Here is a 253,732-nt window from a genome sequence, read left to right on the forward strand (position 1 = left end):
CTCTCAGCTCACAAAACTACTAGGTGTTCTTCTTCTTCTTAACTGCATCGACTGCAGCCTGTAATTTTCCTTTTAAGGAGGTATCTTTGAGCCGAGTAAATGACTTAGTGCTTCTGCAATCTCCTAGGGGTTTCAGCATGGGCGAGAGCAGAGAGTGCAGCTATGGCCATCGTTGGGAGTGCATGCTGCATCGATTCCTAATGGCAGAACACGAACCTGTGGTCGGCTCCATTACTCTGTACCAATTAAAACATCGAGCAAGATTAAAAGCATTGAGGGCAAGAGCAGAAAACAGACAGGTGTTCAGTATGGTCTGCCCACGTTTGACTGGTCTCTTCTCACTGCTGCCAGCAGGCAGAAGTGCAGGAGTCTTGGGACCCATGCTGCCGAATTTGGCAGCAGCCGTTGCCCTGAAGTGATCGGACTCTGGACAGGCCTCACTCACCTCTGCACTGAACTCGCCCCGCAGCTGTGGAATCACTTTCGGGAACTCTGTTGCTTATGTTCCTCGTGTTTCTGTTTTCCTCTTTTTTTTACTATTTGTATGACTTGATCAAAGCGCCTCAACACTGAACTGACTCTGCAGCCATCAGAACAGTGTTGAACTGATTCTGTGGCTGTGGCTGTGGCCTGAAGCCATCGGTCCAGCTTCACTCGACTCAGAGGTTCTGTGGCTGAGGACTCACTTTTGGAGATTCCGCAGTTAATGTTATTTTTTTACTTTTGGTTGTTTGCGTGATTTGTTCTTTTTTTCACACATTAGGTGTTTGATGGCCTTGTGTGGGGTTTTTCTTTAAATGGGTTCTATCTGGCTTTTTGTTTTGTGGCTGCCTGCAAGAAGATGAATCTCAGCCTGTCTACATACTTTGATAATAAATGCATTTCAAACTTTGAATTTTGAATATACTTTCATCAGTCTCAGTTACATTTCCAACTGTTTCATCGCCCTAACAGTATTTGTACTGTTGCCATTGGATCATATGGTTGCTGTAGAGTTATAAAATTTAAGAGTTAAACATCTTCGTAGCAATAGGCATAGGTAAGAAAGGACCTTATGGAAATATCAATTTGACTTAACATGAGTTTATGTTTTACAGTCATTTAAAACACCAGTGTGTGTGTTGCCCTAATTACTGGAATTCTCTAAACAACACATGACAAAATCCAGCAGGAAAAGAGCAATGGGATTTCAGTCTTCAGAATCACTTTATTGCCAGTATGTGAAACATACCAGAATTGATAGTGGTTCGGTGGCGAGCATAAAGCACAGGACAATACCACAACAGACAACACAATAGCAAGCAATAATTTACAAGAAAACACATGGATGTTTGCTCATGCAAACGGCGTTGAGCACTGAACAATTAGCAGTACGGTCACATGAGCAAACATCAATTATCAAACCTAAATACATGTGAACATACAGTATGAACAGGCTCAATCATTATCAACAGAACAAGGAGAGCAGGAAAAGCCATTTAATGGATATTGTGCAGGGACAGTTAGAGTATTACATCTGAGTGAGTTTCTGGTAAGTTGTAGAGAAGCTGGACAGCTACAATAAAGAAGATTTGCAGATGATGTTTTGTCACTGTAGTGATGGAATGTAACAGCTCCCTGATCGAAATTTGGTGAATAGGTGACTGCCAGGGTCAGTGGAGTCGGCAGTAATTTTTTTCAGCTCTTTTCTTCACTCTGGCGATGAACGGGTCTTTTAATGTCGGTAGCTGACAGCCAACGACCTTCTCCGCTGAATGGAGCACTTGCTGCAACCTGGACTTGGAGAGGAAGGAGCCGGCGGGAAACCAAATGGTGATAGAGGTGGTCACAACACTCTCAATGATGGCTGAGTAAAGACTCATCAGGATATGCCATGAGACGTTAAGGTTCCAAAGCTGGTGTAGGAAGAACAATCTCTGCTGGGCTTTCCTGGTGATGAGCGAGAAGTGCTTGTCCCACTTCTATGTATTGGTAATGGTAGTCCACAGGAATGTGAATGACTCAACCACAGTCACAGCCTGACCATTAATTTCCAAAGTGGGGGAGGCAGGTAAGGGGTTGTCGATAGGTCAACCCTCAATTCCACTGGTTTGATAGCATTAAGCTCCAAGCTGCTGCAAGCACACCGTGCTGCAAGACTGGTCTACCTCTCTTTGACAGCAGGACACATCATTATTAGAGATAACACCAAGTACAATCATTTCATCCATGAACTTGAGGACTTTAATGGATTTGATGTGAAAGTACACTCATTTGAATAAAGTGAGAACAGGAGAGGTGAAATAACATAGGTCTGGGGAGAGCCTATGCTTATAGACATTGGATCAGAAAAGTAAGAGGACAGCCTTACATACTGTTTCCTTCCTGTCAGGAAGTCTGTAATCCACTGACAGATACTGTAGCATAGGTTAGCTTTCTGTGCAGCAGCTCAGAACAATAGTGTTGAAGATGGAAGTAAAATCCAGAACAAGATCTTCACATAGGTGTTGAAGGAGTCCAAATGTTGAAGAATAGAATGAACACACAAATTACTTGCATCCTCAACTAAGCAATTTGCTCTTCAGCAATTTGTAGTGGGTAAAGAAGAAAATCAATAATGGACTTAAGGTATACCAACATCAGATATTTTCATGCTACTGAAGTCAGAGCAACTAACCTATAAACATTAAGTCCAGTAATCTTGGGAAGTAGAAAGATCGTAGCAACTTTAAAGCAGTCCAGAACCCTGTATAATTGCAGGGATCTGTTAAATATCTCAGTGAAGACAGGTGCTAGCTGATTCACACAGTGCCTTAGAGTACCATCAGGGCCTGCAGATTTCCAACCGTCCCATTTTCCAAATAGTTTGCGAACGACTTCTTACTTCACAAAAAGTGTAGGGTGGGATGGGAGGAGGTGAATAAGTCTGAGGTGAAGGGGGGATGGTGACATTACAGTAGTTGTGAAAGGGAGAAGGTAGGGGTTTATCATATCATGATCAGAAGAAGTGAAAAGGGTTAGACCTTAATTGTCCTCACCAAACTGGCAATTGTTTGGCCCAGGTAGGGAAAAGGGAGACTTAGGAACACTTCTGCTTGAAGTTGGTAAGACTTTGCAGGGAACTCCAGATTGCCTGGCTATTGTTGTGGAAGTCACTCTCTAGTCAATCCATGTAATTTCCTTTTGCCACTTTCAGAGCATTAACAAACTGCATACACACACTTAGTTACCACTTCCAAGAAGAAAAAACCGGGAGTTTAGGGTAGAGAGAGGTGGGCCGAGTGCAGAGAGAGTAGGTAGGCTCGGGGAACACGTGTGCTTGATATAAATAAAATGACGTTAACTGCTTCTGTACAATCACAACTCTTTGGCTATGAACAAAAGGAAATGATCCAAGGAGCCCGAGCATTAGATAAACATGCATAGATTCAATCACAAACAAGAGAAAATCTGCAGATGCTGGAAATATACCGATTTAATATTATTTCAGTTTGTTCAGTTTATATCTAAAATTGAAAAGAAACCAGTTAAACCCATTGTGACTCAAAGCATAAATTTACACTTTCTCAGATCAAAGATAGATACTTTGAAGCAAAAAGAGCCCAAGGCATGTTAAATGATCCTGAGCATCTGTTTCCCATTGAGACAAGCAAGGGGTTTAATAATTTTGCAGCAACAAATATACTTCTCAGGAATTTACTGGCTAGAAATTGTTTTCAAACTTTCAAAGTGGTCCAAGCAGAGAACTGGTGGAGGGGGAAAGGGGATTTTGATGAAAATAATCTCATGGAGCTACAAACAACAATAATTTGTCCTCTCCTTAGAAAGTCCTTTCTTCCAGAGGTGACTAATCCAAATTCATAGTCCTAAAACTGTCATTTAAAAACTCATTCACTTTGTGGTGTATTTATTACCCCAAAACAAAAATCCTATCGTGGATCACAGCCACTGAAATACTTTTAAAATATGGCTGCAGTTGTGAATGAGAAACCAAGTAGACTGTGCAAATTTCAATTGCCGCACACTTGATCATTAGGTATCCTTAGGTGTCTGACTAACATGTCCATTTTAGACATGTTAGTCAGGCACCTAAAGATAACTCCCTCTCTTTCTTCAAACCAGTGTCATGAAATCTTTTTTATTCACCTGGGACAGGACACTGCACCTTGGTTAAAATTGTCATTCATCAGTTGTGCACCCTTTTCAGTAATTTATTGGCATGTCAGCCTAGATATTATGTTCCAGTTTGAATTCCACCTGAACTTCTTGATTCAGAGCCAAAATGGTCTTCTGGACAAGATGGTGCCTACATCCTTTGGTCTACATCTTCTGGATAGATCGTGAAACAATCATTTCCACTTCTTTTATGTCTCTTACATTTGTTTCTCATCTTGAATGTGATTCTGGAACATTTGGAGCCTATGTCTTGCTGTTTGGAGATTGCTTGGGTGCTTCAGAGCTCTGCAGTCTCCGAGAGGATTCCAGGAGGCAGAGGCAGTGTGAGCAAACCTCGTGGCGAGAAGGCTGCAGGATGGCACGCAAGCCGACGTTTGACCACATTTCACCAAATAAGGCTTCCATTGTTCGCCAATTAAAGCAACGAGGGTGATTGAAACATCAAGGTAAGTGCGGAAGTTTGGAGATCATTTGGGTGTTCCAGCACTCTGCAGCCTCTGAGAACATTCTGAGAGGCAGAGGGAGCATGCACAAACCTTGTAGTGGGTAGGCTGCAGGACGGGATGCAAGCCAAAGTTTGGCTCCTTTTCGGCGATTAAAGCTCCCATTATTTGTCAGTTAAAGAGACAAGGGAGAATGAAGTATCGAAGCTTGCTATTTTGATAAGTTACTCTGTACTGGAGAGGGGAGAGCCTGTTGCTGCAGAGAATGTTGTCCAGCAGTTTCGATGTGGACTTTGGACTATAGACTCTTCTTTTTCTGTCTTATAGCTTTTATACTCTGTATTTTTTGTGTGGGGAGGGGGTTTGGGGGTCGATGTGTCTGATCAGTTTTGCTCGTTATTTTGTTCAGAAGGAGGGATTTGGGGGGGGGGGTGTTGATGTCCCTGATCCGTTTTGTTCATTTTTTGTGCGGGAGGAGGGATTTGAGGGTTGACCTGCCTGCTTCAGTTTTGTTCTTTTTTTTGCTGGGAGGTGGGATTTGGGAGTTGATGATCTTTTGCTACTCCTTTCTTTCTTGGTTTCATGCCTAGCAGGAGAATTGAAGAATTTCAGCGTTGTATACTTTGATAATAAATGAACCTTTGATCCTTTGAAACTTTGAAATATGGGAGGCATATGGAGACACATAGAGACACAAAAACTGTTGTAAAAGCACAGTAAAACATTATCTCCTGAAATTCTCAAATGCAAAATCATATTTTTCCCTTCAAACTAGGGAGAGAATCACTAGTAAACAGCAGCTATAAACTCATCTCATCTGATCTGGTCAGAAATTGGTCACAAATAGTATTAGGGTTAACAATTAAGGTTTTTTTTCCATTTGGAAACAATAGCCATCCCAAACTAAATCCTTATCTCAACTCCTTTTCCCAGGCCTACAAAGAAGTGTCAATTAAAGTTCAAAGTTCAAATTAAATGTAGTATCAAAGTACATATCAGTCACCATTTATAAACCTGAGATTCATTTTCTTGCAAGCATTTACTGTAAATACAAAGAAACACAATGGAATCAATGAAAGACTACATCCAACAAGATGAACAAACACCAGTGTGCAAAAGACAATCATCTGTGCAAATACAAAAAGAGAAAAGAATAATAATAGTAAATAAATAAGCAATAAGTATTGAAAACACGAGATGAAGAGTCCTTGAAATTGAGTTGATAGGTTGTGGGAACAGTTCAGCATTGGGGTGAATAAAGTTGAGTGAAGTTATCCCCTTTGGTGCAAGAACCTGCTGTTTGAGGAGTAATAACAGCTTCTGAACCTGGTGATCTTGGGGGTCTTGAGGGCCCTAAATCTCATTCCTGATGGCTGCAATGATAAGAGAGCATGGCCTGGATGATGGGGTGTTCTTAATAATGGATGCTGCTGTTTTGCAACAGCCCTCCTTATAGATGAGCTCAGTGCTGGGGAGGCCTTTACCCATGATGGAATGGGCTGTATTCACTACTTTTTTGAGGCTCTTCTATTTAATAACATTGGTGTTTCCATACCAACAATGATGTAACTAGTCTTTTCAGCCATTCTGTTATGGTTGATTTATTTTACTTCTCAACCCCTTTTACTGCCTTCTCTGTGTAACCTCTGATGCTCTTATCAATCAATAACCTACCAATCTGTCAACCTCTGCTTTTAATACACCCAATTACTTGGACTTTGCTGCTATCTATGTCAATGAATTCCACAGATCCACTACCCTCTAGCTAACAAGTTCCTCCTCATCTGTATTCTAAAGGCCTTCTGAAAATCCAAGTAAACAACATACACTGGTTTTCCTTCGTCTATTCCATCCATTACTTCCTCAAAGAATTCCAACAGATCCTTCAGGAAACTATGCTGACTTTGGCCTATTTTATTATATGCCTCCAAGTACCTCAGAACCTTATCTTTAATAAAGAATTCTAACCTCTTATCAACCATAGAAGTTAGGCCAACCAGCCTATAATTTCCTGTCATTTGCCTCACTGAAAGAGTGCAGTGACGTATGTAATGTTCCAGACTTCCAGGACATTTCCATAATCTGGTGATTATTGAAAGATCATTGCAAGTGCTTCCACAATCTCTTCAGCTACCTTTTTCAGAACTCTAGGGTGTAGTCCATCTGGTCCAGATGACTTATCTACCTTCACCTTCTCCTTAGTTATAGCAACTGCACTCACTTCTGCTCCGTGATATTCACAAATTCCTAGCATACTGCTGGTGTTTTATATGGTCAAGAATAACACAAAATACTATTCAGTTCATCCTCCATTTCTTTCTTCACCATTACTACCTCTCTAGCATCAGTTTCCCCCAATCAGATTTCAAATTTTGTCTCTCTTATATCTAAAATAATCTTTTGGTATGCTCATTTGTATTATTGGCTAACTTATCTTCATATTTCATGACATATGCCATGATATTAAACCTGATTCTGATTCTGATTCATCTTTCTTCTCCTTACTGCTTTTAGTTAACTTAGTTGGATTTTAAAAACTTCCCAATCCTCAAGCTTCCCACTAATTTTTGCAATATTATATGCACACACCATTTTGCTTTTCTTCTGTCTTTGACTTCCCTTGTCATCCATGGTTGACTCATCACCCTTTTAGAAAGCTTCTTCCCTTTGGGATGAACTGATCCTGCATCTTATGAGTTACTCCCAGAAATTCCAGCCATTGCTGCTCTACTGTCATCCCTGCCAGTGTCTCCATTAAATCAAAGTTGGCCAGCTACTCTCTCATACCTCTCTCAAGAGAGGAACAGACAAAAACAGAAACTGATGAAGGGTCTTGGTCCGAAACATTGACAGTTTATTCCCATCTATTGAAGCTGCCTGACCTGCTGCGCTCCTCCAGCACTTTAGGTGTATCACTCTAGGTTTCCAACGTCTGTAGTACCTCTTGTGTCTAAAATAGAAATTGAGTTGCTCAGGACAAAGGTCTCTGAAGCTTCTGAAAGGAAGTGAGATACTGCCCATTTCAGAATGGTAGGGAAGACACATTCATCCAGGAATGAGTGATGTTTTTAAATAAATCAGATACACAAGCATACATTCAGAAAATGTTATGTAGATTTGATTTTTGCAATGTAGAGCAGTGGACATTGTAAGCAATAAAAAACGTGCAAGGAATTGAAGGAGCTCTTAATTTTCTTCTTCATGCAACATTTCAAACATTGGAGTGGGAAGAAGTGGATTGAATGAAATTCTGTGCACTTTCTCCAACACCATAGAATAAAATATCTTGAAAACAGTGATCAATACTGAATATCAAACTTAGAACATAAAGCCTAGAGCAGGACAATACATTACAGACCCTTTGACCCATGATTTTGTGCCAGCACATTAACCTACTCTAAAATCAATATAACCCTACATTTCCACATAGCCCTCCATTTTTTATCATCTATGTGCCTATCGAAAAGTCTCTAAGATGTTCTTAATATATATACCTCTACCACCACTCCTACCAATGCGTTCCATGTACAAATCACATTCTGTGTAAAAAAAAATGTACTTCTGATATCCTGTTATACTTTGCTCAAACAACTTAAATTCATGCCATTTCTGCACCGAGATAAAAGTCTCTGACTGTCCACTCTATCTATGCCTTTTATCATCTTGTCCAACTCTATCAAGTCACCTCTCATCCTCCTTCTGTCCATGAGAAAAGCCCTAGCTAATTCAAACTATTCTCATAAGACATGCTCTCTAATCCAGGCAGCATCCTGGTAAATCTCCTCTGCACCCTCTCTAAAGCTTCCACATCCATCCTCTAATAAGGCAACCAGAACTGACACAATATTCTAAGTCTGGTGTAACAAGTTTTATTAAGCTGCAGCATTACCTCATTGCTCTTAAACTCAGTCTCCTGACTAATGAAGGCCAACATACAATATACCTTCTTAACCACCTTATCAACTTGCACTGCAAATTTGTGGGATCTATAGACATGGACCTCAAGATCCCCCTGTTCCTCCACACTTAGGAATCTTGCCATTAACCCGGTATTCTGCCTTTGTTCGACCTTCCAAAGTGAATCACTTCACACCTTTCCAGATTGAACTCCATTTGCCACTTCCCAGTCTAGCTCTGCATCATATCAATGTCCCATTGTAACATATGACAACCTTCTACACCATTCACAATAACAACAACTTTCATGTCATCTGCCAACTTACTAACCCACCCTTCCACTTCCTCATCCAAATCATTTATAAAACTCACAAAGAACAGGGGTCCCAGAACAAAGATTTCAGGACACCATGAGTTATGGACCTCCAGGCAGAATACACTCCATTCATTACCACCCACCACTTTTTGTTTCTCTGGGTAAAATGGAAGAATGAAAAATCATGAAAAAACGGTCCTTCTGAAAGTCAATGATATTTCTTTATCAAATACTGCATTACAGTAAAACTAAAGCTTTGAGAGATGAAGATTTAGGAGAGTTGAAAAAGGTAAAATGAAAAATAGGATTCATTTGGTGTGAAAAGTAGAGGAACAACTGAGATTGCAAGAATTAGTTTTATCACAAGCATATGGGAAAGAGGCAGTTGAGAAATTTGGTGCAGAAAGTTGAGTGAATAGAGAATGTGGCTGGATTTTTCACTTTGCAAAATTATGTGGCATAGGGCAAGCAAGCATTACCTAAATTAAAGTGTCCTTTTATGAAACTTCGAGTCTACTGTTTAGTAGTCTTACCTGAAATGGTCCTCCATGACCTGGATCAACACATTAATGTTGTATGGAGGCTTGCATGCTTCAAGGACTCCATTAGGCAGAGCCAAGTCAGGACCAATCAAGTTGGAACAGCTGTGGACAAGATGCCAGATGAAGATAGATCCCACCCCAGCTCCCAAATGGGCAGGCTCTCATTTGCCCCTCCCAGGCCACACTTCAATGAGAAGTATGAATGCTATACGAAACAACAACAACAATCTGAAGTGGTGGAAGTTCCTGTGTAATACACTAAAACACAGAAAGTAAGACCATAAGATATAGGAGCAGAATTAGACCATTTGGCCCATCATTTCTGCTGAGCCATTTTATCATGGCTCAACCAACTTTCCTCTCAGTCCCAATCTCCTACCTCCTCCCTCCCATATCCCTTCATGATCTGACCAATCAAGAATCTATCAACTTTGCCTTAATTATACAAAAAGACTTGGCCTCTACAGCTGCCTGTGGAAAAGTATTACACAGATTCACCACTCTCTGACTAAAGAAATTCCTACTTATCTCCATTCTAAAAGGACACTCCTCTATTCTGAGGCTGTGTCTTCTGGTCTCAGACTCTCCCACCATAGGAAATGTCCTCTAAGACCTTTCACCATTCGATAGGTTTCAAAGAGGTCACCCTTCAATCTTCTGAATTCTAGTGAATACAGACCCAGAGCCATCAAAAGCTCTTCATATGACAAGCCTTTCAAATCTAAATCATTTTTATGAACCTCCTTTGAACCCTCTCCAGTTTCAGCACATCCTTTCTAAGATAACGGGCCCAAACCTGCTCACAATACTTCAAGTGAGGCCTCAACAGTGCTTTATAAAGTTTCAACATTACATCCTTGCTTTTATATTCCAGTCCTCTAGAAAAGAATGCTAACAATGCATTTGCCTTCTTCACCACAGACTCAACCTAGAAATTAATCTTTAGGGATTCCTGCACAAGGACTCCCAAGTCCATCTGCACCTCATTTTTTTGTATTTTCTCTCCATTTAGAAAATAGTCAACCCTTTCATTTCTTCTACCAAAGTGCATGACCATACACTTCCATCTGTTATTCCTTTGCCCATTCTCCCAATCTCTCTGTCCTTCTGTAGCCTTTCTGTTTCCTCAAAGCTACCTGCCCCTCCACTTATCTTCATATCATCTGCAAACTTAGTACGAAGCCATCAATTCCATCATCCAAATCATTGACATATAACGTAAAAATAATCAGTCCCAACACAGACCCCTGTGGAACACCATGAGTCACTAGCAGCCAACCAGAAAGACTCCCTTTATTCCCAGTCTTTGCCTCCTGCAAATCAACCACTGCTTTATCCATGCTAGAATCTTTCCTGTCGTACCATGGGCTCAGAGCTTGCTAAGCAGCCTCATGTGTGGCATCTTGTCAAAGACCTTCTGAAAATTCAAGTACACAACATCAACCAATTCTCCTTTGTCTATCCTGCTTGTTATTTCTTCAAATAATTCCAACATTTTTGTCAAGCAAGTTTTTCCCCTAGGGAAACCATGTTGACTACGACCTATTTTTTCATGTGCCTCCAAGTACCCTGAGACCTCATCCTTAGTAATCGACGCCAACATCTTCGCAGCCACTGAGGTCAGACTAATTGGCCTATAGTTTCCTGCCTCTCTCCCTTATTGAATTGTGGAGAGACATTTGCAATTTTCAATTTTTCTGGAACCATTCCAGAACCTAGTGACTCTTGAAAGATCATTATTAATACCTCCACAATCTCTTGAGCCACCTCTTTCAAAACTCTGGGGTGTACACCATCTGCTTCAGAGGGTGTATCTACCTTTAGACCTTTCAGTTTTCCAAGAACTTACTGTCTAGTTACGATAACTTCCCACTTCATGCCCCCTGGTAAGTGGAACTTTCACCATACCGCTAGTGCCTTTCACAATGAAGACTGCTGCAAAGTACTTATTCGATTCGTCCACTATTACTACCTCTCAGCATTGTTTTCCTACAGTCTGATATCCACTCTCGCCTCTATTCAAAATTTATGTATCTGAAGAAACTTTTGGTATCCTCTTTAGTATTATTGGCTAGCTTACTTTCATGTTCCATCTTAACCTTCTTAGTGACTTTTTAATTTGCCTTGTTTGTTTTTAACAGCTTCCAAATCCTCTTACTTTCCAATAACCTTTGCTCTATTATATGCCCTCCCTTTAACTTTTAAGTTGGCTTTGACTTCTCATTAGCCGCAGTATGTCATCTTCTCTTTGGGATGTATATATCTTGTGGCTTTCAAATTTCTTCCAGAAATTCCAGCTGTTGCTGTCCTGCTGTCATCCCTGCCAGCGTTCTTTTCCAATCAATTATGGCCAACTCCTCTCTCATGCCTCTGTAATTCCCTTTACTCCACTGTAATACTGATACATCTGACTTTAGTTTCTTCTTTTCAAATTTCAGGGTGAATCCAATCATATTATGATCACTTCTTCCAAAGGGTTCTTTTATCTTCAGCTCTCTAATCAATTCTGGCTCACTGCACAACACCCAAGCCAGAATAGCTGAACTTCTCGTGAGCTCACCCACAGTCTGCTCTAAAAAGCCATCTTGTAGGCACTCTAGAACTTTCCCCTCCAGTAACCTAGCATCAGAACGATTTTCTCAATCTACCTGCATATTGAAGTCCCCCATGACTATTGTAACATTGTCCATTTGGCATGAATTTTCTATCTCCTGTTATAATTTGCAGGCCACATCTCTACTAGTGTTTGGGGGACTATATACAATTCCCATAGGGTCTTTTTACTCTTGCAGTTCCTAAGTATCCACAATGATTCAATATCTTTAGACCCTGTGTCACTTCTTTCTAATTATTTGATTTCATTCTTTTACCAACAGAGCAATGCCACCCCTTCTGCATTCCTGCCTATCCTTTCGATGCATTGTGTATCCTTGAACATTAAGCTCCCCACTATAGTCTTTCAGCCATGATTCAGTGATGCCTACATCATGCCTGTCAAACTGCAACTGTGCTGCAATACCATCCACCTTGTTCCATATACTCTGTGCATTCAGATATAACACCTTCAGTCCTGTATTCACCCTTTTCAACTTTGTCAAATTTGACCATGGTCAACCTTCTGATTCCTAGCTTTGTCTGAAGACTTACCAACATCTGCCTCTACAATCTCTCCACTGACTGTTCTGGCATTCCGATTCCCATCCCCCTGTAATTCTAGTTTAAACCCTACCGTGCAGCATTTGCAAACATTCCTGCTAGGATATTAGTCCCCCTCCAGTTCAGGTGCAAACCATCTCTTCTGTAAAGGTCCCACGTTCCCTGGAAGAGAGACCAATGATCCAAAGATCTTATGATCTCCCTCCTACACCAACTGTTAAGCCACATATTAAACTGTATAATCTTTCCAGTTCAAGCATCACTAGCACATGGCACAGGTAGTAATCCTGCCCTTTAACTTAGCACCTAACTCCCAGAACTCCCCATACAGAACCTCGTCACTCATCCTACCCATGTCATAGGTAGCCATAGTCATACTTTATTGATCCCGAGGGAAATTGATTTTCATTACAGTTGCCCTAACCAAGAATAGAGTATAAATATATCAATATAAAACCATAAATAATTAAATAGTAATATGTAAATTATGCCAGGAAATAAGTCCAGGGCCAGCCTATTGGCTCAGGGTGTCTGACCCTCCAAGGGAGGAGTTGTAAAGTTTGATGGCCACAGGCAGGAATGACTTTCTATGACGCTCAGTGTTGCATCTCGGTGGAATGAGTCTGGCTGACCGTACTCCTGTGCCCACCCATTACATTACGTAGTGGATGAGAGACATTGTCCAAGATGGCATGCAACTTGGACAGCATCCTCTTTTCAGACACCACCGTGTCTGACATGGATCATAACTTCTGGCTGTTCACCCTCTCACTTAAGAATGTTGAGGACTCGATCCACAATATCCCGGACCCTGGCATCTGGAAAGCAACTTACCATCCGGAAATCTCATTCTCTCCCACAGAACCTCCTGTTCATTCCCCTAGCTAATGAATCCACTATCACTGCAGAATACCTCTTCTTCCCCATTCCCTTTTGTGTCACTGAGGAAGACTCACTGCCAGAGATCCAACCACTGTGACTTTCCTCTGTTATGGCAACCCCCCTCCCCCAACACTATCTAAATTGATATACCTGTTATTGAGAGGGTTGGCCACAGGGGTATTCTGCACTTTCTCTTTAACCACTTTTCTCTTCTTGACTGTCGCCCAGTTTCCTGTGTCCTACACCTTGGGTGTAAATCCCTCTCTGTATATCTTATCTATGACCTCTTCAGCCTCCCAAATGATCCAGAGTTCATCCAGTTCCAGCTCCAAGTCCTTAACACAGTCTGTTAGAAGCTGCAGCTGGATGCACATCTCGTAGTTGATACAGGAGGTCTCCCTGCCTTCCCGCATCCTGCAAGAGTAGCACTGCACTATCCTGCTTGACATCTCTACTGTCCTAGCTGAGCAGATGTAAAGCAGAGAAGGAAACAAACTTGAGCTTTTCTATTCTTTGCTTTCTCTGAGTGAGGCCTCTGCCTATGTCCATTCAGACAATGGCCACTGCGCTTGCCACCCTTCCTTTAACTTGCTCCTACTAATCAATCCCAAATGCCGCTTGGCTGCTGACCAGCGCTCTATTACACTGCTGTCAACTGCTCCTGCATTTTATTCTTGGACAATGGACTGGTTTGAACTCCCCTCCTCTCCAAACTTCTGATGTCTGATTGGCCACTGGTCAATGCTCTGTCCTAAAGTCTAACTTAATTTTGGCAGTATGACATCCTTGGATCAGGAAATATGTGATATAAAATAAACGTGAACCATTTCATCTTTTTTAAAGCAACATTGTTTAATTTTGGCCATCTTTTGAATTTTTCAAATTTAGTTTTTGGAATTATAATGACTCACTCAATTAAAATGTTTTAACATATTATTTAGTCTTGAAGTCTTTCCCCTTGGTCTTTTTTTCAGCAAGCTGCTACATGAATTTGGTAGTCATCTATTTAGGGTGAGGGGAAAGAGATTTAGAGGGGACACGAGAGGAGGTCTTCATTATGCAGAGGGTGTATAAAGAAGGCACCCCCTCATGCCTTCAATGCATTGCCTGAGGAAATGATTAAAGCTGGATTACTGAGAGCATTTAAGAAATGTCAAAATGAGTGCTTGAATCACAGGCACAGAACAACGTGCGCTGGGAGAAAAAAATAATATGGAAGGGTGCCATATACGGCTGGGTTAGGCTGTGACTTGATTCCATGGTGTACAATTCTATGACGCTTCAACTATGAATTTCTGAATTTTGGAATTATATGTACAGTTTATCTGTATATTTGAAGGAGAGAGCAGAAGATTAGAGAAGGCATTCCAGGCAAGTTCAATTGCACCAGAAGGTGACTTCTAAAAACCCAGTAATAAACCAAACATATTCTCTTAGTTTCTCAAGTGAAAGAAGGGACATTATTGACTGTATTTTCTTCATATTTTTATATTATGTAATGTTAGTTGGCATGTTACTGTATTCTGATTTGTGAAATATGATTGAACAGAGTCACACATTTTGGCTTATTAAATACAATAAGGCATATTGAGGGGAAGTCCAAAATAACCTTCAGAGAATGAGCAGCCCATTTTATCTTTGGCCTTTTGGGGAGTGTAGGTATCTCTCATCTCAACAAAGAAGATTAAGGGATGATCTAGTAGAAGTCTTCGAAATAATGGAGGGTTTTGATAGAACGGATACAAGGATACTATTTCCACGAGTGGGGAAGAGTACAGTTAGAGGTTGTCAATGTAAGATAGTCATCAAGAAATCCTGAAGAAATTGCTTTAACCAAAGATGGTGGAAATGTGGAACACTCTACAATATAAAGTGGTTCAAACAGACAGGGGAGACACACTTAGAGAGAGACTGGGCAAGAATACAAGGGGATAGAGCACTTCTTGTCTGTCCATCCTGAAAATACATGTGAACAACACTCAATTCAAAAAAGTTCAATAGTTCCATTTAATACCAGAGAAATGCATACAATATACAACCTGAAGTTCTTGTTCGTCGTGGACATCCACAAAAACAGAAGAGTGCCCCAGAGAATGAGTGGCAGTAAAAAGTTAGAACCCCAAAGCCCCCCCTATACCCTGCTCCACCCCCTACTATGTAGAAGCAGCAGCAAAACAATGATCCTTCCCCCTCCCAACTTACCTCAGCAAAAAAAAACATCAGCACCCTCCACCCTCCAAGCAAGCAATGGCAAAGACCCCAAGAAAGACCATGATCTGCAGTACACCAAAAACTAGTTTGTCACCCAACAACTCAACATACCATAGCCTCTCTCTGTCCCCAATAAAGGAACAGAGAGATGTCAATCTTTCACAGCAAGTTGGGAGCCATTAACAAAACAATTCACTGATTTGCCATGGTAAAATCTGTCACGTCACTTTTTTCTCCCGCGTTCTCCAACTTGAAAATTGGCACCAAGCTCCCCCCCACCAATGAGAGAAAGAGTATGCAATTAATTGAATACAAAGCCCCTGAAAGCCGATCCATCGCTTCTGATGTTCCATTTTCTTCTGCAATGCTTCATTTGGCAGCACTGGCTTAGAAGTGGCTCATCCCCAGGGTCACGAAGCTTCAAAACCCCGAAAGTGCACTTGTTTTCTAGGCCACGTCCTTTGGATATCGAAAAGTAGCCGGTTGTGAGCCCCTAGGAGCAGGTCCCACTACCGCAAAGAGCCAAAGTCCGAGTGTAACTCTAGGTCAGAGTCTCAAACAGAACCCCATCCACCTTGAAACGGAAAAAGAGAGGTATTAAAGGTAAAAATTAAGCTGTTTCCGCAGATGAGCTCGAAGGAGTCGCTGTCAAGCGCCATTGTAGCTCCGCCATAAAACTTTTGCCATTTCACAGAAACCTTTTCTTGAAGCATCCTATAAAGTTTCTTACCAGATTGCCAAATGGAAAAAGCCCCCACACTATTTAGTAAAGACAAGTGCACTGGAAATGGTCGAGCTGGTTTGTGGACTGAACAGAGGAAAAAACTGGAAGCGGTTCCCTTATCAAATAATGTTATACGTTCTGGAATAGTTGACATTTCCTTTGACATTTTGAAGCAGGTCATTGGGAAATTGGCAGCCATGCAATTCCTATTCAGTATGCTACTGGATAAAAGTACAGACATCTCTCAATGTAGTCAGCTCCTTGTTTTTGTTCAGTACGCGCATGCTGACGCCATTAGAGAAGAACTTTTATTTTGTGGGTCCCTTTTAGAAACTACAAAGGTCATCAACATTTTTGAAATGGTGAAAAGTTTTTTTGCCAAACAAAACTTTGACTGTAGATAAAAATTTCATACTCTTTGGACAGATGGAGCTCCTGCGATGCTTGGTAATACATCTGGTTTTGCTACCTTAATGAAGAAAGAAGTTTCTTATGTCGTTGTCACTCATTGTTTTTCCACACAGACATGCATTGGCAACAAAGACTCTTCCAACAACCCTGAAAGAAGTTTTGTCAACAGCCATAAAAGTCATCAATTGTATTAGAAGCAAGTCTCTGAATAATCACATTTTTAAAAGACTTTGTCGAGAAATGGGTGCAGAATATCAAATGCTTCTCTTCCACACAGAAATCTGCTGGCTTTCAAGAGGACAACTCTTGAAGTATTTGTCAAAATAAGGACAGAATTTTCACTTATTCTGAAAGAAAAAGAAAACCCAGTCTTGGAACCGTTTGGAAAAGAAAGATTGTATCCATGGGTTGGCTTACCTGGCAGATATTTTTAACCATATGAATGAAATAGTTCTTTCAATTCAAGGTACTGAAGTCATCATTATGAATGCTACTGATAAATTACAAGCTTTCTTGTCTAAGCTGCCAATATGGAAGAAGAGAATAGAGGCTGACATCTTAGCAAACTTTCAAATGCTGAGGAAGTGCTTTACCCAGATAAAGTTGAGATACAAAATTCTCTGTCAATTTGTTTGAAGAGAGACATGTGCGATCGCCTGGAAACACTTCAGATCTCTTTCAAAGTTATTTCCATTTTGATGCCATTAAAGTTAAACCAGGGATCTGCAAACCTTTACTTTCTGATAACTAAACTGCTTTGAAGATGTTGATCTAGCCAAAGATTAACTCATTGATCTTAGGACAAAAAAACTAACTCAATCTTCCAGTTTAAGATGGCACTGGTGAAGCCCAGTGACTACTTACTGGCGGCAAACAAAACGAATACAACTAAATACTTTATTGATAACCCTCTTCTTGTAAAATTTATGGTAAATGATCACCACAAACAATGGAGAGGCAAGCAAAGGCGAGGCTGAGTTGAGTGTCTAGGCATGCGGGAGCAAGGTGAAGTTGAAGCAAGGTCGAGACATGTTCAAGGCAAAATCAGGGCAAGGTTGAGGCATAATTGAGGCAAGGTCGAGGCAAGCAGAGTAGAGCAAAGTCAGAACAGAGGAGAGGCAGATTCAAGGCCCATCCACCTAAACCAAGGGTGGGGCTTGTAACGAATCCGTAATGTACCAGCAGCAAGAGATGACAAATTGGAGTCGGGCTTTAATATTAAAATCACTATATTTATTTATATTTACTCAAAAATATAGAAAATTAAATAAACTACTTTCTTAAACAGAAGTTAACAGTGTTATGTGTCTATAGTACCATTACAGTCAAACTTAGAACCCGTTCTTAACAAATCTTACTCAAGTACAGTCGTAAAGTGGGAGTTCAGAGTCCCATTAATTCACGGAATAGGTGCGAGGAGAGACTTGTGGATTCACAATGCAGCGACGAGGCGATCACGACGAATTCCAAAGATTCCACGGCTAGTGAACGAAGAAACAGTTAAAGAAGATCCCAGCCGAGGGATACTGTTCCGAAGTCCACGAAGAGTGATTTCACAAAGGGACTGTCATAAAATCCACATCCATGGATCATACGAAGGTCAGACACATCTCCACAATGCACAGTGTGCCGCTGATTAAGCCAGTTCTTTGGGTTTGGGTAAGCATTAGACTTTACCCTTCTCGATTGTGAGCTGTTCCCGGATAGCTCGAAGCCTGCGATCTTCACTCTCTCTCTCTTTCCTTTGACTCCTTCTCAGCACTTATGACCATATTTCTTTTATACCATCGGCATACGTCACAGAACGCTCACAGAAACATCACAGAAACGTTCACAGAAACGAAACTGTGGACTCCCAGGAAAACAAAACTATGGTCATGTAACAGGCTTGATTGATCGAAACACCAGGCCAATTTGGAAAGGTCAGGTATGGGCTGAAACGTGGCAGGAGTTTCAGGCCCAAAGCATATCAATGTGACCAGGAACAAACCGATGTTTGGATGATTTAAATGCCGGGCCAGATGGATTGAAAGGGCAGCCCATCGGGGCAAGAAGTAAGGGTCAAGCCGGTTCTGCTCTCTGCTCCACGATGTTTACTCGTTCCTGTGCTGAACTGAGCCTGAGGCTGCGGCCTGCTCCGGGCTTCGTGTCTGTGGACTCACTTTAGTTCTGAATGCTATTTGCTTACTTTTATTGTTTGTACAATTAGTTTTTTTTCTTTCTGCACATTGGGTGTTTGACAGTCTTCTTTTTTTATGGGCTCTTTGGGTTTTTTTTTTGCTTTGTGGCTGCCTGTAAAGAGACACATCCTTTGATAATAAAAGTACTTCGATCTTTGAGCTTAACTCAAAAAGCCTTGGATAATTCTGGTGTTCCTTGAGAAAAGCCTATCCTCACCTTGTAAAGTGAACTATGGCAGCTTCAATTCCATTTGCAACTACGTACCTTTGAGAATCAGGATTTTCAACACTTGTAATCATTAAAACAAAAAATCAAAATAGATTGGATGTCCAACATGACATGTGTGTTTTTTGTCAAAGACCACTCCACAGTTTAATGTTCTTATTCAAGCTAAGCACCAACAGCTTTCACACTGATATGTCTTTAAAAAATAATACCTAATTTTAACTTGCCTGTATTTTAAATGTATCGTCTTGTTATTTAATGTGTTAATAAAGAAGCACATTATTAAATCACAAATTAGTTTTTTTAATATTTTGGTAACAGTATTTCAATAGAATTGATTTCTTTTGTTATCCTATGTTTTTTTAATTTTATATATTTGAGTACATTATTCTGAGAAGGAGTCCAAAGGCTTGACCAGACTGGCAAAGGGGTCCATGGCATAAAAAGGGTTAAGATGCCCTGCTGTAGAGACTGTTGTGCATGAAAATCCCAAGAGATCAGCAGTTTCTGAGATATTCAAACCACCCCTTCTGGCACCATTAATCATTCCACAGTCTAAGTTACTTAGAGCAATTTTTCCCCAGGCTGGATATTTACTCTGAACAACAACTGAACCTCTTGACAATGTCTGCATGCTTTTCTGCATTGAGTTACTGCCCCACGATTGGCTGATTAGATATTCACATTAATGAGCAGGTGTACAGGTGTGCCTAATAAAGCAGTATGTTTATATCTTAAAGTCCCTTTTCTTATTAATTAGTGAAACTTATGACACAATCACTGTAAGAAAAGGATAAAATGCTTATGTTTTAGAATGTGACTATTAAAGTTTAACATATACAAATGTACTATTCATGTGCATTTTCCATGGGTACATTACTCATTTCATTTCTAGAAACATTATACTGAAGTACGTCTGTGCAAATCCTATCTGATTAAGATTCTATCAAATGTTGAGAGCCTAAGCCTATACAGTAATTACAATAATAATTGCAATAGTAATTACAGTATTAGTAATTTACGACAAGTTGAACCAAATACATAAGCAATTGTCTAACTAACCATAAGACATAGAGGCAAAGTAAAGCCATTCAGCCCATCAAGTCTGCTCTGCCATTCCATCATGGCTGATTTATTATCCCTCTCAACTGACTCTCCTGCCCTCTCCCAATAACTTTTGACACCCTTACTAAATAAGAACACAACAACCTCATTTTATATGTACCTAATAACTCGGCTCCTACAGCCGTCTGTGGCAATAAATTCCAAAAATTTTCCACCCTCAGGTTAAAGAAATTACTCATTTTATCTGTTCTAAAAGGACATCCTTATTTTCTGAGGCTCTGCCCTCGGGTTCTAGACTCCCCAATTACAGGAAACATCATCTCTACATCCACTCTAATTAGGCCTTTCCATATTCGATAGATTTCGATGAGATTGCCCCCTCGTCCTTCTAAACTCCAGCAAGTACAATGCCAGAGCCATTACACCCTATTCATACATTAACCCTTTCATTCCCAGGATCATTCTTGTGAATGTCCTCAGGATCCTCTACAATGCCAGCACACTTTTTCTTAGATAAGAGGCCCAAAGTTGCTCACAACACTCCATGTGTGGTCTGACCAATGCATTATTAAGCCAGCCTTGCTTTTATATTCTATAATAATAGAACTTTTTCTTAATCTCCCATGAATTTGCTTTACATTCAGCATTTTGATTTCAGTTTTGTAACTTTTTCCATTAGAACCATCACAACAATGCAGTTTTCCATGAGGCAAAATATAATAATTATATGAATCATGACATTCTGCATTCCGATAGAGCCTGGAATTTGATCAGAAGCCACTAATGCTAGTAATGATAAAATTATTCACAGCAGTTGTCCTCTTTAGAATTGTGGAAAGAGCAGACAGTTTATATTATTCCCAAGCCTAGCACAACTTTTGTAAATGCTTATGCTCCTAAATTGTCTGTTATCTATGGTAAAGTTTTCAAATTCGATGCACCGGTCATCCACTCATGTCGATAGAGCAATTTAGATTAATAGTTAGATTAGTAAAAGCAAGAGGTGTCATTTAAAAAAAAAACACACATTTGACTGATCAATAGACACTGGGTTACACATATATCTGGGCGCTAGATATCTCAGAATCAGGTTTAGTATCACCAGCATGTGATGTGAAATTTGTTAATAAATAATAATAATAAAATAAAAATAATATTTATAAATAAACAAGTAAATTAATTATGTATAATGAATAGATTTTTAAAATGTGCAAAGACAGAAATACTGTATATTATTTAAAAAAGTGAGGTAGTGTCCAAAGATTCAAAGTCCATTTAGGAATCGGATGGTAGAGGGGAAGAAGCTGTTCCTGAATCGCTGAGTGTGTGCCTTCAGGCTTCTGTTCACAGTTGTTTCATAAATGAGCACTTGAGGAAGCACTAGAACTGCTTATTGTATCCATTCTTTCCACAGATTAAGAACAATTCACCATGCCACACTTGTCTGTGTCCACTTTCTGTGGGTAAGTTTGGGAACAATGTCGACAGCCTTTAATAGGATAAAGCCTTCAACTGAACACCCTCATCATTATCTGAGTTGCACAGGCTTATTAGAGTTGGACTTCTAAGAAAGTGACCTATTGCAATAGTTCTGCACTGTTATTGATATCTGACTTTCATCAGATTCCTTTCCCAGAACTTGATAACCCTTAAATGCCTGTGCCATATCAAATCTCTATTATTAAAGTTAACTATTCCCTACATGATGGAAGTCTATCTGGGCTTACATTAATTGTTTAAATTTTTTATGTTACTTTTTATATTAGGCTGAGGTTTTCTGAGACAAAAAGCCTTATTTTCAAAAGTTAAAACATCTCCTCCCTTGAATTGCAGCCAATTTTTAAATGTAAATGCATTCTGATTTTCCCATGGACTCATGTTTAGATTCTGAAAAATTGGTGTACATGTTAAAATGTTTCAAGTGCTCCAATGCATGATGTGCATGCGTGATCTGCTTACTTCCTTACTGATGTTTTCACTTGTCTGATTCAACTTATTTTATTCTGAACTGGCTTAAATTCTTTAAGACTATGTTGAAGCAAAATTGTTATGTTATCCTTACAGAAGATTAAAGTATAAAGTATGCTAAATCTTAAGGCTAGCAAAGTTTAACACAACAAATTGTTCCTCTTTTCCAATTATAAGCAGCCTCTGATGAAAAGTCTACAAATTGCTTTTATCACACCTGTTCACAATTTTCCTCGTCCTTTTCATCCCCTGTGGCAGTGAGATAAAGTTAGGTATTTATGCTGAACTAATTTTTCACAATTAACAGGCAATGCCTTGTGTGCTTCATCCAGGGGTTTCCATTCACCTTTCCACTTCCTTTATGTACAGTGGCATGCAAATGTTTAGGCACCCCAGTCAAAAGTTCTGTTACTGTGAATAGTTAAGTGAGTAGAAAATGAACTGATCTCCAAAAGTCATAAGGTTAAAGATAAAACATTTTTTTCAACATTTTAAGCAAGATTAGTGTATTATTTTTGGAAACCATAGAAACTACAGCACAGAAACAGGCCTTTTGGTCCTTCTTGGCTGTGCCGAACCATTTTCTGCCTAGTCTGTTTTGTACAATTTTAGAATGAAAAAAAGGAAAGGAGCACCATGCAAATGTTTGGGTACCCTAAGAGATTTGAGCTCTCAGATAACTTTTTACCAAGGTCTCAGACCTTAATTGGCTTGTTCACAATCGTCATTAGGAAAGGCCAGGTAATGCAAATTTCAAAGCTTTATAAATACCCTGACTCCTCAAAGCTTGTCCCAACAATCAGCAGCCATAGACTCCTCTAAGCAGCTGCCTAGCACTCTGAAAATTAAAATAAGTGATGCTCACAATGCAGGAGAAGGCTATAAGAAGATAGCAAAGTGTTTTCAGGTAGCCATTTCCTCAGTTCTTAATGTAATTAAGAAATGGCAGTTAACAGAAATGTTGGAGGTCAAGTTGAGGTCTGTAAGACCAAGAAAACTTTCCAAGAGAACTGCTCATAGGATTGCTAGAAAGACTAATCAAAACCCCCGTTTGACTGCAAAAGACCTTCAGGAAGATTTAGCAGACTCTGGAGAGGTGGTGCACTGTTCTACTGTGCAGCGACACCTGCACAAATATGACCTTCATGGGAGAGTCATCAGAAGAAAACCTTTCCTGCGTCCTCACCACAAAATTCAGTGTCAGAAGTTTGCAAAGGAACATCTAAAAAAGCCTGATGCATTTTGGAAACCAGTCCTGTGGACTGATGAAGTTAAAATAGAACTTTTTGGTGTCATAGGGCGGTGGCTAGGAACAGAACCAAGTGCAAGACACAGACACTGAAGTACTAGGGACAGGACTAGGATACAGGGTGAGGGCAAGGACATGGACATGAAAACCAGGAACCCGGAACAGCACTGGACAAGAGAGCTAGGAGCCCGTGCTTGGACTCCGAGCCAGAGACTGGACAAGGATCCAGTACCTGGGTCTTGCCTCTGGCTCGGACCCCAGAACTAGGCAAGGACAAGGCTTGGCTGGCAGGCAGGACGAGACTGGAGTCTTCAGGCTTAAAGCTAGAGACTAGAGGCGAGGCTTGGCAGGAGGCTGGAGTCTTCAGGCTTGAGGCTAGACGCTAGAGACTTGAGGTGAGGCTTGGCAGGAGGCTGGAGGATAGACACGAGGTGAGGCTTGGCAGGAGACTGGAGGCTAGAGACTTGAAGTGAGGCTTGGCAGGAGGCTGGAGGATAGACACTTGAGGTGAGGCTTGGCAGGAGGCTGGAGGATAGACACTTGAGGTGAGGCTTGGCAGGAGGCTGGAGGATAGACACTTGAGGTGAGGCTTGGCAGGAGGCTGGAGGATAGACACTTGAGGTGAGGCTTGGCAGGAGGCTGGAGGATAGACACTTGAGGTGAGGCTTGGCAGGAGGCTGGAGGATAGACACTTGAGGTGAGGCTTGGCAGGAGGCTGGAGGATAGACACTTGAGGTGAGGCTTGGCAGGAGGCTGGAGGATAGACACTTGAGGTGAGGCTTGGCAGGAGGCTAGAGGCTAGAGACTTGAGGTGAGGCTTGGCAGGAGGCTGGAGGCTAGAGACTTGAGGTGAGGCTTGGCAGGAGGCAGGAGGCTAGAGACTTGAAGCTCCTCCTGGGCAGGGCCCGGTTCTCCACCCGACGGAGGCAAGGGACGGGAAGGGACAGAACCAACCGCAGGTAATGGCAAGACGGCCTGGCTTACCCAACAGAGGCAAGGGACAGGAAGGGAGCTAGGTACAGGGTGGCTCCAGGACAAGACTGCAGGCGAGACGAGGTGAGAGTTACCAGCAAGACAAGGCAAGGCTTCAGGCAATGCAAGGCAAGACGAGAACTTCAGGTGAGGCAAGAGTTACTGGCAAGACAAGGCAAGGCTTCTGGCAAAGCAAGGCGAGACGAGAACTTCAAGCAAGGCGAGAGTTACCGGCAAGACAAGGCAGGGCTTCAGGTAAGGAAACAGAAGGCAGAGGAAGGGATACAAGGATTAAGGACAAGAACAATCCAGTGGCCACGCCCTGGTCTCTGAAACTATTTATGCAGCCAGCCCCAATGAGAATCAGCTGCTTCAATTAGAGCTCAACAAGAACAGAAACAGGATAGATGGGAAAACCTGAAGCAAGGGTTGATGGACTGGACCGTGAACCGGAATACGAACTTCACGGACCGGACCATGACATTTGGCTGCAATGAGCAAAGGTATGTTTGGAGAAAAAAGGGTGCAGAATTTCATGAAAAGAACACCTCTCCAACTGTTAAGCATGGGGGTGGATCGATCGTGCTTTGGGCTTGTGTTGCAGCCAGTGGCACGGGGAACATTTCACTGGTAGAGGGAAAAATGAATTCAATTAAATACCAGCAAATTCTGGAAGCAAACATCACACTGTCTGTAAAAAAGCTGAAGATGAAAAGAGGATGCCTTCTACAATACGATGATGATCTTGAACACACCTCAAAATCCACAATGGACTACCTCAAGAGGTGCAAGCTGAAGGTTTTGCCATGGCCCTCACAGTCCCCCAAAAATCTGTGGATTTACCTCAAAAGAGCAGTGCACGCAAGACGGCCCAAGAATCTCACAGAACTAGAAGCCTTTTGCAAGGAACAATGGGCAAAAATCCCCCAAACAAGAATTGAAAGACTCTTAGCTGGCTACAGATAGCGTTTACAAGCTGTGAGACTTGCCAAAGGGGGTGTTACTAAGTACTGACCATGCAGGGTGCCCAAACTTTTGCTTCGGGCCTTTTTCTTTTTTTGTTATTTTAAAACTGTAAAAGATGGAAATAAAAAAGTAATCTTGCTTAAGATATTAAAGAGATGTGTCATCTTTAACATTATGCCTTTTGGAAATCAGGTCGTCTTTTGCTCGCTTAGCTATTCACAGTAACAGAAATTTTGACCGGGGTGCCCGAACTTTTGCATGCCACTGCAAAAAGAAAACCTGTTAGGTTTCAAGTATCAAATGTTGTATGTGATGAAACTCAAAAAGCAAATTAGGGAGGCTGTAGTTTTTCGATTGGCTCTAGTAACTCAAGTGAGACTGAATCACATGTCCTCACACACATGCCAAAGAAACCAACATAGCATGGGACTCACTGGAGGGAATGACTTCCCAACTCCACCAGCATTTTGACACGGTTACTAAAATGTTGACAAGTGATGCACTTTGCAGCCATTAACTTCAGGTGAAAAACAAAGCACCTCACCAAAGTTCGATGCAAGACTCCCTTACTTATGTATTTAAAAAATCTATCATTTTCCATTCTATTTGCTTGTTATAACTGCTCAAAAACCTTCATTTTTATGTATCAACACACCAGACCCCACCAGTTTCAAAATATAGTAACGTTTAGAAGTTACTTGCATTTGAATAACATATTCTTCTTAAGTGAATACCTCACGTGAAGTAAATATCTCACATTTTACAATGCAATACTTAGTGTTCATTCACTTAATATCCATATAAATTTGCAGACATTATTTCAAAGTTGCTTGATTTTGCAGATTTTGCATCATCGAGCAAGTTGAAAAGCAAAGTGATTGTCTTTGTCATTAAATGATTTCTTTCCTGAAATCTTCTGATTGACTGCCAGTGACTAGTGGTGTTCCACAAGGGTTGATGTAGGGACCACTTCTTTTTATGCTGTATATCTATGATTTAGATGGTAGAATAGATGGTTTTGTTACCAAGTTTGCAGATGATATGAGGAGTGATGGAGTGGCAGGTACGGTGGTTGAAACGGGTAGGCTGTAGGACTTAGACAGATTAGGGAAGTGGCAAATGAAATACAATGTTGGAAAATGCATGGCCATGCACTTTGTAGTAGAAATAAATGTGCAGACTTTTTTTTCTAAACAGAGAGAAAATCCAAATATCTGAGATGCATCGTGTCTTGGGAGTCCTTGTACAGACCATCTTAAAGGTTAACTTCCAGGTTGAGTTTGTGATGAGGAAGGCAGATGTAATGTTAACGTCCCTAATAAAAGCAGGGATGTGATGCTGAGGCTTTATAAGAAACTGGCAAGGCCTCACCATGAGTATTGTGAACAGTTTTGGGCTCCTCATCTAAGCAAACATGTGCTGGCATTGGAGAGGGTTCAGAGGAGGTTCACAAGGATGATCCCAGGAATGAAAGGGAATGAGAGCAACGTTTGATGGCTCTGGGTCTGCACCTGCTCGAATTTAGAAGGATGAGTTGGGATCTCATTGAAATCTTTTGAATGTTGAAAGGCCTAGACAGAGTAGATGTAGAAAGGATATTTCCCATGGTGGGTGAGTCTAGGACAAGAGGGCATAGCCTCAGAATAGAGGGCCATTCATTTAAAACAGAGTTATGGAGAAATTTCTTTCAGCCATGATTGAATGGTTGGAGCAGACTTGATTTTATAAACCAAATGGTCTTATGGTTTTATGCGGCTTTCAATTTGAATAGTGGATCAGTTTCTTGTCAGAATGGAAATACTTTTATCCAAGGACACCGCAGATTCAATATTTGTTCTTCATTTACATTAGGTTTCTACGTTTTTTGTAGTATGCTGCTGTAAAAATATTATTAATTGCAGGTCCGGAATTAACTCTTGGAGTTATTTTCCCCTCCCTCCCTGTCATAAAATGCTACCACTTTGCTTAACATTTCCCCAAACTGACCTTTCCTCTTGATAATAAAAACCACAAGACACATTCAACAACTCAGCCATGTGCTAAATTATTGGAATAATTTAGATATTGTTGCACTTCTGCCACAGTCAAATGGAAAAAAAATATTTCTGATAATTAGAAATATCACAAGGTAATGCCTTAGAAAAATATAATTGCTATGGAATTTGAGGTTATGACCAACCTCAAAATAGCTGGCTGTGTGATGTGTCAGTGACCTCAGCATCAGCTCCATTGGATCCTAGAACACACAGCAATGGTAATGTAAAGCAGTTCATCAACCAGAGTGAATAATCCTTACTGAGAGCGAACCTGGAAATTCAGAGAAAAATGTTACATTGATACTTGAAACACTTTATTGAATGCAAAGTAAAGGTGCAGTCAACATAGGCATGTAATAAAAGAGCTCTCTAAGAAAAAAACATAACAATATAAAATATTTATCTATGGAAATTGAATTTCATATAAATAAATTTAATTTTTAAGGAAAGCAAAATTGAAATGTACCAACTATATCTTGCTTGGTAAATTACAATAAAACTTGTGTCTCGAGCAACAAAGCATAGAATTTCATGGTATTTTTTTCAGTCATACTAGTTTACAAGTATCTGCATTTGTTAACAAAAACAAGAGAAAATCCGCAAATGCTGGAAATCTGAGCATCGCACACAAAATGCTGGAGGAACCCTACGGGAAAAAGTACAGTCGACATTTTGGGCTGAAACCCTTCAGCAGGACTGGAGAAAAAAAAGCTGATGTGTAGATTTGAAAGGTGCGGGGGAGGGGAGAGAGAAATGCCAGTCAATAGGTGAAACTTGCAGTGGGAGAGATGAAGCAAAGAGCTAGCAAGCTGATTGGTGAAAGAGACAGAAGGCCATGGAAGAAAGAAAGAAGTTGGGGGGGGAGCACTAGAAGGAGGTGATCGGCGGGCTAGGAGATAACATGAGAGAGGGAGAAGGGGGTGGGAAATTGTGAAAGAGGGGAGGCATTACTGGAAGTTTGAGAAATCAACTGTTCATGCCATCAGGTTGGAGGCTACCCAAATGGAATATAAGATGTTGTTCCTCCAACCTAATTGTGGCCTCATCACAACAGCGGAGGAGGCCATAGATAGGCATATCAGAATGGGAAATGGAAGTGGAATTAAAATGGGCGGCCATTGGAAGATCCCACTTGTTCTGGCGGACAGAGCTTAGATGCTCAACCTGTTGAAGTTGCCCTGAATCATTGGGAGAAAAATGTATGACAAACTTCAGAACTTTGTTTTACATTTAGCCAGTGTGAAGTTTTAAAATTGTGGTTATTTCCGCAGTGCCTGAAAGCACATACCACCAGGCTCAAGGATATCTTCTATCCTATTGTTATCAGACTCTTGAATGGTCCTTTGTATGATGAGATAGATTCTTGGCCTCATAATCTACTTCGTTCTGATCTTGCACCTTACTGTTTACTTGCCATGTGATTTCTCTGTAGCTGTTACACTTTATCCTGCATTGTTTTTCTTTTACCTTGTTCCACTTACCTCAATGACGTAATGACTTGATCTGCATGAAGAGTATGCAAGCTTTTCACAATTTCTTGATACATGTGACAATAATAAAATAATCCCAATTCCAATTGATCCAAATATTTTTACAATCTCTTAGATTTTAGGTAATTATTTTTATATTTCATAATAGATACTTTTCAGATAATTTTCACCTTTTGGTGTTCTTCGAAAGGATTTAGATTTGGACAATTTTTTCTCCAAATTCCAAACGGATGAATGCACCCATTATTTCTTATTGCATAATTTCTGACATAAAGTTAATTGCTAGCTGTTGTATAATACACAATACCTTTTTGTCTTTAATTAAGACATACAACTTCCAACATTTTTGTTATTAACAAACTGGCTACAAAACCTTATACTAGGCGCAGTGAACAACTTTCCTCTTTCAGTTTTCTAATAAGACCTCATACTTCACATGGAAAATAGCACAAAAATTGATTTTCAATGTTTATTACTTAATTAATCTGGCAAACATGTTCTAAATTGTAACCCCTTCTCCGTCATGGGTGTGGGTTGGGCCTTTCAGAAGCAACAAGCTTCCCTCAGACTCCTTGTTAATATGCTTAACTTCCTTTTCTCTTCATTTCTATTTACTCACATACAGTATATAGTTGCACAAGCTGCATATACTTATGAGGTAAACTGTGATTGAAGGTGTGTTTGAAAGTAAATGTCGGATTTCTGGGTTTACATCCCAATTTAGGGATTTTTTTCTGACTGCCACCCTATGAATTCTCCCACGTTCCTGTCGTTGACCAATAATTATAAAATCTGAATTATATTTGCTCTCATTTTACAATTTCACTCCACTTTAAATGTACCTCTTCTCTCTAAGGCCATACATCTCTTAATTCATAAACACTGGGCTTGGAGCCTGCTTTACTAGTAAACAAGATCTAAATATTTCCTTTATCCACTCAACAGAATTTATAGGCAGTTATATGGGTAGGTATATCCTAACTCTAAAGAACTTGAACAAAAAGCCTTACGCCACCCACAGATGGGCAGCATGATGGTTCTGCACAAAATATGCACCTCTGTCACAGCTCCATGATTCAGGTTCGATCTTGACGTTTGGTGCCTTTGTGTGGAGCTTGCACACTCTTCCTGTGACCACATGGATTTCTTCAGGTGTCTTGTACCCTCCTACACCCCAAAGAAATGTGGATTAGTAAGCTTACAGCTTCTGTAAATTATCCCTTGTGAAGGTTACTAGTGGGAGCCTCAATGGGGAATTGACGAGCATGAGGGAAAGAGAATAGATTGCAGAGAAATAAATGCTATAATGGGGTTGAGGGAATTGCCCTGAGTGCTGGACAACACGCTGGGCTGTGTGGCTTCTTTCTATGTCACGGGGGAAGATAACAATAAAGAACTGCATGTCAATCTGAATATTTGTTCTATTTAATAATAGAGCAATTCCTGGGGACTATATTTTTCCCTCTGTAAAATCTTATGTGCATCACATTAAATTGAAAACACGGCTACAGGTTGGTTGCCTAATTTTTGAATCTAATTTGAACACAAGTCAGTCCAAGTTAAAAATCTACCCTCCTCACTTTGTACTTTTGTTTTAATAAATTTGCCACAAAATTGTGGCATTTGCAATAAATTATGTTTAAACTGAGAGAAAATAAAAGGTCAGCTTTTGGTTTAACGGTGCCAGCATGTAAGTCCTGATGTTTTATAATTCCTGTATCAAAGGAATTTTACTTTAGAAATTTCAGTATGGAATCAGTGACTGCTCCTATGGCTTAATAAAGTTACTATCATCTCTTTGTTGATATATTGCATCAATGATGATTGGCTGTTATTTGTGCAATCAGATTGGTGATCATTTCCAATTTGTCCTTGCATTCACTTTAGGATGTTTTAGCTGTAGCTTAGTTATTCAGAAAGTCGTGAGTTCAAGTCTCACTGTAGAAGCCTGAATATAAAATCTAGTCTGAAACTCCCTCAATGCAGCACAAGAGTTTCAGCTCTATCAGGGGGCTGTCTTGGTTAAAGTATGAGATTTATTTTCCCCTTTAGAAAGATGTAAAATGTCCAACATCAACCATTTAATGAATTACAGGGTGCTCTCCCCAGTGTCTTAGAAAGCACTTAAATTGCGTGTAATATCACAAAACAAAGTACTTGTGTTTATTTCACGGCTGTATTTTTCTGCAACAAAAGGCAATACGTTGAAAGTTTTCCGTTAGTTACAAAACAAGTTTAGAAATTCTAAGCTAATGAATAGCATTACTGAATGATTTTTTTATTTTTCCTTTTCATTCTATGAATTGACTTTCATAATATTGTCATAAGTATGTGTGACCTTGTTGTACTAACTGAAAACAGAGATCAATAGGGATGAGGGATATAGGTGCTAAATGTAGTGAATCAGCTGGAGGTCAGAGGCACTGGCATCTGATTTTCAGTTAATCTCTGATTCTATGCTACAGTGCATGGTCATTGAAGTCATAGATAAACCAGTCCTTGAAGACCCCCCAAGCAAAGCTTCACCATGGAACCACTGCAAATATTTTGAACCAAAATATCATTGTGGAGCGTTAACTAATTGAAAGTGCACACTACTTCTGAGCTGCCTTAAAGAAAGCTTAAAATCCTATACTGTATTGTGAAGAACATTTGAAATTTCCATGGGCATGTCATATTAACTCCTTATTTTCATGGGATTTACAGACCAGGGTTAATTGCACGTTCTAATTCAAAAATATTCTTCATTGACATTGTTCCAATTTTACATTACAAACCCTTTTATTACAATATCCAGGTATCATTGAAATATTCAGTTAAATGTTATTAACTTGTCAAAAACATTGCATTTACTCCCTATGTTGGTCAACATACTGTGCTGTGCACAATTTGCGTACTTTAAATTATGAAATAATAGCTGAAAGAACATGTGCAAATTTGCACCTCTTCTGCAAAAAAATCCAAGTTTCATCCTCTCAGAAGTTTTAGTTTCATATAACCTATTAATCTGATATAGCAGACTTTTTAGAACATCTCAAAGGATATTTGCAAAATTCACCAAATACCCAGATATAACCAAGATCTTTTATTTGATATTTAGATTTAGTTAACATTGCTCTATTTAGGTTTCTTTCTGATTTTATAACCCTTCTTCTTTTGTGTGTATCCACCAAGCACAAACTTCTTTTTCAGGATAAGTACGTTTTAATGTGTACATATCTGGCTAGGCAAAATATTATATTATGCCGAGAGCAATATATTTAATCATATTCCATTTTTGTATCAAATGAGCATAAAATGTTGCTAAATCTTCAGATTAGTTCCTTTAGAAAATTTCAGATGTAAAATCAAACGTCAAGTATTTTCTTCACTCGATGGTTTAACGGTTCCATTTAATATCAGAGAATGTACATAGTATACAACCTGAAATTTTTACTCTTCACAGACATCATGAAACAAAAAAACCTCAAAGAATAAGTGACAGAAACATCAGAACCCCAAACCTCCACATGCACAAGCAGCAGCAAGGGCATCATCCATCCCGCTCTCCTCCTCGCACTTGCACCGGCAAAAGCACCAACTCCCCTTCACCCATAAAGCAAGGATTAGCAAAGATCCCCAAGAGACCATAACCTGGAGTCCATCAAAAATGACATTCCAGCCCAAAACTTCAGTATCTCAGACAAGCTCTCTCTCACCAGCAGGGGTGAGAGAGGTTTCTCCTGCAAAGAACAAGAGAGGGAGGCATGCAGCTTACTTTTTCAAGGTTACAATCTGCTGTGTGGCTCCTCCGAGTACCCTGACTTGAGGACCGACAGGCTCTCACTCACCATCAAAAGAGGCACACAGAGAGAAGGAGAGAGAGAGGGATCACTTGAGTGTAGGGGCCTTCTTCTGACAGCTGCGCACACTGTCCTGCTGTCTTTGTGTTTCAGTCTCCTGTGACGCTTCCGTCCACGACACCGGTGAGGAACGAGGTCAGTCACAGGGTCACACCCTGAAGGTGTATGTCTTCCAGGCTGCAGTTGGAGATATCGGAACACTAGGCTGCATGGCGAGTCTGAGAACACATCCGCAGAGAACCGTAGTTTGAGCTGCAGCTGTAGATCACAAACTCTGACATGACCCCAACCACCTTGAAAAGAAAAGAGAGACATTAGATAAGAAGAATAAATTGTTTTGCGAACGAACTGGAAGAAGTTGCCTTTGGCTGCTAAAACCTCTGGCGACATCTTTTCTAGCTCCTCTCCAATTGACTGCTCTAATTGACCAGTTTTTTTTCAGATTTTGTTTCAAAGTTACACTATGCTTCTTCACTCTCAGTAAACTGGATCACAGGTAGTATGAGACAGGAAAATAATGACTTTACTCCGGCCTGATATGTATGATGTAAATGTTTAGTTTAGAGTGATCTAGATCAAGAATGCTGAGGACATTCTACGAGTCTGTGGTGGCCAGTGCTATCCTGTTTGCTGTTGTGTGCTGGGACAGCAGCCTGAGGGTAGCAGACACCAACGGAATCAACAAACTCATTCGTAAGGCCAGTGATGTTGTGGGGATGGAACTGGACTCTCTCACGGTGGTGTCTGAAAAGAGGATGCTGTCCAAGCTGCATGCCATCTTGGACAATGTCTCCCATCCACTACATAATGCACTAGTTAGGCACAGGAGTACATTCAGCCAGAGACTCATTCCACCGAGATACAACACTGAGCATCATAGGAAGTCGTTCCTGCCTGTGGCCATCAAACTTTACAACTCCTCCCTTGGAGGGTCAGACACCCTGAGCCAATAGGCTGATCCTGGACTTATTTTCTGGCATAATTTACATATTACTATTTAATTATTTATGGTTTTATATTGCTATATTTATACTCTATTCTTGGTTGCGGCAACTGTAATGAAAATCAATTTCCCTTGGGATCAATAAAGTATGACTATGACTATGACCATGACTAGAAAACAATTTCCAAAGTATAGCTTAATCAAGATACAGAAAACAATTGTCAACAACATTTAATAGCAATGGTGATTTAAATATTTGAAAATGTCTTAACTTACATTTTGAAATGATAGGATTGCTTATATTTTCTTTCATTTTGATAGTGCTACACATTATAATCAGATAACTACTTTCTAATAAAGGCCTAAACTAAACGGTGTGCCACAATACACGGCATAAATAAGATGAAATAATTATTGAGCACTTCCAAATTACCACCAAAGATAGTGTCCATTTAATCAGGAAATAATCTTTAAAAATGACAAAGTATATTAATAGTAATGTTCTTTTTTTTCCAACTTATTTATATTTTTAATAAATGATGGCATTTTATGAGATTGTAAGCAGAAATAACCTAAAAATTTTATCCACCTGCATTGTTTTTACATGAAGGGTGTACATAAAAGACATTATATTAAAGGGAAATCATTGGCAATCACTTCCGGGTAAAACTATACCCAGCAAGAAATTGTAATTTGATCATTTCCTCAGTGCGGCTGACGTACTCTCTCCATTAGTTGCAGATTTTAAAATGTCACCTGTATTTTCCCCCACTACCAGTAAAGCTTCAAACCTTTGGGGCATACTATTGACCTTTACTGATTACTCACATCCAAGTTAGGAGTGTATCATAAAGAGCTTGACAATGAGACAGCAAGTGAAATATGAGTACTGAAGGGACTGCAGGTGCTAGAATATGGAGCAACAAGCAATTGACTGGTGGACCAGCATCTGTGGGGAGAAAGGAATTACAAACATTTCAGGATGCTGCATCAGGACTCAGTCTTGCAAGTAAAAGGTCTTAACTACAACATCAATACCTTGCACACAGTCTCTGCCAGCCTCAGTCTGCAGTGATTATCACTATGGGAAATAATAATTTTACTGCCGACATCCTTTATGGCATTTGCATTGTATTATATGTCCTGATCACTACCTCCCAATCACTCTGTACTTTGGTCCACTTGGAGCACTGTAGTCAATATGACCAAACCATTGCATGGGAGGTGCCCAGAAACACATGGGACCACTGTGTCCCCTTTCACCCATATTTTTCTTTGATTCCATGACAGCATTTGCCATTTTATCAGACTTTTAAGCTCGGACCTGCTTTCCAAAGGGCAGTGAAGCACTGACAAAGTAACAGAAAGTTTCTCATGCAGTTCTGACCAGGCACTGTATTCGGTTCATTTTACCAGTGACACCATGTGCAAAAGCCGTACAGGAGTTTTGAATAACACACACAAAATGCTAGAGGAACTAAGCCAGTCTAGCAACATCTGTGGAGGGGACTAAACAGTCAACATTTCAGCCTGAGACTCTTCATCAGCATTGGAAAGGAAGGAGGGGGGGCAAAGCCAAAAAATGACGAGGGTGAGGGGAAGGAGCACAAGCTGGCAGGTGATAGGTGAGTCAGAAACAAAAGAAAATCAGCAGATACTGGAAATCCGAGCAACACACACAAATGCTGGAGGAACTCAGCAGGCCAGGCAGTATCAATGGAAAAAAGTACAGTCAATGTTTCTGCCCAAGGATTTCAGCCGGAAACGTGGACTGTACTTTTTTTCCATAGATGCTGCCTGGCCTGCTGAGTTGCTCCAGCATTTTGTGTGTGTTGAGGTGATAGGTGAGACCAAGTGAGGGGGAAGGTAGGTGGGTGGGTGAGGGAGGGAAGAAGTATGAAGCTGAAAGGGGATTGGTGGAAGTGATAAAAGGATAAGAAGGAATCTGATTAGAGAGGGCAGTAGACCATGGAACAAGGAGAAAAAGATGGGACTCAAAGGGAGGTGATGGGCAAGTGAGAAGAAGGGAAATGGCAAAAGGCTAACCAGAAAAGGCAATGGAAAAAGAGGCCAGGAGGGAGGGGTGAGAGAACCAAAATTTGGAGATATTTATATTCATACAATCAGGTTGCAGGCTACCCAAACAATATGAGGTGCTGCTCCTCCAGCCTGAATTTGCCTTCGCGCTCCTTCTTTACTCCTCACCTGCCCATCATCTTCCTCTGATTCCCCTCCTCCTTTCCTCTCTTTCACGGTTCACTGCCCTCTCTTATCAGATTCCTTATTCTTCAGCCCTTTATCTCTTCTATCTATCCCCTTACTTCAACTTACTATTTGAATTGGCATTAGCATTAAATTTCAATTTCTAACCATTTCATGCAACATCCACCCTACCCTCTAGATCAATTAAGAATAAACTAGAACACTCAACATATTAAAAAAAAACACCAAGCTGGCAAGGAATTGGACCAATGGCTAAAAAAACCTTATTCTAGTGTATTTATATTTCATCCCAACTGTTTCCAACAAATCAAACAAAGAGTTCATCAAAGCAATCTCAGATTTAATAGATTTTCCTTCCAAAAATCCATTGGAATTTATCAGTACGTTAATTTTATAAATGTGCAAATTACTTTCTGCACATCAGAGCCCTTGCCCGAATATCTGATTCCATCCAATGAAAGCTGGCTTTGGATAATATTATCAGTGAGTCTAGCAAACATGTCAGCAGTGCTTTACCTTTTAATCCTTACTAGCTTCCTCCATTTCTGCTTTAACTCTCATCTTCTCCACTTCTCCAGTATTTCTCCATGGTTATAGAGCCCACAACCACACCCCCCAAAAAAATAAAACCTTACATTATTAGAAATAAGAAGTTAACTAAACATTCTTTGTAGCTGATGCCGATAAGAGAAATGAGCAGATGGCCTAAAGGAGGCCCGAGGGAAACATTTTCTACGCTAACAGCAAAGTTATCTAAGCATAGTTAATTAAAACAGAACTAAAACAACAAGATAAAGTTCTTTACTCGTGTAATCGCAACACAAAATCATATAATCACAGCATAAAATCTGTGCCCACTGGTTGGTGGGGGTAAGTTGAGCCAAATGGTCTGTTTCAAAGCTGTACAATTCTATAATTCAATGGATTTCTGACCCCCATTAGTGCCATCTATGGGCATAATAGATACTACTACTGTTATAGATTTTAATAACTGCAAGCCTCACATACTTTTAGTCTATGAAACATACAGTATATATAGAAACTTCCATTTGTTAAAAATGGTCTAAATTCTCAATCATTGGACGATAGTATGAATGTTGTTCACTGATGGTGATGGTTTGTGAAATGAACCATCCTGTAGCATGCCTTGAATTTCCACACGTACACGGTGGATTCAGATATCCAAAATTATCAGAATTCTGATACTTGTACATCAGACTGTCTGCGCCTCAACTGCATTGAGCAATGCAGAGAGGGTCTAGATGCATTTGCCATCTAGCCTTCATTTGTATGCCAAGAATAACTGTCATACGGAGATATTGGAAAGCATTGAAGAGGACGTGACATAAAGAGAGAATTCATCTACATTATGAGTTTACCTGACGGCATCAAGAAGGGAGATTATGAAGTCAACAATTTGATAGCAAGGGACTGGAAGGTAATCCACAGCTCAAGAGCCCAACAATCCACCCTGTTGAAAGCCAAGAATGAGAAGTGCTTTTCAAGGACAAAGTCAGTCAATGTTTATGGAAGGAATGCTTTAAAGAAATGCATAACTAAGAGTTTGTCTTTCTCATAACCAAACATTATTCCATGCTGAAGCACACAAGCCACCAGAATCTTGATGTTACAGCATCCCAGTAAAAGACTGAAATGGCAACCCAACAAAAAGATTTATAAGTATTTTCAGGAAAGAAAATATTAATTGTGGTAATTACAAATGACCGCACCCCGCTCTCTGGCACAGAAAAAGTCACTGCATGGATTCTCTTCAACTGTCCCCTCCCTGGAATCACAATGCAGATTCCCTCCATTGAAAGACACAGCGTTCTTTGCTACGTGATTAATCCAACAAAAATCATTAATTGTTGTACATGGTCAAATTGAAGCTGATAAGATTTTTTAATTCAGTCAATTGTTAAGGAGTTTGGAGAAGCCTTCTCAAATTTAGCTGACCTTAGAAACTTATTGCTATGTCTGCGTTTGCTTCATGATGAAATGCAAGTCATAATCATAACTAATCAATTCGCCACAGACCCAACCCCATGCAGATGAGAGTTAGAAACAATATCATTGCATCAATTCTAGTCTGTCTTCACTGCCTTGATACTTCATTCTCATTGTGTTTCAAGTGGAGAACTGTTCAAACTTTATCATCTCTACTCCGAGTCAGACAAATACTAATATCTTTTTTTTAATTTACAATATACAGATGATGTTTATGTATGTGTGCATTTGGACTTCAAGTTCCCAGTCATTGTAGACTCCTGTGATGAGTATAAGAGATAATAATCCCTATACTAAATTATTGGATGAAGTCCTCAGCCAATGTGCCCTCATTACCCCCTCACAATCAAGATCCAAGCTAAAGTCCTAGAAAATGTGAAACAACTTCCAGATATGAGGAGCTGCTTCTTAATGAAGGAAAGTAGTCAAAACAAAAATCACCATCATCTTGAGGCATCTGTGTGACCATCAGACAACAGAAGAAGATACTTTTAACTCAAAAAGCCTCAATCTCAGTAGACGACATAAGATTTACCAGTAAGATGTGATACACATTCTTCAGTATGCTCTAAGGACATGGTAATCAGGCTTGTTTGAATAACTATCTGTCCAATTATCATTAGTAGGTAACCTGAGGCACCAGGGTCCCAACAAAACAGACTACTGGTATACCAAGATAAGGAATGCCTACTGTTCTATGCCTAGACTGCTTTTCAGGAAATCTGATCACTTGGTTGTCCTTCTCCTACCTGCATACAGTCAGAGGCTAAAGTATAAGGCTCCAGGGATAAGAACAACAAAGGGGCAGTTGCGAAAGGTAGAGGAGTGGCTATGGGATTGCTTTGAGTTGGTGGACTGGGCCATGCTCAAGGACTCACAAGAGGATCTGAATGAATACACCATCGTTGTCATGGACTTTTTAAAAACAGTTGTAGATGAGTGTGTCCCCACAAAATCAATCAGAGTCTTCCCCAACAAGAAGCCCTGGACAAACCATGAGATCCTCAATCTGCTGAGGGTCAGATCAGTGGCATTCAGGTCTGATGACCAAGTAAGATACAAGAGGTCCAGGTACAATCTCCAGAAGACCATTTTATGGGTGAAGTAGCAATTCCAAACCAAGCCTGAATCACTAAAGGTTGCTCAACAGCCATGGCAGGGTTTGAATGCTATTATCTCTTACACAGTGAAACAAAGTGACATGAATGACAACAAGGCTTTGTTCCCAGGTGAGCTCAATGCCTTCTTTGCTTGTTTTGACTGCCAAAACATAGAAAAACCTTCACAAACTCCCAACAGTTCCCAAAGACCCTGTGATTTCAGTCTCTCAGGTTGATTTCAGAACATCCTTCAGGAGGGTGGGCCCATGGAAAACATCTGGCCCACATGGGGTAATGGGCCGAGTACTAAAGACCTGTGCTGATCAACTGGCTAGGGCATTCACTAAGATCTTTAACCTCTCATGTTAAAAGCCTGAGGTACCCAACTGCTTCAAGCAGGCTCCAATGATACCAGTCGACATTACAGGCCGAGACCCTTCCTCAGGACAGTATACCCACAGCAGGCACCTCAAAGGGCTGGAGAATTACCACCAGCACTGACTTCATAAAATTCTGCAAACCCATTAGCAGCATAGAAGGCCCAATGGCATCGCCCTCTCCAAAACCATATCCTTGCATTTGTTATTGGAATTGTGGGTGGGAAAGGCAGCACAAAAGGGATTAGCAAGACTGTTTGAAATGGAAACAACCTGGTCAAGATTAACCTCGTGCTTTTGTGCTGACTGTAGAGAAGGAAGTAAGCAGTTTTGACAGGAGTCAGGAGCCAATAGTACATTATATGATCATATTTACTCTAAGTCAGTTTTTCATCTGAAATATTAAAATGATATAAAATACTATATTTTATTTTCATCAGTATGGACAGGCGGAGCCTTAGTTTAATGTCTCATCTGAAAAAAATGGCACATCTGACAGTGTAGCAGTCATTCAGTAAGGGAATGGAATGTCACCTTGGATATAGTTCTCCAGTTTCTGAAGTAGGATCTAATCCTACTATTTTTGACTCGTGCTACACCAGATCATAGCTAATTTCAAGTTCAGATATAAGATAGAAATCCGTCAAACTTCCTTATTTTAAAGTCAACATCAGAAAAATACTGTATGCTCTATCACTAGGATGATTTCATTCTCATGTGACCTGCATCCATTACTTCTCTTGGTAAGATTGACAATTTAATGTCAGGTTATGAATTGTGGGCTCATGCTTTCAGGGAACTGGGTTACACTTATTTCATTTAGGAACTTTATAGCCAACAGCAAGACGAGTATTGCATTATACATCCTTCTGGACTGCATTTGAACTTGGGTCCAGCAAGCTTGACCCACCATTCCATTTAGTTCCCTGCAGTTAATTTAAAAAGTAAGGCAGCCAAGGGTAAAGTGAAATTCTGGGCATATGAATCAAATCTCACAAAATGAACAGAATTAATGTTGTCTTTTTAAAAAATGTTTTCATTATATGAAAGCATTTCTAGGTTTTGTCTAATGATAATGGTTCGACTGTTTAATAGTATTACAACATTAAGGAAGAAATCATATAACCTGCTACATGAGGAATCAGTGTAAGCAATGCAAGTTATAATTCTATAATGCAATATACCTGCAGTCCAGTTGTGCTGTGAGACTGGGGATGACTTATAAAACAGTCTGCAAAATTATAATACTTTAAAATTATTCATAAATAAGTAATAAAAATGATAATGCTCTCAAGAATTGCTGTTTGAGTGAAGGTATAAAGCAAGAGCAATAATCGTGCAGTTTAGTTTATCCCAAACATCCTTTGCGATCATTTGAAACCATTTATAACAGGATATGAAAAAGAATTTTTTCAGCTTCCACCTATCATCATTATTTGATATGAACTGTCATTGGACTAAGATTCAGTACCTCTGTGCAGTGTTCATTTGAGGAATAGCACAGCTAAGTATGTTATCTGAGACCTAGCCTTTAAAGCGTACATACAAACAATTTATAAGAAGTAACTGTGTTAATTGATAGCCAACATACATGTGTACCTTAAAATTCTGACAGTATTCTAACACTGCCATTATACAATTATACACACCATGACAACATCAAACCATTTCTTACTTCTGCTGGTTTAAGGCTAGTTATAGTATAAGCAGATTCTTGCATTCAATTCTAAAATAACTATGTTGAAAAATCATAATGCACATTTAAAACTAATATTTAGGTTTGCTGCATTCTGCATCTGACGGCACTTTTTCAGTGAAAATATGAGTTACAACTTATTTGATTTTAGCATGTGAAATGGCCGGAATTTTAGTACTTTTTAGGTTCACTGTTAGTACCAATGTGAGGAATACTAAGATACAGTTCTATGCTTGTAGGTGAAGATTTACTAAGTATACCATAAAAAAAAGCATAGCAAATGAGTCTGACAAAACAAATGGAAGAAATAATGTACTTCCATTCTTTTTGTAATATTGGAAATGTGACAGCTAATTTCTGCATGGCAACATTCAACAAATGCCAATGGCATATTGCCAGTTTGAGGTTGATTATGTTTGAGGGCTAGCTATAGGTGTCCTCATCAGTAATCTACATCTGTGGGAACCGCAAGATCAAGAGACTTAGCATGACTCTGCTTAATTTCACAAATTAAATATAGGTAATCACAAAATTTTTGATACCTGTATAAACTCTAGAAATCGGGGATTGAATCTTGGATAATTTGCAAAATATGAACAGTGAGTTATAAGGAAAATTAACTATTTAGATCCTATGTTTAACCTCTTTTATGGTAGCAATACACATAACTATTAAATTCACTTTTATTCAAATGAGGAGGATATTTCAGATACCTGTTTCTGGAATTGCAACCATTTAGTGGTAGGTAGACTAGGGAAGAAACTAAGGAGGGAAGAAATTGAACTTGCTGTGTCTGCTTATCAATGCAAACAAAACGACATTTTCACTGTTCTTTTGACTGCAACAAAGGGCACCGGAAAGATATGTAGTTATGTATTCACTAACAGGCAAATTAAATAACTGCTAGGCCTTTCTGATATGTTAGTTCTGATAAGCAGATCTTAGCACACATTCTAAAAAAAGAATTTTTGAACGGAGAAGGGCCCACTCAGGCCTTCGGATCTTGGTATCTTTAGGAGTGCTTCTTTTAACTCTAAAGCAATGTACTTGTCAATAGCAATATGGACTAAACTCCACTCATATTCCTCTTCATTCCCAGTAATTAACCAAGGCTATTCCTAGCCAAAATTAGGAAAGGTGCTTTAGGCAAAATTAGAGGAAAAACACCAAAATGTGGATTGCCGAAGGTGGGCCTCAAATCCTGGAATTCTGACAAATATGTGGAGTCCAACCATTCCAACTACAAAATTGGGTCAAAATCAACTTTCAACCACTTTCAATCTGTCTGAAACTTTATATGTTCAACAGTTAAATTCATCTGAACTTTGTTGTACATGAAAGCATTTAACGGTCTTACTTTTCTCAATCAAAGAGTTTATCTGGAAACTTTGAAAATAGATTTTAAAGCTAGTTAACTTTGATCAATAGTGCAGCATAACAGGAAGCATTACATAGGAAGATCATTTATAGTTGGTTTCTACTGCAATCTTTAAACTCTTATAAGATGGTGTGCCTAGATGAAGAAAATAATTCGAAGTAAATAATGTTTTTTTCACTGATTTTACTTACTTACTTTATTGATGACTACTTACTTATTTTTCTTTGGCAGTCACAATCTATTGTGGCCTGTTCTCCAATCTCCCATAACTAGTGTGTTTGTAAATGGTTGGAAGGATCTATAAATGTTGAATTTCTTTCTGTGGTTCCCTTGGCTAGCTATCTGAACAAATGCAAAGATCGTGTGCGGTTAAGAGGGTTAGAGCTTAGCTCTTACCCACAAAAACACTGGTCCAGAGTATAAAATAGGTAAAATATACAAAAAAAAAGTGGGTTTCTACTCTCATTCCCATTTCACCAGTTTAATTCTTGCATTTCCTGTGAATTGGCCCAAGGTATTATGATATGACTTGTCAAGATGCATGGAAATAAACTGGAGATTGAAAGCAAAATGTATTGGTTTGTGGCACAGTTGGTGGTTTAGTTATAAACGTTGCTCAAATTCATGGTCACTTTTTTCATCTTAAATTTTCTCTTACTTGGAAATCACTAAATGGAAAATTTGCCATGTGAGAATATAAGCAGGAAATAATTTAGATTAAAACTTTAAAAATGCATCAAAGGTATTCCTTGATAGAGGGGGCAGCGGAATGTGTTTTTATTAATATAGCTTAAAGATTTTGGTTCACAAAAAGCATCTACGGCTTTTGATTAATTTTATGCAAAAAAAAAGTCTTAAATAACTTCTTAAGAAACTATACTGGATCATTCACAAGTTAAATCAGTGTATCTTTTTAAACTTAATATTTAAAAGCTTCACAAAGTTGTCATTGCATGTAAATGAAAAGTTAAATAGTGAGCACCTCCTTAACAATCCACAAGTGCATGCCATTGATGAAAAATTACATTGCTATTTCTTTTGATTTTGAATATGAGCTGTTACACAGACAAGGCAAAATTAGAATAGAATGGATTTTTAAATTCCATGCAAAAGCTCACAAAAACTCAATTTTTCACATTTGTAAGTCATGCTTAAATTATTGCGAACTCTAATAAATAAATGGAATTTTTTGTACTTGCAATAAATATGTCATTGCAAATTAAAGGAATTGTACAGATATTTTAAAGGTTTTATTCTTTAATGACCTCCCTCCAGCAACCAGTTAAGATATTTGAACAATGCAAACCATGTTTTGAATTTGATTCATATTAGGGGTAAAACATTTTATCTCACTTCCAAAATCCCTATCCTATGGACTAAGAAAAATAAAACAAAAATGTGTATTCTTTTAAAACTTTTAGATACTGCATATGGATGAATCTCAATGACACAATCATTTATTTCTTTACATTCTACTTTCGTGGAATCTAAAATAAGTATTCATATTTATTTTCAATGTAACACAGGTTGATTTTATTGTAAGTTGCACTATGTGTAAAATAACATTAAAATTCTGATATAACTCAATGAAATGTTGAAACAAATCTCTGCCTTATTATCAGCTGGACATAAAAGATGGCATTGCTCCATTTTGAAGGTAACATTTGCAAATATATTCTTAATCAATATCCTTTAAGTAATATGGTCATTATCGCTTTGCAGTTTGTGAGAGCTTGTATGCAGATAGTTTGCTGTATCTCACATTACAGCAGTAACTGTAAAACTGCTTCATTAACTTCAAACTAATTTCTGATGCTCTAAGGTTATAAGTTATACATAAGTCCAAGTTCTGTTTCAGTTTGAACGGTTCTCCAATGTGCCAGCTAAATGATTTCTTTGTACTGTAGATGTTAAAGTTGGGGATATAACCTTACATTTAATATATTCAAATTAGAGAATTCATGTTTTACCTGTGAAAATATATACTTATTTTATAATAAAGGGAACTTATCAATACAGTTCAATAATTTCTAACAACAATGGTTTGTAGAATAGCTCAATTTTCACATGGCAATTTTCATGACCTGGTTAGATTGCCGTATCTGAATTTATACAAACTTGGAGCCATGCCTGTCTTCAAAGTCCATTATCTGCTCATAAGTTATTTCCGATTTTTAAAACAAAATATTTCCTAGCCTTCCGTGTGTTTAATATTCTATATAGTTTCTCTCTCTGAACAATAAGTGTAATTTCTAATGTTTGTTTTCATATTTTCGTGCATTTCTTACATTATCATGTTGCATCATCACGCAGGTGCATCAAAACACCTGGCATTCCAACTATTCAATTCAAGTCCACAGACTGCTTCACTCCTCGCGCCAAGAACCGTGCAGCCGTGAAATTATTTTCCTGCCTGACAAAGTGATATGTAAAGTAAACTTATAATTTGAAAGGACGCGACATTTCCTGGACTCGCGGAGCCTCAGTTGGAGGTACTTGATCATTTACTTTGAAAATCTGGTAAAAGGTCTGAGAACTGTCTTTACCAACTATAATAATGGGGCTTAAAATCTATGTGTGTGCATGTGTCTGTGTAAAATAAATAAGACAATTAGAATGCATTTAATATAAGGGTGATCATGATCAATCGATATTTTACTATTGTGAGGACCAGTCTGGTAAAATATTTCTCTTCGAAGTGAGGGTTATTTTACATTTTGTGTTATTTATTTACTGTATTTTCCCTTGACAATGATTGGTCGCTGTTGGTCAGTGGGAGGAGCTGGAAGAGACAGAATAATCTTGCTGCTATAAGAAGCTCCCCCACTCTCTCCCGGTGAAATTCACATACGGATGAACGGTGTAGATGTCATGTGAAAGGCCACAAGCTCCATTCAGATTCGGAGCGCTAACGAACAGTAATAACAGACCGAGGGGGGAGAATGAGCAATGGTGGGAGAACAAGCTACTGACAGTCTTTCTATCGCCTTCTAGCCGCCGCTTCTCTTCTCGCGGAGCGTTTGGTTTTGATATAAATTCATGATCGTTTTGCATTTGAAGTCGCCACCATGCGAGGTAAGAGATCGTCTGGGAGCAGCTGGACAAATTCTGTGAGAGCTGAGAGGTGGAGCGACCACGCGTACAATGTAACCTGAGTGTAAACCCGCGTGAATCTAGATTTAAAGGGTGTCTGCATGGATGGTGTCATCAAACTTTTTTTTATTTCCCGGTTTCTGTGTGCAGCGCTCAGCGCTCTAAATAATGCTGTGCGTTTTATGTAACATCAAACTTTGATGATCGCTGATAATATGCTCCATTGCATCTGAGATGTGACGAGTCCAGGAGGCGGGAGTTGGGCAAGCTGTCACATCAGTTTTGTTTACTACAGTAGGCTACTTTTGAACGTATCTGTGGCTGGGCTTCCAGAGATGGTTGCAGTGCTTGGCATTCTTCTCCCATTACAGTGCAGATCTGCCTGTATTCCCTTTCACTCCGAGCAGATAACTTCTAATTTCAGCGTAGAAAATTGTTCTAAATAATTGCGAAATGATGAAGGAAAATACTTTTTAAAGTGAAGTTGCCTTATGCCAGCAAAAATCGGCGCTTTGGGACCAAATGCGAATAATATACGATCAGAATTGTGTAAAATTAAAGTGGGAAGTGAACAGATAGAGGAATCGCTTGGTTGGTATATGTCGGCGTGGCTTGTTCTATGTTGACAGGACAGTTGTTGAACTTTTCCTTTATAAATATATCCGATGTTCTCGCCGTTTCCCCGCTGGATTGTGTCACCGCCGCGTGTTTCGACATGCGGTCAGTGTGGAGGATGGTCTCGGGGCCTGTGTTAGTACTGGGACTGAGGACGGAGTCGTTCAGTCGGTGTCATGTGTTCCACTGACCTGCTTCTATCTGTCAAGATGTTGTTATGTTCCCCCACCATCACCACCCCGCCAATGAACCCAAAAAAAACAACCCGATCTTTTCACACATCACACACGCACATATACTCTCTCTCTCTCTCTCTCTCTCACACACACACACACTCTCACACACACATACACATACACTCTCTCTCTCTCTCACACACACACACACACACACTCTCATACACACATATATACTCTCTCTCTCACACACACACACACACAAACTCTCATACACACATATATACTATCTCTCTCTCACACACACACACACACAAACTCTCATACACACATATATACTATCTCTCTCTCACACACACACACATACACACACGCAAACTCTCATACATACATATACACACACAAACTCACACATACACACAAACTCTCATACACACATATATACTATCTCGCTCTCTCACACACACACACATACACATATACACACGCAAACTCATACACACATATATATACTATCTCTCTCTCTCACACACACACACACACACACACATACACATATACACACGCAAACTCTCATACATATACACACATATATATACTATCTCACACACACACACACTCTTACACACACATATACACACATACACACAGAGTACTCGAGTTTGCTCCCGGCAGTCTTGTGTGTAACATCATGTGGATCGGATCAGAGGCTTTTTCGTCTCAGTGTATTAGCAAAGTCTAAACTAACAAGGGCGTCTCGTGTTTACGAGAGTTTATAATAAACAGCACAAGAGCATTTTACCATGCTGGTCCTGTGGTCTTACCCGGTGTGAGAGATACAAGTATCTCTAGTGCTCGTTGTTAAAATAAAGTGCATCGGGGTACAGTATGCTTGTCAAAGTACGAGGTTTGTAAAGAAGGGGAATAGTTAGCCACCATATCTCAAGAGCTTGTGGTCAACTGTTTCAGATGAGAACCCAAAGTACGAATCTCCATCTATTTGTAATCTATAGTTTTTATTCAATAAAGTAAAAATAACAACTTCTAGTCTCTTTGGCAAGATATATCCGTTCGCCACTCACCATAGTTTGCCGCCCTTTCACTCTTTGTAAAGTTTATTATTTTGCAGTATTCTTATGTACCGTTTTATTAATTTGTTAAATCTTACATATCACAATAGATGACTCACTTCTGTTCTAAATCGTGTAAGGTTGTGCTCATCATTTGATTTTCTGAAGTTCGTACGCTGCGCATCGTCCAGGTCATTATCGCGGGGCGCGCTGGAGCGGTCACGACCAATCAATCGATCTTTGCATCAATTTATATTAGAATACAAATCAAAATAGTTTGCTTTGTGATCATCAACTACAGATTTTGCGTAGGGGAAATGCATATGATTCCTGCTTAGTAAAATTTGTTTTCAATAACTGGGACCAAATAGATTGCTCCGACAATAACTTTGTAGCAAATTCGGCAAACCAAGAGAAGTTGATATGTGTGTCTTTTGCCTTTAGTTATTTAGGTTTATTTGATAAAAAGAATCCAAAGAGAAAGTCATTGTTTGGAAATTTGCTTACCTGTGTGACTCTAAAACGGCAACAGACGGAACTTCGCAATGATGTTTTTATAAATGAATTGAATCCACAGTTATGTGAAGCGCTTTTACAATCATTATTCCGTTCCCAATGTCGATGGTCATGAGTGAATGGGGAGGGTGGTACGTGGGGGGGCGGGGGGAGGAAGAATGGAAGAATTGAACAAAACAGATTATATCCATGCTTAACCAAAAGAGCAAGCAACAATAGAATTTGATCCCATTTGACAGTATTATTCACTTTTCTTAAACTGTTCCAATAATTAGCTGGGAATGTGGAGTAGAAGCCAAGCGTGCTTTAGTAAAGAAATGAAAATAATCTGAAACAATTGAATGGCAGTGAGGGCATTGAGGGTATTGCTGTAGGAAGAGATGGGATGCTTGTTGGGATATGACCAGTAAAATCAACTTGCCAGAATGTGAGTTAATAGTTTGATTACATCCAATTCTCTCTACCTGAGTCTTGGCTCTTGTTAGTAACACTAATAGTTGAATGGTATTTAGAGTCATTATTCTCCTTTTCTTCGTAACTGTGGATTATAATATGACAAACCATTATAATGGTGGCAGTTTATTGGGACAAAAGTGAAAGCTTCATTATAGGAAGGCTCTTTTGGCTTAAAAATACTCAAATTGGTGAAGATGGTTGTGATCCAGCTGATTTACTAGATGTGGGAAGTCCATAATAAGAAATGAAAGTGGAGGAAAGGTCAACATCTGGTACAAAAAAAAAGAAATATCAGATCCCAATTATAATCTGTTGAAAGAAGGTCGTGAACCCAATAACACAGAACTGAGAGAGACAGTTTTGGTAATGAAAAGAAAAGGAACCATACTTCCTGGATATAGAAAACGAGGGGAAGGTATTCACATCACTAATGGAAAGTCAGAAAAGAATGACCTCAAAAAGAGGCAAAATTGAGAAGGCAATAACCCTGTGGTAGATGGGTTAGGAGTTCACTAATAGACTTGCAGGATAGAGTTCAATAGAAGGTATTATGGGTAATCTACTGTCATTTCTTTTCCTACACTTGAACAGTGGCATAACGTTATGTAGGAGGAACATTCAATAATTACTGTGAGAAAGTAATCATTAACAAAGCTGAGTACTTTTCATTATTAGTCCATTTTTCCAGTTAAATGAATGCTATGAACTATTCTATTATTTAGAAGTAAGCTTGCTAAATAAGACAAACTCGATGTATTGCCAGGAAAATTTGGACCAAAAATATGCAATCAGGAGATAAACTAGTGAGAGCAAGATGTCATAAATCAAGTGTAAAAAGACTGCAAGTGCAGATTTTGTCAAAGCTATTGACATTCAGTATCAAAGCTAATCATATATTCTCAAATATATTTAGAAATGACTGAGAAAATTGCTTCAATCCCAGCAATGTTTGCTTATTAAACCCAGATTAGCATGCCTGGCAGAAAACAATGTGAGGCTGAATGTGTGCCGTGTAGCATGAATCTAGGAAGCTATGTGCAAATGTGATTTTTTTCCCCCAAACTTCTGTGACTAATGATGCTGCACTGAAGTTAAGGTAATTGCAGCACGCGAGCTACATCTTTTTCTCCTTCTGATGGTGCAGAAAAAAAACTGGATCCTAGATGGAAAACAAACAAATAAAGCACAAGTATTAAATGCATGGTTAAACCAAATAGGTTTGACATGTAAACAGAACATCAGTTTCATGAAGTGAAATAATGGACAGCATTACGCAGCCCATTTCCTGCATATCTTGCCATTTTTCACATTTTTTTGTCTCTCCTCCATGGGCTTGGACCACAATAAACAATATTCTTTGGCAGCCATGCATCCACTCTATGTAAGTTTCTGTTGATTCCCTTCTGCTGCTTCAACATCGGAGACAATTATTTGGATGATCTTTGGAATTTCATCCTTAAATAGCTTCCCCATTTTATTTCTTGAACTGCCTTCAAGGTGATCTAAAATCACTTTTCTATGAGTGTACTTCCTGCTAAATTATTGCTTTAACTTCCTGTTAATTACTCATCTCTTTCATCTTTGAAGTATCTCCTGTTTTATAAGGAGCAATTGTACGGTGTTCTGTATTTTTTCCCCTGTCCAGAGAATCCTGTGGCCTTTTTATGATTTAGTCATTAGGGAAGCCTGCAAGTGCTGCTGATTTTCTCTTGAATAAAAGATGACGAATTAAAATTATATTTGTATGTAAAATATGGCAGAATGAGAAACCTTACTTCTCATTCTCTCATTCTTCCTGTAATTAAATAGCATCTGCACCAGTTAAAACCAGATTATCGAAGGGATTTTTTTTAACATTTTAATCACATGGCAGCTTCATGAGGTTTTATTGAGGCCCTCATCCTTTAACGTTTCATGGCGTGGTTAAACTCAAGCCTGTTTTTTTTTTCTTGATGGTGCGTTTAGAATCTTTTAATGTGCTCTTCTCCCTTGATGTGAAAGTCAAGAATGATAACAGCAATTCATAAAAGCTGAAGCTTAAGTGTGAACTAAAGCTATATTCATTATCAAATAAATCAGATACATTATGGAGGTCTAACCATATCAGTGGGTTTGTCTCATAGTAATACAAATGTATTTATCAAATAGCACCTGTCTGTGTTGCTGTCTTGTGTTTTAATGGCTGGTTTATCAGTAACATAGATGCAGCTAACTGAAAACAGTACAAATCAGTCTTTGACTATAGAGTGGAACATGAACAGCCTAATAGATAAAATTGATATTTCCAGTAAAGGATTGGCAAAATGATCTCATGTGAATCTCAAGCACTACTATACTCCCTCTGTGTGTTCTGTGATTTGAGAATGTATATTGTTCTTAAATCCTAACCAATCTGCATGCACCACATGTTAAAATAATGTTATTTAAGGCACTTCAAAGAATTGCCTCTGAAAGCATTTTTGCCATTTACTTTTTGGTCTAATTGACTAGGAGAAGGAACAGTTAACCATCTGGGGCTGATATCTAATAGTTGGCTTGATCCAGTTGGCTCAGAAAACATTTGGAAGTTGTAAATTTGTTTGAAATAAAATTATAAAATACTCTGTGTATATACTGCATGAAAATTCAGAGGATCTGTGTTGTGAGTTAGTGTGTCTGTGTTGTGAGCTATAACAAACTGTTTAAATGAACAAAGAACCAGTAAATGTGAGGAGCCACTCAATTGCTTCAGGAAGTCTTTGAGACACTTCATTTATGCAAAATCTTTCTGTGGTATATGTTTTCCAGAGTTGTCACAGAATACTAATGCAATATAAGTAATATCTGCTTATGGACACTATTAATGAAAGTGGGACCTAGTCTATATGCTTGTGAAGCAATTTGCAAAACAAACATTCACTGGAATAATGACAACCAATAGCAGACTGCAGAATCTTCATTCTCTTGCAATTCCTGTTAGCTTTAGCCAGCATTCTGGAAGAACTTTCTTCCAGCTTTCAACGTCCACAACACGTGCTTGATTACCAGAAGAAAAGGATTCTTGATCCAAATCCTGATGGCTGCAAAGCTGCTAAGTTCAGTGGTGTTGCTGACTGAAGTGCCAATGTGTAGCGCCACAGAGTGGACCAGTGTGAATTTACACTGCTGATCAACTGTCCCTCAGAGTCCTCTCTTGAGTGAGACTGACACTGAGCAGGGTCAATATGCCCTTGCAGAGAAAGAGAATTAAAGGGGATGCCCTTGCTGAATTGCTGTCAATGTAACAGCAAAGGTAAGGACCTGGGGCTGGTCATCTGCTTGGCCTCTCATGGCACTTCTCCAGAGATTGTTGAAGGAGTTCTGTAGGATGACAAAAGTGATTTATATCACCACTAAAAATAGAATCCTTCATTTTCAATATATCCATTTAGTGAGGGGCAGAAATCCCAAACAATGCTTAAGGATGATTTGCCTAATGGGAAAATGCATATTTTTCCCAGTCTTTGCCAAATAGCCAACTATTCTGTCAACTGAGTAGGCTTGTGTTAACACTGTAAATATTGACATCCCTTTAAGGGTGCAACCTCATAAATTATTTGTGCACTGGTCAGAATGTGAGATAATCTTTACAGCATAGTCTGCTCTAGGGATATTCCCTGTTTCTGTACTGAATTGGTGATGTCTGCATGGCAGTGAGTTTCAGAAAGACTGCAGGCAATTCAATTAAGTATTGATTGTCTTGGAACTTAATTGTCTTCTTTATAAATATTCATTATGGTCTCTGGAGCACCTATATTTTAATCCATTGTTACCCTAGTTAACAGAAATTGTAAAACCCTTGCTATGTTACTTATATTTGTTAAACAGGTAAAATGGTGAACGTTAGTGGCAATTGTAGACATCATTTTAGAAATAGTTACTAAAATGTCTTGACATAAAAAGAAAGGCTTGACACATTTTAAATGCAAATAATAAGTAATGCAATTTAATATTTCTTTCCTGATTTAAATTTTAAGCTGTATTTTTTGTTTGTCCTCTGACAGACATGTGCCTATGGCTGACTTTCACACCGTGGACTGAAACTGCTCAGGGAACTCCACTTTTCTAACTTGGCTGATAAAGGGGTACACAAGCAGACTGCTGCTTGTCCTTACCTCTCCCTCATATATAACAAAAAACACCTTGCCTTGACCTCCATACTTAGCCTGAATTAAAAACTATGATTCAATGCTCATACTGTAGCAAGCAGTTCTTCATTTCATATATTATTTCATGTTTTTTTTGTGTGTGCCAACTGCAGTCACCTTTATCTTTGCAAGAAAGTATTGGACTTGAAAAGCATTTTGTTCAAACTGGTTATTCCTCAGTATAAAGTTGGTAATAATTTTTGGGTTATTCTATGTTCTGTAAATAAAGATAAACATAATGATTATGAAGTTTGACACTTTTACATATTGTTAATTGAACCTATATGAATCTGGCTTTATTAACCTTGCCCATAAACTGATTTAATGTCAGACGTACAGCAGTATGACGTTTCCAGTTCAAAGAATGGAATTTCAAAAGAAAGGAAGAGTTGAAGGAAAGGTTTAGGCTGTGAACCCTCGTCCGATAATGCTGTATTCCCTATGCTGACCTAACCTTAAGTCTCTCAATGAAGGATTGAATCTACATAAATATTCGATGAGTTGGACTGATTTAACTTGATATAGCTCTCAGTCTTGAATTTCACAACTATATGTGATACAAGTTAGGTAATGGTAATATCCTAGAGATGCACAAAACTGTGATTGGGAAAGCAAAGAAAAAAAAAATTATTCAGGTTTTCCGCTCTAGGGGTATCCCTAGCAGTCAAAGATGAGTTTGCTGGGCATTATTATGAGACATTTGGGAGATAAAAGTAGGTTGCATTAAAGAGTGGACTTCCTTCATCCCATTTATTAACAACACTGGAATTGCGCTGAGAGATTATGCTTTGGAGGCTGATCGACATGTGTGTGTGTATTGAATTAATACAGGAAGGGAATTCATAACATTTCTGGTAGAGGATTGGTAAGCAGTTTTCTGTTGCAAAAACCATGCAATCCATAGCATACAGTAGGGTGGTGAATCCAGAGCCTCGTGTACAGTATATGCTCAGGCATAATGTGTTTGGTAGGCCAAAGCTTCATAAGGAGCCAACGCAAGAAAAGCTGCTGACGCTGGAAATCCAAAGCAACACACACAAAATGCTGGAGGAACTCAGCAGGCCAATTTTGCTTTCCTGATCTGTTGCATTAATATGCGTGCTTAAAGCTAACTGGCAGACTTTGCTCTCCGGTAGCTTGGGTGGGGGTGAGGTTATGTGAATAGGCATCACAAATTGTGATAGCTACAGAAAGTAGTTAATTGGGCTCATACTTCCTCTGCTATGTTACTTCTTTTGTTTTGCAGCTACATGGTTTATATGGTTACTCTTGTAACCATCCCAAAGAGTAGTCCTCGAGCGTCAATCAGCCTGGAGTGATGGAACCTGAGCCTACACTCTAGACCATCCTGATAACATTTGGACCACTCACTATTGTAAAACCCATTGAACTGCTTTTAAATGGTACCATTTAAACCAGTTTCATAGGATTTAAATTAATGCAAACATATTTTAAAACTCCTTTATTTACTTAAAACACAACATTAAAATCAAAAGAAAATCAAATTGGACCTCTACTTGCAATTAATTTTTGAATGGAAGTTGGTGAACCCATTGAAGTAAGTGGTAACATTCTGTAAATGCCACCTGTGGCTGGCATAAAGATTGAGGGTGGGTTGGGAGGTGTAATGCAGATATAAAGTGTGTCTGGCTCCTTGACCCAGTACAAATCTGCCAGTGGTCTACTGTACAGCAGGTGGGAGGTCAGTGAGAACTCCAGTACATTCTGGACTTTGCCTTTGCAAAACCCAGACACAGAAATCAAATGCATGCTTGCTCCTGCAATGCTGTTAACTGGGCTTTCACAATGAAACCATTGACTGAAGTTCAGTACAGTCCAAGCCACTCTGTCCTCAAGTAAAGGCATTCATAACAAGGTTAGTGACGGTGAGGATAACTTGCGAACCATGCTGGAGAAATGAAGTGTAATCTTCATTGCTGGTCTCCTTGACACTAACTCTGCTTGTGGCTATCCAGAAGTGTTCTTTTCATTCCTCAGTTAAGGCAGTCAAAGCCCAGAATACTTGCAAGCCGCAACTTCTCATTCGAAGATCCTGAGTGCATTGGTGAAATTAACGAACTGGTACATTGGTATATGGATAATGTTGACAATTTAAACCATTTGTGCTGATTAGGTCAACCACTCTCTTAACTGTGCAGGATAATCAGCCCAAATTAGATTACTGATATCTCTGCAAGTGTGATATCAACATTATGGAAGCCAATGGTGTCTCAATGCTTCCACTAGCTTCTGTGTAATGTGCCATAAAATCAGAGACTGAACCACACACAAAATTCCTAAATGTATTTAAATATTTGTTCAGGTTAATTTCCTTTGAATAGTGATTGAAAATTTAGCACTACTCAGTAGAATTTCTAGGTTTATTTGTTACTTAGGGTTGTTGTGGCAGGAGGCCATGTTGCAGGGCCAGGAAGAATAGGTCAATTGACAGTCCTGATTTATTGAAGCTCGGTCAGTCTATTTAATTTAACAGTAGTGTCAGTGTGTCCCAGTGGCATGTAGATTACAACTATTATGCTGTAAAGCATTATTTCCTATAAAATACTGTTTTCTCTGTGCTTATTTCTTTACTCTTTAAGAAGGATTCCTACCCATGTCCTGAGAGCTGATAACATAAAGGTCACTAGCTTGGTAAATCAATATGTGGCCATTCAATCACTATCTCCTTCATAATAAGTTGTTATTATGAATGCACGTATTTCAGTGCCAATGCAAATACCGCCTAACCCCACATGTAGTGGGCTCCACTACTGTGCTCCAGATATATCAGAAGTTCTAAGTTGATTTTTTGTTAATCAATCAAATTTGTTTTTGTTTATATAAGATCATTTCCAATATATGCAACATCCAGTTGTAGCAGACAGATTATGACATCTTATGAGAATGTTATAAATTAATTTTACATTGCAACAACTAATTGTTGAAAGCTAGTGCAGGTGGTCACTGAAATGGCTGATAATTTCATTGAATGTATCGTATATAATCTTTGTGCATGTATAGCTATGGCAAAGTGGAAAAATACACTGCATTCAATTTATTTAAAAGATTACATTTCAAAAGTATATCTAAGAGTGTCTCAAGAGAAATATTTTTCCCATTGCAGCTAATGAGAAGGGAGAAGAAAAACAATGGAGTTAAAGAGTTAAAACATCTTTTTCTTTTAAAAGAAAGCGCTTTACAATTGAGGTGTAGCAGTACTTAGATTTTTCTTTGCCCTGTCGGTTTGCTTCACACTGTGGCACTTGTTTGCCTGCATCTCTCTGGCTTATTTTGGATGAGGAGTTTATTGCTTCTAATGAGGAACTGTACGTTTTGACAGTGAATTGAACTGAGCATTTGTTACTACAACTGCATTGCTCATCACTATGTTGGGTGTAAATAAACCTCAGAACATTGCTCTATAACGCTGTTGCGCCTGACGTTTAATTTTCAGTGCAAGTCCAAACATTAAGTTAATGAGTTATTTTGCATTTGCACTCGGAGGAAATCTAAGACATGCAGTAGTGCATCAGAAATGTGGCTACATACAGCTCATTTCCCAACTGTCTGTGTGGATAATGCCTTTGAGATGTTACTAACCAGACAAGGGACTGCACTGCAATCACTTATGGTTATAAAATTATGATCATTATGAGCTCCAAAACTTTTTGCAAGTTCCAAAATTTTTCCCTGTGTGTCAGCTAAACTGTGTTAGAATAATTCTTTGGACAAGATGGGAATGGACACGGTCTCCAGAACAGAATAAAGCTTTACTATTAAATGAAAAATATGGAAAATAGAAACAGACCAGATTCTAAACACTCAGTAATTCTGGCTGCATTTGGGAGAGGGAGAGGGAGAGGGGGAGGGGGAGAGACAGAGAGAGAGAGAAAGAGAGAATGAGAATGAATGAATTTCAAGCCAACGACCTTTCATTAGGACTGGAAAAAAAAGTTACAACAAATCAAGCTTAAGGATGCAAAGGGCTGTGGGAAGAGAGGAAAGAAATCCCGATGGGATAAGGCAAAAACATTACTGTGATAGAATAGGTAAGGAAACAAGTGCACCAGAACTGTAGATGGGGCATCTGTGCCATGGCTCCAGGTATCTGCATGCTGTTAGTTTGCACATTCTTTTTTGGGTAGGTTTGCCCCGCATGTATTGGTTTTCTCTCACATGGCAAAGATGTGCTGAACTTTAGGTTACTTGACCATTGTAAATTGCCCCTTGTGGAGTTGACTTGTGGGAAAACCATAGAGCTGTTCATGAGCAAGTGAGAGAAAATACAGTACTGTATGGCGTAGGGGAATTAAATATAGGGAAATTACCGTTCTGAGCCAGCATGGAATCAGTGGGCCAAATGGCCTCTTTTACTATTATGAGGAAATTTGAAACTAAAGATGGAAATTGTATTCTAGAATAGCAGGATCAATAAATTAAAAATTTGAAAATGAATCTGATGTGCCTAGCTGAAGGATGAGATGCCACGCCTTTTGCAAAGTGTAGAAAGGGAAGAAGTGACACTCAAGTGAAAATGAGACCAGGAACTGAATAGATAGGCAGCCTTAAATTCTGAACCACCCTTATAGGTTCACAGGGTTTTTCGACAGTGCTTGCCATTGCTGAACTGCAAGACTGGTATTCCTCATAAAGATGGTAAAATATAATTCATTGGGAATATGTCTGGATATAATAATCAAGCAATATTTCCAGCTAAACCATTAAAAAAAAGCCTAGCTCATCATTTGTGTGGTTGGTGGTGTAAAATGCCAGTGTTCAGACAAACAGGAACCAAAAAAACCAGACTGCATTAAAAGCTTACTCATTGCTTGTGCTATTCGTGTTACTTCAGTGCCTTTATCTTCATATAGGTGATTTTTTTACATTCTCCAGTTAAGAATAATCACTTAAATTGGAAACAAAAGTGTGCAGTTTATTTGAAACAGTATTTGTAAAGTGGATAATTTAATAAGCTGTTTGGGTAGCTATTTAAAAACAATCATATAATTGTGCTAAAGAATATAATATTCTTTCTCTTGCAGGCAGGCATTAACTATGATTTTAAAATTTGTTAGGTTTTTGACTTGGCAAATTAGAGAAGTTATTAATTTCAAAATATTATTTTCAGTTCAATTTTGTATATTACACCATTCACGATAACAATCAGATAAATATTTACATGGTGATCAAATTTTAAAATTTTAAATCTGAAGCCAATTATTCATTCTCAAAATTTCATATGCCAGAAAGAATAAAATACAGTTTATCTTTCAAGTTTGTTGGAAGATGTTTTCATACCTTTATGTGCTTTAACAACATCTTTCACTAATAGTGTATCCATCACAGCTTACAGTACATGGTTTCTCCTATATCCTTACTTTTCAAAAATTGTTAACATGTACAAGGGATGGGGCAGCAATGGCAGGAGTTCACTACAACATACGGTTACCATATATTTCCTGACATAACTAAATTACTGGAAGGTGAAAACAGTCTGCTAATGGGTTCAGTCATCTAGAAAGTCAATTAGATAGCCAGCTTATATATTTATGGGGTTCTGTCTGTCTGTTACAGTATTAATTGTGCAGCAAGAGCAAACAAATGCAAAGAAGCTGAAGAGAGGAAGCTCAAATATTTATCCAAAGAAATAATCTATACAGTATACTGCCTTTGAAGTTCACTTGATGACTTCTGTGTGTTTTGCACCTTTCAATACTATATAAGCACAACAAATAAACATAGCCAGTGCCCGCTGATGAGTTTGAGCAACTATTGCTGTAATGTTTGCTTGGAGTTTATAGTTGAATGGGAAATCTTCAGTTCCTTTCTAGCATGTTTGACCTGAAATGCTAATTCTGATTCCTTTTCCACAGAGGTTGCTTGACCTGCTGAGTGTTTCCAATATTTTCTGTTTTCGTTATATTAGAAGACTCAGGTCTCTTTCAAATAATGTATTACAACTGCTTTAATTGGTGGATGGGCTGCAGCTTGATTTTCCAATAATCCGTCGTCTTAATCTCTCACACCTATAAAGTGATCACTTATGTTGTCTGGCTTTGGAGCTTGTTCACGCAACGTTCCGACCTTGTTGCAATGACCTTTTTATAGATAATGCAATGAGTGTTCCAATGCATTACGTTTGGTAAAGAGTGAATCATATTGCATACATATTTGCTTTCATTATTTCACTATAAGTTTTTCTCTTGTAGCAAGCACAGCTACTTGCTAATGACAGCAGAAATGTGGGTAAGGAAGCACAGATGAAGCACAGGAAAATGCTGATAAAGCTGCACAGTACACATATAATATTTACTTACCACTGACAAAGGTGACCAAAGTCAGTATGCTTTCCATTTCTTTCTGTATTGGGCCACATAGATGCACCTGGAAGCCAACAGGTTAATTATTCAGGAGGCTTAACAATGTATCCACCTTCCCCACTGACTAACAGCAATAAAAAATAGCATTCAGGATAGAAAACTGCCAATTTTTCCCAGAATCTGTGAAATTATCCATTTGTCTCCTTGTTGCCATCCAAGTTCCTGTGCATGATATTGTGTCTATGATCCAAAGAGTTTTCTCCTTCCATATGTACATACCACACAGTACTTTTAAAACTCTTATGTTGGGCAATGTCTCTATCCCCAGAGCTCAAGTGATGCCTTCACTGAAAAATAATTGTCTTCTGCCTGTTTTGTTGGAAAATAAATTAGGAATGATATGAGAAAGGAACTACCACTGTAGCCCCCACCATGCTGCATTTGTACACAGGTGCAACAGAGTTCATGCTGCAAGCTGAATTAATATGAAATGTAACTTTTGTATCTGGAAGCAGCACACGTCTGGATCAATCAGTCAGCATCATGCTACAAACCACCTCCGCACACCCATCAGCGATGCCAAACGTCCCGACTTAATTCTGGAAAGGGCATCGTTCTACAATTCACTGTTCAATATGAACAAGGTCATAACAAAATAAAAGAGCAAAAAATACCATTTTTGTCCCATTTTTACAGCAATATTATCTTGAATTAATGGCCATTAATATCTATCATTTAATGCAGAGATGCCTTTTAAATTGAGGTAGAAATTAATTAAGATAACATCATTGAGACCCCAAATTCAGATGTGGAATTTTTAAACCGTGTGACCAAGGAAAACACAATTAAACACCAAGCGGTTTGCTTCTTTTTTGCTGCCATTTTGTTGAAAGGAAAAGATTGATTCCCATGGCAGGATTTTATTTGATAAGAAAGTAAACTTATAATGCAAGCCAGCAACATTAGATAAGATTGATTTATGCTCTGCTCCACATCTAATGGCCTGGCTTTAAAAGGGAGAAATGCTTCTACATTGATTTGTGCTAAAGGGGAGACATGCGGGCAGACCTCACCACCAAACTGTCAAAGTCATGGCCACGCTCAATGTAATCTCTTGGTCTCATTTAAATATAAATTAATTTAGTGTTTATACTGTAGTGGGCTACACATCAAATAATGATATGTCGGAGTACAGGAAGAAGATAGAGAGCTTAGTGCATGGTGTCATGGCAACCATCATTCCCTCAATATCAACAAAACAAAGGAGCCGGTCATGACTTCGGAAAGTGGAGTAGTGCACGTGCTCCTGTCTACATCAGTGGTGTTGAGGAAGAGGTTCCTAGATGTATACATCACATATAGCCTGTCCTATTCCAACCACGTTGATGACACAGCCTAGAAAGCTCATACCTAGATCTCGTACCTGAAACTCAGAGAGTATATTCTGAAGGGTAGTTGTAGCTGTATCACTCTTTGTAAAAACATCAAGTGCGGCGCTTAAAGCATAGGGTTTAAATGCTGAGACTCTTTGCTCAGGAATGTGATCAAAGCATATTCATGCAGACAGAGCACAGTTCAGTAAGGTGACTGGGGCACAGTGGATAGTGATGACGATAAAAGCTGACACTGCAAATAGCACCCACATCATCAAAGTGCCAAAATGCTGGTAACATACAGGTTGCTGAAATCCTCCAGTGATGCTCACCGCTAGGTGAGCTGGAGGATGTTGGCTTCACAACACACCTTTAACCAGGGATGCTGAGAGTGATGTTTTTGCTTGCTATATCTGTGCCTGTATGTGCCTGAATAGAACATACAGCATGGCATTCAACTGACCACAAGATAATATTAAATTGTTAGAGAGTAATAAATTCTGGTGAAACAGATACTTGCTTTTCTGAATTATTCTGGGGAGCATCAAACACTGGCATTCTTCCTATGCCCTTTGTTTCTTTACCATCAGCCTGGTGCAGTGCCAACACTATCAACTCTGGGTCTGGATGTTGTAGCTCAGGCTGTAATCTGTGAGAGGAGAGGGGAGGATCATGTAAGGACTTTGAGGAGGGTGATTTTATTGTTGGAGGTGAACAGAGTACAGCGGAAGATCAGCCATTTACTGCAGCCTCTATTCAACTTACGTGGAAAGAAGTTGAATAGAGGCTGCAGTAATAAATAGTTTTCTATCTATATCTTTTGCTGTAAGTTATTCATCCCCTCAGCCCCTTAGCATTAAGACATGAATTGAGGTAAGATATGTATACTACTTTCCTGCAACTGTGGTGGAAGAAAACAATTAAACACGGGAAAAGCAGTGTCAATAGTGACACATTAGCACAGGACGAGGTACTGCCGCAAATTCTCCAAACATGGGATTTTGCTTTGTGAGAATTGGGTGCATGTTTGCAACAGTATGAATTCCAAGAGTAACATATTAGTTAAGAAGCACTTTGAGCTATCCTGGTACATTAATAACAGTGGAAAAATAATCTTTGCTTCTTGGAAGGTTTCTACTAGTTTGAACAAGAACGACAATCCTTTATTCACTAGTACCAACTCAAAAGCATCATGTGTAAGTTCAGCCATGTGTGATGCCTAACGTCCTCCTTTGAATAGTGTTAGTGCCTAACCTTGGACATTTTACGGCTGGAGTGTCCGTTTAAGTAGTTACACAAGGTTTAAAGACAAGTATTAAAATTCCAGTCAGACGATTCTCTGTCCAAGATTTTTTAAAAATGTGAATTTCAGGTCAAAATAACATTTAAGATAGATTTATACCCAAGAAACATTTGGAAATTTCTTTGTTATCATTGGCTGGTATTCTGGCTTGACATTCTAGGACTCTATTTCACTATCATTTTGGCATTTTGCTTTCTGTCTGTTTTACTAGTTTTTGCTCACTGTAATTGCATTTATTCCTGTTTTTGAAATTCTCTTCCTAACTTGAACAGTTTCATTCATTAGCTATCATTACCTGACTGCATCCTTTGCCTTTTAGTCTGATTCAGTTTAGCTTTCTCTGATCTGAGGTTATGGTTAATTTTCCCGCTGCAAAGAAACAAAATCTAGCCACGATGTCAGCTCCTGCTCTTGGCACCTCAACTTAATACAAATGAAAACTAAAATGAGATAACCTATTCCCTACAGGATAGATCTGATCCAGCAATACAAGATTACGCAGAGGACTAACTCCCCACTAATCTTCTTTCCATCATTCCAATTATCAGTATCTGTGGTGACACAGAGAGCAGAAGCGATAACTCCATCTCCATTAAACACGGCAGAAGAACAAAACAGTCTTTATTCTCAATTCTGTTTGAAAACATGCAAAACTTAAAAAAAATCATTAGCCTTCTGTTGTTGTGATAACATATACCGACAGAAAAACAAGACACAATTACACATTTTTATGAACTAATTTAACATAAATGATAATGACTCTGGAGAAGATCACCACCTCCTAAAACAGATTTGAGAAAAAGACTGAGTGGGAAAAGTATGGATATGAATAAACAGGTTTCACATTTAGTTTTTTTTCTTCTTTATAATCTTTCTTTTATTCTTTGTTTTCTCTCAGTATGCTTCTCCTTATTCTTGCATTCTTTGTTTCATTTGAACACTGCGTTGTTTGTGCAATTTTTACAGCTGAGCAATTCCAAATTAACAATAAAAATTTTAAACCAACTATTTGAATAATTATCTAAGTATTTTGTTATGCGACTATCTGACTAGGATCTGTACTGATATCTGAACATAGGAACTCTTTAAGTTTTCTTTGACTCCGTGAGTCCTTCAGAACCATGATCTATTTATTATTGAAAGAAGGGGGAAGGATATGAATTATTGTAAGACTGTTGCTGATGTAAAGGAATATGTTCATTCAATTAAGGAAATAATTGGTAAATTAAAAACAATAATTTAGCCTCTTGTGTCTGCACCAGTCCCTTGGTAAAGATATCCAATGTAGATAAATATGCTCTTAATATAGCTATAACAACCCTTGGGATTATCTTCTACCTTGTCTGCCAGAACAACCTCGTGTCCTTTTACAGACCCTCGATTTCTCTCTTAAATGTATTTCTTAAACTCTTCAAGCAACTCGTTCGATCCTAACTGCCTATACCTGATATATGCTACGTTTTACTATTAAAGTTATTATTTTATTGGTTCTCATTGTGCTTTTTTAGGCAGTGCATTCTGAATTGCAAAAACATGTTGGTCTTAAAAAATGCTCTTCTTCCATCTGGTGCTTTTACTAATCACCCTTAATTGTGGGCTCTGGTGATTATTCCCACCCCCACCACTGGAAAGTTTCCCCCTTACTGATATTGAACATTAGCTTCGCCAAATAACTACCATTCTCATTGCCTGTCAACAGATCAGAACTGAACAGAAAATGACAAGTGAGACTTAATCAGTATTTTAACATTTCTCTTAAGATAGGAATCTCCAAGCATTTTATCTCCATAAGAAACAATCTAGATTTTATCTGTTTTAGAATGTGTTTAAATTGAAGCACATGAGTTAAACAGATGTGTTTTGGCTTTCCAGTGCTACTGCCAAAACATAACATCCTAGATACAAAGAGGATATGTCATTCTACCAATGATTTATTGGTGCTTTGACAACAATTCAATTCATTGGAAATCAGTAGGGACCATAGCAATCAGACACTTAAGCTGAAGGTGCAGTTATCTGAAAAGTAGCCTGAATATTGGGAATAGACCTAGGAAGTCCAGGATTAAAGACCTGTAGGAAGTATAAAGGAAGCCAAGAAGCAACAGAGTACTTCCTCTTTTTGTTTCTAAAGTACATGAGGTGGCAATATGAGTGTCCTGGTGATACTACAGTGGTTTAATTCAGATCTTTGTTATGCCTGGGTGGAGTTTGTGTGCTCTTGATGTAACTGAATAGGTTTGTCAGATCCTCTGGCGGCCTCTCACATTCCAAAAGGACGACTGGTTGGTTGCTTAATTGATTACCATATATTACCCCTGTTATTGATGATTGGTAGGAGAATCTGGGAGAGGTTGTTGGCATGGAGGAGAGAGTGGGTGAGAGGGAAATGAGTGATGGGATTATTCTCAGAGCTGTGTGCCCAATGGCCTCCTCTCTGTCATAACAGAGTATATGATACCTCATTTAAATGTATGAAGGGAAGTTCTGCCTTGGGCCTTATATCATGGTGGAGGAAAGAAGAATATTGAGTTTTAAGAGTGAATGTTGTCATTCGTGCTTAATGCTATATTTATACCAAAAGACAAATTGCACCATTGGATAAGTAGTTTTCATCATGTATGTTGCTCATCTTAGTGTGAAATAGAAATGCTTATGGTTTAAATAAAACATCAGCTCAATCGATCCAAAAACACCAATACTGTAGATGCTAGAATGTTAGAAGCATAAAATGTTGGAAATACTCATCAAGTTAGATATCATCTGTGAAGAGAGAAATTGAGTTAAATGTCAATGACTTTTCATCAGTACTCTGATTTCCAACATCTTATCTGATTTCACCTCCTAGTGTTAATGTAGTCTGCCTTTTAGAGGGACAGAAGAAAATAACTTTCAGAGTTTTAGGAATTGGTGTTGGAGATTATCAATAGCCCATAATGATTATTTACTACAGATTTAACATATGAGTTGCAGTTTTCAGTCTTGTAACCTTAAAATCTATATTATTATTATTATTTTTAAATAGGTGTCATAAAAACCTCTATTACAAAATTTTGGAAGTATCATAGAGCGTTTAACGTGAAAGGAATGAATCCTTATACATTGAAGCTGATTAAACTGATAAGCAAGTTCTGCATTTTATCAAATGAAGTTAGTTTGGAAGCAGAGTGCAAGCATTAAAGCTGTCTAGGAAGCCACTGTAACTTATTAAAATATATATTTAAAATCCCTCAATTTTGAGACTTTCTGAAGTCAGTCCAAAAGACACTCTTTCAATTGCAATTACATCCAGTTGTTGCTATTGCCACATTATTTCAATGAAGATTGTTTCAAATATTTCCACTAAAGCATTGTAACCTTTTTCTGCTTCTTTTCACCTCATTTCATGTTAGCCATTTCAAGGAAGAAAAGGTGCTTTTGTGCTGTTACCAAATGAATTCCAGCATGATTGACCTTTCCTTGCTCTCTTCCCTGCAGGGAAGCAACTTCCCTCCCTTTGCTCTTTTGGTCTCCTCTCATACCCCAGAACCCCTAACTACAATGGAACTGCCTGGCATCGAGATCACAGGGAATGTAAATTTCAGTGTTGTTTTCTATTTTGAATGTGGTGAATTTAGGGTTCAGTTGTGAAATGCATATCGAATGCATCTTTAACTGAAGGCACCATTATTTATACTATGTTTGTTCTAATTATGCTATAATTCTACATAGATGAGTGATCAGGGTTTAGAGTTTGATTTAAATTAGTACACCTAGTTACGAGTTCTTGCTTGCAATGAATCTTCCATATGAACATTTATTCAGAAAAATTTACTGGTAATGTAATTACTGCTGAAATTATCTCACTTGCTCTGAATTTAATTTCACTCCTCCTCCTATGCGCATTGCTTTCTCGGCCCGGACAATATACAGACTGTTTGCTCCTAACACATTGCGCCACTCAGAGTGCATGGTATTATATGAGGCAACCTAAAGCTTCTCCCCCTGAATCTTCTCCAGCTGAAATTGGAAGCTTGAAATAAAACCAGAAAATATTAGAAATACTCGCTGGGTCTGTCAGCACCTGTAGAGAAAGCCAACTCACTAGCAGCTCTCCATAGATGTTGCCCGGCCTGCTGAGTAATTGTAGCATCTTCTGATATTATTTCAGATTTTCAGCATTTGAAACTGAGACCTTGCTGTGTTAGAGCCATGGCTGCACAGAAGACAGCTTTTGAAGGCTCAAAGAAAAGTTGGAGACTGAAAATGTGCCATTGTTGGTGTATTAAAAAAATGGTAAGATGGTAACTGCATAGATGCAGATGCATGACCTAGTTTTTCATGGTGAAATATGTTTGAACACCATTGGACTGTGCCATTCAGTCAAACTAGCAGCCTCTTAATCAGAGTGCTTCTCCTATGTATCTATTTAAGGAAACTGTACAATGCACAAGGAATTAATCAATGTCTGAGCAACCTGCACCATCAAACAAATGCCTTTTACCTACTGCATGTTGTGGAGTGAGAATTTTTTGTAATATTTGAAAGCTTAATTTTGCAAATTTGGTAACAATATTTTTAAAAAGCTTTATGTACTCCATTGAGCACAGGGACAAAAGTCACATTGGCTATTCTCTAGGAGGACAGCTGAGCTGTTGGGAGCTTGGGACAGAGGTTAGATGCTTTTGAAACAAGATAAATGAACGCGAGACCATCATCAGTATCAGCACAGCAGGAAAAACAAAATGCGAGGATAGCCGTACATTAATAACAAAAAAAAATGTTTTAATCCAAATTTTACAAGGTCATAAGAACTTTTGAAATTTTATACAATCTAAATTCACGCAGCATAATCATTTTTCCCTATACATTTCATGAAACAAATTGTACTGAAAATACTGCTTCTGAGCATTCATGAGAAATACACTGAGGTAGCTAGCTGCCTGGTTGAAATTTATGAGGCTCTTGCATTCAGACTTTCGTTTAATATCTTTTGAAGGCTTATTTTAAAGCACTTGGATAGAATGAAAATCTGTGGCTACGTTAATGATTAGGATTTTGCACACAGCAAAACCAAACAGAAATTAAAAGCTAAAGTGAAAAGTTCCTATGGTCAAGAGTTATGGGGAGTGGTGGGAAGGTGAACTTCATTAATGTTGGATCAGCCATGAACTTATTCAATGGCTGATCAAGCTTGAGGACCTCCTGGTCCTGTTTCTTATTGACTTAACTTGTCATTGGTGGTGACGATTTGGGAAAGTATGTTAGACAGGAGACCATGAAAATTCTCTGCTTGAAACTAGAAAACTGCTTCCTGATGAGGAAACTGCTGATTTGTTATGTCAGTGGCTGCAACATGCTCCTGGTCATCCAGCTACATCAAGGAGGAGCTGCTGGAAAACTGAAACAGAGGAGGGAGTACTTGCTAAGCAAGAGACAATACAGAGTGCATGATGTCTGGTGACAGTTTGCGCAGTACTCCCCTAAACTTCAGTATGATGCAGAATGAAATTTAATGACTCTGAATGCTGAAAAAGTAAGTCAAGGTTCTGAGGCAGGAACACATCCACCATACTGTATGCAAATTGTTAGCAGCCATGCAAAACACACAAAATGCTGGAAGAACTCAGCAGTTCATGTAACATCTAAGGAGGGGAGTAATCAGTTGATGTTTCAAGCTGAGACCCTTCTTCAGGACTTGAAAGGAAGGTAGCAGAAGACAGACTAAGAATGTGAGGGAAGGGGAAGGAGTACAAGCTGGCAGATGACCTGTGAAGTCAGGTGAGGAGGGAGGTGGGTGGGGGGGGTGTTGGTGAAGTAAGAATCTGAGAGCGGATAGGGGAAGAGAAAAAGGGATGAAAAAGAAGGAATCTGATAGGAGTGTAGAATGGACAATGGGAAAAAAGGAAGGAGAAGCGGAACCAGAAGGTGGTAATGGGTAGGTGAGGAGAGGAGAAGGTGTAAGAATGGAAAATCGGAAAAGTGAGAAAGAGGAAAAATGGAGGAATTAGTGGAAGTTGGAGAAATCGATGTACATGCCATCAAGTTGGAGGCTATCCAGACGGAATACGGCGTATTACTCCTCCAACCTGAGTTTGACCTCATCATGATAGTAGAGGAGGTCATGGATGCACATGTCAGAATAGGAATGGGAATTAAAATTGAAATGGTAGCTCAAACAACAGGAATTCTGCAGATGCTGGAAATTCAAGCAACACACATCAAAGTTGCTGGTGAACGCAGCAGGCCAGGCACTTCCTTCAGTTAGTCCTGACGAAGGGTCTCGGCCTGAAACGTTGACTGCACCTCTTCCTTCAGTTAGTCCTGACGAAGGGTCTCGGCCTGAAACGTCGACTGCACCTCTTCCTACAGATGCTGCCTGAAATGGTAGCTAATGGGCGATCATACCTATTAGAATGGATCCGTCTCTTTCTTTCTAAGTATCAAGGTATCAGAGTACAAGAACTACCTCTTCAAACAATGCAACGTAGTATTAAAAGCCACTCTTTCAACCCCTTGAGTCTGACAAAAGGAACTTAATTTACTTCAAGTCTTCACAGATGTCTTCATCAAAATTTAAAGTAGAAAAACTCCGTGACAATGGTAATGACATTGATTTTTATCCCTAAATTCTTCTTTTTTAAATTAATTTTCCACATATGAGAGTTGCTGATAGGTCAGTATTTATTCCCCAGATCAAGTATTGTGCCTTGAGTACTTACATTCATCAACTGTTTCTTCAAATATACAGGACGTGACAGTTATTCTCAAGCTTGGAATCATCTTTCCTTAAGAAGTCAGACATTTAACAATGTTACCATCAATTGGGTCATCAAGCATTAGTTAAAAATAGTGGAAAGGTGGAATTAATATACAGAAGGGTAGGCTGTGATGGCAAGGCAAACAATGGATCTCATCGCTGTGAAATCCTGAGATCTTGCTGGCTTTAACTTCACTGGTTCTAATTGCTGGGCTGTGAAAAGTTCTTTCGTTCATATGATGGAGACAATAGATAAAGAAGTGATGTTCACAACCATTAAATGCTGTGTACTGTAGGCAGACTCTCCTGACCTGTATAACATACTGGAGACATTGACTTTCTAGAGAACTTCTGACCAGATCATCAGGATGTCAAAAAACCTGTTAGCTACCTTAAATTTGGTTAAAAAAAAAGGCCTCAAACATCATGAATACTACACTTGCATTGGACTTCTGGAACTTCATAGGGTCTGTAAGAACACCTGCACTTGTACCACTGCTAAGCTGTAAAGAGTGAAGAGGGATATTCAGAGAGTGATATATCTCCTTCCAGTGGTTTCAGATAAGTCCAGCCACCTTGCAGTAGGAAGTGAGCTGTCAATTTAGTTCCTCTGGGACACCAGCTGCACTAGACATTTTTCAGTCATATCAAAGTTGGAGAGCACCTTGAAGGAATGATAGATTAGACACTATACTGTGACCACCAAAGCATTGTAGAAAAGCAGAAATGAATTTGTTTGCAGAGTGTTGTTGCTTCAGGCGGAGATGGTTCATTTATAAATCTGTACATTCATTTGGCGCATTCATCTTTTTGGAATTGGATAATAGCAGGGTAGGAACACATTAGTTTAATGATCTTTGTGAAACATATTGTGAGGGTGTTAGCAGGAGAAAGAGAGAACTGGTAGGTATAAAATGACGATTTGGTGTGTTAACCTTTGTCTTCTGCAAGCACTGTGCTGTCGTTTATACTGTCTTTGCTGTGGCTAATGGCTGTTTACTTTCCTGTTCTGCTTCTGATAGGTCTTAAAAAGGCATTAGTGAGTTTTTCACAGTGAATTTGAGATGCTGGCTTTAATAACTTCTTTTCAACATATTTGATGTGTTAAAAGATGTGATAATTGAGTGGAAAGTCCAGACCAGAGCAGGTAACTAGACCTTTGTTTATCATCTCAATGCCGCGATGAAACCTCTGCCAATGCCACATTCTTTTGGTGCTGTAATGGAGGTGAAGTTTGGATTATATTTGGAATGCTGAGACGAATCTTGCTTTAATAACCTTTCATCTCAAATACAAAACTGATACAAGAAAGCAATATCACTTGTACTAAAGTCAAAGATAATAGTTACTCCTGTTCCATTTTCTTTTTTAGCTCTCACTCTGTCAAGTAGGCAGGTGGCTTGCCACCTGATTTTTCTGTAATGCTGCATTTCACCTATTCCAGAAAATCTGCTAGATGCGACCAAAATTAGCTTGGTGATAATTCTTTAAAATATATTCTTCTTTATGTGGAAATCTGAACGGTGCACGTTTTTCTGTCTTCCAGCAAGTCTGTGGTTGTAAAATGCTCAACGCTGATAGCCCATACAGTGTATTAAAGAGGGGATGCTGGAAACTGTGGTGGTAATTTTTGTTTATAAGTTCTACTTGTGTCAATCCTCTGTGCCCCATTAGAAGCTGGATAAACTTCTCGGAAAGGTATCCCTTGTATCGATTTGTTCAGAATGAACATTTGCATTAATGCTTTCAATAGTCGGGTCTGAAAGTACTAACATGAGCCTCTGTTTCAAGTTATGCCCTTGGCAGATAGGGATCAAGAGAGAGCTCACCACTACAGGCACTTACTGTGATAGTTACTGCGCCATCTGAAACCCCGGCTAATACTGAACAATTTCAATGCTGAGTACATGGCCTGCTGTCAGTCAGTGCTGTGTAAGAAACCATGTGCTCAAATCCCTCCTTTCCATGAAAAATGTGGCAATCAACAGGTCATCTCAAATCTCCCACTGGACTCCCTCATGAAATAATCCTGTGATGCTCTTGGTTATGGTAGTGTTCAGCCTGAATTGTAATAGTGTCATCCATGCTTTCTTCATGCACTACAAAGTTGAATTGTGGATTAAAATCAATGGCTAAAAGTGACTGAGACTTTGAATCACACGCTTCCATGAGCATGTTATACCTAGGCACAAAATACAGGGGAACACGTTCGTGTTGAGTGTTGATCTGTGACACGCCTTTACTGCAGCTGACATTATTGGACCATAGGTGTACTATGAAGAAACTCTACAGGCTGCCAGCAGGAAAGCAGGCCTCAAAGGAAGAAGGAGGCCCACTCAAGCACAACTTGAAGGGATTTTAGCTGCAACGTTGTTGAGGAACCTGTTACGAGGAACCATGTAGTCATCTTGGATGTGATCATAGACTGGATTTCTGATCAGGTGAGATCTTCTATGTTTTTCTGATGGAGGGGAGGTTCGGGCAGCAACAAGAGGGATGTTCCTATGTGCTCCAAATATCTTCCTGTCTGTTCACTTTGCTATGGGACCTCAGAGTCCAGTTGAATATGTCCACATTTACAGCTCTCCCTGTGACAAGGCATAACTGAGGTATTTCACAAATTGTACATCACTCCCAGAATTAAAAACATAATATGTGGACATGAAAATTGATCCCTAGCATCGGTAGAACACACTGCCGCAAGTCCCTTGCAGAGCAGAGCTTTAGCTCTTAAGTGGCCTACATCGCTTCCCTGAACTTACTGGTGCCAGGCTCTTGCTTAGGAAAGCTCCTTTAAAATTGAAAAAAAAATGTGTTTCATGAAGACTTGAGGCAGGCAAAAGAGAGAAATTTGTAAGTCACAAATTTGTGGGTCTTGAAGGAAGAAAAGACAGTGAAGAGGAAAGGTGTAGGGTAGTGAGGACGGATAGTAGAATTACCTTGAATGAAACTGAGAGTGAGGTGACAGAAAATCTGCACACTAGAGGAGGCTAACTTGAGGATATTGCAGAAATAAGAAAAAACAAAATGGATTAATAAACCAGGAGGATAATTTAAAAGGAAAGGCTTTAGTGAATCAGAAATGTACATCAGGAAAGGAAGGGGTAACAAGGATTCAAGAAATAGTCTGATGGTGTTAACAAAAAATAATTCTGTATATACACCCTCGTCTTGCTGTGGATGAACTTGCATCTTCCATGTGCAGTTATAAAATATACCTTTTCCACAGCATATTTTCAGAAAAAAATCTAATTTTATCATTCATTTTTTAAAAAAAGTTTCAAATTTGTAAAGAATATGGCAAGATGTGTAAAACAACTACTTATTTTTAACTCTATTACTTGTATTGACAAGCATGAATCCTTTGTGCATATAAGATCAGCCACTAATGAACTAACATCAACAGGTCCATGAGGAAGCAGCAGGTGCTTCTGTCAGCTCCAGTCTTTTTCAGCAGCTTGTCATTTGTGATTACACAGAGCACCAGAACTGCTGTGCATGACTTCTAGAAGTACAGCAAATTGGAGACGAGATACTCTGCTTACCAATAATGATTGAGTAGTTAAAATGTAATCTTGTGTGGTTTCATATAAATCTGGAAAAAAAAGAATTCCAGTTGAAATGTAAATTTTTCTGAAATATTTAAGTGATTTTAAAATTGAGGGTTTCAGGTGATTGTATTTTTGAGACATTTCTTAGAATTTCCAGTTCAGAATCTATTTGGCTCCCCAAGAACCACCAGGAGGTCAAAAATCACATTAAATGATTTAAATTCTCCACACATACAGCATATTGGAACAAAATACTGAGCACTGTTAATTGTGTTGCTTTATTCTGCTATAATGGGACTGTCAGGAAAATTACCCTGGACTTCCTTGAAGCAGAAAAATGAAAGAGAATTGCTTTATTTTTTAAAATATTCTCAGACATGGGCATTTACCAGAACATTTTTCATTATGCTATTCTGGAATTCTACAATGCTGGGAGTGCTTAAAACATAGCTTTCCTGGGAATTCCAGGATATTCCTTCATTAATGGGACTGGATTCCTGAGCTTTACGCAAAAGCTAGAGAAATTATCATTTAAATTTTTTCCAACCAGTTTAATATAAATTGATAACATCAAGAATGGGAATGGGAAATGTGAGAAATAACATTCAGAATCAGGAATTAGAGACATAGAGTCAGGAATTAACTTGGAAGCTAATATTAAAAAGCTCTAGAATATAGAGATTCCACAATTTGTAATTAGATTATGATATCCTGAAGGAAATTTTTGATTAAACTCTCATTTAAGCCTAATTTTCATATCATCCACAAATAAAATCAGTTGGGAATAATTAACAACTACATATAGAGTCATAGAATTGTTACAGCATAGAATTGGGCCAGTAGATCCATGCAAGCGCATAATTTATTTGAATTCTGAACATTTTAAATTTGATGTTTCTTTCACATGCATCTTGATCAGCTGTTATAGTCTGAAGAGGAATGTAGTTAGCTAGCCTCCAGAGAACATCATTCACTTCTGAAAGCTCCCATTTTTCTATGCTAACTGGCAGACTTTATCAATGCCTTAAAAGTTGATAAAAGATTGGAAACCTTCACAAGGAAGTGTCTCAGTCATTTGGGATTAACTTGAAATCTGGGGTTTATGAGAGCAAAATCATGTCGAAGAATGTTTGTTTGTAGATGAGGACTCTGGAATGGTCACTATACATTCCAGACCTTGGGAGTGTCATTTAGAATGCCTCTAATAGACATATGAAAACATAAAGCTTTCAATAAGATATTGTGAATTAGATTATTAAATGGGTACACAAAGAAAGTAGGTCTAGTTACTTGCGTGAAATCCCAGAGAAGTAAATGGAGAAAATAGCAGAATGTGATGTACAGCAATCCATAAAATATAAATTGTATTGTTCGAGCAGCCTAATTAAAGTTAGAATGGTGAGCTGCAAACTGTATAAAAATTCAAGTCTATAGGAGTTTGCATTGGATTCTAGCAAGCTGATGTGTGTCCACAAATGTTTTAAGAGTGCATAAGTGTACGAGAAGATGTTGACGCAGAGTACAGAGTGCACAGTGCACAGTTGAACATTTGTGAAGACCGCAAGGTTTGCTGAAGGGTCAGGCTGACACACAGCAGTTTCTTGGTATGGAGTCAGGTAGAGGATGGAGATACCTTTGCACAGTCCAATCTTAACTCATGAAGGATAGTGGCAGACAACAGGTGAGGAGATCATTGCTTACTGAAAAATGTTCAGTGACTAGACCAAGACGAGGAAGGCAAAGTATGCCAATCAGGGCTTTGAAAGTCAGCCATATATAGGAGATCAACTACTTTTCACCGAACTCCCTTACTTTCCATTAAAGCATTAAATTGATGACCATCAATGCCCAGCATACAAGAATAGGGTGACCAACTTCATACAGTCATACAGTATAAATACAGGCCCTTTGACCCAACTAGACCATGCCAACCAAGATTCCCATCTGATAATATAGTAATCCCATTTGCCCATGTTAGGCCCATATCCTTCTAAACCCTTCCATGTACCTGTGCAAGAGCCTTTTAAACATTGTAACCACCTCAATCACTTCCTCTGTATATCGACCACCCTCCGGGTGGAAAAATTTGGCTCTCAAGCTCCTATTAAATCTCTCCCTCTCATCTGAAACCTAAGCCCTCTAGGTTTTGATTGCCCAACCCTGATAAAAAGACTGTTTGCATTGACGCTCTGCCCCTTATGATCTTACAAATCTCTAAGATTACTTCTCACTCTCCTAAACTCCAATGATAAATGTCCCAAACTTCTCAACCTCTCCCCACAACTCAGTACCTCAGGTCCCAACAACATCCTCATCAATCTTGATGGAATGGTTCATTTTACATCCCTAACCTTATCCTGAAAGTTTTCCTTCACAGAAATCTTCATGTGTTCACTGCAAAAAGTAACCCAAGAGATCTAATTGCTTCATGTTTGTACCATCATTAGCCTCCTGGGCTCGAGCCCTGCCGCACTCTTTAGTTCACAGACACAAATCCTATCGAGGGAAAAATAATTTTAGCCTCCTGTTCCTCCTCTTTTACATCCACTGTATATCTCAGTAATATTTGAGTATTAAGAAACTCAAAGTAAAACTCTCCTTTTACTAAAAGTTAGGAAAGAACTCTGTTCTTTAGCAACCTGTCTTACCTGCTCTTTTTTTCTTCTGCAGATGTGTCCAAGGAAAGGGCAAAGGACGAGAGATTCGGTCATCACTCCTTCATTCACAAACAACAAATGCAGAGACACCCATCCTGTGGAAATGAGAGTGTTACTCAGTGACAAGTGCTCTTGCCAATGTAGAAAACATGCAAGTTGGAGCAGTGTGGATTCATTCTTGTGGAGGCAAATGACCATTCAACTTAAAAGACTGGGTGTCTAAATTTTATGGGACCTGGTTCCAAAGTCTGAACATTTTCAGGTATCATGTAGGTCAGTGGATTGATTAATTGATCATGACAGTAATCTGTTACCTGCAAGTGCAGCTGAATTCCAGATATCTGCAGAGTATCACATGCCATTCAGGAGCTGTTGGTGCATCAAGACTGTAGAAATCCCGAAGTCAAGCTAAGGCTGTTTTACATTCTTCACTGGGTGCTGCCATTGAAGCCCAAGTTGCAAGATAGTAGTGAGGTACCAGACAGGGATTCTATCAAGGCCTTTACAGATTTCATTGCTATCTGTAAGCTTATTTCCTACATTTGAGAAGCCAGCACTACAAGTGATGGTGATATCGCATGAATGGGAATGCTGCTTTAATTCAGCATGATGGCATGTTCATGCACTCATACTGTCAGTCTCCAATACTGAACATTTTATCCAGAGAAGAATGAAACAGCGCAAAAGCTGTGGCAGGTCGGTGAGAGAACTTCCTATCCAAAGAGTCATGGTGCTGTGCAATATCCTCACATGCTCATGGCCATTAATTAACTCCTAGGAGGAGCAGCAGATTAAGTTTACGAGTTCTCATACCACATGCCAGCAGCAATGCGAAGCAGAGGAACAGTAGGCAGATATACACAGTATGAGTTAGAAACTAAATTAATATAATACCATAAACATTGCACATGCAAACGTTGCTCTTGGCAAGACTTCAAAGTGGCTTTGATGAGAGAGTATAAGTGTTAGCATTGTGATTTAATACATGTGGAAGATTCAGTGAATGAGGACCTGCCTGCAGTGATGGGGAAGTTGTTATAGGGTGGAATACTGAAGCGTGTGCCAGATATGTGGTCAGATGTAGGCCTCCCATGCCAGTGGGGCATGAACACCCCTCATTCTCCTACCTAGCGTGCAGGTGGAAGTGATTAACTGGGGAGAGCTTGTGGGCAGCTTAGTAGCATAGCAGTTGGCCCATCACTGTGATTACCAATTGGGGTTCGGTTCCCATCACTGCCTGTAAGGAGTTTGTACATTCTCCCCTTTGACTGCGAGTGTTCTCTCTGGGTGCTCCAATTTCTTTCCACATTTCATGATTGCGGTTAGTATCTTGGTGGGCATGCTACTTTTGTGCCGGTAGTGAGGCAACGCTTGCTGGTTGCCCTGCACAATGCTCGCTGATTTTATTTGAAGTAAACTACACATTTCACTGTATGTTTCTGAGCCACAGTGCTAGACAGTGCCAGAGACCCTGTCGCTGTAGATCCCCCCGGTAAGTCGTCCCTTCAACAATATCCGAAGTGGTATAGCTATTATTGAGGGGAACCGCCACAGGTGTACTCTACACTGGCTGTGTATTTCCCTTTCTACTCCTGACAGTCACCCAGTCACCTGTGTCCTACAACCTAGGGGTGACTACCTGCTGTAGCTCCTATCTGTCACTTGCTCAGTCTCCTGTATGAGCTAAATGTCATCGAGCTGCATCTCCAGTTCCTTAACACATTCTCTGAGGAGCTGCAGCTCAGTGCACCCGGTGCAGATGTGGTTATCCGGGAGCCTGCAGGTCTCCAAGAATTTCCACATCTTTCACACCCAGAACAAAATACAGCCATTGGAACCATTCTTGCTGCACTAACTATGCCCTAACAGACAAGGAATGAAAAATAAAGAGGAAGAAGAAACTTAGCGGATACTTGCCTCACCCAAGCCTGATGAGCCAAATCCACTCCAGCACTGGCCCACTCACACAATGGCCGCTCCACTTGCCCGTACCTTATTTTTATTTGTCCTTCCTAATGAATCCCAATCATGATTGGGTGCAGTCCAACTCTGAAAACTGCCGTGAAGCACTGCCTTTTTTAATCTTCAGCTGTGGGTCTAAATGGGATAGTTGCTTCTTCTTGTCCTCCTGCTCACTGATTGGATGCAGCCCATTTCCGAAAACTACGGCGCAGTGCTGTCTTTTCTAAACTTCAGCTGTGGACCTAAGTGAAATTGCTGCCTCTTCTCATGATCCTGCTCACTGATTGAGCACAGTTAGTTTCTGACTACAGACTCTGATATCTGCAGTTATTTCTGTCTCTGTTTCACAATAATGTTTCTCTGATTGGAAGGTTTGAGTTATAAGGTGAGATTGTGAAGGAGGCTGAGGGATGTCATGATAGCAATCGATAAAATTATGAAATATATAGATATGGTAAATAACCTAAGCTTATTCCCCATTGTACATGTAGCTCAAGTTGGAGGGCAAAGGTTTAACATGAGACAAAGAAGGCTTAAAGGAGATCTTGAGGTGTCGGGTTTTCACGCCAAGTGTGGTTAGTATCTGGAATGAGCTGCTTGAGAGGGTAGTGGAGACAGGAGCTAAAATAACACTTATGGAGCATCTAGACAAGTATCTGAATAAGTAAAGCACAGGGGAGACACAAAAGAATGCAGATGATACAGTCTGGAGGAGAACAACAAACAGCTGGAGCAACTCGGCAGGTCAGGTGGGATCTCTGGAAGGAAGGGCATGGGAGATGTTTTGGGTCCAGACCAGGCATCAGGCCTGAGAGTGTAGGGGGTGGGGATTGCCAGTGTAGAGGGAAGAGAATAATGAGTGAGACAGGCAGGCAGGTGATAAATAGATCGAGGAGAGTGAGGGATAAGGGGAAATGATACCAGGTGAGGGAATTGTTGAAATGGAAGATAGTGGCTGGGAGGAATAGGTGGGAACAGATAAGGAGGTAAAAAGGCAGAATGAGCCAGGTTGTGGGGGAGAGGGAGGAAAGGGCAGAGGTAGAGAGGGGGCTGGAGGATGATGTGGAGGTAAGGTAGGTGATGAGTGAAACCAGATAAGAGAGAGCAGTTGGAACAGGATTAGGGTGGGGATGGAGAATCTGTGGGAAAAGTGTGGAAGATAAATGTGGGATGGGTGATAGAACTGTATGACTGGGGGGTAGCTGCGCTGTGGAATAACAGAGGGTGTGAGGACCTCAGTGGATCAGAAGGAGATTGAGAGGGAGGAACACAGGGGGATAAGAGTTACCTGAAGGTGGAGCATTCAATGCTCATGCCATTGGGTAGTAGAGCTCCAAAGCAGAATACGAGGTGGTGTTCTTCAAATTTGTGTTTGACCTCACGCTGATGGTACACAAGGAGAAGGATGATAGGTCCACATGGGAACAGAATAGGAAGCTGAAATGGCATACAGCTGAGAGATCAGGAGACAAATGCAGACAGAGTGCAAGTGCTTTGTAAACCGGTTGCCATGTCCATGCTTGGTCCTGCCAATGTAGAGGAACGGTCAATGCAGTATTCCTAGTACACCTTGTACCTCTATGCCTTTGGAATCAACATACGCAAGTGGAATTTGTATAGATAAGCATGATGGTTGGCATTGGCATAATAGATCAAAGAGTTTGTTTCAATGCTTGTACAGTTGTATTACACTGTGATTCTATAAGTGCACTGTGGCAAAACTGAGGGCATCAATACGCGCTAGAATGATGCAATGTTTATGACCTGAAATAAGTTGCATACCTACTGGTTATGGGTGCTGAGTTATGTGTATGCCATGTCTGTGACTAGGAAAGAAATGTTGCTAGTTGTCCACTGAAATCTGAAGCATTTGTTGGTAATTTTAGCCTACTTTAGTATACTTTTAGATGTTGCCTACTTTTGTATACACGTGCAGCTGTTTACTTCTCAATTGCAATGACATCTTTGAATAGCATCATAGAAAGGAATTAAAATAGTTGCATCTTTTACGTGTGTTTGTTAGTGGTCTGCAGATCATCACCACCATAAATCTCTAAACATATCCTTTGGGAAGTGTCTCTGAGCAAAACTTACACTTTTCATGCCCCAATTTCACCAGCCTGCCACTTTCTCTGATCTTCACTGTAGAAAACTTGGATGAGACTAGAAATATGGTTAAGGTTTTGCAGCATCTCTAGGGAGAGGTACAGTCAACATTTCAGGCTGAGACCCTTTGTCAGGACGAAGGGTCTCGGCCTGAAATGTCGACTGTACCTCTTCCTAGAGATGCTGCCTGGCCTGCTGCGTTCACCAGCAACTTTTATGTGTGTTGCTTGAATTTCCAGCATCTGCAGAATTCCTCTTGTTTGGTTAAGGTTTTGCATTGTTTGAAAAGTGTAGCTGTTCAGTTATTGCAAGGTAGCTAACTATACCAATTGATTAAAATTAACAAATAAAAGTTAACACAATATTTATACTGCGGTATGGATTTGTTACTTGAATTTTGAAAGCAATGCTTCACAAAATTAGATACTCTATGTTTTTCATTGTGCCCTGTTTGTAATTGCAAATGGTTCTTAGGACATTAGCAGAGTCTTTGCACACTTTTGGTAAGTGTTAGAAATGACAGAGACAATTAGTTTGGTGTAAAGGCAAGTGAGAATCATGTGTGTAATGGCTCTGTGCTGTTTTTACTGTCCCTGTCTGACTACTGACCAAAATTGGCAAAAATACTGTAGAAAATCTTGGATGGTAGCTGCAGTTGAGTGACTTTGTCAAGCAGGGTCCCTGTGCTGCTGAAAATATTAATGAGATTGACTTGCAATGTACCAAAGTTTGTATAGGGCTTCTGTGAATTCTTAATTTCTTAATATTTTACAGGAGTAACTACAAAGAGGAACAATAAAAAGCTAGGCAGATTAAAATGTATGTTGTACCCTATTTGATATAATTTTCATCCCTAAATAAATCAATAAATAGAAGGTAATTGGAGGATCTGAATTTGATCATGTGCCAAACATTGGAAGTGTAAATCAACTTCACAGCAATTGGCAAAGCGAATTGGATGTTTAAATGATCCCCAGTTTTTAAATCAAAGTGGTAACACTGACACCTTAAAAGTTTTGGTGTAGCCACACTTGAAGTATTGTTTCCAGTTCTAAGCTGCGACAAGATACGAAGATGCTAGCAAGAACAGACAAAAGACAACAGAGGTGGCATTAGATCAGAGGCAAAGCTAAGGAAACTCAATAGTTTTGCACTAAAAGGCGACTAAGGAGCCAAATATAATCTACATCTTTGAAACAGTAAGGATAATCGGTTAAAAGTTCCTGAGTGAATAGGGACAGAGGTCTAGGAAAAGCATGACTGACTTGATGCACATTGTGATGACACCTGCATCAATCCTATCATCCCAATAATTTATGTAAACCTCAAAAACAAATGTTTCAGGAAGATTAGAAATAGAATCAGGTTTCTTATCGCAGAACAAAACAGAAAATGCAGAAAATATTTGGGAGGTCTGGCAGCATCTATAAAGGGAGGAGCAAAGATAACTGAACTGAAACATGAACTCTATTTCTGTCTGCATAGATGCAGCCTTACTGCTGAGTTTTGCCAATGTTTTCTGCTTTAGTAGTTTGATTTTCGTTAAAGCAACCGGAAATTATTTCAAATAGCTGGGAACCAATGAAAACACAGAAATTTGCCACTTTCCTTTTTCAAGCTCTTCTTTATTTTATTGATGTTATGAAGTGATCGGTTTATCATTTATACATGTTAAGCTGCTATGCTTAAGAAAACAACTTCAGCAACTTCACTCTTTGTACTATAGCAAGTTTTGGTGCAATAAATAAATAAATATGTTGATGTCACAAATAGTGTAGATTTCTGTAAGTAGAAATGCTGAAATAAACTTAAGAAAATCTGCAAAATTCATGTTAAGTCTTAAATTTAAGGTGTCATTGAAGTCACTACAGGACTTTTGCTTTATTGATGAGCTAAGCTGATTTTTGAGACATCTACTGAAAATTGGTCAGCAACAAAATGTCTTAAAAATGTTTTGCCAACCTGATGTACATATTTATGATAGACATTTACTTATTTTTCCAGCTAAGTTTTGACTTGCTTGTCAATTTGAGGAAAGTTTGGTCTCATGTCAAAGCATCTTTTATAGAAAAATCCTTAAGCTGATCTTAGCTCCCTGTGTCAATGTTCATAAATGGCATAACACTTGACCCACAACAACAAACAGCCCAAACCAAAAGTGTGCTTATACAGCTTGGTTAATGATATCAAAGAAGTAGTTTTGAATATTTTGACACTTTCATCCACTTACCTTCAAGTCTAACTTTGATACTTATTACTATTTAATTATTTATGGTGCAACTGTAACGAAAACCAATTTCCCCTGGGATCAATAAAGTATGACTATGACTATGATACACACAATCCCTGAATTAATTGGAAATAATAATGTGCAATATTCCAAATTTCTTATCAAATCAGGAAATAATAATCCAGTCTATGAAACCTTGTAGGATAGTTGAAACATGTGCTTTTTAAATCCAAGCCATCTTTCATTCTAATTCAGGAATTTTTCAGCTTGGGGAAATAACTTAGAGCTCAGATTTTGACGTCAGCAGGTTGTACTCTAGAGCATTGTTCCACTTCATTTATCTAGATCCTGGAATGGGATAACTAGATAAATCCAACTTTGTCCATAGCAACAAATCCTTCTGCATTGGCATTGCTCAGTGCACGTAGTATATCCTGTCCGATGGTAAGAGAGCCACATTAAGCCTGCTCATGAAATTGCTGAAACAGCATAGACAAACAGTTAAGTCACATCCTCTCGTTTAGCTGACTGTTGAAGCTGAAAAAATCTTATGTAAACTTTTGTGTTTTTGACATTTAAATGCATTCAAAAGCTATTCATAATTAATCAAAGTAAAACCATTAAGAAAACAAAGAAATTTTTAAAAACTGTAACATTTACAAACACTTACGAACCTTAATTTTTTATAAAATCCTGAGAGGCATAAATAGGTTGGATGGTCACAATCCTTTTCCCAGGGTAGAGTGTCTAAAACTAGAGCGCACAGATTTAAGGTGAGAGGGGAAAAATTAAAGGGAACCCAAGGAGCAAGTTTTTCACATGCAGGATACTGGGAATATGGAATGAGCTCCCAGAGGGAGTGTTAGAAGTGGGTACAATTACAATGTTTTAAAGAATATGAAAAGTTTTGAGGGATACAGGTCAAACGCTTGCAAATAGGTTCAGCTCAGGTAAACACCTCGGTTGACTTGTACCAGTTAGGCCAAAGGGCTTGTTTCTTTATGATTGTATTTTAAAACAATTCAAACAATTAAATATCTCAAAGTACTAATACTTTCATTAATGAAGTTGTTCAACTGGATTCCATGCAGAGTCCAGAGGAGGGACATTGTCAAGAAAAACAGTCCAGGCAGCTGTCAGGAAGTTCCGGATTTGCTCACTTGCTGACACATCTGCTGAAATCCTGAATTTCCTCATTCTTGTGTGGTGAAATTCTGGCAGATGCATGTAGTACACTGACATTTTCCCATAAGATCAGGTTCAATATTAATGACATTAATATTTTGCCGTATGTCCATACCAAAACTTGCTGTGTGATAAGAATGTAATGTGTATAAGTGAGTAATGTTGGACTGATTATTCATTATTTATCTATCTCTATTTGCATTAAACAAAATTTTTAATCTGTATATTGGGCAACTGATCTGATATAATGTTATGGGCTATTCTGTGAAGTTAAAATTGCTACCATACACCAGAAGACCTGATTCCGTTGCAGCATCTTTTTCCCAATCTGTAACTGATTAAGATTAAGTTATACTGTAGGCAGGACAGAAGTTAAGGTGTTAATAAAGCCGCTGCTTAGTAACATAGAACTGAGAAGCCCTTTTTACTTTGCAAGCTGAAGAGTGCAGCACCATTAATCTCTGGCTCTTACATAACCCTGAAATCGGATATGCAGGGTTGTTTACTCTGGCCTGTGTCGGTTCCAGTCATTCTTTTGGCAGGCTTTAGTTTGTATAGCACATGACTGGGAAAATCTCTTGTTTCACATTCCATGGACATGCAGGGGACCTTTGTACAGTATCCAACATGGCCCGTTGTATAATGAAGAAGCAGTTCTGCAGATCTGGTTGCCAGACATCTTTATATAAAACTAATTGAACTTTCCTTGCATAATGTTATGTGTTATAGAAGTATAAGAAAAATTGCAATGATTTACTCACACGAAAAGCCTTGGCATTAACTCCAAAAGTGCCTGAATGTCATGAGGTAGGCAGCAGGACATCTAATGCCACCAATTTTACTAATCTCACAGCATTCAGTCTGCACCCCCTGAGCTCTCCACCTCCCTCCCCCACCCCCTGAGCTCTCCATCTCCCACGCCCACACCCTGAGCTCTCCGTCTCCTTCCCCACCCCCTGAGATCTCCACCTCCCACCCCCACCCGCTGAGCTCTCCACCTCTCACCCCCAGCCCGAGCTCTCCACCTCACCCCCACCCCCTGAGCTCTCCACCTCCCACCCCCACCCCCTGAGCTCCCCATCTCCCACCCCCACCCTTCCAATCATCAGAACCCCCACTCTGCTCACAGCAAGAGGCCTGGAAGATTTATCACTGTTTCTTTTTCATCGCACATCAAAATCCAGGGCCACTGTACAGACATCCCTTACAAGTCCATGGGATGAGAAACTGGAGATGTTTCCAGTCATATGCTATACAAACTTAAACCTGAATCTTGCAGAAGTTGACAGCCTGTTGAGTGCCGGTGAGATATTGCATGTGAAGGAGTCAATGTCTGAAACCCAAAGGAAACATTCAGGACACTATGCTGAAGGAGAGGAAAGCCCTCTGGAAAGGAGAAAGGAACCAGGATAGGGGTTATCCAACGTGTCCTGGTGAGACATGGAGCAATTATTTTTGTTGAACGTTAGCTGGGCAATATGCCACCTTTTGCCAGATTTAGGCACTATTCTATCATTGGAAATTTACGTTGCTTCCATATCTAAATTACCTCACATAGCTTGACTTTTGGTCATTCAAGTTGCTCTGCCTTACTACCTGCACATAATGCTGCCAAAAGGCTTTTGGTTAAAATGAGAGGCATTATGAATACTGTAGGAAAGCATCAAGATGCTCCCATTTGTCTTTTTAACCACCAACTGCTTGGCCAATTCCCAGCGAACTGACAGGGTTAAAATATCTTTATACTTAAATTTAAAACGTATGTTCTATTGAAATGTTATGGCCTACATTCAATGGCCACAGTTGCTGTGCATAAATCCATAGATGTATGTTTATATATAACATACTCCAAAGTGTTCCTTAATATGGAAATTGCAATGGCATTTTAAGCCATTTAAATTGGAGGCTTGTGGAACAGAAATTGAGGACATTTGAAACACATTAACTCACACTTTAATGAAAGTGTTTATTAAGAGGATTATCAATCTATTCAAGAGTTGTCATCTCATCCTTGGCCCATAAACTTGATATTTAAATCACAAGTGTTGAAATAGTTCAGAAGCTCAGATTTATCTCTTGGCAAAATCACTTGAATCACTTTGTGTGGTCTAACAGTTCAAATGTTTTAAGAGCGGATTGAAATCCATTCTTTCAATGCAATGTAAAAATAAAGTCAATGATAGGATTTAATATGACTTATATCTAAAGTTTACTTTGCTTTTTTTTATTAGCAATCACCTGGGAGGGTGGCACCATAATAGCTCATTTTTGCACAGTAACTGTATAAAATTGAACAAGAATGCCTTGAAAGAATTCTAGACCACAACTTTCTCTGGAACAGTGTAAAACAGGTTTAGTTTTGAGATACACTGCATGTACGGCACTAGTAATGGCACTCTCATGTCTAGGTCAGTTTGTGGAGTTCTATTACTTAGAGTGTGCTCTATGGAAAGAGATGGCAACATTTCCAACATTACAACAGTGACTGCACACTCTATTTAATTGTTAGTGCACTGTTCTTGAGTTGTCCTGAGGCTGTGAAGTGCAGTATGAATGCATGTTCAAGCTTTCGCTCCAGCAGCGAAAACTTTCAAAGATAAACTTCAGGTGTTCCTTCTTCACAAGACATTGATATTAGCCATGAAAACTGAAAGGCATTTGAACAGATGAAACAGAAAGAGGTTTCCACCCATTCTATTGAGAGCATACTCACCAACTGCATCTCAGTGTGGCATGGCAATTGTCCCGTATCGGACCGCAAAGCACTCCAGCGTGTGGTGAAAACTGCCCAGTGGAATATTGGCACCCAGTTGCCCACCATTGAGAACATCTACCTGGGCAGGGCAAAAAGCATTATCAAGGAGGCATCTCACCCTAACCATGGACTTTTTACTCTCCTTCCATTCGGTAGGCGCTACAGGAGCCTCCGCTCCCGCACCAGCAGGCACAGGAAGAGCTTCTTCCCCGAGGCTGTGAACCTGCTGAACCTCACATCATAGCACTAAGCAGTATTGCACCCATATTGTACTGTCTCAGTACCTTTATATTTGTGTGTTGTAGCACTTAATTTTTATTCGCAGTTATTTTGTAAATAACACTATTCTTTGCATTTCTGGTTAGATGCTAACTGCATTTCATCGGCTTTGTATCTACTCAGCACAATGACAATAAAGTTGAATCTAATCTAATCTAATCTAATCTATTTCTTTCCCAATCTGGTCAAGCAGAAATTACGGATTGGATTCTGGTTATACCGCGGTTCCCTTTTCTACTCTTCTAATCTGAGGCCCCTGAGGGAGAGCTGTAATAGTTTTCATGCCAGACTGTGCCTGCCAGGAACAGCAGCTGAAGCCAAATGAGTCACAGTGAGGCATATTCTCCAAATTCTCCTTGGCCCTTTATGAACCAGGAGGAGCAACAATGTTCTTTTGGGTCCAACAATAAACCTTCTTTCCATGGACTTTCTTTCTTTCTATCACTATTCCCTTGTAAATTCTTTTCTGCAGAAGCAGTATCATGAATTAAGCAATATTAATACAATACTAAAATGAGAAATTAGTATGAAAACGTAGATGTTCAGGTAATTCGAGTGAAATGACTTTGCCTGAAGAGGAGCAGATTGAATAATGAGTAAGAATTTAGTTCTAACGTTCTTCTTGACTTTAAAGAAAAAGGGCTCTACCCTACAGCAATACATACAGGCCTGAATTCACAGTTACAGAGAGGCTCAATTGGCACCTGTGACTGGCTGGAAACTATGTACATGAATTAACGGCCTCAGCCTGAGATGTCGACTTTTTAGTCCCCTTCATAGATCTGCTGAGTTTTGTCAGCATTCTGCGTGTGTTGCTTAAGATTTCCAGCATCTGCAGAATCTTTTGTGTTTATGAAGTATTAGTGGGACCTATTCATGACTGACCTCTAAAGACATTAACATATCAACACCTGTCCTGCCGAAAGATTTCAGCCTGAAATGTCGACTGTACTCGTTTCCATAGATGCTGCCTGGCCTGTTGAGTTCCTCGACCATTTTGTGTGTGTTGCTTGGGTTTCCGGCATCTGCAGATTTTCTCTTGTTTGACATTAACACATACTCATTTTGTCTTAATCTCATGAAGCCAACTACACTAACATCTGAATATTGAATTCCAGGGGACTAACACACACTTGCTATATCCAGTCTTTCAATACCATAACTGGCTAAAACATCGCCAACATCATACTGCAGCGTTCAGCTAGGAGCAGCCATTTTCCTTTTCGTGGGCTTTCAGAGGTGTCAGCAGTTCAAAATATGAAATCTCAAGTTCAAGTTTATTTCATAGGCATATATTCAAGGCATATAGGCATGGCAATTAGATTCTTGCAGCAACAGCACAGTACATTACAAATATTCAATCTCAGAGGTGACCTTAATCAATGACAGAGATCTGCTGCCTCAATGTGTTACAACCGCTTTCACCTCCACTCCTCACCATCCTGTACCCATGTCTCGTACTCTACCCTGTTCAATAAACAAAAGACACAAATTTTTTAATCCAATATTCACCAGCACCTGTAATAATAATATCCAAAATCCATTTTCTAATGTTACTAGTTAAAAAGTTAAATATCCCTAGGTTTTTTGAGAAACTAGGACATTTTTCAAAGTTCCCAAATATGGAAATTTGAATTCTACTGTGGTTTCACCAAACTAGCCAGAGCCAGCAATGTCTGTTTTGTAGATCTAATTTAATGCTCAGCAAATTAATCTTTAATTTCCCATTAGATTTTCATGAGAACTCGTTGAGAGTGAATGGACCTTATTAAACAAATCCCAGCAAAATAGAACATTCAGTACTGAAGCTAGCCTCCACGATGTTATTAGATTATGAATGTAAACAAATAAACTGGCAGGACATACTTACAATGTTATAAGGTGAATAAGGTTACAGGGCTGAACCAGAGAACATGACTGGCAACAACTGAGGATATATTACTGAATTAATTTTGTATACAGGAACAGAAAATACGGTTTGTGCTGTATGATGTTGGTTCTGGGACCATCAATGTCTGGAATTTGAAATTTGAATTTTGATGTTTAAGTCTCCCCAAGCTTTAATTATTGCCTCTTTCGATCTCAAGACAATTCTGTATTCACTTAATTCTGGCCGCTTATAAATTGCTGTGTTTCTTCAACTCATTTCTTTCACTGTTTAAGTTCTAATTTCTGAAGTTTCCTTACAAAACATTTTCACCTCTTCTCCTTTTAAGATGGTTGATTAAACACAAACTAGTATCTTATTATGTGATTAGGAGTTCTTTGTCTCTGACTGATTTATGCTCTTATCAAGCATTTTACTGTTGAATAAATCCAAATTGAAGACACTGCTTATTTCCTTCACAAATAGATAAAAATCCATTTCACAGCACAATCTTTTGTAGCAAAGCAGAAGTCTGAGGTCTAGGTTCATTGAAGGAGGGAACCCTGCCAGATGGGCTTGCTTTCATCCATCTTCAGGAGTCAGGTACACATTTATAAATGTGTGGCTAGTATCCAGCAGTGGTTCCATTACCTGCAGGCCACCAACAGTGGGAGGAAGGAAAGTAGCCAAGGCATTGCCTTCCTCGAAACTTGGGCAAAGCTGCAGGACAAAATGCAAAAGCAAATCATTTGTTTTCCTTTCACATTTTTTTAAAAAAAATTCACATTGCCTTGTACACTCGGCAATTCATTGCACAAGGCATTGTAACCTTTCATCTTTTAACTGCAGCGCAAGATGGTTGACAGGAATTCAATGTGAATTATCATGTTATCCACATTCATCACACTCACTTTTCCTGTACTAATCCAAAAATAGAAGGCAAATCTCCAGAAAATCTAGGTTTGATTGTTGCAGTAAATTAGAAAGATGGTGATAGGCGACATATACATACATCGGAGGCTGAGAGGTGATCCGATAGAAGTGTATAAAATCATGAGAGGCAGAGGTTGTGCAGATTAGGTGGAAATATCCAATACTAATTGACAGAGCTTTAACAGGGAAAGATTAAAGAAGATTTGTGAGGCAAGTTTTTTTTTGCACAGATCGTGAGCGGTAGGCACCTGAACTCCACTGCCAGTGGAGATGGTGAAAGCAGATATGCTGGCAACAGTTAAGAGGCACTTAGACAGACACATAAATATGCAGGGAATCGAGGGATATAGACCATGTGCAGTCAGATGGGATTAATTCCAATTACCATAATAAATTGGCACTGACATTGAGGCCCCTCCCACCTGGACATCTCTTTTCATCCCCCTCCCATTGGGCACAAGATACAAAAGCACACACCATCAGGCTAAAGGACAGCTTCTAGTCTAGTGTTACAATTGAACAGTCCCCTAGAACAGTAAAATGGATTCTTGATCTCACCTTTCTGTAGCTGTAAAACTTAATTCTGCATTCTGTTGCTGCTTTCTCTTATACTACCTCAATGCACTGTTGTAATGAAGTGATCTGTATGAATGGCATGCAAAATAAAGCTTTTCACTGTATTTTGGTAAAACAATAAACCAATTTACCACAGTACCTATTTAATGTTCTATGACCGTTGCATAATTTGCAGCTCCATAGCCATGGTGTTTCCAAATAATTTTCTTAAAGCAGGCTCGAATGTTCATTCCATGTGTCTCCTATTCATGGTGCCAGTCACTTGTAAGGCTGTCACCTTCTTCTTACCCCGTTACCTGAGTGATATGCTCGACACTTTACACCATTGCCCTTTTACAGTAAAAAGAAATTGGTCAGAAATTTAGTCTATGATGGGAGGACACAGGCATAAGATTTTAGGTTAGCTGTGGACACCCGAAAATTTACAGGCTCTTCCCTTCATTGCATTTGAATCACTGGGACAATAGCAAAACCTACTTTGGGCTGCTGTTTATTGATTACTGCTCGGTTTTTAACACAGTCATACCCTCAGTTCTAATCAATAAGGTCCAAAACTTGGACCTCTGTACCTCCCTCTGCAAAGGAATCCTTGACGTCCTTCTCGCTGACAGTCAACACTGGTGCACCTCAAGGATGTGTGCTTAGCCCACTGCTCTACTCTCTCTATAACCATGACTAGGCACAGCTCAAAGGACATCTATAAGTTTGCTGATGACACAACTATTGTTGGCAGAATTTCAGATGTTGACCAGGAGGTGTATAGGAGCGAGATAGATCAGCTGCATGGGTGGTGTCGCAAAAGCAGCCTTGCACTCAGCGTCAGTGAGACCAAAGAATTGATTACGGACCAGAAGGGGGAAGTCGATGGAATACACACCAGTCCTCATCGAGGGATCAGCAGTGAAAGAGTGGACAGCTTCAAATTCCTGGGTATCAACATCTCTGAAGATCTATCCTGAGTCCAACATATTGTGGCAATTACAAAGAAGGCATAACAGTAACTTTACTTCATTAGGGGTTTGAGGAGACCTGCTATGTCACCAAAGACTCTTGCAAATTTGTTCTGGTGTAGTATGGAGTGCATTCTTGCGGGCTGCATCACCATCTGCAGAGGATCGGAAAAAGCTGCAGAAAATTGTAAACTCAGCCAGCCCCATCATGGGCACTAGTCTCCCCAGCATCCAGCACACCTTCAAAAGGTGATACCTCTAGAAGATGCCATTCTTAAGGACCCCTGTCACCCAGGACATGCCCTCTTCTCATTGCTACCATCAAGGAGCAGGTACAGGAGTCTGAAGACACATACTCAATGTTTCAGGAACAGCCTCTTGTATATTTCTCATTTTAATTTGTAGTATATTTTATATATTGCACTGTAGTGCTGCCACAAAACAACACGTTTCACAACATTTGCCAGTGATATTAAACCTGATTCTGATTCTCATTCGCATATCAGAGTCTGTCATGTCCCATCTTTTTTCTCCCCTGCCGATACATAGACATGAACTGTACTGCCACCATAAGCATGTACATTGTGTGATCTTATTGCAAAGAGAAAAATGGGGAAATGCAACTTGGACTTACTGTACCAGCCTGTAACTGAGACATCAAGAAAAAGGTGTACATCAGAATTGAAAGCAACTCAGTGGATGAGAAAATCCAAGGTGGATCGCTGTTTTTCCATTGTTTTCATGATGTAAAATCAAAATTAAATGATTTTGGCTACTTCTACCAAACATTGTTTGTATTTTGTAAACATGTGTAAATATAAACCATGAAATGATCAAGTACAATTTAAAGTTTTTATTTTCTAAATTCCAGGCTACATGCAACTGCAATCTGATAATGTCATAGTCACCATTACTGTTAATACCTATTCTTTCTTGTTTGCTTAACTTATCCAGCTGCTGCCATGGGATTCAACAAACATGACAAAACCAGTAGATGCTGGAAATCCAAGCAACACACAAAACGCTGCAGGAACTCAGCAGGTCAGGCAGCATCTATGGAGAAGAGTAAACAGTTGACATTTTGGTCATTAGGACTGGTGAAGGATCTCGGCCCGAAACTTTGACTGTTTACCCTTTCCATAGATGCTGCCTGACCTGCTGAGTTCCTCCAGCATTTCGTGTGCATGGCATGAGAGTCAAATTCATGTTTCCTGATCATTAGTCCAGTCCAGTCTCTTTAACCCATAAAATAGGAGCTGCAAAGCACTCGAGTTTATAAAATTTGAAAGGCAAAAAGTCAACCGGGAGTTAACTGAAGTTGACAAAATTGGAGGTGTCAATGGCATGGATAAAGGTTTGAGCAGGAGATGATCCCAGCTCATGCTGAAGTCAGGCAGTGTTATGTAGACAGAAGTTGGCAGTCTTAGTGATGGTGGCTGGAGGGTCCACTCCCAAATTAGCAAACTGGAGAGTCACTTTACATTATCTGGTCAGATCCTGGATAATGTTTTTGGACAATTCAGGCCCATCATATTTTGATCTACTGCAATGTAGGACTTTGGGATTTCAGTTAACAAAAATGGTTTTTGGATAGGATGAGTTGGTCTGAAGGGCTTGCTCCATGATATATATCTCTGTGACTCTATTAGGGTTCAGACATACGATACAAAGTCTGTGTTTCCACCAACCCATATTGAAAATGCTTATCAGTATCGATTCATATCTCTGTTTTAAAATTCAATCTCCACTTAGTCCACACAAGCTTTTAATTTGAGTGTTTCAATTGTACAGTGAGTTTAAGCAAGAATGATTTATTAATGCATATGCTTTTAACTGGTTGATTCAGGTTAAGTTTGACATGATACTGGGTTACATATTCAACTAAGGATTGTCTTATTTCATTTGATATTTTTAAAGTTCAGATCATTGTAGTGCTCAAAAAATGCTCCTCTGCTTTGGCAGATCTTTAACACTTTTTAATTGAATTGCCAAATCTGAAAATGTATACATTGATCTAAATCTGTTTTATTAATATCATGATATTGTACTACAAAGTAAAGATTGATCTGCAATAGTAAAATATGAAGTTATGATAAATAAATTATTTTTGGTTTGACTGCTTTGACTGGCTGTCATCATGCCACTATGCTATGAGATGCAACCAAGAAAAAAAAAACTCCTAATATTGTTGAATGTGGAAGCTCTGTCAATGCCAATTGGCTATAAGATCCAACTGATACTTCATATCCAAATTGTTTTACACAAGCTGCAAAATACACTTTTAGGGATAAAAAGGGGGAATGCAAACACAAGAGATTCTGTAGATGCTGGAAATCCAGAGCAACACACACAAAGTGCTGGAAGAATTCAGCAGTTCAGGCATCCTGTATGGAGAAATGAATGAACAGTTGATCTTTCGGGCCGAAACTCTTCTTCAGGACTGGAAGGGAAGGGGGAAGACTCCAGAATTACAAGGTGGGAAGAGGGGAAGGATGACTAGCTAGAAGGTGACAGGTGAAGCTAGCTTGGTGGGAAAGGGAATGGGCTGGAGAAGAAGGAATATGATAGGAGAGGAGAGTGGACCATGGGAGAAAGGGAAGAAGGAGGGGCACAGGGGGGCGGGGTTGATAGGCAATTGAGCAGAAAAGGTAAAAAGCCATAGAAACCATAGAAAAACTACAGCACAGAAACAGGCCCTTTGGCCCTTCTTGGCTGTGCCAAACAATTTTCTGCCCAGTCCCACTGACCTGCACACGGACCATATCCCTCCATACACCTCCCATCCATGTATCTGTCCAATTTATTCTTAAATGTTAGAAAAGAACCCGCATTTACCACCTCGTCTGGCAGCTCATTCCACCCTCCCACCACTGTGTGAAGAAGCCCCTCCCCTAATGTTCCCTTTAAAGTTTCCCCCCCTCACCCTTAACCCATGTCCTCTGGTTTTTTCTCCCCTTGCCTCGGTGGAAAAAGCCTGCTTGCATTCACTCTATCTATACCCATCATAATTTTATATACTTCTATCAAATCTCCCCTCATTCTTCTACACTCCAGGGAATAAAGTCCTAACCTATTCAACCTTTCTCTGTAACTGAGTTTTTCCAAGTCACGGCAACATCCTTGTAAACTTTCTCTGCACTCTTTCAACCCTATTAATATCCTTCCTGTAATTTGGTGACCAAAACTGAACACAATACTCCAGATTCGGCCTCACCAATGCTTTATACAACCTCATCATAACATTCCAGCTCTTATACTCAATACTTTGATTAATAAAGGCCAACGTACCAAAAGCTCTCTTTACAACCCTATCTACCTGTGACGCCACTCTTAGGGAATTTTGTATCTGTATTCCCAGATCCCTCTGTTCTACTGCACTCCTCAGTGCCTTACCGTTTACCCTGTATGTTCTACCTTGGTTTGTCCTTCCAAAATGCAATACCTCACACTTGTCTGTATTAAACTCCATTTGCCATTTTTCAGCCCATTTTTCCAGCTGGTCCAAATCCCTCTGCAAGCTTTGAAAACCTTCCTCACTGTCCACTACACCTCCAATCTTTGTATCATCAGCAAACTTGCTGATCCAATTTACCACATTATCATCCAGTTCATTGATGTAGATGACAAATAACAATGGACCCAGTACTGATCCCTGTGCACACCACTAGTCACAGGCCTCCACTCTGAGAAGCAATCCTCTACTACCGCTCTTTGGCTTCTTCCATTGAGCCAATGTCTAATCCAATTTACCACCTCTCCATGTATATCTAGTGACTGAAGTTTCCTAACTAACCTCCCATGCGGGACCTTGTCAAAGGCCTTACTGAAGTCCATGTAGACAATATCCACTGCCTTCCCTTCATCCACTTTCCTGGTAACCTCCTCCAAAAACTCCCAATAGATTGGTCAAACATGACCTACCACGCACAAAGCCATGTTGATTCTCCCTAATAAGTCCCTGTCTATCCAAATGCTTGTAGATTCTGTCTCTTAGTACTCCCTCCAATAACTTACCCACTACCGACGTCAAACTTACCGGCCTATAATTTCCCGGATTACTTTCCGATTGGGGAATAGAAGAAGAAGGAACTGGGGTGGGGGGGGGGGGGGGGGGCGGGGGAGAACAAAAGTTACTGGAACGTGAAATTGATATTCATGCCATCAGGTTGAAGGCTACCTGGATGGAATTTGAGGTTTTGCTCCTCCACTTTGAGAGTGGCCTTATCGTGGCATAAGGGAAGCCATGGACTGACATGTCGGAAGGGAATGGGGATAGGAATTAAAACGGTTGGCTGCTGGAAAACTCCACTTTTGGCAGATGGAACAGAGATGCTCAACAAAGCAGTCCCCCGGTATGTGTCTGGTCTCACCAATGTAGAGGATGCCACATCGGGAGCACTGAATACAATAGATGACCTCAACAAATTGAAGTGTTGCCTCACCTGGTAGAACTGACTGGGGCCCTGAATGGAGGTGAGGGAGGCGTTGAATTGGCAGGAGTATTAAGGAAGTACATGATGGGTTTAAACTAAAAAGAGGTAAAGTAAGAAACAACATATGCTGGAATCAGAAATAAAGGTAGAAAATGCTGGGAATAATCCACAAATCTTTCAGCATCCATGAAGAGAGAGAGTTAATATTTCAGACCAATGTCTCAGCAAATTAGGACGTCAGATGGCATTCAGCTCATCTCTGATTTCCACATTTCAAAGCACAGCATTCCTTATAGAATTGCTGTTTAGAGGTAAGCATGTCCTGACCCAAGAGCAGGTAAGAATGTATGAATAAAGCTCTTGCAGTGATATCAAGTGATATCAGATATCACTTCCCCGGCACTGAGAAGACATTAATGTAGAATGAGTGATTCTAAGCAGTCCTTGCTGTATGGAAACTGGCTTAGATGAGGATTAAGATGTAATCACGACTTGCAGAAGTTACAATGTGTGTTACAGAAGATCTGATTAAAAGCAATGGGGCAGATGGAGAGGAGGTTTTATGCAAGCAATGCCATGGAACCTGATCGCAATAGGGAGATGATGCAAAAGGACGTTGTTGCCGCCCATGCCATGAGCTCTAGATTACTTAAAAAGACATAATTCACCATGGTCACATTCATACACAATGTTAAAATCATATTAATTAGACAGATCTCATGCAGACTGAGGGATTAGGAGTTGGAAGAGTTGGATGATGACAGCATATTCCAGCAAAAAATATTGTGCACTCAGTGGCCAGTTTATGAGGTACACGTGTACACCTGTTTGTTAATGCAAATATCTAATCAGCCAATCATTTTGTAGAAACTCAATGCTTAAAAGCATGCAGACATGGTCAGGAGGTTCATTTGTTCAGACCAAACATCAGAATGGGGAAGAAATGTGATTTACGTGACAATGACCCTGCAATGATTGTTGGTGCCAGACAGGGTGATTTGAGTATCTCAGAGACTACTGATTTCTTGAGATTTTCAACCACAACAATCTCTAGAGTTTACAGAAAATGGCATGAGAAACAAAAAACATCCAGTGAGCAGCACTATTGTGGGAAAAAATGCGTCGTTAATGAGAATGGAACAGTAACACAAATAACCAACCACGTATTACAAAAGTGGTGTGCTGAAGAGTATCTCTAAATGCACAACACGTCAAACCCTGAAGTGGATAGGCTACAGCAGCAGAAGACCACAAACATATAGAAGCATACTCAGTGGCCACTTTATTAGGTACCTCTTGTACCTAATTAAGTGCCCACCTGCAGAGTGAACATATAAATTAAAACCATTAAAAACATGAAGAACATTAAAATGTCAGTTTTAATCACTTCTATCATTGTAAAAATTATAAATGCCTGCAAACGGCTGCTTTATATGCAATTAATTATAAACTACTCGATATTAATTTGCGTATGAATTTTTAGGTAGTTGTATATTTTGTCAGTGTTAATGCATTTCTCCAAAGCTGGCTAGAGGTTGCACAAATAAAACTTAAATCCGTTTGCGCAGTTACAGTGCAAAAGAACAAACACTCAATGAATGGCTTTAGTCACTTAGTAAAGAAACGATGGCAACAGTTGCAATGAGGTAATCAATGTCAAACCAGGACTGTGAGGTTAAAATTGTTAGTCTGGTCTCTGCTGCAGTCTGTCATGCTTTTCACAGCTTTACCAAGATTAATTTAAAGCAGAAAGGTAAGTTTAATGTAGCTAATTTTAAGTTGCATCAGTGCACTTTCAACTAAATTCATACTTTCCTTCATGATATGAATAAATACTAAATAAAATGTAAGGATTCTTTATCTGTGACAAAAAGAAAGCTGTTCAGCATTGATATAGGTGATGCTGCCACCTTGTGCCTGTTATTGGTGTGTGCAAAACACCAGGAAGGTGTGGGTACGCACAGCCTGATTGACTGTCATTTTGACATTTTCGATCCATCTCCATTCAAAGCATTCTTGAAACTTCACCCCATCTCTATTTACCCCATTATTCACTTTTAATCCCATTTATATTCAGCTTGCCCCCCCCATCCCCTCTCTCTTGAACTGCAAAGGAATCATCTAACATGCACCTTTCTCACCAGTGGGATGTATATTGGAGCACGTGGGAAAAGGATGAAATGATGGGAGACTGGATTATTTACATCGTGATAGATTGTGGCAGAATCTGATTGTTGTAATATTTAATATTTCATTAATATTTGAGTAATATTGTAAATGTACTCTTTGATTAAGCATTCTTTGTTGTTTACATAATTCATAAAGGCTTCTGTGTACAATGTACGTGAATGGCATATATCATAACACCACCATGTCATATGTGCAAACCTCAGTAAAGTAAGACACTATGCACACATTCTCCTCTGCTTCTCTGTTTTTCTTTCAATTAGTTTCTGGGCTTAAAAAAACTCAGCAGTGGTGATGAGTAAGCTTTAAAATGAACACTTACCAGTTGAAACACAGCGAGATGGTCAAGTTTTTAAAAAGCGCAGCGCATGTTTTGTTTTCTTCGGAAGAGGGAGAGAAAGACATTCAAGTTAAAAATAAGGCAGAAAATGGATGAATGTCATGGGTTCATAAACAGTGAGTAGCAAGTGATAATAAATAAATAAAGCAGAACTGGCTGGCTACTTTGGAAAGATAGACGCATTTGATTGCACAATGGATAACTGGATTATATATACTGAACAAATTGAGTCATAATTTGAAGCAAATGAAATTCCCAATTAAAAATGAGTGCCAATTTTGCAGAGAATATTGGTTGAAAAAGCATACAGTTTCAACTGCTCCAACATAGCAGCCAAAATTAGCTTTGCTGATGTTGTGAAAGTAATGCAGAAACACTGAGAACCAAAACCATTGTTGATTGCAGAATGCTTTAAGTTTCATAAATGGAATCAAAAGGAAGGCAAGTCTATTTTAGCTTATGTTGCTGAACAGAAGAACATTGTCTGTACATTGCCAGTTCAGCGATGGGCTTAGTGGTGCATTTAGAAATTATTCAGTTTGTGGTATTTTACAAGGAATCATTCAAGAATGGCTCCTATCTGAAGCACAAAGCACATTTAAAAGAGCAGTTGAAATCACTATCAATGGAAACAGCAACTAGAGATGTAAGTGAGTTGCAGTCAGGAATGAACGTAAGTGTGCACAAAATTTCAACATCTAAAGAAAAACTTACTTGGTTGGACAAATTTTGTTACCATTGTGGCAGGGGCTCACATACATAAAAGCAATGCTGATTTAAATGCGAAACTTGCAGAACATGTATCAAAGAAGGACACATACAAACAGCATAAATAAATAGATTTCACGGGCAAGAGATAAAGATAAAAAGTAAAGTTGCAGTTTGAAAGAGAGCACTAATCTACATGCTGTTGATGAAAAATCTGATCGTGCTGAGAGTGACACTGGACTGGGTAGACATGAGATGTATAGTATGAAAACTAACGGGAGACCAGCAACATGGCTTATACCAGAAGTGAAGGGCAAACTAACTAAAATGGAATTGGACACTAGCTTGGCTGTTTCAGTCATTTTACAAAATGAGTTTGAACAGCATTTTAAAGATATTGAACTGACCCTTGTAGATATCTAACAAAGAACTTGTACTGGAGAAAAATAACTCCTGTGGGAATAACATTTGTAATGGTGAAATATAATGACTGACAATCCACATAGGACTAGTATGAAGTAAAAACAGGAGGGACAGCATTTTGGGGCTGTAATTGGCTGAGACAACTACAGCTCGATTGGAGATCCATCCACCATTTGCATGCCACATTCTCTGTTAAAGAGTCAACTGAAAGTGAATTAAGAAAGGTATTAGATTATACTACAGCAGTGTTCAAGGACGGCATTGGAAAATTCAATCATATCAAGGTTAAGGTAGTGTTAAAAAAAAACCACACCCAGGTTTTACAAAGCATATCCTGTTCCTTATACCTTCTGTGATGAAGTAGCCAGTGAGCTTGGTTTCATTGAGGCTGAAGGAATTATTTCATGGCAACACCAGTGATCTCAATAGCCAAGAAAAGGTCTATCAAGATCTGCAGTAATTTTAAGGTCACCATCAACCCAGTACTGAAAATAGATCAATACCTTCTGCTCAAGATACAGGATATCTTTGCAAACCTTTCTGGAGGAAAACACTTCAGCAAAGTGGACTTAGCTGAGGCCTACCTACAGACAGAGATGGAAGAAGAGTTTAAAGTGTTTCTCACCATAAAAACTCACAAAGGACGTTATCTCTATAATAAGCTTATTTTTGGAGTAGCATCTGCACCTGCACTCTGGCAGAAATCTATGGACCAGGTGATGCATGGCTGCCTAGACACTTAGTATTACCTGGATGACATCATTGTTACCAGTAAGGATGACAAGGAACACCTCCAAAATCTCAAGACAGTGTTAAAAAGATTAAAAGATTATGGGCTGAGACCCTACACTGTCTCAGGTATACATGGCGACCTAAAATGGCTAGAATGTGCAGCAGAAATTCCAGTTCCCCCATTTTTACCAGTGTCAGGATGAACTTGCCCTCGACGGAGTTTTCCTTATTGTAAGGATCGAGGGTTTTTGTACCACCCAAGCTGAGAGCTAAATTGTTGGAAGAGCTACATGCCAGTCATCTAGACATGGTCAAAATGAAAGTGTTAGCTCAAAGCTTTGTCTGGTAGCCTTGGATAGATCAGCAGATCAAGCAGCTTGCCATGCACTGTTGGGGATGCCAATAAGTCAAGAAGATGCCAAAAACAGCAATTCTCCACTCCTGGTGATAGCCTGCATTGCCATGGCAGACGATTCATGTGGATTTTGCCAGACCATTCATGGGCACAACTCCTTGGTAGTACTAGATGCAGCTATAAAGTGGCCTGAAGTGCAGCCTCCACTGCAGCCTTGCACACTGTTGATATGTCAAGAAGCCTCTTCTCATGGACTGGTGTTCCAGAGCACTTAGTCAGTGACAATGCACCACAGTTTGTTGCAGAGCAGTTTCAGTCATTGTGAAAATGAATGGAATAATATATATTGCATTTGTACCGTATCACCCAGCTACAAATGACTTGGTGGAGAGCTATGTCCAGAGCCTAAAGAGTGCACTGTGAGCAATGCCAGCAGATCACTCAGATCACAGTACACTGACACTGAATCAGAAGCTCTCCGATTTCCTCCTTGCATATCACAATGCAGCACACTCCACAACCAACAACTCACCAGCTAAGCTGTTCCTGGGTCATCCCTTGTGCTCACACTTGGATCTCCTCAAATCCAACCTCAGAAGGAGTATGTTGGATATACGGCTGAGACACATTGAGTGTTCCTCAAACAAGGAGGTTTGATGTTTCATTCCTGGACAAGCAGTCCTGGTGAGAGACTACAGAGGTGATCAAAAGTGGGCACTTGGAAAGATTAATGGCGGAACTGGACATTCTCTTACACGGTGGAGATTGTGTCTGATATCATCTGGTGATGACACATTGATCAGTGGAGGAGAGCAGAGTCAACTGTTAGATAAGAATGGTGGCTAGAGCTGTCAGAATCACTTCCCACAGTCCCAGAGTCAACTTCTATAACCACAGTGGCGGAGGCCCCAGAATCTGAGATTGTTCCACAGCCACAAGTTTCATCTGCCAAGCAGAGTGACCCCCTTTGTCAAGAAAGATGTTATCCAACAAGATTAAGAAATCCTCCACGGTGATTAAATCGATAGGCTTGTACAGGACAATTTAAATTTTACTATGCTATAGATATCTATATATAAATTGTATTAAACAATATAGTATACTGTATGTGTGATATATATATATATATATATATAAGAAAAACACGGGAGAATTTGTATGTTCTTTTACTTTACACACATGACGTAGTGGCATAATGAGATATGCCATTCATGTACTCGTACATATAACCTGTAATGAATTATGTAAACAACAAAGACTGCATATATAAGAGTGTAGCATATTTATTACTTAAGAAATATTTTAAATATATTGTTTGATTAAGTGGCCTTTGTTGTTTACATAATTCATCATGGGTTATATGTATGAAGTACGTGAATGGCATATGTCATTACACCACGTCATATGTGTACACCTCAGTAAAGTAAAACAGAACATACACATTCTCCCATGTTTTTCTTTTGATTAGTTTCTGGAGTTAGAAAGCAGAACAATTGCGAAAGTAAGTAACTGCAGAGTATTGGAAATAAATGTTCCTACTTCATGTGGATCCAAATTTTTGAAGTTAATCTACTATCAAAGTACATATATGTCACCATATACTACTCTGAGATTCATTTTCTTGCAGGCATTCACAGTAGTACAAAGAAATACAATTGAATCAATGAAAAACTACACACAGATAGACTGACAAACAACCAATGTGCAAAAGATGACATACTTATTTAAAATTATAATAATAATATTAAACAATATTGAGTGAATGAGCTATGATGTGCTTGAAAGTAAATTCATAGGTTGTGGAATCAGTTCAGTACTGAGGTGAGTGATCTATGCTGGTTCAAGAGCCTAATAGTGGAAGGGTATTAACTGTTCCTGAACCTGGTGGTTTGGGACCTAAAGCTGCTGTACCTCTTCCGCAATGGTAGCAGCAAGTAGAGAGCATGGCCTGGTTGGCGGGTGTCCTTGATGATGGATGCTGCTTTCTTGTGGCAGTGCTCTTTGTGGATGTGCTCAGAGGCGGGGAGGGTTTATCTTCTGATAGACTATGGAATGTAGTAGTTATTAAAAATCACGTGAAAATGGTTTTCCTGATCAGTTAATCAACAATTAATTTTTACAAGCTATTCTTGACTTTGTTCTGAAAGAATCAGAATATAAACCATTCAGTATGACAATCACCCATTTCAAACCAATCAAAATAGTTGTTTATTTCCTTTAAGCATTCATTCAGTGGTAGTCAGTAATGTGCTTTTCAAGGAATATTACATATTCCTTGATCACTGGCAGTACTTAATTAGACATGATGTGTTGGGGTTTGTCTTGAGGACAGTGTAAAAATGGCACAGCTAAAAAGTCAACTGCTTGATCACAGTTATTTTAAGGTAGCTTGCATTTAAAATATTTACGATATTATATTAGATTGTGAATTTGGAAAACAGGAGATGAGAGGTAATATTGTTTGCATGTGTTTTGTAATAATGAGAGACGTAAATGTTTTATGCTGTGAGTGATATCTTTGGGAAACCCTATACAGAGTGTTACATGGGGCATGGAAACTGTTGTCTGATTTCTAGTATATATGCCAATCTAATATTGGGTAGAGAATGTGAAGGAATTCTGTTTTCACATCTATTATTAGGTTCAAATCTTTAATTACATCTGTTCATTGTGTTCTAAGGGGTAGAGGCAATACCACATAGTAATGATGCAGCAACAGCTTAATTACTTTTTTGTCTACTTACCAAATGTGTTTCACATCACAATCTTGTTATTCTGTCACAATGAATCAAACCACTAGCTTATTCCTCCCCTCTTCCCACCCCAGAAGTTAATAAGGAAACAGCTTCACCGTGTTACTTCAATCTTCTCAGTGCATTGTAGCAGGACCAACAAAGCTGTATTTATTTGAAGGGGTTCTCTTCATTCAGCCAGTCAAGTTTAAAACAACTTGAGGACGTTATCACAAAGCTATTTCCACATCTTACACCTGAATGCCTTTGGACTTTTCCCCGCTGTCTTTCAATTTGTCCTCCTGTGCATCAATCTTTCAAGGGAGTGATATCGTAGTCAGTGCATGAAGCAGTGCTATACCATTTACAGATCACAAAACTCACTTCACTTTTGTAGGTAGAGTTAACTTTCTAATTAAATGATCAAATCCAGGAGCAAAAGTTGACCAGACCTTGTATTGCCTTTGCTCATATATTTTTGTACAGTGTATTGTTGGAAATTTAATTTTGGCTTCTTGTTGCTGTCATGGCTTTTTGTAATACATACTTTCATGTTTGGGTGGCCTCTTGCTTGGTAAATGGCATCCCATTTGTTTTTTTTTGTGGGTGTGGGAAAGAAGCCTTTCAAATTCAAGGCAATGTCCAGTTTTTCAAATAAAATTCTGTAGACTTTCAGGATCCAATCAGAGCTTCCTGTAGTTCGACCAGTGCCCCGGAACAGAACCAAACAGACATTGAAGTTTGATGTGGTTTTCAAGGGTATAGTCAATACATGTGGAAAGATGTTAAACAACCTTGCGTCATTTCAAATGGTGCGATCAGCACTGTGTTCTTTTAAAGTGGAGAGTAACCAGTCTCTGGGAGTTATAAAATTAACATGAGGTCTTATTCAGCACTCCTGCATTTGTTAGCACTATGTTTGAATGACCGAAGCCCTTTTGCTTCTGTTGTCCTTCTTCCGAAACTTTATCTCCATCCCTTCACTCCAAAAGTACAGGCAGCATTATTACAAGGATAGAATTTCCTATATTGGCCACTGTGGAATACCTTGGTGCAATGCCAAGGAAAAGAAATCAAACAGTAGAGATTGTATGTCAGGAGACAAGTCTATCTGATTTTTAACCCATTCATTTAAGAGGATACACAATTTCTTCAGCTCCATCAAAGTGTGTTCTTCCTTGATCAGCATTTATTCTACACGTTGTGCTCAAATCCTTTGAGATGCTCATGAATAGAGGGCGGGAAAGTTTGCACCAGTCTTTCCTCATATTGGATATGTTCTTGCCCAGCTCCTACTCCTACTGAAAATGAGAATGACTCAGATCAATTGAAGTAATTATTCTCAGCGGGTCAGGCAGTGCCCATGGAAGGAAATAGACAGTTATCATTTTGGGTTAAAATGATCTAGACTAGGTTGACTGTCGGAATTTCCTCCACAGATGCTGCCTGACTTGCTGAACCTTTCCTGCAGCTCTTGTGCAGTGCTGCGGATTTCCAACATCTGGAATCTCTTGTAACATTCTAATAATTATTCTCACTGGGCTTAGCTCCAGATGACAAAAGACATTTGTTGACATTTCTCTTTGCTCGGTAGTAAGTAGTTCGGTTCCCTATGACAAAGGGTATTTAGTAGAAGATTTGCAAATGCTTAATACCATTCAAATTCTAACATTGGTAAACCTTAATATTAATATCACGTAGATGATAAATTACCAAAAAATTGAATATTTGGGTATTATACAGCTTAGCAAGCATAGGTTATATTTGCCATCCTTGTATTCTGTACAGGGGATACCATATTCCTGAAAAAAGCTAAATAGCAAATACAGATTCACAACTAGCAGAACAAGATCTGTCAGTTGAAAAGAGGTAGCATTACTTGTGCAACTGTCAATTTCTCCACATATAAGGCATGGAAAAAAGTTGATAAGCATTTAAACATTTTAGTATTCTGCTTTGATATCTTGATGTCCACAGTAATAGACAACAACTTTCAATAAACAACTTATATAGAGGCAGGTCTCCTCATAATGTGAGGCCTGAATCACTATTACTTAAAGGACTTGTACTCACTTTGGAAATTAATTTGTTATGGTTTAGTCATGAAACAATATTCATATTATATTGAGGCCTTACGTTGGTTGGGATCAACCATGGATATTGTGTCCTAGTTGTCCACGTGATACACGTAGTACAGTATGGGCAGGGCAGTATGACATGGAGAGCAAACTGTTGCTCATGCAGCAGGCTCCCCCCTCGCCACGCTTTTGATGAACCCAGAGGAACAGCAGACACCGATACAGTTTGGCACCAGCGGCATCTCAGGAGTTGCCAGTCTGCATTGAACTCAACGTAGAACTGCCTTAGGGACTCCAGCTCAGGGTTTACTCCTGAAGCCTTCCTCATGAGTGGGTATGGCAGCAAGGCAGCGGAGATTTGAGATCAAAGTTTTCCTTCTCCTAGATGAGCTGCCAACTGCAGCTGATGAGCCCTATCTGACCAAAGGTACTGGTTTTAAGGTGCCAGTAACCTGCTTTTGCCCCCTTTTTTGTCGGTAGAATTGGTTCCAGTGGGCTTAGTAGCTAAGCCGCACATGAAGGCCAGAAGCAAGGCTTGGTTGTCGAAGGGTGTTTAGATTCACGCCTTTGGGAGCATTTAATTGATCGTCAGAGATTATCCCCACTACTTCCCTGGCTATGACAACCTTAAAAGAACTATATTATATTAAAGACATCAAAACAAAATGACTGTTTTACCACAATGCTTGCTTATAAATAGTTATTTTAATATAAATGCAATAGATGAATTAATATTGATATAGAAACATGAAAGATTTTTCACTTAATTCCTTCCCTTGCTGGATGAGTCTGGGACTTTGGGGATTTTGTTGAACACAAGTCAGAATCAATCTACATATCCATCAGTAAATAATCCACCTCTGGAACAAACTATTACCTACAGGAATGTAACAACTCAAACACTTCATTATCTTACTTTCTCTGCAGGATGACAGGTAGAAATCCTATCAAATGGCTAGTTCTGCCACTCCCTGGAAATACTTAGCTAGATTACATTGGTGGCTCCTGTTAAAAAATTTAAACCATGAGGCTTTGCTTCTGCATGTAAGAGGCTTTTCTATTCTCCATTATTTTCTTCAAAAAATATACCTATGCTGTTCCAGAGTTTAAAACTAGCGGAGGAGCCTCCAAGGATTTATTTTTCATTTGTAACCATGGTTCCAAGGAGCTATCCATTCATTGCATTCACTTCCTCAAATAACCTCGGCAACATCCAATAATTTAGCTAAATCTTCGAAATTAGTAGTCACCTGGAGGATTCATGCTTTGTGTCTTGACACAGTCTGTGGGCTAGAGAAACAATTTCTTTTCCATTTGAGGTAGGGCATTGAACTGCCTATGGTATCAACAATCGCTGTTCCAAGCGCTTGGCAGCACACCAATGCTATAAAATAGTTGTCGGCTAGAAACTGGTAGCCATGGCGATATTGGAAATTTCTGATGAGTGCCAGTTTATTCTTTAAAAAAGACCCTGCATTTAGATTATGTATCACCATATCTCAAACATTCTACAAAACTTGTGCCATATATTTTCATATATCAGAAATATCCCAATGAATTTTGCATCAGACAAGCAAAAATGGAAGACATGTTCACTTAAAGAGAAAAAGGTGCTTTTGTTGGAGGAATGTTGGCAAGAACATTTTCTTCTTCAAACAGAGATTTTTATTGTACGTTTAAGGGCCCAAAATTGCTAGGCACCTGGCAGGATACTTTAAACCCACAGTGACAATGGACATTCATTTAAGAGTCCACTGCAGCAAAATTCTATAACTTACAGGGTCCAAGGCATCACGTACTAATGATCCCACTGTGCATATGTTGCTGTCAAGTTTTGCACTTCTGCAAACTGTGCAAGATAAAACACTTGGAATGTGGGTCTGCTTTGTGGATTGCAGGTGTTCACTTGTGGAGAGAAAAGTACAGGATTGCCCTGTCGCTATCACTTCTCTGTGATCTTGCTTGTCATAGGGAGCAGGCCTAATCTGCTGCAAGTAGTGTCAGGTTATGTGGACGGGAACCATGACCAACCAGCATGTTTATCTGTGGGAGGATTAGGAGGAACATGAGCTCCAAGGAGTAAAATATTAACTTAGATGAACTCCCCCAAATATTGGACTATCAAGCCTGTTATTGACTATGATTGATCCTTTTCATTAAAATGAAAGGTGCATATATCTTGTGAGCTCTGATGGATTGCTTCTGCATGAATTTGTTAGTTACTATCTCATGGAAAAAAAAATCCAAAATATTATGTGAACGGTTGTCTAATGTCTGGATTACTCTGCATATTAACAGTCAGACACCAAGAACATCCAGATGGGAAATTGCTGATTTAGTCAAACATAGGATAAGTAGTGTTTCTCCGTGAGTGAAATTATGTCACAGAGCATGCATAGGCATTGCACTGCATGAAAAAAATATGGCCAGATCTCTGTTGAACAGATAATCCAGACATCACTGCTCTTTGCACTTACTTATGTTTAAAGCTAATCCACTGCCCTAAATTATAACTCAGGATGGGATCAGTGCAGAGTGGAGAATCCAGGGAATAAACTCCAGGAAAGGTAGGTGGTGAACTGAACAGTCCAGTAGAGCAAATGGACCAGAAGATAATAGCCTCTTGGAATCAATAGCTTCTGTCCTAAACCTGCTGAGGTGACTTCGTCACTGGTAGGTGGGAGTTTAAGCAGTGAGAATTTGACCACCCTTGCTAATGCATGAAGTTGGTTTGTAGCAGGGTAAAGTATCAGTCAGCCCATGATGAGTATTCATCTGAGTTAAGGTAACCTTGTCTTGGCAGGTTGGGTCGCTGTGCATTATGTTTCTTTTAATGAGTATTCCCCTGGTTATTAATCACTACTTTGAGTTTCCCTTTTCAGACCTGTGCTGACAGACTGTTACATTTCTCTGCCTTTCTGTGCTTACAAGAAGCAAGAAACTGAATGACTACCAGCTGTATGGAAATCCAGATTAGGAATTTAATAAATAACAAAGGAACAGAATTCCTTTATGGTGAATAATTTACCTCAGATTTAGAGAATTCAATATATACCTTTCACCTATTCTTTCTACCCTGCTCTGCTGTGACCTGAGCCTGTGCACATATGACCATGTCAGGTATCAAACTGTCAAAGATCTGATGAGGCACAGCTTCTGATGATTGACTAGGTCATCCTTTGTGGTTACAGTGGGACATAGTTCAGAAATATAACTTTAAATATAAAGCCTCACCAGTCATCCAGTATTGTAATAGCAGTTTACCATTTGATCAAATGTGAAGTTTAAGATTTCTTCCTTCCTTTTAGCCCTGAGCAAACAGGACTCATATCTTTTCTCTTTCTTGTTGGATATCTCATTATCATTTGATACAATTTTAATATTTTTGCAAAGGCACAGTTTTGACTTATATTCCAAGTAACTCAAAACAATTTCGGCAGTTAAAATGTGGTTAAATTAACAATGGATTTCAGATGTGAAAAGATACTTACCACAGGATTACATTTCAGGTAGGAAAATATAATCGCCTCCATGCTCCATTGTTGAAAGAAACTATTAGCATATTGATATAAAATGCTATTTGTAAATCAATATGCACACCAGATATATAGTGAGTTTCAATATGAAATTGGTTAGGTTGGTTTAGGTACTTGAAGTACTCTTTCAACTTTGTTTTAAAGCCAATGGCAATGATAATCAGCATTTCCAAAAAAACTTTGGACAGAAATCCAGACATATTAAGTGTATGAGTAGATTATGAATGTTGTTGACTTGTTAATATTCAGAGAAGTAAATATATAATTAAATCTTTCACAAATTTCTCTTTCTCCCTCACCCTCTCCATTTGTACAATTCCACTCCTCACAATTTGTACATTAACTTGTCTCTAAGTTGTGGTATTAAAGTTGTGATCTATTGCTGATGTAAGAGATACAGACTGCCTCTGTTGTATGCCACCAGGTCAGTCAATGCAGCTGCAGGTAGGTACAGCATACAATTATGTTCATACCCTACTGAAATCGTTAGGACATGTTACTTTTCATTTAATTAAAGTCACAAAATATGCTGGAAATCAAAAGTAAAACTGGAAATATTCAGCAGAAATGAAAATATTTTTCTGTCATCTCTTCTTGCTCTACATTTCATAACTCATTGATTCTGTGTGCTTTAGTCTATGTTCTTTCTAATTACTCCTATTCACTCATTGACTTGATAACCTTGTTTACATGGTCATCCCAAGCTAACCTTATCAGAGACATCTGTTCACCCTCACCCTCTCTGCAGCTTAATAAGCTTATCTTCCCTTCCTTGTTCTAATGAAAGGTCTCTTACCAAGAATATCATAGGGCCAATAGATCAAAGCTGAATTGGAGGACAGATGGTAGTCCAATATTACAGAGAGCCAGTTCCAAGGGTGTCCAATACATCATGTTTTTATGGTACAACTTTCCATTTAAAATATTTCTCAGAGTGATATGACAAAAAGCTTGAAATAAGTGTTGAAAGAAGATTATTTGATTCAGATTAAGTAATCAACGCACGTTTGTTACTTTTTAAATTTGTTTTCTCAGAGTGTACTTCATTCAACAAATTTGTAATATACTTGTAAGTAGTGATAATACCGTGTCCTGGTAATGAGTGGGAAGATGCTGTATCGCTCAAGCCACAGTAATCACACATTACTATCGTGTTGTTTCTTTCCAATGAACTTGGCAGGAAGCATCAGTTCTCCAGTGATAGTTTTTTTTTCCTCTTTCCCTATTTTCAGGCATTCTTTAGAACACTCATTCATAGAATGAACAGGTGGTGTAGAGGATTGGGATAAATGAGATTGCTCTCAGAGCCAAATGGCATCTTGTGACATAAGACAATATGAAAAACTACAGTTGGAATATTTTCCAGGTCAACACTTTTCTATTACTAAATTCTGCTTGCTAATCCAAACTTCCTGAAAGGAGAAATTTGTGAAAAGCACAAAGGCTACATATATTTTTTATTCACAACCTTGATCCTACTGCAGAATCCATCTAACCTGTCCAAGCAGTGTAAATTCTACCTATAAGAGCACAATATTATCTTGATGATATGTGTATAAAACTTTGTGACATTGTTGTGATGTTCCACTGCTGTTGGGGTCTATTTTATTGGAGAAGCAGATGGCTGATTTTGTTAGCAGGAAGCTATGTTGATATGATATTCAGCCTGAAAGAGGTTAGGAAAGAACAAATATTGAATTTCTAACAATTTTCAGTTTATCTGGTGTTATCACAGATCCTTTTCATGACTATATTTTCACAGAGTATGTAAATGTACAGAATGAAATGAATTCCTGTTGAGGTAATTGATGTAACATTCCTCAAAGCTCTCCCAGCATCAACTCCATCCTGTTACCATGGTATTATGTCAAAAATCAATGACTTTTCAGCTGCCTGATCAACGCAACAGCAAGTTAGAATTAAATTCAATCTGCTTGGAATCCTCAACAGGCCAGGCAGCACCTCTGGGAAACAAAAACAGTTACAGTACTATTTCAAGTACTCAACCTATCATCACAGAGTTCCAAGTTCTGACAAAGATCATTAATTTGAATTTTTAATTCCTTTTTCCTTTGTAGAAATATTGTCTGATCTGCCAAGTCTTTGCAGTGATTTCCAACTTTATTTCAAATTTAGCGTATCTACCGTTGCCTTGGTCTTTTTTTAATACAGTTAATTGGGCTATCAATTTATCAGGGCAGCCACTTATTTGAGATAACTTTTAAAGAACAAAAACTAATCAAGTAACTTGCTTGGGTTCCATTTATTTATTTGGGACACTGCACTGCTTAATTGAGACAGGAGACTGTTGGCGTACAGATTCTAACTAGCGTAGTCACATGCAGTTATGTGACCATTAGATGCTATACATGCTTAGAGCAAATAGCTTTTAAATAGTAAACAACAGGAATTCTGCAGATGCTGGAAATTCAAGCAACACACATCAAGGTTGCTGGTGAACGCAGCAGGCCAGGCAGCACCTCTATGAAGAGGAACAGTCGACGTTTCAGGCCGAGACCCTTCGTCAGGACTAACTGAAAGAAGAGTGAGTAAGAGATTTGAAAGTTGGAGGGGGAGGGGGAGATCCAAAATGATAGGAGAAGACAGGACGGGGAGGGATGGAGCCAGGAGCTGGACAGGTGATTGGCAAAGGGGATATGAGAGGATCATGGGACAGGAGGTCCGGGAAGAAAGACTGGGGGGGGGGAACCCAGAGGATGGGCAAGGGGTATAGTGAGAGGGACAGAGGGAGAAAAAGGAGAGAGAGAGAAAAAGGATGTGTATATAAATAAATAATGGATGGGGTACGAGGGGGAGGTGGGGCATTAGCGGAAGTTAGAGAAGTCAATGTTCATGCCATCAGGTTGGAGGCTACCCAGATGGAATATAAGGTGTTGTTCCTCCACCCTGAGTGTGGCTTCATCTTTACAGTAGAAGAGGCCGTGGATAGACATATCAGAATGGGAATGGCACATGGAATTAAAATGTGTGGCCACTGGGAGATCCTGCTTTCTCTGGCGGACAGAGCGTAGGTGTTCAGCAAAGCGGTCTCCCAGTCTGCGTCGGGTCTCGCCAATATATAGAAGGCCACATCGGGAGCACCGGATGCAGTATATCACCCCAGTCGTCTCACAGGTGAAGTGTCGCCTCACCTGGAAGGACTGTCTTGGGGCCCTGAATGGTAGTACCACCCCACCAGCCTCCGGGTCCAACATATTATTCTCCGTAACTTCCGCCACCTCCAACGGGATCCCACCACTAAGCACATTTTTCCCTCCCCCCCTCTCTCTGCTTTCTGCAGGGATCGCTCCCTACGCGACTCCCTTGTCCATTCATCCCCCCCATCCCTCCCCATTGATCTCCCTCCTGGCACTTATCCTTGTAAGCGGAACAAGTGCTACACATGCCCTTACACTTCCTCCCTTACCACCATTCAGGGCTCCAGACAGTCCTTCCAGGTGAGGCGACACTTCACCTGTGAGTCGGCTGGGGTGATATACTGCATCCGGTGCTCCCGATGTGGCCTTCTATATAATGGCGAGACCCAACGCAGACTGGGAGACCGCTTTGCTGAACACCTACTCTCTGTCCGTCAGAGAAAGCAGGATCTCCCAGTGGCCACACATTTTAATTCCACATCCCATTCCCATTCTGACATGTCTATCCACGGCCTCCTCTACTGTAAAGATGAAGCCACACTCAGGGTGGAGGAACAACACCTTATATTCCGTCTGGGTAGCCTCCAACCTGATGGCATGAACATTGACTTCTCTAACTTCCGCTAATGCCCCACCTCCCCCTCGTACCCCATCCGTTATTTATTTATATACACACATTCTTTCTCTCTCTCTCCTTTTTCTCCCTCTGTCCCTCTGACTATACCCCTTGCCTATCCCCTGGGTTCCCCCCCCCCCTTGTCTTTCTCCCCGGACCTCCTGTCCCATGATCCTCTCATATCCCTTTGCCAATCACCTGTCCAGCTCTTGGCTCCATCCCTCCCCCTCCTGTCTTCTCCTATCATTTTAGATCTCCCCCTCCCACTTTCAAATCTCTTACTAACTCTTCCTTCAGTTAGTCCTGATGAAGAGTCGTCCTGAAACATCGACTGTACCTCTTCCTAGAGATGCTGCTTGGCCTGCTGCGTTCACCAGCAACATTGATGTGTGGAGCTTTTAAATAGTATCAGTTGCATAGGCTTGTGTTCAAAAAGTAGTAATTTTTGGCACTAATAATAAGACAATTCTGAACAGTTTTGCTCACTGCAGTTTCAAACTCTCAGGCTTGGAGATGCCAGTAACAGCCAGGAGTGAAAATGAAACAATTTCACTACTTCAGCAAGTTAGGAACTACAAAGAAGGTATCAACATCATCTTGAATGTTACAGTGAAAGCGAAGATTTGAGTGATTTAATCGTCAATTGTATTGTATGAAGGCAGTAGGTATCTGCACTAGGTGTCTACGGAGATTTTCTTCATTTACAGTTAATCAAAAGAACACAGCAGCATACACTGGACGAATTCCTCCATCAATATCTGTTAGGAACTAAAACAGTTTTATAGGACTATCGGTGGTATTCTTTTTTTCTGTATTTTATTTAAATACATAATTTGGTATTTAGTTAGTCTTTTTACCATGAAACTTCAGCTATTTGGGGCAGCTACTTAATTGGGCAAAATGTACTGGTCCCGATGTGTCCCAATTAACCAGAATCTACTGTAATAAGCTGAAACCTGGCTGAACTTAGCGTTTTCCTCAATATCTGCCTGAAGCACGCTGTGTTTGTTGACATAATACTTGAATTTTAAGTCCTAGAAAGCAAAAAGTACATGGTGTGATTTGAAAGCAAGAATTCAATGAGGTAGAAGACAGAGCATCAGTAGACTGTATAGTCAGTGTGTTCTTTGGAAGTATACCATCTGGTTGTCCTATGATATTAATTAATGTGATGCATAATGGCTGTTTTAAGGTTGGTGGAATCACAAACCCTGCTCCTATGATGGAATGTCATGGGGGTGAGTGATGAGACCGGTGAAATGAAGGAAGTCATTGAAATTTTGCTTGAAGTCTCACCTTGCAAAATGCTGTAGAAGTGAAGTCTATGTGTGTGTAAGAGGAGAAAAGTAGAAATAGACTTTTTCCAACAAAAGCTGCTTTGGCTCTTTCAGCTCAGAAACACATTGCTTGCTTTGACCTGATAGGTCTCGGGAGCTAAGTGACATGAGGTCGTCCTCCAAAAACTGGAAACCAAGAGCTGTATTGCATCCAGGTCTCATTGAGGTATATACTTAGTGACCACTTTATTAGCAATAGGAGTGGAACCCGGTTTAGTCCTCTGCTGCTGTCGTCCATCCACTTCATGGTTCAACTTTCTGTGTATCAGAGATGCTCTTCTGCACACTACTATTGTAATGTCTGGTTATTTGTCTCCTTTCTGTCAGTTTGAACCAGTCTGCCCATTCTCTTCCAACCTCCCAAATTAACATTCTTGCCCACAGAATTGCCGATCACTCAATTTTATTTTGTTTTTCCACATCGTTGTCTGTAAACTCTGGAGAATGCTGCGTGTGAAAATTCCAGGTGGTCAGCAGATTCTGAAATACTCAGACCACTCCATGTGGCACCAACAATCATTCCACAGTCAAAGTCACTTAGGTCACATTTTATCCCCATTCTGATGTTTTTTTTCTGGACAACAATTGAACCTCTTGTTCACCTTTTTGTAAAATTTAATGATGACTGGCAGAACAACACAAGGTGCATTACTGCCACCTACTGAATTGGAATGTGGAGCAAAGAAACAGGAAGTATATCTACTAAGTCCTCTCCCCAAAAACAACTCAAATAATATCAAAAAGTTTAATACTTTCAGAAAGTCAGCTACACACTTAATACATTACAGTGGCAATGATAGCCTAAGAAACTTACCATGCTAAGCTGTGTCTGTTCCAAAGATCTCATTTGGCAATTTGATGTTTCATTTGCACTTCATAAAACTGTATTCAAACAATGAGTGCACTCCCTACAGATGCCCTTATCATGCATATCAATTCTGAACAGGGAATCCTAATATGTCCAATACATAAACACGCAAGTATAACTTCTTCTCTCCTTTTATATCCATCTCCCAAATGAGATCCCACCATCCTCTAAATGTTATATAAACATCATTTTTAACCCCTATCCTAACATTGTTCCCACAGTGATTGAAAAGACTTTTTAAATGATGACTTCCATCTCCCCCCATGCAAAGGCACTACTACATTAATATCCTTAATTTTAAGTCGTGGCTTGACAAGAATGTCTGCAATCTCATTACCTTCAATCCCAACATAGACAGGAAACCATTTGAAATGTTTACAGAGGCCTAGATCCTGCAGCCTCAACAGATGTTGTAAAATCTCAAGAAGAATGCCTGGCCTACGATTTGACATACCTGTTTTAATAGCTGTCAAGACAGAGAACAAGTCAGAGCACATAATCAGGGTGTACTTTTTTGATCCATTCCAAGGCGAGAATGATAGCAACTATCTCAAATATGAACACTGATACTTTGTCTGACAATTACAATCTTTTCTTAATAGTCACCTGAAACTTTGGAACACAAACTGAAACACCTGAAGTACCTGTCATTGGATCTTTTGGGCCATCTGTGTAGATATGTAAGAGTTCATAATATCTACCTTGCACTTATTCCGGTACCACTGATAAACAATCACTCCTCATCTTGATCTTTTCCTGAAGGTCCAAATCAATCAAGGCAAAGGGATAAACCTTAGAGGAGTGACAGAAAGGGTACACTGGAACCATAACCCACATTAAACAGATTTGTGCCCATTTATTTCCCATCTATGTAAAACTGAAGGACTCACAAAATAACTGAACCTCTTGATCTGCTTTTATGTTTGCATTGAGTTGCTGCCAGATGATTGGATGTTTGTGTTAATGAACAGGTATACTTAATGAAGTATCTCAATAGATCAATCAAGACTGACTAGATAGCTTGAAAAGCCATGAGAGAATTAGGGAAAGCAGCTGGAAGGTGAAAAAGAACTACCTTGTGATATGGGCATTCCAATAGGCTTGCACGATTAGTCCGATAAGTATTGCTTGGAGTTGCAACCCCACAGTTCTACATGGGACTGATAAATCCTTCCAATTCCGCCCAGTAAGATGTTTAGTGCTAGAGAAACAATATGTTGGCGAATTATGTCTAACTCACTTATTTTGCAAAGCTTTATGAAATTATCTTTCTGTACAGTAATTTGTGATTCAACTCTGCTTTCCTTAAGATGAGAAATATGACATAGACGATGGCAAATTAACAATGACCAGCATGGGAACTGAAAGATAAATGCTTTTAAAATTTGGACTAAAGGAAGTACAATTTTTATTCCTTTAGATTACAAGAAAATATAGTATGTTTTAATGCATACTGACATGCAAAATGCTGCAAGTGACTTGATCTATCAAAAGTATTTGTCTTGGTGTAGTAATTTGGTACCAACATTATATTACAAATAGGAGATGGTAATACTGACTTAAGGCACTGTTCTACATTATTTCCTAGTTTGACATTCACAAGTGGAAGAATTCTTCAACCATCCATTGTCAGGATGTGGGTGTTCCTACAAAACCAGCATTCAATGGTGATGGAATACCTTATGTTTCACAAAATTGCATGGTTTGTTCAACCATTATAAAAGCATCCTATTCTGGCAAAGTTGCTAATTATAAATGGTGCCATTGAGAAAGTCAGTTTAATGTTTCTCTACCAGATAGGCATCAGGTCAAACCACACTGAAATCCTATGCCATTTTTTTATTTAAAATTTATAATAAGAAAGCTCTTGTTAATTTTTTTAAGTACAGTTCTATCATTCTATACTCGATACATATAACAGCTATTAAAGGGGATGGTGATTATAGTGGTGAGATGTTCTAAGGTAATTCCACACATGTGACCATCCTCGGGGAATGATAGCATGCAATTGATAGCCGAAAAAAATCTTCCGCTGAACATTTTACAATAACAATGAGCTGTACCTTATATTAATAATGCTTAAACATATCTGGTTGCACTAAAATATGACATCTCATTGTGCGACAGATAAAATCAAATTGTACGAGAAGCTCTTTATTTTATAATTCACTCGGATCGCGGATGTGTTCCTGGGTTGCACTGGGTGCTTCCCATTCCATTCTACGCCAAACTATAGTCCCGTTGTTCTACAGTTCTGATAACTGATAGGGATATGGTGAGAAGCTATTGAACTTTTAACAGGCAAGTTATTTAACACTTGTCAATAGAAGGGGAAGAAGTTTGATATAGTGCAGGTGAAGTGCATGGTTTCATGGGCTGTTTTACCTAGGACAATGATTTCATTGTATTTCTGTCTTTTCCAACATATCATAGAAACTCAATTAATGCAATTGAGTGCTAGTACATGCTTTGAGAGGATTTTTGACATGAGACTAAGTGTAATCTCAACTTCTTGAAACTGATTTAAGATCAGAACTTGAAAAATAACACATTCTACTTTCCACAACGATGCTGGCAAAATAAGGCTGCTAATACTATTATTTTACACAAGCTCTTCATAATTGTGAAATTAGTTGATGAAAATTAAATACTATTTCTTCCAAATCAGAAAAAGGGCTGGAGACAGTAAAATGACAAATATTGTACAATTAACTTTCTGCTCTTGTTGAATTGTCCTTTGTGTAATGTAGTTTCAGATCTACTTCCACATATACTAAAGAGAGTAAATTTAGAGTAAATGAAAACATTTAAATTCTAAGATTCAATTTTCCCTTTAAAAAAATATCTTTTTAGAATTCTAGGCTAACTACTGTTAAACTACTCAATTTCCCTGAAAGGGGATTAGAATCTCAGATGGCACTGTTTTAACCATTGTGATTGATGTATATTTTATGGTGTTGATTGCTGCCATACCTGTAGCCAAAAGTGTCTGTACACCTTTTCCTTCAGTGTATGAATACCGAACTGAGTACATAGTGCTAAAAATATATCCATCCAAACAGACTGAATTGTAATTTGCATCTGGGCCATTTTGTAATTTCTACAGTTGTTTAAATGCTAATTTTATTTTCATCACTTAGCATGTTGTGACCTTTCCCTTTGATTTAGGATTTTCTAATTCATTATTTAAATTATAGGTGAAGTTGCCGTGTCTCTGTTTTCATTTCTATAGATTAATTTCTGCAATCTAAGATCCCTTTACCTCTCACATGAATTTGTTATCTGCACTCAATTCAATGGTTTCTCTCCAATTGCAGGCCTAAGTATTTAGTTGATGCTCTGTACCAGTATTTGTGATATTATGATGGGGCTGACTATGGGAATTCCATGAATGCTACAACTACATATTAAAGAATATGTAGTTTATTATATTGGCTCCAAATTTGCTGGCAGGGACCCTCATTGAGTTGACTCTTTTCAACTCACTCATTCTGAATGCCTTACTGATCTGAATTATTCCATAATTGAGGCCCCGAATGTTAGCAAGATCTCGGGCAATTAAGTGGAGGAATTTTTCTCAGGAAGCTCCTCTTCTACTTTGCCCATTGTCAAAGACCTATTTCAGCAGCTCTGCCTTCTGTCAAAGTTATTGGGATTTTTAATAGCTTCCAGATAACTTTAAATAAGAAACAATAAAAAATAATAAAATGAGAAATTAAACAATTTAAAGTGTGTAAGTTGAATAAAAAATTTAACCAGCTACTTAAAAACATATTTAAATAACTAAAAACATTCATAAATCACAAATAAGAACAAAACAAGACCTCACCTTGTCCTAGCTGGTCTCTTCTTTAGCCCTACAGTCGCCATTAAAATCAACAGACTTATGGATTCATTAGAAAACTTAACCTCACACTGAATCTAAGAACTGACTCCTTTGTACAAAATCAGGAAATTCAGTATGATCCAGCAGCTCTGCAGGAGCTCCAAAGAAATCCAGTGGGAATCCATTGAAAGGGGTAGTGTCCATTATCAGTCAGTTTAAGATCAGCACTTCAGATCTTCACAGTGGATGCAGGGAAATCTAAATCCTGGTAGAATTTACCAATAAAATCCAGAACAGCATGTAATATACGGCATACTCTTAATGCACATATTGCGGAGCAGAGGCAATAGGCCGAATGATCTAATTCTGTGTCTTATGGAATGATCAGAATCTGCATCATTTGGTGCACACAATTTAAAGTAGCAGTAGAAATTCATCACTTTCTGGATATGCACAATGTAACTGCAACTAATATTGTTTTACAATTCCAATTTTTAGCAAAGAAGTGCTTATTTTTGGGAACCAAAAATTCCGGAAGTTTGGAATGCAATCAAGTACTCCAAAAGAGTAAATTATTTGTGGAGGGCTGCTTGATAGTTATAATATAGGAGAATGTAACTGTCCAATTGACTTATTATAACAGAGAACCTTTGAGACCACATGCAAGACAGTACTTTGTAAATATTCTAGCCTTTAACCAACAGGTGAGGACTTGTACTTTGGGACTAAGATGAAATGCTGGCTGGATAACTAAGTGTAATGCTTGAAAGCAGGCTAACCAAAGATATCTACTTTGTGTGCTGTACATCATCAGCCTGTTATGTTGACTGTGATCTGTAAGATGCTGGCAGGTGTTGTATCTGATTATATCGCATCATGTGGGCTGCCGTGAGCTTGAGTCACCCTGCTCTAGTAATCACTACAAGATATAAAACATGTTCCATTCCCATTAGGTGCTTCAGCTCATCTTTTTCTCCCCCCACACACAGGCTGACACCAGGGCTCCCAATACTGACAGTTTCCCATTTACAGAATACACACTAACGTAAAAACTTATGCAGCTGCTTAGCTGGCGGCAGACACCGAGATTTTTTTTAAAGATGTTTTGCAGTCTGTTTTCACATGTCAGTATTCTTACTTCTGTTGGAATTAATAACTCTGCAACAAAATTTTATTACCAGGAAGGGTCTGGGACAAGAACTGGTTCAATCATCTGGATTCCCAGCTATTTTTCAATCCAGTACCATGATGGACGTGCCATACTGGCAAAAAGAAACAGCAAGATGATTTGCATAAGTAACTGAAATAATCTCCAAAGAGATACTTGAGATTAGATGTATTTAAAATGTAGCAGCACAGATATTCCAAGTAGTTGAAACTTGACCAGCTATAGAATGCACCATAAGATAATGCTGGAGATGCTTAAAAGATCAAGGGCTCCTTCAGTACTGCCTGGTTAAAGTCCTTGGAATTACTGAATTTCTTGGCCAATTTTTCCTCCTCACAAGTCATATCTATTGAGTGCACAACTAAGGAAGGCAATAGGCAAAGGCAAGGAAGTAACAAAATGAACAAGCGTTTGAAGCCACAGTTGTTGCACCACAGATGTTCTTTGGTAAAGTTGTATGTTGAGCTCGTACTGAAAAAAAGCTTTATCTTGTATCTGTCTTCCCAATGCTATACCATTACCAGACAAGGGAAACTAACATTAAGCACTTGGGATATGTGGATCATGTCCATCATAGCAGGAAATTTTAAAATGGTATTAAAGAGAGTATTTTGAAATTAGTGTGAGTATTTCTACAGGTGGGACAGGGAAGACTAATTAGCAATGTCCGTAGTTGAAAGTAGAGATGTTACAATCAACTCTATTTGAAAAATAAATCGTAAGCCCTTGAGTCACAGTAACTTTAGGGAAGAAAATAAAAGCAACAGAACAAGTATAATAAAAAAAATTTCAAAGAGAACGTTTGGTCCAAATGATGTTTTTCCCCTACATTCTGTAGCTGTTTATATTTTTGGAATGTTATATCTCTTCCAGTAGCTGTAAGATGAATCAACTTCTTTTTAAAGGTGCTATTGATGCAAGTTGTCAGTTGTGCTGTTTTTTTTGAGTGACATTTCCTTGCAGTGAGAATTATTGAAGCAGGCAGCTCTGGCAATTTGTGGAGCACCCTTTTTTTCAGCACCACATTTCAAAACGAATTTTATCCAGAATACAATGCATTTATGATTATTTGTGTCTCAACTCAAGTCATGTCACTCTAGAAATTGATCCTGTTTTGTTCTATTGCAAAGCAGTGTTTTCTATGAAGGATATACCTGTAGTTACACAAATCTCCATACATTGCTGGGAGAAATTAGTTCATGTGGTTCCTAGGTGCTCATGCCGGTTTGCTCAGTTGTAATGATGCTTCTTGCTCTGAAGTACTGTTTTATAATAGAGATCTTGCTTAAAAACCCATACCGTACCCCTGCCCCATCCACAACACCCTCCCCCTCACATAACTTTGTCCGAACATTCCCACCCTCATATTCACCCAGACATCTATTGTGCTCTGCAGCAAGAAATTCCTACAAAACTTAGTTATAAATGTTCTCGGCCTTGTAACTCTGGCCATTCGTCAAATCTCTTGCAATATCTCAATAAATACCAAGTTAACATAAGCTGAGTAAAAGAGTTAGGATGTCATGTTGCAGCTATGTCAAAGTTTGGTTCTTCTTCATCTTGGGCCCTTAGCTCTCAGTGGAGCATAGGCCATTGAAGACCTCCCATCTTCACCGTCCAAAGTTGATGGTATGGTTGGAGTTCATCAATGTTTCTGTAATATATTGTTTCCACTGTACAGGGGATCGGCCTATAGAGCTTCATCGTCTGAAGGGAAGTTAAATGCAACTGTGATTCTATTCAGCCTGCAGCTACATATTGGACATCCAGGATTATGTCTACAAAAGACTGATAGACGTCAACAGCCAGAAGGCCACTGTTACCTTTATATATTCAGAGTCCTGCTGGCTGGTCTTACCTGTCTCTCATGAAGGGGATGTAGCGTTGACTCTGAAAGGCAAAAGTTTGTTTAGGCTGCACTTATTCAACCTGTTATAGGAAGGATGAGAAGGCTTTGGAAATGGAAAGTTTGTCAGGACACTGCCTAGATTAGATGGTGTGAGCTATGAAGAGAGGTTAGACAAACTTAGGTTGGTTTCTCTGAAGCTTCAGAGGCTGAAGGGAGATCTGATGAAAGCTTACAAAATTCAGAATCAGAATCAGGTTTATTATCAATGGCGTGTGTCATGAACTTTGTAAACTTAGCAGCAGGAGCTCAATGCAATACATACTATAGAAGAAAAATAATAATAAATAAATAGGTAAATCAATTACAGTATACATATATTGAATAGATTAAAAATTGTGCAAAAACAACAGAAATAATTTATATTAAAAAAGTGAGGTAATGTCCAAAGGTTCAATGTCCATTTAGGAATCGGATGGCAGAGAGGAAGAAGTTGTTCCTGAATCGCTGAGTGTGTGCCTTCAGGCTTCTGTACCTCCTACCTGATGGTAACAGTGAGAAAAGGGCATGCCCTGGTACTGGAGGTCCTTAATAATGGAAGCTGACTTTCTGAGACACTACTCCTTGAAGATGTCCTGGGTACTTTGTAGGCTAGTACCCAAGATGGAGCTGACTAAATTTACAACCCTCTGCAGCTTCTTTCAGTCCTTTGCAGTAGCCCCTCCCCCACATGAGCCAGTGATGCAGCCTGTCAGAATGTTCTCCACAGTACATCTATAGAAGTTTTTGAGTGTATTTGTTGACATACTAAATCTCTTCAAACTCCTAATGAGAAGTATAGTTGCTGTCTTGCCTTCTTTATAGCTGCATCGATATGTTGGGACCAGGTTAGGTCCTCCGAGATCTTGACAACCAGGAACTTGAAGCTGCTCGCTTTCTCCACTTCTGATCCCTCGATGAGGATTGCTATGTGATCCTTCGTCTTACCCTTCCTGAAGTCCACAATCAGCTCTTTCGTCTTACTGACTTTGAATGCCAGGTTGTCGCTAGTTGGCATATCTCGCTCCTGTACGCCCTCTTGTCACCACCTGAGATTCTACCAACAATGGTTGTATCAATTGAGAGGCTTAAAGAGGGTATCCTGTCAGAGTGGTGTTCTACAGAGTCGAAGTTCCACTGTGAGTCAAACGGTGCAATATAAAAGACAAATTCTGGCTGAAGTTCATCTTGTGTGTAATTGTGAAATCATTATTAATGGTGTATCTATCTTGAATGAACAGGTTTTAAGTAAAAGGGTGAAAGAAGCATTTACAGGAAGTGATCACTGCTGTGAAGGACACATTGCTGTCCAACGTGCACACCACAATGTGTTTAAATTCCACCTGGTCCATTCGTGCACTCCATGTTAACTGCTTCATGCTCTTTACAATTTTAAGTATCATATTAAGAAAACATCAGAGAAATCTCTGTTACAGGTATTTAGACTCTCCTTATAAATCAGTTCGTCGATACTTTTTACCTCTATACTTTTTCCAGTGCTAAATAACTTTTGCGCACTGATAACTAATATTGGCTATAGTAATCTGAGTGATGTAAGTGCGACACGGTGTAATCATGACTTCATTTGACCCTATGGACCTGTCAATAACTGTAGAGAATGTGGATTTCCAGGGTATAGGTTTAAGTTGACATTTTAATTGCCTTTATATCTCCCTCAGGAGATATAAAGGTAACAGACGCCTTCTAGATGTTGACCTCCATCAGCCTTCTGAAGACATAATCCTGGCCATCTAATAAGTAGCTGTAGACTGAACAGAACCACAGCTGCAGTTAACTTCTCTCTCGACGGTAGGGCTTGCCGGGAGGCAGACTTGTGCTGCACTACAAATCAAACCATGTGAGTGGGCCAAGATGGAAAATAACATCACTCCTAGGCTTGGATGGCAACTAACTTAATGTGCCTAGATTCCATTCATTGATAAGGTTGAACCCAACTTTGGAAAATAGGCACTTTTATTATTTAAAATGAACAGCAAATCAATAGACCACACCCTGACAACGCCTTTTAAGCCAGGTGGGATTTCAGTTTGAATAGAGTAAACCATAATAATAGGTATTATTCTGTTGACTACATTTCATAGTTAGCAAACAACAGGACTGGACTGGGAGACCGCTTTGCTGAACACCTATGCTCTGTCTGCCAGAGAAAGCAGGATCTCCCAGTGGCCACACATTTTAATTCCACATCCCATTCCCATTCTGACATGTCTATCCACAGCCTCCTCTACTGTAAAGATGAAGCCACACTGAGGTTGGAGGAACAACACCTTATATTCCGTCTGGGTAGCCTCCAACCTGATGGCATGAACATCGACTTCTCTAACTTCCGCTAATGCCCCACCTCCCCCTCGTACCCCATCTGTTACTTATTTTTATACACACATTCTTTCTCTCACTCTCCTTTTTCTCCCTCTGTCCCTCTGAATATACCTCTTGCCCATCCTCTGGGTCCCCCTCCCCCTTGTCTTTCTTCCCGGACCTCCTGTCCCATGATCCTCTCATACCCCTTTTGCCAATCACCTGTCCAGCTCTTGGCTCCATCCCTCCCCCTCCTGTCTTCTCCTATCATTTTGGATCTCCCCCTCCCCCTCCCACTTTCAAATCCCTTACTCACACTTCCTTCAGTTAGTCCTGACGAAGGGTCTCGGCCTGAAACGTCAACTGCACCTCTTCCTAGAGATGCTGCCTGGCCTGCTGCGTTCACCAGCAACTTTGATGTGTGTTGCTTTCATAGTTAGCATAATGCTTTTATAGTGCCGGTGACCCAGGTTCAAATCTGCTGTTGTCTGTAAAGAGTTTGTACTTTCTCCCCAGTATCTGCATGGATTACCTCTGGGTGATCCAGTTCTCCGCCAAAGACATATGGGTTAATAGCTTAATTGGTCACATGGAGGTATTTGGGTGGCGCAGACTTGTTGGGCCAGAAGAGCTGGTGGTGCTGCATCGCTAACTAAAAAAAAATTAATAAATAAACAATTTGTTGCATATTTAAACAGACATTATGCACCCAACATCAATTCTGGAAGAAGTTGCTGGTAGTGGTAATAGAAAGAATTCAAACCTACTGTCTCACATCAGTTTTCTGGTGTTGAGCAGAGATACAGGACTTGATCTTGCTGTCATTAATTATTAGAGGTTTCAGTCCATTTTTTAAGGTATATTGGTGAGTTTGGAGGAGGGAAGTGTGGAAAATAACATCATTGTTAGTCCTTAAAATGCAATACATAGAATCTTGATTTTTGTATATATAATCCCTCTGGATTATATAAAAATTGCAAGTAACCTCTACTAAATGACTAACTATTAGGGGAAATTCCCCATAGAGTGCCGATCCATTAGAAACTGCTGCTATAAAATACCTTGGTTAATACAAAAATCTGGAATATATCCCAAGTGGCTACTTGTATTAACAACATAAGAAAAGCCAAGGACAGAATAAGGCCATTCGGCCCATAAAGGCCCTCCATCTACTATCTAGGGCTCTTAGGTGCCAGCTAGAATAGTATATTTAATGGCAGCTACCAAAATTTGTCCAAATACATGTTTGATTTCTGAATGAGTATAAAGAGTTAGCTAGAAAATTATAGGTAGGAAGATATACTGAATCTAGGTCGAATAATCTCTGGTTTGGTATAAATTCTTTTCCTTCTGAGATTAGAATCCTCAAGGGCCCAGAGGAATTACTAATTGCCTGCAGTAAGGTTATTACAGTCAGCTGAGAATTTCAGAGTAAAACAAGCAATTATTAAAATGTATCTGGAAAAGATTTTTTTAAAAAGCTAGTCCTGAAAAAAAGATATAAATTATAGCAACTCATCATAAACAAAGTGGTTAAAGACTTGTTATAGTCACCCAAACTATCTGAAAAGTGTCATTAGCATACAACAAAGCTTGAGACAGTACTAGTGGGAAGAAGTAAAATTAAATCCCTGTAACCTGAAAAATACAGTAAGTGTGCCTGCTGTGTCATATAATACACAGCCTTCCTCCATAATGTATAAATAATGAATAATAGAGGGCTGAGCAGCAGTGATCCATACTGACCTGATGCAAATGGCAGATATTTGAAGTCTTTCAAAGACAGCATAACACAAGGGGCCGACTGTCAAAGGCAAGAGCAGAAAGAAAGTTAAATGCTCCAACAGAAATCAAGGACACTTTTCGATGCAGAGATAGTTATCTAAATGGACAGAGCCAAATCAGAAGCTTTAAGCATTTGGTATGTTTTGTTAGATCATTGGTCAGCCAGCCAATGAATCGGAATTTATGTTTTCTCCTTTTTCCAATTAAACAACCGTTCATAAAATTATTAACATTATTATAAGAAAAACAGGTACTATTCCTCTGGTAAATAAAAAAATGTCATATCTTATCAAAACTCAGTCAATTTACTCACGTCAAATCTCATTAATATATTTGTAGCAGTACAAGGGCTGTATTGATTAAACCGCATAGTTTGTGATCATTGGATTTTTTTTTGTTTAACCTAAAATGCCTAGTGTGAAGATTATTCTGGACTGAAGTTTTTTCTTTTCTTCTTGGCCAATCTCACAATGTTTGCTTGTCATGGGAATGCATAGCAGATCCCAGAGCTGTTATTATTGTATTCTCCACTGACAGTGGAAATACTGCTCAAGTCAAAAGAGAACAGAAGCTGAATATAAGACCAGAATTCCTTCTGAAATATATTTATATAACCAGACATTTTTGCAATTGCTTTTACTGTAAATAAAATGTAGGCTTGTGTTGCTTATGCTGTCTGGCATCTGAAAGCACCTTACAAGTAATTGAATAATTATTGACAGCACAGGCCAGGCAGCATCTATAGGAAGAGGTACAGTCGACGTTTCGGGCCGAGACCCTTCGTCAGGACTAACTGAAAGAAGAGCTAGTAAGAGATTTGAAAGTGGGAGGGGGAGGGGGAGATCCAAAATGATAGGAGAAGACAGGAGGGGGAAGGATGTAGCCAAGAGCTGGACAGGTGATTGGCAAAAGGGATATGAGAGGATCATGGGACAGGAGGCCTAGGGAGGAAGAAAGGGGGAGTGGGGAAGCCCAGAGGATGGGCAAGGGGTATAGTGAGAGGGACGGAGGGAGAAAAAGGAGAGGGAGAAAAAGAAAGTGTGTGTATATAAATAAATAAAAAAAGATGGGGTATGATGGGGAGGTGGGGCATTAAGGGAAGTTTCAGAAGTCAATGTTCATGCCATCGGGTTGGAGGCTACCCAGATGGAATATAAGATGCTGTTCCTCCAACCTAGGTGTGGCTTCATCTTTGCAGTAGAGGAGGCCGTGGATAGACATGTCAGAATGGGAATGGGGCGTGGAATTAAAATGTGTGGCCACTCCCCCTCCCCCCTCTGATCCCACTTCTCATCTGTGCCAGGTCTTTGCCATCCCCTCCGATCTTCAACTGTCTGAGGCAGAGCGCTCTGTCCTCAGGAAGGGCCTCACCTTTGTCCCCTTTCGCCCACACCTCAGCGAGTTCCGCGTTCGCCATGACGCTGAACTCTTCCTCTGCCGGCTCCGTCTTCGAGCCTACTTCTTCGGCAAGGACTGTCCCACCTCCACTGATGACCCCTTCTCCTGTCTTCAACCCTCCTCCTCTTCATGGATGCCCCGCTCTGGTCTTCTGCCTGCTCTGGATCTCTTTATTGCTAACTGCCAACGGGACATCAACCGTCTCGACTTCATTGCACCTTGTTCCCATTCCAACCTCACACCTTCCGAACGCTCTGCTCTCCACTCCCTCCGCACTAATCCTAACCTTACTATAAAACCCACCGATAAGTCTGGCGCACTGACCTCTACCTTGCTGAGGCACAGCGACAACTCGCAGATACCTCCTCTTATTTACCCCTCGATGGTGACCCCACTAAGGAGCACCAGGCCATTGTCTCCCACACCATCACCGACTTTATCCGCTCAGGGTATCTCCTATCCACTGCTACCAACCTTATAGTTCCCACACCCCGCACTTCCCGTTTCTACCTCCTACCCAAGATCCACAAACCTGCCTGTCCTGGTAGACCCATTGTCTCAGCTTGCTCCTGCCCCACCGAACTTATTTCTGCATACCTCAACACTGTTTTATCACCCCTTGTTCAATCCCTTCCTACCTATGTTCGTGACACTTCTCACGCTCTGAAACTTTTCGATGATTTTAAGTTCCCTGGCCTCCACCACTTTATTTTCACCATGGATGTCCAGTCCCTATATATTTCCATCCCCCATCAGGAAGGTCTCAAAGCTCTCCACTTCTTTTTGGATTCCGGGCCTAACCAGTTCCCCTCTACCACCACCCTGCTCCGTCTAGTGGAGTTAGTCCTTACTCTTAATAATTTCTACTTTGGCTCCTCCCACTTCCTCCAAACTAAAGGTGTAGCCATGGGCACCCGTATGGGTCCCAGCTATGCCTGCCTTTTTGTTGGCTTTGTGAAACAATCTATGTTCCAAACCTATTCTGGTATCTGTCCCCCACTTTTCTTTCGCTACATCAACGACTGCATTGGCGCAGCTTCCTGCACGCATGCTGAGCTCGTTGACTTTATTAACTTTGCCTCCAACTTTCACCCTGCCCTCAAGTTTACCTGGTCCATTTCCGACACCTCCCTCCCCTTTCTTGATCTTTCTGTCTCTATCTCTGGAGACAGCTTATCCACTGATGTCTGCTATAAGCCTACTGACTCTCACAGCTATCTGGACTATTCCTCTTCTCACCCTGTCTCTTGCAAAAATGCCATCCACTTCTCGCAATTCCTCCATCTCCGCTGCATCTGCTCTCAGGATGAGGCTTTTCATTCCAGGACGAAGGAGATGTCCTCCTTTTTTAAAGAAAGGAGCTTCCCTTCCTCCACCATCAACTCTGCTCTCAAATGCATCTTCCCCATTTCACGCACATCTGCTCTCACCCCATCCTCCCGCCACCACACTAGGAATAGGGTTCCCCTTGTCCTCACCTACCACCCCACCAGCCTCCGGGTCCAACATATTATTCTCCGTAACTTCCGCCACCTCCAACGGAATCCCACCACTAAGCACATCTTTCCCTCCCCTACCCCGCTTTCCGCAGAGATCACTCCCTACGCGGCTCCCTTGTCTATTTGTCCCCCCCATCCCTCCCCACTGATCTCCCTGCTGGCACTTATCCTTGTTAGTGGAACAAGTGCTACACATGCCCTTACACTTCCTCCCTCACTACCATTCAGGGCCCCAGACAGTCCTTCCAGGTGAGGCGACACTTCACCTGTGAGTTGGCTGGGGTGATATACTGCATCCGGTGCTCCCGATGTGGCCTTCTATATATTGGCGAGACCCGACGCAGACTGGGAGACACCTACGCTCTATCCGCCAGAGAAAGCAGGATCTCCCAGTGGCCACACATTTTAATTCCACGTCCCATTCCCATTCTGATATGTCTATCCACGACCTCCTCTACTGTAAAGATGAAGCCACACTCAGTTTGGAGGAACAACACCTTATATTCCGTCTGGGTAGCCTCCAACCTGATGGCATGAACTTCTGAAACTTCTGCTAATGCCCCACCTCCCCTGATATCCCATCCGTTATTTATTTATTTATATACACACATTCTTTCTCTCTCTCCTTTTTCTCCCTCTGTCCCTCTCACTATACCCCTTGCCCATCCTCTGGGTCCCCCTCCCCCTTGTCTTTCTTCCTGGACCTCCTGTCCCATGATCCTCTCGTATCCCTTTTGCCAATCACCTGTCCAGCTCTTGGCTCCATCCCTCCCCCTCCCACTTTCAAATCTCTTACTAGCTCTTCCTTCAGTTAGTCCTGACGAAGGGTCTCGGCCCGAAACGTCGACTGTACCTCTTCCTATAGATGCTGCCTGGCCTGCTGCGTTCACCAGCAATTTTTATGTGTGTTGCTTGAATTTCCAGCATCAGCAGATTTCCTCATGTTTGCGTGAATAATTATTGAATTCAGCTGCTGATATGTGGAGAGATGCTGAAGCTAGGTTACAAAGAATAGTTCTAACAGACAGCTAAGAAGTAAATTATAGGATGTTTTTTGAGATGTAAGTATTAACCAAGTTACCAGAAATGTTGAAGTCTAGAGGAAAGGTCTCAACCCAAAACGTTCACTCCACTGTTGCTGATTGGCCTGCTGAGTTCCTCTAGTGCCTTGTGGCTTGCTTCAGATTCCAGAATCTGCAGTTTTTGCTTCTCTATCAGAAATACTTTCCTGTATTTTTCACATCATACCATGGGGTCTTTTAAATGCAAAACAGACAAAATGAGGATTTTGCTTTCATGGCATCGAAATCTGGTCACAAAAGATGCAGACACTGAAGTGGTTATTAATGGTATACATACTGGCTAGAGCACCCTGGAGTCGTCCTGGTTGTTCATTTGAAGCCAGCAGTAGACTGGGGATGGCTAGAGTGTTGAATAATGTTGAAGAGCTCAGTAGTTTATCTGTGCGAGACACCTAGTGGAAATGAAGCCCTATCTCTGAGCTTTTAACTGGTATTGCATCCAACTGTAACTGACTACAAAGCTGCAATCATATTGGACTGAGTACAGATTATCTTGCAAGTGCTTTAGTCCAAGTATAATGAGCCAAAAGAGAGCAAAATGAAAATATGAAAGGGAAAAATATATAGATGATCTTTTAAAGATCATTATGGCTTGACATTTCAGATTGGCACCTGTCACAAAGATAAAAACTTTTGAATTTGTAGAGTAAATAAGATGAGTCACAGTTAAAGAGGGCACATGTCATAGCATTGGCGCATAAGCCTTTGCCAAGACCTCATTTACTAATTCATGCTTCATGATTTTCAAGGAGCATAGGACTGATGTACTTATGCCTTTAAGTTTCCTTCTGCTCAATCTCACTGTGAGAGGTCTTCCTTAATTAGAGACTGGAGTGAAATCACCTCATCAACTAGCATTCACTTTTGAAGAATGTTCTCTGTGCTCAGCCCTGCTCAAGTGCTTTTTGGAACAATACACTAATGTATCAAATTCACTATATTAGAGAGAAGTTCTGTTCTTAAATGTCCTCCTTGTTTTATTGTTAACCACGGTCTGAGATTTCTGATTGGGTGGAGTTTTAACTCCCTGACACTGAGGTTGGAGACCATGAAGCAGGAGGCCTAAAATTTTCTTCAACAGTTTGCTTGAAGGTCATTGTCTTAACTATGAACAGTCACGTTGGTGCAGCACACAACTCACTTTCTGCCTCCACCACCAGCCCTGGCAGTGTATTCCAGGCACCAACCACTCTCTGCAAAATAAAACTTGCCCTGCACATCACTTTGACTTACCCTCTTATCTTAAATGCATGACCTCTAGTATTAGACATCATAATACTGGGAATAAGACATTGCAGTCTTCACAATCTAGGTCTCTCATAATTTTATGAACATCTATCAGGTTTTCACTTAGCCTTCACCGCACCAAGCAAAACAACTCAAGTTTGTCTAATCTCTCATCATAGCAAATACCTGTACTCCAAGCAGTATCCTGGTAAATGTCTTTTGCATTCTCTCCAAAGCGTCCACGTCTTTCGTATAATAGGGCAACCAGAATTGAATGCAATACTTGGGATGTAGTCTAACCAAAATTTTATTAAACTACAACTTAACTTTCTGATTTAACTTGTAAAAGCAAGCATGCAATATACCTTCTTTACCACCCTATTGACTTGGGCAACCACATTGAGAGATCTATGGACTTGGTCCCCAAGATCCCATGTACATTAATGCTGTTAAGGATACTACCATTAACTACGTACTTCTGGTCTACATTCAATCTCCCAAAGTGAAATAACTCCAATTTAACTGGAATGAACTCCACCTGCCATATTTCTGCCTATATCTGCAACTGATTGATATCCCACTGTATCTTTTGGCAACCTTCATATTATTCTCAGCACTTCCAACCTTTGCGTCATCTGCATGCTTACTTATCCACCCATCCATGTTTTCATCCAAGTCATTTATATAGATCACAAACAGCAGAGATCCCAATACAGATCCTGACAGAACACTACCGATGATGGACCTCGAGCCAGAATAAGATTTATTGACCATTACCCTCTGCCTTCTGTGGGCAGCCAACTCTGAATCCAAATGGTCATGTCACTGTGGATTCCATGCATCTTAATCTTTTGGTTGAGCCTACTTTGTCAAAAGCCTTACTAAAATTAATGTACACAACATTCACAGCTCTCCCTTCATCAATTACTGGTCCTTGGTTATCTGCTTGAAAATTTCAGCCAACTTAGTAAAGCACCACTTACACCACCGATAACCATGTTGACTACATCTAATTAGGCCAGGCTTTTCAGATCATTTTCCATTTTCTCCCCCTGAGAGTGGAGGATATGGCCAGTCTGACCTGCAGGGTAAATCTTCGTGCTCCGCATTCATACTCCTAAATCGTCCAGATGAAGGGTCTTGACCTGAAATATTGAGTCTGTTTCTCTTTGCTCCATAGATGCTACCTGATTTGTTGAGTTCCTGCAGCATTTTGTGTGTTGTTCCAGATTCCAGCAACTGTGGTCTCTTGTGTCTCCTTTCTTTTGTCTGAGGGCTCACTCTCTAAGTGCTCCCATTTGTTCATTGGCCAGATAAATTTGTTTAGAGCGTATCCCCGTGGTTGTTCTGGTTTGAAGGTGGTCATGTTGAAGTCCCTTCAAGGTAAGCTTGCCCTGATTTTATCCTGTAAGAGACATACCATCTGTGCCACCTTCCCTGCAGCTCTGTTTGTCTCCTTAGCTGTCCAGACGAGGGGTGTTTGGCCTGAAATATTGGGTCTGTTTCTCTTCCTACAGATGTGGCATTATTTGTCAATATATCCAGTATTTTTCTGGGTTTTTTTTTTCAATTTTTATTTTAGACTTCCAGCATCTACATTTCTTTTTATTTCCATTTGAAAGATCTGTTTATGTTGTTAGAAAGGGGATGAGGTACAGAAATGATGCCATCTAGATATGAGCTGCATTTATTGAAGGTTTGCAGCTAAAGAGTAATCCTAGGCATCCTGAAGAGCAATATTGCCATGCTTTCTGGACATAAATTACACATACTCCTGCTCTCCAAGCTGCATCTTCTCTGTCGTACTGTACCTTTCCTGCCCTCACTCAAGTGCAGTGTGGTGGTCATCTATCAGTCAAAAGACACTTAAATCTCTGGCTGATGCAGAGAAAGGGGTGCCTTATAAGTCAAGGCATCGTTCTTACAAATTAAAGAATTTGGTAGTCTTGCTTCTGTACTTTGTGGCTTAAGCTCCCCAAAATTTAGTCACAACCTCAGAACATATTCTGTAACCCCAGCAGCCGATGACATGAGTCTGTTGGGAAACTGAGTACATCAATGAAAGGATAGAGGGCTGTTAGATGAGGGCATCATAGTAACTGGCCTGACGTTCTGTATACCCTAAACCAGTGGTACTTTAATAGAGCCGAAACTTTGACTGCTTACTCTCTTCCATAGATGCTGCCTGACCTGCTGAGTTCCTCCTGTATTTTGTGTGTGTTGCTTTGGATTTCCAGCATCTGCAGATTTTCTCATGTTTTTAATGGAGTGGTGCCCTTTTATATTAAAGAATACTGCTGGAAACGTGGAGGTGCTTCCGTGTTCATATGTACAGTATATAGCCCATCATATCCTGCACCTAAAGAAACCAAGTGGAATAGCAAACAGGAGTCCTTGTCTGCATCCTCTTCTTTCACCATCTCTTCCCCATTTGTACTTCTCTCTTTCTCCTCCATTTTGCTTTCTAACAGTTTATATACCATGAGTTGGAAGAGTCGTAGACGTTGTCTTGGGATGGTGCAGACTGATCATCATCTTAAAATACTAATGTCTTTGAGCATGGAGTTTCATAATTAGAGGTTGTGCTAACTGAACTTTGGTATGATTGTGGAAAGCAAAGGATGAAAACTACGAAGAAAATAAAGTCCCTGTTGAGAATGCTGCTGAGCCTGATTGTGCACTAATACCAGTATGCGTGGATATGAGCAATTAAACTATTCCCTTTGGGGGTGATAAAAGTCAGTATCACTTTTATCCTGTATGTTAATTGACAGCAAAAGCATTTATCTCCAGCCTCACAGTCGGTGCTTAATTCAGTTCTATTTGCTTCTGCAGTGATTTACCTGGAACACATCAAATCACTTGAATGATTCCAATGGAAAAATACCTTCTTCTTCACATAAAGTAATAATTAGGTAACCAGCACTGCAGTTATATTGCTCCATTCTCCTGAAAAAAAAATAACACTATCATCCTACAATTACTGACTGATCTCTGATGAGATTTCCTCCAGTTAGAACTACTTTCTCATTGTGCGATATATTTCTTAATTAGAGACTGGAGTGAAAATATGAGTGGATTGAACGAGTCTAAAAAGGCACGAACAGCTAAGCAGCTGCATTGCATTCTGTGGTAAGACAATATCTTGTTGAGATGTGGTTGAGCATTTTCATTTGAAAAGCACTTGCTAAGTTTCAGAGCTAAGGAGAGATGAAAGGATTTGGACAGGCTGCTACTTACAACAAGCTCTCTTTAACCTTCATCTTGTCTGTGTCAGTTTAACTTATTCTCAAACTGATTGTCAAAACTTTCAGGACCCACTGATAGTTATAAATCTGTACAAATGCCAAGCTGAGCAACTGAGGCAGGCTCAGCATATAACTACCTCCAGTGGCCTATATATGCATTTCTCCTCAGCCTTACTCATCTGCCCAAGGTCACCTTAAGTATTCAAAGTAGATAAATTTATTACCAAAGTACATATATGTCCCTGCAATTTGTTTTTTTGCGGGCATACCAGTTAAATCCAAGAAAAATAATAGAATCAGTGAAAGACCACACCCACAGGATGGACAAACAACCAAAGTGCAAGAGATGACAAACTGCAAATACACAAAAAAAGAAATAAATGAGCAATAAATATCAAGATCATGAGATAAGGAGTCCTTGAAAGTGAGTTCTTAGGTTGTGGGAACGGTTCACTGATGAGGTTATCCCCAGTAGTTCAAGAGCCTGATGGCTGTGGGGTAATAGTTGTTCCTGAACCTGATGGTGAGGGTTCTGGGGCTTCTGTACTTTCTTTCTGATGGCAACAGCGAGAAGAGAGCACATCCTGGGTGTCGTAGCGTGGGTGAAATCACCGGAGAGACAGAGCCACTGGTAGAAACAAAGCAGCTTCCTTATTCGACACAACAAGGTACAGCAGGCATCATACGGACGGAGATGCTTTCGGTAGAAAGGTCTGCTAGCCCAATGTGGGCTCGATATTTATATGCTAAACACAAAAGCAATCGCTACTTAAAAAGTTACAGAAAATTCATAGACAATGCTTCCTATTGAAGCTACATACAAAATATCACACCACCTAACTTCATCTTTTCCTTCCGACGCCAATATTTCTGGGTTGGTATCCACAGCCTTTAGGAATGTAATTAAATCCACAATACATTTATTTGGCATTTTACGTGCTACTATAGAAGACAATTAATATTCATAATGTATAGATAATACTGTCTTCGAAACTACAGCATCAGGTCAAACTACAGCGCCAGAAGCATCTGGTATTCACACCTTTTTAGGAAGTGCATTGTTGTGGACTCAATCCACAGTACTTTGTCAAATAGAAGTCTGGTGGCCAAAGTCATTTAAGTGTAAACAAATCATCTACCTGTCACAAGTGGCGGGGGCTTTGGGAGCAAGGGTGGACCCAAATGCAAGACACATCTTGTGAGGTTAATTAAATTTAGTTTATTGTTCGAAACCAGGAGAGCAAGGCAGGAGTAGGAATAGTGGACTGAGGACGATGACTGGGCTGGGACTAAGGGTCTGGGCTTGGACTCGGAATTGGCTCCCAGAACTAGAGGAGACATGAAGTGGCTAGGGTATGGACTCCGAGCCCGAGACTGGGCAAGGACCCAGTACCTGGGTCTTGCCTCGGGCTCGGACCCCAGAACCAGGCATGGACATGACATGGGCTAGGGAGAGGAGGAACATGGGAACACAGAGCCTCGGTCTCGGGAGAGCAGGTACATGGAACCATGGACACATACACAGAACACAGAGTCGGGACCCCTCCTAGGGTACAGGACATAGGGCTGGGACTCACACACAGAACAGAGAGCTGGGACCCCTTCTTGGGTACAGGACATAGGGCCGGGACTCGCACACAGAACAAAGAGCCGGGACCCCTCCTTGGGTACAGGACATAGGGCTGGGTCTCATGACCCTCCGCAGGGCAATGGCAAGACTGCCTGACTTACCCCACGGAGGCGAGGACAAGACAAGACAAGACCAACACGAATAAACACTGGACAGTACCTATCTAGCTCCGGTGATGGAACTAGACCGAAGTGCAGGTGGGGGCTGCAGACGAGGGCGAGAGGCAAGAGGGGCAGAGAAGGGATTCAGACAAGGGGGTAGGACGGAAATCACAGACTGCCAGGGCCAAAACTTGACTCAGAACTGGGAAGCCTCCAGGGCCAGGACTTGACTTGGTGCTTGAATGCCGCCAGGGCCAGGACTTGACTTGCTGCTTGAATGCCGCCAGGGCCAGGACTCGACTTGGTGCTAGAATGCCGCCGGAGCCAGGATTTGATTTGGAACCTGAATGCCGCCAGAGCCAGGACTTGGCTTGGTACTTGAATGCCACCAGGACCAGGACTTGACTTCAAGCTTGAATGCCGCCGGAGCCAGGACTTGACTTGGAGTCTCCGGGTAGTGGCAAGCTCTCGACTCGGCCCGGGAACAGTAGACAATGGTTCTTGATTCCCTCCAGCGGGTTAACTGACGGACCCACCTCGGTGAGGAAACTTTGCAGGCACTTTGACGAGGTAACGGACAGGGTTGCTCCGGTGAGGAGAGGCGAACTACCGGCACTCGCTTCGGCAGAGACTAGGCTTGCTCCGGCCAGATGATATCGGCACACCGTACCTTAGGTGACTTTGCAGACGCTTCCGCCCCGAACGGCTGAAAGCCGGAGACTATAAACTACCGGTTCAGCCGAGTGTTAATTGCCTCTAATCACTAAAGTCGAGGGACACGGGAAAACAGGGAATCAACGGTCCGGATCGTAACATAAACAAGCTAAATTTAAAGGGACCCCGATCCGGACCATGACAGTACCCAAAAAAACTCGCTCTAACACTGGGTGGCAGAGGTCTTTGATGGATGCTGTTTTCCTGTTCAGTGGTAGGGAGGGATTTACCCATGATGGTCTGGGCCATATCCACTACTTTTTGTAGAATATTCCATTCGAGGGCATTGGTGTGTCCATACCTGGATGTGATGCAACCAGTCAATATGCTCTCCACCACACATCAATAGAGGTTTGTCAAGGTTTTAGATGTCATGCTGAATCTTTGCAAGCTTCTAAGGAAGTAGCGGCCCTGCCGTGCTCACTTGCATGCTGGGCCTCCAAAATCATAATACTGGAGAATTTAAAGTTGCTGACCCTCTCCACCTCTGATCTCCTAATGCAAACTGGCACATGGACCTCCAGTTTTGTCCTCTGGAGTTAATAATCATCTCCATGGTCGTGTTGACATTGAGTGAGAGGTTGTTGCTGTGGTACCACTCAGCCAGATTGTCAGTCTCCCTCTGATATGCTGATTTGTCCAGTGACAGTGGTTTCATCAGCAAACTTGAGTATGGTATTGGAGCTGTGCTTAGTCTCACAGTTATAAGTGAGTAGAACATATGGCTAAGTCTTGTGGTGTATCAATGCTGGTGAGGATTGTAGAGGAAATGTTGTTGCCAATCTGAACTGATTGGGGTCTGCAAGTGAGGAAATCAAGGATCCAATTCTGTAAGGAGGTACTGAGGTCTAGAAGCTTATTAATTAATTTTGAGGGGTTAGTATTGAATGCCAAGCTGTAGTTAACAATGAACATCCTGAAGTATGCGTCTTTGCTATGTAGGTGTTCCAGGGTTGAGTGAAGAGCCAATGAGATGGTATCTGCTGTGGACCTGTTGTGCCTGTAGGTAAATTGGAGAGGATCCAAGTCACTTCTCAGGCAAGAGCTGATATGCTTCATCACCAACCTCTCAAAGCACTGCATCATATTAGATGTACTGTAAGTGCCACTGGATGATAGTCATTGAGGCGGATTACTATGTTCCTAGACACCGGTGTAATTGAAGCCTGCTTGAAGCAGTGGGTACCTCAGACTGCTGAAGTAATAGGTTGAAGATATTGATGAACACCTTCAGCCAGTTGGTTAGTGCAGGACACTTCAATGAGTCGATCAGCTCAGGGACAGTGTGGTTTTAATCTGACCTGATATTGTAATCTGTCAAATTTCCATTCTACACCTTTCCTCATTCTCACATGAAATGGAAGTAAATCTGAGTATAAATGGATCTGATTAAAGCTTGATTCAATCCACAAGATTTCCCACAAACCATCCTCCCTTATGGCAAAGAGCAGATGGTCCAATATATTGGGTGTTTCTGAAATACAGCAAAGCTAGATTTGTGACTTACAGAGTTGATATGCATTGTTTGTTAGATAGTTCATATAATTGTATTTCCATTTCAGTCTTTGATCTTTAGAAGATGATATAATCGAGACCTGAAGCTGTAAATGCAAGGTAGCAGGGATTAGAGTTTAAAATGATGCCTTAAAAAGAAATCTTCAATGAAATTCCACCAAGGATTCTATTCCTCAACTTGGCTTAGTCCTTCTTGAGGAGGAGAAGCCAATAGTTAAGTTGGAGTATCATGAGGATTTGCATATGAACTACATGAAATATATGAATACTCTTATATTCTATTGTCTGAGAACCACTGCTTGGGGAGATGATTTTTAAAGTATGCTTTATTATACCATTATCAGGATGAAGTAGTAAGCTGGGTTCAAAATCAGGATGAAATACTACTCTATAATGGATTCAGCATTGGCTTAGTGGTAGAAGCCAGACAGTGGTAGTAGATGGTTGCCCCTTTGATTGGAGGCCTCTGACTAGTTATATGCAGGGATCAGTGCTGAGTCTGTTGTTGTCATCAATATCAACGATCGGATATTGTTGTGGTAAAAGAGGTCATCAAATCTGTGGATGACACCAAGATTGGGGGCATAGTGGGCAGTGAGGAAGGCTGTGAAAGTTTGCACCGGAATCAGCTGGAAAAATATGCTTAAAAATGTAGATAGAATTTAATCTTGACAAGTGTGACATGTTGCACCTTGATGGGACAAACCAGGGCAGGCGTGCGATAGAACAAAGGGATCTTGGAATGCAGATCCATGCTTCCTTGAAAGTGGTGTCACAGGTAGATGGGGTCATAAAGGGTGCTATTGGCACATTGGCCTTTATAAATCCAAGTACTGAGTACAGGAGTTGGGATGTTTTGTTGAAGTTATGTTGACGAGGCCAAATCTGGGGTAATCTGTTGAGTTTATGATTTGCAGCTCCACTGCGAAGTAGTGAGGTATGCTTACCCTGAAGAAATTTAAATCTACTCTTTGATGGCAGGTCAGTCAGCGAGTCCCTCTCTCACTGCTCCCTCTCTGTGATCTCTGCTGCTCTCCAACTCTTTGATCATGTGCTCACCCAGACTAGCTACCTTGGTCACATATCACCTCTCAGCTTCTTACTTCATCCCCCATCCCCCACCCACGTGTCTTCAACTATTAGCTTCTAGCTTGACCTCCTCTCCCTCCCCCATACCTTTGATTCTGCCAGCTTCCTCCTTCCTTTCCAGTCCTGATGAAGGGTCTCAGCCAAAATGTCAGCTGTGTTCATTTCGATAGGAGCTTTCTGAGCTGCCGAGATTCTACAGTATTTTGTGTGTATTGCTCTGGATCTCCAGCATCTGCAGACTCTGTTGTGCTTATATATTTTGTGCAGTTCTGGCCATCTGCCTACAGGAATGATATTAATGAGATTGAAAGAATACAGAGAAAATTTACAAGGATGTTTCCAGGACCTGAGGACTTGAGTTATAAGTAAAGGATGAATAGGTTAGAATTTTTTTTTTCCCTGGAGTGTAGGAGAATGAGGGGAGAATTGATAAGAGTTATGCACAATTATGAGTTGTATAGATAGGGTAAATACAAGCAGGCTTTTTTCACTGAGTGTGGGTAAGACTAGAACTAGAGGTCATAGGTTAAGGGTGAAAGGTGAAATGGTTAAGGGGAACCAGAGTGGAAGCTTCTTCACTCAGAGTGTAATATGAATGTGGAATGAGCTTCCAGTAGGTGTGGTGGATGCAGGTTCAGCAAAATTTAAGAGAATTTTGGATAAGATCTTGGATAGGAGAGGTGTAGAGAGCTATGGTCCAGGTGTGGTTTGATGGGACTAAGAGAATAACAGTACGGCACAGACTAGATGGGCTGAAGGACCTGTTTCTGTGCTGTGGTACTCTATCGCTGTGACTCATTTTATGTATAAGATGGGATTGAGATCAAAATCTTATTAATTCCATGAGATCAAAATCAAGACTTTTAAGGGGCAGAAGAGAGTGTAGTTGCTATTTCTAAGGAGAAGGTGATAGGAAAGCTGAAAAGATTAAAAGTAAATAATTCACCTGGAACAAGTGAACTACACCCCAGGATACTGAAAGAGGCAGCTGAAGAGATTGTGGAGGCATTAGTATTGATCTTTCAAGAATTACTAGCTTCTGGAATGGTTCATTATGACTGGAATATTGCCAGTGTCTTTAAGAAGGGATGGAGGCAAAAGATAGGAAATTATAGGCCAGTTAGCCTGACTTCAGTGGTTGGCAAGATGTTAGAGTCCATTGTTAAGAATGAGGTTTCTGAGTACTTGGAGGCACATGATAAAATAGGCTAGTGTCAGTATGGTTTCCTTAAAGGGAAATCTTGCCTGACAAATCTGTTGGAATTCTTTGATGAAATAATAGGCTGGTTAGAGAAAGAGTCGAAGGATGTTGTTTACTTGGATTTTCAGAAGGCATTTGACAATGTGCTGCTCCTGAGGCTGCTAGACAAGATTAGAGTCCATGGTATTACAGGAATAATATTAGCATAGACAGAAGATACGAGTTTAGGACCCCGTGGAGGCCAAGTCATTGGGTATAATTAAAGTGAAGGTTGATACGTTCTTGATTAGTAAAGATGTCAAAGGATACAGGGAGAAGGCAGGAGAATGGAGCTGATGGGGATAATAAATCAGTCATGATGGAATGGCAGAGCAAACTTGAACGGCCCAGTGGCCTGATTCTGCTACTATGTCATGGTCTAAGATTGGCAGAGTGGAGGAGGCAAAAAGTGTGAATAGAGGGGACCTTTTTCTCTTTGGTTGCCAGTGACTAGAGGTGTTCCACAGGGATCAGTTTTGGGACCACTTCTTTTCACATTAAAGTCAATGATCTGTTTGATGGAATTGATGGATTTGTGGCCAAGCTTGTGGACAATACAAAGATAGGTGGAGGGGTAGGAGGTATCAAGAAAGCAGGGAGTCTGCAGAAAGATTTGGACAGATTAGCACAATAAGCAATGATGGAATATAATGTGAGGACATGTATGGTCATGCACTTTGACAGAAGGAATAAAGGTTTTAGACAATTTCTAACTAGGGAATAAATTTGGAAGTTGAATGTACAAACGTACAAGGGGACTTGTGATTCCCTAAAAGTTAACTTGTGATTTGAGTTGGTAGTAAGGAAGGCAAATGCGATGTTAGCATTAATTTTGAGAGGATTGTAATATAAAAGGAAGGATGTAATATTATGCCTTTATTTAACATTGTTCAGAACATCGTTTGAACGTTGTGAGCAGTTGTTGGCATTGGATGGCTCTGGGCCTGTACTCAAAGGAAGAATAAGGGGGATCTAATTGAAACCTAAAGAAATATTGAATGGCCTAAATAAAATGGGTGTGGGGAGGATGTTTCCATTAGTGGGAGAGTCTAAGACCAGAGGGCACAGACTCAGAATAGAAGGATATCCCTTTAAAACAGAGAAAAGGAGGATTTCTTTAGCCAGATGGTGGTGAACCTGTGGAATTCATTGCCACAAACAACTATGAAGGCCAAGTCAATGGTTATATTTAAAGCGTAGATTGATAGGTTCGTAATTAGTAAGGGCATCAACAGTTACAGGGAGAAGGCAGGAGAATGGGGTTGAGAAAGATAATGAATCAGACAAGTTCGAATGTTGGAGCAGATTTGATGGGCCAAATGGTTCTATTTACTGTGTCTTATGGTCTAAAGTTATTTTCAAAAAATATCATAGCTGTGGACATAAAAGTATAAACTCCATCTGGCATTTGTGCATCAATATTTTTCCAATCTAGTGCTGGAGATCTCTGCAACATGTAACAAACACTAGTGCCCCTTTGCGTCAGATTAGGTTTGAGGGTTCAGCTCAAGGCTAAGAAACCTGACTGGTAAAACAAAATTGTCACTGAAACAGATTGATGATTCCTTCTACATCTAAGTGTGACGGTATTCCTGAGTCTCGACTTGGGACTTGCATGACTGACAGTAGTAAAAACCAAGAGGAAGCTACTGACATGAAGAAGAAAGCCCTGAATACCACCAGAAATGGAGGACCTTCATTGCTGTCCTAAATGCCAGTGGCGTAATAGGCAAGAGAGGGTGATTAACAAACTATGAATGAGAGATGATCAATTCTTTTAGCTATCCATGTCAATGTGAGAACACTTTTTTTTCCATAATGGCCAGTTTCCCAGGGGTGTCAGGGGTATTGGAGTAAAAACATTGGTGTGCAGAAAATACAGCAGCTTGTGTTACCAGAAAGGGATAGCATTTTCTAAACCTCTAATTAGTTAGTGACTGTGGGGATAAGATTTTGCTTATCAAATGAAATTTCTTGGCAGTTGACACAATGCATTTTTAAAGAGCAGCCTCTGTGCCAGAATATTTTGCAAATTAAAGGCAGATCCCAGAATGGCTTCTGATAGGTAAAGGCTTACCCTCTTATGCCCAGTTAATGATATCTTGCAGTAATGCTGTGGAGGGTGCCCTGAAGCCTACTTAGTTGTCAGAATTCAAACAACATTTACATTTGGGATGGGCTGGATGAATCTTTTCAAAATACTGTAAAAAGAGTGTTTAGATTAATCACCTACTATAATATTCGCTGTGCAATGGGAAGAATCCAACTGCGGGGAGAAAAGGGGCCATGACAAGAACAAGAGGGTAAGTGCCAATTAATCATGAGTGGAAAAATGAAAGACATAAGAACCGAATCATTAGGAGCAACTGACTTAATAAAGTATAAGCTATCGTACTCTTTGAATTTCTCTGTTCTTCAAGATCGTGGCTGGCTGTCTATCTCTTGCTCTCTCCAATATCCCTCAATATTTGGAAATGTATCTGGCCCTGATTTCAATGAGCGGAACAACTCTCCACAATCCTCCATAGAGGAGAATTCAAAAGAGTCACCACCTTAAGAAAAAATGCTTTGTCCTCTATTCCCAGGCTTTCACATCTGGTTCTGGGCTTATAAGCAGAGAAAACATCCTCGTTACACTGATCTTGCCCAGCCTTAGAAGAATTTTCTAAATTTTAATGAAATCACCTTTAATTTTTCTAAAATTGTAAATATATAATTTTATAAGCAAGAAGACAAAAACTATATACAATATTCCGGATATGGCCTTCAAGGCCCTACATGTTTGTGATGAGATGCATAAAAATCCTTTCATAATAAAGACCAACATACTGTTTGTTTTCCAAACTGCCCTTCCAGTCTGCATAGATCTTAAATATGTCTCAGTCCCTCACAGTATTCCTGTTTTCTGCTTCTAAATGGATAATTTCAATTTTTTACAATTTATATTGCAATTACCATGGTCTTGGCCACTCAGATAAAATCATCCATAATCTCTCTGATTCCTCTACATTTTCCCTTGCTTACAATCCCATCTTGTTTTGTATCATCAACAAAGTAAAAATATATCATTTAGTCCAAACTGTGAGTTTAAATGTTGTTTGAATTTAAACATGTATCACTATAAAAAATGAATTGTGTTTTAAACTACTTTGTGAGGTGGAAGTATTTTCTTCTTGGTAGGGAGAGGAGACCTACTGTTCAAATAGTTGGTATTGGCATCAAAACTCAACATGGGGAATAATCAGTGAAGTAAGCTGGTCGTTGAAGATGGGGTAGTTACAGTATAACCTCCCTTTTGTGAGGGTACCCATGGCTACCTATATCAGAAAGGGCTTAAGATCTTCATTTGAGACAGCAAACCCAATACTATCACATCAGTACCCCACTAATGCAAAGTTATTCTTCTCTTGCTGTCAGTATGTTAAGAATTTCTGAATCCATGCCAACTGGAGCCCCAAGTCTGCGAATCTCTGTGTCCACTGAGGAAATTGAAGGCCCAGTGTCTGTGAATCGATGAATCCACTGGAGGCAGGAGGCCAAAGACTGTAGTATGCGCATGGGTGTTTGGGCAGGAGCTTTGTCGTTTAGTGTGTTCTGTTTTCTGTGTAATTCTGCTCAGCAAGGTGCGCATGCTAGGTCGGCGTCAGAATGTGTGACAACACTTACGGGCTGCCCTCAGCACATCCTTGGGTGTGTTGGTTGTTTATGCAAAGACACATTTCAGTGTATGTTTTGATGTACACGTAATAAATTATTCTGAATCTGAGAACTTATCCAAAAAGCCTTCCAGTGGTTCTCCTTTATCCATACCTAGTGGCATAGTTAAAGGACAATTGGTGAAAAGCTTTTTGGATAGGCTTATTCTCAAATACCTTTAACAGATTGTCAACATGATTTGCCTTCCTTAAATCTATGAATATTTTACTAAAACCTATTATTCCTTTCCAAATATTCTGTCTTTACACTACTCTTTGTAAGTTCCCCATTATAAATTTTCCTGTCTCTGATTGCACAGGTCCCACATTTTCCCCTCTAAATGTTTTGGTTTTCCTTTTTACACACCTGTAGAAGTTCTAACTTCATTTTTTTCATATTTTTCTTCATTTCAATCTCATCTCACCACTCCTTTCTTTACTAATTTCTTGGCCGTTTGCTAAGTTTTTTAATTTCTCCCAGGCTTCAGACCTGCTGTTTTTCTCCATAAGCCTCTTCCTTTGTGCCTTTGATTTCTTCTGACAGCCATGGACAGAGCACTTTCCTGTCGGATTTTTAATCCTGAGATGAATGTATCTGTTTGAAAATCTTATATTACTTCTCTATGGTTGTTCTGTTGCATGAAGTGAAAGAGACACAATGATAAGAGACGCTATCCTTTCAAAATAAAAATGGTTCCACATTCACAATCTACACAAAGCCCAATTATCTTTGAGTGTAGCTCTCTGCCCATGCCAATCCCTCACCCTTCATATAGCAGGGCATTATAGCCTTCTGCTACAAAAGAACCTAAGGACATAAAATTAGAAGCAAGAAAAGGTTATTTTACCCTTTAAGCCTCCTCCATCAATAATCAAGGTCATGGCTGATCTGTCTTGACTCACTTATCCTATTTCCATTTCCCTTGATTCCTTCAATTTCCAAAAATCTATTCACTATTTTAAATGAACTCAGTAACTGAGCCACGACAGCCCTAAAGGATAGAGAAATCCGAAAGTTCAACACCCTTTGAGTGATGAAACGCTTCCCCATCTCAATCCTCAGTAACCTGCCCCTTTCTTCAGAGAGTGTGATTTTTAGTTCTATGCTCCTCATAGAGAACGTCCTCCCTACACACAACCTGTTGAGAGCAGTACGAAATTTGAAAGTTTCAATGAGATCTCTTCTCATTCTTATAAACACCACAGAATACTATGCTGGCCTATTAAGCATGCAAACTGAGTTTAAATCAGGAGTGAATATCCAAAAAATATTGTGGTTCTGCAGTTGTGCTAAAACTAAGAAGGCAATGAAGAAATTAATTGAGCCATGGTACCTTGCTGCTCATAAGATTTAAAGAACGCAGTATTTTTCTGGAAAATAATTACTTTGAAACAAACATTACCTGTGCCATGATAAACGTATGGAAGCTTTCAGGTGGTATTATTGAGAAGTGTGAACAGACTTTAGTATAATGGAAGGATTGAACATCATATAGAAACTTGAGATGTTGTAATGTCTTCAGTCTAGCATCCATATGCTAACCTTTGGAGTGATCAATAGAAGAGGAATTAAAGGGTCAAAGATGTCAAAAACAATCAAAATTTTTGCAGGATAAAGTGAAGCCATCAGCCACCATTGACATCATTTGGGACTGACCCATACATTCATGGTGGTCTAGGAAGAATAGAAGTCAAATGAAAACATCTTGAGCAAGGAATAATGGGAAAAAGTCGGAATGGAATTATTGGGCAAGAAAATTGTAATTGGAGACAGGATAACCCTTGGTGAAGTAGGCAGATTTGAAAGTGATTTCTGTTTTTAAATATTGAAACTGGAATTTATCAGTCTGCAATCTATGAAGGTGAATGGTACCTGAGCTATGCCAGTGTAGTGAGAAGAGACAGCTGTTGTAAATGAGCAACACACATCAAAGTTGCTGGTGAACGCAGCAGGCCAAGCAGCATCTCTAGGAAGAGGTACAGTCGACGTTTCGGGCCAAGACCCTTCATCAGGACTAACTGAAAGAAGAGCTAGTAAGAGATTTGAAAGTGGGAGGGGGAGGGGGAGATCCAAAATGATAGGAGAAGATAGGAGGGGGAGGGATGGAGCCAGGAGCTGGACAGTGATTGGCAAAAGGGATATGAGAGGATCATGGGGCAGGAGGCCCAGGGAGAAAAAAAAGGGGGAGGGGGGAAACCCAGAGGATGGGCAAGGGGTATAGTGAGAGGGACAGAGAGAGAAAAAGGAGAGTGAGAGAAAGAATGTGTGTATAAAAATAAATAACGGATGGGGTATGAGGGGGAGGTGGGGCACTAGCGGAAGTTTGAGAAGTTAGTGTTCATGCCATCAGGTTGGAGGCTACCCAGACGGAATATAAGGTGTTGTTCCTCCAACTTGAGTGTGGCTTCATCTTTACAGTAGAGGAGGCCGTGGATAGACATATCAGAATGGGAATGGCACATGGAATTAAAATGTGTGGCCACTGGGAGATCCTGCTTTCTCTGGTGAACAGAGCGTAGGTGTTCAGCGAAACGATCTCCCAGTCTGCGTCGGGTCTCGCCAATATATAGAAGGCCACATCGGGAGCACCGGTCGCAGTATATCACCCCAGCCGACTCACAGGTGAAGTGTCGCCTCACCTGGAAGGACTGTCTGGGCCCTGAATGGTGGTGAGGGAGGAAGTGTAAGGGAATGTGTAGCACTTGTTCCGCTTACAAGGATAAGTGCCAGGAGGGAGATTGGTGGGGAGGGATGGGGGGGGACGAATGGACAAGGGAATCGCATAGGGAGCGATCCCTGCGGAAAGCGGGGGGTGGGGGAGGGAAAGATGTGCTTAGTGGTGGGATAAATGAGATTGGTTAAACTTAGTGGTCTAAATATAAGTGAATTTGGCTGCTCCAGTGGCCAAAGGTGGATGTAAGTAATCTGTCCCTGGTCATTTATGGATTGATGGGTTGCCATGCATTTTCTGCATGATCTGACTCTTTAATCTGGAATTGAGGCTCCAATGATAAAATTCTTAAAGAAAGACTTTGTGAAATAGGAACATGCGCTGAAAAACAATTAAATTGACATATTTAAAATATAAATACGAGAAATTCTGCAGATGCTGGAAATCCAAAGCAACGTGCACAAGTTGCTGCAGGAACTCTGCAGGTCAGGCAGCATCTATGGAAATAAATAAATAGCCGATGTTTCAGGCCAAGACCCTCAGGACTAGAAAGGAAGGGAGAAAATGACAGAATAAAAAAGATGGAGGGCAGGGGAGGAGGTTAGCTGTAAGGTGATAGGTGAAGCCAGGTGGGTAGGAAAGGTAAAGGGCTGGAGAGGAAGGAATCTGATAGGAAAGGACAGTGGACCATAGGAGAAAGGGAAGGAGGAGGAGACCAAAGGGGAGGTGACAGGCAGGTGAGAGGAGGAAAGGGGCCAGAGTGGGGAATACAGGAAGAAGGGAGGGTGAGGGGAAAATATTTGTTAGCTAAAGGAGAAATCGATATTCATGGCATTAGGCTAGAAGCTACTCAGATGGAATATAAGGTGTTGCTCTTCCACCCTGAGGGTGGCCTCATCGTGGCACAAGAGGAGGCCATGGACCAGTATGTCAGAACGGGTATGGGAATGGAATGAAAATGTTTGGCCACCAGCAAGTTCCGCTTTTGGCAGATGGAGTGGATCTGCTTGATGAAGTGGTCCCTCAATTTATGATGGGTCTCACAATGCAGAAGTGGCCGCATCGGGAGCACTGGACACAATAGGCGACCCCAGGTGAAGTGTTGTCTCACCTGGAAGAACTATTTGGGGCCCTGAATGGAGGTGAAGGAGGAGCTGAATAGGCAGGTGTAGCCCCTTGGCCACTTACAGGGAGATTAGAAGGTAGGTGCAAATAGACAAGGGAATCACAGAGGAAGCAATCTCTGTGGAAAGCGGAGAGGGGGGGAGGTAAAGATATGTTTGGTAGTAGGATCCCTTTAGAGATGGAGGATGGAAGAAATATCTGTTGACGATATTGAAGAACATAAAGAAAATATTACAATATTTTTCTTCTTTTGGGCTGATGTGGGTATCAGTGGCAGCACCAATATTTATTGGCTTGTTAGACTTACTCGAAGAAAGAATTTAGAGCTCAGATTGCAAAGATGAGTGAACCAGATGTGTGTTAATCAACAATCCAATAGCAGTAGTCATTATTACTTATACTTGCCGTTATTTTAAATCCAAAGTATTAATTTGTGTTTTATAGCTGCCATGGTGGAATTTGAACTCAAGTCTCTGAATTATTAATTTATAATCCCGCTAATTTAACTATTTTGCCAGAATCATACCTTGCACTTTGTGGAACACAATCTCTGAACTAAGAATGAATATAACTAGTCAACACTTTAACAAAAACAGAAAATGTTGGAGGTAACCAGCACATTGGACAGCATGCATACTAGCTACTTTGACATAAGATGTCATTTTTTTAAGAGGCTTGATTCAGTGAGCCTGCAGTTTCGCTCACTCTGAAGATGGATGCCTAAAGTCTTCCTCCCAATTAGGAAATGCAGATGCTTGCTCATTCAACAAACACAAAGTTCAGAGCAAATTTATCATCAAAACACATTACCATAGACTACTTTGAGATTCATTGCCTTGTAGGCATTTACAGGAAAAAAATACAATAGAATTTACACAAAAAAATACAATACAGCGACAGACAAGCAATGTGCACAAGAATACAAATGGTATAAAGAAGGTACGGAGAACTGAGTTGTAAAGGCTCCTTGCAAATGAGCCTGTAGGTCATAGAATCAGTTCAGAATAGTGGTAATTGACTTGTCCGTGCTGGTTCCGGAGCCTGGTGGTTCTAGGATAATAACTGTTCCTGAACCTGGTGGTGTTGGGCTTAAAGCCTCCGCACCTCCTGCCCGATGGTAGTGGTGTGAAGAGGCCATGGCCTGGTTGATGGGTGTCTTTGACGGCATGTTGCTTTCTTGTGGCAGCGCTCCATGCAAACATACTCAGTGCTTCAATGTGCACTTCATTTCCAGCAACAAGCAGTGGCAAGAGGTCCAAGGTGGTATAAGTGAAGAAATTTGCACCCTCCCACTCCATGCTTTCATATGTTTTGCTTTTTAGTGGCTTTCAAGTAATGGGGAATAGGAGGATGTGCATTTCATTATGTGCTGGACCAGTGGCTAATAAGAATCTGCCTTCCTTCTTGGTCTAAAATTAAACCTAATCTTTAAAAACAACCTAAGTGTTAGATCTTCTCCCAGGGGTTTGCTTTGAAGTACTGATTAAGCATTTGAGTGTTGTTACTCAAAAAAAAACTGCATAATACATCACTGCAGAAATGGAATACTGCAAGATAACACACAGAAAGCAAAAGTGTACATATCGAATGGAAGTGTTTCAAACAGATTTCAAAAAAATCTGAGTGTCATATATGTGATGCACAGCAAATTCAGTGGAACCAAAAATACAGCAGTAAAGTTTTTTCTCCTTGTTATGCATCACCATCAATTATGGCAAATACATCCAAACCAGTAGCAGGGAAGATTGAAGGCTACTCCTTGTTTCCTTCATTAAGCATATAATGAGATCACCCAAAGTCCCTGCCCTTTGACAAAAATTGGCACTGAATTTCTCCACAAGAATGTTCTGTTTCCTGTGTAGTTTAACAGATGTATCCATAAAGATAGAGTTAATATAAATGTGTTCAAAGTGCATTGTTTTCCCACTTCTTGAGTAGTTGTCTGAAGTCAACAAAAAGAAATAAAAAAGCATTTGATGTGTGAATAGCATCCCATCTGTTTGGCAGAATGATAAAAGGAAGCAACTTCCAGCACCATCCATGCTTGCTTCTGCGTAAAATTTCCTGAACCTGCTCAAAAGAAGCTTGGGAAATGTAAATCAACTAGCAAAAGCAACTTCAAAACACAATATGCTCCAGGGCTGTTTCTTTGTTTTCTTCTGTTTGACTGTCATTTAATGCAAGTCTGTCAATTACCCCTCAGTCATTTCCCATTTCATTTTCGAAACTGATCCGCATGGATCCTTGTTAGTCAAACTCTGCAGAAATGTCAGTGAGGCTAGAGCATCTCAGTTGAAATTCTGAAAACTATTTTTGTGCAGTGTCACTTTCTTCCATCATTGCACTTCTACCCATTCTCTTTGGCCAGCTTCAGAGCAGTTTTTCAGTTTCTGCTTCAAGTTATTGAATCTTTGTAACTGCTGGTTTCTTATCTGTTTTACTGATTGTTTATTTCTGTATATTTCAGCTTTGCTTTCAAGGCCTTTTGACTTTGTTTACAAAGTCTTCATTCTTAAGCATTCCTGCGGTCTGCAAACACACAGCTTCGTATTGTTACAGTCTTCTTACAGTGGGGCTAATGGTCTTTCTATGCTAGGGCAAAGCCATATCTATGCTCTTCTGTTATTAGTATATGCAAACCTGACCAAGCCACCGAAACAAAGAGAGCTGCAGCAAATCTAGCTGTGCTGTGGTCTGAACTTTGTTTTAAAACAAGGTTTTTCCATATAAAATTTACAATGCAAAAGCTGGAGGAACTCTAGCCTGCCTTGAGTGTTGGCCTGAAACATCAATTGTTTTTCCTCTTCATAGATACTGCGTGGCCTGCTGTGTTCCTCCAGCATTTTGTGTGTGTTGCCCTGGATCTCCGCTGTCTGCATGATCTCATGTGTTTAAGCCTTTGCAAATATTGATTATCCAACCATTGCTGAGCCCACATTCAACAGATTCCTTCAACCATCTGCATCCCATCCTAACACCATTGCGCCTCCTTATCATCAATGGCTTTATGACTTTCCTTAATACCTACATCTCTGGCCAACCTTTCAGTAACTGCGTAATATATTAGGCAGTGAAATTGCATTCTGGATTGTAAGATATGATACAAGGGTGACCAGTGACATTATACCTGTGAAATACACAAAAAAAGTGCAAGTGTGTAAACACAAAGTTTGAGTGTAGAGGAGAAGTCATACATGCCGTGTGGGTCATCAAAATGTATTGATGAACAAAATTTAATGGAATTGAACAATACAGATCTTTATGAAACAAGAATTGCAATCGCACTGAGTATTAATAATTCCCATTGAAGAAGTAATTTTCTCCAAGGTAATCCAGGATTCAGCCCAGAATTTATATTGGATATATTTAGATTATTCACCCAGAACAATTGAAAGGGGGGATCGTACTTAAGAGCATACTGAAGAGTAAATCAGAATAAGACTTTCAGCCTGTTGAACCATCATAATTCTAAACAAACAGGGAGAGAGCAATGCCTATGTATGAATGAGGACCTTTTCTTTCGTCTGGAGTTCTGTAAAATGTTCTTAGCTGAATTAATGAGGTTTTCATGGATCTTCTTTTAAAATCAGTCTAAAGCACCCCATGACAATTCAATTCCTGTTCTTGATACTCCCAAATGATAATTCAGCACTGTCTACTGGGTTGTGTACGTTCCTGATACACTTCCCATGAGTTATCGGCTACTTAGCTTGTGCGTGAATCCCACCGTAAAGCTGTCTGTTAGCAAACCTTACACACCAAGTTAGATACCTCTTGAAGTGAGCAATGCACCACAGCATAAAATAAGTGTTAAAACAATGGATGATTATGATTGAACCAGTACAGCGAATCTTGATGTTATGTTGTTGATGAATTCTGGGCTTAATATGCAGTTCTAAATCTTCATGGATTTTCTGCTGCCGTAATCCTCTCAAAAATGAGTTGGAAGCACAAGCTTAAGTGCTTAAAGTCGAGGGTACATGGCCAGGAAAGGAAAAATAGGTAGGAAGAACACGGAGTACTGTGACTTGTCTCACCTCCTGAACAGAAGCAGGTTAAAGGAGTTAAAATCAATGGGGAAAACACATCCAAAAATAATATTTTGCCAAAAGCCACATTATCAGTGTTTCAGATAGCTGTGGCATTATGATGTGTCACAAGAGACATAATTGGAAAAGCAACAAAAATTTAAAAATAGACTCTCTGGAATCTTTCTGAAATTATGGTACGTTATTCTCCAGCAAAGCAACGAAAGTAAGTATGCGGTCGGTTTTGAATTTGAAGTTTCAATGTCTCTGGTAATTTACTTGTTGTTCTCACATAGGGCAACTTAAATATGGCCCTACCCAGGAGCACATGGCAAGTCCCAATTAAGCTTATTTACATAATTTATGAGAGCCAATGGATCAGATTCATGAGATACAGTAGCAGAGATCATGAATTCCTGGTCATGTACATCCAGGCATAAACAGTGACTTTAGTTGTGTTATTTGAAAACTGCTGACTGATTTTTGATGAACTGAGAAGTTGCATTTTCTAATATGAATAATGACATGTAATCTATTTGACTTCATCTCTTACAAAAACAGGAGACTTTGTGTTGATCATATTAAAAGATTATCAGCATCAGCAGTAGTCATATTTGCAGGTATTTCTATAACTGCCTAGATTGCAACTTGTCATCACTGCACTCAAGTCTCTGTGTGTGAAACCTGCTGCCATTGGCAGCTCCTGACATTTCCATGATTCCATAAATCCCTAATTAGATATTCCAGTTATTCTTAGGACACATTAAATTATATGTAGCCATTAACATTTTCGTGTTCCCCAAAATAACAGTCAAAGCAGGTGGAAGTGAAATTCATTTGCTAATTAAATTAAAATTATCTTAACTTTGGAGAATTCCTTTAGGAGTCAGCTTTTCCAAGACCAAAGATTTAGCTTCAGAACCAAGAGTTTGTTCAAAGCCACTCCCCTCCAGCACCACACCATTAGCAGAAATGCTGCAGAACACTATTTATGCACCTGGATTAAGTCGTCCTTCAGATTTCCAACAGGGATGCATGAAGGAGGGGAAATGTCCTCCAGAACAATGGCAACAGCTGTCACTGTATGAATCAGAATCAGCTTTAATATCACAGATATATGTCATGAAATTTGTGTGTGTTTATATATATTAATAAGTTCATGGCCTAAGGTAGAAGGAGTCAGTTTTAGAAAACCGAGCACATTTATTTTTCAACATAATCTCCTCCTACATTTACACACTTAGTCCAGCGGTCGTGGAGCGTACGGATCTTGGACCTCCAGAAAGTGTCCACAGCAGGGGTGATTGATAAGTTTGTGGCATAAGGTAGAAGGAGATGAGTTATTAACTTCAAACTTTCCACATAGCCCTGACGAAGGGCCTCAGCCCGAAACGTCGACTGTACCTCTTCCTATAGATGCTGCCTGGCCTGCTGTGCTCCTCCAGCATTTTGTGTGTGTTGCATGTAACTCCAGGTTGGGGTCTTCAAAAGAGCCTTGAAAAGGTTAAAAAAAAAGAGATATCAAAGATAGAAATAGAGCTTTTTCCAAAGATGCAAGCGAAAGAGTCGCCGTTAGGCACCATCATCCTCCTAAATAGTGAGGTAGTGTTCAGGGGTCGGTTCATTGTCCACTCAGGAATCCGATGTCGGACTGGAAGAAGCTGTCCCTAAAATGCTGTGATGGTAGTCATAAGGAGAGAGCACATCCTGGGTGATGGGGGTCCTTCATGACGGATATGAGCTAATACAGTGTAATTTTAACAAAGAAAATACAGTAGGTCATTCAACTCCTCAAGCCTCCCTCTGTGTTCACTTGGCCTGACTAATTCCTTAATTACATTTACCTCCATTAGTTCCGTATCCCTAGAAACTCTTCCCCATTAAATCCTTTCCTGATCAGAGTTTTCACCATCACCTTTACGATAAGAGCCACAGCACAGTTAGGATCGCTGTGAACTGCAGGGCTAACACTGGAAATCCTTACTGAAGAGAATTAAAAATGTTAAAAGAAATCAGAATGCTGGTGAATTAGAGTAATATCAGATATGGGAATAAAAATGAGAGCAAGATTAAAAGTAAGATCCCAACTTTGGTGGTAGGGAAAATACCGTAATCTGGCACTAAGGAAATAATAAAAAGGAGTTGGAAAATAATAAACAGATTAAGCAAAAACAAAATAGATTTATGAAAGGGAAATCCTGTTTGACAAATCTTTGGGGATTTTTGAGGTTATAACAAGCAGAGTATGTAAGGGCAAAGCAGTTGATTAGATTTATTTGGACTTTCACAAGGCTTTTAAGGTGCCACACAAGAGATTATTATACTGAATTGCTGTTGATATACTAGTGTAGGTCAAAGATGGAATAAAGGACAGGAAATGGAAAGTAAGCTTAAATAGGCTATTTCAGGGTTGGGAGGCTACGTTCATGGGATGCCACAGGGACGGATCTGGTTTCCCAGCTGTTTAAACTTTATGTCAATGATCTGAATGAAGGATGACTGACGATGTGTTCTTCGAGGAGAGAGCATGAAGGTTTCAGACCACATGAATGGACAAGGGTGTGACAGGTGAAATATAATGTGGAAAAATATGTCGGCTTCCACCTAAATAGACAGATTGATAGATACATTGGTATTCCTATACGTGAATAACTGAAGTTAATATGCAAGTTCAGGAATGAATCTGGAAAACAAACATAAACATAAGAGATGCTGGAAATCCAGAACAACATCCCCAAAATGCTGAAGGAACTCAGCAGGACAGGCAGCATCTATAAACAGGAATAAAGAGCCGACATTTTGGACTGAGAACCTTAGTCTTGACCTGAAACATTGGTTCTTTATTCCTCTCCATAGATATTGGAAAATAAACAGTTTATTGCCCCTCATAGTAAATGGAATTGAGTACAAAAGAGTAGAACTAGCTTACTCCAATTATATAGAGCTCTGGTGAGAACACATCTGGAATACTGTGCACATCTCTTCCCCCTACATAAGGAGTTCATATTTGTGATGGTGCAGTAAAGGTTCACTTCAAGCTTAATTCCTAGTTATAGGTTTATTGCATCTGAACAGCATCTGAACAGCACTTTTTTTTTAAATTCAGAGAGTGGTTGATATCCGGAATGAGCTGCCAGAGAAGGTGGTAGAATCAGATACAATTACAAATACATATCAGGCATTTAGACAGACACTTTGCCAAAGCATTGAAGGATACAGTGGTATTGTGGACAATTTGGATAAGTGTAGATTGGCTAAAAATGGCTGCACTGGCTCTATTAGGCTGAAGGATACATTTCCATGCTGTACAACCATCTATACACTTAGGTCTCAATGAAATAGACTAAATTCTTGGTGCTTGTCATGGTAGATGCAGTTAATATTTGCTCTGGCTGGGGTGGTTGCATGTTGGCTGTCTGAGACAACGTTTGTTGCCAGTGGGCAGTGGATCATTAAAAGTTTCAATGCAGGAGGCAATGGAAACTCAGTTACTTAGTAAAGTGATCAATAGGTTTTTAATTATTAAGGAAATGAAAAAATACAGCGTTGATGCAGGAAAGGCATCCTGGGCACAGCATGGAAGTGCAATTACGAAGAAAGCTTCCTTAGGGGTTCACCAAGATTCGGATGATATCTAAAACTTTGAAAAACATCTATGGATGTGTGGTGCAGATTATATTGACTGGTTGCATCACTGTCTGGAATGGAAAGCCCAATGCCCTTGAACGGAAAATGCTACAAAAAGTAGTGGATATGGCCCAGTCTGCAGCGAGTAAAACCCTGTCAACCATTGAACACATTACATGAAGTGCTGTCGCAGGAAAGCAGCATCCGCTATGGGACCCTCAGCACTCATATCATGCTCACTTCTCACTGCTGCCATTAGTAAGAAGATACAAGAGCCTCTGGACCCACACTAGCAGATTCAGGACCAGTTATTACCCCTCATCCATCAACCTCTTGATCCCAAAGAGGAGAACTTCACTCAACTTCACTTGCCTCATCATTTAAATGTTCCCACAACCTATAGACTCATTTTCAAGTACTCTTCTTCTTACATTCTAGATATTTATTGTTTATTTACTATTATTATTATTTTTCTTTTTGTCTTTTGCACACTGGTTGAACACCCACATTGGCGCAGTCTTTTGTTGATTCTTTTATGGTTATTATTCTAATATGGATTTATTAAGTATGTCCACAAGAAACTGAATCTCAGGGTTGAGTGAGGCAGTCTATGTATGTTGATAATAAATTTACTTTTAACTTTAAACTTTGAAATGGTAGACCAAGAACAATGGACAGAATGACCTGTTACTACTTCTACTCTTGCACTTTTAACATAGGAGAATACAAAATAAAGTTTAAAATTACTATAGTTGAAGAACTTAATCCTCAGAAATGATAGGACTTAAAAGTTTCAAAGTTTAAATGTTCGAAGCATTTTGATTTATTATCAGGCTTCAAGAATTGTTAAATTGTTGCAGAATATTTACTGTACATATTTAATTGAAAATTAATATGCAAATTCAGCAACATCTTAAAAATAATCAGAAGGCTAAGGATATGATGATGAGTTTAGTAAATTAGCCAAGAGATTCTGGAGTTTCACAATCTCTAGCATATCTCATATCCACTGTATTTGTTGACCAATTTGCAGATTGATAGCAATCTGTGCTATTTTTCCAGCAATACCTGACCCACCACTTCTTTCAATATTGACACATTTGCACCTGTACCCTAATTGCTCAGGTGCTGCACAAAGCACACTGTGTTTTGAGTCCATATGTTTGGTCGATGGGCTTGCTCTCAATTGTCTGGTTTCAGAATTCACTTGTTGTAAAAGCTTACCACTGCATTCATCGGACAAATGTACCAGTAGAGAGATGTCTATAAAAAATAAGTTTAGAGAAGTGTTTTCTCAGAATCTATCTTGCCTGCAAGTGACAGCAAAAGGGACAGGAAAGAAAACGAAAGCATCAGTGATAGCATAATTCATTAGACACCCCCACCTTATTAATATGGGAATGGTACAGTCCATCTCTTTAATAATTCTTCCTTTTTAATGCTATTATGGTATTGCGCCTGTTGTCAAGAGGATCAGTTTTGACTGTCAAGAAGAAAGGACTGGTATTTTGTGCTATTGTTTCTACTAATAGCAGGTGTCAGACACATCAGAAAATGAAAACTGAAGTTATAAGTAAGTACAGGACTTTACATCAAATATTTATGTCGAATTAATGTTACCTTAGTACATTATATCAGGTGTTCAGAACTATAACCAAAAGGATTACTTTATAAATAGAGCTGGATATGAATAGAATCATATTACTTGTACATTTTTATACTATCAGTTGTTTTTTCATCACTTGTGAATATTGTTTATAAATACAAAAAATAAGAAATTATCACATTCATTCAGTTCCTATACCCATATTAGATCATATGGCTGAGACCTTTGGCTAACTTATTCCAACAAAATGCAATTTGAGGGGCAGTATATCTTCCTTAAATATTGAATAAGTGTAAGCAGAGATTTCATGGCAAACATTGCATATTAAACTGCATTTTGACGTGGGCCTCTAGTGAGCAAAGGTATTTAGGATTAGATTTTAATCTCTTTAAAAGAAGTGTGCTGTATCAGCAGAAGCAGATCAGGTTTCCTTTTAATCTGTGACCATTTCTTTTTATTTAATTTGTGACGGACTGAGATTTTAAAAGGTATTTAAAAATGCTATTTATATTTAGTTAATGCTATCCAAATCTAATGGTATCACACCATTTCACTCCCGACGTTTAATGGTGCATATTTTGCTGTGGAGTTTTCTTCTTGAAAAAGTATATGGCAAACTTTTTGTTTTCTTTATATTTGATGCAATGATAAAAATCGCTTTAAAGTCTATGATCTCCCCAAATATCATTTATTGTTGTCATTTATACCTGTTTCTACTCTCCTTTCTTTCCCGAGCAAGAATATATTTTTCTGTGAAATCTATACCTCTATAAAAAAAGAATTTTTGCCTTCATGCACAGATAGAAATAAATACTTATAAACAACAAGTGAACTGGGATATTAAAATATGATTCCTTAATTTCACTAAACAATTCTTTAACCTTGTGTGACCTTTCAGAAAGGCTTGTGAAAGCAATTTGCATATTACAGCAGTCCTCTAGAATGTAATAGGTGACTAGAATACTAAACACCTTTTTCTTTATACACCAACAAATTTTATAATTGCAAGCAATAAATGGTCTTAGTTATCTGCAGTCCAGAGAAATTCTGTCAGGACAAACCTAATTATCCTGTCCATTTCTAGTTTGGTAATAATTTCACCTTGTTCTGTTGATAACATTTTCACCTTGTCCTATTGATGATGTGATTTTGAGATATTGACTGTTTTGTATTGACTACAATGCCAATAAAATTGTTGAAGCCTCAACTAGAATATAGACATAATGGTCTGGGTCTGTGCGGAAGAAAGTAGGCTATTAGTAGAATTAGTAGGAGAGTACAGTAAACCCCTAGTTTGTTTTAAGCTACTTGATCTTAGCTTTTTTGGCTATGGACAGGAGACAATGTTGTCTTCTCCTGCTCATTACTCCAAATAGGTCATTTTTGTTTTGCCCACTTATTGTGCATTTACACCTTCCTCACCTCCTCCATCCTCCTCTCAACCCCACCCCACCCCACCCCATTCCTCTAAAGCCCTATGAAACAATGTTTCCCTATCTTAAGGGCATTCAATAAGTGCAATCATGTTCTTTGATTTGTCTTTAAAGCTGAACGCCAGATTTGTCAGAGGCATTTGTAATGGTGACTAGACACTAAAATTAGATTGATAACAAAATTACTGGCGGATTATTGATCACTAACAGACTTACACATTTAGTGCAAGATTTCATTTTTCGACAAGAGAGTTGGGAAATAACTTTCATACTGCAATTAAAAAAAGAACATTAATTACATTGACAGAAATAAGAACTAAATTAGAAGTTTTCGTTTAATTTAACCTATAGAATTTTCTTTTTTTTATTATATTTCATCAGATGTTTGTCATGCTTCATATCGTTGTTTGTGAACTCCACTGCAGTTATTTTTAAGAGTGCTGGGAATAAATTGAGATGGAGAGAACATCCAGTGAAGTTATTTGGGTGAAACTTAGAAAATGGTGATTACTTTGGGATTTTACTATTCCCTCCCCACCTCCAAGTAGTCAATGGGACCAGTTACCATAATTCTATTAGTTTTAAGATAGCTACGGAAAAAGATAGGACTGATCCTCAGGTTAAAATTCCTAAAATGAGCAAGGCAAATGTCGATAACATTAGACAGGAGCTCAGAAAGGTTGATTGGGAGAAGCTGATTGCAAATGAAGGGATGTCTGACAAGTAGGGACTATTAAAAGTGAGATCAGAAGAGTTGGAGTTCAAAGCAAGGCTAGCAGCATTGGGGTACACTAGTTGTCAAGGGGCATTGTGGGTCTAATCAGGAAAAAGAAGGAGGCATATATCAGGTAAAGGTAGCCTGGATCCTGAATCCCTTAAGAAGTAGAAGGGATGTAGGAGTATATTTATGAAGGAAATTTGGATGGCAAAAAGGGGAAGGGGAATACTATACAATCCCATAAGTTAAAGGAGAATCCTAAATTAGTCTATTAGTACATCATGTGCAGAAGGGTATCTAGGGAGACAGGAGGTCTCCTTATAGATCAATGAGGTAATCAGTGAGTGAAGCAATGGGAAATGGATAAGGTCTTAAATCAATATTTTTCACTTGTACGTACAATGCAAAAGAATATAGAAACTAGGTAAAAGAATAGTGATAACTTGAAGTATATAAAGGAGAAGATGTCGGCAGTCTTGAAGCACCTAAAAGTATGTAGGTAAATCCACAAGCCCTAACTAGTTGATACTTAGGATGTTGTAGGAAATGGTAGGGAGGGGGGTGGAATGGGTGTAAATTAACTAAGCCCTTGCAGAGAATTTTGTACTTTCATAAGCTAAAGGGTGATATAATGGAAGACTGAAAGATAGCTAATGCTCTGCACTTATTTAAGAGGGGCTGCAAGGACGAGCCAGAAACTACACACCAATAGCATTGCATCAGTGTTGAAAGGTAAATTAGAAACAGGATTCATTTGCTTTTTTGCAATTCAGGAATTGATTAGGAGATGGTCAGCACTGCTTTGTACATGGGTGGCCATGAGTCACAAATTTGATTGAGATTTTTGAGACATTGACCAAGGAGATTGATGAAAGTAGGGTGTTGGTCATGTGTACATGAACGTTAACAAGTCTCTGATAAGGTCCCAAATGGTAGACTGGTCCAAAAGGTTAGACTACATGAGATCCAGAGTGAGATAACAATGGCATTCAGAATTGGTTTGTGGTAGGAAGTAGAGGGTGGTAATAGAAGGTTGCTTTACAGATTGGAAATATAACTGGTAGCATGCTGCAGAGGTTGTTCTTCTGATATAGTAATGATATAAAAGAAAATGGAAGTGGCATGAGTGAAGAATGTTACCTAAGATTACATCAGGGTTTAAATCCACTGGGAAAATGGGCAAAGGAATGCTAGCTGGAACTTCAGTCAGACAAGTGTGAAGTAATGCATTTTGAGATGTTAAAGCAATCTAGGATGTATATAGTGAATGGCAGGGCCCCAGGGAATGTTACTAAACAACAACCCCTTGGAATACAAGTATATCGTTCCCTGAACATGGTGATACAGATAGACAGAGTGGTGAAGCAGGCATTTTGGTGTGCTTGCCTTCATTGGTCAAAGCATTGAGCCTAAGAGTTGAGATGTCATGTTACAGCTTTACAAGTTGCTGGTTAGGCCACACACTAGAGTATTATATGCAGTTCTGATCACCATGTCGGAAGAAGGATGTGATTAATCTAGGGAAGATGCAGAAAATATTCACAGGGATGTTTCCTGGATTGAGATATACTGTATGGAGAGATTGAATAGGCTGAGACTATTTCTTTTGGAGCAAAGGAGACTGAGGACTGACCTTTCAGATGTTAATAAAACTATGAGGGGCATAGATAGGGGAAATATTCATAATCTTTTTTTCCCAGGGTAAGAGAGTCTAAGCTGGAGGATACAAGTTGAAAGTGCAAGGGCTAAGATTTAAAGGGAAACGGATGGGCATATTTTCCTACAGAAGATGGGTCCAGCTGTCAAAGAGATCTGTAGAGGCAGGTACATCACAGTACCTGGACAGGTATGTGGGTGGGAAAGGCTTAGAAGAGTATTGGACAAATGTGGGCAAATGGGATTTGTGCATTACCCATCTTGGTCAGCATAGACAAGTTGGGCCAAAAGGCCTGTTTCAATGCAGTATAACTCAGAATCCATGAAAATCTAACTTGTCTCAAGTGGAACATTTTAATCCAATTAGTTATCAGGCAGGAAGCATTAACTGTATACAAATACAGAAGTATACGCCATTCTCATTGAAAAATCAATCGATATTTTTGTATGAGAGCTAAGTGTGAAGTTTAATAATGAAAAATTCAATTGTGCTGTAATGATTCACAAAGATTGATTGCTTTCTGAAAGTGCAGAGTAATAAAGGTAGAATACTGGGGTGCTAGTGGCACAGACGAACAAACTTTTCACGTGGCTGAACATACTGCAAGGAACTCCTCATCAGTTAAGTCCCTGCTGCTTCCTTAAACAAGTCTTATTTCTGGAAACAATTCTCTGTTGTAAACAGAAGTGCTATTAATCTGTATGAACTCTCATTTCTGAATTTTAGTCAGGGCAGGAAAGTACCTGCTGTATCCAATTGTATATTCAATTGGATTACTATTAATGTGACCAGACTCAGGAAGGTAAAATTAAACCCCTTAGCTGGATATTTCTGGCTTTACACCTGTCATATTGCTTATTTTGATTAAGATGTAGTGTTATGCAGTGACACAACTTCAGTGTCTTTCTACCTACTATCGATCTATACAGCATTGTTAATTCATATTTACACTTTCCTGTAGCTCAAATTGAAGTGATACCTTGCAAGATCTGTGGTGATAAGTCCTCAGGGATCCACTATGGAGTCATCACTTGTGAAGGTTGTAAGGTAAGGTGATTTTTTTTTTAAAAAGCATGCTTAATAACAAACTGACTTGCGCTAATCCACGTCTCAACACCTTTTCAGAGAACAATAATAATGTGCCTTTCTGCTTAGAGCTAAATGTGAACAGTCCTCATATAATAAACTGAACATTTAGTTGAAACATAAAATATAAATCACTTGGGCAGCAAGGAATAGTAGCCCTGGCTCACTAACATTGCATTGAAGATGATGATAGGAAATTTCCTCAAAGCTGTGAAAGAAAGTTGATTACATTGCTGTATCTAGAGAAGAAAAGTAGCTCCTTGAATGATAGCAGTGGTTACCACCGCTGTTAGGAGCAGACGATCGGTTTCAGGGAGTTAATTCACAGTTTGGCTTAGCAAAAAGCTATAATCTGGTTCTCTACTAGTCGGTATAGATTCCCAGCTACCAGGCAGAATAACAAGTCAAACTTGTTCAAATTTGGAATTTACATTAAAACTTAAGTGAGATGATCTCTGCATCAAGTTAATCTCAGCACATTTAGCTAGAAGTTTTGTAATATGGAGATGTAATAATGTAATGCAGCAAAGACATAGAAAAAATACTTTACCAGAAGTAATTATTCCCAAAGCTCTTAAAATGTGTTTTAAACATGAATTCTGTCAGTGTTATAAAGTAGTTCATAAATCGCCATATTTCTCCTGGTAATTTATCAGTTGAATATTTTAGGAATTAAAAAAAAGCACATGAAATAAAAATTTTGTCTCAGCATCTTAGAATTGCATTGATGCTGTGTTGATAGCTGTGTGCTCTATTCTCCCAAAAGAGATTTGTACTTAGAGTTTAATTTTGGCTGGAGGTCACAAAATAGTATGCTCACTTATTTAACCACTACTATCTTCAAGGAGTCTCCTGGCTGGCCTCATCGATTGTTAGAATTACTCACAGGTAAGTTGCCTGGATGCATTAAATTGAAAATATTTTTTGTCTGTCTTTGTGGTAGCCTATATAACAGTAAATTCTTGTGTTTACCACTTCTCCTGACTTACAGAAAGTAAATTGCATGGTTACATTATAAACTTATTTGTGCAACACCACCATAAAACTGTTTAATGCATCTGACAAAATTTTAAATATATATTTATACATATTTAATTTAATTACTCAAGACAATTGATGTTACAACTAAGATTTTGCCTGACTGAATTGAGCTATAGGGCCGGCTGGTGGTGTAGTGGTACCAGGGCTGGACTTAGAGGCAAATGGTCCTGAGTTCAAATCTAGCCAGGTCCCAACCAAAGTAACCAAAACTGATAAACTCAGCTGAGGAACATAACATGGCACTCAGTGCTTCTTCATGGAATACTGGCTAGTACATTGAACACTATCACATGTGGCTAACTGGGAATTCAAATATGTTTGATTATTTTGCAAAAACATTGTTGTTGCAACTCTGAACCATATATTTATTTTGTAGTTTGTATGTACAGATCAATGTTTTGTAAGCTTGTAAGCATTTATTGGATGTAAGTAAAATATCCAAAAAAAAAGAAAAAATGAGCAAACACTTTTTAGATTTTTGATTCTCTGGTCACTTAATGGTGTGATGGAAATAGTAACATGCATACTGGCTGCAATATGTGAGCGTTAGCAAGTTATCCTGCTCTAAAATTAGTGCATATAACTAAAATTATGTAATTATAGCTATACCAATGACAGGTTGACAAGTCTATTGGGCAATTCAGTTCAACTCTCTCTCAGTGACTTAATCATCCACTTCACTTTTCTCCTGTATGAGTATCTGAATCCATCAACTAATGATATCCTTATAAGAGAGGATTAGAAACCAAAGCAGAATCATTAGTTGTTAAGTTATGACAGCAGCAAGAAACATTGTGGACTCACTTCAGAGGCACTGACATTAGGTACCGTTTTATATTGAAGAAGGCTTCAACGCTAGTTCATAATATACAAAGGAAAATCAATATTCCAGATGAATAGAAACAATATTTTCCTCAAACCTATTCTATTTGGTACAATTGGTTGAACTTTAACTTGCTCCTTGTTTGATATACTAATAAAATTGTAATTGCTTTCCACACCTTTAACAAAATAGTTTAATCCTTTTCATCTCAATTCATTTCTACTTTAATTCCTTTGCAGCTCACATAGTCTCATGTCACTGACTCCTTTACCACGTTCGTAAGCATACCGATGTCACCAATGAATTTAGAACAAGAAAGCTCTTTAATCTCTGTCAAAGTGCTGACATTTCTCTGTATGTTCATGTTTAAATGGAATAGCTGATGGATATTGGCAGTCAGATGCCCATTTCAAAGCCAGACTTTAGCTTTAGTCTGGATACGCTTGATGCTATTTTTATTTATTCTTTTTGCAACCCATGCTCCAACCAGACAAAACACAGTTGTAACTCCATAGCTCATGTATTATGCGGTCTGATCATAACTTGTGAAAGATGGTATTATCCTATCCTTTATATCTTTTGCACGATGTCGACAAACGAAGACTTGTTTTGTGTTGTGTTCACACCTAAGCAATGCAGCTGGCAAGTGGCATGATAATTGAATCTGCTGCTTTCATATGTAAAACTTTGGTTATCAGCAGTCAGTTTTATTTCACTGTGAAAAGGACAGGCACATTAGTTATGATTCTGACATTTCAGCAGAACGGATAAAAAGCAGCAAAACTTGAGCGCTTTACAAGGCAAATGAAGAAAGATTTTTTTGAAAATCATTGAGAACAGAATCATTATTTTAATCAGGTCAACTTTGTATTTTCTTATACCTTTAGTCAACTCAGTACTATTATTGATCTAGCATCTCTAATGATAGAGATAGATATTTAATCAGTAAGGAAATCAAAGGATATGCGTTAGTGCCACTGAAGCAAAAGATTATGTTGAATTGTGATAGAACATAGAACGGTACAGCACAGGAACAGGCCTTTTGACCCACAATATTGTGCTGAATCAATTAAATTAGTAATCAAATTAGTGATTAAATGATATAGACACATGGGGACAAATGGCTTGTTTCTGCTTTCCCTTTTTGCTTTGTGTATGTATAAATGTCTCATTCAGTTTCTTTCATCGTAATTTTAACCAGAGCATATGGTAGGTCTAAGTCAGTTTGCCCAGAAGGACTCCAATGAAAGACAAATGAAAAATTCCTAGCTTGGCAGGAGAGGGAGAGGGCACAAGGTTTAAAAGGAAACAGAAGAGCAAATTTCCTCCTCTGAGCCTCATATAAAAATAAAAATAATGGAAGTCCATGCTTTGGTGTTCTGAATTGGCATTGTGCATGATATGTCATTCTCTCCCTAGCCAGAGAGCTGCCACTGTAGTCATTCCTATGGACAGAGAACCATAAGCTCCATTTTATTTTCTCCCACCACCGAGTAATGTGGTAGTCAACCTCAGAGACTCCAATGATCTGGGTTTGACCTGACCTGATCTGTGGAGTTTTCAAGTGCTTCCAGCACAGGAAACCCACTCCCTTCCCTCCCCAACGTACTCCAACTTCCTCCCAAATCCCGAGCACGTGCCGATTGGTAGGTTAGTTGGCACTAGAAGTTATCCTTATTTTGTAAGTGAGTAGGAATATGAGGGGAGTTAATAGAGAAATGGGTTATACTACAGATAAAGATAGTGGAGGAATAGTGGGGAAACATTGATTTGATGAAATGAAATAACCTCATTCTACATCATAACAAAGTAGATATTTGGGAAGATGACATCTGCCTGGATTTCAGTCAGAAATAACTGTTAACATATAATATTTTCTGAATACTGTTAGTCCATATTCACTGGTAAGGAGACATCAACATTTTTCCCATGATTGTGCAAATCATTATAAAATCTGATTTAAAAAAAACATGTGTTTGTTGTTAATGCTCATTCATTGGAGTATTGACTTTAACTCAGAGTAAACAGTTCCAAAATTGGTTCCACAATCAACTGACTGGAAAATGCATGCGGTAAAATTAGTCTTCATGTAAAAAAAACCATAAATGGTATCACAAAAGTTAAAGTAACCTTTTTTTGCCTTAGGGCTTCTTTAGGAGGAGTCAACAAAACAATGCCTCTTACTCCTGTCCTCGACAGAGAAACTGCTTAATTGATCGGACTAATAGGAATCGATGTCAGCATTGTCGACTGCAGAAGTGTCTTGCCCTTGGAATGTCTCGTGATGGTAAGAAGAAGGGAAATTAACATCTAGTTTTACTTAGGTATAGATTATGAAATATTGCCCTAGCGATTGTCTCATCTTCCTGGAGGTTACATACAGAGAGGTACCAGTCTCATTCCATCTGGGAGAGGAACTAATTAGCAATGTAATGACAGAAAGTAAAGTTGGATCAACAAAAAATCATGTTTGTGGCTAACATTTAAAGTTATGTTTATTGCAGTCAGCTGTTTTAGTTAATGTTTCTATCACTCAACTTTTGAGTTTCAACTCATTAGATTCAAAATCATGAAGAAAATGGCAAAAATCAGCAACACAAGAGATTCTGCAGTTGCTGTAAATCCAGAGCAACAAACACAAAATGGTGGTGGAACTCAGCAGGTCAGGCAGCACCTATGGAAGTGAATAAACAGTTGACATTTTGGGCTGAGTTCCTTCATCAAGACTGGAAAAGTTGGGGGGGGGGGAGACTCCAGAATAAGAAGGTGGGGGAGGTGATAGAAGATAATAGGTGATGCTAGGTAGACAGGTAGATGGGAATTGTAAAGGGCTGGAGAAGAAGGAATCTGATAGGAAAGGAGAGTGGACCAAGGGAGAAAAGGATGAAGGAGGGGCATCAAGGGAGGTAATGGGCAGCTGAGGAGAAGAGGTAAGAGGCTAGAGTGAGGAATAGAAAAAGAAGGAAAGGGTGGGGGAAAATTACTGTTCCTGGCATCACCTATTACCTTCCAGTCCTGATGAAGGGTCTCAGCCCAAAATAGGAAAATTAAATTGCGCAGCCATCAAAAATGTGTATGGGTTCACATGGGCCAATTAAAGCTTGCTCATTGATTGGAATGTAGGCAACTCACAAAATATTAAAATATTTTTTAGCATCAAGCCAGAACTAAGCACAGTCTTCATTCTGAGGATACATCAGCGGAGACCCAGGTCATTGTTAGCTGGTACCAGTTAAACCTAGCCTGTAATTTTAAAAAGGAAGATGTATTGGAGCAAGTGCTAGGGGCTGGCTCCTATTTTACGATTGATCCTGACTTGAAAACATCGAGGAACAGGGAAACTATGGAAAAAGCAACTGCCCGTTCTTCAGTCACTACACTGAAGTTCATGCTAAGTGAACTGGGAAACAGGAGAAATGTGACTGTACCCGCAGCTGCAGCACTCGCCTCAAACTCAATTCACAACATCCCCATCATGCACTTACTAGGAGCCTCTTTCAATAATCACTCATATTCAGCAGTCATTATACCACCAGGTTCAAGATTATCTACTTCCCTTCAACCATTCAGTTCTCGAACCAACCAACAAAATCCAATGCGGTTTAGCAGCACAATGACCTCCCTGGTAATTCTGGACTGAAATAGATATTGATGTTTTTGTTCCAATCGTCCTTGCTTTCTTATAAAAATTGCGCATAATTTGTTAGTTATTGTGAAAGCTGCTTATATGATGTTATATGTCTGTGATGCTGCTGCAGTTAAGTCATCATTGCACCTATAACAATACACTTGACTTTGTATTTACCACAGCTTCAGAAACTTATCATTGATGCAAACCTCATGTCCATTACCTCACAACTTATATTCTGTGCAGCTATTGAATCAAGACTCAAGCATAATACATAACACTTATTTATTTATTTCCCTCACTTCCACGATAAAAGGCAATGGAGGGAATGGAAATTTAAAAGTGAGATACTTCTGTGGAGCAAGACACTTATCATTGTTAGGATACTGTTGTTATGGTTCCAGCCAGGATCAGGCCAAAACTATTGAAGGCAATGGCATCCATTTTACACCCAAACTCCCTCTCAGCCACACTATTCTGTTAATACAGAAGCATAAGCATGTGGCCTTTACTCTTCAATTAACCAACATTACCTTTTTATCAACCGCGAGAGCTTACATGCATCATTGCTGGCGCAGTTTATGTTCCACCGGATACTAATGCTAAAGTAGCCATGAAAGACCTCAGTGCCGCTATTAGCAAGCTGCAGATGTTGCATCCAGACGGAGCCTTTATTGTCGCTGGGACTTTAATCATTGTAACCTACGTACCATGCTTCCAAGATTTTACCAAAATGTATTATGCACCACAAGGGGTAATAAAACCTTAGATCATGTCTACACAAATGTGGCTGACGCTTACAAAGCCACTACTCTCCCCCACCTGGGACAGTCCGACCATCTTTCATTGTTTCTGCTTCCCAAGTATAGCCCGGTCATTAAACGTGTGAAATCCACAATGAAGACTATTAAGATCTGGCTGGAGGGTGCTGACACTGCTCTTCAGCACCAATTCCAGCACACAGACTGGAGCGTCTTTGCTGCCCATGCCACCACAGACTCTCAGATTAACATTGACTTATATACCAACTCTGACCTTGAGCACATCAACAAGTGTGTAGATAGAGTGCCATCACAAAAATAAATAAAAGTTTTCCCCAATCAGAATCCATGGATGAACAGAGAAGTTCACCTCCTGCTCAAAGCCAGAGATTCAGCCTTCAGGTCTGGAGACTGGGAGGCTTACAGCTCAGCCAGGGCCAACCTGAGGAGGGGAATCTCTCAGGATAAACACATATACAAACAGAGAATTGAGGAGCATTTCAACTCCTCGGACCCCTGGCACATGTGGCATGGCATACAGGTCATTACAGACTTCAAACCACCTAGTACTATGCCCCCTTCCAGCTCTGCTTGCCTCCCTGATGAGCTCAATTACTTCTACGCTCACTTTGACCGAGAGAACAAGGAGGTCACCCTCAAAGCGGATCTCCCACCTAGTGAACTGCCTCTCTCACTTTCCACTTCCGATGTTTTACGTTGCCCTGAGCAGGGTGAATGTACGGCAGGCAACTGATCCGGATGGAATACCTGGCCGTGTGCTCAGAGTCTGTGCAGGGCAGTTGGCCGGGTTCTTCACAGACATTTTTAATCTGTCCCTGGCCCAGGCAGTTGTCCCCACAAGCTTCAAGATCGCCACCATCATGCCAGTGCTGAAGCATTCCGCTGCCATGGGCCTGAATGACTTCCGCCCAGTTGCACTCAGCCCCATCACTGCAAAGTGCTTTGAGAGACTGGTTCTATCACATCTGAAATCCTGTCTGCCCACTACGCTGGACCCCCATCAATTTGCCTATCGCACCAACAGGTCAACAGAAAACGCCATCTCCATGGCGCTTCACTCTGCCCTGACCCACCTGGACAGCCCCAACTCTTACGACAGAATGCTGTTCATTGACTTTAGTTCGGCATTCAATACTGTGATCCCCTCCAAGCTGATCGCCAAACTTCGCCAGCTTGGTATCAGCTCATCCCTCTGCAATTGGACCTTGGGCTTTCTGACTAACAGACCCCAGTCAGTTAAGTTAGACAACCCCTCCTCCTCCACTCTCACCCTGAGCACCGGTGTGCCTCAAGGCTGTGTGCTGAGCCCTCTTCTGTACTCCCTTTTCACCTATGACTACATTCCTGTACATGGTTCTAACTCCATAATCAAATTCGCAGACAACACCACGGTGGTTGGCCTGATCAGAGGGGACGACAAGACAGCCTACAGGGACGAGGTCCAGCACCTGGCTGCATAGTGTGCCGACAACATCCTGGCCTTTAACATCCAGAAGACCAGGGAGATCATTGTGGACTTCAGGCATGCTAGGAGCCACACTCACGTTTCCATCTACATTAACGGAGCTGTAGTGGAGCGTGTATCAAGCTTCAACTAACTTGGTGTCCACATTGCCGACGATCTCACCTGGTCCCTGAACTCTTCCATCCTGATCAAAAAGGCGCAACAGCGCCTTTATTTCCTGTGGAGCATCAAGAAAGCTCACCTCTGTCCCAGGATACTGATGGACTTTTACCACTGTACCATTGAGAGCATACTCACCAACTGCATCTCAGTGTGGTATAGCAATTGTCCCGTATCGGACCGCAAAGCACTCCAGCGTGTGGTGAAAACTGCCCAGCAGATTATCGGCACCCAATTGCCTACCATTGAGAACATCTGCCATAAATGCTGCCTGGGCAGGGCAAAAAGTATTATCAAGGAGGCATCTCACCCTAACCATGGACTTTTTACTCTCCTCCCATCCGGTAGGCGCTACAGGAGCTTCCGCTCCCACACCAGCAGGCACAGGAAGAGCTTCTTCCCTGAGGCTGTGACCCTGCTGAACCTCACATCACAGCGTTAAGCAGTATTGCACCCATATTGGACTGATTCAGTATCCTTATATTTGTGTGCTGTAACACTTACTTTTTATTCGCAGTTATTTTGTAAATAACACTATTCTTTGCATTTCTGGTCAAATGCTAACTGCATTTCATTGACTTTGTATCTGTACTCGGCACAATGACAATAAAGTTGAATCTAATCTAATTAAATCCCCCAGCCTCCCTTCGCTATGCCATGTCCTTCTGCCCTTTTCATTCAATTGCTCCCAAAACTGTAAACTGACCAGGTAGCAAAGGAATATCAAGGAGATAACAATAATGATGACATTATTAGTCAATTTTTAGTGTCATTCAGCAGCATGGGTTTTATTATTACTGATAATTTAGAGTATACTGTACCTTAGGGACAGCTTCCTATGAATTGGAGTTTAAGCATATTTGGTGCACGAGATACATACTGCATTTAGTGATGATGCCAAATCAGAAGTCAGAAAACGATTTCAGGTTGAGACGTCTTTCTTTTAAGAAATTGTTAGTTTATTCTCTTCAAGAGATATCAAAACCCAGCCTTTGCAATATATTGACCAACAATGTTGCCCTGAAGAAGAGGTTGATCAAGGAAGTGAGGGGGCAGGAAACAAGTGATGGATTAATAGGGTAAGAGGAAAAGTGTGGAGGAAATTTTTTTTAATGGCTCACGAACAATCTAAGCTATGAGGTAAATGTAGAAATTGAGGTGAGAATAATTGAGGAGCCACAAACAACAGACAATAGACTGGAAAGATGCCCCATGACACAGGTTGTGGATATTTTAATAGAAAAAAGGCAGAGAAGAAATTGTTTAACGTAACAAAGAAGAACTTACTCTGGAATTGGACAGTAAAAATACTTCAAGAAAAAAAAGTGTTGTTTTTGTGGCTCAGATTGCAGATGGGATTCACAACTGGACAAGGTACACCAGGCAGGATGAATGTTGGCCAGGGCAAAGAGAAAGAATAGTGTGGATTCCCAATTTCCAGAGGTCAAGGTCACGTAGGAATTATGATGACAACGGGCCAGGATACTGTGACTGTTGTGCATGTGGACCAGAATACCTGATACTCTGAGAAAGCCTGCCAGAAAGCTGTGTACAAAGTTATGGAGCACAGAGGCATCTGAAATTAATTTGGCACAGGGCATTGTACAGAATTTGGAGCCCAACCATTCCTGCCTGGAAGTGATGGGTAACTCCATCTGTACACTTACTGACCCAACAACAGTGCAGCATCTGCGGCCATTAGCAGCATTATTGTAGCCAATAAATTCTGGATTGGGCAATTGGCAAGCAAGGGCAGACTACCTCTATCATAGCTTTAGATAATGTCCAGGTGGGCTTGCAGAACGCTATATCAATCTGTTCTCCAATCAGTCACTTGGAGTGCTGAGACCTCAGGGAAAGTGGCAATAATTTCATGGAACACAAACCTGCTGTCCTTACTCAGATTGTCAAAGTTTGTGTTCCCACCATTACTGCTACAGCAATGTTTCTGCTGTCAGATATTTTTCATAGACGACTTTTGTCCATACCAAAATAATACAGACTGCAACCAGGTTCTAGGCCCAAAGCTGGTTATCCAACATCTTGGAGTCCCTCAGACATTTGGGTAACCATTAGCAGAAAGATTTAAAGAATGCACAAGTGTGACCAGTTGATGTTTGTACGTAATGCAGAATGACTTCACTTAGTATGATTCAGAATGTACTGTATGGTTGCTTTTATCTTTACATTGTGGACAAGCAGATGACACTATGAGTAATGTTTGAGGAGAGGAAAGACAATAAGACCATAAGACATAGGAGCAGAATTAGGTCATTCAGTTCCATTGCATTTGCTCTGCCTGTTCTATCATGGCTGATTTATTAACCCCCTCAAACCCATTCTGCTGTCTTTTACCTGTAACCTTTTACACCCTTATGAATCAAGAATCTATCAACCACCACTTTAAGTATACCCAATGATTTGGCCTCCATTGCTGTCGTTGGAAATGAGTTCCACATATTCACCACCCTCTGGCAAAAGAAATTCCTCCTCATTTCAGCCCTAAAGCGATGTCCTTGTATTCTGAGGCTGTGCCCTCTGGTCCTAGACTCCCCCACTTTAGGAAACATCCTCTCCACCTCCACTCTGCCTAGGCTTAGGCTTTTCAATATTCAATAGGTTTCAGTGAGATCCCCCTTTATACTTCTAAGTTCCAATGCGTACAGGCCTTGTCCCATCAAACAGTCCTCATAAGTTAACCCTTTCATTCCCAGGATTATTCTCATGAACCTGCTCTGGACCCTCTCCAATGCCAGCACATCCTTACTTAGATAAAGGGCCCAAAACTGCCCACCATCTTCCAAGTGCAGTCTGACCAATGCCTTATAAAGTCTCAGCATTATATCCTTGCTTTATATCCTCCTGAAATTAATGCTAACACTTCATTTGCTTCCCCTACTATCGAATCAGCCTGCAAGTTAATGTTTAGGAAATCCTGCACTAGGACTCCCAAGTCCCTTTGCACCTCTGATTTCTGAATTTGCTTCCTGCTTAGAGTCTATGCCTTTATTCTTTCTACCAAAGTCCCTGATCTACATCGTATTCCATCTGCCACTTCTTTGCCCATTCTCTGATTCTGCCCAAGTCCTTCTGCACACTCTCTGCTTCCTCAATGCTACCTGCCCCTCCACCTATCTTTGTATCATCAGCAGTCTTGGCCACAAAGCCATCAATTCCCTGGAAAGGAATACAAGCTGTTGATAACTGGAGAGTCTGAGTTCAGTTGTTGCCGTTCCAATGAAATTCTTTCTGAAAGGACATTCCCATACTGTAAAGAGCTGTCTGTGTTGCCCCTTCTTTCCTAACAGCTTTGTTATCCTGTTGGTTGCTTCACTTCCTCTTTCTTCTCATGCTAGTGTCCCTCAGCATTTTTGTTGCGCAGTTGGTGGCTAAACCTATCACCTTCGTGATAATGATGTGAAGTGTGGGCTCTATCTGCTTGCTGGTTTTTGACAAGAAAAGTTGAACTCTCAGTGGGTGTAGCTGCTACTGGATGATAGTCATTGAGGACGGTTACCAAGTTCTTCTTGGGTTCCGGTATAATTGATGCCTGCTTGATGCAGGTGGGTAGATCTGACTGCTGAAGCGAGAGGTTAAAGATTTTGGTGAACATTCCAGGCAGCTGTTCTGCACAGGTCTTTAGTACTCAGCCAGGTACCCCATCTGGACCAGATGCTTTCCACCGATTCACCCTCTTGAAAGATGCTCTCACATTGGCTTTGGAGGCTGAAGGTCTCATTGGGGGCTGAGGGAATTTGTGAAGGTCCCTCCATATTTTGACTGTCAAAGCGAACATAGAAGACACTGAGCTTATCTGGGAGACAAGCCTGGTTGTCACCTGTGTCACTTGGTTTCACTTTGTAGGAGGTGATAGCATTCAAGCCCTGCCACAACTGTCAAACACCCTTCAGTGATTCAAGTTTGGTCCAGAATTGCCACTTCACGTATGAGATGGATTTCTAGAGATCATACCTGGACATCTTGTATCTTACCTGGTCGGCAGACCTGAATGCCACTGATCTGTCCCTCAGCGGATTGTGGATCTCATGGTTCATCCAGGGCTTCTGGTTGAGGAAGACTCTGAATAAATTTCTGGTGACACACATGTCTACCACTGGTTTTAATAAAGTCTGTGACAACTGTGGTATTTTCGTTCAAAACCTTTGAGTCCTTGAAGATGACCTAGTCTACTGACTTGAATCAATCCCATAGCTGTTCCTCTGCCTCCCGCGATAGCAAAGCACGTCAAGAGCTTGTCACCCTGTGCAGAACATTTTGTTTTGCTGTGAAGGTTTAAATACAGAAGACACAATGGTCTGGGATAGAATGTGAGCCTCATGACTATAGTCAAGATACTGGGCAATGCTCCACAATATTCACTGCATTTGGTGAATTGGGAGCTGGAATCCCTTGCAGTTCCAGTTTAACTGCAATTTAACAATACTGACCATTGTTAGATGTGGATTTAATTCATAGCACCTGTCAATTGTTGTGAAGTGTGGACTCTATCTGCCTGCCGGTTTTTGAAAAGAAATTGAAATGTGGTTAGTGCTTCCTGAGAGTCTCAGTGATCTCCCATCATGCAACGCTGGATGTCAAACTATCTCTACCCAGAAGTAGTGGAAGTGCAAGGTCACCAATGCAGTCATGTGGCTGCATTTGCTGAAGCAATCCTCATCCGGCTTTGAGCTACAACCATAGGTGCTACATGGAACAGACCAGTGAAGGTTCCTTTGCAGAGGTGCACTTTGCTCATTCCTGAGCTTTAAATAGGAGAATTACTTTATGAACAGTCTGGACAACTTTAGCCTCCAGCTGAAAGCCTTCCTCTTTCTCCTCCTCCTTTCAGTATCTCCTCCTGCACGGCTCATCCTCTGCTCATAATTCATATCCTGCTTTATTTCAGAGGAGCACTTTATGTTTCTGAACAATTGGTGTGTTCAGAAGCCTTGAAGTCTGGAAGGATTCCTCTCATCACCTGCCACACCATGATGTGAAAACTTTTGAATCTTGAATAAAATGTATCATGGATTGGGAAAAGCAGCCCAAACAAATGCTTCCCCTTAGGCAAGGTATCTACAACCAGAGAGTTTAAGTTTAAGGTGGGGTTGGGGGGGGGGGGTCAGTAGAGAATTAAGGAATTATACTTACTTGTAGTATTTTTTTTTCACACAAAACCTAAAATTAGTTGATGGCAATAAATTGAAAACAGAAACCGCTGGAAATAATCAGCAAGTTAAGCAGCACGTGCAAAGAAATAATTAATGTTTCAGGTTGATGATCTTACATCAGAACTAGAAGATGTTGGAAGTTACAGGAAAAGAGGAAAGCAATAAATAAAGTGACAAGGAATATTTATGAAAATATGGAGACGCAGAGAGACTGAATGACACAAGTGTTAAGCTGCTGGCTGAGTGACAGTGGTAAAGTTATGTATGGAGTAGGGTGTAAATAGGAGGAGAAAAATTCAATTTGAAACACTGGAGGAGAAGGGGGAGAAAAGGTACTGAATGTAAAACATAAGACTGCCATGCTGATAAACTGAGTGTGCTTAATTTGATGTTGAATCCTGTTATGTGTCAAGGTAGAAGATGTTATACTGTCCTTGAGCTTGCATTGCATTTTTTTAGAACAGGGAGCTTAGGTTAGGAGTGGGATGAAGAGTTGAAATGACAGATGACTGGCAATTAAGGGTCATCACTGCAGTCTGAACAGAGGTGTTCTGCAAAGCAGTTTCCTGATGTATATTTGTTTTCCCAACATAGCTGTGAGTGTATCATGAATGCAGTGTTCTAAAGTGGAAGAAATGCCAGTTAATCCCTATTTTAACTACCTGATAAATCTAAATTATCCCTTCAATTATCTCAACATTTTGAAGGGACTGTTTCTTCTGTGACATGCTGAAGCATTCTTCCATTTCCTCCAAAATCTAGCTTCCTATTCACTGCACCTTCCTATGCAATCCAAGGAAGTGTGACACTTTCCCTTTGACCCCTGTCCCTTCCCATCAGCCAACAAAACAAACATGCTTACCAGGCAGAGTAGCAATTCACATGCAGTGCTTCCAGTCGTACGCTGCATTCAGTGCTTACAAAGTGCTTTAAGAGGAACTTAATGTCTATCACTCGAGAGAAAGTAGCAGGGAAATCAGTAAGTGCCTGGATGGGATGAAATGCAACGTTGGGCTTTAAAGAAATTGGCTGCAGAGATAGTCAATGTGTTGCAAATTGCCAAAATTCTCTAGATTACGGAGGTGTTCCAGAGAATTGGAAAACTGCAAAAATAACACCGCAATACTTGAAAAGGGCGAGATGGGAAGCAGGAAACTGTAGGTCTAACAACTGTTTTTTGGAAGGTGCTGGAATCCATTATGAATCCAAAATGGCAGTGAACTGTTTTAAAATTCATAAGCAACATTAGCCTGGTTTATGGAAGGAAAATTATGTTTGATTAATTTGATAGAATTCTTTGGAAATATAACCAAAAAGAGTGATAAAGGGGACCCAGTAGTCGTGTATTTGGATTTCCAGAAGTTACGCTCTAGGGTGTGAAACAAAAGGCTACCACAGAAGATGAGAGTGAACATGGTTGGGGAGGAGAGTGGTTGTTGTATTGCTGATCAGTGGAGAGACACAGAGATCAGCACCAGACCCTCTACTGAATGAATTGGATGAAGGGACCAAGTGTATTGGAGCCAAATTCGTTGCTGATGCATAACCCAGGTGAACAAATTGTGAAAAGGACACAGTCTAAAAAGCGATTTAAATATGTTATGTGGATGGGCATGAAGATGGAAAATGGAGTGCAATATGGGAAATAAAAGGTTATTCACTTTGGAAGGAAGTGAGACACCACGTAAGCATAACGATTAGCACAGTGCTTTTACAGCTTGCCCCGTGTTCGGTGTTCAGAGTTCAATTCTAGTGCCATCTATGAAGAATTTGTACCTTCTCATCACAACCTTGTGCGTTTCCTCCACATGCTGTGATGTTCTCCCACAGTCCAAAGACGTACTGCTGAATAGGCTAACGGCTCATTGTAAATTGTTCTGTGACTAGGCTGGTGTTAAATAGGTGGGTTGCTGGGCGGAGTGGCTCAGTGCATTGGAAGAGCCTGTTCTGCGCTGTATCTCTAAACAAATAAAAATAAATGATATTCAAATTAATTTCCAATTGGTGAGTCCTGTAATATGTTGCACTACAAGAAATTCATAATGGTTTCCATTTTATGAAACACAAAGGGTTGATTTGCAGCTATAGAAATTAACTAGGAAGGGTGATGAACTGCTGGGGTTACTGCAAGGGGTGTAGAATATAAAAGTGGGGATGTTTTGATGCAGACTTACAGTGGGAATTGGTGAAACCACATAGGTAGTATTATGTACGGATTTTGTCTCCAGGATATTACGGAACCACAGAGCAGGCTCAAAGGGCTGGCTGGCCTAGTTTTGCTCCTGTTCCCAATGTTCTGTTTTCTCCCACAGTGCCACCACCACCACCACCATCTCCATGCTCTCACGGATCTATTTCTCCTGGTACCTCACATCTTCCTTTGAAACCGAAAACTGGTTTAATTACTAACCGTTCCCAGCTCTAACGAAAAGTCCTTTATTGAAACCTTAACTAAATGTACAGATGCTGTTTGAACTGCGAGGGTTGCCACCATTTTCCATGTTTTATTTTTTAAATTATAGAGATGCAGCTTGGTAACAAGTACCAGGAAAATCATTGGGGCTAATGGGCAGCGTCCCTGGACCCGATGGCCTGCATCCTTGGGCCTTAAAGGCCCAACGAGCCTGCTCTGTCCAGTTGCACCCATGTGACAAACTAAACAACTAACTAGTACATCTTTGGAATATGGGAAGAAACAGGAGCACCTGGAGTAGACTCACATGATCATGGGGAAAACATACAACCTCCTTTCAGACAGTGGTGGAACTGAACCTGGGCTGCTAGCGCTGTAATGACGTCATGCTAAATGCTCCGCTACCGCATCGCACTGCTTTTATTTCCAGCTTTCATCATCTGCAGTGTTTTATTTTTGCCTTGCTAAACAGATTCTGTGATGAACTTCATTGGGATGTTTTAAACTAGAAACAATTGCCTTTTTTTAAAAAAAAGCAATTACAGGCACTAGATATGGTCTTAGGCACTTGCATAGAATGTTGTGAAAGAAACGCAGTTTTACGTTTAAACTTTTTTTTCCCCTTCTGGAAAGCCCACTTGTAGCACGGTCAAGCAAAGTGTATTTAGCTCTGGTGCCCAACACTGAAATGGATCTTTGTGCTCAGAGTTGTTTAATATCTGCACCCAGTACTCTACTTTGACTCCTATGGTTGACTCAGAATGTCTGCAGACAAGTATCAGGACGGCAACACACATCAAAGTTGCTGGTGAACGCAGCAGGCCAGGCAGCATCTGTAGGAAGAGGTGCAGTCGACGTTTCAGGCCAAGACCCTTCGTCAGGACTAACTGAAGGAAGTCCTGACGAAGGGTCTCGGCCTGAAACGTCGACTGCACCTCTTCCTACAGATGCTGTCTGGCCTGCTGCGTTCACCAGCAACTTTGATGTGTGTTGCTTGAATTTCCAGCATCTGCAGAATTCCTGTTGTTTGCGTTTAAGTATCAGGACTGCTAGCTTCTGATTAATGAATCAATCTTACAGTATCATCTAGTGTCTCTGAAGCTATAACTCCAGTCACTAGACTGCAAAGCTTGTTAACATGAGCAATACTTGAGATGAATAGAGACATTTTAAGGGAAAGTGGATAAGCATGTTGATTAAAAGGAACAGCTGACAGCATGAAATGTAATAGCATGGGAGACTTCTGTAAAACATTATCACCCATGAGAATCTACCCTCTGTACTGGAAATTCTTTGTCATACTAAGTATAACAGTTAAATAACTGGACTCAAAATTCAGAGGCCCAGAGTTCATTTCCTACAATGGCAGCACTGAAATTTAAATTCAGTTTATAAAATGGCATTTAAAAATAATAATCATATGTAATGAGACCTACAAACAAATAGATGTTAAAAATAACAACTGGTTCACTACCGTACATGGTGGAAATCTACTATCTTTGTAACTCTATGATTCTCAGCTCACTAATATCAGTTATCAATTTTAAGTGCCCTCTGCAATGGTCTAGAAGTGGGTTGACCATAAAACATCAGAGCAGAATTAGGCCATCTGGCCCATCGAATCTGGTCTGCAATTCTATCATGGCTGATTTATTAGCTATCGCAACCCCATTCTCCTGCATTCACCCTGTAACCTTTGACACTCTTACCAATCAAGAACCTATTAGCCTCCACTTTAAATATACCCTGTGACTTGGCATCTGTGGCAATGAATTCTACAGATTCACCACCCTTTGGCTAAAGAAATTCCTTCTCATCTTTATTCTAAAGGGAATTCACTCTAGTCTGAGGCCGTGCTCACTGGTCCTGGACTCCTCCTCTATAGGAGACATCCTTTCCATATTCACTCTATCTGGGCATTTCAATATTTGATAGGTTTCAATGAGACCCACCCTTATTCTAATAAAATCCAGTGATAACAGGCCCAGAGCCATCAAATGCTCCTCAGGCATTAATCCTTTCATTCCTAGAGTTATTCTCGTGAACCTCCTCTTCACACTTGATTTCAAGAGTCATTAGAAATGGGCAATAAATGGCTGCATATCCAGTGATGTTCACATCTTGAAAAATGTACAAATTAAATGGGGTGACCATACCGTTGTTAAGGGTTAAATGTCAACAATTTTAGCATTTTGTTTCTAGTTCCCATGAGAATATGATACTTGGAAATAGAGTCTTCCAGTTTCAATTTATTTAAGGACAATTTCTTTTCCTCTCACAGCTGTAAAGTTTGGGAGAATGTCCAAGAAGCAGCGTGACAGTTTGTACGCTGAAGTCCAGAAGCACCAACAAAGGCTGCAAGAGCAGCGGCAGCAGCAGAGCGGCGAGGCAGAAGCTCTTGCCCGCGTCTACACCAACAGCATCAGCAATGGCTTGACAGACCTGAACAACGAGATTGGTGGCACTTACGCAAACGGACATGTAATCGATTTGCCAAAAGTACAGTCTGAGGGAGCTAATGGATATTACAGTGTAGATTCTGCGCAACCATCACCGGATCAGTCTGGAATAGACATGGCTGGAATCAAGCAAATAAAACAAGAGCCTATTTATGAACTCACACCTGTACCAAACTTGTTTACGTATAGCTCTTTTACAAATGGTCAACTGGCTCCTGGAGTAACAATGACCGAAATAGGTAGGTACGGAAAGGAAAAACATGTGCCTTACTTTGTAAAGAATCCAAACGTTGGCAAAAAATATTAATTTTATCCATGTCTGCTACTGGCAATAATTGTGATACTATAAAAATTGTTGTTACGAAGCTTACTATTGAAATTCCGTTAGTCATTGAAAGAGATGGCGACTTGTGGAAGTTACTTTCCCCAGGATGCATGGGCAGGAAACTTCTGTTTGACAGTCTCAAAGACAGGTGATAGCAGAGTTTGTTTATGTGTTTATTTTCTTTTTGCATTTTCTGTACCCAAATCTCCTTAAGATGCTGACAAGCACAGAAACTACGGGGTTGATTGACTTCTTTCGGTCATAATTAATTATCTTAGAGGTCATCGCAGAGGAAAACTAAGAAAAGAATATTGCATTCCTGATAATTAAACTCTTCGAGGGAAAATCAATCGGATAGAAAACACAGCCTTTTCGTTTTGGGTGCAAAATCCTTCCCACCTAAATTTTGCCTTGATACATCGTCTAGAAATTAGTGACATAATATATAAGTACATCTGCCCCATATTCACACTTGCTTGCATGTTTCTGTGTATATCATTGAGAGACGTTAATTGATAGAATTTTCAATAACTTTCTTTGTCAGAGCCAGGCACTCAGTCATTGAAAGGCCACATTCTCTTTTGCCACTTTAGTTGGTTTATCCATGATAGCACACTTGAAATACTATATTTTCAATATTCTGCTTCTGTCTCTCTCAGCCTGTTACTTTCTCACTGATTGATGCAAAAGGATTATTAGGGAAGATTTATTGGAAAAACTTAACAGTCTTCAGACAGTCTTTCTGGTCCAGATGCATTCATATGGAGGGCCCAAATGCCTGAATAGCCGATTGAGAACTATGGTAAATCAGATCACTGTGAACAAGGACCAAAAAAAAAAAATGACCCTTACTACCAAACCCATTCCTATAATATGCGATCAACCATCTTCATTGTCTTCTGAATGCAACTAAGTTGGTAACAAGTATGATTAAAGCCAATGTTCCCAGACCTTGAAAACATATTTTAAATTCATAAGCACATTAAAAAAACAATCAAGTAACGTTTGACCACATAAGAGATAATAATTCCAACAATGGTGGACTTTATAATTCCAATTTCCTTGATGGAAAATATGTTTTCATTTCTGTAGTGTATCAATATTATTATCTATAACTACGATGAGAAACCAATAATTACAGTAACTGTTCACACTTCATTGCAGACAAAAATATGCTGTCATATTTATGACATTATTGCAGTGCATACCATGTAATGTATGACATACAGTATTTGCATACAAGTATATCCCATTTCTTTCCCTACATGACAATCATTGTTTCTGTCTATTAACTGGCTCTCTCAAACAAGCAAAAATTTGCAGATGCTGGAAATCCGAGCAACACACACAAAATGCTGGAGGAACTCAGAAGACCAGGCAGCATCTATGGAAAAAAGTATAGTTGATGTTTCGGGCCGAAACCCTTTGGCAGGACTGGCTCTCTCAAATGCGTTTGACTCTCTTGCCACGCATTTACTTCTTGATCTGACAAATTTATGGCATTAGCCTTTGTTGCCGGTGACTCTTCAGTGGCTGATTCTATAGACCTTTCTAGATTGTATATGTCATCACATATTTATCCAGTGTGTTCTGATACATCTCTCATTGCAATCATTGTGGATCCTTCTGACTTTTCTTCCATTGAATAAAATGGTTTCTAGCCCTACAAGTTTACTAATGCAGAATTAAAATATCTAACCTCTGCATGATAAAAACGAGAAAGTCTGCAGATGCCCGAAATCTTAAGCAAAACACACAAAATGCTGGACGAGCTCGGCAGGTCAGGCTGCATCTGTGGAAATGAATAGGTAGTTGACGTTTCTGGCCCAGACCCTTCTTCAGGACTGAGAAGGAAAGGGGAAGATGCCAGAATAAAAAGGTGGGTGTAGGGGAAGGCTAGCTGAAAGGTGAAGCCAGGTAGGTAGGAAAGGTGAAGCCAGGTAGGTAGGAAAGGTCAAGGGCTGCAGAAGAAGGAATCTGCATGATGTTCTTTGTTCTTCTCAGTCCCAGCTTCTCATGGTATCTAAACTGTATCAGTTTGTCTCTTCTCAATCTTTTGTGAGGATGGTTTGCTTTCGCTTCCGCAGCTCTCTCTCCATTTTCTTCTCCAAGTTAAGTTGCAATAAATTCAAGTACATCTGAAGTCTGTGATGCATCAACAGCTATGTTAGGGCACTTCCTTTGGTAGAATACAATGTTGTACAATACTTTAGCAACAATTTAACAGAATGATGATTCATGGCTAAACTTGAGCAATCTTGGATAGCTGCTCTCTCTGAAACTTCCTTAAAATATACATGCTCTTTGGCTCCATCTTTAGAAGCCAAGCAGTATGGGAGAATTAATGAAAATCTAAAGGTATTGAATGTTTTGAAGGGTTCAGAAGTTTCACTTGGATTGAAGCATATTATCTAAAACAAACTCTTCAGGGACTCCATCTCATCTCCTCAATTATTCATTTTGTCGCTGTTCATGATACCACGAATCAATAATGTCATGGCATCAACACAGCAAAGAAATAAGGTCTACAGCCCACAATGTCTGGGCCACACTGGCATCTGTCTACACGAACACCATCTACCTGCACCAATTTATGCATCACCCTATTGTGCCAGGATCATTTTCACGATGCCCAATCCACTGCCGGCTGCCCTGCTCTATCTATTGCACACTCCTCGCTATTTTGCCCCTTTGCACTGTTCATGTCTGCTTCTGAATGACCCTACACAGTCCGCTCGGCACCCATCCTTTCAGGCCTGCGTGCACCACACCCTGGCTTCTCCCTTCCGGGTCCACTTCTAGTTTCCACAACGGATCATCCTGCTGCCCACTACCTCTGGGCCTTCAAAGTTCACTCTGGCTTTTCTCAGACTACTTATGTTTCACTGTACCTAGTGCGCTGGCTCATCAGCTCAAAGACATATACCATGCTGTATCTCACCCCCAGTCACACTGCTTTCTCCGTTTCACTCTAATTCCTTGCTTAGTTTCCCCTTTGCTTTGCCCATCCCTATTCCCAGTTCATCCTCCTCGGTCATCTTGACCAACACCCCTTCAGTTTGCTCATAGGGGAGGGAGGGGAGGGAACGTTGACTCAGACCATTGGAGGCCTGCGTCGGGCATTTTCATGCCTTACAAGGCGCAGATTGGAAGTCTGTGTGGGGCGCCACTCCTCGCACAGACACTAGAGCAATGTGTGGTTAAGTGCCTTGCTCAAGGACACAAACACGCTGCCACAGCCAAGGCTCGAACTAGTGACCTTCAGATCACTGGAGGAACGCCTTAACCACTTGGCCACGTGCCCAACACATAGAATGAGTGATTTGAAAGATTAGCTTTATTGTCACATGTACATTGAAACATAGGGTGAAATGCATCATTTTCATCAAATCAAATAAGTGATGATTGTACTGGGTAGCCCTCGAGTGTCCCCGTGCTTTTGGTGCCAGCACGCCCACAACTCATTGACCCTAAACTCCATGTTCTCGGAAGGTGGGAGGAACCCGGAGGAAACGCACCAAGTCACAGGGAGAAGGTGCAAACTCCTTGCAGGCACCAGCAGGAAAAGACCCCTGATCTATGATCAGTTTAAAGTGATCTGCTAACCTTTACACTACTGCGCTGATAAGAACTAGAAAGCTTCATAGAGTTGCACGGCTCAAAAACAGGCCCCTCAGCTGACTGTGTCCACACTGAGCAGCTAATAGTCATTTCCTTTCATCCCATTGTATCCTGCCCCACATTCTCATCAGGTTCTCACCCTGGGCCTCCCACCAATACCCACACTCCTCCCCACTGCAACCCTTACCATATTGTCACCCACTTTTAAGCTAAAGGTAATTTTTAGTGGCCAATTAACTTGCTAACCCAAATGCCTATGAGATGTAAGGGGAAACCAGTGCAACCTGGAGGAGCTCCATGCATCAGAGGGAGAATGTAAAATCCCCACACAGACAGCATTGTAGGTCAGAATTGACCCAAGGTCTGTGAGGTATCGGCTCTAATCTCTAAGCCAAAATACTGCCCACTAATTGCTGTTTCTGACAAAAAATCAACATAGGCACTCTGAAATGGGTTTGTCGTTCAGCTACATGCCTGTAGATTATCTTTGGTGGTTTTATCCTGCACTCCTGACAGTTTGTATATCTTGATACCAAATCTTCAAGATCTTTGTCAATGAATGGCCATGCTTCTGCCATGCTTGCAACCTTGTCATGTTCTGATTATAATTTGTTTTGGATTCATTTCTTGGAACATTAGGGAGAATATTCAGTGTCTCCACTTCATATAACCTTAACCAGTTGACAATTCAAATTCCCTATTGCAAATCAATTTTATATCCACATGAATAATTTATTTGAACTGGTCCAGCCTCTGAGTGAATGATCACCGACTTGCTTTAGAAATGTGTGTTTCCACACTGGCTGATTAACTTTTGCAGTTATGACCGGAAAATCGTCATCCAATAATTAAAGTCATAGGCATTCAGTCCAGAAACAACCCCTTCTGCTCAGCGTGTCCATGCTAATGTGTGTTTGTCCATCTGCACTAATCCCATATGCTTGCATTAGATCCATGTTCCTTTATGCCTTGCCTGTTCAAGTGCCTATCTAAAAACGCTGCAATATAAAACCGTGTTCTCACTGCCTACATCACAACATGTATGCATTATTCTGGAAGAACCATTTTGTTAAGAAGTAAATGCAACTGTGCAGTTGATCTTTGGTCTGCTTCCCTTGTTCTGACTTAGTAACTTTAGTTATTCTTTATGATTGCATTACTAATCTTTAGCCACTATAACATACAGTGCACTATATGTGTGTGATTACCTTTGGTATTTAAGAATAACTACTTTCTGCTAACTAGATGACTGAATTACTGCTATAGGTACAGTGCCTTGAAAAAGTATTCATCCTCTAATTCTTTGCTAACATAAATGTGAATTACAACCAGGGATTTTTCATCTATTTAAAGGAATCAGCTTCCTGTTGAAGGTATACTCTATGTAGACTGAACGATCTGTAGGCAACATTCGATGTGCAGTAGCCAGGTCTCCACAGTGTGGTGGGCTGCTGTGCTCTACATAGCTTTGCACAGTGCCAGGGTCTGGAGATAAAAGGACAAAGTCATTTAGCCTAGGGTGATGAAGAGCAGAAGGAAGAAAATAAGGAAGATCAGGGCCGCATAAGACAACTGATACACATTGCTGATCAAAATCATTCACACAATTCCTGCAACTAACCATTCATATCTTGCCACTTGTTGCCATCGCTCAGCATCTTCAGATGTCTCACCATTCCATACAAGTTGAAAGCCACATGCTGGTAACTAACCAAAGCTGACCCAGAATGGAAATCACAAAATAATTATTATGTGAGTTTCTAGAAATGGAACTCAAAACTCTTAAAATTTCGTGAAGCTCCCACTTGCATCTTTTAAGCCTTGACTCTTTCTCTTTCTCGAGCTGTATTATACATCCTCTGTGGATGTAGGGGCAGGTTGTTCAGATCCCTGTGCTGACTGTTGACATGCTTGTTCGCTGCGTTTTGGAGCCTGTGAGTGAGTTGGCTCTGGACACCAGAATGATGCAAGGTTGGTGTGGTGTGAATCTCCTTCAAGCTAGCACTCCCTGTGAGCACACCCTCAATGAGTCGCACATCTGATGTTCTTTTCATGTGGCCACTCTTCCTGTGGATGGGATACCTTCCTGTGCTCTAGATATAGCTTGGTCATTAACAGCCTATGAAAACAGCATTAGTATCCAGCTTGGCAAAACAAACACAGCCTGAGCCCTCCGACGTGGAGTCTAAACTACTTCCTTGCTTCTTCATTTTCGCTTGTCAATTGTTATATACGAGTCAGCAAATGAAAACTTAACCCCATTATGACTATAGCCAGCAGAGTGTAACTTTCTGATCTAGTGCATGACTGGTATGAGTCTTATAAGAGTGCACACTTGGACTGAATGATTTCCTCCTCTGAGGTGACATCATCATTGCCTGTTGGACTGTTAAAGTTGGAGAGGAGAAATACAAGAACTATAACTGTTAAGTTAGATTTAAGATTAAATTATTTTGTTTGTTCTCTTGCTGATTTCATTGAGTATTCTGTGCAAACTGGCTAAAAGAAGTAGAGTTCTGGCATCAATTAGCCGTGGAACCTTCATTTCATCATCTCTATTGACTGTGCATCCTCTCACATCAGCTATGTCCAGAACTTATCTCTGGTGCTCTGTCTTTTCTTTGTGCTGTTTTAGACTTTCTTATGAAATGAGAGAATGAACTCACCAACGCTTTAGAGCAATAGCTTGTGTTGAATAAATAAAGAGAGAATATTCATTAGTAGTGACTCTGAGGAGAGTTATAATATCTCCAAAAGAAGAGATTGAATGTCAGGCGTGTTTGGACAGGTGGGGACTTAGAAAGATGTGCATAAATACCTCAATAGTAATTTGTAACAGGAAAGAGATGAAAGCCAGGTGGAAGAGGCTGAAGTAATATACTGTCCAGGAGTTGGATGAATGATGCCTACTTTCTGATCTAATGAGGTCATCCAACTGCTTGCAGTGCTGCATCCAGGATAAGTTGACAATTTGACCGCTGCTCGTTTCTGAACACCTCCAGGTATGTTGTCTTAGTCATCAGCAGGCTTCTTTCTGCCAACACCAGGAAATGCAATCTATCAATGTATTCCCAGCATGGAGAAGTATCTTGGAGTAGCTTTAACATATCAGCCTCTTCTGCCTTCCCTGTGGTATGTAGCCAACAGGAGACTATTTCAACTGTTAAGCTTGAAGTTTGCCTTTAAATAGTGGAGCTGAAACTGAGTAATGCTTCAAGTACACAGCTTGGCCAAATATCTGAAAAAGTTGTGTGAATGCCATGCCTCTGATAAAGTACTGCAGGAAAATTTAGGCCTGTCAGCTGCCAGTGGGGCCTTCTACCTCAGCTTCCATCCCTGTTCCCAGTGTACTCAGAAGATAAACGTTCAGTTCAGTGTGTAGAAGAATTTTTAAAAATTAGCTAATAGGGAGAAAGAGAAAGAGTGGCTGCTTCTTTCTTCTTATGCTGTAACAATATTTTAAGCTTTGTCTCAGCCCTTCCTAATAACAAAACAATGAAGTTTTACAGAAAAATAGTGGAATCAAATGCTTGATCTACTGTAGGGAGATCTATATTCAGGAATGACTTCCTTTTCTCCAGAAAATCTAATTTTCTATTGAATATCAGAAAAAGACATTATTTTTCATTCTTAGATATTTCACATTGAAGAAAGTGAAAATGGGGTTTACAGTGATCCAGGAAATTGTTGTCAACTCAAAACATTAACTCACATGAAAATTGTGCCATAGGGTTAGCAATCTTCCTGTTTCTGAGTTTCACTTGCTTTTGGCTCCCTCCTTGCCTGATGTATAATCAATGGTCACTTTATTAGGTACATCTGTACTCCTGCTTGTTAATGCAAATATCTAATCAGCCAATCATGAGGCAGCCGTACATTGTATAAAAGCATGCAGACAGAGACAAGAGGTTCAGTTGTTGCTCAGAACAAACATCAAAATGGGGAAGAAATGTGATCCTAGTGACTTTGACCGTGGAATGATTGTTGGTGCCAGATGGGATGGTTTGAGTATCTCAGAAACCGCTGATCTCCTGGGATTTTCACACACAACAGTCTCTAGAATATACAGAGAATGGTGTGAAAAACAAAAATAAAATATCCAGTGAGTAACAGTTCTGTGGTCAAAAATACCTTGTTAATGAGAGAGGTCAGTGAATAATGGTCAGACTGGTTCAAGCTGACAGGAAGGTGACGGTAACTCCAACAGCCATGCATTACTCAAGTGCTGCACAGAAAGACAGCTCTGAATGTACAACACGTTGAACCCTGAAGTGGATGGGCTATGGCAGCAGAAGACCACAAGCATACATAGAGTGGCCACTTCATTAGGTACATGGTATACCTAATAAAGTGGTCACTGAGTGTATATTGGTGGGGTTGTTTGACATTGAAACCCGTTCATTGCTGCTGCTTAAGAAGGAAAGAGTATTTATCTTCTTAAACAGCACGTGTTAGATTCGCCTCCAAGGAGCTGACTTAAGGACCCCATCAGACAGGACATACCTTCTCCTCATTGCGACCATCAGGGAGGAGGTACAGAAGCCTGAAGGCACACACGCAGTGATTCAGGAACATATATCTGTGTGTGTGTGTGTGTGTGTGTGTATTTACTGTAATTCAGTTTTTAATTATTAAATATTGCAATGCACTGCTGCCATACAACCACAAATGTCATGCCGTATGCCAGTGACATTAAACCTGATTCAGATTCTGACTTTAGAAGCAGACCTTTGTGTTTAGAACCAGCAACCTTGATGAGAATGGATTTGAGCTCTTCCCGTGCAGGAGGTCAAGCAGAAACAAGAGGACATTCTCACTGCTTCCCCGTGACTTGAGATTGTTTAATCAATATGCTAGTCACCTGCAGGCTCACTGACACTACCTGACAATGACTGACGTTCACTGCCTGCAGCGTTTCAGGCTTATGAGGGTTGTAACTTACTAAACTACATTATATCATTTTCTTTAGAGAAACCTAGAACAAATTGCATGTACAGTTGTGCCCTTAGTAACGTCAGCCACATTAAATATTCTCCCATGCCTTCCAGCTCAACAATATCCAACAGTCTCTGCTGCAAGTATTAACTGAGTGACTGTCTTTGATGGGAATGTATTCTTCGCCACTGAATAGCAGTAATCAGCTTTGCTTCTTTCACAATGGCCTGGAAATTGTTTGGGTGTGAGAAAAGGTGCATTAATCCATTAGCATACTGTGTGTCAATATGAAACGAATTGCAAAATTATTTCAATGCACGATGGCCAATCTGCTGTGTGTGATGGAACAGGCTTTGTGTACCCAATGCCTTTTTCTTCTGTTACTGAAAAGTGAAGGAGGAAGTGAAGGCATGATTGTTGCTTGCAGGTTGCAGCAGAGAGAGAGGTCTGTAAAGAGGATGGGTTAGATAACCAGTTGGGATGAAAATAGGGTCTTTTAAGGGACTCCTGGATAGGGTACATGGAGCTTAGAAGAATAGAGGGCTATGGGTAGGCCTAGGTAGTTCTAAGGTAAGGACATGTTTGGCACAGCTTTGTGGGCCAAAGGGCCTGTATTATGCTGTAGGTTTTCTATGTTTCTACATTTCTAAAATCCTGACATCAAAGTCTAGTTCAGTGCTTCAGAAATGGTGGTTACTATCAAATGCTGGGAGTGGCAGTCAAATTTGCACCTGGATGGAAAGGGGATGAAGACCAAGGAAAGGTGATCCACAGATCTGAAAATAGCTCCAGAGAACCCAGCTGATCACCAATTCCATGACCTCAGATCTGGTCAGGGAGGTTCCCTTTTAGTCCCATAGTACCAGGCTTTGCATACGTTGTGCAGGGCTGCTGCAGGAGTGATCTTTATCATTTGCAAATCTCATAAATCTAACTGCATCATGTGGACATGACATCCAAACATTTGCTGGGTACCCATGCATGTCCAGGTACTCTGAGGAAGCATGAGGGTCCCTAAAGTTATTTGATATCATTTCTAAAAAGCAATAATATGTTTCCTGCCAAGGTTTTATAACATAGTCTGCATGAACATACTCACAGAAGAATTACCAGTCTAATAAATTCTCTCTAATTGTGTGCAGGCACATGGGTTAGTTTGCATTGGCATTATTGCCAGCAAAGATATAATAGGCTGAAAGGCCAGTTTCCATGTTGCACCATCCTATGTTATGCGATGAGACAGCAAAAGGCATTTGAAGATATATCTGTGACATCTATACACATAAGAATTCCTCTGCTTGCTTCCCAAGCCTTCCATCTATAGACCACAAGACCATAACACATAGGAGCAGAATTATGCCATTCAGCCCATCAGGTTTACTCTACCATTCAATCATGGCTGATTTACCTCCCCCTTATCTCCAGTCTCCTGCCTTCTCCCCGCAACCTTTGACACCCTGACAAATCAAAAACCTATCAGCAGGCTGTAATCATCACAAGCAGGTGCTTGCTTGACTGAGGCGGCACAAGGTTTAAAAGGAGCTTGGGGCCTTACAGAAGATTTTGGCAGGCTGCAGTCATGACAATCTATTCAGCACCCAGCAAAGGCCAATAAAAAGAAGTGAGGTGTAAGCGGAACAGCCATTGTAGGAGTGGACAGTGTTCGAATGTTTGGCTCAACAGGCATGGACAAGAACAGGTGGAGGTTCTAAGTAAGTTATTTTTCTCTTTCTTTGTCTATTCGTACATAGCTAGTGCAGTGAGAATGGGTCCAGGGTTAGTTAGATTAGATTAGATTATGTGGACACTCAGTCCTTGTTTATTGTCATTTAGAAATGCATGCATTAAAATATGATACAACATTCCTCCAGAATGCTATCACAAGAGAAACACAGGACAAACCGAGAGACAAAAACTGACAAAACCGCATAATTATAACATATAATTAAAATAGTGCAAAGCAATACCATAATTTGATAAAGAGCAGACCATGGGCATGATAGTGATATGTTCTTTGTGTAAGATGTGGGAATTCTGGGAGACTTCCAGTCTCTCTGATAACTACAGCATATCTGCATGAATTGCATCGAGCTGTGACTCCTTAGACATAGTGTTAAGGAATTTGAGCTGCAACTCGATGACCTTCGGCTAATATGGAAGGAGGAGGAGGTGATGGATAGGACCTCGAAGGAGATAGTCACCCCAAGGTTGCAGGAGGCAGGTAACTGGGTGACTGTGAGGAGAGGGAGAGAGAGAGAAAGCCAATATAGAGCGCACCTGTGGCCATTGCCCTCAATAATAACTTTACGGCTTTGGATACAATGACTGGGTCTCTGGTGCTAAGTCTGACTCTGAGACTCAGGAGGGGATTGGTACCGATGACCTATGTAAGAAAAGTGAGGAGATCTTAAAGAGGTAATCTAAGGAGTCAGGTAGAAAGCCGAAAAGCAGGACATCCAGGGTCTGGGTTGTTGCATTGCTGCACAACAGTGAGGGTAAGAACAGGACGATGCACACTTTCAGATTTCTGGATCATTGGAATCCTCTCTGGGGAAAGTATGACCTACACAAAAAGGGTGGGATATGGAACCCGAGGGGGACCAATATCCTTACGGGAAGGTTTGCTAAAGCTGTTGGGGAGGGTTTGGCAGGGGGACAGTTAATATACAAGTAGATGCAGTGTGTAGTGAGACTGTAAGGATGGACAGGCAGATGATAGGGCAAAACTGCAGTCAGTGTAATGAGCTGAAGTGTAACATGGGGACAAAATTGAAAAGGGTGATGAATAGAGGACTAAGATGTTATAATTGAATGCGCGCAGTATATGCAATATGTATGATAATCTTGTAGTGCAGTTAGAGATTGGCAGGTATGACATTTTGAACATCAGTGAGTCGTGGCTGAAAGAAGATCATAGTTGGGAGCTTAACATCCGAAGGTGCACATTGTATAAAAAGGACAGGCAGGTGGGAAGAGCAGGGAGGTGGCTGTGTTGGTACAAAAAAAATCAAATCCTTATAAAGAGGTGACATAGGACTGGAAGATCTATAATCCTTGTGGGTAGCGTTAAGTAAATCTGAAATTAAAAAGAAGTTGGTGGGAGTTATATACAGGCCTCCGAACAGCAGCCTTAATGTGGGGTACAAATTACAATGGGAGATAGAAAAGACATGCAAAAAAGGGCAATGTCACAATAGTCATGGGGGATTTCAATATGCAGGTAGATTGGTAAAATCAGGTTGATGCTGGATCCCGAGGGGAGGAATCTGCACAAAGCCTACGAATGTCTTTTTAAAGCAGTTTGTGATTGAGCCCAATGGGGTAAAGGCAATTTGGATTTGGGTGTGGTGTGATGAACCAGATTAGGTTAGGGAGCTTTAGGTAAAAGGAACTCTTAAGCAGCGATCATAATATGAAAGAACTCTCCCTGCTGTTTGAGAGAAAGCAGCTAAAGTCAGATGTATCAGTATTACAGTGGAGTAAAGGGAATTACAAGAGCATGAGAGAGGAGATGACTGTATGACGCCAAAACAGTTGGAGTTTCTGGGGGGCAATTCAGAAGGATTCTAAGGGGGGGATGAGGCAACTGTCGCTGACAAGATAAGTCAAAGACAGCATAAAAGGAAAAGGGAGGGCATATAATATAGCAAAAATTAGTGGGGAGTTGGTGCATTGGGAAACCTTTAAAACCCAACAGAAGGCAACTAAAAAACCCATAAGGAGGGAAGAGATGAAATATGAAGGTAAGCTAGCTAATGATTGAAAAGAGGATACCAAAAGATTTTTTAGGTAGATAAAGAATAAAAGAGAGTTGAGAATTAATATTGGGCCACTGGAAAATGATGCTGGAGAGGTAGCAATGGGGGACAAAGAAATGGTGGACAAAATTAGGAAGTATCTTGCATCAGTCTTCACTGTGGAAGATACTAGTAGCATGCAAGAAATTCAAAGAGAGTCGGGGACAGAAGTGATTGTAGTTGCTGTAACTAAGTAGAAGGTGCTTGGGAAGCTGAAAGGTATGAAGGTACAGTAGATAAGTCACCTGGACCAGGTGGACTACACTCCGGGGTTTTGAAGGAAGTGGCTAAAGAAATTCCTCCACATTTCTGTTCTAAATGGATGTCCTTCTACTCCGAATCTGCGCTCTCCGGTCCTAGGTTCCCCCACCATTGGAAACATCCTCTCCACATCACTTTATCTGGACTCTCGCCAGTGCCAGCACATCCCTTCTAAGATAGGGGCCCAAAACTGCTCACAATACTTCAAATACAATGACAGATTTGACCACGTGGAGGAACAGAAATCGCAACCCCGGGCCAGGCAAGATAGCCAAACATTGATCTTACTACACAGATACCGGTACTGTCAGCACCAAAGACGCACTTAAAATCTGTTTATACAGTATATTTCCCTGGTGATAATAAACAACATCTCCCTTTCCATTTTCCTGGTTGCATTCATTGCTTATTATTTTCTATGGTGGTCCTAAATTCTAAGGATTGATGTTGGGACCTTTTCATTGTTTGACTGGTTGAGCTGAATGGCCTAACCCTGTTCCTATGTCTTATGGTCTTATAAGTGACTGATGAGAATGCAGATGGTCTGTTTAATAAGTATGCCGTTGACACAAAAATTAGTGGCATCATGGATAGCTAAAAACGGATACAGGGGAACAGAGATCAGCTAAAAAGTTAGGCGAAGTGGTGGCAGATGGAATTTAGTCCTGAAAAATGTGAGTTCTGGCAGGCATAAACAGATGGGGAGGGATATTAGGAGTGTTGCTATACAGAGAAATCTGGGTTGCAACTTCATTGCTCTCTGAAAATGGCAGCACAGCATATTGTGAATAAGACATTTGGCATACTTGCTTTCATAGACCAAAACTTTGAGTATAAGATCAGAACATCATATTACAGCTATATAGGAACCATGGGTTAGAACACACTCAGGATATTCTGTATAGTTCTAGTTGCCATACCACAAGAAGGCTGGGTGTGTTCCCAGTGGAACACAGGAGCTGAGGGTGACCTCTACTTATTGAGAGGTACACACGGTACCAACCCAAGCTCACACCGTCTATTTATACCTCCTGTGACCAATTTAACCTTCTTCAATTCACCCATATTAATTGTAAAAAACTACTTAACTATTGTAGATTCCTCAATACTTTTCCGAACTTTGTTATCAAAATTTGGGGCTAGATCTTTCTTCTTAACTGTAAGAAACTGCTTAACTTATTGTAAATTCCTCAATACTGTTTCAGATCTTCCACCCTTCCACCCTTCTCTTAAATTCACCTAGTCCATTTCTGGCACTTACCTGACCTTTCATGATCACTGTGTCTTCATCTCTGGAGACAAGCTGTTCTTTTATCTTTTATGAACCTACCTATTCCCATGGCTATCTTGACTCTTATCACTTCCCACCCTGTCTCCTGTATTTCTTTTTCTCGGTTCCTTCGTCTCTGCCACACCTGTTCCCAGGATGAGGATTTTCTTTCCAGGACATCAGAGATGCCCTTCTTCTTCAAAGAACATGGTATCTTTTCCTCCACCATTGATGCTGCCCTCACCGACATCTCCTCCACCTCATAAACATCCGTGCTCACCCCATCTTTCCACTGTCTTAACAGCGATGGAGTTCCTTATCCTCACCTGCCACCCCATGAGCCTCCACATGCCACAAATTATTCTCCACAACTTCCACCATTTTCAACAGGATCCTACCACCAAACACATCTTTAACTCCCTCCGCTCACTCTCCACTTTCCACAGGGTTCACTCCCCCCATGAGATCCTTGTCCATTCATCCCCCTCTTCTGGCACATATCTATGGCAGCATCAGAAATGCTACACCTGCCAATTCATCTCCTCTCTTGGCTCCACTCAGGGGTGAGGCATCACTTCACCTGCAGATCTGTTGGGGTTGTCTATTGGATATGGTGCTTCCAGAGCAGCCTCCTGTACATCGTTGAGACCTGACGTAAATTGGGATTCTGTTTCATCTGCCCAAAAGTGGAATGTCCCAGTGGCCAACCTTTTTAATTCCTGTCCCCATTCCCATTTCGACATGTCAGTTCATGGCCTCCAACCTCAGGGTCGAGGAGCAATACCTCATATTCCATCTAAGTAGCCTCTAACCTGATGGCATGAACATCGATTACTCTTTCTGATAAGTTTTTGTTCCCTCCCCTTTCCCTCTTCTATTCCCAAACTCTGGTGTCTTATCTCTTCTCTCCTATCTGATTCCTTTTTCTCCAGCCCTTTGCCTTTCTACCCACCTGGCATCACCTATCACCTAGCTAGTGTTCCTTCCCTCCCCCCCCCCGCAGCTTTTTATTCTGACGACTTTCCCCCTTCCTTTTCAGTATTGAAGAAAGTTCTCAGCCTGAAACGTCAACTGTTCATTCACTTTCATAGATGCTGACTGACACGTTGAGCTCCTCCAGCATTTTGTGTGTGTTGCTCAGATTTCCAGCATCTGCAAAATCTCTTGTGTTTATGGTGTGAGTGACTGTTCTCCTGATTATAATTAGCTATACAGCCAGAATAGTTGCCATACAATTACTAAAATGCACAAGATAGATAGCAGGTGTGAACATCCTTAGGTTTGTCTATGGCTATGTTAACCTGCAGTCACACTTGAGATTATCCAATCTTCACTGCTGGAGAGTCACACTCAGGCCAGGCAGCATCTACAGGAAGAGGTATAGTCGACGTTTTGGGCCAAGATCCTGTGTCCTGACAAAGGGTCTCGGCCTGAAACATCGACTGTACCTCCTCCTATAGATGCTGTCTGGCCTGCTGCGTTCACCAGCAATTTTTATGTGTGTTGCTTGAAATTCCAGCATCTGCAGATTTCCTCATGGCTGGGAAGCTTCTACTGGTTTCTTTGTGCTGGTAGGGTCTTGGGTGGTTTCTGTTCCACATCCATTCTGATGTGTTTTTTGACCATTGCTTGTCAATCAAGTCATTATCCCCTATCATATATGTTTAAGACTGTTTAATGTCATTTCCTGTACACAAGTGTAAAGGAGAATGAAATAATTGTTACTTCAGAATCGTTTAACACAAAACAAAACTCAAAAGATAAAGAACACAACAATAATTAAAAAACACACTAGATACATAGATAACTTTGATACATAGATTGACTGTATGTCCATAAAGTGATGTATAACTGTACATAAGGTGACTGACAAGAAATAATAAAGTCATGGTGGAGTAGTGGGTGGAGCTGTTGGTCAAGCTTACTGCTTGGGGAAAGTAACTGTTTTTGAGTCTGGTAGTTCTGGCATGGATGCTACATAGCTTCCTCCCTAATGGATAGTCATTCACACCCTGATGAGTCCATGAGCAGGGTGGGTGGGACCTTTCATGTTGTCCCTGGCCCTTTTTTAGCCACCTTTCTTTATATATGTTTTTGATGGGGGATAGGCTGGTGCAGGTGATGTGTTGAGCAGCCTTGACTACCTATTGTAGAGCCTTCCTGTCCTCCGCTGTGAAGTTTCCATACCAAGCAGTAATGCAACTTGTCAAGATGCTTTCTACTGCACATCTGTAGAATGACGTGAGTATGGATGTGCAAAGTCCAGCTCTCTTCAGGCTCCTCAGGAAACAGAGACATTGGTGAGCTTTCTTGACTGTGTAGGATGTGTTCTGGGATCATGAGGGGTTGTGTGTGACGTGCACTCCTTGGATTTGGAAGCTACAGTTTCCACTGCTGTGCTGCTGGTGTAGAAGGGGTGTGTGAGTGGTGTGAGTTCTTATGAAGTTGATAACCATCTCTTGTTGAAATTAATAGTTAATTGCCTGGCTCCAAAGATCTTCTTTGGTCCACTCATATCATGTGTAGATCAGCAAATCGTTATTGTGGACTTCAGTTTAAAGTGACATCATGTATTTATCTCCGTGAGTTGCAAAAACATAAAAGCAGTTACAGCTTAATCCATGGTCAGAGTCCACCAGTCACCTTATTGTTTTACTTAACACATTTAAAATTCATTGTTCAATCCATGCGGACTCTTTCACAATTGACAGTAATATATAGATTATTAACCGTGTTCCTACTTTGTATGACAAGTTGATGTTGTATATTGTTAGATTACTTCTTGTTGTGGCGTTAGTTTACACTGAGCATAAAGGCCAAAATTATCCAAAGTTTTTAATATACCTTATCTACATCCACTCAAATTAGCTAGCTCTTATTTTTTCTGACAATCCTCTAAGATGTGGAAATATGCTGGCACCAGTGTCATGGAGCTAGGAATCTGAGGGTTTCCAACACTGTGCTTAATATCTCATTCCCTAAAGAGAAAGATGGATTGAAATACCGTTTCAAAGCATGTTTAGTTTGATACATCCTCACATTCGAATACCATGGGCTACCACAGCAGAGCCAGAAAACCAGGGCCAAAATTATATATCCACTAAACCTTTGAAACCAAGCAGATGAGATCTCATTTGGAGACTCAAAAGACTGGGGAAATGAAGTTAATCACATTGTAAACACAAGAAAATTGACCAGCTATATCTCAAAGAGATTCTACTGCCCTCAATGTGTGTATGTACACAGCTATACAGCGAGCGAAACAACTTCTCAAAATTCACATGAGATGGAAGCTTTCTTCAGGGTTTTTTAATAAGATCCCTTTACTGTGAAAAGATATTGCTGTTTCAAGAGCAAATATAGAGAAGTTGGAGATGAATGTCTTTCCACCGTGCTTCAAATCAGAATGAAAACTAACCCAAGTAGGAAATGATATAAAAAACAGTTTATGTGTAGGAAGTGATGTTCATACAACATGAACTGCATCTCGAGAGGCAAAGACACTTCCCACCTGGCATTCATAGGATGTCAAACTTAACTTCTGAAACTAAAAGTCAAAAGATCATTTTACTAAGTATCTGGCAAAAGAAGGATAGTCTGTGAAACAATCTTACTACACAATCTTTAACCATTCTCATTTCAAAAAAAGACTTGATGACATACTTGTTCTTGATAATGTCTAATGAGCAGAGAGGTAGCATGGAACTTACACAAAATGATGATCAGGTGAGTTACCTCTGAAGTGAGCTGTGCCTTCTTCAAATGTCTTCCAACTCAGACTCAATAAAGTGACAGAGTTTACTGCGGGGCTTTGTTTTGAGAGAGATTCTTGTTTTGTGATGCACTGCATGCCCTCTGCATAAACCTGTCTTTGAACAACAAGAAGGATCCTAACCTTTGGCTCATTCAGTCGCTTTGCACTGAGCTGTTATTTACAAATGTGTCAATTATCTTAAAGACCGTCTTTGGCTACTCCTGTAAAGCAATGAGCAATATGTGAGAGCTGAGCAATCGTTCTGGTAGGTGACTTCCAGTCTGAAAAATGGTCACAGCATGCACTGCCAAGTTGGAGTGACAATAGATGAGTGACGTTGGTTGACACTTGAGGACGTATTTCTACATCTGCCTCAGGGTCGGCTAAGTTGAAAGTTTCCTGCTGACTATATTCCTGTTGGACATCAGCAAGAAATATTGGGCCAGTTATCCATGAGGACAGGGTGAGCTGCTTAGCTTGGAGTTCTCTTGTAGCACAATCAGCCAGTAAAGATCAGCAGGAGCATACTTCCATTGGCTGTTCTGAGTTGTTCGCCTTATATGTTGGATCCTATTGTGTACATAAACATAGAATATCTTTGTTTCATTAAGTAGATAACCAAGCACAGCCTTGCTGTCAATAGAGAACTTGATATCATCTAGTTCTGCCTCCAACTCCTCAGTTGTCACCTTTGCCATCTCAGCTGCTAGAACAGGAGCACCAAGTTCAAACCTTGGTATGGTTAGATCTGGTTGAGAGCAAGCTTTGTCTTGCCCAAGATGAATCAAACTTCAATGTATTCAGCAGTATCTGTGACCTTTACAACAGCAGCAATAGCTTTAGTTGATGGTGTCACAGAAGATGTAGACCTTTCATTTGGTCTGCGGATTGTGGAAAGTTTGTGTAGGTTCTTGGAGTTTTAAGATCCTGAAGGGAAGAACACCATTGCTGCCACTGTTCATCTTTCTCTTTAGGGAATGGGATATCCCATCGAAAAGTATCTGAGGTCAGCTCCCTTAACATGAAACTTCCCTGGATACTGACTGGAGCAGCAAATCCAAAAGGATCAAATAGGCTGTTGTTAGTCAATAGCACACCTCAACATGTAAAGGGTCTTTCAGTAACAACCATCTGTTAAGTAAGGGTGTAGGTAACAAAGTCCCATCTAAGGCTTAGACTGTGCTGCATAGGAGGGAGGTCCAATATCAAGATTTGTATACATTTGGCAAGATCTTCAGACAAGAAACATTGCATGACCCCAGCACTATTGGATGCGATCATATGCAGTGTAAGATTAGACTGCTCCAACTTGCACTGCTTTCAGAATGCTGACTGCTTCTTCTGCACTAGAAAATGATTTAAGACCATCAGCAACATAGAAATGTCTTTTTATGCTTCAGACCCAAATTCCTTCTCTTCTTCAATAGATGTCCTCTTAAGGCCATAGATTGTCACAGTTGGTGAGGGACAGTTGCCAAATGTATGAACTTTCATGCAGTATTCCAGAATCTTGTCCATTTGGTGATCATGAAACCACAATAATATAAGGTAGTCTCGACAATCCTGTCTCACTAAGGCCATCTGTTCGATGTCTGCCATCACTGCAATGGGCTTTGTTCTGAAGCACAAGGAACTTGAGCTGCTCAGCATGATTTTTCCTGAAGAGTCTCTCCATAAGCTCCACACATTGATCTTTCATTTCTGGTTTCCTTCTCAATGTGGAACTGTTGGGCACAAGTTGACTAAGCGCCTGCTCTCTGGGGTTTGGTAGGAGTTGTCACGGAGAGCGGAAAGGAAGGGGAGATATTCAGCTGTTCGACTCGTCTGTGCGAAATTCTTTGTTCATGATTCAATGGAAGACATAATCTTCGTTGGAAGGAGCCAGCTTATAAACATCTTCTGAGTGACAGAAGACCAGTTTATTGAAATCTGAGTTAAGTATGTCGGGGCATTTGGTTTGCTTGCCTACAATCTTCTCTTTCACATAAATCCTACTCTCACAGGGTCTGAACTGGCTTGGGCCCCCATTCTACAGGGCATTAGTCTTAAATGTGCTGATGAGCACCAGTGAGGCAGACCTCACCCTCTGTGACCCAACCCTGGTCCAGTCATTGGGCATAAGGTGCATTATGCTGTCCATTGCACTGTTCGTGTACGGTACCATATGAGCTCAGATGGTGCCTCTGCCAAGCAACAGGAAAATCTCAGCAGAGGAGTGAAACAGAGCTACCTCATCAGTTATGGCCTTAAGATGTGAACGACTGTATGCAGCTTCAGGAGTCGCGATTTCATCCCTGTTGTTGGGAATATGGTCACACTCAGTCAGGGTTGGCAAGGGTAAGCAGACTTCATCTCCTATTGGCTCCACAACATATCCACTGGCTCTTCTTCTGGCAACTTCTGATGTTCCAGAAATTGTGTACGGGGAAGCAGAACTTCGAATACTGAATATGTCAAGGAATGTTGATTTTTCCAATTACATATTGTTCTGATCATCTAATATCACATACGCTTTTACTTTTCGCCAGGATGTCCTTTCGAGTAGATGTTGATTAGACAGGATTTGCCTTGGAATCTTTTTGCACATGCCCCTGTGTGTGAGCAAGTAGCTACATCTGATGGATGCTTAGCTGTCTTCCTATCGTGCTCTGCTGTGAGTGTACTAGAACCAGTACCAAGCCAAATGCTGGCTCTGCAAGAAGTGCTGATATATGCTGGTCACTATTGCACTCAGTGCAGAATATGATAACTTTACAATCTTCTGCTTGGTGTGCTGTTGAAGCACAGCATTGGAAACATATCGTATTCACTTTCAGAAAGCGTCTTTTCTCTGAACCTTCTACGTTTCCTAAAGGGGTAAGGCTTCTTCTGGGCAGGGCATTTTCTATCAGGGTTCATGATAGAATTTACTACTTCAGTTTTGTTGACCGTGATAGGGGTTCTGCTTTTCCATGCTTTTGCTGGAGACCTCTCTTTCAATAAGGTGTTACCGAAAGCTGAGAGCATTAAACTGGGTCATTTTGCATTTCTGCACAGTGGCAGGCGAATTCCACAAAAAATGAAAGTGGTAGGTAGGGAGCATAGATGCTTCATTTTATGCTTGAACCCTTCATTTATCCAATATTCTTGAATATTGTTTGCTAGTTTCTTCACTATTCATCTTGCTGCATCCAAGAAACTCAGCCCGAGAAGGCAGGCCTCATTTTTTGCAGCTTGAGTTCTGGCAACATATTTGCAGGCTCCCTGTAGCTTCTGCAGTTCTTTGTGTGAGCATTTTGGAAAATTATAAAGTCTACTGAAGAGAGATTCTTTGATATCTTCTGGGGAGCCACCTGCCCAACTTCTGCCACAGCAATTTTTAACCCGTAGCTAGACTGTTAATATGAACTGTCCTAGCCCTTCCTGCACATTGCATTGACCTCCCCACCAAGCCACTTACAGAGAAGATTTAGTTCTTCACTAGGTTTTAAACTTACACCTTCCACCGCATTGCAAAAGCTTGACTCCTAGGACAGGTAACAATAGACTGGTTGTTGAACACATTTAATCCTGCTGTGACTGTGTCTCAACATAACAAATACCACGACAAACCTGATGCACCTGCAGGTCCTGAATGACGGCGTTGTGGAGACTGGTTTGCCACATGTGTGTCCTGGGATGGATGGAAGTTCAGTCTTCAGATATCTGTGCAGGGGGTGTGGCATCAGTAGCAACCCTTAACTGAGGCCTTTACTGTGGAAGGGAATGTTGTGGATCTTTGCTGCTGTAAACCTTGACTGTCAGTACCTGGCTTTTGTGAAATTCATTCACAAACAAGAGAAAACCTGCAGATGCTGGACATCTAAGCAACACGCACAAAATGCTGGAGGAACTCAGCAGGCCAGGCAGCGAAAATGGAAAAGAAACTCATGCTGGTTGAGTGGTGTGGACAGTTTCTCCAAGTAGAGCTAGAGCACTGTCTATTTTATAACCAAAATACATTTGAACATATTCTTTAGTAATGTGTTAGTCTTGGAGCATGTACACCTAAATCAAGATCAAGGTTTGATCAATCTAAGTGTTCGGCCTAACACTTTCAGTATGGGCCAAAACGTGGCAGCAGGGTTCAGGTGCAGAGCACATCGAAGGGACAGAGTCAGGCCCAAGTGCAAGGATGGCCTGTTGTCTGGTCAATTTAAATGCCAGACTGGATGGATTGAAGGGGCTGGGTGTCAGAACCGGAGGCAAGGGTCCAGCCAGTTCTGCACACTGCTGTGTGGCACTGAGGCTGGGACAGTAGGCCTGCTCCAGCTGCTTCGGGCTTCGTGTCTACCAGCTTGGTTTTGCTCTACTGTGTGAAGAATTGAGGCTGAGCCTGTGGGCCTGCTCTGGCTCCAGATCTATGGCCTCACTTTTGTTTTGAATGCTGTTGCTTGCTTTTATTGTTTGCATGATTTGTGTTTCGGGTTTGTGGCTGCCTGTAAGGAGACAAAACTCAAGGCTGTATAATTTATACATACTATAAATGTACTTTGACCTTTGAATTTTGAACCTTGCATTGGCTGTTGTGATACCAAAGCATGGCTGATTCAGGTTTGAACTCACAACTGTCTAAGCCAGCTACTGCTTCATAAACTTTTGTCTCTGCTGAGGTAGACTCAGCTGCATGCTCTTCCGTGAGTGTACTTAATGTAGCTCTTACATGCTCGCTCCATATCTATACCAGCTTTCTCCATTTGTATCTCAACTTTACGCTTAGCAGAAGCTGCTCTCATTCTTGGCACTTCAGCTTTGGCACGAGCTCATGCTGCAGCTATGCTAATTGTGGTTTTGTTTGAACATCACAAAGACGCAATGGATGAGCTACATTTAGACCTGACTTCCAATTCTTGGCAATCGACTTTGCTCAGGTAAGAAGATGACATTATCGTCTATGGCGTTCAGACGTGCCTACGGTCTGAACGTGGGCCATACCTTTGAAGAGTAGCTATTTTTTCACTATACTGCCCTCACCGGGCGTCTAGACGCACCTACGTGACAAACTAAACTTTGTAGAAATCACTCAAGAGGGAAGCTTTCTTCAGGGCTTTTAATAAGATCTCCTTACTGTGAAAAGATATCGCTGTTTCAAGAGCAAATACAGGGAGGATGGAGATGAATGCTTTTCCCCCATGTTCAAATTGGAATGAAAACTAACCTGCACAGGAAATTATATAAAAAGCAGGAAGTGAAGTTCATACAAAATGAACTATGCCTTTAGAGGCCAGAACAGAAATGTTAACACATGTATTCCTAATTATTCAAAGGTTGCTGGAATCCCCGTTCAATACTGTTGCTTTTGTTTATTAACTCAACAGTTTTCAGCTGCCTTCATTCACCCACACCAATTGATCTGATTAGGTCTGGCAGTCTCCGAGCAACCATGCAAATCTGCTTCATTAGAGAGGTCATTGGGGACATCATTCTACTGCTTGGCAATATTGTCATTTATTTGTCTCACCAATCATTTGCTTTAAATATATATACAATATTCTGTTAAAAGTACAGTGTATTCCAGTTAATTGGGAGGCATCAGGACCAGTACATTTTGGCCCAATTAAGTGGCTGTCCCAATTAGCTGAAGTTTCACAAAAATTGTTAAAAATGTATAAAAAAAACAATTTAACTGAGTAACGTGTATTTAAATGAAATACAGAATAAATTAAAACACTACCACATCTACGACGGTACTAATAAACTGTATTAGTTTCTAATAGTTATCAACAGACGAATTCATTCAGTACACGCTAATGTGTTTTTTTGATTGACTGAATGAACGAAATCAGCACAAGCACCTAGTTCAGATAGTGGAAATGGTGCCTTCGATGATTGCATACTCCAAATATTCAATTTATTTGTTACATTCAAGATGATTGTCACCATTTTCAAATTCTTCGTAGTTCCTTTCCTAACTTATTGAAGTAGTGAAATCGTTATATTTTCACTCCTGGCTGTTTCTAGTCTAAATGCCTAAAACCGCAGTGAGCAAAACAGTCCTAAGTTGCCTGTTAATTACTCCCCAACTATCAGTAACAAAAATCACTGCTTTTTGAACACAGTCACACAAGTGACACTAATTAAAAACTTTGCTCTAGGCACGGTGTAGTGTCTAATGGACACACGGAACAGCTGCTATTTAAAAAATGTCAGGTAATAGTCTCCTGCCCCAATTAAGTGGCATATTGTCCCAAATAAATGGAGGAAATCCCAGCTATTTCCTCAATTTGTTTTTCTTCCTTAAGAGTTCTCCCAAATAAGCATCTACCGCAATTAACCAATGGCCCATTTAACTAGAATTTTCTGTAATATAAAAATTTTCTATATAATTATTTTAATTTATATATTATTTATTAGTAACATTATTTATATAGTCATTTATTAATAACTATAATTTTAATTTGACAGCCAAATGAAAGTGTATGTTTCTATTTGCACTATCAAAGTCTTCTGTTGTATATGTTGAAAGCTTTAAGTTTTTGCCTCTGTCTGGTCACAGTCTCCACTGGATCAGCGATGGGAATCTATTCATAATCACATAATTCTTCAATATTCTTGCCTATGTCTTGCTGGAATTAAGTGATTCAGATTTATTCTTCTAGTTTTAACTCCTGTCTTAACAAGATATCTCTTTGAATTGCAAATTTCAGTGTTCACAACAATATACTTCTTCCAAATATCAGATTTGCTAGGAAATGTGATGATCATATCGTTCGATTTTTTTACTCCATGACTTGTGACATAATTTAATTTCTCTCTCACTACTTCATTGCCGAACAATGCTCAGTCAACTGAATTTTGTTTGCATTACTTTATCAGTTGTGGAATATGGTGGCAATTTATAATTTAACATAATGCTTGGTAATCAATTTCTCTCTGGTACCTTTATAATATTTGTTTCTTCATTGCTTTATTGACAAATCTAACTGATCTTACTACCACACCATTTTATATTTTGATGATATTAGTGAAATGAGTACATGCTTATAGCATTTTTCTTCATAAAACATTCAAATAGAATTGAAAGAAACTGAGGTCTGTTGTCTGAGACTAGTTTTTCTAGTAAGTCACAGTATGAGAAAATGTACCTTGATTCTTTACAGTACATTTTGTTGTGGTACAGGACCAAACATGTTTTACCTCATTCCACATTGAGTGATAACCTTTGAGCAGTAAACAGTAATCAAAAATATTATCACAATAACCAAAGCATTCTCTTTGGAAAGGGTCTTATTGGCCATTTCTATTTTCATAAATTGTCTTTATTTGCTTGGCGCCCTAATCACAACAGATGGTGCACTCATTTACCAGCTCTTCAAAATCTTTTTAATAATCCTGACCAGCATATAAAATGTCTGCCAATTGTCTTCATAACAATAGAATCATAGAAACTTCCAGCACAGAAACATGTCCTTACAACCTGTCTCATCCATGCTATCCGTGATACCTCTCTACATTAATCACAATTGCCTCAGTGCTTTTCCTATCCACGTTCCCATCCAAATACCTTCTGAATGATGTAGATTCCCCTACCTCTTCCTTCAAATATTCACCACCTTCTGTGTGGAAAACTCATCCCTCAGATCTCTTGTAAATTTCTTCCCTTTCACCTTAAACCTGTGCCTTCCAGTTCCAGACTTTCCTGCCCCTGAGGAAAACAAAATTGTGACATCTCTCCTATCTGTTTCACTCTGAAATTTGTGAATCTTTATAAGGTCACCATTCGACCACCTATGTGCCATTGTGTCCAATCATTCATTATAACTAGAGCCCCCCTACTCCAGGAAATATTGTGGGGAACCTCTGCTGCACCGTCTAGATGGACATCCTTCCTATAGTGTGACAACTAGAACTTTATGCAATATTCAAAGTGAGCTCTAAATAGTATCTTTAACATGAGCAATTTGTCCTAATTCTTATACTCAATGCCTCAAACTATGAATGCTAGCATGCCAAGTATGCATTTCACTATCCTATCCAACTGTGTCACCATCTTGAAGGGGCTATGAACTTGCACCCCTAGATCTCTGTACATCAACACTCCTAATTTATCTGTGATTTACTCTATATGTTGTAAAAAGAGAGTTGACTCTCCGAAGTGGATTCTCACACTTGTCTGGATTAAATTTCATTCGTCATGGTTTTCCAGCTGACCTTTAAACGATTTATCTTTAAACAATTATCTTTGTTTTTTTTTATGACTCTTGTCATTTGAAAACTCACTAATCATAATAAGACCATAAGACATAGGGACAGAATTAGGCCATTTGGCCCATCAAGTTTTCTCCACCATTCAATCATGGCTGATCTTTTTCACCCCCCCTCCCGTGTCACTTCCCAGCCTTCTCACCATAACCTTTGATGCCCTTTGATGCCTTTGATATATATAAAGATTATGAGGACACGCAGTCCTCTTTTATTGTCACTTAGTAATGCATGCATTGATATCAGAGAAACATATGACAAACCGACTTAAAAACGGACAAAAACTACATAATTATAACATATAGTTACAACAGTGCAAAGCAATACCGTAATTTGATAAGAACAGACCATGGGCATGGTAAAAGTCTCAAAGTCTCTCGAAAGTCCCATCATCTCACGCAGACGGTGAACCTCCAGCGCCGCAAACTTGCCAATGCAGCATCCTGGAAGCATCCGACCACAGTCCGACTCCGAGCCTCCAACCAGCTCTCCAACACCGAGCACCATCTCTGCCGAACGCTTCAACCATGGCCCTGGCAACAGGCAATAGGCAAAGCTAAGGATTTGGGGCCTCCCCTCCGGAGATTCTCGATCGCACAGTAGCAGCGAAGCGGACATTTCAGAAGTTTCTCCAGGTATTCCTCCGTGCTTCTCACAGCTGTCTCCATCAAATCAGGATTGTGCACAGCCCCCAGTTAACACATATCAATATCATTCGGAACAGCCACGTGCACTGCGTCGTGCCGCCATCTTCTCCTCCCTCCTCCATTTTAAATGGATGCCCTTCTATCCTGAGGATTTGCACTCTTGTCCTAGACTCCCCCTTCAAAGGAAACATCCTTTCCACATCTACTCTGTGGCCTTTCAACATTTGAAGGCTTTCAATGAGATTGCCCCCTCATCCTTCTAAATTCCAGTGAGTATAGGCCCAGAGCCATCAAACATTCCTCATATGATAACCCTTTCGTTCCGGGAATCCGCCTTGTGAACCTCCTTTGAACCTTCTCCAATGCCAGCACATCTTTTCTGAGATGAGGAGTCCAAAACTGTCCACAATACTCAAGGTGAGGTCCCACCTGTTCCTTATAAAGCTTCATAATCACATCCCTGCTGTTGTGTTCAAGACCTCTTGAAATTAATCTAACATTGTATTTGCCTTCCTCACCACTGACTTAACCTGCAAGTTAACCTTTAAGGTGTTCTGCACAAGGACTCTCATGACCCTATGCATCTCAGATTTTTCAATTTTTCCTCATTTAAAAAATAATCTGCATATTTATTTCTTCTACCAAAGTGCATGACCATGCATTTTCCAATATTGTATTTCATTTGCCACTTTCTTGCCCATTCTCCTAATCTACCTAAGTCCTTCTGCATCCTACCTGTTTCTTCAACACGACCTGCCCCTCCGCCATTCTTCATATCATCTGCAAACTCAGCAATGAAGCCATCTATTCCATCATCTAAATCATTGATATTCAGCATTAAAAGAAGCGGTCCCAACACTGACCCCTGCGGAACACCACTAGTTACTGGCAGCCAACCAGGAAAGGATCCTTTTATTCACACACACTGTCTCCTACCAATCAGCCAATGCTCTAACCATTCTAGTAACTTTCCTGTATTGCCATGGGCTCTTAACTTGGTAAGAAGCCTCATGTGTGGCATCTTGTCAAAGGCCTGAAAATCCAAATATACAACATCCACTACGTAATCTCCTCAAAGAATTCCAACAGGTTCATCAGGCAAGATTTTCCCTTAAGGAAACCATACTGACTTTGTCCTATCTTGTTCTGTGTCACCAAGTATTACATAACCTCATACTTAGCTATTGACTCCAACATCTTCCCAACCACTCAGTCCAGGCTAACTGGTTTATAATTTCCTTTCTGCTGCCTCCCTCCTTTCTTAAAGAGTGGAGTGACATTTGCAATTTTCCCGTCCTTCAGAACCATGTCAGAGTCCAAGGATTCTTCAAAGATCATTACTAATGCCTTCACAATCTCAAACTCTACCTCTTCCAGAACCCTAGGGTGCAGTTCATCTGGTCTGGGTGACTTATGTACCTTTATGTCTTTCAGCTTTTTGAGCACCTTCTCCCTTGTAATAGTAACTGCATTCACTTCTCTTTCCTCACATCCTTCAACACCTGGCACACTGCTAGTGTCTTCCACAGTGAAGACTGATGCAAAATACCATTTAATTCATCTGCCATCACCTTGTCCCCTGCTATTATTTCTCTAGCCTCATTGTCTATAACAGTCCTATATCCACTCTCCTTTTTTTTTATATATACTTGAGAGTTTTTACTATACACCTTGATATTGCTTGCTAGCTTGCTTTTATATTTCATCTTTTTCCTCTTAATGATACTTTTAGTTGGCTTCTGTAGGTTTTTAAAAGCATCCCAATCCTCTAACTTCCTGCTAATTTTTACTTTATTGTATGCCCTCTCTTTTGCTTTTACATTAGCTTTGACTTCCCTTGTCAGCTATGGTTGTACTATTTTGCCATTTGAGTATTTCTTTGATTTTGGAATACATCTATCCTGCAGCGTCCTCATTTTCCCCAGAAACTCAAGCTGTTGCTGCTCTGCTGTCAACCATGCCAGCATCTCCTTCCAAGTTACCTTGGCCAACTCCTCTCTCATACCACTGTAGCTTCCTTTACTCCACTGAAATACTGCTATGTCAGACTTTACTTTCTCCCTTTCAAATTTCAAGTTGAACTCAATCATATTGTAATCATGCCTCCTACATTCTCATTCTAGTCATTTAAAAAAAAGACCCAACATCAATCCCTGTGCTATATCACTTGTGTCAGGAAATGTACAGACTGGCCCAAAAGCAGAGCAGTGGATATGACTTAGCAGTAAACAATAACTTTAATGATCAATTACAATACATAACAAGCCACGAGGGGCCACAAAGTAAGACAGAACAGAAACTAAACTCAGCAGGCATCAAGTAAACATTCGGCAGGGAAAGTGAAGGCGAGAAGCAACTGGTTGAGGCTGGCTGGTTTAATGAGTGAACAAGGACTATGGATGAGAACTGGGGTTAAAAAGGATGCAAGTGATGAGTATGGAACAAACAACAGGTGAATCTTTTGGCTGGGTTGTGCCTGCTTGTGCAACGTTGGAGCTGTCAGCAGAAGCAGGTCTGACAGGACTAACCCCTCTCCCCGACTACAGCAGACTCCTAATAGCCCAGGACGATCCATATGGGTCTGATGGACCTCATCGATGAGAGATGGATCCAAGATTTAACTGAATGGCACCAAGACATCTCTTCTGGGCAGTACCCTTCCCAGTCGCTCAAGTACTGCACACACCATCCACGCCAGCATGAATTCATCAACCGGCCAACCGTGTACATACTCTGGACCACCGTCGACCATAGAGGGTAGTCCATAGCTGTCAGGCCTGAGGCAGAACACATGCAAGGTGGGTGTGATCCTGAGGGATGGTGACAGCTGGAGATAAGTGACTGGATTGATGTGAGGGGTGATCTTAAAGGGACCATTGAATCGGGTGAGAGTTTGCAGGATTTAGCAATCTCGGGTAGATAGCCAGACATGTTTCCCAGACCAGAGTAGTCTGGCTGGGCACCGACAGTGATTGACTTGGGGTCAGTAGGCGCAATTGTCAGCTAAGATGGCCCTCCATGTCCTCCTCCAAGCATTCCAGTAGTGGGAATGAGGACCCAGCCAGATGGGGTTTCCACTGTGGGCTCCCCCTTGGGGTACAACAGGGGTTGGTAGCCATGAAGCATTTCAAGGGGTGTCATACCTGTGTCAGGGGTGGGGGGTGCAGATTGCTGGCCAGATCAGCACAGAGCAGATACTTCTTCCACGTTGAAAGGTTAGAGGCAGCAAAGCGTCGTAGAAACTTCTCCACTTGCTGATCGGCTCATTTCTGATTGACCGTTGGTGTGTGGATGATGAAAACCAGAGGACAAAATCACTGAGCTGCGGAGGAGGGAGCAGAAGGCTCACCAGAAGTAGGAGGTGGACTCTGGGCCCTGGTCTGACATAATGTCTTGAGGGAAGCCGTGGAGGTGAACTACATGTTGAAGAACCAGGTCCGCCATCTCAGCGGCTGACAGGTGCTTGGGGAGGGCAATGAAGTGGGTTGCCTTGATCACCATGGCCCCATCGGTAAATAGCAAAAATGTGATGGAATCCGTGGTGATGTAGGACCACAGGTGTGGAGAGACTGGCAGGGGCCACAGAAGCGGGCACAATGAGGGCAGGCAGCGGCGAACTGATGTACATTTGCAATCCTGTTAGGCCACCAGGACCAGCATTGAACAAATCCGGAGTCCGTCATGCACCTGGATGGCCGGAGAGGAGTGACGAGTGAGTCAGAGTGCATGGCCTCTGGTACATACATGCAGTTGTCAGGTGTGTCAGCCGAAGCAGTGTTATGCTGTAGGGCCTGACTAATTTGGTTCCCAAGGCTCCTGACGATTAAAGGTTCCAGAGGATCTGAGAAAGTGGAATGATGGGTTGAGGGTCAGTCTCCATTTCAGCTGGGTCGAACTGTCATGGCAGGGCCTTTGCTCGCCTTTGTGTTCTTGAAACTAGTCAGAGGAGGTGGTGAAGTTGAATTGTTGGAAGAAGAGGGCCCAGTGAGTCTGATGCGGGTTGCGTTGGCAGGTCTGTTGTATGGATATGAGGTTTTGGTGGTCAGTCCAGATCAGGGAAGCCTCTGTGTTTCCCATCAGCCAATGTAGGTGGGGTTTGTCCCAAAAGCAGAGCAGAGACGACGATTTAGCAGTAAACAATAACTTTAATAATAGACCTGAAAATAAAACAAGAGAGAGCAGAAACTAAACACATTATGCATGAAGGTAAAATTTAGACAGGGAGAGTGAAGTCTCGGAGCAACTGGTTGAGGTCCCCTGGTTTGATAAGTGAACAAGAACTGTGGCTGAGAACTGGAGTTAAATAGGCTGCAGGTAATGAGTCTGGAATGAGCAGCTGGTGAATCTTATTAAGCTCTGCTTCTAATACCATCATCCCCAGCAAGCTCATCTCCAAACTCCACCAGCTAGGCCTCAGCTCATCACTCTGCAACTGGGTCCTGAATTTCTTGTCAGAGCGTTCACAGACAGGGAGACTGGGCCCTCACCTGTCCTCCACTGCTATCCTGGACACTGGTACACCACAAGGTTGTGTATTGAGTCCTATACTCTATTCACTTACAACTGTGTACCTGCATTTAACACCAATGCCATCGTCAAATTCGCAGACGACACAACAGTGATCGGGTTGACCTCCAACAGAGACGAATCAGTGTACAGAGCGGAGGCACAGAACTTAGTGAGCTGGTGCTCAGGGAACAATCTGTCTCTTAATACAGCAAAGACTAAGGAGATAATTATCAACTTTGGAAAGTCACAGGGTGACGAGTACGCTCCAGTCTACATTAATGGAGACGTAGTGGAGAAAGGGTCCAGTTTCAGGTTTCTGAGAATACACATCTCAGAAGACCTTACATGGTCCACTAACACCACAACAATAGTTAAGAAAGCACAGCAATGCTTGCTTTTCCTCAGGACACTGAAGGCGGCTGGTCTACCTGAACAGATGCTGGTGACTTTTTACCACTGCATCTTAACATTCTGCATCTGTGTGGTATCTCAGTTGTACAGCGGTTGATAGGAGAGCACCTCAGCGGGTCGTCTCTAGTGCACAGAAGATCATCGGGACACAGCTCCCAGCCCTGGAGGACACCTACAGCTCACGTTGCATAAGGAAAGCTACAAGCATCTGTAAGGACAATATACACCCAAGCAATCATTTGTTTGAACTTCTTCCATCTGGCAGATGTTGTAAGATTTTCTATGCCCACACTTCCAGACTGAAAAATAGCTTTTTTCCAAAAGAGCTATAATTGCTCTGAACCAATCGATCAAGCATCATCCATGAATTGTCATATTGCTACTTTAATACTGGTTTTATGGCTGTCATGCATCTGAGTTGCACTTTTGTAGCACTAGACATTGCTTGTACTGGCTGGTTACTTGATTTTATTGTTTATTTATTTTATTTGTTGTTTTATAGCATTCAGTACAAGAGTTGCAAATTCATTTTCACTGTATTGGTGCATGACAAATTGTACTATGCAATGACAATAAAGATATTTCATTATTAGCTGGGTGGAGACTGGGAGGTGCCTGCATGTGCAAGCTGGAACATGTCAGCAGGAGCAGGCCTAACAGATTTTCGGTCAGAGAACACCCATTACCCTGTATGTCTTATCACCTCCGATACACTGGAAGGACTAGACGGTGGATGTGGAGAGGATGTTTTCTATGGTGGGGGCATCCAGAACTAAAGGGCATAGCCTCATAATTGAGAGGCAACCCTTTAGAACAGAGGTAAGGAGGAATGTTTTTAGCTCTGCCACAGACTGTGGTGGAGGCCGAGTCCATGCATATATTTAACGCAAAAGTTGGTCATTTCCTGATCTGTCAAGGCATCAAAGGATATGACGAGAAAGCAGGTGTATGGGTTTGAATGTGATCCAGGACCAACCACGATGGAATGGAAGAGCAGACTCAATGGGCTGAATGGCCTAGTTGTGCTCCATGTCTTATGGTCTTATGGTTAGTGGGTGGAGAAAGCATGGAGGTTTTCAAGAATTTTATCCCACACAAGATATTGTACAAATACAACTGCAGTTTACATCTAGTACAACAGTGAAAGTTAGAGCTTTAAGGTAGAATTTGAAGCACATGCCATAGACAGCTGCTGGGTACATAATGGCAGCCATCTGCTACACAGATACCAATTTAAATTGGCAAGATGTTCTTGCTGCCAAAATAGCCATTTACTCTCAGTATGCACATCAAAATAACCTTTCTAATTTTATTTCATTGATAAATTTTCACTTGTGGCAAATGAACAGCTCGTCACTTGTTACTTTTGTATTACTTCACTAAACAAAGCATCATTTACTTATCTTAGGTGTAGAAAAAATAGCTAGGTTACTGTACATTTTGGAGCACACTTCAGCCAGAAAAATCTTGTGTTTCTGAATAATGTAATTTTGTGCTAAACTATTATTCACCCCATCACTGTTAGTATCGACTGTTATTTGCCATTTAACAAAAAGCTTTCACAAGCCTGAAAAGGCCACCATATCCAATTGTTTACAGTCAGGCTTCCAGTGTGACCTGTTGGAGTCTGAAGAGCCTTACCCTCTTACAGTGATTCAGGTTCTGCTTGAGAGGTGTTACACATTAAATTGCCACTTCTCCCATGCTTTTAATTCAAAAAATCACTGTCCCGGCAATGCTATTGATTTAATTTAATTTCAGCACATTGTTGAAGCCAAGTGATCTTGGCTTTCAGACACACAAACCATTCACTTATGTTTATCAACCAAATTAAGACTTTTCTTTTAGTTAACATTCCTTTTCAAAGAAAATTTACCATTAAAATCAAGTACCATTAACTTATTTGGAAGTGGCACTTATCAAATAATGGGTTTAGTACATAGCTAAATGATACTGATTTATGTGTGGATATAAACTAAATGGATTCAAGTAATCTGTTTTTTAGCAGCGGTATGCAAAGGTAGATAATGATTTACAACTGTAATATGTAGAAGTCAGCCCACATCTGTAGAACCTTGAGAAAGTTGGGCAGAGAAGTGATGAGTTTGAAAATTCGGAGACTACAGTGTATCATGGAGGGAGGAGAACAGCTGACTGTTCCAGGAGACAGTCACACACCTTAGATTAAGATCTGCAGAATTGTTCAGTCAAATAGTCAGGGTATTGTGGCTATAATCAGAGCAGATACAGGGACCCAGAAAGTAGCATTCCAGGAGTTTCAGCCTTTGCACTTCCCCAACAGGTATGAGGTTGTTGCAGATTATGTGGGTCGGACTGCAGGGTGGAGACTGCTGGTATGCCCTGTACCTACATCAATCATTCAAGTTGGAGGAATGAATGAGACGTAGGTGAAGCTGTGAGATTAATGGGGGCTGTTTATTTACAATGAACTCTGCAGTCATGAACATGAATCGTGAAGGTTTTCTTACCTGCCAAGTGCCATGGTTAAGCATAACATTTCAGTGTATGAGAGCATATGAATGGTAGAGGAAAGATCCATTTGTCATGATCCATGTGAAAACAAATGATATATTCAGGGCAAAGAAGGAAATACTGATGAAGGCATGTGAATATTTCAGACCAAATTTAAAAGCTGAACCACAAAGGTAATTACATCCAAAGACACTTGCACAAAGGTGTTAAAATAAGGTAAGAGAATTGATTATGGCGTTCAAAGTTTGATGTGGGAAAACTGGATTTTAGTTTCTGAGGCACTGAAACCAGTACTGGGGAATGCAGGAGCTAAACCATGTGGATGGGGTTTAGCTGAAATGGTCTGGGGCCACTGGCTTACAAATAAAATGATTGCAGTAATAGGTAAAAATCCTGCTGGCTTTCTGACGAGGGATTTTTTTTTTTTTTAAAATGAAAAGACAATTGAAAAGCAGGTGTAAGAGGAAGATAGCAGATATGGGCAACAAGGAACAAATGGACTACTTGAGCAGTATAGGAAATGCATGAGAAAACTTAAGAAGGAAATCAGAAGGGCTAAAAGAAAGCATGAGGTTGCTCTAGCAGACAACCTGAAAGAGAATCCCAGTGGGCTTCCATGATATATTAAGAGCAAAACGATGGCAAGGGACAAAATTAGTCCTCTTGAATATAATCCTGGTTATCTATGCATGGAACCAAAGGAGATGGGGAGATCGTAAATTGATATTTTGCATCTGTATTTACTCAGGAGACAGACACAAAGTCTGTAGAAGTGAGGCAAAACAGCAGATAGGTCATGGACCATATACAGATTACAGAGGAAGAGGTGTTTGCTGGTTTGAGGCAAATTAGGGTGGATAAATCCCCAGGGCGTGACAAAGTGTTCCCTTGGACCTTGTGGGAGACTAGTGCAGAAGGTGCAGGAGCCCTAGCAGATGTACTTAAAATGTCCATTGCAACTGGCGTGAGGTGTCAGAGACTGTAGAGGCTGATGTTGCTGGGTGTTTCAGAAAGGCTCTAAGAATAAACCAGGAAATTATAGGCCAGTAAGGCTGACATTAGTAGTGGCAAGTATGCTAAGGGACGGGATATATAAGTATTCAAACACGCAGCGACTGATTAGGGATAGTCAACATGACTTCGTGCATCCAATCACAAACAAGAGAAAATCTGCAGATGCTGGAAATCAAAGCAACACACACAAAATGCTGGAGGAACTCAGCAGGCCAGGCAGTATCTATGGAAGAGAGTACAGTCAACGTTTCAGGCTATGTGCAAGGTAAGTCATGTCTTAAGGAGCTTTTCAAGAAAGTTATCAGGAAAGCTGAAGGCGGCAAGGTGGTGGATATTGTCTGCATGGTCTTTAGCAAGGCCTTTGAAAAGGTCCTGCATGGGTTGGTTAAGAAGGTTTAGGCACATGACATTCAAGATGAGGTACTGAATTGGATTAGACATTGGCTTTGTGGGAGAAGCCAGAGAATGATGGTAGATGGTTGCCTCTTGGACATCAGGTAATAAAGAGAGCACTTAGCACATTGGCCTTATAAGTCAAAGTATTGAGTACAATAGGTGAGATATTATGTTGAAGTTGTATAAGACATTGATTAAGCCTAACTTGGAGAATTGTGTGGAGTTCTATTCACTTACCTACAGGAAAGATAGTAATAATATTGAAAAAGTGCAGAGAAAGTGTACAAGGATGTTGCCGGAACTTGAAGACCTGAGTTGCAGGGAAAGATAGAATAAGTTAGGACTTTATTCCTTGGAGCATAGGAGACAGAGGAGAGATGTGATAAAGGTATACAAAATTTTGAGGGGTATGGATAGGGTAAATGTAAATCCAGCTTTTTCCACTGAGGATGGGTAAGACTAGAACTAGAGGTCATGGGTTAAAGGTGAAAGGTGAAATGTTTAAGGGGAACATGAGGGGGAAATTCTTCTCTAAGAGGATAGTGAGTGTGGAATGAGCTGACAGTAGAAGTGGTGGATGAGTGTTTGATTTTAACATTTAAGAGATATTGGGATAGGAGAGGTATGGAGGGCTATGGTCCAGGTGCAGATTGATGGGAATAGGCAGTTTAATGGTTCAGAATGGAATAGATGGGCTGAAGGTCCTGTTTCTGTGCTGCAATGTTCTATGACTCTGATGCTGACCATCAAAAGTGCAAAGGTAACCAGTGATGGGTAATGGTGGCATGGTGCCATAGTGCTTAGTGTAACACTACTTATTACAGCGCCAACGAAGCATTAAATTCTTCTGCTGTCTGTAAAGACTGCACATTCTCACCGTGACCACGTGGGTTTCCTCCAGGTGCTCCAGTTTCCTCTCACATTCCAAAGGTTTGCAGGTTAATTGGTAACGTGGGTGTAATTGGGTGGTGTGGCTTACCAGGATACAGCTTACCATGCCGTATCTCTGAATAAAAATAGGCAGTCTGTGGAAGTGTGACATGCATTCATACATCTAATAAGGAGCACTACAAACAAAATTGAAACTCTTCCTGGAATGTACCACAGTATTCAATTATATATGGGTCTGATCTCACAGCAATTATAGAAAATTGTCTACAAAGTGACCAGGGTTGTGAATTAGATTTTTTTTTTTTGAAGATGTGGTCAAAATAGAGAAGGTGGTTAGGTAGGATTCATATTGAAAGCAGCAGGAGGAACAATCTTAGCTCAGAACATCAAATGATAGAATTAGTGTGGGTGGAGCTAAGTAAAAGCAAGGCCCAGGAAAAGCTCCAGAGGAAGTTATATGACAGCCCCAAACAGTGGTAGCATTGTATAAATCTGAAAGTTAGAGGCACGTGCAATGCACTAAACATGGAGTACTTTAATCTCTTTGTGGACTGATCAAACTGAATTTGCAGTAATAGTATGGAAATGAATTCATGCAGAGTATAGGAGATAGCGTGCTAGCTCAGGGTGATGGGAATCAGTGAGAGCGCAGCAAATCTTAAATATAGCATCGTGTAATTGGAAAGGGTGCATTACTGAACAGGTAGTTACAGGGGCCTCAAATCCAGTGACACAAGTCTGGAACTACAGTGTACCCTCTGTGACTGTGTGGCAAAATACTGTAAAGTTATCCCCGCACACCCCTTCCCCAGTATAGACTTAAAGATATTTGGGATCTGAGAATAAGTTGCAGGCCTGGAAAGAAATGTTTGCTCTGTTGAGAGTCAACATGGAACTGATGGACTGAATAGACTCCTTTTGTGTCATAATAAGTAAAGTAAGTCTGAATAATGAAGGCATGAGTCGTGAGGTAGCTACGGTAGAAAACACATTGGAAGTATGACAGTAAAACAAGTACCATGTAAAGAATTAGCACAGCAAACGTGGTCAACCCACAGCTATGAAGGGGATTGTAACCTTACGGGAATAGGTGTACGATTGTGCAGTAAAACTCAATGCCTGAGGGTTGGGAAAATGTTTGAATGCACCTAGGGAGAACCAAGACATTGATGGGGAAAAGAAAAGTACAAATTGAGCAAAGGGAACATAAAATATGAAACAAGTAGCAAGAAGTATTAAAGCAGATAGTAGATATGGAAAAAAAAAGATAGTTAGCAGAAGACATTGCTGGTCCCTGCTGGCTTAAGAAAGAAAAGTTATACTGGGAAATAGGGGAAAATAGAGAAATAATTTGTGTCACAAAAATTGAAAAGGTTGGAAGCATTTACACAGTTCAAGCAGCAGAAGGGAGAAAAGCAGAAACATTTCAGGTTAGTAACTCTCCATAAGGGCTGGGAATGTGTATACAAAACATGTTTTAACTTGTAGAGGTGGGTGGGTCAGGGGTGGGTTGGTTCGTGGATTGAACAGAGTAAATGTGACAGGGTGGAACCGCATTTATTAAAGTAGCTGGCAGTAAGAGAAAATATTGAAACTGAAAGACATGATTATATCTATGGAGAGAAAAAATGGTGACTACTTGAAATGGTTGAATTCAATATGCAGTATATGGGTATGCCAGGTTTTTATACATTAAAGTTGCTGATGTTGTTGTTGTGCCAGTATTAAATGCTGGAGCCTGTGGCATGGAGGTTCTCAAGCATTGATAGGTAGAACGGGCTTTCTCTTAATAATTAGGATGCTTTAATTTTGGGCCGTCACCAGCTGTGGGTTTTAGCTGCTTATTTGGGCTTCGTAAGACTGCCTACAGCCTCTAGTGGAAAAGATGTGTTCAGTTTTGTTTATTCAGAGCCTCTGCTGGAACACTGCCTCCTTTCCAGCCAAATAAACAAATGCCAGGCCCAAATGCCACATGATGCCAGTTTCCAAATTCACCTCACTGTCAATCAGAGTGTATTGAACACTGGGCAAGTACTGAATCATGAAGAGCTTAGCTCTCGTGACATATTACCAGAACAGATGCAGGTTACGGCTGACCTGCACAACTATTTGAGGATGAAACGCCTGTGTTAAACGGTGAACCTGCTTATTTTTAACAACATTGGCATAAGGGTTAGTCAAATGCAAGTATTTCCAGGAATATCAGGATCAATCCAGACAAGAATATGGTAGCATATGACTTGTTGCCTATTACAATGGTTCTCATCCACATGTACCTGAGATACAATTTAGCAACACCTATAGAGAGCAGCCTCCATAAATCATACTAAAATCCTTAAACAAGGGATGTCAGGTTTTATATAGACTCTGATCGTTAATCAGACAGTCGTGACATTGGAAGGCAATGATATATCTAGAGTGCTGTGGAGAGGAGATTTTTGCAGGAACTGTTCAGCCTTTTAGCCAGTGTTACATAATAAATAATCTTATGACTGGCTCAGATTTATCTGTAGCTAAATCTTATCCGCTAAATAGAATCTTATAGTTACCTCAGATTAGGATGGAAGGTCTTTGTAGTTCATCACATTGATTCAGTTGGGAACATTGAACAAGACATTATTGATTCATCCTGCACAGGTTAACCATATATCCTTGTAATCAGCTGTAGACTCATGCTGAAACAACTGTAGTTGCATCAAAATCTTTTAGGTTGGACATCAACTTCCCCAAGTATCAATTCCAATGGCATTCTTGTTTGGTATGTAAAGCACCAAAAACAAGTTGAACCCACTACCAGGAAAACCTGACTGTATATATTCTTAGAATAACAACTATCCTGGAGGGGTTTGAAGGATATTGTGTTACCTCTAGTCAAACAAAGGTTAAAACATAATCCAACCTCTAAGGTTTCAGATATCATATGATAATTGTATTTTTATCATTCTGGTAGATCCATTGTTCTCGCTGTTCAAATGTTGTGGTATTTTTATTCACAAAAACAGGCTAAACTATTTTGTTTCCTGCACAGAATAGTGTGCCTTCGTGTTGTCTTGTTCATTAACATGCAAAGGTCAAAACCTCAAAGGCAGTTGGATCAGCATGGGTAGGATAGTGAAAGTTTTGAAATTGTTAAATGTAGCTCTAGACTGCCCAGCTTTAACTTAAACCAGAAAGGATAGAGGTGTATAATATTGATGCACTCTTAGAAGGTAAGGCAGTCAATGTAAGGAGGAGGCTACATTAGTCCATTTTTATTTATTAATGTTTGGAAGCTGGAATTTGCAGGCTTCACAAATCCCCGGTGAGAATATCCGAATAGAGAAAAGGCCTTTATGCACAATTTGACATGCGAGGCTAATTCTATTCAGCATGGCATCTCAAGATAGAATTTTTTTTCCCTCCAGCACTTGCACAAACTGATGCAAACCTCCATATTTGCTACACGTACTTGTCACACATTTTAGGAGCTGGAGATTTCTGTGTCTGTCTGTGGCAGACTAAGCTATGATATCAATCAAAGTTAAACGACCTACCTACAGAAAGTTAATTGTTCTTCTGTTTTTGGTGTTCATGTTTCTTGGTGGTATTTCCTTATATTCTATCTTACACTTTTTTTTAAAATATATAATCGATTTCTTGATCCTTTGCTGAGTTCTAAAAGGTTCCCTACCCTCAAGCTTATTCAACTAATCTAAACTTTGATCGCTAAAAAGATCAGTCACAGAAAATGCGCAATAATAAACCATGAAAGTTGTGCATTGCCCTTTTTTTTTAAAAAAAAAAGAATCTGTCAGCTGTCTGCACACTTGTGACTGGGCTCATATCTGTTTATACGCTGAAGCTTCTGGATAGCCTGTTAATTCAACCTGAGTACAACTACCACAGTATAAGGTGAACGTTCAATCAGAAGTGCGTCCAGGATTAGAACAGAGGGGGAGACACGGTGAGGGAAAAGAGAAAGTGAGAGAAGGAAGATCAGGAATTTAGCAATATGTAAGCAGAGGGATCATGAAGTATGGTAAATACTCAGCGGAGAAGAACAAACAAAATAACAGCCTCCGATCATTTGGAAGGTAGAAGTGATCAATGTGTAAAAAAATGTGATGACAGTTCAAGGGCAAAGGGGGTTGGTGAGACAGTAACAAAAGGTGTTGGCAGAAAAAGTGGAAGTGGTTATAACAGAACTATTACCAGTATTGTGCCTGATAGCCAAGAAATGTTTTACTGTTTGATTTCCAAGTGGGGATATGTGTTAGCAGCTTCAATGCTCTTAAGCAGTGGATGTACTTTAAGTATTTCCTGTAAACCTCAGCAGTTTAGGCAGCATCAAGGGAGGGGAATAAGCAGTCAATATTTCATCAGATTCAAGACAAATGTATCTTTGTGAAGGCAATTGTTTCTGGCAACATGGAAATGCCTTTACTTAATCCTATTGTGAATCCCACAATACTGAGGCGCCTAAAATTAAATAATGCTTTTTCCATTAGTGGTCAGTTTGCGTATTCATCAGTGTGAATAAGCTTAGTAAAGGAAAGAAAGCCTTTGCTGAAAGTCAGGGTCAAAGTTGGGTTAATTGTCAAATGAACAGTACCTGTATACGCAGGTACAATGAAAACCTTATGTATTTCGAGCAGTCTCAGACACCTAGCATTGGATAAGCAGCATTCACAGGAAAACATTAATTAAATGTAAATAATACACATTTTTTACCAGAGAGAACACAGAACAAGAATAGAAAAAGCCCATTGTAGTGCAGAGTGATCAAAGTGGTCAGTGTTGCGATACTGTGGTAGTGATTAGGGCTGTGCAGGTTTGTACAAGGAGGAAAGTAGTTGTTCTAATACCTGGTGGTGTGGAACTTCAAGCTTTGTTACCTCATGTCTGATGGAAACTGTGAAAAGATGGCATGGTGGGGATTGTTGATGGACCTAGCTCCTCCGTAGAGAGAGTGAAGTGCACCAAGTTCCTGGGGAGTTCACATCACAGGTGACCTCACCTGGTCCTTGAATATTACCTCCCTGAACAAACTGGCACAGCAGCGCCTCCACTTCCTAAGAAGAATGAGGCTAGCAAGGTTCCCATGCCACCATTTTAACTGTGTTTTACAGGAGCACCATTGAGAGATCCTGGCAAGTTGCATCTCCATCTGGTATGGAGGCAGTCAAGCATCAGACCTGAAGTCCCTACAAGGAACTGGGAGAACAGCTGAAAGGATCATAGGGGTCTCCCTACCATCCATCAGGAGTGCTGCAAACGCAGGGCCCTTAGTGTTATAGTAGGATCCCACCCATCCATCCAGCATCCTCTGACTTTCTACCATCAGGCAGGAGACCACGAAGCATAAAAACAAGAACGGTCAGGATGAGAAACAGTTTCTTCCCTCAAGCCATTAGGCTTCTGAACTCCCTGTTGCATCATATTTAAAGTGTCACTGGTTAACCTGTTCCATACCTTCCAATATTTAATATTAATGCACTTTAATTTATTATTTCTGTGTGATTCATCTGTAGATGTTATCCTTACCTTCATACACCATGGTTTAGAGAAACATTGTCTTGTTTCTATATACATTATATACAGTACATGTAGTTAAATGACAATAAACCTCACTTGTTACTACCTCATGTAGATACTATCAATGGTGGGGAGAGATGTGTCTATGATGTACTGGGCTGAAGTCACTACCATCTGCAGCTTCTTACTTTCCCATACATTCAAATTGCCATACCAGACCATTATGCAACTAGTCAGGATACTGTACATTACTGCACTCACTGCTTACGTAAAAGAGGCTGATTTCTTAACTGAAGACTCCAGAAATGAGATTGTGGTTGAAGAATAAAATATTGATAATTTTGGACTGAGATCAGTATGGATTTCATCACAAGAATGTTGTGGATCTCAGTTAATGAATTCAGTTAACTGTGGGTGAAGACTAAGAGTTTTGTAGTTTGGACAAATCAAGGGAAACTTTGGGTGGAAGAGTGAACTGCATATACTGAAAGGTAGAGAAAGCTCAAGAAGTTGTGTGATCCCTGTGACCTCCTGCTGTTGCTGTATAATTTTCCCATCACTCAGATAATCCAATGGTTATTGGCCAGTATCGAGGAATTTGCACAATAGAAAATACACAATTCAATAAAATAGATTAGAATCTGCAATTTATATCTTTTGAGTTCCTGTTTCAGTTTTTCTCAGAACTTGTATGGTACTAACAATTAGCTGTTTAACTTTTCTATCTTTATGTTGACTCTCTCCATTTTAATTAGCTAAGATGGAGCCCAGGCAATTTGTGAGCTCATGCTATGCATCACTGAGAGCAGTTCCAAATCCTTTAATTATTTTTAAATTTATCTTTCACTGAACTTAACACAGTGGTTTATTTGGATTTACTGGCAACTTTCATTTAACAGAATAATTCCTTTTACATTTGTAGTTCTAATAATAATTGCCAATTGTTAGAAATTTCATTTACGAAACTTAAGTATAATAATATTGATGACCTCCTTAGTGACTCTTGGATGTGTTGGAAGTTCTCTACATGAAGGAAGCAAAAAGTGATCTGCTGTTTCTTTTGTAGTGTTTCTCACATCCCCTGATGTACATAACTGTTCCAGAGCAATATTTCATATTATAGCCATCATAAACACACAACCATAACGTATCCTTAGTTATGGAGTCAAGGAAGAGATCAGATGTCAGATGAGCCATGATCTCAATGAATGACTAGCAGGTTTTAGGAGCCAAATGGGGTACTTCTGCTCCTATATTACATCCTTATAAAAACAGCACCAATATGTACACAGATCATTCTATAAAACCAAAATGACAGATCACTCTATAATTGATAATGTTGATTGAGGACACTAGGGTGTAGAACTTTGGCACATGTCTGTTTCTTAAGCACTAAATTGACATTTAAGCCTTTGCAAGATACATCCATCTCACATAACAGTATTGGTAAAGAAAAAATTGAGTGCCTCTGTGCGTGCGAATGCAAGGCCAAGTATCCCAGTCTGAGAGCCTTTGTGCAGAACTGAGTTGCTCAAGGAAGAACTGGGATTGGGCTGGCTACACCCACGAGCAAGTCTCGCTGAGACCAATCTACTTCTCCTTTAAAGGCTTTAGTAAATCACAAAGTGTATTTGGGAAAACCCAACTCAACTGAAAACACCTCATTCCAGCGTATAGAATCCAGCCTTGTCAATAACAAGACAACTTGTGCTTTGGAACAGGAGATTGTTCTTACAGAAACAGGTTTGAAACCCTTTATTCATTCACAAGGCATTGTTGGAATGACTGATTTTTGAATAGCTTGAGTATCATATAGTTAAATTGCCTAGATCTTAGCAAAAAGAGCAACAATCAACAGCTCAGTTGAGAACAGGGTGCGGACCGGAAACCTGCACTTAACATGAACTGTTCTTAAGAAAGGTTCTTCTGTGGAATGAATAGAATAGCATTTCCTTTCACTTGACTATCAATTTGCTAGGTGTACGCCTGAGATCATTGGTAGATTGGCTACGACATTTCACTTTAAAATCAACACAGAGAAATGGTATACCATCAACAGTCAGACTGCAAAAATTGGAGCTGTATCCTACCACTTCACTCACCCAGTCAATATTTTCACAGCATTTGGAGATGGTTATATAACATGCCAACTCAGGAATGAAAAGCTCTGCATCATCAGATCACAGTTCTGTCCATTTATAGCTGAGCAAGGTCAAATACAAAGTGTGCTGAGTGCACATACGGCTCAGAACTCAGGATGGATGAAATTAAAAGTTATAGCCTCCATATTATTTTAATTAGCCTTTCTTATGTATGCATGCATTTTCTTGTGAAGGAAAATGAAAACTATAAAAGTTAATTAAGTACAATAGTTTCACTGATTTGATAACGTAACAGTTATTAATTGCACTTACAGCATTGTGCAGTTACATAGCCTGTCTATGTAACTGCACAAAAAAGCAATTGTAACTTCCATTTTCTTCTTTGCCATATCACCACAGAATACTAGCTGCCATTCTATCTTTTTTACATGCTAAGCTCAACAAACTTCCTTTTAAATACCTACAATGAAATTTAAAGTTGGTTATTTTCATTCAGTATAAAAGTTGGTAAGTATGCAAACACCAAAATACAGATGCATTTTTGAACATAGCCTGAAACAGTACAAGGAATATGTAAAGTATGTTTTCCGCACCAACAGAGAGACAGCCAGTGCAGATTGATCTCACAGAGAGGAGTGATGCTGTATCACGAAGCTGTAGACCCTGGTTTTCCACACTACATTGATCAGGCATTGAAGGTTAACACTTTTCAAACATCATTTCTTGTTGGTACCATCTTACTTTTAGTGTATCCAAAAAGGAGTCACACCCCATGCTGCCAGCTACTTCAGAGATAATATGAACAATGGCCTCATTGCTTTTAAAATAATTTTGCAGTTTGAAGCAACTTTTTCAAGTAACAGAGTGGAAACATGAATAATAGAGAAATTAGAAGGAAGTTGTGCAGGATCTCTTTATTGAAAATAATATAAAGTAAATAAAAGAAAACAATTAAATTGTATAAATATGAACCAAAGGTAAACTATCTAGATTTGTTATGGAGGAGAGCAAAACTTGAGAAATAGCATCGCAGTAAATGGATTTGGTCAAGATTATGCAGAAGAAAACAAAGTTTAGGAAGCTAATAGTTTTGCTTATTCTTTAGCTGTATATGTTCAGGTGTAAGTGAATCTAAATGGAGCACCACTGCTGAGTCTGATATATTCCTTCATCATTAAAATATTAAAAAGCAAATACTATCAATATGCCAACTCAAGATTTTAATGTGGTGGTGGAATTTACATATATGTGTATCAATTAACTTATTTCTTGATTTTATATACTGTGATTCCTCAGATCGTATCGCACAGAATATTATAAAGTCCCACTTGGAAACGTGTCAATATACGGTGGAGGAACTTCAGCAGTTGGCATGGCAGACGCATACATATGAAGAAATTAAAGTTTACCAAAACAAGGTAACCAGAGTCTTCAGAGAACATTTACTTTTCTGCTCAGATAAAAAGCATTCAAAGAGTGCACAAGATGGACACCAACAGTTGTATCAGCAAGAAGGTAGCACATTATAATGATGTTGGTAATGATATGTTGAAAGAACCACCTAAGGCTGGTATTCTAATATCTGAATGCTGGGGGAGGAAGGGGTTTCTAATAGTTTGCAGAAAATCTGCAAATACAGTGATGCACATCTATCGATGATGTTCTAACTCACCCACTGTGTTCACATCAGTTCCATGTTTTGTGATCAGCTGATATGATTGGGAGCGATAACTCATGTCTCAATTTCGACTTGAGTTTAACTGGGCATTCCAAAGTAACACTAACTTGAGAGGAAATGAGAAGCTGCTGCTCCTGGTGACATGGCTTTGAGAGCCAGAAAAGTAGCTGCCCTTTCCCCTGTTGAGATATTGGGATCTATTAGGCCAGTTAAGGAAATACCCTTCTTTACTGGTAGAAGGAAGCAGCCTGCTGGTCAAACAAAGAGGCCAGGTTGCAGTAGTTGCACAGTGTCACGGCTAGAACAAAGGATGATTCATGGATACAATATTGGAAAAGGTTTAATATCCTAAGTGCAAGTATGGTGATACAGTCACCTATAAAATGATGCCTCTACCTCCGTACTCTGCCTTTTCTGGCACTTCATTGCATGCACCAAATTCTTCTAATCTATGCTGCATGTGTACTAATCCTTTTTCACATCCCCATCAGTCCAGCCACCACTTCCACCAACATTCTTCTTCACTTATGCCACGTCTCTGGCGTCAGTCTCAGCCAACACCATCCGCAGACCAATTCTCTCACTCATTAGTTTTTTCCTTCCTTCCTTGCAAGAGAAGGGAATGCAGAACTGGAGGATGGGGAAGGAAACTAGAGATGGCCCTCTACACACTTAACAGAGGTCGAAGTAGTAGAGATTAATGGAGTCTTTCCATGTTTGACTATCAGAGATCAGAATATATTTTCTTCATAGCTACCTCGACTCAGAATTATGTATTATCCTACACGTGGCAAACACCATGCACTCATATTGATGATATCAGCAATAATGGAGACAAGATCATAGTCATAATGATTACTTACAACATTGTTACATTGGTGTTTCTACTTTCTGCTCTTAAGCTCACTCAGTGCCTTCAAACCCAGGTAGGATTTAATGCAAGACAATGTTTCCTCAGAGGAGATAATTCCTCAGACCATGGACCAGTTTAGATGAAATCAGCGAAGTAAGTAATTGTGACTCATGCACCACAATAAGTTGGAATAGCTGGAGGATGCCCTCACAGTGCAGGAAATCTGTGGTGGTACTAGCTGTACATGATCACAGACATGGCACCCTGTTTCAATGGGAAGGCAGCACTGAAAATCCAAGTGTTTTTTCATTATTGCCTGGTGCCACTGCAGCAGATTTGTAAGAATGACCAGATTTGCAGTCTAGGTGTCAGCCTTCAGCCATGCCCATTTATGCATGGCTCATTGTGAGTTCCTGCAAATGACCCCAGCAAAGATCCAGAAGAAGCTGAGGGTGGTGGTGACGTTGACATCTTGTGGTGATGCACGAGCACCAGGTTCTGTTGATAGCAAGTTCCAAATGTCTGCCACTACCTAAAGTAGCACATTAAACCTTTTGAATCTTACATGTTGAGGAATTGAGGAAGATCATCCTTTGCTTGAAGACACAGTTAGGTGTGCCCTAATGCAAACTGCATGCTTCCACTATCAGTTCACTCTTCTGTACCTCTCATGTTGGGGTTGGAACTTCAGGTTCTATGCTTATGGCTCTTGCTGGTCCTGTCTTCTTTTGCTTTACATCTCTGGTGCATTTGTCTCAAATGTTACATGCATTATGACACTAACATTTCCAGGAATGAATGTTGCTAACGTAGAGTACCATGAGACCTCGGTGTGCAATCCATAATGTTCACCCATGTTTTCACATTGGTAAGGCAGTGAAACTACTGATTTTCACCATCATTATGCAATGAAATTGACAGAAACTTTGGGAAATATGTATTTGAATTTAACACCAAAATCCCAAAGTCAACACCATAATGCATCACTACAGGATCTAATTTTCATCCTTTTCTGACAATATAGAGGAAAAATACTTGAATTGATATGTTGCTTACAAACTAGTCCTGCTACGAAGTATGCTGCAAATCATATAGTTGATTGCATGATGATTGTGAATTTATAATAACATACTAAGTGATAATTACTGGGTCTGATGTTTAAATTATATGCACAAGTGCTGTAATTACCTTCACAAATATTTCAAAGCAAGAAATTTTAATTTGATTTTATTTCAAGACTTGATTTAGTCTTCTGATATTCACAGATATATACTCCAATCCTTATTTGGAGTTAAGAATTGTGCATTTTCTTCCTTGTCATCTGTGAACCTATAATGGGATTGGTTGCCCATCCTAGAACTTACAAAGAACAGCAGCAAAGGCAGGAAATGGGGAATCTTCAGTGCAGAAATCATATTATCTTTGAGAGCATCTTCCTCCAAGCTCATCAATGGTCATTGTTCCTTCATCACTAATGTAAATGCAAGGCTTTTCTGCTTATAGATGGACAATAATGATTTTTGGTCACCCGTAGTGTACTGAGGTATGAAAAATGACAATGGTCACTTACTTAATTCTGAACTCACTCTTGCCTGACTATGGTGGGTTCATGGTGATTTTGTGCAATTTGTCAAGTTCACTTGAAATAATTCAGTTAAACATCTGTGGTAAAAGTTTATGACTTATAGTGTAACACTGCAATATTATTGAAAGGAATTAAATAGTAGATGGACTGGCAGATAATGCATATGCAGCCCACTATGTGTAAAAAAAAAAACAAGTTGTAATTAAAATATTTGAAGAGAAATGAGCAGAAATAACAAAGTAGTTCAGCAGAGTAGAGGACAGCAGGTCCTCTAAGGAGAGGAAAATATGGAGTCATATTTCAGAAAACTGACCATGTATCAGAACCATCAGAATGTGAATATATTTAAGTTGCAGAGAAGTTACAGTACATGAAGGAGATGGAGAAAACAATGGAAATGTCTGCAATAGGATGAAGACCAAGCAAAACTGAACGAAGCTAATGGTCATGGTGCCAATGGTGCCAAATGTGTGAGGACTAGGAAACCCTGTTAATCACTGATGTTTGTCACAGATGTTTCCTTTGTTTTGCTTTATGTTTTTTTTCCTTGCTTTTTGAAAATAAATGACAAGTATAATCTGAAGGTTAATTATTATTTCTGGTCATTCCTGTCACACAGGAGTAATTGATTTAAAGTAATAAACAGCAAAGGTAAATTTAATTTTAGTCTGGCTTTAAGAAGGTTTTAAAAGAAATGGCAAGAAAATCTAGAAGCCGAGGAAGGAAATGTCACAGAAAATAGATAGATAAATATAGAGAAATCAATGGTTAGAAGTTGCTATTGATATAATTTAAGCCACATTTTAACTGCCCATTCTCTCTAAACATCTCCTAGGACTCTTAGCAAAACCAAGGCACCATTCAGGAACAATAACCCAACTCACTCTCTCTCTCTCTCTCTCTTCTGTATTTTGCTCCAGAGGCCTTTGCTCCATTTGGCAAATGTTTCTGACACATGCAAAATATTCTGTGCAATTTTGTCTCTCTTCTCCATTACTGTATCTTTTTTCTCTTTCAAAAGGTGAGGGAAGTCATATGGCAGCAGTGTGCAATTCAGGTCACGCATGCAATTCAGTACGTAGTCGAGTTTGCCAAACGCATAACAGGGTTTATGGACTTGTGTCAGAATGATCAAATTCTCCTTCTCAAATCAGGTATGACTTACAAATTTACTTGAATGATGTATAATATTCTGTTCTTCATTGCAGCTAGCAGTTAAAGGGCAATGCCAGCACAGCGGTAATTATCACAACTGTTTGATCTAAGTACTGTACATACAGAGCCAATGATAATGATTGAATCAGTGATTTGATCATTTCCTGTGGTTTCAAAATTTAATCTTTCATTTAATTTTGTTAGAACTTAACACCAAAGTGCTGAATCCAATTATTCTAGTGTAAACCTAATGGCTGCTCTGGCATGAACTCTTTCACTCAATCCTTAAACTGAATCAGAAAAGGCTCAGCAAGACTGCCAGATTATTCCTTTCTGAACAAGAACACCTTCCAGGGTAATCCTAAACCACAGAGTCCAGAAAAGTTTTCAGGTTTAATTTCTCCTACTGTGCCCAATTAGCCAGTGGACAAAGTGCCAGCAGCAAAGCAATAAAGGTTAAAATCTGAAATGCACTGTCTCAAAGGATGGTGGAAGCAGATTTAATAGTAACTTTAAAAAAAAACAATAATTAGGCATGAAGTTAAAAGGGAAAGGAAACATAGAACAGTGGAGAAAGTACAGAGAAATTCAACCACAAGGAGGCTGCACAGGCATGAAGGGAAGATTGGTCGTATGTGCTGGGTGATTCTATGAGCTCATCCAGAGAGAACATCTGCTTATTTAAACCTCTATTCACCTTACCCACTGGTAAGATGATCTGTTTCATCTAGGATGTGCACCTCATTTGAATAGGTACCTTAAAACAAAGAACTTTGCTATAGATTAGATTAGATAGATACTTCATTGATCCCAACAGAAATTAGAGTGTCACAGGTGCATTACAAGTGCACAAATATTAGAAGAGAAGTATCCATTGAGGACATTTACAGCAGCAGGTGCATTTTTTTTTTTTTTTTTTTAAAAAAAAGCCCTGGAAGATCATCAGGGACACCAGTCACCCCAGCCATAAACTGTTTCAGCTGCTTCCGTCTGGCAAACAGTACTGCCGCATTAAAGCCACGACCAACAGCTCCTTTCTGCAAGCCATCAGAGTTGTAAATTCACACGTCTGTACATTGCAACGGAGTCATAACACAAGGATTTTTACTCCCTCACGTTGTGGGATGGATGTAAGATTTAAATAAATTCAATTCAAGAAAGAAAGAATTAAAAATGTTACCTCAAACAGTCTAACAGGAGGGGGTCATCACTTCCCTGGCTATAGGTTGACTCATTATAGAGCTTTACACTATGAGATATTTACCTAGAAACAGATCACGTAGATACATGATTTTGTGCAATACGCAATTAAACTGCAGGAGAAACAAAACCAAAGCCAAAGTTGCACACATTCTAAAATTTGCTTTTTATATCTGTCATGGGTCGGATGGGCTGAAGCAGGGACTCAGGCATACACAGTCCAATGAATCCAGTGACACGGAGACAAAAGCAGGCTTCATTGTTGTGTAGGAAGTGTTGAAGCACCTCACAAGGGGGCTTGCTCAAGCGAATCACAACCTATGGAATGCAACAATAAACCAACCATGAAACAGGTTTCATTAACAAAATGCTGGAGGAACTCAGCAAGCCAGGCAGCCTTCATGGAAAAAAAGAACAGTCGATGTTTTGGGCCGAAACCCTTCAGCAGGACTGGAGAAAAAAGGCTGAGGAGTAGATTTAAAAGGTGGGGTGGGGGCGGGGGGGGAGAGAACAGGAGAGAGAAACACCAGATGATAGGTGAAACCTGGAGGGTGGGGGATGAAGTAAAGAGTTGGGAAATAGACTGGTGAAAGAGACAGAAGGCCATGGAAGAAAGAAAAAGGGGAGAGGAGAACCAGAGGGAGGTGACGGGCAGGCAAGGAGATGAGGTGAGAGAGAGGGAAAAGGGGATGGGAAATGGAGAAGAGGGAGGATGTTAGGAGGGCCATTACTGGAAGTTTGAGAAATCGATGTTCATGCCCTTAGGTTGGAGGCTACCCAAACAGAATATAAGGTATTGTTCCTCCAACCTAAGTGTGGCCTCATCGTGACAGTGAAGGAAGCCATTTATGGACATATTGGAATGGGAAGTGGAATTAAAATAGGTGGCCACTGGGAGATCCCACTTGTTCTGGCAGATGGAGAGTAGATGATCAACGAAGCAATCTCCCAATCTATGTCGAGTCTCACCAAAGTACAGGAGGTCACACCGAGAGCACCGAGCACAGTAAAAGTATTATAAACCCACTGAAATTGACAGCTACCTGGACTATACCTCTTCCCACCCTGTTACTTGTAAAGATGCCATCCCCTTCTCTCAGTTCCTCCGTCTCCGCCGCATCTGTTTTCAGGATGAGGTTTTTCATTCCAGAATGAAGATGTCCTCCTTCATCAAAGGAAGAAGCTTCCCTTCCTCCACCATCAATGCTACCCTCGACCGCATCTCTTCCACTTCGCATGTGTCTGCCCTTACCCCACCCTCCAGCTACCCTACCAAGGATAGGGTTCCTGTTGTCCTCACCTACCAACCCACCAGCCTCAGCATCCAGCACTGAAATTCTCAGTATCTCCAACGGAATCCCACGAGCAAGCATATCTTTCCCTTCCCCCCACTCCCACTTTCTGTTTTCCACAGGGATTGCTCCCTACTTGACTCCCTTGTCCATTCATCCCTCCCCACTGATCTCCCTCCTTTTCCTTCTCTCACTTCATTTCTTTGCCCACCCATCACCTCCCTTTGGTGCTCCTCCCCCCTTTCACCAATCAACTTCCCAGCTCTTTACTTCATCCCTCCCCCTCCAGTTTTCACCTATCCCCTGGTGGTTCTCTATCCCCTCCCCCGAACTTTTAGATTTATTCCTCAGCTTTTTTTCCCTCCAGTCCTGCCAAAGGGTTTCAGCCTGAAACATCAACTATACTTTTTTTCATGGATGCTGCCTGGCCTGCTGAGTTCCTCAAGCATTTTGTATGTGTTGCTCAGATTTCCAGTGTCTGCAGATTTTCTCTTGTTTGAGGTTTGATTAAGTAGTGTACTTACTCAGCTCTTCTCATCTCCCCACCCTGCTTACCTGACTGCATCCTTCCAAATAATTAGATTAGATTATGAGGACACTCAGTCCTCATTTATTGTCATTTAGAAATGCATGCATTAAGAAATGATACTATGTTCCTCCAGTATGATATCACAGAAACACAGGACAGACCAAGACTAAAACTGACAAAAACCACATAATTATAACATATAGTTACAGTAGCACAAAGCAATACCGTAATTTGATAAGAGCAGACCATGGGCACGGTAAAAAAAAGTCTCAAAGTCCTGATAACCCATCTCACGCAGACGGTAGGAGGGAGAAACTCTCCCTGCCATGGACCTCCAGCGCCGCAAACTTGCCGATACAGCACCCTTTATAACAATTTCCCTTAAGCTCCCAGTCCAGTATAAACATAATCTACCACATTCATCCCAGCCATTAGTTCACTAACTTCTCCTATGCCATAAATTTCCCTTATATGCACCACATTGGCAAACCAGGTTAAGAACATGCTTTCCCACCCGTCCTGCCCATTTAGTACCACGTGAAGCCTGGAGTCTCATGCACCATCAACCTTCCCATCTTCAGGCCCTTCAACAAACTGTTGGCTGCTGCACTCCAGTTGTTTAATTCTGCTAAATACTTCTGCTAAATGCTAAATGCAATTTGATATCAAGGCAATTCTCTCCAAAACAAGTATGAAAAAGGCATAAGAAAGTGGAAAAAAATTAATAGTCCAGCATTCCACCATTTATAAGCAACTAGAATATTAAAACATAGAAATCTACAGCACATTTTAAGCCCTTTGGCCCACAATGTTGGGCCGACCATGTAACCTACTCTAGAAACTGCCTAGAATTCCCTACCGCATAACCCTCTATTTTTCTAAACTCCATGTACCTATCTAAGACTCTCTTAAAAGACCCTATTGTATCCACTTCCACCACCACTGCCAGCAGTGCATTCCATGCACCCACCACTCTGTGTGAAAAACTTACCCCTGATACCCCCTCTGTACCTACTTTCAAGCATCTTAAAAATATGCCCCCTTGTGTTAGCTGAATCAGTAAAAACTAGACATACATAATTGCACTGAAAGTATTTAAGTTTTAGCCCGTGTGTTCATCATTAATAGATAATTTAATAAGACTGAACTTTCACATTGTGCTACTATATATTCAATGAAACAAAAATCCACGTGGTCCTTGCCTCATTAGATTAACAACATACATTTCATCTCTGCATGTGAATTATGCATTGACTGCACCAGGAAGGAGGGAATTAAAATAAAGTACAACAGAAATATTCCTCAAATGGAGAAAGAAACTGTGATAACTTTTTATTTGAATATTTTAACTTTTAGGACAGTGACCTCCCATCAGAGAGTGTAGGAATTGGACAAGTTTTACAATGGTTTATATTCTTCCATTTCAACTTTGAAACTGGCTCATAAAACAAGAAATCATTATTCATTGCTTCAGCTCTCTTCCAGTGTTTGAACTGTAAATTTTGAGTCAATCATTTTTGTGTCTCCATTTTTTTACATTTTAATAATTCTCAATTCAGTAATTCCAATTAAAAGATGTCTAGTACTTTAATCAGCTGAGTTTTCATATAGGAAACTGATCAGAAGTTAGCAGTTTGTTGGGAATGCTAGATTACTTTGACTTCATCAGTAACCTAGGTTAGTTGTGTTCTATCTGTTTCACTGTCATGTCATCATTCAATTTAATAACTGGACTGTCTCTGTATCCTAGGGTGTTTGGAGGTGGTGTTGGTCAGAATGTGCCGTGCCTTTAACCCACTCAACAACACAGTGCTTTTTGAGGGAAAATATGGAGGCATGCAAATATTCAAAGCTCTTGGTAAGGCAAAGCTTTTCAACTCATCATGATTTAAAATTTTTGCTGTCACAAATTGAATTAACTTTCCTTACAGGATCCTACTAAGAAGCACTAGTTCATTGTCTCCCATACCATCACTGACCTTATTAACTCTGTGGCTCTCCCATCCACTGCCACCAACCTCATAGTTCACTCACCCCCACCTCCCATTTCTACCTCCTACCCAACACCCACAAACCTGCCTGTTCAGGTAGACCCATTGTTCCTGCTAGTTCCCATCCCACTGAACTCATATCTGCAACCTCAACTCAGTTTTATTGCCCCCAGTTCAGTCCCTTCCTACTTACATTGTTGTACAGGGCGACTAAGGAGCATCCAAGTGCAGGACACCGGCACATCGACTGAGTTGGGGAGGCTGGCGCAGACATGAACGTAGAACAGCAAACCGGAGGAATCTTGACAAGGAGACAGGATCTACAGGGACTATCTTGAAACTAGAGCAGAACTAAACTTAGAACTAACGGTTCTAAGCAGACAAGAGAACAAAGTATCACACAAGAATAGACCAACAAACTGGCAACCTGTGTAGTGACACCATCGTACTTATCTCACAGTCTCTGATGCAAACCAGGTGTACTATAATTAAGTAAACTAACAGCAATTGGAAATCTAATGACTAAAATTAGGGCATAATCAGGGAGAAAGGAGCGTTAAAGGGGAACAACCAAACGGAACCATGACATACATCTGTGATGCTTCACAAACTCTTGATCTTCACAATGATTTCAAGTTCCCTGGCCCCAAGCATCTTATCTTCACTATGGATATCCAGTCCCTATACACCTCCATCCCCCACCAGGAAGGCCTCAAAGCTCTTTGTTTCTTTCTGGACACCAGACCCAACCAGTTCCCCTCCACTACCACTCTCCTCCATCTGGCGGAACTTGACCTTACTCTTAATAATTTCTCCTTCATCTCCTCCCACTTCTTCAAGCAAAAGGTGTAGCCGTGGGTACACACGCGGGTCCCAACAAAGCCTGTTTTTTTGTCGGCCACATGGAACAGTCTGTGTTCCAAGCCTACACTGGTTTCACTCTCCCACTTTTCCTTCGCTGCAATGGATACGTTGGTGCTGCCTCCTGCACCGAAGTGGGTCTCATCAACTTCATTAAATTTGCTTCCAACTTCCACCCTGCTCTCAAATTTACCTGGTCCATTTCCGACACCTCCCCATTTCTCGATTTCTGTGTTTCTATCTCTGGAGACAGCTTATCTACTAGTGTCTATTATAAACCCACTGACTCTCACAGCTATCTGAACAATACCTCTTCCTACCCTGTCACTTGTAAAAATGCCATCCCCCTTCTCTCAATTCCTCCATTTCCACTGCACCTGCTCTCAGGATGAGGCTTTTCCTTCCAGAACAAAGGAGATGTCCTCCTTCTTCAAAGGAAGCCGCTTACCTTTCTCCACCATCAACACTGCCCTCAACCGCATCTCTTCCCGTCCTCCCGCCACCCCACCAGGGATAGGGTTCCTCTTGTTCTCACCAATCTTTGCATCCAGCACATAATTCGCCATAACTTCCGCCATCTCTAACGGGATCCCACCACCAAGCACATCTTTCTCTTCCCTCCTCCCCCCCAACTTACTGCTTTCTGCAGGGATCGCTCCCTACACAACTCCCTTGTCCCTTCGTCCCTCCTTACTGATCTCCCTCCTGACATTTATCCTCGCAAGCAGAACAAGTGTTCACAAGTGCAGTGTGGAGGATTAGAGGGATCTTGGGGCCCATGTCCATAGGACACTCAAAGCTGCTGCGCAGGTGGACAGTGTTGTTAAGAAAGCGTATGGTGTGTTGGCCTTCATCATCCATGGGATTGAGTTGAAGAGCCGAGAGGTAATGTTACAGCTATATAGGACCCTGGTCAGACCCCACTTGGAGTACTGTGCTCTGTTCTGGTCACCTCACTACAGGAAGGATGTTGAAACTATAGAAGGGATGCAGAAGAGATTTATAAGGATGTTGCCTGGATTGGGGAGCATGCCTCATGAGAATAGGTTGAGTAAACTCAGCCTTTTCTCCTTGGAGCGGTGGAGGATGAGAGGTGACCTGATAGAGGTGTATTAGATGATGAGAGGTATTGATCGTGTGGATAATCAGAGGCTTTTTCCCAGGGCTGAAATGGCTAACATGAGAGGGCACAGTTGTAAGGTGTTGGAAGTAAGAACAAGGGGGATGTCAGAGGTAAGTTTTTCACACAGAGAGTGGTGGGTGCGTGGAATGCATGCCAGCAAAGGTGGTAGAGCTGGATAAAATAGGATCTTTTAAGAGACTTTTACATAGGTACATGGAGCTTAGAAAAATAGAGGGCTATGCGGTAGGGAAATCCTAGGCAGTTTCTCTAGCAGGTTACATGGTCGGCACAACATTGTGGGCCGAAGGGCCTGTAATGTGCTGTAGATTTTCTATGTTTTATGTTTCTGTGTTCTACCTGCCCCTACACCTTCTCCTTCACGACCATTCAGGGTCCCAAACAGTCCTTCTATGTGAGGCGACACATCACCTGTGAGTCTGTTGGGGTCATCGACTGTATCCAGTGCTCCTGGTGTGGCCTCCTGTATATATGGGTGAGACCCGATATACACCGATCACCCCTCTCTGGTGCTCCTCCCCCTTTTCTTTCTTCCATGGCCTTCTGTCCTCTCCTATTAGATTCCTTCTTTTCCACTCTTGTATCTCTTTCACTGATCAATCTTCCATCTCTTTTCTTCACCCCTTCCCCCCTCGCAGTTTCACCTATCGCCTTTTGTTTCTTCCTCTCCTTCTCCCCACCTTCTAACTCTGACTGCTCACCTTTTTTTATCCAGTCCTGCTGAAGGGTCTCGGCCAGAAACGTCGACTGTACTCTTTTCTGTAGGTGCTGCCTGGCCTGCTGCGTTCCTCCAGCATATTGTGTGTGTTGCAAATGCTATTGTGCTTCTGAGTACTGCTTTGTAACCAACAGGTTTTTCACTTCTTCATTTTCCTCCTAAAGCCACATCTCCTTCTTTTGTTTATGCCTCTGAGAAGAAGGCCAGCTTGCTTTTATACTTCAATAGCACTTTGTAAACAGTCAGTGTCTTGTAAATTGTTGATAGTAATCCCCTTCCGAAGTGAAATGTTGTCCAGTGAGCTATATATGATAGAAGTTCTTTAATCCTTTCACCTGGAATTCCACCTGTGCCAAATGTTTTAATACTACTAATGCAGACAGTACCTTAGTAAGCACATATGATATTGACAAGAAAGCAGGAACGGCTAGCATGCTATTTTCACACTCTTTAATGCACTGTCTGCAATGTACAGAGTGCTTCTGACGTAGTGATATTTAGCTGCATATCCACATAGGACTGCAATGGGATGATGAAGCAAGGCAGTATTTTGAGATTAAACTGAGGAATCCATGAAATGCATTATTTCACTGGTAATGCACCTTAATTTTCTGGACCCAGAGAGACTCCACCATTATCCATCCAGTCTGTCTTCAGTGTGAGGCACACTACAGAGATAAAATAGCATAATGGTTTCTTCCGTACAAGGTGACTGACTTTTAGCTCACCTACCCAGACATCCCACCCTGCAAAATCTCATTTCAGGGAGGTAGTACCATAAATTTGCGGGAGACTTCCGGGAGAGGTGGAATGTCTGCAATAGAGTAGCTCCTTAGCAGCTAGCCAGCTAGTTTAAATAACGTTAGCTATGCTAATGAACGAATGACACCTGTTAAACTCACCTGGACATGTCTTTTACATTTTAACTCACCATGGGCAATAGAAAAGTCACTGTTGCAAACAGTGCAGCGAGCAACACTGTCATTATTTTTGACCCCTATTAGGCTGGGGTACACTTTAGTGTAGTCTGGGGTGACGTACATTTTATATTCTTTTGGAACACTCTGCCATGGCGCGCTCTCACTCTCTCTCTCTCTCATGGTCACTCCCGTGCTCTCGCTTGCTTGCTCTGGTGCTCTCTCTCTCTCGCTCTCCCTCTCTCTCTCTCGCTTGCTTTCTCTCTCACGCTCTCTCTTGCTCTCTCATGCTCTCTCTCGCTTGCTTTCTCTCTAACGCTCTCACTTGCTTTCTCTCTTGCTCTCTCGTGCTCTCTCTCGCGCTCTCTCTCGCTTGCTTTCTCTCTCGCGCTCTCTGTTGCTCGCTCGCGCACTCTCACTTGCTTTCTCTTGCGCTCTCACTTTCCCTCATGCGCACGCCCCCTCTTGTGGTCGCTCTCGCGCTCTCTCTTGCTTTCTCTTGCTCGCACGCTCGCTCTCAAAAAAATTGATTTCCGTGATATTGTATGTAATTTGCGGGCATCAGGGAGCCACTATTCATAAGCGGAAGACTCCTGGAACTTTTGGGAGAGGTGGGATGTCTGCCTACCTCCCTGTACCTCCTACTGGTATCCTGGCTGTCATGTTGACATAAACAAATTAACAGAAGGAAATGAGTGATGTTTGGAACTCCTTAGAGCCAGGAAGTCTTTATTGATGTGGTCTGTGAACATCTCCCCTTCTGATCCAGATTGTTAACTATTTTCACACACATACACAACAGCCTTTGGAGAATTTTTGACCGAATGCTACCTTTTCCAATCATTCTGCACATCAGTTCCATGAATAATTTAAACTTCTCCCAACCACAGCTCTCCAAGGTCTTGAAGCACTTCTACCTGTTTGATGTGATATATGAAAACCTATTATTTTCTGAGGTGTCAACTTGCCAGAAGACTGTTCCAATAATTCAATGCAGAAAAAAGACTGATATTTCAACATGAATATCAGTGAAAACATGTCAATCGTACACGTTTCAGATGGTTTTTTATGTCAATGTTTTTGAGCAGTTGATCTTATTATTGGTATTTGTTTCCCATACAGGATGTGATGATCTAGTGAGCGCTGTCTTTGACTTTGCTAAAAGTTTATGTTCCCTTCAGCTGACTGAGGAAGAAATAGCTCTTTTCTCGGCTGCTGTGCTGATATCACCCGGTAAGTATGTTTACTTATCATACACAAGCAAGATTGAAGCTATTTTTTCAGACCAAATCTTCTGATGTAGTAGTCTGGTTAATTTGTTCTTTGAATGGATTTCACTCTAAAGAAAATTAGTTTGTTACCTTCCTTCTGTATTCTCTCAATGTACTTCAGATCGACCATGGTTGATGGAACCTAGGAAAGTTCAAAAGCTACAGGAAAAGGTTTATTTTGCACTACAGCATGTGATTCAGAAAAATCACCTGGATGATGACACATTAGCAAAGGTAACCATTGAACTGACTTGTTGATCAAGTGGGAGGATGGACGTGGAATGACCTTGAAATGATGTGTTTGGAGTAAAAATGAAATAGATTTGACTTAACTGCAAGTTTCCCAATATTATCAAAACTGACTGCAGGATATGCAACCCTGTATTTGTTGTTGAAAATAGATGGTTCTCTTATTGTGTATTCTAGAAATATTGCCCTACTATGGTGCTATGATGTTATCTTAAGGATCAAGGGTATCAAATTCATCCTGTTAATAATGACAACAGTGAAATTAGGATATGTATATGAAATGATATTCAATTTATACTTATGCTGAATTATTGTCTTAAGCAACTAATTAAAAACTAATTTTTATATACATTCTGTAATTCCCATTTTCTTTTTTTCTCTTCTATCATGTATTGTATAGTACTGCTGCCGCAAGTTACCAAATTTCACATCATATGCCGATGATATTAAACCTGATTGTAATAATATTTCAGCCCCTTGGATGTTTTAGTCATTGAATGCACTTACAGCTATGAAGCATTGGGTAACTGTAGAATGTAAACAATTAAAGTCAGTATCAAGCAGTTATTAGAACTTTGAACTGTGTTTAACATTCATTTTCATGTGATGTTTTATTATGGGGAATAGTGCATATGTTCTTATCCATAGATCCCCAGAGGACAGCAAGGTCTAGAAGAGGGATTAGAAACTTCCAGGCAAGGTTTGGGAGGAAATCAAGGAAAGACCAGTCCACTGAATAATTCCATTTCATGTCCAGTAGGGGTGCAGTTGGATCTGAGCCAATAATCTTTGACTGTATTTGTTATGATTATCCTCTGAAGATCCACTGATAAAACTGTCAGATCTAATGCAGTTTGATTTGAACCAGAACATCGAACTCAGTTAGGTCTGATGGCAGCAAGAAAAATATTGCAATTTGAGCCTAACCAATACTGAATTAATTTTCTTATCTCTCCCTTATCTGAACTTCAGTGGCAATGTGTTTTGTGGATCTCATCTTGCCTTCAATTTTGAAAATCTCTGGCCTTGTTTGATCAACACACACAAAATGCTGGTGGAACTCAGCAAATCAGGCTGCGTCTATGGAGAGAATAGAACAGTTGACATCTTTAAGGCTGAGAACCTTCATCAGGACTCTCCATAGGCAAGTCAGGCGGATGAATAGCCTTGGCCTAAAATAGAAACATAGAAAACCTACAGCACAATACAGGCCCTTTGGCCCACAATGCTGTGCCAAACATGTACTTACTTTAGAAATTTCCTAGGGCTACCCATAGCCCTCTATTTTTCTAAGCTCCATGTACCTATCCAGGAGTCTCTTAAAAGGCCCTCTCGTATCCGCCTCCACCACCGTCTCCAGCAGCCCATTCCACGCACTCACCACTCTGCGTTGAAAAAAAACAAACTTGCCCCTGACATCTCCTCTGTTCCTACTTCCAAGCTCCTTAAAACTGTGCCCTCTCGTGTTAGCCATTACTCCTGACATCTCCTCTGTACCTAGTTCCAATCAGCTTAAAACTGTGCCCTCTCATGTTAGCCATTGGTTTTTCCCCTCCGTAAATACAGCCTGGCTTGATGCGTTCCTTCAGCATTTCGTGTGTGTTACTCAAGATTTCCAGCACCAACAGTATCCTTTGTGCCTCTGGTCATGCTTGTCCAGATTTGCTTTTGCATTTATACTGATACTCTGAAAATGGATGAAGAGACCATTTTTGTGGTGAAGTTTAAGATTCTTTTTATTTATTCTTCTTCCAGCTGATCTCCAGATTACCAACTTTAACTGCACTTTGCAACCTGCACACCGACAAGCTCCAAGCATTCAAGCTGTTGCACCCAGAGACAGCAAACAGCCTGTTCCCTCCTCTCTACAAGGAGCTTTTTAACCCAGACTCTTCGGCCATCCCCAAGTGACGGTAATGGCTGACATGTGCTACTGTACTTGGAACAAAGGTCTCTTCATACAAAGGCACACAATGTGTACATTTGAGACTTCTAAATGAAAAAAAAATCACTACTGCAACACTAGGAATGTCCTGCACTTAAATAGATTCTTTTTCACCGCTACCGATTAAAGAATGTAAATACTGCACCTGACCTGGAGCTTTGTGGAGCCAGTCAGAAAATGTACAAAAGTTAAGTCATTCTTCTTTTTATCTGTTTTGGGGGTCAGTTTTAACAATCAGATGCTGGTTAATGCTGTTTTATAACTAGAACCGTGATTTCACAGTATTATTCCTTCTATTTGTGATTTGGACATAATTTAAGAAACTTAGCCTGCTAGGCTTAACTGTTTCCATGTAAATTTTCTTTCTATCATATTTTTTGTTGGGTCTTGTAATTTAATTTTTGATGTTTTTGAGAATTTGACATTTCCAATATGTGTATGAAAATATATTTTGGGAAAAGATGTGGGAGAGAAAGGATATAAACAAAAGCCTTGTCTGGTTTGTTGAGAAATTGAGTGTGGATTCTGGTATATTATATGTAAAGAGGGTTTTAAGGATTTGTTGCCTGTAAATGTAAATTCTAGATAAAAAAAGCACTAGTTTTCCACATTAAACTATATTTTTATGTAAAAAGTTGCACAGAATGACAAAAAAACACAAAACAAAAAAGATAGTATTTGGCCTTTTAGCCACAGTGATGTCCACCAAAACATTGTGATGGAAGCTTTAATGGTCTTTGTAAGTGAGAGTGTATATCCCAGTGTATTTCAAATAGGAACTGGTAACAAAATTATTCTGATCTACAAGGAAAGGCTTTTAGGATGTATTTTTATCATTCCATGGCAAATTGTCAGTCAGCAGAATCTGTCAATGTTATAATATCATTCATAATTTCGTAATATATTTCTCTCATTCACTGTTTTGCATGCAAAGATCTGTGTTTTGTCATCACTGGTGTTCTGCGTTCAAACACTGTGGAAGCTATATTTGACAGGGCCTGAAAATGGGCATCAAAGTGGCAATGCATGAACAGTACAATGCAAGCAATGTGCTGACACCATGCTGCCTGCTGATCAATATAATTGCAGCATCCAGCCAGCAGTGTTGTATTGGGAAGCTTCAGCTGGGGCCAATATTGGTAGTTGCTGTCCTCAGTGAATGAGGAGATGCAATGTAGCTGGAAACCATTCCAAACAGGAGATTTTAAAGAACGACAAAACATTGGAGGTATTGGGCTCAGTTTCCCACAAGTCATGGTAGAAGCAGTGGTAAGAGGGGAAGGTGTCTAAAATTTGCAAGATTTTAGAGACACTCTGGACAAAGTTAAAGTAGAGTGGGACTGAGTGACCCATGGAGGTCATTGATGAGGGTCAAGCCTGGACGTCTGGATAGAGAGTTACATGTTGATTGACCTCATGTGCTAGATCAGTATCCTCTCATGTGGACCAGAGGCATCTAACACTCCTGATTCAACACAACATCCCATTAACAACATCCATCACAATAGTATGAATTTATACATGAAATTCACACGTTCCTTCGACCATGCAATCAAATCTCACAGCCAGTGCCAGCTATTCATCCAAGAAATTCACTTGCACAAGTTTAGCAATAATCGACACACTTTCCTGCCTCCCAGATGAGCATGCAGGAACTAAAATAAAGAGGCAGTGCCCTCCAAGAGCGGGTACTGAAGTTCATTAGGATGCCTGATGCTGGGGCAGCAAAAACTGCAGGGCAAAAATAATGGATGATAATGGCATCCTTACTTCCCATGCCTCTTCTCACATCTCACCTCCTCCTAATTAGAATTACAAACAACTGATTATTGCCAACCCGCCCACTACATTCCCCTCACCCCACACCCACCACACAGCAATGTAACTTCGTGTCCCGTCTCCTTTCAGATATTCAAGCAGCAAAGCCTGGCAGTCGATGAGTAGCTTGAAGTGCACTGTTTGGATGATCCATTGCCATTTGGTTTCATTCTTAAAGTCACCAAAGTAAGATCTGGCTCCATGTACAATGTAGAGGGAAAGGATATAGGCAGTGTTTGCATGGGGTGAGATGTGGGTCAAAGCAGCCAGCAGCCAAGCCAAAGGCAAGGATTTTGCAGGTGTCTGCTTTTAATAGTGGACTTGGCTGGGGACCCTAGGAGAGGTTGTGCAAAATGGAATGCTTTATGCATTGCAAACTGTCCTCTCCTGTAAGATTCCTTCCTCTTCAGACCTTTGATTTCTTCACCTATCACGTCCTAGCATCTCACATTTCTTCCCCATCTCCCATCTTCCTGCCTTCTCCCTCTCACCTGGATTCACCTATCACCCACTAGCTCTTGCTCTTCTCCCCTACCCATTTCTTCCCCTCTTTCTTTCCAGTCCTGATGTCTTGATCTGAATTGTTGACTCTTCATTTCCCTCCATTGAGGCTGCCTGACCTGCTGAGCTCCTCCAGCACTTTGTGTGTGCGTTGTGCGTTGTGCGTTGCAAAACCTGTCGGAAAGCCCTGTTTGCTTCTAATAGCTTGGAGGATTATGGCACCAACTTGACACAGGACTGCCATCCATTGTGGTGTGCAGCTGTGCCCAACCCTGTTTTTCACATTTGTGGGCTCAGACGTAGTAGATTAGATTATGTTTGTTTATTTATTTATTTATTTATCACATGTACGTTCAAACATACAGTGACATGGGTTATTTGCATTAACAATCAACACAATCTGAGGATGTGCTAGGGGTAGCCTGCAGGTGACGCCACACATTCTGGTGCTAATATAGCATACCCCCAGTGTTCATCAGAACAGTAAAAAAGGAAAGGTACGTCACATCCGGAGTTTCTCCGGTTAGCGGACGATTTCCCTCCACCCCTCTTTGACGTAGTGGGGAACCGCGTACGAGGCAAGTTACAGCAGTGGTTTGCCATTGCCTTCTGCCGGGTGAGTTTCCAAAGAGATCACCAGCTCGTAACCCAGCACGGATGGAAAGCGTGCAGGGGAGTCGGCTGGATTTGAACTCGGGACCTTTCGTCCCGAAGTCCGACGCTGATGCCACTACGCCACCAGCAGGGTCCCTTCAGAACAGTATGCAGCCAACATACAACAAGCAATAACAACAAAACACATAAAGAAAAACCTCCCACCCCAGATCTCCGGCATCTGACCTCCAGACCATGATCCCAAACTCGCAAACATAAGGCATCGGACATCTGGGATCTCCAGACCTTGCTCCCTGAATAGAACAATGCCCGGTATGTCAGCTTCTATTGTGGAACAGTCACCTAACATCCCACGGAAGCTCAGAATACTGTCACCCTGCAGCCACTGGCAACCACTACAGACCGTGTAGCCACTAGCAACCACTACAAACAACAGGAATTCTGCAGATGCTGGAAATTCAAGCAACACACATAAAAGTTGCTGGTGAACGCAACAGGCCAGGCAGCATCTCTAGGAAGAGGTGCAGTCGACGTTTCAGGCCGAGACCCTTCGTCAGGACTCAGTGTCCTGATGAAGGGTCTCGGCCTGAAATGTCGACTGCACCTCTTCCTAGAGATGCTGCCTGGCCTGCTGCATTCACCAGCAACTTTTATGTGAGCAACCACTACAACTCTGCAGCCACTCAGAGGCACCCTTTGGAAGAGCAGAAGGTTAAGGATACACACTATCTAAACATTTCATATTCAGCCACCGTGCTTCACAATAGTAATTGCTAACATTAGTAGTCCAATTCTATATGGACTATAGGTTTGCCAACCCTATGAGAAAAGGTTAAGCAAAGGAAAACAATTTACTTATCTGAAACATGGCACAATTTAATTTATAAACTTGGTCCTGAATATTTATTTTGAGATGACATTGTTGCCAAGCAAGTACTATCGTTTCCTGTGGCTGTAGGGCACCAGGAGCATAGATCGGTTGTGAAACCTTTGGTGCATAGAGAATTGTGACCAGAATCAATACTCAGCTGAGGCAGGGTGGCAAGAATGGTCATCTCTTCCACGTTTTGTTCTCTGCCACATCCTCCTCTTCACTACCACTAATCCTCATGTTCTTGGTGGCTCTGGTGGCGGGGCCCCTCTGAATGTGAGATTGTGCAGCATAAGACACGCCATCTTGAATCCTGACACCTCTTCTACTGAGGACTGCAGAACCACTCCATATCAACCTTAAGTGTGGATATCAGTTGTGGGCTGGGGTCAGGGGGCACCTCATTAGCCGATTGCTCTTTTCCTTTCAATTGGGTTAAAATTAGCTATCACAGAACAATGGCCTGTGACCAGTGTTAACATACAAGGCATCATTCCACAGGATTTAATGACATGCATTCACAATAGTTGGAAATTGTGGCAGTGGAGTTCATTTTTTTTGGTACAGCACACAGGTAGAAATATTGTACTTGCAGATTGTGAACGAGCCTAATATTCTAACAAAGACAAGTATGCATTCTGCTTTCTGACCTTTGGCTGTAGTGTATTTACAATATTACTCAAATATGAGAGAAATATTAAATGCACAACAGTGTAGTGTATTTAATATTTCAGTAATATTGTAAATAAATTGTTCGATTAAGCATTTTTTGTTTACATAATTCATTACGGGTTATATATAAGAAGTACACGAATGACATATGTCATTACGCCACCACATCATATATGAGCACCTTGTTGAAGAAAAAGAAACAAAGCACACATATCCCAGCTCTCATGTTTTTGATTAGTTTCTGGAGTTACAAAACGTAAGAGTGGTGACAAGGAAGTTTTAAAATGAACCTGAGAGAACCTCCTACCTGTTGAAATGCAGCACATGGTCCTTCCGAAGGGGGAGAGATATTCAAGTTTAAAAAAAACGCAGGACATTTTTTCTTCAGAAGGGGAGAGAGATGTTCAAATTTTCTAAAAGGACAGAAATGACTGGCTACATTGGAAAGATAGATGTGTTCGATTGCACAAGATAACTGGGTGATATATACTAAATAAATTGAACAGTATTTTGAAGCAAATGAAATAGCCAATGAAAAGTGAGTGCCAGTGTTACTGAGTGCAATAGGTGGAAAAGCATACTATTTGTTTAGAAGTTTAACTGCTCCAACTAAACCAGCCAAAATTATCTTTGTGGATATTGTGAACGTAATACAGGAACATTTAGAACCAAAAACATTGTTAATTGCAGAATGCTTTAGGATTCATAAGCAGAATCAAAAGGAAGAGGAGTCCATTTCAGTGTATGTGGCTGAACTAAAGAAATTGTCCAAGCATTCTCAGTTCAGTGGTGGGCTGAGAGTTTGTTTAGTTTGTGGAATCTTACAAGAAAGCATTCAAAAATGGCTCATAACTGAAGAACAGCCCACATTTAACAGTGCAGTTGAAATCACTACATCAATGGAAACAGCAGAGACACAGTTGAGTTCCAGTCAGGAATGAAAGTGAGCATGAACCAAATTCCAATGTCTAAAAAGAAACCTGACTGGCTGGACAAACTGTTACCATTGTGGCAGGGGCTCACATGCACCAGACCAAATGCAAGTTTAAAGGTAAAACTTAAAGAAAATGCAGCAAAGCAGGACACATACGAAGAGTATGTTGGACAGACCAAAAAAATGGACAGCATGCTGTTGATAAAAAACCTGATAATGATGAGAGTGACACAGGACTGGGTAGACTTGAGATTTACAATGTGAAAGGAAACAATAGACAAGCAATATGGCTTACACCAGAAGTGAAAAGGAAATTAATTAAAATGGAATTGGACACTGGCTTGGCTCTTTCAGTCATTCCACAAGATGAGTCTGAGCAGCATTTCAAAGATACTGAACTGAAGCCTGCAGATATCCAACTAGCAACTTATACTGGAGAAAAGATAACTCCTGTGGGAATGACATTTGTAACGCGCCACATTGGGCTCGTGTCTGGTAAAAACAGGAAGGGCAGACTTGTGTGGCTGAGACAACTACAACTTGATTGGAGATCCATCCACCATTTGCATGCCACGTCCCCTGCAATAAAGTCAACTGAAAGCAAATTAAGAAAGACACTGGATGATGCCACAGCAGTGTTCAAAGATGGTATTGGAAACTCAAACATACCAAGAGCAAAATAGTGTTAAATAAAAATGCCGCACCCAAGTTTTACAAAGTTCACCCAGTTCCTTATACCATCCGTTATAAAGTAGTAGTGATCTGGATCACATGGAGGCTAAAAGAATTCTTTCCAAGATTGAGTGGAGCCCATGGGCACTGCCAGTGGTTCCTGTAGCCAAGAAGAATGGGCCTGTAAGAATCTGTGATGAAGATCATCATCAACTCAATACTGAAAGTGGATCAGTACACTCTGCTCAGAGTAAAGAATATGTTTGCAAACCTTTCTAGAAGGAAACACACCAGCAAAGTGGACTTACCTGGGGCCTACCTGCAGATGGAGATGGAAGAGGAGTCCAAAGTGTTTCTCACCATAAACACTCAGAAAGGACTTTATCACTATGATTGGCTTATTTTTGAAGTAGCATCTGCATCTGCACCCTGACAGGAAGCAATGCACCAACTGCTGCAAGGCTGTTCAGGCACTCAGTGTTACCTGGATGACATCCTTGTTAGTGGTGAGGATGGCAAGGAACACCTCCCAAATCTCAAGAGAGTGTTGGAAAGATTAGAGGATTATGAGCTCAGAGCGTGGCGCAACAAGTGTGAATTCTTTACATCAAATATCACTTACTGTGGTCACACCATTGATGCACAAGAATTACACAAGTGTGTTGAAAAAATTCAGAGTGGCAAATGCCGTGAGGCCAAAGAATGTGTCACATTTGAGATCCTATTTAAGATTTGTCAATTACTATAACAGGTTCCTGCCAAACCTGCCTACTGTACTACAGCCCTTGAACTTATTACTACAGATTGGGAAGAAATAGCAACAGACAAAAGCAGGGTGAGGTGGCTTTCCAAAAGGCAGAGGAAATGGTGATGTCAGACACTGTACTCACATATTTTAATCCACGTCATCCAGTGAAGCTTGTCTGTGATGCCTCACCTTATGATATAGGTGCAGTCATGTCACATATTATAAGTGATCTAAGTGAACGTCCCACAGCCTTTGTATCATGTTCCCTTACCACTGTAGAGACAAATTATGCACAAATTGACAGAGTCTGGTTTGGGGTGTAGAACATTTCAACCAGTACTTGTATGGGTGAGAGTTCACCCTTATTACTGATCATCAGCCACCAGTGTCCTTTATCAATCCACGGAAGGATGTTTCACTAACACCGGCAGCACGAACGCAGAGATGGGTTCTGCTTCTTGGAGGACATGATAACAAGATCAAACTCAATTGAACCGCTATTTATGGAAATGCTGATGGATTCATCCCATTTCTCCCTGGAAAAGGAAGTAACCTGAAAAATTTACAAAAGAGGACACACCCCTGGAAGTATTTTCCCCAATGCAGATCAAAAGTCTTCCTATTATGGCAGAGATGATCCAAAGGGAAGACAGAAAAGACACCACACTGTCTCAGGTCTTCTTGGCAATGCAAAATGGTAGGAGTGCACAGCAAAAATTCCAGTTCCCCCCGTGATGAACTTGCACTTGACAGGGATTTCCTTATGAGTTGTTGTACCATCCAAGCTGAGAGGTAAAGTGTTGGAGGAGCTACAAGCCAGTTGTCTACAGGCCTGGTCAAAATGAAGGCATCAGCTTGAAGCTTTGGATGGTGGCTTGGCTTAGATAAGCAGATCAAGCAACTCGCCATGCATTGCTTAGAATGTCATTACATCCAGAAGATGCCAAGAACAGTGCCTCTCCATCTCTGGGAATAACCTGCATTGCCCTGACAGAGGATTATTGTGGATTTTGCCAGACCTTTAATGGGCACAAATTTCTTGGTGGTAGTGGATACAGCTACAAAATGGACAGAAGTGTTCCAATAGCCTCCACTTCAGCCTCACACACTGTTGATGTGTTGAGAAGCCTCTTCTCATGGACCGGTGTTTGAGTACACTTAGTCAGTAACAATGGACCACAGCTTGTTGCAGAACAGTTTCAGTCATTCCTGAAAATGAACAGGGTAAGATATATGGCATCTGGACTGTAATGCCCAGCCACAAAAGGCTTGATGGAAAGAGTCTAAAGAATGCACTGTGAGCAACGTCAGCAGAATTCACTACACTGGCAAGAGAGATTGAACTGTAGTCTGATCTGTTTGAAGTGTTTTTGCAGATCTCTCGGTGGAGCGATACCAAACTGCAACAGGGTGCAACTGTCTCCATCTACAACCTGGAAGGAGCCCAACTTATGGAAGTTTGCTTTCATGGTCAGACACTTGTGTTAGGATCTTTGGCATGGTCCAAGGATACAGTTGGCATAGTCCAAGGATACAGATTAAATGAAAGCTGAGCATAAGTAGCTGAAGCTTCTTTTTATTTTGTTATTCACGTAGCAAGTTTGTTCCCTGGACATAATGGGCAAAAGTGACATTATGCTGAGATCCTCTCCCTTTCTTCTTCCTCACCCGTCTTTTTAGTCCTGGTACTGCTTCACAAGCTGTCTGGTCACTCTGATATTCAAAGTGTAGTCCAAGGTGAAAGATGAGAAATGCGTCAATGGCTGGAAGCAAGGGATCGGTCCAGAAACCCTGGATTTAGAAAACTGTTTATCAGCATCTGTCATTCTATACGTCATAGAAATCTGCAGCATGAAACAGCTCCGGAAACTACAAATACATGTAGAATTCCAGCAGAAGAAATCAAATAGCAGTTGTCCTCTAGAAAAAGGATAATCACTCATATCGCAGTGGTGGCAGGCTTGGAGAGAGGGGAGGATACTCTCACTGTCCATCTGATGTATTTTAATGATGCATAGTTGAATGTGTATGAACTATGCATGGTTAACAAAGAATTGTACTGTGAAGCTCTGGTGTGGTAGTGTAATCTAACAAACTTGATTTCCTAACATTTCAAACAAGGTTAGTTACCTCTAAGCTTCCATTTATCATTTATTAATAATTGCATAGTTTGGAAAACAATGGAGAGTGGAAAGACTTCCTCTGGTAGGAACATAATCAGTTTCAGCACTGTGCTCAGCAACTCTTCTCATGGAAAGGCTGTATTGTACTGTGGTTTGCATGTTACTGATCTGATAACTAATTTACTGTACAGCTTTAAGTAGCAACTTCATGCCTAAGAAGCTAAAACATCCACCTGAATAGGAAATCTATTCCTATATTTAGATGCATTTCACTACAACAGTATTTAAAATTAGAAATAGAAAGTGCAATTTAAAGAGCACTAGTATCACTAACAATTTCATTCATTTAATCGGTCCCATTTCTTTTAAATATTGGTATCTGAGATGTCATCAACTTGCTTCATCACAAAGAATCCTGTGAATATGTGCCACGTTGTTTATAACATGGAAAGGAAACTCTAAACCATGCATTCCAACAACACATCAGAACTCATAATTATATTCTTAGTAAAAATAGCACCAAGTCTGTGGACAAGTACTTCCTGTGAGATAGGAATGTGTGTTACTATACCTGAATACTTGACAAAGGGAACAGATGTGTTGGAGAAAAAACTTGAACCCCATACAGATTCCCTGTAGAAAGCATAAGGTCAGAGTATTGCCTTCTGAAACACGTATTTTGAAATTTACAAATATCCACACGCTGGCTCAATAATCCTTGAATCCAGCTATATAGGGTGCCATGGTTGTGTAGCGGTTAGCGTAATGCCATTACATCTGGGGCTTTGAAGTTTGGAATTCAATTCTGATGCCGCCTGTAAGAGTTTGTACGTTCCTCCTCTTGATCCTGTGCATTTCCTCTGGGTGCTCCAGTTTCTTCCCATGTCCCAAAGACCTATCAGTTAATAGGTTAATTGGTCATTGTAAATTGTCCTATTATTAGGCTGGGGTTAAATAGGTGGCTGCTGGGCAGTGCAGCTCGTTGAGTCGGAAGGACCTGTTCTATGCTCTATCTCCAAATAAACAAATAAAATAAAAAATGATGCCTACTAGATAATATCTGCAGCAGGCTTGGTGTATTTGGATCAGGTTTCCAAATAGAGCAAAATGTATGTTAATAAATGAGTGGGCAGGTTTACAACTCCCTGCTTTTTATTTCAGTGGAAATAACATCAAAATATGAAATGGACTGCTATTTTCCTATCACCCACAAGTCTGAATCTATCCCACCGATAATTTAGATGATCAGCAATCTTTACTGCATTATAACCAGAAAATCTTCTGCAAATTCTTTCACTTGGCTTGCATTTTATTCTAAATTTCTATCTTTGCCTATAGCATTACCAGTTGATGGAAAAAATTAATTATTAGCAAATTCTTACTTTCATTTTTAGCCATTTTTCTTCAGGACCAAAACAGATCAATAAAGGAAATGATGTAAAGTCATAACATATATCTTTCACAACCTGTGGAGATTTTATATTTTAAAAAAATCAAAATGCATCATTTTACATGTCGATATATTTGTCACAGTACACCTATCATCTTCTGGGATGAAAATATTTTTGTAACAATTGTTAAACGTTTTCTTACTGAGGCAGTAGGAAATTTGTAATTTGTTGAATACTCTTAAAGGGAAAATATATTTTGCTTTCAAATCATTCAAAGCAAAAGTGGGATATTTAACCCCTTGCAAAACTTCTAGCAATTAATTGTATAGTTCTGATGCTGTCCGATAAATTTGTACATATATTTATGGAGTGGGGGGATGAATGCATGCAGTGTAAATTTCTCTTGCCCCTAATAGTTTGTATATATATATACACAATCATGACTACATTTTATAAATTGTTCAGTACAATTTGAAACATTTCCATTTATTGAAATTTATTGAAACACCGCTATTTTGTATGAGTGCAGGTCCAATTATTTTTGCACATGATGAGCTTCAATGGGCATTGTGATTTAGTGCATTTAGCAAACCCTCTTTTCACACTAATGGGATGGAAGCCTTCTCACAGTGGTGGTAAACACTTTAAACGGAGTAGGTCCCAGTAATCTATAACCGGCTCACTTGAGCTCTGAGTTGTCCACATGAAATTTTTCACCATTTCTATTGGCAATGGTAAATGGAATAGATAAAAAAAGGTAAAGTTATAGGTGGGAATTTTAATGGTTTTGAATTACAGACCTCAAAGAAGCTCCTCAATGTATTTCAAACATGGAAGAGTGGTGAGGAATCTGTATTAGCACTTGCTCTGGAGCATTGAACACTTAATGCTTAATCTCTGGAGTTGCGGTTTTATGGATGGGTTATAATACAAACATTTTGCTATTTGAACTAATTGTCTATCCTAATCAAAAAAGAGGTACCCAGCTAATCCTCCTTCCTTCACAAGTCTGAGGGGATGAAGATGTTAGTGCAAGTAGATTTGCTGGACAGGTTCATCCTGCATGCCAGATGTTTTCCATAAATGGTGTGGAGATTTTAAACTCAGCATCAGACAGAGATCTGGCTGACATGCCATTCAGTTATTCTCATTTGTGCACATTGGTACTATTCAGATTATTAAGATATGTGAACAAGATGGTCTACTTTAAATTGTTTTCCTTGTATACCTTGCTTTAAAGTGGGTCAATTTATGACTGTGTTTTATTAAACCGTTTATGAGGAAATCTTCGCCATTTATAATTGTCCTAGTAGTTGGACCAAAGGAATGTGAATAATTTTGACTTCAAGATGCAAGTGTAATAATTGATTCAGTTATTTGTTCTAGGTACTATGTACTCTCTCCATTTTCTTCTTTTTAATAAAAGGAATTGAAAATTGGAAGAGATGTATAATCTAGCGGAATCTATATTGGCTGCTTTATAGTCCAAAATTAGCCCTTATGATATGATGTCATCAGATAAAGCCTAAAGCCTTATCTATCTTTGGATGATGTAATTAAATGACCAGACAATGAATGAAGAGACAGAAGTTCTACTTTCATTCCATTCTGTACATCAATAACATTTTATTAAATTTGAAGGTTTATTTCTTAATCTGCTTATTAAATATACTGTACAGCATTCATTTTCTGCAGGATATAGTTTCTGCTAAGATAATAATAGCTCTATCATCTTTTGGGAGATTGTGCAGTACAAGAATATTAAAATTCCTTATTTATTGAATTATAATATAAATGAACTGGAAAAATTGAAAATTGAATGGACTTTTTGCTTTTTATTTTCAATTTAGCAATTCTGAGTGGTCAACATTCAAACTAGGGATTATTTTAAATTGATATTTTTAAGAGCCACAGCACTTGAAAATGGATGCACTTTTAAATACCCAGACCCTCAGTCTTTTAGTACATTGTTGGATGATATGAACAATCTGAGGTTTAGCCTTTCTCTGGCAGATCTATAAACAAGACCATCTGATTATTACATGCAGAATTCAACATGGAATATGGCAATCAGGAAAGTAACCTGTGTGTCATAGGATTCCTCAAGTACACAAGGTGATTCAAGCTGGAACTTGAGCCATCTAGATTTGTGCTGTGGAGTTTCAATTGACGACATTTTGTTTTAAACTTCTGGGCCAGGCAATAGCAATTTTAAAATTTAATCTATCCAGTTCTTCTTTATTATGCAACCCATTCATATTCTTATGGAAGATGGGAAGAGTTTCTAAAGAATTTATAACATAAAGAAAACACCAGACTTCATCATACCTAAAAGGAGCATGTGATTGTGATTGTCCTGATTCATTAGTATTTGTGTAACGTAATAAATTCTTCCCTGGCTCTATAGCAAGAACAGAAACCCTACATGAAATTTAGTTTTGTAAACAGCTCTTCTAATACAGCTCTTCATCGTTCATTAAATATTAGATGAATTCTGTTGTGGGAATTAGCTTGCATGGAATGCAATTTTGCTTTTAATGTGAGATCCTGGCAGTGTTGCCAGGAGAATTATATTATAGCAATCATTTTATTGAAATGTTGCTATTTGCTTGAAGCACCGAACATTTTCCACTGTTACCTAATTGACCTTCCCACTTAGCCCATGTGTAAAACTGCAGAGATAGAGCAGTAGCTGATTGATTTGATGAATTGTGGCACAGTTTTGCAATGTTAGAGCTGCTTCAGATGCATAGTAATGGAGAGATGATGGAAGAACTTGGGAGAGTTGACTTGGAGTTATATTAAGGCAGGAGTTAGTAGGAAAGAACAACTAGGATAGAGACTGATCATGGTCTGGGGCTTGCAGTGCCTGCACTATAATTGCACTGCAGTACAAAACCAGGTTTAGAAATTTTTGAGGTAACTCATCTCGCAGTTTTTTTAAAATCTTTTTCATTTTAATGCAAATCTCTCTCCTGCCTTTGGCTTTCTCCCAGGATCAGAAGTTTAACTAGCATTTTCAAAAGATGATGATCAGAGATGAGAAGTTGTGAGCAACTAAAGTCCACATAGTTCTCAAATGTCACTGAATGAGAACAATGTGCTTAGTTCACATCTGGCAGCCCCACATCAACATTACTGATTCTTTAAGGTTGTGAACAATGTATCAAGCTCGGATACATCTCAGCAGATATTGGTTGAGCGTATTAAACAGAATCACAATATTCATGTTAGAATTATATTGAATCTTTTAAAACATGTTATGGTTAAATTATTTTGTGACTTGGTTCTAAGTGAACAGGTCTTTGGACTTAAATTAATCATCCTGTTAACGACAATCACTGCTGGATGCAGTTATTGCACTGTCTGCCACTCAGGGAATGTGAGAGGAAGGGTTTGGAATGCACAACTCTTAAGGTGAAAAATTTCCCCAGACAAGGCTTTCAGTTCTGTGAGACATTAGGAATATTAGCTAAATTTTCAGATACTCTGTATCATTTTGCACACTAGAAATCCTAGACAACTAAATGTACCATACTTTTAGAGGCTTGTATAAAAATATGATTTTATTTGGAAACACAAAATAGAAAGAGAAAGGACGCTGTCTGATAGGTTGACAAACTATCTGGAGCTTTTCAACGGAAATGGCAACCCATTTTCCTTTTTCAGATCTTCATGCCTTGCTCTCATCTTGC

General features: G+C 40.2%; 1 protein-coding gene across 1 annotated transcript; it reads left to right on the forward strand.

Moving 5' to 3' along the window:
• Window positions 1-45,282: 45,282 nt before the first annotated feature.
• On the forward strand, window positions 45,283-240,255 carry rorb (RAR-related orphan receptor B). Its single transcript, XM_072281517.1, has 10 exons — window positions 45,283-45,530; window positions 160,082-160,167; window positions 164,216-164,357; window positions 177,970-178,386; window positions 223,604-223,725; window positions 227,445-227,577; window positions 232,350-232,457; window positions 237,350-237,460; window positions 237,620-237,732; window positions 239,503-240,255. The coding sequence occupies exons 1-10, from the start codon at window positions 45,524-45,526 to the stop codon at window positions 239,656-239,658; spliced, it is 1,395 nt and encodes a 464-aa protein (XP_072137618.1). The 5' UTR covers window positions 45,283-45,523; the 3' UTR covers window positions 239,659-240,255.
• Window positions 240,256-253,732: the final 13,477 nt, after the last annotated feature.

Source organism: Mobula birostris, chromosome 17 (genome assembly GCF_030028105.1).
Source record: "Mobula birostris isolate sMobBir1 chromosome 17, sMobBir1.hap1, whole genome shotgun sequence".
In the NCBI taxonomy this organism is placed as follows: domain Eukaryota; kingdom Metazoa; phylum Chordata; class Chondrichthyes; order Myliobatiformes; family Myliobatidae; genus Mobula; species Mobula birostris.

Coding starts and splice junctions, on each gene's coding strand:
- rorb (XM_072281517.1), top strand. Junction 223,726..227,444: donor TTAAAGTTTACCAAAACAAG/GTAACCAGAGTC, acceptor CTCTTTCAAAAG/GTGAGGGAAGTCATATGGCA. Junction 237,733..239,502: donor ATGATGACACATTAGCAAAG/GTAACCATTGAA, acceptor TTCTTCTTCCAG/CTGATCTCCAGATTACCAAC.